The sequence below is a fragment of the Pinus tabuliformis genome, chromosome J (assembly GCF_031772625.1).
Source record: "Pinus tabuliformis cultivar Carrire ecotype Pingquan chromosome J, CPIR1, whole genome shotgun sequence".
Taxonomy (NCBI): domain Eukaryota; kingdom Viridiplantae; phylum Streptophyta; class Pinopsida; order Pinales; family Pinaceae; genus Pinus; species Pinus tabuliformis.
In genome coordinates, this window is record NC_142295.1 from 1482423273 (window position 1) to 1482711630 (window position 288358).

At 38.9% G+C, this 288358-nt stretch overlaps 2 protein-coding genes across 2 annotated transcripts; one reads left to right on the forward strand and one right to left on the reverse strand.

The window, feature by feature from the left end:
* Window positions 1-179030: 179030 nt before the first annotated feature.
* LOC149232987 (cytochrome P450 76T24-like) lies at window positions 179031-181879 on the reverse strand. Its single transcript, XM_089376622.1, has 2 exons — window positions 180537-181879; window positions 179031-179884 (listed from the first exon to the last, which is right to left on the reverse strand). The coding sequence occupies exons 1-2, from the start codon at window positions 181437-181439 to the stop codon at window positions 179252-179254; spliced, it is 1536 nt and encodes a 511-aa protein (XP_089232748.1). The 5' UTR covers window positions 181440-181879; the 3' UTR covers window positions 179031-179251.
* A 15185-nt stretch (window positions 181880-197064) lies between these two features.
* Window positions 197065-197769, forward strand: LOC149232988 (uncharacterized). The gene has a single exon (XM_089382069.1). It carries the CDS (start codon window positions 197065-197067, stop codon window positions 197767-197769), a length of 705 nt encoding a protein of 234 aa, XP_089238195.1.
* Window positions 197770-288358: the final 90589 nt, after the last annotated feature.

The following is a 288358-nucleotide window of genomic DNA, read 5'->3' on the forward strand; positions in this document are numbered from 1 at the left end:
TTTGGCTAACAAGTAGTAAAGGATACCGGAGGTAGTCCTGCCTACTTCCATCTCTTTGATCACTACAAAGTAATGTAGTAAGATCATTTCCTAGACTAGGAAATTCATTTTCCTTATGATTCACACATAAGGAAAAAAAAAGGTTGTGGCCACAGTTTCCAGGCAGGGCTCCTCTTCACAACAACATCAGATGGACAAGGTTGTGGAGGAGTACAGGGACATTTTCGCCTCACCCACAGGGGTGCCTCTACACTGTTAGGTCAAGCACTCCATCAATATGAACTCGGGTGCGCCACTTCCTAATCGACTGATGTATCGACGCTCTGTTCTGGAGAATGATGAGATCAAGAGGCAGATTTAGGAAATACTGAAGAAAGGTCACATCAGGCCAAGCTCATCACCCTATGGGAGCTCGATTGTATAGGTACAGAAGAAGGATGGGACTTGGAGGCTCTGTATTGACTATCGGGCACTGAACAAGATCACTATTCAGAATAGGTACCCAATCCCACAGATTGATGACTTTCTAGACCAGCTCAAGGTGGCCAAATATTTTAGAAAGATTTACATGAAGTCAAGTTATCACCAGGTGCCTATCGAACCCTCTCATGTGTGGAAGATTGCCTTCAAATCCAAGGAGGGCCTTTTCGAATGGTTAGTCATTCCTTTCGGATTGATGAACACCCCCGCAACCTTCATGAGATTGATGGACGACATCTTGCGACCCTTCACCAATGCATTCATGGCATTGTATTTAGATGACATATTGATCTTCAGCTCGCGTTTGGAAGATCACCTCCACCATATTTGAAAAGTCCTTCAAACCCTTTGACAACACAAGTTTTGTGCTAAATTGGAGAAATGCACCTTTGGCCTGACCCATGTTCAATATCTTGGGTACATCATTGATGAGCAAGGCGTACATGTGGACCCATACAAGATAGAAGTCATTTGGGATTGGCCAACCCCAACCATTCTAATAGAGCTCCACAACGTTTTGGGTCTTGGCAATTTCTACCGTACGTTCGTGTTGGGGTTCTCTCATATCACGTGGCATTTAAGTCAAGTCACCAAGGGTAGAGTGAAAGAAAAGTTCTTTTGGTCGAAAACCCAACAATGAGCATTCTCTAAGTTGAAGAATCACCTATGTTCTGCACCAATTCTCACATTACCAAATCTATAACAACCATTTAAGATTGAGACACATGCCTCCAACTATTCTAATGGTGCAGTTCTTACTAAACATGGGCATCCAGTGGCTTACCTTAGTGAGACACTTTCAGACACAGTCCAAAAGTACCCCACTTACGACAAAGAAATGTATTCAATTATGTAAGCCCACTGTCAATGGAAGAATTACATTCTAGGGAAGGAAACAGTCATCCACACAGACCACCAACCTCTACAGTTCATATAGACAAACATGTAGTTGCAGAATGATCACCATCAAAAATGGTCCACCTATCTACAATTGTTCCATTTTAAAATTAAGTATAAGAAGGGAAACACCAATAATTTTGCTAATTTCCTCAGCTGACCACCAGTCATGGCGCTAATCACTGTGCTCGACTCCTATGGCCACGAGACATTGGGCTGGATGCACCTTTACAAGAGCGATCCAGAATTTGGTAGCATATACCAGACACTCCTCGAAGGGAGGAAAGTTCCAAATTTTCACATTCAGGATGCATTATTATGACACTTGGGACACATATGTTTTCCTTTAAGTGAGCATGCCAAGATGATTTGGGAGGCACACTACATTCGGGTCGCTGTACATTTCATAGTAGAGAAAACAGTAGCATTATTGCAAAAGTATTTTTATTAGTCAAAAATTCGTTAGGATGTTGGGAAGTACATTAGATCTTGCACCGCCTACGTAATTGCCAAACCAACCATTAAGAAGCAAGGCCTGTATACTCCTCTACCTACTCCTAGTTGGCCTTGGGAATCTATCTCCATGGATTATATGCCAGGCCTTCCTTCTACTAAGAACGGCAATGATTGTGTTTTCGTGGTCATCAACATATTCTCTAAGATGGCCATCATGGTGGCCTTCTAGAAGAGTATCACAACAGAGGCCACTACTAAGCTCTTCTTTGGGTGAGTGTGGGTATGCTTTAGGATCCCATAGTCCATTATTTCAGATCGGGACAAAAAATTCCTGAGTGCATTTTGGTCAAATCTCTTGTCGATTCTAGATACAAAAATTACTAAGTCCATGACTTTCCATCCCCAAATTTATGACCAAACAAAGGTTGTCAATAGGATGATCGTACACATTCTGTGCATGTACAATTCGAAGCATCGACACACATGGTATGAAAGTCTCCCCTATGTGCAACACAACTACGATAAAGCTCTCCACATTATGCCCCAATGATGTGGTCATACCATTTGCAGCCACTTAGGTAGATTTGACTAACGTGCAGTCTGAAGCTGAAAGAGCTAATAGCTTCATTGATCACATTCAACACATCCACCAACAGGTCCATGATCAACATCAAGTGCCACACAAGTTCTAGGTGGGAAACAAATTTTGGCTTCATTTTCAAAAAGATCGCCTTGCTAGACCCCACCTCAAACTTCGCCCACTCCAATATGGGCCATACACCATCACCAAGGCTGTTGGTGAGAATGCCTTCAATCTTAGCATCCCACTGTTCCTTGGTATGAACCCAGTGTTTAATGTAGATTGCATTCAACCATACTTCCCACAAATGTTGGACACGTATGACATTACAATACAACTCACACCAACAAAGCTCAAGCGAGGATACATCTATATCAAGTTTTCAAAGCAAGCCAACTTCGTCACTAGGGCAAGCATCACCAGGGACAAGGTTCAATAGAAATTTCCTCACCTCATGGAGGCTCTACACGCAATGGGAAACATTTCTTCCTATAGGGTAGGAATTATCTAAGTGGATATCGGTGGCCACCTAACTATTCCACCTAAACCCCCTAGTGAGTTTCATCTGTTTCCTTAATTGTAGCACAATTTACTATTTTTAGCATTTTTTCGAGTCCTAAACTTCTGGAGCCGTTTTTAGGCCCTAAACAATGTTTTTTTGGAAACATTTTTATTTTTATTGGTAAATATATCATGTTAGCAACTGTAGTCCTCGGAGAGATCTTTCCAACGAGGTTTCATACGCGTCAAATGGAGATAATATGACCAAGTTACGACCCTGGGAAGTTGGCTGCCCAACTAACCCTAACGGGGCCCATAAACTCTTGGTGTTACATCTCCCCGGGTTAGGGTTTTGGTTTTTTAGGGTTTTCCCTTATTTTTCAACAATAAAAAGGCCCTTGAGCCTCATTGTAACTCAGTTCAGAGGCATGTAGCCGCCACATCTCTTCTCAAAGATATGCTACCATCGCCCGAGATATCTTATTTCATTTATGTTTGTAAGCATAGTTCAATATTTTTCTATTAATGAAATGAAGTGTTTTTCGACTGCATCTCTGTGTTTATGATTATATCTGTAAATTGTTGCGTTCCTGTTTAAGTTTGGATCAAAGGATCTAGGGTTACTCATAGCACAGTGACCACTGATGATTCCACCCTGGTTTCAAATACAACTTTCAACGATGTGGAAAATTATTTTCTACATAGAATTGCAACATAACCAAGACTTCTTCCCTATACCGATATGGTTCGGTGGGTTGTGGATAATCTAAGTATTGTTGATAGGAATATTATTACCTGCAAGAACACATTCATTGGGTCTTTTACCAGTGAGAATTTGTGGAAAATGTATCACCTACATGAACCTCAATGCAAATATGACAAGGAATATGTTGAGGCATTCCTTAAAGAGCATGGACACGCATCAAATCAAATTATAGGATGGAGAAAGGACTCAAACAAACGCAAAATAGAAGATAGTGGTAAGTATGTTGTAGACTTTCTCACTAGTTCTTATTCCAAAATTGTTGCTATGATGTGTAGGCTTCATGCACTACCAAATGTACAGAAATTTCCCGATCAATGGGTACCTCTAATGGATGGAGCTTCAGAAGGGTTTATATTTTATTAGGCCACTATAATTTCAAACAATTTAGCTGCCTATATTTTAAAATTTAGAAGTAAACCCAGAGTTTCTGAAAATATAATCCCTCCTTTCTGTATGCGAGCTTATATTATGGATGCTTTATGTTTTTCTATGGACTTTTCATCTATGGGTTGGAAGTGAACACTACAAGACCCAACTCCCATTCATTTCTATCATGATATTTTATGAGACTCAAAATATCATCAACATTTATATGAAATGTGTGAGAGGGTCATATTACCAACCTATCAGGTTATATTTGATACAAAGGCACCTTGAATGTCTCTAGAAGCCAAATTTGATCTTTTACGAGTAGGGAATGGGTTTGGTGAAGAATCATTTACCTATTATCATGGTATATGGAATTTTAGCAAACCCTCATGTTTTACCATTGTTCATCCCATATAAACTTTTGGGTAGGGAGATAGCTTATCAAATTGTTGGTAATGTTATTTCTAAAGTCCTAAAACAATCCAACAAAATGATGTGGCCTTTCTTTCCAGCTCAATTTGGTATATTTTCTTTGGACAATTATAAGTATGCATAAATTGAAATAAATTATATTCAAGATCTTGGTTTTCCTACTATACCTAATAGGTAGTATGATCCCCATCAGGTGGTTAAGAAGATTACAACTACACAAATTATCAGACAGTTTGTTCATGAGCTTGACAAATTTGATGATTTATTTGAAAAGGATTATTCTTGTTCATTGGTGGCACAAAGAGAAAAGGAATAATTAACCTGTGAAGAAATGAATCAGTTTACGCAATACAAAGCCTCTAGACTACAGAATATTCCTATGGATTCATTTCAGGTTCCTCAAGAGAAAATTGTTAATGATGATGCTAAGTTTACTGGTTCTACATAGTTAGTTGATTCTTATCAAACAAAAGTAGCAATTTCCTCTTCCTCTTCTGAGGTAGAAGGATTTGTGCCTGGTGCTAGGTTAGAAGAGAAATGGAAAGAATATAATCAAGATGTAAATTCAAATACTGACAAGTCTGGGGATGTTAAGACTACTGAATAAATGAAGGTTCAGGACACCCTAAAGAGTCATGAACAAACTCCTAAAATAATGAAGGTTCCCGAGAAGCCTTTGGATGACAAGGATATAGAAATTATACCAACCTTTCCTTCTTCTGAAGTTGTTTTAAAGATTGAGGAGATTCCTCCATTAGACATTTTCTATAGTCCTCAGTAGAAATTTGTAGTAAGGAAGAAGAGAAAGAAGAGAAAGTTTGACCAGTCCCTGGCATTAGTCCCTGGTAATGCATATTTTGAAGTATTATGGAAAGGCTCCACAACAACTCCAACAGAAGAACTGGGAATACTTACTAAGTTTAGAGGTGCTTATCCCTCAACCACCACTGACAAAGCTACACAAGTACACCAACTGCTTAACGAGAAAAGAGGAAAAAATTTCACACGTAGAAAAAAGTATTGAAGAAGCAAAGTTGAAGATAACAAATCACTCACATTCATAGGTGATAGAGCTTCAACAAAGATTTTATTCTCTCATAATTTAGTATGATGTAGATACATAGGCTAGGGATGCATAGATTCAGGAGCTACAGAAAATAATTGAACATCTTAATATCAATCCACATTTGGCAAAATTCAAGAAAAATGCCTAAAGAGTTAAATAATCTTGTTTCCCAACAACATATAGTATTTTCCATAAATTGGAAACTATTCATGATCAATGCAAGAAATAAAACTCTCTATTAGATCAACTATCATATACGAAACACTACTTAAAGAGATAGATGAGAATACTTTTATTTTCCTGACATGGCAGGAAAGTGAGGAAGGAAGATCAACAAATCTTCCTAAAATCGAATAGGCTCATAAAGAAATTATTTTCAGAGAATGGGAGATTCACATAAGGAAAGAAAAATCAGCAATTTACTAGGCTTGGGACATCTCAAGCAATATAATTGAGGAAAATAGTCATAAATTACTCCAATCTAATCTCATTCTGAGTTGTCATGAGGAAACTTTACCCGATATCAAAATTTTAACTAAAACCTACCACGAATGTTTGAGTAAAAGGGCTGCGATTATTGATCGATTGACCAAGATTAACTTAGAGCAGCATTGGTAGTTCTTGGTAAAACCACACAGTCAATGGTTAATGCTTCAATTCCTATCAAACACCACCATACAGATGCTCCCAACATTGAGAGATATCATCTTCATGAGTCAGATGCAGATTCAACCAAAATCTCCACACAAACTGAAAAATAAGATTAATATCTTTGAGTTGCAACAGTGCATCGGAGGCCAGTCTCCCTCCCAATCATAGGAAATTTGTTGTAACTAATTCCAAATATGTTCCTTGTATTTACGGTTTGGGGGCTTGAAGATCCAGAGAAGCGGACAATCTGCGTTAGCTATGGTTCCCACATGTGCCGACAAACCCTCTAGAGAGCCCAAGAAGCAGGAAATGCGAATAGTCGGGGCCATCTCCAGGGCACAGAGCGGAAGTATCAAATGTATTACATAGTAGACAGGGCATATAGGGGAGATTGAGGTGCGAATCTGCCAAGATCTGGCAAATACGGGTTACACCCAGAAGGCGAAGATAGCCGACAATCCTCGGATCGGTACAAGCGGGTTGAACGGCCATTCAATAGTCTGCCATGAGGCCGTAGTTGCCAAGGAGATCAACCTTGATGGGGGAGAGGTCTTCAGCAATAATGGAACCCTCAGGATGGAAAAACGCAGACTCTGTTTAAGGTATGGAGGAAAAACCCTTTTCAATGAATATCAGAATGCTGATCTGTTTATTTATGGCGTAGATTTGGCTACCCACCTACCAGGGAGCTCTGATTGGGAGTCATTCCAATCGCTCCGCAGTACCCAGCTCAGATCGTGCCCCAGGATATCAGATCTAGACCATTTGGTGGTAAACCGACCCTTTTTTATCCCGATCCATGGGATTATGCACAGATTGAGACTTGGGCCCTTCGAACTAGAACCCCACATGGTAGATCGGTCCCATCTCATGTCAGATCTGGACGCCCAACCACTGATATGGGGCATGCAAAAGCCACAGAACAAAATTTCTGCATTAGATCCATCGAACACAAGAGTTGGATCTCCGGCAAGAGGATTCCAAGTATTTATAAAACTCCCTGAAGGAAAATCGAAATTTATCTGAGTAAAAGAAACTAATACTGTTAAGCAAGTGCAGGAAATGATTATGCAACAGTTGGGATTCCCCATCAGATAACAAAATCTGATATATGAGGGCAGAGTGCTTCAAGATACAAAATATCTCTGGGAATACCAAATTGAACCCCTGTCAACAATCATACTCAATCTGAGAATAAGAGGGGGAGCATCCATCAATGGCAAGAATAATAACAGAGCTGAAGGGAGTGGTACAGGTGCAGGGAAAAAACCAGGTAACATTTCCTTCAAAAACATCCTACAAGGTAAAAACACAGAAGGAACAGCACTAAATCAAACAGGTATGGATGCCAGACCATATATTGTGGAACAGCTGGATCATACCCCACAATATAACATAGACACACCAGAAATAGAGGAGCACTGTACTACTTACGAAAGGAAAGCAATAATATGCATATTTAATAGCTTTTGGCCCAAACCAATGGATTTATTCCAGTGGATCTTCACGAACTGGACCATGCAATGCGAAAGACACCTCTGCTCGAAAGGATTTTTCATAGTAAAATTCTTATCAGCAATTGACAGGGACACAGTAATACAGGAAGGACCTTCGTTCTGGGGATCCACAGGACTTTTCATCGCACCTTAGCTTCCAGAATTTGACGCAAATACAATGGTTGTTACCAAAATGCCAGTTTGGGTGCGACTACACAACCTCCCAATACATCTCTGGACTGATCAAGTACTAGCTGGAATTGGAAATACCATTGGACGCTACATCAAATGGGATACCCAGCGAGTGGAGGAATGAATTTACACTTTTGCACGGATATGTGTGGAAGTAGACCTCAGCAAAGGCCTGCCAGACCAGATTCAGCTGAAGCATAGACAGAGGAGCTGGACACAGGGTCTAGACTTCGAAAATACTGCTTTCAGATGTCGAATATGTAGACAAACAGGACACCTACAAAGCACGTGTCCAGCAGCCAAAAAAGACAATCGAAGAAAGAAGAAAACAGAAAAACAAGTGAAGGGATGGCAATTTCCCCCACCTACTTCAGATGACGAGGAGGAAGAAGAGATGGAGTTTACAAACCCCAACCAGCCCAATCAGATGAACAAAGAACCAACAACGGAAGACAAAATACCACAGGAACAGATAGATACAACACTGGAAAGTTTAACAGATACTATGAACATGGGCAGAAACAAAAGACAACACATATCAGACTCGTCAGACTCTGATAAATACAATCCACAACCTGTGGTTGAATATGCACTTGCACTCATAAGTCCAACAGAGTCACACGGGATTTGGAAAAAACTTGAGAAGAAAAAGGGGTGAAAACTCTGACTTTCCCCCACATGTACATAATCATATCTACATAACATGCTTATTTCTTGATTTCGTACACCCTGCGCGGTGATCACAGATCATTGCATCTTTTTTAAGCACCATTTTTGACATCCGTTTACAGCATATGCCGGAGGGCATCTACAACATGTAATTTTTCAATATTAATGAAAGATTACGATTTTTCCAGGGAAAAAAAATGTTCCTTGTATTTACGTTTGTTTAAGACCACTTGAAATTTTTATTAGATTTTCTATCTTTATATTTCGTTAAGAAACTATAAATTCCCTCTCTCAGATAAAGACTAGGTTTCGAATTTTTGTAAGAGGAAGCTTAAGTTGCACTACTGTAATTAGGTTTTTCTTAATTTCAAGTTGAACCATTGCCTTCCTATGATGAGCAGATCCATGGTGTATCAGGTACTATTATCCTTTATCTGTTTATTTGCTTAAGGTAGAATGAAATTATGTTTTTGTTCACAATATATGTGTTAAAGCAATCTCTCATTATCACTATTGATGTGTCTGATTGAAATTTCAAATTATATGTTGAAAACAAGATCTTAGTATATGTGGTGATTTAACTAACTAATTTAATTAACTATTTAATTAAATTAGTTTTCTTTCTCTGAGTTAGCTTCCTAATTACATGATGATATGTATTGTTATGATAATTTTGAAATATGTATAATCACATATACCATCAACTTACCCGGGATAAGTAGTAGTATATTAGTTTCTATTTTAGTTTCTAATCATAATAGATAATTATATATTTATTTATTCCATTTCATATTGTTTTATAGAAAAGTAAATTGCTCCCATAATTCCAACTGGAGCCATCATTCCAAAAGGAAAAGGATTTATTCTAAGGTCCCGACCAGGTCGTTGCCCCTAATGTTGATGCAGTCATTCAGGACCATCAACATGTGTGGTGCTAGAGGGACGTCCATCAGACTATGAATGGAAGCAAAGTCTCATCCTAAAACTAAAAGTCATTCTAAAATTCAATCCCCCTCAAATGCTCCACTACTCAATATGTCATTCTAAATCTCCTAGTTATAGATCTGAAGTTGTTGAACCAGTCACTAAATCTCCTATATCACTTCCAAAACCAATCGGTTAAACATTTAATTATACAGAATCACCTATAGAATCTCCCGATGTGCAAACGTTAGTTCAGATATTGGAAGTAATTTCAATTTCCAGAGAACCAGCTTCTTATACCTATCCATCTAAAGGAAGTGTCACTTGATCTCTTCAATCTTCTAGAGTTTTAACTAGATCTGAGAGTGAGAAACTCAAAATTAAGCCTTTTGAATTTCCATTTCCCACTCATAAAAAAAGAAATACACTCCAGATATTGAATCTTTAGCTAGTGGGATTATATCATCTCCATCTCATACTCCTTCTTTCAATCATGTTTCTTCTCATTCTCCTTTTCCTTCTTCCTATCAACATTTATCACCTTGTTCCATTCACATTCCTCTTCCATAATCGGCTAGTGCTATTGTAATCAGTACTACTACATGGGAAACCTCTTCAACTGTAAAATATCCCATTGGCTCTTCATCAAGTACAACTTCTTTTGGTCTTAATACTCCAAGAATGGAAAATCGACCTAACTAACCATGCAATAACCTAGGAGAAGTTGCAATGAAACCACCTTTACATCCTCTTCCTAAGCACCCAGAAAGATGGTAACCTAAATATAATCCAGATGATGGTTTACCGACAGAGAAACATCTTCATAATTTTATGCTGTTAATCAATGTGAACGGGGTTTCAGAAGAAGATGTGGTTTGTATATTATTCCCTTATACATTTGAAGGACCTACGGGGTCTTGGTATTTTGCTTTACTAGCTAGGTCAATCACACATGGATACATTTGAAGAATGGTTCTTGAACAAATTTGGGGATGATCGAACAATAACTACCCCGATCAATGACTTATCAATTCGTAAATCTAACCCAAATGAGAAAATCAAAGACTTTAATTCGAGATTCAAACAATTATTAAATAAAATCCCAAATGTCTGTAGACCTGGTGTTGATGTATAAATTGAATGGTATACTAGTTCCCTTCCTTCAAATATTTCTATGTTTGTAGATAGAGCTAAGAAAAAACACTTGTAAATAACATGAAAGAAGAGTTATTTGTTGAGAAAACAGTTCTAGCTCTTGAAAAGAAGTCTGCCATCGAAGAAAGAAAATAGACCAAGAAATTAATCCTCAAAGATGAGTCGAAGCAAAAGGCTTCTAAAGATCCTTTTGATTTGGAATGATTACAAAAAGTGCTAAAGATAAGGTTAAATGATATGTTGAAATTAAAAAACAAGTTGATGAATCCTCAAGGAAATCCTACTAACCTTTTAAAAGAAATCAACCTTCACAAACTCAATCACATTCTAAAATTTCAAATGCATAGTTTGATGATGATGAAGAAGAGGAAGAAGCATCTACATCTGCCCATGAAGCACAAGAAGAAGAAATAGTCAAATCTCATGGCTTATGGGACTTTATTCTGACCACTTCGAAGAATGAAGGAGAAGAAGAAGTTTTTCCTATAAGTACTAGAAGCAAAGTACCTGTTGATACCACTTCATCAAGAAAAAATGAAAAAGCTACTACTCCTTCAACTAAAGAGAAAGGTATGACTAAAGACTCCTACTTAATGTTTTGATTCTTCTCCGAGTACTTCTAAGTCTCCTTCTCTATCACCTAAATCATCTAAAAATTTGATAGTTTCAGATAGTATCAAATATAATATCGTAGAGGACATGAAAAACACTAAACCTTATATTTCTTTATGTGAAGTTACTAAACTGAAACGACAACAAAAATTGTTACTTAATGAGTTGAATGTTGTTCTTGCATCCCCATTACCTTCAACTATTGCCACTTCAAAAGGCTCAAAAGGAAAACATAAACCCCCAAATGTTCATATAGATAAAATTGATCCTTCCAATGCTATCTTGATTGGATATGGATCTAACTCTCACACACCTCCATTTCTGTTGAATTTGAAATATTCAACAAAAACGTTCACAATTGTTTAGTAGATTCAGGTGCCTCCTCCAATATCATGCCCTATTCGGTATGTCTTAAATGAATGTTACAGATAAAAAGTCTGTTGTAGGAATTGTCAAATTAGACAGAAGAAAATTTAAAGTGTTAGGAGCAATGGATGATGTTTTAATCAAACTATTTTCAAACTCAAAAGTTTGTCAAATAATTGATATATTGATTGCTGACATCCCTCAATTTTATGCCCTCATATTAAGCAGGGATTCGTCTGAGAAACTACATGGTTATTTTGCAACAGATAGGTCACATTTTTGGCTCCCTTACAATGGAAAACCTAATCAAATTTGTGTTGATAGGGAAAAGCACATCAAATAATTTGTGACCGATTTAGTTGAAGAGAATGAACTAGTAGTTTTCACAAACAATATTTTTGGAAATTTTTGTTCAGAATTCTTCTTTGGTAGTTCCACTGCTTTGAATTCCCTTTTTCCTGTTGATTTTATTTTGTCACAAATTGAAAAATTCATACAAACAGATTCATCAAGATGTAGTAATATTGTAGATAATATTGTAAATAAGTGTGATGAATTGTTTTGGATTCTTTATTTTTATGGATCAAATTCTAGTGATAGGCAGGAGCTAGATGCATTTTAATTAATCCAAATGGAGATAAAATTATGGTTGCATGCAGGTTATAATTTTTTTGTACTAATAACATTGTTGAGTATGAAACACTAGTTCATGGTTTACAAATTCTATCAGTATTGATGACAATATAACTCCAATTCCTAGATTACAGAATGCTAGTGCTGATCTCTTAGCTAACGTTGCTTGAAGCTTATTCCTCTAGAACACTTTAGTCCTGATAGATTTTCAATAGAATTGATTTTTCACCCCTCCATTCCTGATAACATTACTAATTGGCAAGTATTGGATGATGATAATGGTATTCTAAGTTTTATAACTTCTAAAGGTTCTTATTCAGATTAGATCATCGATGAGGATGAACATGATAAGAAGCTTAATAAGTCTTCTGAAGAAAATTCCTTTGCCAAAGCCTGTAGTAAAGTTAGAAGACTTATATGATTTGAAGGATATATTGAAGAAATTTACTAATTATAAATGCCAAAGTAGTACCTTAATATTTGAACTAGTGATTCTAGGTTCTCATGAAAAACCCGAAAATATCAATTTAGGGCTTGGACTTTCACTTAATGAGAGATCTGCTTTCATGCATTTGTTAAGAAGGTACAAGGATATTTTTTCCTGGAGTTATGATGATTTAAAAACATATGACACATCTATCGTTCAACGTGTTATACCCATGATGTGAAACCTGTCCAACAAAAACTTAGGAAAATCCATCCTAATCTTGAAGCTCAAATAAAGACCGAGTTGAATAAATTACTTAAAGACAAAATTATTTTCTTGGTCGAACACTCAATGTGGGTTTCCAATTTCATTCCGGTTAGAAATACGAATGGAAACATTCGAATTTACATTGATTTTAGAAATTTCAATAGAGGATTTGAAAAGGATAATTTTCCTTTACAACCAATGGAACAAATCTTACAATCCATTGCATGTTCTAATCTTATGTCATTTTTAGACGCTTTTTAGGATATAACCAGATTCTTGTACATCATAAAGATAGATCAAAAACCACATTCAGGACCAAATCGGGAAATACGCATATCAGAAGACTTTGTTTGGATTGATAAATGTTGGCGGCACATTCCAAAGAGATATGGACATCACTTTCAAATATTTGATTAACAAGTTAGTTGTTGTTTATATAGATGATATTACAATCTACTCAAATGAAAGGAATAATCATCTTAATGATTTAAAACAAATTTTTGAAAGATACAGAAGGTTTGGGATTTCTCTGAATCCTAAAACATCATTCTTTGCTATCAATGAGGGAAATATTTTAGGATTTATTGTTTCAAAACAAAGAATTAATATAGATCCATAAAGAGTTAAGGCTATTTCAAAATTTTCCTTTCCTCATAACAAAAAATCTATGCAATCCCTTCTTGGCCAAATCAATTTTGTCAAACACTTTGTGCTTTATTTTTCACAAATTGTCATGCCTCTACACAATATGATTAAAAAGAAGAAAATCTACAAATGAGGCCAAACTAAAAGAACATCTTTTGAATCAATAATGCAAGCTATAATAGATGCTCCTTCATTATCATCACCTAATTTTTCTAAGGAATTTTTCGTATATACTTTTGCTTCTGAACAGTCCTATGAATCAGTTTTAAATCAACCAAATGAAGAACAGGTTGAAGCTCCCATTTCCTTCTTTAGTTATAATCTAGAAGGAGCAGAGTTGGAGATTCAGAAGTAGAAAAACGGGCTTTTGCAGTCTTTAATTCAGTAAAAAATTGTATACATTTTCCCTTGAAAGAACATATGAAAGTGATTGTAGCTGTCCCATCAATTAGGTAATTTCTTATTCATAAATAATTGGGAGAAAAGAGAGATAATTGGGTTACATCCTTACAGGAAAGTGACCTAGAAATTGAACCAGCTAAAATAGTAAGAGGTCAAGGTTTTTTCAAGTTGATAACTGGAGCTTTTGATAATTCAGCTGAAGAAGATTCATGTAACAATGTTCAAGTTTCAGAGGTATGTCCTGTTGCTACCAAATCTCAATATCTTGATTTAAGTTTCTACTTAAAAAATGGTTATTCACTACTTGAACTAGATTACAAAAGAAAAAGAGCCTTAATACTTAAATCCAACCAATATCAACTTGTTAATAATGTTTTTTAGAATAAATTATGAATCTATCTTACTTAGATGTTTAGAAAAGCCTGAAGCAGAAAAAGTGTTGTGGGAATTACATGATGGACCAGTTGGTGGAAAATATAGTGGAGATACCACTGCTCACAAAATCCTTCATGTTGGTTATTATTGGCCAACTTTGTTCAAAGATACACATTCTTACGTAAGAAAATGTAAAATTTTTGAAACAACTTCAGGAAAAGAGAAGAAGTTAGCCTTGCCTTTGCAACCAGTCAATATTGAACAACCTTTTGAAAAATGGGGACTAGATATCATAGGTGAGATTGTCCCACTCTTCTAAAAAACAAATATTGTAATGTCCCTTAATAATAAATAATAAATAATAATAAAAATAATAAATAATAAATAATATAATATAATATTAAACAATAAATAAATAATAGTAATAGTAAATAAATAATAAATAATAATAAAATAATAAATAACAATACTAAAGCTCTAAATAAATGTAAATAGAAATAAAACAAGAAAGCAATAAAGTTGCATGTTGAAACATTGAGTGTGTGCATGTGGTTCCCCTTCCAATTTGCTCTATTTAATAGATGGTGAGGAAGATGAGAGGCATTCCACCATCCATTCCCTTGGGAGAATAGTGTTGTGAGACAAAGGATTCTCTGGCAATAGTACGTTGATTGAGGGGTTAGGGGTTGCCAGTTGTAGCAAGATTTTGTGCAACTGAGCCTATGGTTAGGTGGAGAGTCATCCCCAAGACTTTGTTGTAGTTAGCATAATTCAACTAGCATTCCACAGGTAAGTTGTCTCTCCTCACTCTCATTTATTGAAATTTAATGTTAATTAATTAATAAATTTCGTATTGATTATAAATCGCATGATTAATCTAATTAATTACATGTTTTTATTTCGAGAGTGTTACATATGGTATCAGAGCCTAGGTTCAACTCTTAGGGCCTATAGACATTTTAATGTATAAAACTTCGATCTAAATGATTTAATGAAAAAGAAAACTTTCGAGAGAACGTGTTGTTATAGTCGAGTATATTATTAAAAGCTTGTTCAGTACATAGAATTCCTGCGAATAAGCTATTTTACCCTTTTGGCTCTTATGGCGTCAATTATCTAAAAGCAGTTATTTTTACGGTACTGTGCAAACTCGTTCTCGACCTTTGTCGACTTAGACAATTCCAAAAAAAGGGTATGCAACAAAGTAAAATTCCTGCTGTTGTTGGAAGTTTGATTCTGCCGCCATTCCTTTTGATCTTTTTTGTTTTTCTAGTAATGAAATGTTGTCATGCAGAAACCCAAAGTTTAAATTAACCAAGGTACTCAGAAATCAGAAACACCCTGCCTCTGCTGATGTTGTATCCGCTCAAATACAGAAAAATGGTTTGGAAAAAAGATTTGTTGTGTTAAATATTGAATATCAACGAAAACCCCTGAAACGACGTACACGGAGGTCAAAGAACGTGTCGGTCCAGATTCAGCGAGATTAGGATACTTTCACTTCTAACTAATGCACTTAATTATGCTTTTAGAAATATTTAAATGAATTTATTCTTTTGGAAAATTTTAAGTTAATTTTTTTACTTCTATCCTAAACTTTTAGGGCCATCTCCTTCCACCATCTTATTTTCAGCTTCAAATAAATGATAATGGCGTATACTGCATCTAATAAAAGCCTGCAAAGATTTCTGGAAGTTTCCCTCTAGGAAAAGTTTTCTTATATTTTATTTATTTCTTTTTATATTTTCAGGAATTCCAATTATTTCATGATGGTTTATTCGAATGAACAAATAATTATTGCGACGGGATTCGAACACTTAACTAGCAACATAATTGAACTTTTAAAAGGATTACAACAAAATTTCTTACGAAAACAGTAGCACAACACCTACATCAGATGCGAACCCTTAGCATGGTTGTGCTTTAATGGTTTACAATAACTTGTTTTAAAGAATAATTTAAAAATGTATGAGTGTCAATCAGGTGTCAAATAGGTATTATAGAATGTTTTGCTCAACTTGATTTAGTGTTTTTATTACTAGTTTCAAATCCAATTTTTTGAACGAGATCTCCTCCTATAAATGCATTACATTTCGAAGCAATAAGATTGAGAAGATTCAGAGTGTGTGTGAAAATTCTATCTAACTTCTACTATTGTGATTTCTGATGTGGTGTTAACGTTAAGTTTGAACAAATCATTGTCCAGTGGATTAAAAATAAATTTCGTAAAATTCATATATCTCAAGCACCCAAGTCCACCAATCGATATCCAAGCCAAGAGAGGAGCGTAAGAAGGAGCCCATGCAAGTGCTCAGCACTTCTACTTAATGTCTGATATCAATTTATTACTGTTATTTCATTTTCTAGTTACATTTGTGCGTTCAACTAGCTTACATGATCTCAGTGTCTTTTCACCAGTTTTTTCCTTTAAATTCGCATTTTAATGTCCCGATCTGGTAACTTAGAGTCATACTTATGAAAGTGATCTCATACTCAAAATTGGCTTTGTATATGCTTTGACGAATGCTAAAATGTGTTCAAAGAATGGCTAAAAATCGTATAAATCTACGCTTTGATACTTAAAGCGTGAGTTTCTTTACAAGAAGTTCATTTTTTCTTAAATAAAAGGCTAAAGTTGCAATTTTAGATGAAATGATCTTATCCTCAATTGTGGGTAAAGATTGGTCAAAATTCATATAATCTATGCTTTGATATCTTCCACATCATTGAGGTTGTTACAACCCAACGCTCGAGTCTTGTGCCAAGCCACCAAGGGAATCAAGTTATGTGACGAGGCGCTAAGGAATCAATAAATGTGTTGATTAATAAATATAAAATATAGCTCTTATATTTTTATTAAGTATCTTAATTTAATATAGTTAAGTTTAAACCTTTTCTTAAGATTAAGATAACTACTCCATAGGAATATAAAGTTAGACTATTTTAATGTTTAATATAAAAAGTGTTGGTTATGTATATATACAAGGGGTTATGTTTAAATAAAAATGGTGAAATAAGAAAAGATTTTAGTGATTAATAGGATGGTGATTAAAAGGTGGAATATAAAATTTTAATTCTAATTATTATAAGTTGGTTAATTAAATATACAAAGAGATATTTGATAAGTTATTTTTGGAATATTTATTTTTAAAATTATTTGTCAATTTTTTTTAAATGGAAGTATCATTTCTAAATTGTAATTATGATTATATTTATTAAATTAATCATATATATATAGAAAAATATATATGTGGGAACAATATTTATTTAATTGATAAACAAATAAATACTATTGGGAATATATAGGTTTTAATGTTAATTTATTGAGAATGGGATTAAATTTATATTTTAAATTACACATGGATTTGGTGTTACTAACTTTGTGTTAGATAAAGATTATTGGTTTTAATGAGTAATGAAGAGATAGTCTAGATCCTAATGGATGGTGAATGATATTTGTTATTCTTTTTCATATGAGTAAATGAAATTGATTTTTCTAATGAATTGTGAGTTCGCAAAGTCAAGTTCCAGTGGAACCAATATAGCCTAGGGCCAACTATCTCGGAAGATGCAAATGTTATGTTTCATGATTTTCCATATCTATTTGATTAAAAATGTGTGGTGAACTAAATAGGAGAGCTTAACTTAGCTAAGATAAATACTTTTATGGAGCATCTAAATCATGATTTATTTTTTTAATTTTATGATACATCTAAATCATACACTATGATTTCAGTTATGGTTTAATTAACTGTTATGATGTTGAGTATAATGTTGGATGAGGTTTCATGATATGATGGTATGAGGATAATGATGCACATGTGGTTCTTATTGTTGTTACAATAGTGATGATATATGCTTATGATGACTATGATATGCATAGGAATTATGATGTTATGTCGAGGTATATTGACATATTCATTTACTACGTGGTGATAGGTATTTAATGATGAATACTCATGATGGATATGATATGCATAATGTGGCATAGGAATTATGATGCTATAATATGAGGTTTATTGACATATGGTTCATTTATTATGTGAAGTCATGATATGTCTTTGATGCAAATATGTTGATGTTATAACTTATGATGGTATTTCATGAGGTGAAGCATGTGATACTTGCGTACAAATTTATGACATGCATGAGCATGGAGTTCGTTATTATTCATAATGTTGCGATTAAGAATGATGAATTTTCTCATGATGACATGCAAGACTTGGCATGTGGATTATTTGCTCTATTTAATAGATGGTGAGGAAGATGAGAGGCATTCCATCATTCCATGATTCCACCATCCATTCTCTTGGGAGAATAGTGTTGTGAGACAAAGGATTCCCTGGCGGTAGTACGTTGATTGAGGGCTCGAGGGTGGCCAGTTGTAGAAAGATTTTGTGCAACTGAGCCTACGGTTGGGTGGAGAGTCGTCCCCAAGACTTTGTTGCAGTTAGCAGAATTCAACTAGCGTTCCACAGGTAAGTTGTCTCTCTAGAAATACCCTTAAAGGTGGTCAATTCTAAAATTTTTATTGATTTTATTGATCAACACATAATTACCAGGTTTTTCCTTCCTAGTTCTCTCATGTTTGATAATGCTTTATAAGTTTCTGGTAATACCATTACTGAATTTACACTAAAACGAGGTTTAAAAGTTAAATATTAAACAAATTACTATCCCCAGGGGAATGGAATGGATGAATCCACCAACAAAAGAGTCTTAATGAAATATTAAGTGAAATATTGATGAAAACCAAAAGAACTGGCATAAGTATTTAATTTTTTCTTGATGGTCTGATAGGATTATGCATAAATCTTCTTTAGGAACTTCTCCATATTACCTACTATATGGAAGAGAAGTTGTGTTACCTCCTAATTTAGCTTTACCTTCACTAGCCCTAGTGCAATATGTTGAGGAAAAACCTAGCTCTTCTTTACAATTAAGATTGTCTCAAATTATAAAACTAGAAGAAGGAAGAGATAAATTCAAATAGACTCACACCCAGCTTTAACATACATTCAAGTCTTCGTTTGATGCAAGTTCAGTAGGCAATAAATTTTTTGAAATTAGTGACTTGGTCCTAAAATGGGATAAAGCCCATGAAGAAAGGGGAAAACATACATAGTTCTATAAACTTTGGCTTGGCCCATTTCATGTTGTTGAAAAACTTGGCCCATCAACTTTTATCCTCTAGGATTTGTAGGATAAGGGGGATTCTCTTCTTGTAAATGGAATATTTTTAAAGAAAATTATTTCTTGAGAATTCATATTTTGTTGTAAATATGTAAATAATCATATGTACATATCGATGTCCTTAGATTAATTGTGTTGAATAATCCTCTTTTGACTTTGTATTTGGTTCTCTCATCATTAATATGGAATTAATGAATTAAAGGAGAATTATTTAGAAATACTTTATCACATTGAGGTTTAGTATTTCACATATTCTAATCTTTGATATCTTTATCTCCATTATCTTGTGAATATTTCATAACTTGAAACATTAAAATATCTCATTATCCTTTCATCTGTCATTTACAACTTCTTTTCAAAAATAAAGACTATTTCAAAGCTTTAGCAACTTATGACTTTGATTGTCATCCATAACTCTTAAGGAGAATTTTTATCTCCCCATCCACTAATTTTACATTTTTAGAGTGTAACTCAAAAATATTTAAACTTGAAGGATAAGGGGTCTCATTATGAGTCAGCTTACCGTGTTCATGGGGAACTAATGATACTGACATTATCACAACTGGTCACTAAGCCAGGATAATGGATTATGGTTGCAAGATTGTAACACAAGAGGTCTCATCATGAGCCGACTTGTTCACTATCATTATAACTTGTGAATGCATTGTCAATATCTGGCTACCAAACCAGGACAATGGCTTTCAAGCAAATTAAAATAAATGTTTTAGAAAAGATTAATAGCTCTAAGATCTCTTATAGTAGATGGGATACCGGTATTACTTCGTTAAATGGTAGCCATGTCAAGGCTATGGATGCCTGTTGTAAGTAGTGGCTCTACTAGTGACAAGTAAGTCAATATTAATGCAAACCTTCAATAGTTTTATATTTCATCATTTCAATTGATAAAATGACTGAAAAAGTTAATGTAGGTTCTTATAAATAACAAGTTATGAATTTTTCAAAGTAATGAGTTGTGTTTTATTCAGATTTATTTCAAACAATCTAAATATCAAAATTCTAATCTTTCTAAGTCTTATTCCTTTAGTTATTAAAATTTCAATTGTTATAACAGAGATAACAATTACACCCAGTATGTCGCCAATTGTTGTAGAATTCAAAAACCCTGCATTTTTTATAGTTAGTTGTTAATAAATAATGGAGAACCTTTACTTTTTATATTTTGTTTTCTTTTAATAAAGTTTTTGGTTTTAATAAATTGGAGCATATTCGAAATAGTTACAAATTTTAATAAACTTGAGTCTTTTTCTCATGTCAGAATTTCTCAAATCAGAGTTCCAATTCAAAACATGTGATGAGAAACCAAAGCTCTGATGGGCCCTACTCTCAAAGTTAAAACTATATTGGAAATATTTCATACCGGAGTTCTATTATATCTCACCTTTGTTTTAAAGTTTGTTACGATAAAGCTCCTCCACGATGCCTAACTCCCCGATGCTTGTTTCATTGAAAGATTCATATAAATGGTTTTCACATTTATAAAAGGCATGTGCATTTTTCCATAAAGTAATATTATATACCTCCCACCAGCCCCACAAATTCCTATTTATTATATCGACACATCCCATATCAGATTTCTATTTTAATTGCATCTCTCATATCCTCTTCCTTCGATATCCTTTTAAATCCTTTAACATTTTCATCGAAACTCTTCTATCGGAAGTATTTTATTAAACTTTCTGATATAATTCTCCTGATATACCTCACACCTTTTTCATCGAAGCTTTTTCATATGATACCTTTCATGACCGTTGTTATATCATAACATTTTCACGTCAGAAGTTTAATTTATCGTAACTCTTCAACATAACCCCATGATATAATCCTCCAATATAATTCCTCCGATGAGCTAACATGGTAAGCCCATGTGATTGATCACTTTCACACTTAATGATTAATAATGTGGATTTATGGCTCTCGAAATTCTAAATTCCTTCAATCATTTCGCCTAGATATTGTGAATATTTGCTTAAAAGGAAAAGATTACTATTGTAAATTGCATTGTTTGTGCCAAGTCCTAGCTAAAGAGACTATTCCATTGATCTATCTTTTTTCTATATAGGAAAGCTTTGATTCTTGTAATAATGAATAAATGTCAAAGGAAGGAAAAGGGAAGAAGAAAGCTACAACACAACAACAATCCTCTATAACCACCCTCCTCCCACATCTACCCAAGTAACCGTCCAACCAAGGTAAACATGTGACGAGAGAGGCCACTATGAAGTGATTCAACCTACTTAGTGACCTTAAGGAAATGGAATTGGCATAACACATCAACCATACCTTCCACATCAACAACAACACCCCTAGAAGTCATCACAGCCACTCAAACATCCTTCCCCTCGGTCCCACTGGTCTTTTAGACCTCTTGACCTTTGGATGCTCCCATGCTATAGGCATGCTAGTGTCGAGGGACCTCTGGATGCTCTCATAGGCCTGAAATCCACCATCTAGGGACTTTTCCCAACACACCTATGTGAGCGTCCGTGGAATTCAAGGAATTTTTCTAGCCCAGAATGCCGTCCACTTCCGGTATCTTGTTATAAATTTCAGAATCCATAAAATACATCATGATAAGACTACTAAACCAAAAATAAACCTCAAGACTAGGCCTGACCATCCCCAATAGGGACTGACATTTTTTCAAACACTTGGCATCAATGCAACCTATAGGTCTAGCATACAAGACAGAGCATGAGTTACTTAAAACTCTTATGGAACATGACAAGAAGAATCACCACCTTCTCCATTGAACTGTTATAACATCAATTAGGTCTCGCATCCATCAATTTAATAATTACAAGTAAATACATGAGATAACCATGACATGAACTAGACAATTAACCATGCTTATAACTAGCATAAAACCATGTAAATAACATAGATATAACAACCATTAAATCCACATATAGATGAGTGCAAAAGGAAGATAACTTAGCTTTCATTAATCATAGACAAATCTGACAAGGTTTGAGACTTCCACGTATGACCCAACTGTAGATATGGATGAACCACATCTTTATTTCATCCAGTCACCCCCATGCCATATTCCAAGCATGAATGTGGGATCTCATGGATCAACCAATCCAAAAATAACCAAGGGAATCCAAAGGTTAAACCACCTACACCCTAACCAAACTGTGATCACACCAAAACTGGTGCTCTGATACAATCGAATCAAACTTGGAATGCCATCCGGAATCCATCACTATCCTTGAGAAACTTTTCATCTCGTTGTGTCTCAGGCTTTACCGCAATCCAATCCTGGATCACTAGGCCATAAACTAAGACTAGTCTCTCAAGATTTACTGCAATCTAAATTCAGATCACTAGGTCCTAACTAAGACTTCACTCTCAGGCTTTACCATGTATCCCACGAAAACCAGTGAAGGGATTCCTAGGCCTTTGGGAATGAACCTTGAGACCACCTCCACTAAACCAAGATAAACATCCCAAGGTACCATTACATCTGGAAAATGGCAAGGCTAGGCTAAAAACCACTATCATAACCCAGCAAAATCATGCCATCAATAACAAGAGAACCATACACCAACATGCAAAGCCATGCATGTTAAAACTAGCTAGGAAATCACACATGCAATATGTCACCTACAAGTATTCTTGCTAAAGCTATTAATCACTCTTCCTTCCTCTTCCTTCCTTTCCCTTTGTTTTCTTTTCCTTCCTTGATCCATAGCTAGAGTGATCCAAGTAAAAATCTAAGTGATCAAGAGTGAGAGAGAGAGATAATATTATGAGAGAGCTCCAAAAATTGAAGTTAGAAAAGGTTACCAATTGATCCTCATAAGTCTTTTTATTAATGAGGCCTCTATTTTCTTCATTTTCGATTATTTTCCTTCATTTTCCTCCTCACATGCAACCTATGACCTTTCAGCTTAGTTTTCTCCCAATTTCCTTTATTTTCATAAATAAGTGTGCCAAAAATAACTTTTTTCCTTTCAATTCCTTTGCCTTTGCCTTTGCCTTTGCAAATTTCCTTAGCCAAAAACACATCCAGTGATACCCACTAGGATATCTTTTCCCAACATTTAGCTTGGAATAAGTGTCCCTTAACCATGGAATTATTCTTCCTTTATTAACTTTTATTACATGAACTTTTCACCAGGGCTATTACACACTACTCCTTCAATAGAAAATATTGAAGAAAAATTTCTACACAGGGACTATTTTCTTATATAGTTTGTACCGAAGATTCTGGGAATTCTTCATGGGAAGAAATATACAACTTCTTTGATGATGAAGGACCCAAGGTTACTCATAAAATAGTGACTACTGATGATTCCACCTCAGTTTCAAATACAGCTTTCAACGATGTGGCAAATTCTTTTCTACACAAATTGCAACTATACCGAGACTTCCTCCCTATATTGATATGGTTTGATGGGTTTTGGATAATCTAAGTATTGTTGACAAGCATATTCCTACAAGTAAGCACATAGTCATTGTGTATTTTACCAGTGAGAAGTTGCAGAAAATGTATCACCTACCTGAACTTCAATGCAAATATTACAAGGAATATGTTGAGGCATTCCTTAAAGAGCATGGACATGCATCATAACGAATTAGAGGTTGGAGAAAGGATTCATACAAACAAAAAAGAGAAGAGATTGGTAAGTATGTTGTAGACTCTCTCGCTGGTCCTTATTCCCAAATTGTCGATATGATATGTAGCCTTCATGCACTACGAAATGTATAGAAATTTCCTAATCAATGGGTACCTCTAATGGATGGAGCTTCAGAAGGGTTTATATTTTATTGGGCCACTATATTTATAGACAATTTATCTGCCCATATTTTAGCCTTTCGAATTAAGCTCAGAGTTTCTAAAAATATAATCCCTCCTTTCTATATGAGTGCCTATATTATGGATGCTTTATGTTTTTCTATGTATTTTCAATCTATGGTTTGGAAGTGGACTCTACAAGACCTGACTCCCATTCATGTTTATCATGATATTTTATGGGACTCAAAGTATTGTCAGCATTTCTATCAAATCTTCCACAGGGTCATATTACCAACCTATCAAGTTATATTTAAACAAAGGCACCTTGAATGTCTCCAAAATCTGAATATGATCTTCTGCGAGTAGGGAATTGGTTTGGTGAAAAATAATTTACCTATATCAGGGTATATGGAAGTTTATAAAACTCTATTGTTTTACCTTTTTCCATCCCAGATAAACTTTTGAGTAGGGAGATAGCTTATCAAACTATTGGTAATGGTATTTCCAAAGTCCTGAAAGAATCCAACAAAAATATGTGGCTTTCTTTCCCAACTCAATTTGGTATATTTTCTTTAGAGAATTATAAGCATGCACAAATTGAAATATAGGTTATTCAAGATCTTGGTTTTCCTACTATACCTAATAAGCAGTATGATCCCCATCATGTGGTTAAAAATATCACAACTACACAAAGTATCAGACAATTTTTTCATGAGCCTGATAATTTTGATGATTTATTTGAAAAGTCTTCTTCTTATTTGTTGGTGGCACAAAGAGAAAAGGAAAAATTGACCTTTGAAGAAATGAATCAGTTTATGCAATACTGAGCCTCTAGGCTATCAAAACTTCCTATGGATTCATTGTAGGTTCCTCAAGAAAAAAATTGTTAATGTTGATGCTAAGGCTACTAGTTTTACACAGTTAGTTGATTCTTCTCAAACAAAAGTACCATTTGCCTCTTCTTCTTCTCAGTTAGAAATATTTATTCCTAATGCTAGGTTAGAAGAGATTTGGAAATAATATAATCAAGCTCTAAATTCCAAGACTCATGAGTCTCGGGCTCTTAAGACTACTCAACAAATGAAAGTTCAAGACACCCTAAAGAGTCCTGAACAAACTCCTAAAACAGTGAAGGTTCCTGAGAAGCCTTTGGATGACAAGGAAATGGAAATTATACCAGAATTTCCTTCTTTTAAATTTGTTTTAAATATTGAAGAGATTCCTCCATTGAACATTTTATACAACCCTTAGCACAAAGTTGTAGTAAGAAGGGAGAGAAATAAGAGAAATTTGGACTAGTCCCTGGTAATGCATCTTTTAAAGTATTATGGAAAGGCTCCACAGAAACTCCAACAGAGGAATTGGGCAGACTTCCTCAGTTTGCAGGTGCTTATGCCTGAGCGACCATTGAAAAATATATAGAGGTACAACAACTTCTCAATGAGAAAGAGGAAAAAATTTCACTGTTAGAAAAAAGTATTGAAGCATAAAAGTAGAAGATAAAAAAGCACTACCAGTCAGAGGTGATAGAGATTCAAAAAATATTTGATTCTTTCAAAATTCAATATGATGTATATAAATAGAGCAGGGATGCACATATTCAGTAGCTACAAAAAAGAATTGAACATATGAATATCAATCCAGAATTGGAATAATTGAAAAAAGAGGCTAAAGAGTTGGACACTCTTCTTTCGCAACAATAAATAGTCTTTTGATAGAAATTGGGAATTATTCATGATCAATTCAAGACAACAATCTCTCTCATAGATCAACTATCATATATGAAAGACTACTTTGAAGATATAGAGGAGAATATTTCTATTTTCCTAACCTCGCAGGAAAGTGAGGAAGGAATATCAGCCATTCTTCCAAAAATCGAAGAGGCTCATAAAGAAATTGTTTTCATCGAATAAGAGATTCACACAAAGCAAGAAGAAGCAACATTTTACTAGCCTTGACGCATTTAAAGTAATATAATTGAGGGAATCAATCATAATTTACTCCAATATAATCTCATTCTGAGTTTTCCCGAGGACACTTCACCTAATATCAAACTTTTGACTAAAACCTGGCAGGAATGTTCTAAGAAAAGGGCTGAGATTATTGATCAATTGATGAAGATTCACTTAGAGAAACATTGGAATTTCCTGGTAAAACCACACAGTCAATGGTGGATGCTTCAATTCCTATCAAACACCACCATACATATGTTGCGAGCATTGAGAGATGTCATATTCACAAGTCATATGCGGATTCAGGCAAAATATCCACATGAACTGAAAAATTTGATTGATATCTTTGAGTTGCAACAATGCATCTGAGGGTAGTCTTCCTCCCAAGCATAGGAAACTTTTCGTAACTAATTCCAAATATGTTCCTTGTAGTTAATTATATTTAAGACCTATTGAATTTGTTATTATATTTTATATATTTATATTTTGTTAAGAAACTATAAATTCCCTCTCTCGGATAGAGACTGAGTTCTGAATTTTTGTAAGATGAAGCTTAGGTTGCACTACTGCAATTAGGATTTTCTTAATTTCAAGTTGAACAATTTCCTTTCTATGATGATCAGATCCATGGTGTATTAGGCACTATTATCCTTTATCTATTTATTTTCTTAAAGTAGAATGGAATTCTGTATTTGTTCACAATATATGTGTTAAAGTAATCTCTCATTATCACTATTGATGTGCTTGATTGAAATTTCAAAATCATATGTGAAAAACAATATCTCAGTAAATGAGGTGATTTAAACAACTAATTTAATTAAGTATTTAATTAAATTAGTTTTCTTTCTCTAAGTTAACTTCATAATTACATGATGATCTATATTGTTATGATAATTGTGAAATATTTATAATCACATATATCATCAGCTTACCCGGGATAAATAGTAGTATATTAGTTTCTATTTTAGTTTCTAGTCATAATAGATAATTATATTTTTATTTATTTCATTTTATATTATTTTATAGAAAGGGAAACAAGCCTCATCATGGCAGCCAGAGCCATCATTCCAAATGGAAAAGGATCTATTCTAAGGTCTTGACCAGGTGGTTTCCCCTAATGTTGATGTAGTCATTCAGGACCATCAACATACCCATACATACCAATAATCCTCTCAAGGGTGTCTGTTGGAAATACTGAGAGGGGGGGTGAATCAGTATTCCTTAGCAGTTATCACTTTTAAATCTTTTCAAAGCATTAGTTAATATTCAATTATTATTAATGCTTATGCAGAAATAATAGTAAATAAAAGAACACAATGGGCATGATAATTTTAGGTGGAAAAGCTCCTATAGATCAAAAAACACCGAACACTTTTCTAATAAATTCTTTAATCTTAAGCCCCAACTAAAATTAAAGCAACAACTTCCTAGAATTCTAGAAAAATATTATTCTCTAGCTCTCACTAGAAGGATGCCCCAATGCCCTAGTTTCTTCAATAATCAACTGAATGGATGCCCCAACACCCTAGCGAGCCACAACTCGCCCTAGCACCACCCTACCACCCTGAAGTGTTCATAGGCCCCAACCTGTAGGTGACTTCATACACCTACATAGCACCTCCCTGCCACCCTATAATGACTAAAATAACAAGACTATGGATTCCCAACTAGGGACAAAATTCCACGATACAATAAGATGTACAATGATTTTTGTGTACTTGACCAGATACCCAATCACTCTATGACCTACAATCCAACCATGACATCATCGAAATAGTGACTCCTATACCTCCCAACACTTCCTCTTCGACTCTAGTAAGAATGACTCTTTCACAATATTTACAATGATGACTCTTTTACAATTTTATAATGATGATTCTTGGCCTTAAAAATACTTCACAATATATATATATATATATATATATATATATATATATATATGGTTGTCATGTCTTCAAAGGTGTCATGCTGCAATGCTTCCTTTGATTTGATACTTCTGCTCTTGAATTCTTGCTTGATATTGTATTTGAAACTTCGTCTACCTGCATGCAAAATTTTCCCAATGAAACCAGTCCCAAAACAAAACAAAATACCCTTCAACTTACCTCTACCTACAAAACAAATGTAAGTTCATAATAATGAATAAATACAAATTAAAATTACAATGTGTACCTGAAGTGTGCTTGCTACTTTTGTTTTTGACTTGTTGTAGCAGTAGAAAAAGACTCACACTCTTGATATGGGCCTAGACTCTATGCAAGACTATATCCAAAGCTTGCCTAAAAATATATACAATAAAAATTGATGACAGACCCTAAACTTATGATGGACCAAGTTCTAAGTACAACAACAAAGACCATTCTATCAACTATGACAAGACAAGTAACATGAACTTACAACATCGTATAGATTTAGCAGAGTTGGTGCAACATCAAGAATATGTAGCACCAAATGTGTAGTATCAAGAATAGGACATCTGAAATGTGGTATCAAAACTAACTGTGACATATAGAGACATAGAGATATAACTGAAACCCTATATATACTTACGTTGTCCTGCAAAAACATATGTCAGAGATGATACTCAAAATTAAAATGTAAACACTAATCATGCATACATTATTGTAGAATACTTACCCTTGACTGTTGATGTATGGTCCTGTTGTGACCAGCAACAACCCCCCCCCCTTTTTTCATCTAAGTGTTGTCCAAAATACTAAATGAATGGGGACCCTTAGTTAAAACTTTAGGAAAAGCTAGAGTTTCCTTTCTTCGAAATAAGGTTACCATCGTAAGCTTAAGAAGATCTTTTGAATACTTTAAAACCTAAGTTTATGATAAGAAAAATCTTTAAAAAGTCGCATCAAAAAATGACAGAAAAACTCGTCCGTTTGGGTATAATCCTGGTATGTGCAAGATTCCCGTAGTAAGAGATATATCGCATCGCAATAAAGTAGTGCCAATGGGAAAGCCTTCAAGATTTTCCGATTTGCGATAACCCCGATTGCAAGATCGCATATCACAGGAATGGGCTAACAAAAATATGGCAAGCATAAAACTTCTGCAATCTGTGATGTGTGCGATATTGCGATAATGCGATGTGTGTGATATTGCGATAGCGCGATGTGTGCAATATTGCGATAGCGCGATGGTGTGATAATGCGATAGCGCGATGGTGCGATAATGCGATGTCGCGATCTGCGACGATTGCGAACCAAATCGCAAAATCACCCCATCACGAAATTTTCGGGCGCGTTATTCAAGAAAAGCCACATACCATAATTTGACTTAAGATCATGCGCCTTTAATGATAATAAAGGAATTAGTTGGCATCTATTAAATGTAGACGCGTGCTTTTTCAAAGAATTACTTCACGTAAGGTGGCATATTTGATATATCTGTTGCATTTAAGACTCTCCCATCACCTTTCTTGATCAATCATTTCCATTTGTGAGCTGCAGGACAGAAGAACGAAAGGCGATACAAAGCCATACGCAAGAAGAAATGGGAAAGAAAAGTAAGGCTCCGGGCTCTGAGATGAAGTAGATGGCACCTTTATATACAGACACAGCTTGTAACAGAGACGCGGGGATATCGACGTGGGAAAGCATCTACAGACTCCTTGAAGAAGAAAACCCCAGAATAATGAAGGTCACCGCTGTTGCAGATTCACAGGGCTCTTCCGAAGCATCCTTAGAAGAACTGGCGTGCTCATTCCTTCATCAGATAGCAGCAAGGCCTAAAATTCTCCCATATATGGATATGATCAAGTGGATACTTGACAATGCAGAAATGAACGACAGAGAGTTCAAAATTCAAGGACATGGGCTCATCGGGTCATTCGCTGCACAAGACTTAAAGCTCATGTATCATCTTCCTGAACTGCAGGCGACTTACAATGCACAATTCATTAAAAAATTTGTTGCAGAGAACCCGAACCTACCAGAGACCACTAAAGATTGGTCCAGAAAAGATGAACCGCTCAAAAAGGATAAGAATGGTATGTACAGCACTGGTTCCCTCACCTCTCCATATTGTTTTGCTGCGGCCATGCTTTGTAGATTATTTGGGATGCCAGATATCAATAAGTTTTCGTCTGAATGGTTACCATTGATTGATGCTGCCACAAATGCCGTTATTATAGATTGGGCCAAGATCTTTTCTGATAACCTGTTCACAGCTATTATCAAATACCGGTCTAAGAGATCCATGTCTCAAAGGATCTATCCTCCTTTTTACCTATCCGCATATGTTATGGATTCTATTTGTTATGTGTCTAAATTTCCCTCTATGGGTTGGAAATGGACAACTCAAGACCCATTACCCATACATGTCTATCATAAGATATTATGGGATTCTCAGTTCATTCCGCATTTCTACCAAATTTGTCATGGGCTTATTTTACACATATATAGAATGATGTATGATAAAGAACCCCCGAGGTGCTCACCTGAGGCACAGATAGATATCATCCCCATCGCAAGATGGTTCGGGGAAGAATGGTTCACCTATATTAGAGTATTTGGAAGCACCGTCCCTCCTCATGTCCTACCTTTGTATATTCCTGACAAACTGCTGGCTCGAGAAATTGCATATCAAACCTGTTCAGAAGGCGGCCTAACCAAAGACCTAAAAGACAAAAAGAAGGCCATATAGCCCCAGTTTCCTATAGCTTGTGGGGCCTTTTCATTGTTCGATGTGGGTCACGCGTTCACTGAAGTGGAGAATATGACGTGTCTACAACTATTTAAATTCCCGGCAAGGCCATTTGACCCAAATAAAGTTGCCCAAGATTTCACAACGAACGTCAAGATAAAGATATTCGTTGGAAAGAAGGATCTATTTGATGATTTATTTCAGAATAAAAGCTCACTCCAGGAAATTTTGCGGGAAGCTCAATCGCAACTGTCTCTAGATGACCTCCAAAAATTCATGGTATACAGGGAAAGAAGACTCGCCACTGTTCCTCTAGAAAAGCTGCAACTACCTGCCAGAGAACCTACTCCAAGCATTAGCCTTAGTGAGAATTCAAGTGTTGCTGGATCTAAATCTAGGAGTGGACAAGAGATGCCTGAGCATTCTGAGAAATCCGTAGCGACCAAGGTAAAGAGGAAGAGTCAGCTAAGGACACCGCTCAGTCAATGGAATTTCCACAGCAGCAAGTTATCGCCTCCCCGTCAAGAGATGTTCCCCCTCTCATCGTTGAAGCACCACTCATCACAACAGAATTAGACAAAGAATGGGAAACCTTCAACGAACTGATCAATCTTGAAGGACTGGCCCCAAAAACACCTGTGAGCAATACACAGGTAGCACAAGAAGTGGGCTCAGCGTTGCTCTTCAATGAGTGGGACGATCAAATCAGGGAGGCAGAACAAGCAGAATGGAAGTTGAAGGCACAGGAAAAGGAAAAAGCGGTCCAAGCACTAGACAGGTTAAATTGGGAGTGTTACTGGACATACTTAGTGAAGCCGCATAGTCAACAGATGACTGTGAAATATATCATAAATGCGGCCGAGAAAGTAGTTCCAGCTCTCATAGATTCTTTTTTCTCAGCCCAGCTCAAAGCAGAAGTCAGCCAGCCGACTCTCCTCAAGCCCATGATGAATGCATGCAATTTTAAGGATCAGATTCAGAAGTAACCTTGTTTAGAATGTTGTTTTTTCTTTAAAATTAGATTAGAAAAAGGGCGGTTGTTTGAATACCGCATCCTAAATTTTGTAAATTGACTATTATTAGAATTAGGAGGTATTATTTTAACCCTTCTCATGCATTTGGAGAAGGGTCCAGAAATTTGTCAAAAACTTGTCCTCAGAACATGCAATTTTGCACCCTCAGAGGAGGTTTTGATGAATGGATGGATCAAGGTTTATTAATGTTTGCATTTGATATCTGCTACTGATGTTGCACTTCTATACTCTTAGTAGATGTTAGAACAAGTAGAGATAAATCATTTTTGCTTGAAGCTTATGAGTAGGACTAGTCATAAATGGTACTTTTATCTCTTGGCCATTTCTGCTTATATTCTTGAAGTGATATACAGTTTTTAGTTGTTTATATGTTATTGCATGAATGTGTGAGTTACCATTTGCACTTTTGTACGGTGGAGTCATTTATTTATGTTTGATATATGAATAACTTATTATGCGATATTCTGTTCACAACTGTTTTGCCTAAATTTTTATGCAAAGTGGTTAATCTTAATTGATTTCCATTCTTATGATAGCTGAATGATCTTTATTACCAGTTATTGTTTGAAATCTCTTTAGATCCCATAATAGAAGAAATACACCTCGGGTTAGCATAGATTAGATGTGCTGTTTTCATTAGATTACAATAGCATAGAATTAGATTAAAGTAGCTTAGACTAGAACTCTTAGATCAGCATAATCGAACTCTGCACACACACACCCTTAGATTGGGAAACTGGTCCCATTATCCCCAGTCGGACCCGCTATACCAAACGGATAAGGAGCTGCCAACCAAGGTCCGGAACGGGTGGGTATCCCCCTTGTTGTCGACCCGATTTTCGGGGACTCAACATATTTGGCGCTAGAAGGAGGGCCTGAAAATAGTGTCTGTTGGAATGGTTTGAAATCGTAATCATTTGAATTAGGATGGCTGCTCACAAACTTCCCATTTGGAGTTGCATCCATGTTCGTGCCTATTCCAACACTCCACTTGAAGTGGTAAGACTCTTGTCTCAAGTAAAATTCAATGGTAAGAATAATTCTTCTGCTTTTAATCATGCTCTTCAATTTATTCAAAGAGTTTCAAGTTCAAACGTTCAAAAAATTGATGAAGGCATTTTATGCAGAATTTTTACTCTTACATTCACGACGGAAGCTAGAAAATGGTGTAGAACCCTCCCAGTTGCCTCAATTCACAGCTGGAACCAATTTGTCAAAGCTTTCATCTGTAAATTTGATTGCTATGATTATGATCAGGTATATGATGAGATTGAGTATTTACGAAAAGAAGATGAATCTGTTAGGGATTTTAATATGCGATTTCATATTGATTGTCTAAAATATGATCTTGAAAATGAACTCGTGAATGAAGAATCTTCAGATTATTCTGAACATTCCCTACCTCCTATGTCTAATCCATCAGAAATTAGTTCGAGTCTTGTTTTATTTTCTTCTAATAGGAATGAAAATTCCAATTTAAATGTGCGAATCATTCATGATGAAGAAAATTCCCAAAGCTTAGGAAACATGCCTACTCTAACGCAAGAAGATAAAAGCGAAGATGGTGAAAGAGAGCCTGCCTTGGAACCAGAAGACAACTTGGGCACAAGGTTCGATAATATCATCACAAGTCAAACACCCAGGTTAGAACAGCAAATTAATTCTCTTTCAGAAAATACGAACACACAAAGGTATGATCTAAAGCCCGATGTCTACGATGAATGTGATGAACAAGAATTTTTTCACGATGATATTTTCAAATGCATTGTTCCGAAATTGCATTTTTCTCTTTATCCTGAGGTATTTAGTGATGATAATTTTTACCCCCTCAGTATTAATGATATCTCAAAAAGTACAGAGGATTATTCAAATAAATCACCATTAGGTTTTCAAAATAAAGAGGCAGCTATAGAACATCCTTTGGTCATTAATAAACAAGAACGACTTGACCTTCCTTTTCTAAAAATATTGGATGAAAAAGAAAAATCTAGAGAGACCAGTAAAATCATTTATGATAGCTACTACGATGATGATGTTGATGTTGATTTATCTCAAGTAACTCAACAGAACTCAGATAATGAGAGATATTCTAATTCAATAATCATATCAGCCGATCCTCATTCCAAAGCGACAGATCATTTGCATGATTTTACTATTCAAAACAATGTCCCGATCTATGATTCGTATCATGAGCAAACCCCTATGCATGTTCCCAATCATAACTTGTTTTCTGATTCACAAGACGTAATTTGAAATTACTCAGATCCCATAATTCTGGCCAGCTCTTGTGAAGAAGAAGATATTTCAAGTCAATCCCAGTTGTGCTGTAACACTAGCTGTACAGATAATCATTGCATTCTTTTTCGCTTGCACTCATTTTGTACAAAATCGGATTGTGTTTTAAATTTTCAGACTTTCGATAGATTACTATGGTATATTGAGCATCTTATCAAAGAACATTCGAAATATGTATTACCATTTTGGAAAACTAAATTGTGTCAAGGAAATACAGAACTTTTTCAATTCCACGATCAATCAATATCAGCCTTTCAGAAGAAACTTCTGTGTCATCCAAAACATCATCAACAAAAAAAAATAGTTTTGGAAACTTGCCAGCAATTCGCGTTAATTGATAAATCTCTTTCCAAAAATTTCCATCTATTCTTCATTAATTTATTTAGTGATTTATATGTGGAAACTTTCCTTTTACAAGAAATTGCTAAAAGCTTGACTTTTATGCACAGAAGATTACAAGCCATCAAAACTAAAAAATCATATTTGCAATCTGACTTATCATCTTTCCTATTACGTGATCACCAATCCATAACAAAAATTCATCCCGATTTTTATGATCCAATAGGTATCCAGTTGGACAAAAGATTTCATAGGAAAGAAATTTCAGGCGGAATTCCAACTGAAGTTACACTTTCTAATCCTACATCCAATATTCACAATCCAAGAAAAGTTGTATTCTTAACACTAATGTTTAAAAGGTACATACGTGTAGGAATAAAAATGAAAAGATGGTTCCACTGGAAATATCATTTTACCTAGTTAATTTTTCTGTTTATAGTTAGAATAGGAGTAGGGGTAGTTTAGCTAGGTTGTTAAATGGATAGTTTAGTTTTTTTTTAATATTGATAGGCAAAATAAGAGAAGAACTTATCCCTATCATGTACATAATCCAGGGGAATAGTTACCTCTCATTTCTTTAAATTTTCCCCTCCCTAATAAAATTTTCCTGTGGTTAACAGCATTTGACATTTACTAAAGACACCATTTCTCTATCAGATTTTGAAATTCTGCTCGTATAAATAGCAAATCTTTTGGAAACTTAATCTTTATTATTAAGAGATACATTTAAAAACTTTAAACCAGATATGATACTAGTTTCAACTTCCAAAAATTTGATGAAGGCAATCTTAGTGAAGAAATTGTTTATATCAGTACAATGAAAGGTATCAATAACGAAATGAGGATTCCCTGTAGATCAGCCATGTCCAAAAAACTCTATTATTGTCATCCAGAGATTTCTTAAGGAAAGCGATGATATCCTCCCTGTTAAAGAAAATCGCAGCATTCAGAGAGACAATCCAAGAAACACTATATCTCAAAGAATAAGAGGTCTCATCACGAGCCGGCTTATCATGATCACATATATTATAAACTTTGTTGACTTTGCCAGACACTGTCCATCAAAATAGGGCAATGACTCAAGATTATTGAAATCAAAAGACAAGGGGTCTCATCACGAGCCAGCTTGTTCAGCAAAAGTGTAAATCAAGTGAATGACTGTGTCATAATTTGGCTACCAAACCAAGACATTGTTCTTTGAGAATAAAAAAGGAAAAAGTGTCAATATGGGTTTTTCTTTGAAAAGTTGTAGATCACCTTAAGCAAGATAAAGGATCATTACTGGGTAATAGGTAACCCTGTCGAGGCTATGAACGCCTGCTGGCAGCAGAGGCTCTACCTGCGACAAATGAGCATATTTTAAAACTAGTACACAGGGAAGACCTTATTTTTATTTTTATAAGACCGAGTAATGGCTGATGTAAATGCAAGGACTAGCTGAGGAAGCAAATAATTAAAGTAGAAAGAGGTTGGAATGAAATGTCATTGACAGTTTAGGGTATAATGCACTTTATCTTTTTATAATAAAGTTTAATTTTCCAAAAAAAATTCTTGTTTTGGAAGTTTGAAAAGTTCAATAGAAAATCAGAGATAACGGGTTCTCCCAAGTGAATCGCCAATTGTTGTGGCTAGCAACAACCCCCCCCCTTTTTTCATTTAAGTGTTGTCCAAAATACTAAATGAATGAGGACCCTTAGTTAAAACTTTAGGAAAAGCTAGAGTTTCCTTTCTTCGAAATAAGGTTAACATCGTAAGCTTAGGAAGATCTTTTGAATACTTTAAAACCTAAGTTTATGATAAGAAAAATATTTAAAAAGTCGCATCATAAAATGGCAGAAAAACTCCTCCATTTCGGTATAATCCTGGTATGTGCAAGATTCCTGTACTAAGAGATATATCGCATCGCAATAAAGTAGTGCCAATGGGAAAGCCTTCAAGATTTTCCGATTTGTGATAACCCCGATCGCAAGATCACATATCGCAGGAATGGGCTAACAAAAATATGGCAAGCATAAAACTTCTGCGATCTGTGATGTGTGCGATATTGCGATATTGTGATAGCGTGATGTGTGTGATATTGCGATAGCGCGATGGTGCAATAATGCGATAGCGCGATGGTGCGATAATGCGATGTCGCGATCTGCGAAGATTGCGAACCAAATGGCAAAATCACCCCATCACGAAACTTTCGGGCGCGTTATTCAAGAAAATCCACTTACCATAATCTGACTTAATATCATGCGCCTTTAATGATAATAAAGGAATTAGTTGTCATCTATTAAATGTAGACGTGTGCTTTTGCAAAGAATTACTTCACGTAAGGTGGCATATTTGATATATCTGTTGCATTTAAGACTCTCCCATCACCTTTCTTGATCAATCATTTCCATTTGTCAGCTGCAGGAAAGAAGAACGAAAGGCGATACAAAGCCATACGCAAGAAGAAATGGGAAAGAAAAGTAAGGCTCAGGGCTCTGAGGTGAAGGAGATGGCACCTTTATATACAGACACAGCTTGTAACAGAGACGTGGGGATATCGACGTGGGAAAGCATGTACAGACTCCTTCAAGAAGAAAACCCGAGAATAATGAAGGTCACCATTGTTGCAGATTCACAGGGCTCTTCCGAAGCATCCTTAGAAGAACTGGCGTGCTCATTCCTTCATCGGATAGCAGCAAGGCCTAAAATTCTCCCATATACGGATATGATCAAGTGGATACTTGACAATGCAAAAATGAACGACAGAGAGTTCAAAATTCAAGGACATGGGCTCATCGGGTCATTCGCTGCACAAGACTTAAAGCTCATGTATCATTTTCCTGAACCGCAGGCGACTTACAATGCACAATTCATTAAAAAATTTGTGGCAGAGAACCCGAACCTATTAGAGACCACTAAATATTGGTCCAGAAAAGATGAACCGCTCAAAAAGGATAAGAACGGTATGTACAGCACTGGTTCCCTCACCTCTCCGTATTGTTTTTCTGCGGCCATGCTTTGTAGATTATTTGGGATGCCAGATATCAATAAGTTTTCGTCTGAATGGTTACCATTGATTGATGCTGCCACAAATTCCGTTATTATAGATTGGGCCAAGATCTTTTCTGATAACCTGTTCACAGCTATTATCAAATACCGGTCTAAGAGATCCATGTCTCAAAGGATCTATCCTCCTTTTTACCTATCCGCATATGTTATGGATTCTATTTGTTGTGTGTCTAAATTTCCCTCTATGGGTTGGAAATGGACAACTCAGGACCCATTACCCATACATGTCTATCATAAGATATTATGGGATTCTCAGTTCATTCCGCATTTCTACCAAATTTGTCATGGGCTTATTTTACCCATATATAGAATGATGTATGATAAAGAACCCCCGAGGTGCTCACCTGAGGCACAGATAGATATCATCCCCATCGCAAGATGGTTCGGGGAAGAATGGTTCACCTATATTAGAGTATTTGGAAGCACTGTCCCTCCTCATGTCCTACCTTTGTATATTCCTGACAAACTGCTGGCTCGAGAAATTGCATATCAAACCTGTTCAGAAGGCGGCCTAACCAAAGACCTAAAAGACAAAAAGAAGGCCATATGGCCCCAGTTTCCTGTAGCTTGTGGGGCCTTTTCATTGTTCGATGTGGGTCACGCATTCACCGAAGTGGAGAATATGACGTGTCTACAATTATTTAAATTCCCGGCAAGGCCATTTGACCCAAATAAAGTTGCCCAAGATTTCACAACGAACGTCAAGATAAAGATATTCGTTGGAAAGAAGGATCTATTTGATGATTTATTTCAGAATAAAAGCTCACTCCAGGAAATTTTGTGGGAAGCTCAATCGCAACTGTCTCCAGATGACCTCCAAAAATTCATGGTATACAGGGAAAGAAGACTCGCCACTGTTCCTCTAGAAAAGCTGCAACTACCTGCCAGAGAACCTACTCCAAGCATTAGCCTTAGTGAGAATTCAAGTGCTGCTGGATCTAAATCTAGGAGTGGACAAGAGATGCCTGAGCATTCTGAGAAATCCGTAAGCGACCAAGATAAAGGCGAAGAGTCAGCTAAGGACATCGCTCAGTCAATGGAATTTCCACAGCAGCAAGTTATCGCCTCCCCGTCAAGAGATGTTCCCCCTCTCATCGTTGAAGCACCACCCGTCACAACAGAATTAGACAAAGAATGGGAAACCTTCAACGAACTGATCAATCTTGAAGGACAAGCCCCAAAAACACCTGTGAGCAATACACAGGTAGCACAAGAAGTGGGCTCAGCGTTGCTCTTCAACGAGTGGGACGATCAAATCAGGGAGGCAGAACAAGCAGAATGGAAGCTGAAGGCACAGGAAAAGGAAAAAGCGGTCCAAGCACTAGACAGGTTAAATTGGGAGTGTTACTGGGCATACTTAGTGAAGCCGCATAGTCAGCAGATGACTGTGAAATGTATCATAAATGCGGCCGAGAAAGTAGTGCCAGCTCTCATAGATTCTGTTTTCTCAGCCCAGCTCAAAGCAGAAGTCAGCCAGCCGACTCTCCTCAAGCCCATGATGAATGCATGCAGTTTTAAGGATCAGATTCAGAAGTAACCTTGTTTAGAATGTTGTTTTTTCTTTAAAATTAGATTAGAAAAAGGGCGGTCGTTTGAAAACCGCATTCTAAATTTTGTAAATTGACTATTATTAGAATTCGGAAGTAGTATTTTAACCCTTCTCATGCATTTGGAGAAGGGTCCAGAAATTTTTCAAAAACGTGTCCTCAGAACATGCACTTCTGCACCCTCAGAGGAGTTTTTGATGAATGGATGGATCGAGGTTTATTAATGTTTGCATTTGATATCTGCTACTGATGTTGCACTTCTGTACTCTTAGTAGATGTTATAACAAGTAGAGATAAATCATTTTTGCTTGAAGCTTATGAGTAGGACTAGTCATAAATGGTACTTTTATCTCTTGGCAATTTCTGCTTATATTCTTGAAGTGATATACAGTTTTTAGTTGTTTATATGTTATTGCATGAATATGTGAGTTACCGTTTGGCACTTTTGTATGGTGGAGTCATTTATTTATGTTTGATATACGAATAACTTATTATGCGATATGTTGTTCACAACTGTTTTGCCTAACTTTTTATGCAAAGTGGTTCATCTTAATTGATTTCCATTCTTATGATAGTTGAATGATCTTTATTACCAGTTATTGTTTGAAATCTCTTTAGATCGCATAATAGAAGAAATACAACCCGGGTTAGCATAGATTAGATGTGTTGTTTTCATTAGATTACAATAGCATAGAATTAGATTAAAGTAGCTTAGATCAGAACTCTTAGATCAGCATAATCCAACTCTACACACACACACCCTTAGATTGGGAAACTGGTCCCATTATCCCCAGTCAGACCCGCTATACCAAATGGATAAGGAGCTACCAACCAAGGTCTGGACCGAGTGGGTATCCCCCTTGTTTTCGACCCGATTTTCGGGGCTTCAACAGGTCCTTACTACAATGATCCTTGAATGCATGCTTTTTCTTTCCTTCTCAGGTCTCGATATGGAAATTGCTGTATCTATGTAATTTCGAATATTTGGGGTCTGAAATTTCATCTTGTCGTAGCCCTTTGAGTCCTCTTTCAAGCCCCATAGGTATGATCAATATTCGATTCTTCAAGGAAGAGTTATTTCCAATCTCCCACGATGACTTGATTATAGACTAATTCAGTAGAGCGAACTTGTATAAAGTGCCACGTGTCACTTTTGCAATCTTTGACCATGAAAAGGATACCCCACAAACTATAGTTCATGCTCGTTCTGTCACTATTTATGAAATTTGAATCCAATGCTAAGAGAGAAATTTATGACTATTTTCCCAACGTCACCTATTTGACATGGAATTCGGGAGCCTGCAAAAACCCTAACGTCCTCAGATCATATAGCCGACAATATAGTGAACCAAGATCTAAAATTTCGTCGCAAGGTTCATCAAGATTGTGGCTCAAACAGGTTTTAATTTCATCTTTTGAAGCTTCACAGCATCAAACTTATAGCGAAAATTCCATGATGAACTGTTTGAAACCACAAAATCCATACTAGAGGAGGATATGAGGGTCACTATTTATATGAATGTCTTGAGTTGAGAGGGTCCTCAACAAATGAACATTGGAGGGATTTTAGAAGAAAAAAAAACATTATTAATTATTGACTATTCAATCACGACAACCAATTATGAGTGCCATGCCACAACCCCATAGGTTTTTCTACCACTAACTTAGGTTACTAACTTCAAACATGAATATCTCTCAAACCATGAAGAATTACGTGGCATTCCATATATCAACGGAAACAAATCAATGAGTAGAATCCATATAGAAGATCCTTGACTCCAAATAAAGTAGGTTGTCAAGTCAAAATTCCCATGCAATATTGAGGCAGCCCCTGGTGCTTCTTAGGTTGACATCAATGACAACCATTGATAAAAAATACCCCCCTTTGGCATTGATGGAAACACAACTACTCCCGCTGCAATCATGAAAACTCTTCCTACTGCCTTCTCTCCCCCATTTTCATCAATGGAAAAGGGTAACTCCCCTTCACAAACTATCATCCTGTAGACCTGTACACCTTCACTCCCCCTTTCTACTTAGTTAGATAAAGAAAGATTCTAATGAGAACTTGGGAGAATCCAAAGCTTTTGGAAAATATACTCAAATTCTTCACGAGGTAATGGTTTGGTAAATATGTCAGCAATTTGATCCTTTGTGCCAACATATTCAAGATTGATATTTTCTTTCGACGACTTGCTCTCTAACGAAATGATATTTGATTGGAATGTGCTTTGTTTTGGAATGCATCATAAGATTTTTGGAGATATTGATGGCACTGGTGTTATCGTAGAAGATGAGAATAGGCTCATAAAACATAACTTGAAGATATTTCAAGGTTCTCTTCATTCAGAGAACTTGAGTACAACAATCTTCCGCAGCAATGTATTCTGCTTCCATTGTGGATAACGAGATTGAAAACTTCCTTTTACTTAACATGAGACAAGCCAACCACCTAGGTAGAATGTTGCTCCACTAGTACTCTTACGATCATCAACACTTCCTGCCCAACCTACATCTGTATAAGCTTTGATGACCAGATCATTTCTTTTGGGATACCAGAGACCATATTCCACTGTGTCATTAATATATCGAAGAATTCTTTTGAAAGAAATGATATGAGATTCATCTAGTACTGCTTGGAATTTTGCTACTTGTCCAATTTCCTACATCATATCTAGTGATGAGGCTATAACAAATAGGAGACTACCAATCATGGATCTGTACAACCTTTATTCCACATACTTTGATGAGTCTTCTAAGCTTAACTTGAAACCTGTTACTATGGGGGTAAGGACTGGCTTGCAATCTTCCATCTGGAATTGCTTGAGAATTTCTTTGATGTACTTGGTTTGATATATAAATATTCCTTTATCCTGCTGAGAAATTTGAAGCTCTAAAATGTATGTCAGTTCGCCAACCATAGACATTACAAACTCACTTTGCATTTTTGTGGGAAAGTCTTTACTTAATTTGACATCATTACTTCCAAAGATTATATCATCCACATATACTTCGATAATTGTTAGGTTATCTTGATCCAGTTTCACATAAATATTGTTGTCAACACTTCCTTTCTTGAATCCCTGTGGACCCGTGTCTCGTATGTGCTTCCCTTGAAGAGAAACCTTCCTTTGTGAACCTATAATCCTTCAAATGTTTTTCTCCCCCCTGAACCTCTAATGAGACTTCCATCTTGTTCAATCTATCTGTATTTCAATATTAGACTTGTGCCATATACTGCTGCATAGAATCCTCTTCAAATTTCAAGGAGTTGATGAGTTGAATCATTCAAAATAGTGAGTCATCTAACAGAACATCTTGACTCAAGTCATTAATTGAAGCAACTGTTGATTCCTTACTACCTATTACAAATCCTAAGAGCATAACTATTGAGACCTTCTTTCCTTCTTTCTTTTCTTTCTCATCTTGTACTTGTTCATCCTGTACCTATTTTCTTTTCCCAACCTTCTTATTCTCGTCGTCAAGCTTTTCATTCATGGTTGGTTCCATCTTGTACTTGTTGGAAATAATACTGAGAGGGGGGGTGAATCAGTATTATCAGATCAATCAAACTTTTTCAATGCTCAGAAACATATACGCTACTTCAGTTAGGTGAACCAGCGTGTACACGCTACTGTGACTAAATAAAACAGCGTATAAGAAGAAAACTCATAATTTAGTTAGCTTATTCTTCAGTTAAGTTCATCAGGACATTATTCACCACATTAACAGTAAACAGGTGCAGTATAACAGAACAGATCAAAAGCCACACACATGAACACCAAGATGTAAGGTGGAAACCCAATGTGGGTGAAAACCACCTGCTGCAAGTTGTCTCTATCTTTCTTTAATATGAAACTTCAGTTTACAATCTTTTGTACTGGTGCAGCCTTATACCAGTACGCAGGCTACAACCTGCAGAAGGCTACAACCTTCTCTCGTTCTCCAAACTTCCTTGGAAGGGAGCTCCAACCCCCTTTGCTTTTGTACTAGCCAAGATACTAGTACGTAGGTGCTGACCTACAATCTTCTTTCCTTCAGGTACCACCTTTCATACATTTTCAGACTGGATATTCCTGAAGCACAACATTACAATCTGTAGACCCCAATTCATTCAACTTTCACAACAGATCATTGAAGCATAAAACAACCAATACTAGTATTATCAAACTTTGAATCACTGAACCACTGAACCCTGTCAATCACCAGATACCAGAACACAGAGCAGTCTACAGAACTCTGTAATAACAGTCAGATCCAACTGCAAACCCAAAAATCAAGCTTTAAGAGATATACGCTACTTCAATGAGAGAAACCCGCGTATACACGCGCTTTTACCTAAGCCAACCTGCGTACAGATCTAAAAATAGATTCTCTCAACTTGCAGCGGTACCAGACATCAGTTAGATCCAGAACATAATATTGCGACAGTATGCAGATCTAGAAATACGCATAATCAACCATATCATAATAGTGCATTTCAAACCATTAGATCCCGATTTATCCTTAGATCTAGTCTTCCATCCACCGATGTGATTTCTCCTTAGCTCATATCAAGCAACCCAGACCCTGCATATCAGATCTCTTTCTCTCTTAGATATTCAAGTCTTGTCCAAAGATGATTTTGCCTAATGATCTTCTTCTCCTTATATAGCCTTAGGCCTTGCTCAATACCAAGAGCCAAAACCATAGTAACACAATACCATCAACTTCAAAACTAGGGATCGACACGCCCGTCGAGACACAATGGTCCGAAATCATAGGCACAACTTCCAAGGACTAACCACCATGGACCAAAGGTACTTTTACACATACACGTGCTTTTTCTGAATCCAACTAGCGTGTACACGCGACTTGGGCTTAACGAACCTGCGTATATGAACTTCCTTGGCATGCTGTACTAAGATCTGTCTTCTGATTAAGTTGCCATCACCTGTACCAACCTCTGAGCACCTGTACCAACCTCTGAGTGAGTTGCCATCAAGGACAACACTTGAATCATAATGCCAACAATCTCCCCCTTTGGACTTGATGGCAACCACCACACCAAGTCACCACTCTCCCCCTTTGACATCAAGGGCAAAGGGCTGTGCTCCCCCTGAGGACATGCTGATACCTCTGCTTGGCTGTGCTGACTCATGCTCCCCCTGACAGTAGGCCAGATCTGCAAAAGATGTTCTTCAACAAGAACCAAGACTTATACACCATAAGGGACCTTCCTATCACCAAAAGACTCAATACATACATCCATACTCCCTACCAAGAGGAGACATATCAGAAACAACCAGGAAACCAACATAGGCCGTTACATGACCTTGACACCATAAAAGAGATATGACAAGAGAGATACATGACATAGAGACAACAGATCTAGACCAAGACTTATGAAAGTCACCAGCAGCATATGATAAACATCTTTTTAGATCAGCAACCAGGATTTCTTTCCGAGCTCCTTTTCCTGAAATCAACAACCAAAACATCTGAATGCCAACAATACTTTATGAGACTTTTAAGCTGCTCCCCCTGAAACCGTGCCTGAAGAATTCTGACATACCCATTGCTGTTCAGAACTCCAGAGTTTGCCCTTGCTGTTCAGAACTTCATATACGCGATTTCTCCTGCATGAAACGGCGTATGGATGCGGATATAATCTCTGAAACATGCGTACACCATACACGCGAATTTCCCAGCAGAAATCCGCGTGTATACGCGTATCTACCTTTCGTAACTTGCGTATACCAACTTTTCTGTAGAACATACAAGCTTCAACAGCAGGATGAAGCATCAACTACTCCCAGCTTTTGTCTGAGATATTCAAAAGTTTCCCTGGGCAGTGGTTTTGTGAGAATATCAGCAACTTGTTCCTTAGAAGGAACATACTCCAACTTGACCTTCTGCTCAAGCACTTGTTCCCGAAGAAAATGGTACTTGATTGGTATGTGCTTGGTCTTTGAGTGCATGACTGGATTCTTTGAAATGCTGATTGCACTTGTGTTATCACATAAGATAGAGACGGGTGGAGTGCAAGTGATTTGAAAGTCCTGCAAGGTCTGCATCATCCAAAGAAGTTGTGTGCAACAAGATGCTGCAGCCACATATTCTGCTTCAGCTGTAGATAAGGCAATCGAACTCTGTTTCTTGCTGAACCAAGATACTAATCTGGAACCCATGAAGAAAGCACCACCACTTGTGCTTTTCCTATCATCCACACTTCCAGCCCAATCTGCATCTGTGTAAGCATGAAGAGTGAGATCTGTATTTCTAGGATACCATAAGCCATAGTTTTGGGTCCCTTGAAGATATTTGAAGATTCTTTTGACTGCCTGAAGATGAGTTTCCTTTGGTTTGGCTTGAAATCTTCCAACCATTCCTACTGCATGTGTAATATCTGGTCGAGTACCTGTCAAATAAAGCAAACTCCCAATCATGGATCTATAAGTGGGTTGGTGAACTGCTGCTGATTCATCATTTGCACTGAGGCTGCATCCTGTAACCATGGGTGTACATACTGGCTTTGACTCTTCCATGCCATACTTCTTCAAGATCTGCTTGAGGTATTTGGTTTGAGACAAGAAGATACCTCCTTCATTTTGTTGGATTTGCAATCCAAGAAAATATGTCAATTCTCCAAGAAGTGACATTTCGAATTCTTTCTGCATAACCAAGGCAAAGTTTTGACTCATAGTCTCTTCATTGCTGCCAAAAATAATATCATCTACATAAACAACAAGAATTAGCAATTTGTTATTTTCAACTTTTATATAGAGATTGCTATCTGCTGATCCTTTTGAAAAGCCTTGTTGGTGAAGATATTTGTCCAACCGATAGTACCAAGCCCTTGGAGCTTGTTTGAGTCCATAGAGTGCCTTTTTCAATCTGCATACAAGGTTTGGATCATTCCCAAGAATGAAACCATCTGGCTGCTCAATATATACTTCTTCTTCTAAGTCTCCATTCAGGAAGGCTGATTTCACGTCCATTTGAAATACCTTGAAGTTTTGAAAGCTTGAGAGAGCAAGGAACATTCGGATGGCCTCAAGTCTTGCCACAGGAGCAAAGGTCTCTTCAAAATCTATTCCTTCTTGCTGTGCATACCCTTTACAAACAAGTCTGGCCTTGTTTCTAATTACTTCTCCATTTTCATTTAATTTATTCTTGAAGACCCATTTTGTTCCTATTACATTCTTATCTTTTGGTCTAGGAACTAATTCCCAAGTGTTGTTCTTTTCGATTTGCTCAAGTTCTTCATCCATTGCTTTGACCCAACATTCATCTTTGCATGCCTCTTTCACATTTTGTGGTTCAGTGGAGGAGAGTAATGCCAAGTAGCTTGAAGCTTCTGCAAGTGTCCTTCTTGTTTGTACTCCTGCTTCTTTCTGCCCCACAATCTGAGTTTCTGGATGATTCTTTTGAACATATCTGGATGGAGTCTTCTCTTCTATTCTTGTCTGCTCCTCTGGTTCTTCTTGAGATTCTTCTTCTTCTTGAGGTTCTTCTTCTTCATCATTTCGCCTTTGAGAGTAACCTTCATCTTCTTCAATGTCTTCATGATGAACTTGCCTAGGAATATATCCCTTCTCATCAACCACTATATCAATACTGTCAACAATTCTGCCAAGTCTTTTATTGTAGCACTTGTATGCTTTGCTATGTGGAGAATAACCAAGAAGAATGCCCTCATCTGCTCTAGGTTCAAGTTTGCCAAGTTTCTCATCAGTATTCTTAATATAACATTTGCTCCCAAAGATTTTGAAGTGCTTCACGGAAGGAGTTTTACCACTCCAAAGCTCATGAGGTGTTTGAGTGCTGTTTACTCGGACATTTGTTTTGTTAAGAATAATAACAGCAGCATGTGCAGCTTCACCCCAGAAGGTTGCAGGAGTACCTGATTCATCGAGCATAGCACGAGCCATTTGTTGGATAGTTCTGTTCATTCTTTCCACAACCCCATTTTGTTGAGGAGTTCTAGTTGTAGAGAATTCTCTTCTTATCCCATGTTCATCGCAGAAATCGAAAAATTCATTTGATGTGAACTCCCCACCTCTGTCAGATCTGAGGCACTTAATTTTGTGTCCTGATTCATTTTCAGCCAATGCTTTGAAGGATTTGAATTTTTCGAATGCTTCATCTTTGTGCTTCATAAGCCCTAACCAAACAAACCTTGAGAAATCATCAATGAATAATATCAGATATTCTTCTCCTCGAGGTGTCCTTTTCCTAAATGGACCACATACATCTGTATGGACTAGCTCAAGAGGCAAGCTAGCTGATCCTTCCTTCTCTGGAAAGTTAGTTCTGGTTTGCTTTCCAAACTGACAAGATTTGCATATGGTGTTGTCTGGAATTTTGATATCTGGAAGATCGCGAACTGCCTGATATTTGCATGCTTTCCTTATTTGTGAGAAGCTTAGATGTCCCAACCTTCGATGCCATAACCAGTGCTCTTCATCCTTGCTAAGATAGCATTGTTGTTGTCCTTCTTCAAATATGTACAGATTATTTGGAGTTCTTTTGCCTTTAAGAACTGTTTTACCTGTATCAAGATCACGAACAAGACATCCATTCGATCTGAAAATAACCTCGGTTTTTTGATCACACATCTGGCTGACACTTAGTAGATTATGCTTCAATCCATCAACATACAAAACATTTCCAGCCTTGACCTTTTCTTTCAAAGGAGCAATACCTTTTCCTTTTATAGTTGCAGGAGTATCATTTCCAAAAGAAACTTTCTTTCCCTTTTCTAAAGTAGAATAAGATTCAAGTTTTTCTTTATCACCTGTCATATGTTTCGAACATCCACTGTCAATGTACCATAGATTTTCCTGTCCTTCTGCATAAAAAGCTATCCCACATCTTTCTGTTTGAGGTTCCTTTATTCTCCATTTTTTGGTGCTCGTGGCTTGTTCCTTTTTCTCCTGAAACCTGCTCCTGCATTCAGAGTCTTTATGACCAAAATTATTGCAAATAGAACATTCAACTTCATTTTCAAGAACCGAAAAGTTGTTATAGGTCCTTTTTGTAATCCCTGTCATACTTCTTTGTTTTTGAGCTTCCCTAGTCATGATTGTTTTATATGCAACACATTGAGCTGCTTTGTGACCAAAGTTATGGCAAGAAAAGCATTGTCCATTGAAGAAGCTTCTGCGGTTATTGAATCTACCAGCCAACTGATTGTAATTTCTATTTTCATCTATTCTTGAGCCAAACTGAGAAGATTTTACCTGTGGTTGGTTGTAGCTTTTGTTCACCCTTAAGAAGGATTGTCCCTGATAGTTTCTGTTTGTAATTCGTCCCTGCTTTACCTGATTGTCTTCATTGTTCTTCTGCTCATTTCTTCTTGCTGCATCAAGATAACTTTTTGAGGTGGATGCTTGAGAGGTTTCTCCATTATAGCCCAAACCTGTCTTGTTTAGAGGAGACCGCTGCACATTGATAATCTCATCCAAAGTTTCAGATCCTTTGACAAACTTAAGATTAATAGCTTTTGTTTTCTCAATTTCTTTTCTGAGACCAACAATTTCACCTTCTAGTTTTTCAAGATGTTTTTCCTTTTCATCAATTTGAAATTGCAAAGTATCAATGATCACACTCTTTTCTTCTATGCATCTCTTGAGTCTAGTAATTTCATTATAGAGATTATCCACATCTACAGCATCCTCATAATCATCATCTTCAAATTCCATTAACAGCTTATATTTATTACCTTGTTCATCTTCATCACTGTTTGATAAGCCATCACTATCTTCATGGGTGTAGTAGCTTTTCTTATTTGCACTTTGTTTCTTGTTCCATCTAGCAGGTTCTTTTCCTTTATCCTTATAAGGACATTTTGCAGCATAATGACCTACTCTTCCACAAGCAAAGCATTTGAAAGGTAGCTTACCTCTGAACCTTCCAGAACCCCTTTGAAGATTTCTGACAAAATTTGATTCTTCTTCCTCTTCTTCTGGAACATGGCTTGCTTCATAGTAATCTTCTTTTCCTGATGCCTTAAAAGCAGCTTCCCTTCTGTCAGATGGACCTCCCTTTCTCATTTCATAAGCAGTTAGAATTCCATGTAGCTGAGACATAGTGAGAACACGGAGATTTTCTTTTTCTTCTATTGCAGATACTTTAGATTCAAACTTGGGGGATAATGATCTTAGAATCTTTTGAACTACTATAGTCTCTTTTATTTCTTCACCCAAATTTTTCATGCAATTAACAATCTCATCTACCCGAAGAAAATAATTAGCCACACTTTCATCATTATACATCTTGAGAGTCTCATATTGAATCCTGAGAGTTTGAAGTTTAGCTTGCTTTACCTGTTCATCTCCTTCATAGCTAGTGATCATTTTGTCCCATATCTCTTTTGCTGATTTGAAGTGCATGACCTTCATGAATTCTGTTTGGGATATACTTCCTAATAGAGTACTGACTGCTTTTGCATTTGTTTCATACTGCTTTTTCTCAGCTGGATCTGTAGGAGTAGCTGAAGGAAAAGCATAGCCTGTTTCTACAATGTTCCAAACTTCTGTACCAAGAGATTGAAGATATGCAGTAACTCTTACCTTCCAATAATTGAAATTTGTCCCATCAAAAATCGGTGGCCTGATTGATGCTTCTTTCTCGTAGTTGCTCATGATGAATGATCTACCTTCAAGCGATCAAGCTTCTCTGAAGGACCTTCTCTGATACCAATTGTTGGAAATAATACTGAGAGGGGGGGTGAATCAGTATTATCAGATCAATCAAACTTTTTCAATGCTCAGAAACATATACGCTACTTCAGTTAGGTGAACCAGCGTGTACACGCTACTGTGACTAAATAAAACAGCGTATAAGAAGAAAACTCATAATTTAGTTAGCTTATTCTTCAGTTAAGTTCATCAGGACATTATTCACCACATTAACAGTAAACAGGTGCAGTATAACAGAACAGATCAAAAGCCACACACATGAACACCAAGATGTAAGGTGGAAACCCAATGTGGGTGAAAACCACCTGCTGCAAGTTGTCTCTATCTTTCTTTAATATGAAACTTCAGTTTACAATCTTTTGTACTGGTGCAGCCTTATACCAGTACGCAGGCTACAACCTGCAGAAGGCTACAACCTTCTCTCGTTCTCCAAACTTCCTTGGAAGGGAGCTCCAACCCCCTTTGCTTTTGTACTAGCCAAGATACTAGTACGTAGGTGCTGACCTACAATCTTCTTTCCTTCAGGTACCACCTTTCATACATTTTCAGACTGGATATTCCTGAAGCACAACATTACAATCTGTAGACCCCAATTCATTCAACTTTCACAACAGATCATTGAAGCATAAAACAACCAATACTAGTATTATCAAACTTTGAATCACTGAACCACTGAACCCTGTCAATCACCAGATACCAGAACACAGAGCAGTCTACAGAACTCTGTAATAACAGTCAGATCCAACTGCAAACCCAAAAATCAAGCTTTAAGAGATATACGCTACTTCAATGAGAGAAACCCGCGTATACACGCGCTTTTACCTAAGCCAACCTGCGTACAGATCTAAAAATAGATTCTCTCAACTTGCAGCGGTACCAGACATCAGTTAGATCCAGAACATAATATTGCGACAGTATGCAGATCTAGAAATACGCATAATCAACCATATCATAATAGTGCATTTCAAACCATTAGATCCCGATTTATCCTTAGATCTAGTCTTCCATCCACCGATGTGATTTCTCCTTAGCTCATATCAAGCAACCCAGACCCTGCATATCAGATCTCTTTCTCTCTTAGATATTCAAGTCTTGTCCAAAGATGATTTTGCCTAATGATCTTCTTCTCCTTATATAGCCTTAGGCCTTGCTCAATACCAAGAGCCAAAACCATAGTAACACAATACCATCAACTTCAAAACTAGGGATCGACACGCCCGTCGAGACACAATGGTCCGAAATCATAGGCACAACTTCCAAGGACTAACCACCATGGACCAAAGGTACTTTTACACATACACGCGCTTTTTCTGAATCCAACTAGCGTGTACACGCGACTTGGGCTTAACGAACCTGCGTATATGAACTTCCTTGGCATGCTGTACTAAGATCTGTCTTCTGATTAAGTTGCCATCACCTGTACCAACCTCTGAGCACCTGTACCAACCTCTGAGTGAGTTGCCATCAAGGACAACACTTGAATCATAATGCCAACAGTACTTGCAGTGACGAGCTATGTGTCCATAGTTATGACGCTTGAAGCTTTCAATGTTGTCTATGGGTGATTCCATCTGACATCTGCAATCACGAGCGCTATGGCCATATTTATGGCATTTGAAACATTCCATGTTTTGCCTATCTAGCACGTATTATCTTCTGAGAAAATCATCATGGAACTTGTCTCATGATCCTACAAGCTTATTTCTAGGGTTTTGCAGATAATGATTGTACCTGTCAAAAACTTCACAATCCCTAACCATATGTCCATAGTTAGCACATAAAAAGTAGTAACCATCAAATGAACATGCGTACTTGGATAATTCACTCGAATGCAATAGTCCATGATAATTATACCTATCAACAACTTTACAATCTGTGGCCATATGTCCATAGTTAGCACATAAAAAGAAATAACCATTAAATAAACGAACATACCTCGAAGATTTATCATTATTATTTAGAGGTGATGTTGTAGTCTGTTGTCATCCTTTGCTCTTCACTGCATTGGTATTATTCTTTGGAGTTGCAACATTCTTCTTTGGATTTTCACTTAGATCAAGTTCCTTCTTAGAATCATCCTGCGAAGATGTGGAGCTTGTACCTTCATCAACTGGAGATTTACCAACTTTAATTGCCTTTATTTTTGCTTCATCTATCGTATCTTGCAATTTTTCTTTTGCGAACCCTTGAGTTTGTTGATCTCATCACAGGTTGCAGCAATTTCTTCTTACTTTTGAGTAAGATGTTCTTAAAACCATCTTTTCAATATCTCCATCCTTTTTTCTACCTCCTCAACCGGTAGCTTGTGAAGAGTGGTCTTCTTTACGTCTCTATTGAGAACTTGCATCTGTTCCTTTTGCTCCTCATTTTCAATCCTAAGACTACTTACTTTTGCTGAAGATGTTTCTAATTCCTTTTGATTTTGGCCAACTGTGGATATGTATCTTTGATCAGATTCCTTCCTTTCAGATTCTACTTCTTGCATCTATTGTTTAAGCCTATTAATCTCTTAAAAGGTTGTGTCAAGTTCTTGTTGCTTCAGTTGGACTTCTTTCTTGAGTTCTTGTGTCTCCATATTCTTGACTTCTTCCAATTGAGTTTTAAGATTACTAATAATATTCTCAGACTCTTCATTTTCCTTGATGAGTTCTTTTTTTGTCTTCAATTATGCGTCTAAAATTCTTGTCTTATCCTTTTGAATTTTGAGTTCCTTTATCACTTTGATCACTTGATTTTGAATATCACTTTGATCATTTGATTTTGAAACTCTGTCTTACTCATTTCTCCAATTTCTTGATCATAATCATAAGGATCAAAATTTTGAATAACATATTGACCTGATTGCTTTGTTGAATAGAGATTATGAAGCTTTCCCCAAAGAGCTTTAACTATTGCACATTGAACAACATTTGTTTTCACAGAATTTTGAAAAACATTCAAAATTAAACTCATGGCTTTCGAATTGTACCTTTTAGTTTCATCGGTAGATGTGTCTCTAGAAAAAATTGCTTCCCATAATCCATGTGCACGTAAATGTACTTCCATCCTGGATTCCCATATCCAGTAATTATCTGCATTAAATCAAGGATTGGTACATAATACTCACTTTATTCAAAAAAAAAATTACCTGTACCTTCCTTTGAAGTCGTTGCAACCTACTTCTTTGACATTCCCATCTCTATGCTCTAAAAATTTCCTTCAAGTCGTTAAGCTGTTACTGAAGGAACCAAGCTCTGATAACAATTGTTGGAAATACTGGGATGGGGGGTGAATCAGTGTTCCTTAGAAATTAGCACTTTTAAATCTTCTTAGAGCATTAGTTAATATTCAATTATTATTAATGTTTATGAAATAATAACAGTGAATAAAATAACACAGTAGGCACAAAAATTTTAGGTGGAAAACCCCCTCCGTATCAAAAACCACTGAACACTTTTCTAATAAATTATTTAATCTTCAGCCCCAACTAAAATGAAAGAAACAACTTCCTAGAATTCTAGAAAAGCATTCTTCTCCAGCTCCCACTAGGACTCCCCAATGCCCTGGTTTCTTCAGCAATCAACTGAATGGATGCCATAACACCCTAGTGAGCCACAACTCGCCCTAGCACCACCGTACCATCTTGAAGTGTCCACAGGCCCCAACCAGTAGGCGACTTCATACACCTACCTAGCACCTCCCTTCCACCCAATAATCACTAAAATAAGACAAGACTGTGGATTTCCAAACCAAGGACAACAATCCACGATACAATAAGATGTACAATGATTTTCATGTACTTGACGAAATACCAATCACTATATGACCTACAACCCAACCATGAAATCATCCCAACAATGACTCTTATACCTCGCAACACTGCATAATGACTCTTTTACAATGTTTACAATGATGACCCTTTTACAAATAACCCTTTTACAACTTTAAAATGATGAATCTTTTACAAATGACTCTTTTACAATGATGACTCTTTTATAAATGACTCTTTTACAACTTTACAATGATGATTCTTTGCCTTAACAATACTTCACGATATCTAGATGGTTGTCGTGTCTTCAAGGATGTCCTATTGCAATGCTTCTTTTGATTTGATACATATACTCTTGAATTCTTTCTTGATGTTGTACATGAATCTTCTTCTACATGCATGTTAAACCAATCCCAAAACAAAACAAAATACCCTTCAGCATACCTCTACCTACAAAACACATGTAAGTGCACAATAATGAATAAATACAAATTAAAATTACAATGTGTACCTGAATTTTTCTTGTCACTTTTGTTGTTAACTTGTTGCATCAGTAGAAAAAGACTCCCACTCTTGATATAGGCCTGGACTCTATGCAAGACTATATCCAAAGATGACTTAAAGATATATACAATAAAAACTGATGATAGACCGTAGACTTGTGATGGACCAAGTTCTAAGTACAACAACGAAGACAACTCTATAAAATATGACAAGGTAGGTAAAATGAACATACAACATCATATACATTTAGCTGACTTTGTGTAGAATCAATAATATGCAGCATCAAATGTGTAGTATTAATAATAGGACATCTGAAATGTGGTATCAAAACTAATCGTGACATATAGAGACATAGACATATAACCGAGACCCTATATATACTTACATTGTCCTGCAAAAAAATGTCAAAGATGATACTAAAAATTCAAATGTAAACACTAATAATACATACCTTGTTGTAAGAGACTTACCCTTGACTATTGATGTGTTGTCCTTACTGCAGTGATCCTTGAATGAATTCCTTTTATTGCCTTCTAGGATCTCAATATTGAATCTATTTTATATATGTAATTTCATATCTACAGGGTTTGCAATTTCGTCCTTTGGTAGCCCTCCGAGTCCTCTTTCCAACAACATAAGTCAGATCAAGATTGGAGTCTTGAAGAAAGAGTTATTCCCAATCTCCCACAATGACCTTCTTATAGATTGATTCAGTAGAGAAAACTAGTATGAAGTTCCACGTGTCACTGGTATGACCTTCAGCCCTAACAACGGCACCCAACAAACTACATTCCGTCTAATTTCTATCACTATTTATGAAAGTTGAATCCAATGCTCAGAGAGAAATTTATGATGATTTTCCCAACGTCACCTATTAGACATGGAATTCGGGAGCCTATAAAAAGCCTAACTTCCTCAGATCATATCGCCGAAAATATAGCGAACCAAGATCTAAAATTTGGTCATGCAGTTCATAAATATTTCAGCTCAAATGGGTTTTAATTTCAGCTTTTGCAGTTTTGCAGAAAACAAGTTATAGCGAAATGTCCAAAATGACCTTTTTGAAACCATAAAATCCCTACTAGAGGAGGGTATGAGGGTCACTATTTATATGAATGTCTTGAGTTGAGAGGGTCCTCAATAAGTGAACGTTGGAGGGATTTTAGGAGGAAAAAAACAAATTATTAATTATTGACTATTCAATGACCACAACCAATTATGAGTGCCATGCCACAACCCCATATGGTCTTAGCCCAGTAACTCGTGTTACTAACTTCAAACATGAATATCTCTTAAACCATGAATAGTTACGTGGTTGGCCATATATCAATGGAAACATATCGATGATTAGAATTCATCTAGAAGATCCTTGACTCAGAATAGAGTAAGTTGAAGAGAGATTCCATACAGGCTGGTAGAGTATTATGATTAATGGAAAAAAACCTGTGAGCAATTTATGAAACCGACGTTTAGGACTAGCTAGGTGAGTCCATCATCAGGGAAATGAGATCTGTATTATGAGATCTCATTTCCCTGATGATGGACTCACCTAGCTAGTCCGAAACGTCAGTTTCATAAATTGTTCACAGGTTTTTTTCCATTAATCATAATAGAGTAAGTTGTCAAGTAAAAATTCCTATGCAAGATCGGAGTAGCCCTTGGTGCTGCTTGGGTTGAAATTAATGAAAACCACTGATCAACAGTGTCTAATAACCTGCCACCTCGTACTATGTCCCCTCTATCCAATTTGTATCCTGGCAGAGACCTGCCACCGTAGGTGCCATTAGTCTTCTCTTCCTTCTTGGTTGATCCTTAACGTCCCTTATTTCTGCAAGTTCTAAAAACTCTGAAGGATGGCTGCATTTCCTCTGCTTTCTTTTTTTGAACCATTACAAGTATTTCCTAAGCCTCAACATCATTTCCATCCTTGAAACTTCTGATCTCTACCCTCAAGTTCCTTAATGTGTCTACTATATCAAGAGAACACCCATTTCCTTATTTCCCAACTAATCTGTAGGGATAGTCACTTGAATTTTAGTCTACCATTTTCCATGTCATCTTTGATTTTGTTCTTCCTGCAAGTGCACCATGTCAGATAACCAAATAGATACCATAACTAAAATCATACCTCAATGACATTCACGGGAGGCTTATCTCATCTTCAAAATTAGTCCACATTAGCATGTACATGTATAATGATAATCATATCAATACATTAACATCATGCATGACAACAACAAGTACATACCATGACCTCATGCATGACAACCATAACCATGAGAATGTATGGATAACCATATGCACCTAGCCCATCAGGTCCAAGTGTTTGAACCATACTCTGATACCACTCTATAACATACTTCCTCTCATATCTACCAACTTTCATTGGTTTTCCACGGTTAAACATGAGTTGAGGGGCTACTATGATATGACTCAACCTCCTAGATTAACTTAAGGAAATGGAGTTGACATAGAAAGACCTTACTAACTTCCCTCAGGTCCTACGAGACCCCCAAGAACTACCCAACCATCCCAGGTGTCCATTCCCTAAGATAAATTTCTTTTCCAATGAGATAGACCCCCAGTCGCTCACATGAAAAGGCCTCCAAGTCATTGTAGGCCTATAGTAGTTCCCACAAGCCTGCTTCTGAGTGACTGTAGTCTTTTTCAGGCAGTCCTCTGCCACCGACTGTGAGATTTAAGCCAGCTTTTCAGGGCTAGGATTCATACCTTTTCCCAGAACTTAATGAAACTTCCAGAAATGATAAATAACATAGAGACAAAGCCTCTAATCGAAAACTTACTCAAGGAATTGAGCTAGCCTGGTCTAACCATGACAGTCATTCCGTCAAACACATTGATAACATGAAACCTATAGGTCATGAATGCATATATGAACATAGAGATCTAAAAACTATATGAGGTTTACCAAGAAGGACTAATTCCCCTCTCACAATAGCTGCAATAATACCAATTAGGTCATGCATTCATTAACTCGTCATTAATCAATTAAAAGATGATAAGATCCATACTTATAACTGTCATAAAATCATGCTTATAACCAACATATAACTAGATAATCAACAATAATAGAACAACCATTAAATCCACATAATTACAAGTACATTTACTCATAAAGACAAGATGAACTTAGCTCTTATTAACCATATGCAAAATCCAACTAAGTCAGGGACTTCCAAGTACCACCCAGCCATAGATTGGGCTAAACCAAATCTTTATTTCAACCAATCACCCCCGTGCCATATTCCAAGCATGAATGTGGTATCTCATGGGATAAACCAATCCATAAAAAACCAATGGAATCCATTGGTTAAACCACCTCCACCCTCACACTACCATGATCTCACCTAAACTGGTCCCGAGGTCACAAAACCAAACCGAGCTTTGATACCTCATAATTCCTTTACCGTCCATTGAGGAATTTTTCAGTCACCACCCACCTGTTGAGGGCTTCCTGGAGAAAACAATCTCCACCCTCAACCCTTTGGAGTTTTCCTAAGACCACATTGACTGGGATCCAAATCCTTCTGATAATCTAAAACTCAACCAAGAATGAATCCAATCACACCATGGCTATCTATAAATGGCAAGGCAAGGCTAAAACCATTGTCGAGACCCAAAAAAACACATTTCAACGATAGAAAATGAACCAAATACACACATGCACATACCATGCATGTCAAAACTAGCTAGGAAATCATACATGCAACCTGTTACCTACAAGTATTCTCGTTGAAGCCACTTGATCCACCCTTTCCTTGCTTGATCCTTTCTTTCCTTTGCTTTCTTGATTCCTTATCCTCTTGATTCTCTTCTCCTCTATAAGACTAATTCCAACAATGAATTGATAAAAGACCCCAGACTGGTGCTCTGGTGTATTTTTATTATTCATGGCTCTAATTTCTTATTTTTTCCTCTAGTTTCCTTCAATTTCCTCCTCACATGAAAATTGTGAACTTTCACCTTCCTTTTCTCCTATTTTCCTTTAGTTTCATAAATAAAATGGCAATAATGCATTTTTTCCCTTTGAAAGCAATTTCCAATTTCTCCTTAGCCATAACAAACAACAAGTGATTCCCACTAGGATGATTTTCCCAAAATTCAATTTCAAATATATGTACCATGACCTTGGTCTTATTTTTCCTTTATTAACTTTATTACACGAAGTTTTAACCTGGGGTTGTTACAAGCCCGTTGCTCCCCATGAACAACAAAATTTGTTGAAAAATGTGCAACAAGAAATGTTAAATTTAGAATGTGCTAAAAATAGGACTTCTAAAAATAGAATGTCTAAAAATAGTAGTTTGGCTAGTGAGGTCATTGGCCACCTTGGGTGAGATGTGAAACTGCTAAAAATAGAAAGTTCTAAAAACAGCATTTCTGGGTCCCTTCCTATTTATAGCAGTCCCTAGTCTATCTATAGGAAGTAAAATTAATTTTGGTATTAACAGCAGTTGAAAATATTAATTAATTAATTCAGTTGAGTTAATTAGTTAAGAAAATTTGAATTTGAAGTCTTTGTGAGCATGCACATGAGTTGTCCCACTGATTGAGGAATTTATCCTTAATTTCCTCCACCAATTGAGGGAATAAGTATGAGTTCTATAATGAGAGAATCAGTTGACTTAGTTCTAACTAGTCAATTCCAGTTAGATTATTTTAACAAGTTGTTAAAATAATAAAATATAGTTTGTTAATGCTTGCATGCATGTGACAATTATTATTTCAAATAACTAAGGATTCACTCATGGATAACTGTTGCATGTCAATTCTGACAGAGATCCAGTTGAGGTTAGAGAAGGGACAGTGTACTATCAGTTGGATGAATATTTTTCCTATAAAGGAAGCTCATCCATGATGAGGATTTATCTTCTTCAGGTTTGTGCAGTTATTTTAGAGGTCAGTGTTGTGTGTGAGGTGAGAATCACACAGGTTACAGCTGGAGGACCTAGGAAAAACTGTGCATAGAAATAGGAGGCTTGGAGGGCAGAGGAGAAGGTTTGTGAGAATTCTTTGACTGTTTATGAGCAGCAGATGGATTTTACTGAGAGCTGGATAGCTTTCGAGCTAAGGCTTTGTGTAATTCGAACATATTTCCACTTGTATGATAATACAGAGATGGGGTTTTAGGTAGGTGCTTTCCCCGGGTAAATTCTTCTGTGCTATGTGTGATTGATTTCTCCATATCAGTTATATGTGTTTTTATTGATGTTGCTCATGTTCGATTAAGCTTACACTAAATTATTTATAGAAGTAGATCAAGTGTTTTGCTTTAGTATATTGCATTACCGGGTGATCTACAGGTGGTAAATTTCTACATGGTATCGAAGCTAGCTTATTTGTAGAAAACACTCTACATGGTATCGGAGCACAGGTGATCAGGAAGAACAATATACAAGAAGAGGAGATTTCAAAGTTTTGAGTTTTGGGCCGAGATTTTGCGGAGCATATCTGAAAATTTTTGTACAAAATTTTCAAAAACAAATAGTAGATTTGGATTCCTTGTAGAAAAATACCCAAAATAAAATAAAAAATCGGCTGAATCAGAGTGCGGATGATGGAGATATCGCTGATTTAAAATCAGCTCTTTTCCTAGAAAATTGCATGACAGTGGGAAAGTGGAAATAGATTGGTGTGCTAGCCAAGAACTTGTATGCACTTGAGGTACAAGATGCATGCAAATCCGTGAGGAGAAAGGAAAAGGTTAGAGACTTTGTGGTTGAGAGGAAGAGTATATTACCTCTCAACATGCATCGCCATAAGAAGTCTCAGCCAATTGTGGAGGAGCCACGATTGATGCTGTAGCTTCAAGAGGTTGTGGAGCAGCCACAACAGGGGAAGTTGAGAGGATATCGAGTAGAGACATCTACTCATGTAGAGACCTCCACTAGGGGGAAACTTCAAGCAAGGTAGGCTAAGGGATCACATGCAGCCATACCTCTAGGTAGGAGGTTGGGCGATATAGAGTGATCGTCCCAAGGAGGAGGGGCAGGATCCTTGAGGTACACAACCTCTTGGATGAGACCTTGCTACAGGAGCCCCGATGTGGAGTAGCAGGAATTGACTGATTGGGTAGAGATAGATGCGGATGGAGCGGCAGAGAGAGCGACAGTGAAGGGAATCCCAGGACAATGCATAGCTAGCAAGCTGTAGCACTGTGAGAGGCACAAGTGTTTTGCACAGGGCTAGGTGGCATAGAGAGGTGTGCAATAGTGTGAGATGCATGGAGATGTTGCAGTAGCACAGATGTAAGAGAGGGAGCACTTTTCAGTACCAGTGTTATGGGGAAAAATGCCTATGCAGGACGATCCTATCCACCTAAGGTGTGACAGTGCCTTAGCAACAAACAGAAACAACTATTCTAGTATTCTTCCTTTATGAATTAAGAATGAAGAGAGATGGATGGACTAACCGGTGTCTTCCGTTTGTCCCTCGATCCAATTTCTCTTCTCTTTGGGAGTTCCCAGCTACTTGCCTTCTCACTCGCCCAGCTTCAAGAGGTTTCTGCAAGATCACAAGAAGAGAACACTACACAAAGACATAGATTCATATTCATAACTAGTTCAGGATTAGAAATAAACTAAACATACTAATGCAATCATACATCAAAGATACACCAGTATATAGGAGAAACCAAGATAGCTTTATTGATGAATAACAAGGTTCAGGAACAGATACAACCCAGAGGGCTCCAATCCAGCATCTTCTTCCCAGCAAATGAAATTCCTATCTTCACCTTCCCTCAAAGCATTAAGCACCCAATGATTCCAGTCTCAAACCAACAGCAATTCTTTGCAATAACAAAATTCCAGCCTCTAGATCTCATGGAGGAGAGATCCATATATAGATGTTTGGAGAGAGGATGAGTCAGCTTGAGATCTGACTAGTGTCCTCTCCCTCTGTCAGTTCTTGCTTCCACTTGGAGGTTCTTGCTTCCACTTGGAGATTGAGAACCTCTTACTCATCACTAGTCGAATTCACTGAGGAAAGTGTCATTGAGGAAGATTCTGGAAGCTTCCAGGGTCTTGACACCTTGTTGAATGAACTTGCCATTTGTCAATTCCCGCTCAGCGCACCCTGGTAGTGCTTCTACCTGCGTTGCAGTGCAGGTAGCCAGTGCAGACTTTGCATTTCAGCGCAGACAGCTAGTGGAGCCTTTGAATTGATCCTGAATTGACTTGTTTTTGAGCAGTTTCTGGTGGAGAACTTATGTGAATTGCTGTGGTTTGTTAGCCTTGTTCCTCTAGGGGTAGGAACAACATGTTTTAGGGACTTTGGATCCCTTAGATTATGGACATTTCATGCTTATAGCTGCAAGGCACAAAAATGTCTATAACAGTTGCCCCCTAAAGTATGAGGCCGTTTATCGGGTGAAATGCTTTATTAGGAGGATCTGAAGTTCATTCATTGCTGGGAGGAGACCTGTAATAAGATGCAATACAATACATTAATTTTCATACTGCTTTCATGATCTAGCTGAGGCGGGCATTCCCATGCTCAGCTTTATAAATTCATTTTTCTGTACATAGAACAGACAATCATCTGATGGTAGACTGATAATTTTGATGAAATTATCATCCTTTGGGTAGGATGATTATCTGCTGCAATGATGTACATGTCAATGTCTTTATCTTTCCTGAATATATATCGCAGCCCGGATGGATGAAACTAGATCCGGGGTCTTCAAACTCGTTCGATCTTCACTCTAAGTACAATTCGATCCATGTGAGAAATGTTCTGAAGTCGAACATGGAAAGACATTGCTTGATTACCGGTCAATGAGGTAAACCGTTAACAAGCGCGAGAGGAATCACCGATAATGATAATGACCCTCAAGGTACTGCAGTACAATTCACGTGGTGTGAATAAAGGACTTGGCGTCGAACACCACGAAAAATCTTTCGGTCGAAGGTCATTGATGTATACCTGTCGCCGGAAGTGAGAAACTTGCCATTGAGGCATGCAAGCTTCAAAGTACTGAAGGGGTTGTTCCTAGATCAACTTCTTGGATAATGAGCTGATGTCGACAAGAAGTGATCCGTCAAAGGAGGGCCTTAATGTATCCCACATCAGTGACATGGAACGGAGCTAATGATTTTGATGGAGGTGAAAACGATCTGATGACATATGATTCAGGGTGGCGGTCATGAAAGGATGAAGGGTAATGTACGGCAGTGGATGGGACACGGTTGACTTCTCTGAACGACTTCTCTTGAACATATGGCGACACTTATGCGATGGATCGGTAGCATTACCCCAAATATGGATGGTATGGCGAGACCATGGTGATGTGACCGGTGAATGAAACAACCCAACCCGATTGTGGTACGGAGGAAAAGTGTCATGTTCAAGAGCAACTTGCTACCATCAAAGTTTTCTTGAGTTTCTCCCAATTTTTCCCCAGTCATTGCTGACCAGTACCTCTTTATTTTTGTCAAGCTTGAGGAGGATAACATATGCTTGTTCTATAACTTGCCCTTCGGGCAAGCCCATCGCTATGTTTTAACGAGCCTAGCGATAGTGAAACTCGTTCTCGTCTAAAGACAAGTTTGTCGCTATTTAATGTTTTTAACGAGTCTAACGACAAAGATAACTCGGTCCTTTTCATTTTTAGAGAGTCTGAAAAGGTACGTAAAGTCAACTCCGAAAGTCCTTTTTCGTCATCTAATCCCTTAAGTCCGAAAAAGTACAAAACAATACAGAAGGGATGAATTTTCGATATCTTTAATGAACCGAACAAAACAAGCGCTCGATCTTTTTGTGCAATAATCCCTCAGGTCCAAAAAGATTAAAATCTAGAGGAGGGATAGCACTTCCGGTCACTTTAACGAGCTGGAAGGCCAAAACTCGGCAATCTTTTCATATTTTACGAGTCAGATGAAAAGAGCTTAAAGAAGACTCGTCTTTTGAGGAACGAGTGATAAAACGGGTTAGCAGCTGACTCCAGGTACGGGTTGGAATTTTCCAATCACGGCAGTGTCACAAGGATGGCTAGTGAAATCACTCTTCGCAGCTGTTCCTCAAAATGGGTAAACAATCATATGGAGGTGAACGATCAGCCAATGGAAAAGTGGAGGTGACGGTGCAAACACGACCAAGGCTTTAATGGCTGATGATATTACATTCACGGTGGTTATTTACCGAAAGATAGTTCATTTTTTAACGAGCTTAAATGCGGATTGAAACACTTGCTCTGTCTTATGTTTATTTTTTAACGAGCATGAACTATGTGCTAAAAATGCTCGGATCTTGCATTTATTTTTTAACGAGCATGAACTGTGTGCTAAAACTGCTCGATTACCCAGTCATATGATAAGAATGTCTCATTAATATTCTATTTTTTATGGAGCTTCATCTTACAAAGCTTTGCTCCGGATCCCTTCGTTATGCAAGTTCGGAAATGACTAATCCTACGAGTTTAAAGGGTTAGACCTACAGGTTTAAAGGGAGGACCTAAAAATTTAAAAAATAAATAGCCGCCCCTTGCTTTCACTCCAAAAGGTTTGCATGCCCCCAGGTATAAAGTATGATTTCAAGGTTACCCTTACTTTGTCCGCCAAAACATTTGTTTAAGCAGGAAAGGCCTACCTCTTTCAGGTTACCCAAAGATTGCCTCGTTAATATTTCAAAGAAAACACTTCTTCGGCGATATTTACCGAAATAGACAAAGGTGAGAGACTCCGTCTGTCAACTCACATAACTTTGACAAAAGAATCTTATTCTAGAATAACCCCTCTCCAGCAAGGGTGGGGTACAGACTAGTCATATTCTCCCGCGGAAACCTACCTTATACCCAAAGTTTTCCTGCTGAAGCAGACCAGGACGCATGCCCCCTGGGTTCTGGTCATATCCTCCCGGATTACTCACGCTCATCAGGAGGACGGACCGTGGGTTGAGACATTTCTTGCGTGAAGAGACCATTTAGGGATGGTACATGACTATTTCCGATGCGTGATCCGGGAAATGAAAGTTGGTCCACGAGCTTGACCACTCTTCCTTCGTGCGGAAAACACATTACTCTAAAGAGTGATGAGACGATGGCTCCCATGCAATATATATAGTCTCGTCCAAGGAGTAGGTTATAATCCAAGGGTCCTTGAACGACCATCACGTTCATTTGAACGGTCTTCCCTTTCAATGTGATAGGCACATTGGGGAGGATCCCTAAAGGTCGACTGGTTCCTTTATCGAAGCCTGTCAGATTTCTTATTTCAGGCAAAAGCACTGGCGAACCAAGCGCTTTCCAAGAAATAGAGGAAAGGATACTCAGAGATTCCCCTTAATCAATGATGGTGCCAGCCATTACCATTCTGTATATTTGAACGATAATTCTGAATGGTATGCTTGCTGGCAAACGGGGTCTGCCTAGTTGGTTCCAGTCGAACGAGACAACTAGGTTGCTTGGTGGTGGGACCGAATAGACGGCCGGGTATGACTCTGACGAAGTTCCTTCCTGCAATAAAGGAATGGGAAAATTTCCCCCTTGTTCGTCGGAGTCTGTGTTGACGAAGAGAATTTGGACGGTGTCGTCTTTATTCTCCTCTCTGATGGTATCATTCGAAGATAGAGCCTCTGAAGGCAAAACCGGGTCAACTGCCGCCTCAACCTTTCGACTTTCGTCAGGTATGGATTCAGACGGTTCATCCGCAATGATAGGTGCTTCGGCTGACCACCTGAGCGGGCCAGCCGGGTTCTCAACTGGTGAAGGACTTGGCAGGAGTTTTTGATATCCAGGAGGAAGTTGCGCTCGTAAAATCGGGCGATCTTCCAAAACTCTTTTAGCCTCGTCTAAGAAGGGACAACGGTGGATGGCATGGTTGCCTTCACACAGTTTGCAGGGAAATCTAGCTTTCCCTCTCTGTCCTGTGGCTTCACTTTCACTAGTTGACGGTGTGCTGTCAACATGGCTATCAGAGGTTGACGCCACCGAATTGTGCAAACGGGGAGACCAGTCCCTTAGTATCCGAGGGATGCAGGGACAATCTCTGTGGAAGTGGTCTCCCTTGCATATGGCACATGGCGATTTAGGCCTAGTCAGTGTTGTGTGTGGATTTTTGTCAGACGACACTTGTTTGCCCCCAGTCGCTTTTGGCTCCTTCTTCTTCTTCTCTTTCTTCTTCTTTTCCTTCTTCTCCTTAGGAACTTGGTTTTTTGTTTTACCAGTTCCGTCAAGCGAAGAGGAAGGAGGAGAGGAAGAATTAGATGAAGTAGAAGGCTGGTGGGTAATTCTGGTCTGGTCTAACTGTTGATTCGACTGTTCAGGAATAGTGGTGTTCTGAACGACATTGGTTGAGAAGAGCCAGACCGGCAAGCCAATTGTCAGTCCTGGAAGCGACAATGTGGCCATATGGGGCGCACCAACATCTCCCCAAGAGGAGAAGGGACTAGGATTTCCACCGAGGGGAATTCCTTGGTTGGTGTGCTCCATTTTATCAACCTAAAGATCAACGCAGGAAGAAGTGGTGATTGTTCCATTTAAAATAAATTTTAACGACGCTTTAGACACAACTTGCTTTTTCACTTTTAAAGAGTCGAGAAAAAGCTAAAGATGACTCTAGTCTCCTTCGATGTTTTAACGAGCCCGAAGTGACAAATGCTCGGATGGACTTTTTCCGTTATAGAGTCTGAAAAAGGCCAAAAGGAACTGCTCTGGAGTTCTAGGTAGAGGGTGTGCCAAACTTTTCGCAAAACCGCAGAATAGTTTTTAAGGTACGGGCGGTCGATCTTCCTGAATGCTGTGTTCAGTGCATTGCGATCAGTAGGGCGGCCAACACGGCTTCCTAAGGATAAAGGTTTTATGCCTATAGGGGTCTCCCAATATATACTCGACGGTACGTGGGAGCACAATCCGTACTGGCGCTATCGTCCCTTAGGAGGAATCACCCACCATCAACGAGATCGACAGTCACCAGGCTTTACGACGCCGGAACATGTCTCTAGCCTAGACCTCTATGTTGTGCGTTAAGTTACAAAGCGTTGTTAAGTTCATTCAATTTATTTTAGGTTGATCTTTTTAGATGTTTGCCTTTTGAGGTTCACCACGAGATGTATGATACAATTCCTAAATGCAGTCTAAAGATGATAAGCAAGCTTTTTATATCTTTTCAACCATGAAAATCCTAGCTACAAAGGGAAAAGAAAGACACCATCTTTTCTCAAAGAGCAATCAGCACACTCTAATGCACTTTTCCTAAATCAAGCATGCAAACTATCAAGATGCAAATGCACAATGCAGGTGTTTGTTTTCCGCTTTCTTAATATTGATGCCTAAAAGAAAGCTTTTTGTACAACTTTGAATTTGCTTTTAAATGACAAATACAAACAAGTTTACTTTTTCAAAATCAAAAAGGGTAGAAGAGATTACAACACTTAACGATTTTCGAAATGAACACTTGTTTCGACACTTAAAAGAGACAAACTCAAACCAAAATCAAAAGTAAATGTATAATCAATTGCAAACAGCCAATGAAATCTCTCCTAAGATCACAATCAACAGATCTAAATCAAGGGCTACAGGATGACTATTTCACTCTTGCAAAGGAAAACTGTAAATGAAGCCACAAACACATAAAAACACTCACAGTCTTTTTGTACAAAAGGAGGTGGAATTTAAGCAGAGAAAAGGAGTTATCAGACAGGTACCTATGCTGGTTACAGGCTGCAAAAATCAGAGATCAAAACAAGGAAAAACAGAGCAGAGAACCCCAGCTGCACAAGGCCTAACTGGATCAACGCACCCTCAACACAGGGGTTTTAACATTCAGCGCAGGTAGCCTTCACGGGACCTGCGTTGAAATGCAGGACCTCTTCACAGGGTCTGCACTGAAGGAGAAACGAGAGTTTCTCACTGGGTTCTGGGTCACAGTTTGCTGATTAATCTACGGTTTCAGGCCAAATAAAAGCAACAAGCAAGGTACAATCAAAGGGATGCTTTGAAGAAGGGCTAAGATCTATCACAAAGGATCATCAAATCATTTGTGAGTCCATTGTTCAGATCATAGACAAATCCAGTGATTGGATCAAAGCAGCAGCTGTCTACTTTGCATCTGAGAATAGCAGATGCAGTTCGATTGTTGCTGTTGAGTCTATGAAACAAACAATGATAGAGACACAAATAAAATGACTAAACAGGTCTCCCCAGCGGAGTCGCCAATTTGTTGTGGGGAAAAATGCCTATGCAGGATGATCCTATCCACCTAAGGTGTGACAGTTCCTTAGCAACAAACAGAAACAGCTATTCTAGTATTCTTCCTTTATGAATTAAGAATGAAGAGAGATGGATGGACTAACCGGTGTCTTCCTTTTGTCCCTCGATCCAGTTTCTCTTCTCTTTGGGAGTTCCCAGCTACTTGCCTTCTCACTCGCCCAGCTTCAAGAGGTTTCTGCAAGATCACAAGAAGAGAACACTACACAAAGACATAGATTCATATTCATAACTAGTTCAGGATTAGAAATAAACTAAACATACTAATGCAATCATACATCAAAGATACACCAGTATATAGGAGAAACCAAGATAGCTTTATTGATGAATAACAAGGTTCAGGAAGAGATACAACCCAGAGGGCTCCAATCCAACATCTTCTTCCCAGCAAATGAAATTCCTATCTTCACCTTCCCTCAAAGCATTAAGCACCCAATGATTCTAGTCTCAAACCAACAACAATTCTTTGCAATAACAAAATTCCAGCCTCTAGATCTCATGGAGGAGAGATCCATATATAGATGTTTGGAGAGAGGATGAGTCAGCTTGAGATCTGACTAGTGTCCTCTCCCTCTGTCATTTCTTGCTTCCACTTGGAGGTTCTTGCTTCCACTTGGAGATTGAGAACCTCTTACTCATCACTAGTCAAATTCACTGAGGCAAGTGTCATTGAGGAAGATTCTGGAAGCTTCCAGGGTCTTGACACCTTGTTGAATGAACTTGCCATTTGTCAATTCCCGCTCAGCGCACCCTGGTAGTGCTTCTACCTGTGTTGCAGTGCAGGTAGCCAGTGCAGACTTTGCATTTCAGCGCAGACAGCTAGTGGAGCCTCTGAATTGATCCTGAATTGACTTGTTTTTGAGCAGTTTCTGGTGGAGAACTTTTGTGAATTGTTGTGGTTTGTTAGCCTTGTTCCTCTAGGGGTAGGAACAACATGTTTTAGGGACTTTGGATCCCTTAGATTATGGACATTTCATGCTTATAGCTGCAAGGCACAAAAATGTCTATAACAACCAAGCAGAGCTTCAGCATCAGAGTATGTTCCTAGCCCAACAGAGTGGTCAGTTGGAACTGTTTTTCTTCCAAGTGTTGTTGGAGGAAGTGGACCGGGTAGATGTGTTGCATGCAGAACATTCCGGAGTTACAGGATCGGGTTCAAGAGGAAGCCTTTCTTGTTGAGAGGGAGTGTTGAAAAATGTGCAACAAGAAATGTTAAATTTAGAATGTGCTAAAAATAGGACTTCTAAAAATAGCATGTCTAAAAATAGTAGTTTGGCCAGTGAGGTCATTGGCCACCTTGGGTGAGAGGTGAAACTGCTAAAAATAGAAAGTTCTAAAACTATCATTTCTGGGTCCCTTCCTATTTATAGCAGTCCCTAGTCTATCTATAGGAAGTAAAATTAATTTTGGTATTAACAGCAGTTGAAAATATTAATTAATTAATTCAGTTGAGTTAATTAGTTAAGGAAATTTGAATTTGAAGTCTTTGTGAGCATGCACATGAGTTGTCCCACTGATTGAGGAATTTATCCTTAATTTCCTCCACTGGTTGAGGGAATAAGTATGAGTTCTATAATGAAGGAATCAGTTGACTTAGTTCTAACTAGTCAAGTCCAGTTAGATTATTTTAACAAGTTGTTAAAATAATAAAATATAGTTTGTTAATGCTTGCATGCATGTGACAATTATTATTTTAGATAGCTGAGGATTCACTCATGGATAACTGTTGCATGTCAGTTCTGACAGAGATCCAGTTGAGGTTAGAGAAGGGACAATGTACTATCAGTTGGATGAATATTTTTCCTATAAAGGAATCTCATCCATGATGAGGATTTATCTCCTTCAGGTTTGTGCAGTTATTTCAGAGGTCAGTGTTGTGTGTGAGGTGAGAATCACACAGGTTGCAGCTGGAGGACCTAGGAAAAACTGTGCATAGAAATAGGAGGCTTGGAGGGCAGAGGAGAAGGTTTGTGAGAAGCCTTTGGCTGTCTATGAGCAGCAGAGGGATTTTACTGAGAGCTGGATAGCTTCCCAGCTAAGGCTTTGTGTAATCCAAACATATTTCCACTTGTATGATAATAAAGAGATGGGGTTTTAGGCAGGTGCTTTCCCCGGGTATATTCTTCTGTGTTATGTGTGATTGATTTCTCCATATCAGTTATATGTTTTCTTATTGATGTTGCTCATGTTCGATTAAGCTTCTGCTAAATTGTTTGTAGAATTATATCAAGTGTTTTGCTTTAGTATATTGCATTACTGGGTGATCTACAGGTGGTAAATTTCTACATGGTATCGAAGCTAGCTTATTTGTAGAAAAAGTTCTACATGGTATCGGAGCTATCTGATGTGTAGAAAAATTCTACAAAATTTTCTTTTTTTTCTTTACTTCAGATCTTCCTGGATGATCAATCATGGTCTGATACCATGTGAAGACTTCAAATAATAAATCATATTGTAGCAATTGCAAATTATTTTTCCAATTGTTAATTAATTTAACAATTTATCTGTTACGACAAATACCAAATATTTGACACTCCAACCTTCACAAATAAAACTGCATAAAATAATACCGTTGGAAACTGAGAAATGTTAGTGCACAAATAAAAATTGAAACAAATATTTTTCGACAAATGTCACTGGAAAAACTCAACTTGGGAAAAATAGTGCAACAACTAAGGGTTTTTATTCTTATGCAACAATGAGAAATTTTGAGTACAATCTGGATGTCGAAAACTAGCAATCATGTAGGGAAAATGTAACCACCCTCATGCCACATTTACCCAAGCTAGCCAATCCACCGAGGTAAACATGTGATGAAGAGTTACTAATGTATGATCTAACTCCCCATGTACAATTAAGGAAGTGGAATCGACAAGAGAAGACCAATCTGACCTTCCTCAAAAGCTACAAAACCTTCAACAGCCAGCCAACCCCTCCATGTGTCCAACCCCTGAGACAATTTGGTGTTTTTCTCAACTAGAACCCTAGTCATTCCCATGACAAGCCTTCCATGAGATTGTCACCCTCTAATCACTCCCACAGCAAGGAATCCATCAGACTGTAGCCTTTTTCAGTGAATTCTATGCCAATGACCCTAAATTATGAGCCACATTTTCAGAGTTAGGACTAAGGCCTCTACACAGAACTTCATGAAACTTCCAAAACTAATAAATAACAATGAAATAATCCTACTAATGCAAACAATTTAACAAGGACTTGACCCAACCCCTACTATCCATGAAAAGCATTTTGTCAAACACATCATAAATATGTAATGTATAGGTCATATAAACACCTATGAACATAGGGACCTCATACTTATCTGAGATTCATGAAGAAGGTATGATTCCCTCTCACAATAGATGCATTATCATATATTGCATCATACATTCATTAACATATAACCAACATATAACCAACAAAATAACAATGATGGAACAACCATTAAAGCCACATATTAACAAGTACATTTACACATGGAATGAAAGAGGAAAATAGCTCTTATTAACGTATGCAAAGGCCAACCAAGTCAAATATTTCCACGTACCACCTAACCATAGATTCACCTAAACTAAATATTTCTTTCAGCCATTCAACCCCATGCCATATTCCAAGCATGAATGTGGGACTCACAACAAAACTGACCAGGGCTTCCTCGAGCTTTACCATATATCCTTCCAATATCGTTCAAGGATTCCTAGGCCTAAAACCCTCATCTATACAACCAAGATTTTCCTATTCCCAACATATACCAGTCTAGGGATCTGTTGATAGTGGTGGACCTGCCAACATGTCAAGGGGATCTCCTCAGTAAGAAGTCCCAATTAGACATCAAACCCTTTGGTGTAGGAGCCCCAGTAGTGGGTCATAAGGTAATGCCTTGACCGCGATGTCGCATAGAGGCAAGTAAGATAACTCTGTCAGTAGCAAGGTTGTGGCCGCTGCAGTGAGTCAAGGAAGGTGCATGATAGGTTCTAACATAGGTGGGTTGAGATGAGGGTGAAGGTGAGTTTCAGGTTGAAAGCGACCAGTCCCAACTCGGCTAGGAACACACAACATATAGGACTTACACAGCTTCCGATGGAGCAGTCCACATGGATGTGGCAGTCAAAACATACAAGGTAAGATAACACATGCAACACTCATGGATCAGTATGAACGAGTTCAACGGTTGTTATAGTGAGCTTCATATGAAAGGTCTGTCTCATTTCTAGCCAAGCAGTGGACATGGATGGAACAACATTAACAACATATACAACACATTTCCATTAACAGATTATTCATTACAACAAATGAAATAGTTCAGATGTAGAACCCAGGTTAAAGCAACATGCATTATAAGTGTTAAAGATCACTCTTACAACAGATACAATACTTGTGTTAGAATGCGTTGGCTCTTATTATATAAACAATCATACAATATATCCATGTAAACCCTCTGACCCCAACAGTGGAACGTTACAACCACATCTGCCTCCTCCAAAAAGATAAACTAGCTCCGTGTAGTGGAGAAGCCAAGGTGTGTTACAATACTGTCCAAGCTCTTTCGAAGATAGTCTTATTAGAAACTTGGCTAACCAAAAGCCCTTACAATGGGTTATGAGGGACTATTTGTAGAAATTCTGCAAATTCTCTACAAATATCGCTCTAAGACCATGTAGAAAATATGACTGTAGGTTAACCCCATAATGCAATATAAATCAAAGCAAAATACTATAACCTACTTATACTATCAATTTGTAGAAGCTTAAAGATCAACCTAGATCAAGTTGAACACATATAACCAGAAGAAGAAAAATCAATCATCCAAGACACATGAAAATACTTTGGGGAAAGCCTAAGCTAAAAACCCCACTATCTGTATTATCATACAAGGTGGAAATACATACGAATTATACAAAGCCTTAGCTCTCATAGCTAGCCAGCTCTCAGTACAATCCTCATAGATGCTCATAGGCCCTTACCCTCTGCCCTCCAAGCTCCTATTTCCTTGCGTTGTTTCTCCTAGGTGATCCTCCTATTACCAAGTGGAAAACTCTCAACCAACTGGAACACTGATCTCTCACACTGATCTCACACCCTGTATGAATTGCACAATCCTCAAGGAACCTTACCTTGACTACATGCATGAGTTTCCTTTATAGGAAAACACTTGCAACTGATAGTACACTATCCTTGACATTTAGCCCAACTGGGTCTTTCTCAGAATAGACATGCATGAGTTTCTGATGAGGGAATCTTCAGTTAACTAGAGTACACTTGTTGAGTGCATTTATGCATCAACTAACTGTTAACTCTCTATTAGTTCCTCAAACAGTTGGAACTAATTTAACTGGACTTAACTCAGTAAACTGAGTTAACTAATTACAACTCAAATATAACTCAATCTTATCTCCTTAATTAAGGGATAATCTCCTTAATTTAAGGGATAACTCTTGCGTGACTTCAGAAAGACTTATAACTTGAATTTCTCCAACTAATTAATCCATAATGAATTAATTAATTATTTCCAAGCAGCTGGTGAGACTAAATTCAATTTTAATTCACAATTCTAATTCAAGGAAAAATTAAAATTGGAAATTCTAGATTCTATTTTTATCATTTCTTGTTGCTATTTTCAACACTCCCTCTCAACAAGAAAGGAATTCAACTCGATCCCAATTGTGAACCTTTGGAATTTTATGCATGCAACACTTCTCTCTAGTGTTTTTGCTCCAGCAACTCCAAAAATAAAAAGAACATCCAACCTAAATTAGTATGATGCATCTGTCATCAAGGTCTCTAACTGCTATTGCCTCTGTCAACTGAAAACTTTGTGCTTCTGTTGACTCTGCCTTTCTGCATTGTTTTCAATCCTTCTCTGCACTCTTCAGTATCTAACTACTCTAGCCTCTGTCACTTTGGTCTCTGACTAAATCAATCCCACTGATTCCTCCCGCTACTATGTACTTTGGGCTCCCATAGCAAGGTACGGTCCATGAGATAAAACTTCTCAATGGACCTTGCCCAATTTTAGCCTTCATGGGACTATCACTTCACATTGCCCCACCTCACACCTGGAGGTATGGCTGCATGTGATCCCTATGCCCACTTGGATAGAAATTCCCCCCTAATGGAGGTATCTGCATGAGTGGATCTCTTCACTCGGTCTCCTCTCTGCTTATCCAATTGTGGCTCCTCCATAATTGTCTGAGACTTACTCTGGGGCTGCATGTTGAGAGGTAATTTACTCTCCCTCTCAACCACCAAGTCTCTAACATTTTCCTTACTCCTCAAGGCTTTGCATGCATCTTGAACCTCAAGAGCATACAGGTTCTTAACTTGTGAACCGGTTTGTTTCACCTCTCTCGTGGTGATGTGTCTAAGGAACACCTTTCCTTTACTGAAGACAACATCGTAGCCTTTGTCCTCCAACATCGCAACCAATACCAAGTTCTTCTTCAGTCCAGGCACATACTTCACATATGTCAAGGTGATAGGAGCTCCATGCTCCCTCTAAAAAGCAATTGTGCCCACTCCTGAAGCATTATACCTTTCGTCGTCAGCCATCTCTATGCACATCTTGAGGTCTTTCTCCTCCAAGGAACCGAATAAACTTTTATCACCAGTCATGTGGAATGAGGCTCCACTGTCAAGATACCAAACACAACCCATCATCGATGACATCATGCATGCGATGAGGGTAAAGTCTATTTTGAACTGAGAGGCTAATGCCTCACCTTTCGATCCTTCTGAGGATCCCTTCTTGGACTTCTTCGATGGAAAATTAATCGCATAATGTCCCATCTCAATTGAAGTATGATATGAATTCGATTTGCACCTGCAACACTGAACTTCAAACTTCAAATTCTCTTCTCAGCATACTGTTCACAGCTCTAATAAACTTGGCTCCAATACCATGTATAAATTCTACAAATTCTCTACAAATATCGCTCTAAGACCATGTAGAAAATATGATTGTAGGTTAAACCGATAATGCAATATAAATCAAAGCAAAATACTATAACCTACTTCCACTATCAATTTGCGGAAGCTTAAAGATCGAGCTAGATCGAGCTGAACACACATAACCAGAAGAAGAAGAATCAATCATCCAAGACACATGAAAATACTTTGGGGAAATCCTTAGCTAAAAACCCCACTATCTATATTATCATACAAGGTGGAAATACATAGGAATTATACAAAGCCTTAGCTCTCACAGCTAGCCATCTCTCAATACAATCCTCACACATTCTCACAAGCAATCAAAGCTTCTCACAAGCCTTCCTCTCTGCCCTCCAAGCTCCTATTTCCTTACGTTGTTTCTCTAGGTGATCCTCCTGTTACCAAGTTGAAAACTCTCAACCAAGTCTCACACTGATCTCACACCCTATATGAACTGCACAATCCTCAAGGAACCTTACCTTGACTTCATGCATGAGTTTCCTTTATATGAAAACACATGCAACTCAAAGTACATTGTCCTTGACATTTAGCTCAATTGGGTCTTTCTCAGAATAGACATGCATGAGTTTCTGATGAGGGAATCTTCAGTTAAATAGAGTACACTTGTTGAGTGCATGCACGCATAAACTTTCTGTTAACTGTCTATTAGTTCCTCAAATAGTTTGGAACTAATTTAACTGGACTTAACTCAGTAAACTGAGTTAACTAATTACAACTCAAATATAACTCAATCTTATCTCCTTAATTAAGGGATAATCTCCTTAATTTAAGGGATAACTCTTGCATGAATTCAGAAAGACTTCTAACTTGAATTTCTCCAACTAATTAATCCATAATGAATTAATTAATTATTTCCAAGCAGCTGGTGAGACTAAGTTTGATTTTAATTTACAATTTTAATTCATGGACAAATTAAAATTGGAAATTCTAAATTCTATTTTTATCATTTCTTGTTGCTATTTTCAACACTCCCTCTCAACAAGAAAGGAATTCAACTCGATCCTAATCGTGAACCTTTGGAATGTTATGCATGCAACACTTCTCTCTAGTGTGGTTGCTCCAGCAACTCCAAAAACAAAAAGAACATCCAACCTGAATCAGTATGATGCATCTGTCATCAAGATCTCTGATTGTTATTGCCTCTGTCAACTAAAAACATTGCACTTCTGATGTCTCTGCCTTTCTACACTATTGTCAATCCTTCTCTTTGCTCTTCAGTATCTAACTGTTCTAGCCTCCATCACTTTGATCTCTGACTGCATCAATCCCATTGATTCCTCCAGCTACTATGTACTTTTTGCTCCAGTATCAAGGGACAATCCATGAGATAAAACTTTTCAATGGACCCTGCCCAATTTCAGCCTTAATGGAACTATCACTTCACATCACCCCACCTCACACCTGGAGGTATGGTTGCATGTGATCCCTCTTCCCACTTGGATCGAAATTCCCCCCTAATGGAGGTATCTGCATGAGTGGATCTCTTCACTTGGTCTCCTCTCTGCTTCTCCAATTGTGGCTCCTCCACAATTGTCTAAGACTTCTTCTGGGGCTGCATGTTGAGAGGTAATTTACTCTCCTTCTCAACCACCAAGTCTCTAACATTTTCCTTACTCCTCAAGGCTTTGCATGCATCTTGAACCTCAAGAGCATATAGGTTCTTAACTCGTGAACCGGTCTATTTCACTTGTCTCGTGGTGATGTGTCTAAGGAACACCTTTCCTTTACAGAAGACAACATCGTAGCCTTTGTCCTCCAACATCACGACCGATACCGAGTTCTTCTTCAGTCCAGGCACATACTTCACATCTGTCAAGGTGATAGGAGCTCCATGCTCCCTCTCAAAAGCAACTGTGCCCACTCCTAAAACACTATACCTTTCGTCGTCACCCATCTCTATGTGCATCTTGAGGTCTTTCTCCTCTAAGGAATTGAATAAACTTTTATCACCGGCCATGTGGAATGAGGCTCCACTGTCAAGATACCAAACACAACCCATCATCAATGACACCATGCATGCAATGAGGGTAAAGTCCATTTCGAACTGAGAGGCTAATGCCTCACCTTCCGATCCTTCCGAGGATCCCTTCTTGGACCTCTTCGATGGGAAATTAGCCGCATAATGTCCCATCTCAATTGAAGTATGATATGAATTCTATTTGCACCTGCAACCTTGAACTTCAAACTTCAAATTCTCTTCTCAGTATACTGTTCATAGCTCTAATAAACTTGGCTCCGATATCATGTATAAATTCTGCAAATTCTCTACAAATCTCGCTCTAAGACCATGTAGAAAATATGACTGAAGGTTAACCCAATAATGCAATATAAATCGAAGCAAAATACTATAACCTACTTCTACTCTCAATTTGCAGAAGCTTAAAGATCGAGCTAGATCGAGCTAAACACATATAACCAGAAGAAGAAGAATCAATCATCCGAGACATATGAAAATACTTTGGGGAAAGCCTCATTTAAAAACCTCACTATCTGTATTATCATACAAGGTGGAAATACATAGGAATTATACAAAGCCTTAGCTCTCACAGCTAGCCAGCTCTTAGTACAATCCTCACAGATGCTCACAGGCAATCAAAGCTTCTCACTAGCCTTCCTCTCTGCCCTCCAAGCTCCTATTTTTGTGCGCTCTTTCTTATGCATGATCCTCCTATTACCAAGTGGAATACTCTCAACCAAGTGGAACACTAATCTCTCACACTAATCTCACACCCTATATGAACTGCACAATCCTCAAGGAACCTTACGTTGACTGCATGCATGAGTTTCCTTCATAGGAAAACACATGCAACTGATAGTACATTGTCCTTGACATTTAGCTCAACTAGGTCTTTCTCAGAATAGACATGCATGAGTTTCTAGTGAGGGAATCTTCAGTTAACTGGAGTACACTTTGTGAGTGCATGCATGCATCAACTAATTGTTAACTCTCTATTAGTTCCTCAAACAGATTGGAACTAATTTAACTGGACTTAACTCAGTAAACTGAGTTAACTAATTACAACTCAAATATAACTCAATCTTATCTCCTTAATTAGGGGATAATCTCCTTAATTTAAGGGATAACTCTTGCATGACTTCAAAAAGACTTCTAACTGGAATTTCTCCAAATAATTAATCCATAATGAATTAATTAATTATTTCCAAGCAGATGGTGAGACTAAATTCAAATTTAATTCATATTTTCATTTCAAGGACAAATTAAAATTGGAATTTCTGGATTCTACTTTTATCATTTCTTGTTGCTATTTTCAACACATTTATAGCAAAGGGTGGGGTGACCCTTGACATTCCCCTTTGTGATAGTTCAGATACCCTCATGGATCTTCACCTACTCTATGACTGTTACATCCAACTATTGGAACTTGACATGACTCAACATTACAATGCACATGTACTCATGTGAGACTACATGACTTGAGCAATCCATGCAAGACATCACTGACACACGGTCCGCTGTGATGAGACCAACTCTTCGACATGCTTGTGATGGTGAAGGTGATGAGTTGATCCCAAGCTTGGTCATCCATGATGGTGTGCATGCACCTCACGATGACATCTTATTGAAGCGGACTCTTCCCTCCATTGCACCCGGTGCATTGGTTCGACCCCTTCATCCAACTCGTTTTCTAACATGCGCATGGTCTTCTTGGGTGCGGCTAAACAAAAAACATACTGATGCATTGTGTCCATGATGATCTTCATGTGTCTGTTGGTGGTCATGTGCATCAACTTTCCGTAGTACATGTTCAACTCCAGTTGGACTCGCTTCTTATCTTTGCCTTGGTGAGTGTGCTGAATGGGTTGGATTGCATGCATGCATAAAATTACATGCATACTTCTGAATCCCTTGCACATGATCAACAACACTACTCACCATGTCTGCTCCATGTTAGATATTGGGATGGATATTTAACTTGTACGGGAATTTTTTCATCCGTGAGTGCATGTTGCACCCACTGCTGTTCCTGTTCTTGCTGCAACTCATTCCCTTGTCTATGCAGCCTCATGTTCTTCCTTGAGTTGCCACTTCGACACATGCAACTCCATCTTTGTTCCATTATCTCTCTCTGTGTAATCTTCATGTCACATCGTCACCTCATAGCTTGAGTCTCCAAATTTGCTTTCATCGTCAATGGATCTCCTTGAGCTTGCAACTTTGTTCTGCCTCCGTGTTGTCAAAAACCCTCCTCTTGCATTTGTTGCATCCGATATGCTGCCTTAATCTGTTGTTCATGATGCTACTTGATATGATGCTGATTCTGTCATATCTTGATGCCCTTGTCTACGAACAACTTGATGTCTTCGTGAGTAGGAAAGCCCATAGGCACTTGATCGACTGCATCCCCAAGTGTGCTCTAAATGGTGTCTGAGACTCTGCTCTCTTAGAACGATTGTACCTATGCCGCTAAGAGGAAGATAAAAACCTGTGATACTTAGAGACATTGAAACACTCATGGCAATCAACCTCTCTATCGAAAACTGAAATGAACTTGAGCATTGACTTACAACATACATGTGTGACTGATCATGAAGGTTACGCAATTTCAGCCATGAGGTTAGGATACTGACTACCAAGACCGCGCAAGGCATAGTCGCGGCTATCATGAGGCTGACTGGCTTCTGGAACTACGCAATGCATAGTCCAGCCTAACTGTTGACTATTGGAATTACACAATGCGCAATTTCAGCTGGAAATGACTGTAGGCTTAGTGACTACATTGTGCAATTTTTTGGGCCAGGAGTCACTGTCCCTCAAGATTGCGCAAGGCAGACCTGGGGAATAGCTTCTAGGTAGAAATGCACATTTATGGAGAGGAAGGCAGAGCCTTCCCTCTTAGGATTGTGCAATGCTATCTTGGTGAGGCTCTTGGTGAGGCAGAGTCTATGCTAGGGTTGGCCAGACTCGTCGACGGGTAACTGAACGTGAATGTGAATGTGAATGCATGTTGATATTGAGTGTAGTAATAAGTCAATGATCATGCATGTAAATGGTGAATGAAAGATTCAAAAAATGGAACAACATGCATGTGGGTAAGGGAGGTCGCCGAATCGGCGACCATTCGTGAAAAACAGTTTCATGCATGCAACAGGAGTGAGATAGCAACGAAAATTGAAACAGTACTAGGATAAGCTATTATACATGTAAATGACAACAGTCATTGAAATAAATCAAGAAAATAGTACTCATACAAGCGAAAACACAAAAAGCGACGGAAGTGCAACATAAGGCATGGGAAGCAGGGTTACCCCAAAACAACTAAGTTGAATGCGATGGTTGCTCCTATATGTGATGTGGGATGTCACAGATGCAAGGTTGATGTGAGGAATGAGATCTGTGGCATCCAATTTATGAGTTTTCATAAAATCAAGGTTGTGACGTGCATGCCACAAATCTAGGGAAAGCGACACTTGGTGGGAGGTTTTTGAAATGATCATTCCATGTAACCTCCAACTGCTAAAAATAGATCCTTGAAACAAGGGATGACTTTTCATGCTACCTTGGGAGAACCAGCCCATGCATGCAAGTCTGTTTTGCTCAGTCCCAAGGGAACTGGTCATTTTAGTTGCACATGTAAGAGGTTCTTCGACAACTTGAAGGAAATGCACATTTCTAGCTGGGAGTTGGGTTGACTACCTAGGAGATTTGCGCAATTTCTGGGCAACGCAGCTTACTACTTCCCAGATTTGTGCAAATTTTGGGCTGAGCATCCCTACTGGGGAAATTTGTTCAATTTCTCCTAGGAGTGTTGGTTGGCAGAATTATGGAATTCTGGAGCCCAACAGACTGCCAAACAGAATTGCATAATTTGTGGAGGGAAGGTTGCTTTCCCTCCAGAAATGTGAAATTTTATAATGGAAGATACTCAGCCTGCAACTGGACGAAGTCTAGGTGAATAGCCTGTGAGGGAAATGCATCAAGATGTGATTGACAGGCTACCTTTGTGAAAAAAGCATTGAAGCTTGTGAACTTGAAGAAGCAAGGAAAGTTGTTACGAAAGGTTGGTAGGGAGGCTCCAAAATGGGCTAAGGAAAAATTTTGGAGGGTGGTTGTAGCCACTACAACACTTGGTGACAGAGTGGTAGAACTCCAACTCTCTGAATGGACCTTGTTTGTGAAAAGCAAGTCTAACACCTCTGAAAGTATTGTTTAGTTCTCAACTCATCTTGGTTTCACGCTAGGTTGATTGTAAGATGTAGCATGTACCAAGCTCTTAGTCGATTGACACACATTCCAAGACAAGGTAGCACAATTGTTTCGATTCAGGTTGAGGGGTACATTGATGCACAAGCAGTATAGTCATCAGAGTCCTAGTTTCATATCTGGTATTGCTCCATCGCCAGCAGGCCTGGACAGTAACCCAGTGGAGTAACATAGGAACAAAAGCATGGCTCCACTACCAGCAAGCCTGGTCAGTACCCCGATCGAGTTACTTGCATCACCTCCCTACACAGGAAGCCTTTCTCTTCTTTCGCCTTATTCATTTTTCATTTTGACTTTTCTGACTTTTCATTTTTTTTTCATTTTCCATTTTTCAACTATGCATAGCAGTTATTCATTTCAAAGGCGGAAGATGGATCCCGACTTATTGAGAGCAGAAGAGGTTGTTCAAATAGAGAAGTAGTTTGTGTATCTCTGAGATGCCTATTAAGGTTTTCCCCCTCACAGTACTCTACTTGACTGAGATGACAAGGGTTAACCCAAAAACAACCGACTAGAGAAGGTGACACTAGTTAGCACGCAAGCGTTTTGTTTTCACCAAGCTTCACTTCGAACAATACGTATTTTCCTTTGACATATCATGGACTGAAAGTAACAAGTTCTTCATACAGAGGCAATATGATAGATAACCAAGTAGCAATAGCTATACAAGCCAGCTTGTACTTCACCAAGCTAGTTTCAAGAGTCATACATGGTTTCATGTAAAACTAACCTACGAATGAAACAAGCAACTTACAAACATCAAAGCAAAGAAAAAGAAAAAGAAAAAGTGAAAGCAATGAAATTAAGAAAACAAGCAAGTAGACAAACATTTGAACAAAGTGAATAAGAAAACAAGCATGAAAGAACACTGACTGAAAGAAGATGCTACTCCTACTCCCACACTAATGGTGCATGGGCCTGATCACGTGAAGTGATATTTCCAATGTAGCCACCGGCGCATTCGTAGACCGATGTTGGTGAGGGCTTGGTCCGCGAGCAACCCAGTTGTGTGAACTAGCAAGAAAGAAAGATATAACAATGAAGACAACCACACTTCGTGTCTGACAGTTCCCATAGGACATTAGTGAGTACAAGTGCATGATGGGTAGTCCAAGGACTTATCATGGTGCTGTGTGATACTGCGTGCAACCTAGAAGCATAAGCACACTCTTGACTGAGACATGCAAGTAAATGAAAGAAACAAAGATAGCTTGCATCGTACACATGTGATTGCAATGTAATATTCCTCCAATGAATGAGAAATGGGATCATGCAGTTTGAGTGGAGGAGATGTGATCTATGTGTGAGATCGGTCTTCAATGCATACAAATGAGTGATGAAGAGCCTTGGGTGATTGAACAATTTCATGATCGAAAGTGAGACTAACCCCAAGAGAGTGAGGACCTGACATAACCATCAGCTTGGGCTGAAGTTCCTCGACAGTCTTGGGTGTTTCAACTTCATCATTAGGTAGATCATCATAAACCGCTGGCTTCGAAAGATCAATTGCAATAGAGCCATGATCATTATCAAATATGGAAACAAATGGATCACGACCACTGCGATCAGAAAAATCAATGAATTCATCGGCATCCTCATGATCAGATGTATCATATAAAGGGGTAGATGAAAAGTGAACAAACTCATCCTCTGTGTTTCTGGAAAATACAGATGAAAGCTCAAGCATATTTTCAATGAATAGCTTATGCTCTCCATTGTCGAATGATGGAACAAACTCCAATGAGTCCTGCGACTGATAAAAAATGGGTGCATCCGTGGATGAAGACACACATGCAAAATCATGGATAGTAGGTTCACTAAAGATGTTAGGAAAGAATAGAGGGGGCTTGGACAGAAGGGAGTCATCCTTCGCCAAATGTTGATGCTTGAGCTCCCACTCATACTCTTCATGAATGACAACACATGTTGGTTATGCAACACCAACTCTATTAATGGGTTGTTCCTCTTTCACAACAAGTGAAGAGTATGGAATGGATGAACACAAGACAACATCATCTGGAGGAACACCCGAATGCGATGACGAAGGTCGTAGAAAAGAATCCATATGAGAGCTTGAAGGACTCACAACCAAATGTGTGTGAAAATTGAGTGAAGTGATGTTGGGAGAATGTGAACGATGAACAGGTGTGTCAGAATGATCTTCAACATCACTAGGTAGTGGTGGAGCTGTTGAATGAGAGGGGGGTGGACAGTTAGTCGAGATAGTGACTGCATTCACATGAGATTGTGCAGCTCCATCAATGAAGAATGTTGAGTGAGGCTTGATTTCAAGCTTTCTCTTGGGACAGGTAGATTTATTAGGGCAATATTCAAACCGGTCCCAAAGATAAGAAAATTTCATCTGGCTCCTCAGAGCTTGAAACTGCAAGTCAGGGAAGTGCTACCAGAAATCAATAACTGATTCATGCAGAGCCCTCCATTTCTCTAACAATTTTCGGTCAAGATGGTCTGGATCAAAATGATATAAAGTGTCTTCAATAAGATCACAGAAGTGCTCAAGTGAGTGCATGATGTCAGCCAGTAGGCTGAGAAACCAACGAAATGGAGATTCGTGAAGTCTGTATGCAAGTAACAAACTGATCTGTTCATGAGAAAACTCATCTTCCTCATGAAGCATGGAAAGGAAGTTATGTAAGTGCTCAGGCTAGGCCACTTTGCCTTCACCATCATACATGAAAGTGGATAAGAGATCGAAAAGTTTCCTCCTGATGGAGATATCTTCACGATTCGGAAAACACCGTAGGGAAAGAAGAGTGCAAGACTCCATGAAAAATATGTAAAGGTTCAAAACTAGATGAGAGGACACAAATTGTCATCAGGCCCTCCTTCTAGCGCCAGAAATGTTGACGGTGCTGGACCCAACAACATGTCAAGGGGATCTCCCTGGTAAGACGTCCCAATTATACCTTAGATCATTTGGTGTAGGAGTCCCAGTCGTGGATCGTAAGGTAATTCCTTGACCATGATGTCGCACAGACGAAAGTTAGATAACTCTATCCGTAGCAAGGGTGTGACCGATGAAGTGAGTCAAGGAATGTGCATGAGAGGTTCTAACACAGGTGAGTTGAGATGAGGGGGAAGGTGAGTTCTAGGTTAAAAGGGATCAATCCCAAATCGGATAGGAACACACAACATACAGGACATACATAGCTTCTGGCGTAGCAGTCCACATGGATGCGGTAGTCACCACATACAAGGTAATATAACACACACAACACTCACAGATCAGTATGAACGAGTGCAATGGTTGTTACAATGAGCTTCATATGAAAGGTCTGTTTGATGTTCGAAAGAGAAGTCGACACGAATGGGACAACATTAACAACATATACAACACATTTCCATTAATAAATTATGCATTACAACAAATGAAACAATTCAGATGTAGGACAGAGGTTAAAGCAACATGCATTAAAAGTGTTAAAGATCAGTCTTACAACAGAGACAATACATGTGTGAAAACGTGTTGGCTCTTATTATATAAACGATCATACAATACATCCATGCAAACCTGCTAGCCTAAACAGTGGAACGTGACAGCCGCATCCACCTACTCCTCCAAAGAGATGAACTAGCTCAGTGTAGTGTAGAAGCCAATGCGTGTTACAATACCGTCCAAGCTCTTTCCATGATAGTCTTATCAGAAGCTTGGCTAACCAAAAGCCCTTACAATGAGTTATGAGGGACTATTTACAGAAAAAGGGCGGATTGACCCTTGACATTCCCCTTTGTGACAGTTCAACTACCCACATGACTCTTCACCTACTCTATGACTGTTACATCCAACTATTGACACTTGGCTTACACTTGACATGACTCAACATTACAATGCACATGTACCCATTTGAGACAACATGGCTTGAGCAAGCCATGCAAGACATCACTGACACTCAGTCCATTGTGATGAGACCAACTCTTTGACATGCTTGTGATGGTGAAGGTGATGAGTTGATGCCAAGCTTGGTTGTCCGTAATGGTGTGCATGCACCTCATGGTGACATCTTGCTGAAGCGAACTCTTGCCTCCATTGCAACCAGTCTATTGGTTTAGCCCCTTCATACAACTCATCTTCTAACATGAGCATGGTCTTCTTGGGTGCATCTAAATCAGAAACACACTTATGCATCGTGTTCGTGCTAATCTTCAAGTGTTTGTTGGTGGTCATGCGCATCAACTTTCCGAAGAACATGTTCAGCTCTAGTTGGACTTGTTTCTTGTCTTCGCCTTGCTGAGTGTACTGAATGGGTTGGATTGCATGTGTGCATACAATGACATGCATGCTACTAAATCCCTTGCATGTGATCAACAACACTACTCACCATGTCTGCTCCGTGTTAGCTGTTGGGATGGATCTTTAACTTGTACGGGCACAGTTTCATTCGTGAGTGCATGTTGCACCCCCTATTGTTCTTGTTCCTACTGTAACTCATTCGCTTGTCTATGCAGCTTCATGTTCTTCCTTGAGTTGCTGCTTCAACACATGCAACTCCTTTTTTGTTCCATTCTCTATCTCCGTGCGATCTTCATGTCGCACCGTCACCTCATAGCCTAAGTATCGAAAGTTACTTTCATCATCAATGGATCTGCTTGAGCTTGCAACTTTGTTCCACCTTCATTTTGTCAAAAACCCTCCTCTTTCTTTCGTTTCATCCGGTATGCTTCCTTCAGCTATTGTTCATGCTGCTACTCGCTATGATGCTGTTGTTGTCATATTTTGATGCCCTTGTCTATGAACAACTTGATGTCTTCATGAGTAGGCAAGCTCATAGACACTTGATCGACTGCATCCCCAAGTGTACTCCGAATGTTGTCTTCGAGTCTGCTCTCCTGGAACCATTGTACCTATGTTGCTGAGAGGTAGATGAAAACATGTGATGCCTGGAGACATGGAAACACTCATGGCAAGAAACCTGTCAGTTGAAAACTGGAATGAACTTGAGCATTGACTTGCAACATACCTGTGTGACTGATCATGAAGGTTGCGCAATTTTGGCTGGGAGGTCAAGAGGATGACTTCCAAGACCGTGCAAGGCATAGTTCGGGCTTTCATAACATTGACTGGCTGTTGGAACTACGCAATGCATAGTCCATCTTAACTACTGATTGTTGAAATTGCGCAATGCACAATTTCAGCTGGCAATGACTGTAGACTCAGTGACTGCATTGCACAATTTTCTGGGTCAACAGTCATTGTCCCTCAGGATTTTGCAAGGTAGGCCTAGGGAACAACTTTTGGGAAGAACTATGAATTTACGGAGAGGAAGGAAAAGCCTTCCCTCTCAAGATTGCGCAATGCTGTCTTGGTGAGGCAGAGTCCGGGCCAGTGCTGGCCAGACTTGCCGACGAGCAACTGAATATGAACGTGAATGCAAATGCATGTTGATACTAAGTGTAAGCATAAGTGAATGATCATGCATGAAAATGGTGAATGAAAGATTCATAAATGGAACAACATGCATGTGGATGAGGCAGGTCGCCGAATGGGTGACCGTTCGTGAAAAAACAGTTTCATGCATGCGACAGCATTGAGATAGCAACAAAATTTGAAACGGTGCTAAGACAAGCTAGTATACAAGTAAATGACAACAAGAATTGAAAGAAATCAAGAAAAAAGTTCTCATACAAGCGAAAACACAAAAGGCGACAGAAATGAAACACAAGGCATGGGAAGCGGGCTTACCCCAAAACAACTGAGTTGAATGTGCCGACTGCTCCTAGATGTGACGTGGGATGTCAGAGCTACAAGTTTGATGTGAGGAATGAGCTCTGTGGTGTCCGGTTGGTGAGTTTTGATAACATCGAGGTTGTGACATGCATGCCACAAGTCTAGGGAAAGCGACACTTGATGGGAGGTTTCTGAAATGATCCTTGCATGTAACATCCAACTGCTAAAAATAGATCCCTGAAAGAAGGGATTCCTTTGCATGCTACATTGGGATAAGTAGCCCATGCATGAAATTTTGTTATGCTTGGTCCAGAAGGGAACCGGTCAACTCAGCTGCACAAGCAAAAGGTTGTTCGACCACTTGAAGGAAATGCACATTTTTGGTTGGGAGCTGGGCAGACTGCTAATGAGCCCCAGAAATGGGTAATTATATGGGCTCATTGGGCCTCCTAACTCATCTTAATCCACCATTCTCATTAGTTTATTACATGTTTTTTATTATATTTATGCTAATAGAGTGAATTGAGTTAGTCATTATGCCATGAAGTCTAATGTGTGCTTTATGCAGATTTTTGGTCAACTTCGGACAAAGTCAAAGGATTAATGAGCATTTGGCATCCAATATTCAAGGAAAAAAAGGGAGATGATTTCTAGGAGGGTGTCCCCCTCATTTATGACTCCCTACCTTGAATCCTCCATCAGAAACATGAAGCACAAACAACCACATCGATGCATCCAAGGGGCAGCCGAGCAAGTCAAGAAGAACTGCTGTCTATCTCTAGTTATGGGAAGCCGAGCCCCTTGATTTTAGGAGTGCTATTGGGGGACTCCATTTGTATAAATAGGGGGGCTTAGAGCCTCAGTAATTTAGCCAGTTATTAGTAGAATTTTCACACTTTTGTGCAGCTCTTGTTCAGCTCATTTTCGAGATTATTTTTGTGAACAATTTATGCAATGTGACTTTTATTTTGATAATGGAGATGAAATGTTTTCTGAGCCAGCACTGACCTCTTTTATGGGGCCAAAGCTCTTGGGTTAGGGCCCAACTCGAGCTTCCGAGCACCTCTTGCTGTGTACTTATATGTTTTTTCTTCAGTTCATGAGTTAATTTCTCTTACATAGATTCATTTTACCTTGTTTAGAATAGGTTGCTTTTGATGGTTTGCATAGCTGCTTTTTGTTTCAATTGCTGAAGTAGGTTAATATAGTGATAGGCTAAGATTCAAAAAGGCCAAAAACAGGCCCTGGTCTCCTTTCTCCCTTCCTGGGACCATGATATGAGGTCAAGGCACCATTGCTTCCACCAAAAACACAGTTTTGCTTCTTCCATGCAATTTCTAGTGTGATGATTTGATTTGAAAAGTTAAAGCGTTGCTTCAAATTCATTTTTCCAAGATTAATTCATGTTTCTATAATAAATCTCTTTGCAAGCTTTTCTATTCATAGGGTACTGTTCAGCACTTCATGTTTCTAGGTCAGAAATTAGGTTAACAAGAGATATGGTTCTGTTTTCTTGGTGAAGCTAGTCCTTTTCTTGCTCAGTTTCGGTAGTTAGATGTGCAAATCTCTTACAACACACCTAAACTCACAATACATCAATAAAATAGCCAACATCATCTCATTTCTCATAGGTTTCACAAGTCATTCACATTCCTTCACGAATCTGCCCTTATTTCTGCACTATTTCCATAAGCTTTCCTCTCGTCGTTTGAACAAATCCAACCATCATTTTCTTTCCTAATCCTCCTTGTTAAGCCCCAAACACCTCAAAAAATCCCTCTAGTCTTCAGCTACCCTTTCCCACAATTTTTCAACTCTTAAAACCTATAAAAATATCTCTCATAATCCTCCTGTACATCCTCCTGTAAATCCCCTGCAACCTCCTGTAGAATTTCCTGTGAGTGATTTTTCGAAGTCCGATTGTAGGGGAAGTCTTCAGAAGGTTAACAGAGGCTTCTTAGGACCCCTCCACACCTTCTTACACCTCTGTAAAAACCAAATCATCCCTCCATCACCACCAAACCTCTGCCATAGTCACAAACAGACAAAATCACATGCATAACAATTTCACATAAAACACATAAAAATGCAAAAAGATGTTCTTTTCTCATTTTTTTCTAGGAATAGCTTGAATAGATGTAATTTTCCTTTTTAGTAGTCAATGGCATTCATTTCATCATTTTTCATCTCTTTTTTTTCAAAAGTAGGTTTAGTTGGAAAAATGGGTTTGCTAGGGTTTTCTTTACACTCAAGTCTTCTTTCTCTTTCTGCAAGTAGAATATTCTTTGTAGAGTTAGCTTTCTTTCATCACGGTTAAAAGCTTCTTCTGGAAACTCATAGAAGTTTGCTTGAGCTCCTAGTGATCTTGCGCCAACTGACCAAGTGACAGCCTACAGTAAGAGCTATACTTGTGCATACAACAGCATTGCTTCCAAGTTTGTTATGAACTACTGGGTTGATAAAAGTAAAGTAGGAACCCCTAGGAGTTGCAGAATTATTATTGCAATACTGGTGCTCACCACTTTTTGGCACCGCTTCCGGGGAAGAGTCAGAGTATTTTGTGATTACTGCTTTCTTCTATTTCCTACTGCAACATTCTGCTAAGTAGTTTATTTCAGCAAAAGTAGACTAGTAGTTTCTTTCAATTTATGCATTTCCTTGCTTTCATTTCAATTTTGAAATTTCAATTTTAGCAAAAGTAGATTATCCCTTTCAATTCTGCAATTCCCATTTCAGCAAAAGTAGATTAGCCCTTTCAGTTTTACAATTTCCATTTCAACGAAAGTAGATTAGTTCTTTCAATTATGCAATTTTCATTCTAGATTAGTCATTTCCCTGCTTTCATTTCAACTCTACAATTTCCTTTTAGCAAGTTCATTTCAATAGTTGCAATTTGTTTGTTCAATCAATTTCAATTTTGCAGGTACAAGCAGTGAAAAAAACAAAAATCACCCAAAAACGAGATTCCCTTTCATGCCTTATAGGAACAGAGATAATTCAGGGAAATTCCTACCCAACACCCCCACCACATCACAAAGCCACCCTTCTCTCTTCTTCGGTGGCAATGATCCAGAAGATCCTTTAGGAGAACAACCTGAAATATTTAAAGAACCTATAGGAGAAGAAGAGGAAGAAACCATCCCTCCTGAGACAATGGTGGAAATATAAATGCTAGGGGAAATGGAGAAAGAGTAGAGGGTACCTTTCCCATCCGAGAGACCAATGGGGACACTAAAATGAAGAACATAAGCCCTTCAGCCCTACCTGACTTCCATGGATTAACTATAGAAGATCTTGACACCTTCCTATTTGAGTTTGATGTTATCTGTCGAACCTATGACTATGCAGAAGACGAGCAACAGTTGAAACTATTTCCTTCTACCCTCAAGGATGCAGCATTGCACTGGTTCATGGGGTTACCTGGCAATAGCATCACAACTTGCAGCGAGCCTTTAATAACAAATATCGGGACTATTGTAGGTCAAAAGACACCAACGAAGAAATATTTTGAATGATCATGGGAAGTGATGAATCCTTGGAAGATTATGAAGAGAGATTCCAGCTCAGTTATAAAAGGGTCAGGTGCACACTTGACCCCAAATCTCTGAAGTTGGTCCTACTCAGAGGAATTCCGGAAGACCTTCTAGACACCCCCCATTTACTCGGTTGGGGAGACATCTACCAGCTACCTTGTGAAAACATAAAGACTATCTTTAGAAACCATTCTAGGGTAGCCAGAAAGAGAGGTAGGGGCAGTCAACCCATGGCCAGTTCCTCCTCCTCCAGTTCATCCCTCAAAGGTGAACTTGGAAACATGCTGGAAGATTTCAAGAGTGAGATGCTACAGACTCTTGCCATGCAAATGTATACCTTGCATATCAAAAGGAAACAAGATGAAGCAGAGAGGGCTTTGGCCATTTTTTGTCCTAGGTGCACCAGAAGGCATCCTAGGAATGAATGCCCATTGAACTCTACAGAGTTGTGTTCAGTATGTGAAGAAGATCATCCTACAAATAAGTGCCCTTCCTTGCCTGGACTTGAAGCTGTATACCAAGGGGCCAAAGGAGGCACTGAACCACTCTATTTCATAAACCAAAGGAGGCCGCATGGACCTAGACCTTACCAGCAGGGGATGCAATGGACATACCAGGCACACTACAATGCCAATCAAGCCACTTCCATGCATTCTTGGCCCCCCCTGCCCATCCTTCCTGGTCCACATCTCCTCCTTGGTCATATCCATACCAATATCATGCTCAACTAGCCGCTCATTCATTTCACTCCTATCATTAGACACAGCCTCAGTGGAATGCACATCATCAGGGGTGGAGGCCCCAATACAACTCTCCTCCCGCTCTTTTGCCTCCACCACCTGCTCAACCGCAACCATTTCCTCCTGCTCCACCAAGGCAACCCCAAATGCCTACTCAACCGAACCCGAACCCGAATAACAGATAGGCTCAACAAGTATATAGTGGGGAACCATCATGCCCAACCTATGCTATGGAGATTCAGGAGATTAACCTATGATCTAGGAAGGTTCTCCCAGATAACCAACCTCTTGCTAAAGAGGATGAGGAAGATAAAGAGGAAAGTGAACCGAAAGCAATTCCACCCTTTCTTGAGAGATTATCTGGAACAACACAGCCTACCCCAGAAGAAACTGAACTTCTGGGAGAATTGAAACAATTATGTGTAAAGATACCACTTCTCCAAGCCATAAAGGATGTGCCTATATACAACAAGATGATCAAAGAGAAGTGCTTCAGGCATCTAGGTAGGCGCAAGAGAGATGCCCCAACCATCAGTGTCATAGGACAACTGTCCAACCTAATGTTGGGGCAGGTAATCTGTCCGAAGTATCTAGACCCTGGAAGCCCAGTAGCACATCAATGGCACCATGATCCCCCATACCCTGATTGATCTAGGGGATGCCATTAATGTGATTACCAAGGACACTATACTCAAGCTCAACCTCCAGGGCTCCCTGAGAAAGACCACAACAATACTGCAGTTAGCAGACCGCTCCACCGTGACCCCTAAATAGATTGTGGAAGATGTAATGGTCTCCATCAATTCTTGGGAGTACCCTGCTGATTTCCTGGTTCTCCAGCCGAAGGCAAAGCTCACTGGGTATCCTCTCATCCTGGGAAGACCCTGGTTAGTTACTGCAGATGCCTACATTAGTTGTCAAGCTGGGAACATGACAATCAAGAATGGGCATATGTCCAAGCATCTAGTCCTATACCCTCCTGCCCAACCTTTGTTAGAACATGATCTACCTCTCTGGTTGGAGGAAGAAGATGAGGATGAAGTCTATTCTACACCATTGTGTGCAGTAGAATCTGCCATTGGGGGGAACCACAAACTGAGGATGATATCATTGAAAAATTGATTCAGAATCCACCCCCCAATATGTTGCCATTAGAAGAGCTAGTGAGAGAAACCCAAGACAATCCTTTAGTTGATTTCTGTGTGGCCGACCCGACCTTTCTCCGAGTTAAGAATATAGAGTTCGGCCCAGAAAGAGCCTTGAAAATCAACTCATCCCTATCCACCTCTAAGGAGAAGGAGCTCTGTAGCTTATTGAGAAACCATTTGGATGCCTTCGCTTGAAGCTGTAAGGAGATGAAGGGAGTGCACCCTTCAATCTATACTCATCACATTTACATTAAGGAAGATTGCAAACCAGTCAGGCAGCCTCAAAGGAGGATGAATTCAGCCCTTAAAGACATTGTTAAGGAAGAATAGCAAAAGTTACTAGATGCAGGATTCATCTACCCCATCTCTGATAGTGAATGGGTCTCCCCTTTGGTGCTAGTGCCAAAGAAAAATGGTAAGTGGAGAATCTATTTTGATTATCGGGAACTGAACAAGGCCACCAAGAAGGACCACTTTCATTTGCCTTTCATAGATCAAGTGTTAGATGCTCTGGCGGGGAAAAAGTTTTTCTCCTTCCTAGATGGGTTTAGCGGGTACAATCAGATCCAAATCAGCCCACAAGACCAAGATAAGACCACTTTCACTTGTCCTTGGGGTACCTTTGCATATCGGGTCCTTCCTTTTGGTTTTTGCAATGCTCCTGCCACTTTCCAGAGAGCAGTATTAAGTATATTCTCTAAAATGGTTCATGATGCAGTGGAAATATATATGGATGATTTTACTTCTTATGGTTATAACTTCCAGGAAGATTTGTCTAACTTGGGAAAATTTTTGGACAAGTGTATTGAAATGAACCTATCCCTCAGTCCGGAAAAGTGTGAATTCTTGATGACTGAAGGGACCGTGCTAGGTCATGCAATCTCTCAACAAGGATTACAGGTGGACCCCAAAAAAATTACCATCATCCAGAGGGTCCCACCTCCTAAAACGGTGAGAGATGTCCGAAGTTTCCTAGGCCTAGCAGGATATTATAGAAGATTCATTGAATATTTCAGTAAGCTAGCCTCTCCATTGTTTTCTCTTTTGGGGAAGATGTCGAGTTCATATGGACTGACAACTGTCAAGAAGCCCTAGATACCTTGAAAAGTAAACTTGTGACTACCCCAATTTTGAGAGGTCCAAACTAGGCCCTACCTTTCCACATTCACACAGATGCCTCGAACAAAGCGATAGGAGCAACGTTAGGGCAAGTCGATGAGAAGCTACCTTATGCCATATACTTTATAAGTAAAAACTTGTCAAAGGCAGAGTTAAACTACACTGTAACCTAGAAAGAACTCCTAGCTGTAGTCCATTCTTTAAATAAATTCAGACATTACATCACAGGCTATCAGACCTTCGTACACACTGATCATGCTACAATTAGGTATTTAATGAACAAACCAAATGTAAATGCTTGCATCATTAGGTGGTTGCTTTTACTGCAGCGATTTGATTTAACGATTGTTGATAAGCCGGGTAAGTAAAATGTTGTTGCTGACTTTTTGTCTAAAGTAAATCTGCCTACAAGTGAGGAAGGAATGGTGGATGATCAAATGCCAGATGAACACCTATTTGCTATCTCATTACTCTCTCCATGGTTTGCTGATATATCAAATTACTTGGTTTCAGCATAGTTCCCGCCAAACCTGTCCTCAAAAGAGAATAGGAAGATCGTGAGGAAAAGTGCCCCTTTCACTTGGATTGGGGGCAATCTCTTCAAACTTGGTCGAGATCAGGTTTTGAGAAGATGTGTCAGGGAGGAAGAAGTTTTTGAAATTCTCCTAACCTGTCATGAGGGGCCCTGTGGAGGCCCTTTTGCAGCAAAGAGGACTGCCTTCAAAATTCTACAAGCAGGTTACTATTGGCCCACTCTTCATCAAGATGTGAGGAGATATATCAACCAATGTGATCAGTGTCAAAGGATGGGGAAACCTACTCCAAAGGGTGAGTTACCATTGCAGCCTCAAGTGACTTTTGAGCCATTTGAGAAGAGGGGCATGGACTTTGTGGGTCCTATCAACCCTCCTTCAAACCAGAAACAATACATCATTGTGTGCACTGATTATCTGACAAAATGGGTAGAGACAAAGGCAATCAAGGTAGAAACCGAAGAAAAAGTAGTTGAGTTTTTAAGAGAGAACATATTCTATAAGTTCGGGTATCCAAGAGAACTGGTTACAAATCAAGGCAGTCAGTTCACCTCCAATCTGATTGAAGACCTACTCACACATCATAAAATCAAGCACAGGACCTCAACCCCCTACCATCCACAAGCCAATGGACAGGTGGAAGTCACCAACAGAGCTTTAGAGGGAATTTTGACTAAGGTAGTGAGCAGAAATAGGAACGATTGGGCAGATCGATTGGTTGAGGCCACCTGGGCCAACAACACCACATGGAAGACAACCACAGGATTCACACCCTATGAGTTGGTCTACAGAAAGAAGGCTCTGCTATCAATATAATTTGAATACAATACACTAAGGCTGGCAACTCAGCTGGACCTGAATCTCATCCATGCACAAAGGGAAAGGTTACTCCACCTTAATGGATTGGATGAATAGAGATTGCAGGCCCTTCTCCACATAGAAGTAATCCAGCTGCAGAGGAAGATATGGCACAATAGAAGCATCAAGGAGAAACAATTCTAAGAAGGAGATTGGGCGCTGCTATATGACTCAAGGTACAAAGATTTCAAGGGCAAGTTGCGGACAAGATGGCTAGGACCATACATTATACAAAAATGCAATCATAATGGCTCAGTTCTGATCAGTACTATCGATGAGGAAGCCATCCCCATGCTTTTCAATGGGCATAGGTTGAAAATCTACAAGAAGTCCCTCTCCAAGCAATAATTCATTGAAGAGTTGAGTAAAATAGTGTTGGTAATGGAGCAAACCTCTGCCTCCACTTCACCCATTCATTAATATATATATATATATATATATATATATATATATATATATATATAATAAGGACTCCAGTGAAAACCTCTATGAGGCACTAGAGTCCCATCCTGGGGTTGAAAACCTCTCTTGAGGCAGCCCAGAGATGACCAAAAAAAAAAAAACAAAAAACAAAAAACAAAAAATGATGAGAATAAAGATCGCTGGGTGAAAACCTCCCCTTGGAGGCACCCAGGGCAGGCAGGTAGGGTGAAAACCTCCTGGAGGTGCCCTAGCTGTCTCTTAAAAAGAAAAAAAAACAGAAAAAGAAAAATTAACTTCTTTTGAGTGCATTGCAGGTTGCAGGAGGACCACAGAAGGAAAGGGGACATGCCACAAGCCTATTACATCTCTTCTAGACCCTCTTCCATCATTTCTATCTTTTTCCATCCCCTGGTATTGCTTTTTCTGAAATCTATGCATCCTACAGGAGGTATTGTGTGTTCTACAGGAGGCTCCTGTAGAAATCACAGAGAGCGTTAAGTCAAGTCAAAGAAGGGATTGAAGACCTAGAAAATTTCATAGAAGGCCTATGGGCCATCCTGCAGCCATCTGTCATCATAACCCTCCATTCCATACCTGCACCACTACATTTCTAATCATGTCATTCCTCCCTGCAAATAAAACATAGAAATCCTATTTTTTTTTTTTAAAGGGAAATAAAAAAAATAAAAAAACAACACCCCTACCACTTACCTACAGCCTACTGACTGCTTCTCCAAGACCATCAGAATCTTCAATAGACTCCTCCCAAGTCCCTGCATAAACCTCAACTAAAAGTTCTAGAGGGAGAGGCAGCTACAGGAACTCCTATAGGATTCCTGTAGCAGCTGATCCCCTTAAAAATAAAGCTCTAGAAGCATAATCGGTGCAGCCAAAATTATGTAATACACGTAAGAAGCTAGATCATAATCGAATATCACCTATACAAGGCAACTAAGCTACCTATCCAGAATCCGCGAGCATATGGCAGCAAAAATACATGCATACAGTACCAAAGTCTAAGCATGCAGTAGTACTGTAGCACGCAAATTTTGACTTACAGGTAAGTGTCTAAACCCATTCCTTTGTTGCATTTGTATCATCCAAAACTACATGAACAAATTGGATGGTTGAGATTAAACTAGATTGGTGGCCAGCTAACTGGCCACCCTCGTCCAATTCAACAATGCTCAGCGGGTGTTCACTCTGCACGTGTGTCTAGTCAACTCATAGGAATCTCAAAATAGGTAGTGGTGGATATTTTGAACTCCAAAGCGAATTATAGAAATGATTGCGGGAAGGCGGCATAAAGTTTCATGATGACACTGCTGTGGGGACCAACGGTCCGAATGAGGGTAACGTACCCTTCCTACCACCTCATCTCATCACCGCAAACCTCTCCCTTAAGCTTAAGTACGTTCTCTCGACTACACTCACCACCTTTGTTTTCATTTGTATCGTCGTGCTCTCAACTGCAACAAGCTACCTACCACCTCCAAAGCCTTGAAACAGTTTCTCTCTATCATTTTCGAAACCCTTCTGCCTATCGAATTCTATAGGAACATTATCGGGATCTACATGAACAGAAATAGATCCTACAAGAACCTACAAGAGGGCCAGTGAGTAGTCTCGCAGAGGAAAAATCAGGGTTTTATGGCAAATTCGAGCTCGAAGAGGTAGGCTCTAGTAAAACCACTCTGCATATTCATATATACAAGGGGTGATGTGATTTCAAGCAAAGGATTGAGTGAAAAGGAAGGAGAATTGAAATCAAAAGTCTGTCTGTTTCTTAAAAAAAAAAAAAAAACACAGTCTTTTTATCTACTCTCTGTGCTGAAGTGTTGTCTCTTTCTCCACCATGGTATTCTCATATACGAAGGAGTGATGCAATTTTAGAAAAAATTAAGCCTGTAAAGAAGGAAATTGCATTGAAAAATCTGCCTATTTCTTAAGAAAAAACACAGTTTTATCTACTCTCTATTTCTAATATATTGTCTCCTTCACCACCTTCATACTCACATATACAAAGGAGTAATGCAAGTTTAGAAAAATTGAGCTTGGAAGGAAGGAAAATTGCATTAAAAACTCTCCCTATTTCTTGAAAGAAAACCTCAATTTTTTCTCTGTTTTCGGGTTTGAAATTTGTTGTCTCCCTCTTCACCTGAGATATTCCAGAAGACTCTGAACATCATGACAGGGGAATTTATGAGGAAGGAACCTCTGAACTCAACCAGGCTACATGAACACCCAAAGGTGGTAGCCTTTTTACTAGAGCAAATTGGATGCCCTTCCTTGAAAAGCTTCATGGGTATGATGTAGAAGTAACAGAGGAATTGTCCTTGTCTTTGACACCTCACTCAAAAACTCATGCCATTGTCAGTTTCAGTGGTCTCACTATAGAAATCACCCGAGAATTCATCAGCAGGGTTACTAGTCTCCCACTTGGACTACCTTGGAGCAAGGAAGAAAAACCACTGGGTCAAGTTGCCAAGAAAACCTTTTTCCAACCTAATGAGCATCCAATGGAGGAAAAAAATGGCATTAGGAGAACAAGCATACCTTACCCTTGGGATGAGGTCAGCTATCAGATTATCAAGTACATCTCTTGTGAAGGAAGGTACAACATATTTTATGGGTACCATTTCGGACTTTTGCATGAATTAAGATATGGCAAGGACCTTCTTGCACCCCAAAAACTCAGTATTCCCTATTTTCTCCTCCAATCCTTAATAGAATCCAGCATAAAATTGAAGGCAGGAGGTCCAAATTAGTTGGCTCACCATGGGCTAATTAAATTGCTAGTGGAAGATTCCCTCCACACTTTCACAATCCCCATAGCCTGGGAGATTTTTAGAAATATGACCAAGGATGTTGATATAAAAGCCCTCATTTATGACCTCAGTCCATCTAAGAGTGAGGAGGAAGAACAAAAAGGGGAGGCTAAGAAGGAAACCCAAGAAGAGGAAAGGAACACCCAAGTGGAAAGAAAAGAGTCTAAAACAGAGAAAGAGGAAACCCAAACAGAGAATGAGAGACATGACATCAAGGGAGATAAGTCTAAAACAGAAAAGAAGAAGGAACCAAAAACAGAGAAGGATAAGACCACAACAGAGAAAAAGAAGAAGCCTAGAACAGAAAGAAAAAGCCTAAAACAATCTAGAAAAAGGTTACCACAGAGAAGGTAGAAACTAAGCAAAAAGAAGAGCAAACCAAATCAGAGATAGAAGAAACAAAACCAATGGAGACAGGAAAGACAATAGATGAAGAAACAGAGGCACAACAGGCAGAAGTGTCTCCTGAGACACTAGAAAGGGAGGCAACAACTATTCTTGCTGCACTCAACACTCCAGTCAAGCCCAAGGAAAAAAGGAAAAGGCAACCATCCATGTACTTCAAGGCTCGAAAAAGCACCAAGATAAAGATGGGAAAGCCTCAGCCACCCTCAAAATAGCCTATCATCATTGAAGATTCCCCTACTGCCAAAAAGGAGGAATCTCCATCCAAAACCCCCATTACTTATGAAAGAGGAAGCCCTAGATCTTCTACTTGGAAAGAAAGGATCAAACTTTTGGACTCTAAAACAATGCTACAGGAGGCGCAGACCGCAATACAGGAGACCTTGACAAAGCTACAGGAGACTGAGAAACTTGAGAAAAGGGTAGAAGAGCAGATCAAGGGGAAGGATGAAACATCAGGGATATTAGAACCTAACCCACAACCTAGTTTAGGCTGTTATTACAACCTTCTAGAAGGAGGGAAAATCATCCCATGGAAGTTTGCAGTCCCTCTTTTCTTTGAGCTGGGAAAAGAAAGAGTAAGGAGCCATAGATGGATGCAAATTGCAAAGTCCAAAGGGGTGGAAGAAATTGGCCACATGGAGAGCAAGCTTAGAGAGATGGGTAGAGAGATGGCCACTATAAAACATGCAGAAGCAATCAAAATATCTCACTTGGAAGCATAGAATGAAATGTTAAGAAAATAGCTGCAAGAAAGGGGAACCCTGATAGAGACATAAATGTTGAGAAAACAGCTGCAAGACAGGGCAACCTAGTTAGAATGCATGGCCAGCTGGGCAATGGAAACACTTCAGTGTAGGTAGCCAGCCATATCATATGGAGTATACCTCAAAGATCAATGGCTCCAGTTCCAGATCAAGAGTCTGGCCCAGAGAGGCACCACACCTTTTCAGGATTATGGACAATTCATGGATCTATGTGTTATAGACATTTTTGTGCCTTACAGCATTGAGCATGAAATTTCCATAATCTAAGGGATCCAAAGTCCCTAAACATGTTGTTCCTACCCCTAGAGGAACAAGGCTAACAAACCACAGCAATTCACAGAAGTTCTCCACCTGAAAACTGCTCAAAAACAAGTCAATTCAGGATCATTTCAGTGGCTACACTAGCTGTTTGCGCTGAATGTCAAAGCCAACACTGGCTACCTGCGTTGAATGTCAACTGGAACACTGGCTACCTGCGCTGAACGAGAGTGGACAAGTGGCAGGCTCATTTCTCAAGGTGTCAAAACCCAGGAAGCTTCCAAAATGACACTTGCCTCAGGGAATTCGACTGGTGATGAGTAAGAGGTTCCAAATCTCCAAGTGGAAGCAAGAACCTCCAAGTGGACTCAAGAACTGACAGAGAGAGAGGACACTAGTCAGATCTCAAGCTGACTCATCCTCTCTCCAAACATCTATATATGGATCTCTCCTCCATGAGATCTAGAGGCTGGAATTTTGTTATTGCAAAGAATTGTTGTTGGTTTGAGACTGGAACTATTGGGTGCTTAATGCTTTGAAGGGGGTGAAGATAGGAATTCCATTTGCTAGGAAGGAGATGCTGGATTGGAGCCCTCTGGGTTGTATCTCTTCCTGAACCTTGTTATTCATCAATAAAGCTATCTTGGTTTCTCCTATATGCTGGTGTATTTTGATGTATGAATGCATTAGTATGTTTAGTTTATTTCTAATCCTAAACTAGTTATGAATATGAATCCATGTCTTGTGTAGTGTTCTCTTCTTGTGATCTTGCAGAAACCTCCTGAAGCTGCGCGAGCGAGAAGGAAAGTAGCTGGGAACTCTCCAAGAGAAGAGAAACCGGATCGAGGGACAAACGGAAGACACCGGTTAGTCCATCCATCTCTCTTCATTCTTAATTCATAAAGGAAGAATACTAGAATAGTTGTCTCTGTTTGTTGCTAAGGCACTGTCACACCTTAGGTGGATAGGATCGTCCTGCATAGGCATTTTTCCCCACAATGAGTGGTATGGAGATATAATCATTTATCTCCAAACCCAAAAGTTCAGGCCTGACACCTCTCAGTCAGAACAGAAACATATACGATACCAAGCAAAAGACTGCATGATCGTCGGTGATACGCTTTACCGTCGTGGTATCGATACAGTTCTGAGAAGGTGCCTTACCCATGAGGAGGCCGAAAAAGCCCTGAATGAGTGTCATTCAGGCGCGTGTGGGGGGCATCAATCTGGATATGCTACAACACAAAAAATCTTACGAGCAGGATACTTCTGGCCAACCATGTTCAAAGATTGCATAACCGCAGTCAGAAGTTGCCATGCTTGTCAAATTTTTGGTAGCAAAACCAGAAGACCACCCGCACCTTTACAGCCAATAGTTGCTGTTGGGCCTTTCGCCAAATGGGGCATCGATTTCATGACATGTAACCCCACCTCGATCGGGGGGCATGGGTATATTATAGTCGTCGTTGACTATTTTACCAAATGGGCCGAGGCGATGCCTACATTAGATAACACTGGTGAAACAGCTGCCCTTTTCTTTTTCAATCATGCAGTCGCCAGGTTCGGCGTACCACAGGCTATAGTTACAGATCATGGATCGCATTTTCGCAATCACTTGATGGTTGAATTAGCTGCCAAGCTAGGGCTATCTCACGACAGCTCTACCCCGTATTATCCGCAAGCCAACGGACAAGTTGAAGCAATCAACAAGGTCCTGAAGCGTATGTTGCAAAGGATGATCGGGGTTCACAAAAGAAGGTGGCACCTAATCCTGTACTCAGCCTTGTGGGCTTACCGAACATCAGTAAGGAATGCGACCGGGTTCACACCTTTCGAACTGGTGTATGGCCTGGAAGTAGTCTTACCAGTCCAATATGAAATTTCGTCTCTTAAACTCGCAATTGATCTCCTCCCCGGAACTTCAGAAGAAGAGGCCCGTTTCTTGGAATTAATCCAATTGGATGAAACCCGTCATGATGCCGCTTTGGCTAATGAAGCCCATAAGAAATGATTCAAGGCGCAGTTCGACAAAAATGTCAAACCCCGTGTCTTCTCAGAAGGTGACTTGGTCTTGCTTTATGACCAACAATCCAATAAATTGGGAGCAGGTAAATTTAATTCTTTATGGATGGGCCCCTATATTGTTAAACGAGTGTTAGCAAAAGGAGCCTACAAGTTAATGGATTATGACGGGATTCCACTGGCGCAACCCCGTAATGGGTTGTACCTCAAGCGTTACTAGGCTTAAATAGTAACCTGTATGCTTTTGTTGTATTTTTTTTTCGCTAAAGTGTTTGTTTTGGTCGAGTAATCCACCTTTTTACATTCATTGCAGATGTCAAACCTTCTGGAGACATGTGTTGGATATGCCGACGGAGCAAGTCGTAGTTCGTGGAACCTGTCCTCCGCAACCTGGGCCATTTTTGATCCAAGCGGCGAGTTAGTAAGTTTCAGAGGTGTATGTATCGGGCAATCAACGAATAACATCGCTGAGTATAGCGCGTTGATAGAACTACTCTCTGATGCCATCACCCGTGGTATACGCCGACTAATCGTCAGGCTAGACTCACAACTCGTAATACTACAACTCAATGGTATATATTCCGTCCGCAACCCAGCTATTTATCGCATGTTCCTAAGGGTTAAGATTTTGGAAAGACAATTCAATACCAGCATATTTCCAGAAACTTAAACACATTAACCGACTCATTAGCAAACTATGTGTTAGATAGACATTTGCGACATTTATAAAAAGAGACACATCATCAATGTTGTACATATGGATCATATAACTCAATCAAAATAAACCCCGAAAATCAAAATATATATATATAAGCTGTTTATCGTTCATACATAATGTTCTGTAACCAAGACAAAAATCGGTTATATGACCTAAAAACTCAAAAATTCTAGGGGGCACCCTAGTCTAGTGATGCTCATGATAGCACGTCACGGCCTATGCAATCATGCGCAAGAGACGAGTCCATCGTCTAGGCACACCAGTAGTATGCCGCTGCAACTGTAAAGGTAACTCATCAATCCTCACATCGGGAATGCCGAGAGTAAGGCTCTCAACCTGCTCCTGCACAGCTGTAAGGGTCTCGGCTACGTCAAGGTCGCGGAGAATAACTCTCCCAGCAGTCTCCCCTGCTGGGGCAGGAACTGGCGCTCTCGGGCGAACCGCTGGAAGAAACGGGACCAAGATCTGCATGCACACATGAGTTTGATTAAAGTCTTGATAGAATAAAGCACAAGGACATTATAAATAAGAACAAACAGTAATATGGTCAAAGATTTTACCCATAGCACCCCACTGTTCGCCGTCCAGCAGTACCAAGTCCGGATCACCTCAGAAATCCATACCAACATATGGATACTCGGAGTAGACCATCTCCTGACGCTCGAACCACCTGAAGAAGGTATCAGTGAAAGAAATCTGAGATTGACCAGCATGCCTAGACATGTGATCAACCCATCTCTGCATGCGTGGCTCGGTAGGAGAAGGCAAGTCGAGTGCGATATACTAAGGCTGCATCAGTGGTATTTTCTCCAAGGCAAAGGCAGTTAGAATAGAACCATATCCAAAGTTCTTCAGCTTCCCGTCCTTTACCTTGTTCAACTGACTTTTCATCTGAAGAAGTACTGCATCACACCAGTTGAATACTTTCGGTTGGAGACACTCCAAGGCGTGCTGCACATAAGACCTGTTGGCAACATGAAGAGATGCGCTACCGGCCATCCTACCAATAGTATACAGAATAGACCTGAGAGACCTGTCAGTAATCTCACGGATAACAACCTTGCCGTCTCTACTCGGCTGGGACCCCTCCCTGCAATACTGGTGGACATAATCTCTCACGGAGTCATTCCCTCGGGCCGAACCGGACAAAGAAATGGGGGCACCCCACCTCGACAAACCAGTCAAGAAGTAAATGTCTACCACGGTCAAAGGGATGGATTTGCTCCTGATCTGAAATACTTGGTTGATAGGATCCCAAGCATCAAGCATATACTGCAGTAAAGAAATTTATGCTCTCATGCTAGAGATACGGAAGAACTTCAGCAGGCCACAGTTCCGCAGCGCGTTCACCGTGACAGGGTCATGGAGGGCAATCATGTCCTCTTCTTCATGTTCTCGTTCTCGCCATGTGAGGGTCATTTTGCTCAAAAGTCCCTCCAAAACAAACAAGAGAAAGAGTAAGATCCTGGATTTGATGAGAAACTGGCAAAATTTCATCAAAAACTGTGCAATAGAACTGTTTTTCTATGATCAACGCAACTAGCTAGTGTCCTACCTGCGTTGAAGGTCAAACTGCCTTCATGCAGCTTGACATTCAACGCAGGTTTCGAATGGACTGCCTGCGCTGATGGTAGAGCGCCCTAGCAAAACCCCAGGGGCTCACGGGAACAGGAAAGCAGGCACAGAATGGAAAAAGGGAACCATGAAAAGAAAGAGCTAGAGTTTAGCTCCTACCTGCTCCAGACGGCGCCAAAAATCGTCCGCAGAATCTCTCGGAATCAGCTGGTGAAAATCAAGGGGGAAGAGGCACCTCCAAAGCTCCAACAAACCAAGTTCAAATGAAATGGTAAAATGAGAGGTAAAAACACCTTTTAATTGCTTTTTACGTAGTTTAAAGTGAAATATTAGGGTTCTAATCTCATTTTCATGCAAATGTTATTCATTTCTAACTAGTTTGATGCAGCAATTGAGGATACAGTACTATCTTTGAAAAGGGCAAAGCTAGTCATGGTAAAAATCAAAATTTGACCATATAAATTCGAGCAGTTTTAGCACAAAGTTCATGCTCATTAAAAAATAAACGCAAGATCCGATCAGTTTTAGAACATAGTTCATGCTCGTTAAAAAATAAACATAAGATCGAGCAAATGTTTCCACCCGCGTTTAAGCTCGTTAAAAAATGAACTATCCTGGTGAGTAACCACTGTGAATGTTATATCATCAGCCATTAAAGCCTTGGTCGTGTTTGCACCATCACCTCCACTTTTCATTTGGCCGATCGTTCACCTCCATATGATTTTTTACCCATTTTGAGGAACAGCTGCAAAGAGTGATTTCACCTAGCCATCCTTGTGACACTGCCGTGATTGGAAAATTCCAACCTGTACCTGGAATCAGCTGCTAACCCTGTTTATCACTGGTTCCTCAAAAGACGAGTCTTCTTTAAGCTCTTTTCATCTGACTCGTAAAATATGAAAAGATTGCCGAGTTTTGGCTTTCCAGCTCGTTAAAGCGACCGGAAGAGCTATCCCTCCTCTAGATTTTAATCTTTTTGGACCCGAGGGATTATTGCACAAAACGATCGAGCGCTTGTTTTATTCGGCTCGTTAAAACTATCGAAAACTCATCCCTTCTGTATTGTTTTATACTTTTTCGGACTTAAGGGATTAGATGACGAAAAAGGACTTTTGGAGTTAACTTTATGTACCTTTTCAGACTCTCTAAAAATGAAAAGGACCGAGTTATCCTTGTCGTTAGACTCGTTAAAATCATTAAATAACGACAAACTTGTCTTTAGACGAGAACGCGTTTCACTATCGCTAGGCTCGTTAAAACATAGCGATGGGCTTGCCCAAAGGGCAGGTTATAGAATAAGCATATGTTATCCTCCTCAAGCTTGACAAAAATAAAGAGGTACTGGTCAGCAATGACTGGCGAAAAATTGGGAGAAACTAAAGAAAACTTTGATAGTAGCAAGTCGCTCTTGAACATGACACTTTTTCCTCCGTACCACAATCGGGTTGGGTTGTTTCATTCACCGGTCACATCCATGGTCTCGCCATACCATCCATATTTGGGGTAATGCTACCAATCCATCGCATCAGTGTCGCCATATGTTCAAGAGAAGTCGTTCAAAAGAGTCAACCGTGTCCCATCCACTGCCATACATCATCCTTCATCCTTTCATGACCGCCACCCTGAATCATATGTCACAGATCGTTTTCACCTCCATTAACATCATTAGCTTCGTTCCGTGTCACTGATGTGGGATTCATTAAGGCCCTCCTTTGACGGATCGCTTCTTGTCGACATCAGCTCATTATCCAAGAAGTTGATCTAGGAACAACCCCTTCAGTACTTTGAAGCTTGCATGCCTCAATGGCAAGTTTCTCACTTCCGGCGACAGGTATACATCAATGACCTTCGACCGAAAGATTTTGCGTGGTGTTCGACGCCAAGTCCTTTATTCACACCACGTGAATTGTACTGCAGTACCTTGAGGGTCATTATCATTATCGGTGATTCCTCTCGCGCTTGTTAACGGTTTACATCATTGACTGATAATCAAGCAATGTCTTTCCATGTTCGACTTCAGAACAATTCTCACATGGATCAACTTGTACTTAGAGTGAAGATCGAACGAGTTTGAAGACCCCGGATCTAGTTTCATCCATCCGGGCTGCGATATATATTCGTGAAAGATAAAGACATTGACATGTACATCATTGCAGCAGATAATCATCCTACTCAAAGGATGATAATTTCATCAAAATTATCAGTCTACCATCAGACGATTGTCTGTTCTATGTACAGAAAAATGAATTTATAAAGCTGAAAATGGGAATGCCCGCCTCAGCTAGATCATGAAAGCGGTATGAAAAATAATGTATTGTATTGTATTGTATTACAGGTCTCCTCCCAGCATTGGATGAACTTCGGATCCCCCTGAAAGCATTTCGCCCGATAAACAGCCTCATACTTTAGGGGGCAACTGTTATAGACATTTTTGTGCCTTACAGCATTGAGCATGAAATGTCCATAATCTAAGGGATCCAAAGTCCCTAAACATGTTGTTCCTACCCCTAGAGGAACAAGGCTAACAAACCACAGCAATTCACAGAAGTTCTCCACCTGAAAACTGCTCAAAAACAAGTCAATTCAGGATCATTTCAGTGGCTACACTAGCAGTTTGTGCTGAATGTCAAAGCCAACACTGGCTACCTGCATTGAATTTCAACTGGAACACTGGCTACCTGCGCTGAACGAGAGTGGACAAGTGGCAGGCTCATTTCTCAAGGTGTCAAAACCCAGGAAGCTTCCAAAAGGACACTTGCCTCAGGGAATTCGACTGGTGATGAGTAAGAGGTTCCAAATCTCCAAGTGGAAGCAAGAACCTCCAAGTGGACTCAAGAACTGACAGAGGGAGAGGAAACTAGTCAGATCTCAAGCTGACTCATCCTCTCTCCAAACATCTATATATGGATCTCTCCTCCATGAGATCTAGAGGCTGGAATTTTGTTATTGCAAAGAATTGCTGTTGGTTTGAGACTAGAACTATTGGGTGCTTAATGCTTTGAAGGGGGTGAAGATAGGAATTCCATTTGCTCGGAAGGAGATGCTGGATTGGAGCCCTCTGGGTTGTATCTGTTCCTGAACCTTGTTATTCATCAATAAAGCTATCTTGGTTTCTCCTATATGCTGGTGTATTTTGATGTATGAATGCATTAGTATGTTTAGTTTATTTCTAATCCTAAACTAGTTATGAATATGAATCCATGTCTTGTGTAGTGTTCTCTTCTTGTGATCTTGCAGAAACCTCCTGAAGCTGGGCGAGCGAGAAGGCAAGTAGCTGGGAACTCTCCAAGAGAAGAGAAACCGGATCGAGGGACAAACGGAAGACACCGGTTAGTCCACCCATCTCTCTTCATTCTTAATTCATAAAGGAAGAATACTAGAATAGCTGTCTCTGTTTGTTGCTAAGGCACTGTCACACCTTAGGTGGATAGGATCGTCCTGCATAGGCATTTTTCCCCACAACACTATGTGACCATAGTTCAGCAGAGGACAAGGTGAAGTTGGTAGAGTTTTATTTACATAACATGGCCCTTACTGATATGAACCTATGGGACCCCAATTCTGTGTTAGGAGACTTGCAGCTGATGGCCATGGCATAATTGATGAGCCATGAGGAGAAAAGGGCAACAGAAATCAAGAAGTTGATGGAAAAAGAGCTAAATGAACCCTTAATGATCCGAGCTGAGCCAACAGACCCATGGCTCTCATTAGTGCCCACCAACACCTTGCAGGTAATCCTCAAAGTGTCCCTAAGTATATCAATGAGCAAGCCCAAGCTATTGCACATTTTGAGGACATGGAAAGATTGTTTGGAGATGACTACATTCATGCCTACATGATAAGGTGGAACACATTGCCACACATCCTACAGATCAGGGAGTATCACTCCCCAAACAGGATGAGAGAAGCATTGAGGAGAGATCCATTGTATAAGCATTCTATGCAAAGTTTGAAGGCCAATTGGATTGGTCTCAAATTCAGTCCTCCACTACTGCTAGGACTACTGGAAGGTGTAAAAGAAGAAGAAGAACAAATACAATGGGAAGAGGTGGATAGAAAGGTAGGATTCCATGATAAAGAGGAGGATATCACATCAGAATCTTGGGAGGTCAGGGAATCCATCAGAGCCATCAAGAATGAGGAGATAGACTAATTGCTCAGAGGATGAGCAACCCATTCAGTAGGGGGGTGATGATGAGCCCCAGAAATGGGTAATTATATGGGCTCATTGGGCCTCCTAACTCAGCTTAATCCACCATTATCATTAGTTTATTCCATGTTTTTTATTCTATTTATGCTAATAGAGTGAATTGGGTTAGTCATTATGCCATGAAGTCTAATGTGTGCTTTATGCAGATTTTTGGTCAATTTTGGAGAAAGTCAGAGGATTAATGAGCATTTGACAGCCAATATTTGAGGAAAACAAGGGAGAGGATTTGTAGGAGGGTGTACCCCTCATTTATGACTCCCTACCTCGAATCCTCCATTAGAAACTCGGAGCACAAACAGCCACATCAATGCATCCAAGGGGCAGCCAAGAAAGTCAAGAAGAACTGCTGTCTATCTCTAGTTCTGGGAAGCCGAGCCCCTTGATTTTAGGAGGGCTTTTGGGGGAATCCATTTGTATAAATAGGAGGGCTTATAGCCTCAGTAGTTTAGCTAGTTATTAGTAGAATTTTCGCACTTTTATGCACCTCTTGTTCAGCTCATTTTCGAGCTTATTTTTGTGATCAGTTTATGTAATGTGACTTTTATTTTGATAATGGAGATGAAATATTTTCTGAGCCAGCACTGATCTCTTTCAGAGGGCTAAAGCTCTTGGGTTAGGGCCCAACCCAAGCTTCCTAGCACCTCTTCCTTTGTAATTATATGTTTTTGCTTCAGTTCATGAGTTAATTTCTGTTACATAGTTTCATTTTACCTTGTTTAGAATAGGTTGATTTTGATGGTTTGCATAGCTGCTTTTTGTTTCAGTTGCTGAAGTAGGTTAATACAGTGATAGGCTAAGATTCAAAAAGGCCAACAATAGACCCTGATCTCCTTTCTCCCTTCCTAGGACCATGATTTGAGGTCAAGGCACCATTGCTGCCACCAGAAACATAATTTTGCTTCTTCCATGCAATTTCTAGTGTGATTATTTGATTTGAAAAGTTAAAGTGCTGCTTCAGATTCATTTTGCCAAGATTATTTCCTATTTCTATAATAAATCTCTTTGCAAGATTTTCTATTCGTAGGGTACTGTTCAACACTTCATGTTTCTAGGTCATAAATTAGGTTAACAAGAGATATGGTTCTGTTTTCTTGGTGCAGCTAGTCCTTTTCTTGCTCAGTTTCGGTAGTTAGATGTGCAGATGTCTTAAAACATACGTCAGATCACAATACATCAATGAAATAGCCAACATCATCTCATTTTTCATAGGTTTCACAAGTCATTCGCAGTCCTTCACGAATCTGCCCTCATTTCTGCACTATTTCCATAAGCTTTCCTCTCGTCATTTGAACAAATCCAACCATCATTTTCTTTCCCGATCCTCCTTGTTAAGCTCCAGACACCTCAACACATCCCTCTAGTCTTCAGCTACCATTTCCCACCATTTTTCCACTCTTAAAACCTCTAAAAATAGCTCTCGGCATCCTCCTGTAGATCCCCTGCAGCCTCCTGTAGAATTTCCTGTGAGTGATTTTTCGAAGTCTGATTGCAGGGGAAGTCTTCAAAAGGTTACCAAAGGCTTCTTAGGACCCCTCCACACCTTCTTACACCTCTGCAAGAACCAAATCCACCCTCCATCGCCACCAAACCTCTGCCACAGTCACAAACAGACAAAATCACATGCATAACAATTTCACATAAAACACATAAAAATGCAAAAAGATGTTCTTTTCTCATTTTCTTCTAGGAATAACTTGAATAGATTTAATTTACCTTTTCAGTAATCCATGTCACTCATTTCATCATTTTTCATCTCTTTTTCTGCAAAAGTAGGGTTAGTTGGAAAAATTAGGGTTTGTTAGGGTTTGCTTTACACTCCAGTCTTCTTTCTCTTTCTAAAAGTAGAATAGTCTTTGTAGAGTTAGCTTTCTTTCATCACAGTTAAAAGCTTCTTATGGAAACTCATGGAAGTTGGCTTGAGCTCCTAGTGATCTTGCACCAGCTAACCAAGTGACAGCCTGCAGTAAGAGCTAGTACTTGTGCATACAACACTGTCACTTTCAAGTTTGTTACGAACTACCGGGTTGATAAAAGTAAAGTAGGAAGCCCCAGGAGTTGCAACATTATTGCTGCAATACTAGTGCTCACCAATTTCCCAGGAGATTTTTGAAATTTCTGGGCAGAGCAGTTGACTGCTTCCTAGATTTGTGAAAATTTTGGGCTGAGCAGCCCTGCTAACGAAATTTTCGCAATTTCTGTTGGGAGTGTTGGTTGGTAGAATTGCACAATTCTGGAGCCCAGTAGGTTGCCAGATAGAATTGCGTAATTTCTGGATGGAAGGTTGGTTTCCCTCTAGAAATGCGCAATTTTCTAGGGGAAACTGCTTAGCTTGTAGTTGGACCAAGTCTGGGTGAACAGCTTGTGAGGGAAATGCATCAAGTTGTGATCGACATGCTGCCTTTGTGAAAAAAACATAGAAGTTGGTGAACTTGATGAAGCAAGGAAAGTTGTTATGAAAGGTTGGTAAGGAGGCTCCAAAATGGGCTAAGGAAAAATTTTGGAGGGTGGTTGTAGCTGTTACTACAGGATCACTAGGCCTATACAAGCATGGAGTCCTCTCGATATCTCTGCCTAAACCATGAGGAATTTTTCCATCTCCACCCTCTGGGATTTACCATATATCCCACCATTTACCAGTCAATGATTCCTAGGCCCAACGAGGGTACACACAATCAGGATTTACCACAATCCCACCTTTATCATTCCAAGGATTCCTAGGCCTTGAGATTTTTCCTGAGACCACCCCACTCAGTTTCGAAAGCATCTGACAATCTAGCTCAACCAAGAAAGAGAACCCCATCACACTTTGTCTATCTGGAAATGGGAATGCAAGGTTGAAAACCATTGTCACACCTGGCAAGACCCATGCCAATGACAACAAGAGAACCAAATACACACATGCATGTACCATGCATTCCAAAACTAGCAAGGAAATCATACCTGCAACTCAATACCTACAAATATTCTCATTGTAGCAACTTGATGCCTCTCTTCCTTGTTTGATATTTGCTTCCCTTTTCTTTCTTGTCCTTCATTTTCCTTCCTTCCTCCAATGCTAGAGTGCTCCAAGAATGATCTAAGTGTGAAAGAGTACGAGAGAGTAGACAAAATAGAGAGAGAACTCCAAAATTGAACTAACAAAAACCATGAATTGATCCTCAGAAGCCTCTATTTTGTTAAATGTCATATATTTTTTTCTTCAATTTCCTCCTCATGCAAAGATGTGACCTTTCACCTTCCTTTTCTCCTAATTTCCTTTATTTCCATATATAAAATGTCAATTAATTCCTCTTTTCCCTTTTTAAATGTCTTTTCCAATTTCCTTAGCCATAATAAACCGAAAGTGACACCCGCTAGGATTTTTTGCCCGCCATTCATCTTGGAATACGTGTCCCATGACCTTGGTCTTATTTTTCCTTTATTAACTTTATTGCATGGATTTTTGACCAAGGTTTTTACAAAACCCTCCCCCTTGGGCAAATACCATTCTTAGTGTTCAATAACACCTATAAACAAGCAAGCTACTGAAAACAAACCATACTACCCATGGAGCTTTATAACATAAGCTGTTGTAGTATTGACAATGACCACTGCTGAAAACATGACAATCATACTGTTTACTGGAGTTTTATAACATAGCTCGTTACGGTATCTACAATAACAACCACATATATACTCATAGACATTTTCTTTGACTAACAAATATTCATACTATCTATGGAGCTTTATAAATAAATCTTGATATAGTATTTACAACATTATACACATATATACATATGCACATTTTCTCAACCAACAAATAAAAGGATACGATGCCTATATCAATCAACAATGGAATCCAAAGGCTCACACCTACACCCTAAAAAATAGTACTAGGATTCACCTCCTTCCCAGGAAGTCCAGAATCCACTGCCAAAGTCAAACTTGCATCCAATGTCTAGCACCATAATCCCATGCCACTTTTCCTCTAAGTGAATAGTTATTAGCTCATTTTTCCAGGGCATACTCCCAATGTGCTTTTGATACCATTTTTGAATGCTAATGACCAAAAACCATTCATTCCCTGACCTTCCCTTCTCTGCTACATAGTCCCTCAGGAAATCCAATCACCCACTTCCGTGCAGTCACTCACCTTCCAAGTTCCCCAGTATCGGCTTTCTTAGGAAGTCCATCCCTTGGCAAGTTTTCATCGCATCGGAAGGTCCAAAAACCAAGGCATATCCTTGCCTCACAAAAATCATACCATCCATAACATGGTCATGGAAATCAATGGACACTATTGGGTACTAGTGTCCCACAATGACCCTTCTCTTGAATTGTTTTACCAGCATATTGTTGCATGTTCCAATTCCTTTTGTTGTTGCTGCTAATTCTTGTAGGTAGTCTTAACCACCCAAACTATGCATCTTCCATGCTTTCTTGTATCAAGCACATAATTTCCATTAGACTCAAAATGAATTTAAATAAATTCAAATCATACCTCATTGGTCGCCCGTCAATAAGGAACACTTACTTTTTTTTTCACTTCCCGTTACAACAAGTCAAACTAGTTATTTGATCAAATCATCATGTATAAACATATCACATACATTTAGCTCAAATTGAAACCATCATAAATCATAATCATATATCACATGTAATCATCATAAATCAAAATCATAGATCACATGCATAATCAAAACTGAAATAAAATGTTGATACTTATCCTTCAATCAATATTTTAATTCTACCTTTGTCCTTTGTCCTTTGTCCTTTCAATACACACAAAGGATTAGTTGCCACACTTGGTAAGCACCTAGTGCCTTCGCTTCTCTTTAATCAGATAAACGTATGCAATGTACAACACAACACATACACTGACACATGGTGTACGACCATAAAATAAATTCACCTGCACCCATCATACGACACAACACATACACCTACACCTGATGTACAACACAATACATATACATACACAGACTAAAACACAACGAATACACATGTCGCAATATAATGACTGCACACTACCCATAACACAATAACACATATACACAACAAAACATGTACGCCATATCCACAATACGACATATGTGACAATACCACATGTACACATCACCACCTGCATACAACACCACATGCACACAACACCATTTGTACATACCACCATATGTACAACATGCACACCATGCCATATGTACACAACACTGCATATGCAACATGCAAAAAGCACCATATGTACATGAGAGTGCATATCCAACATGCAAAAAGCCCCATATGTACACAACACCACATATCCAACATGCTCATAGCACCATCTGTACACAACAATGCATAAACAACATGTACACAACATCATAGGTACAAGAGAGGAATCGATAATGATCTGAGGAATAAATGAACTAGGTTAGAACTAGGTCAATGGAGTGATATAGAGCTAGGTCAACCAGGTCCATGAATGGAGGTTTCGAGGCAGCCGCCATGGCCTGTGCGTGATGGAACAAGGAAGCCGATACATCAGGGGGCAGGATGGTCCTGACCCTTTGTTCTAGGCTTTCTGAGGATCCTCTTTGGCAGGAACACAGGCTCCCTAGAATTGGTGCATACAAGTGTTTTGTTTTGCATGAGCCTATTAGCCGACTGCACATCCTGGAAGGCGGGGTGGATTTTGGGCATGATTTTGGATATTCGAGGGGTGCATGATATTTATAGCACTAAGGGTTGTGATACTTGCCTCTACTGGTTTCAGGTCTGGGTTTCTAGTTGCCTAAATCCTGCAGTTAGTTGTGCAACAACATATGGCAAATCAATGTGCTCCATTTGATGTTCGTGTCTTGGACTTAAAGTCACAAAGGTTGGGATGGATCAGTGGGATTGCCATCCCCTATGCCTGGGTGAAACAGGGGGTGGGGTTTTACCTATTCTCGGTGCTCTGCTATCAGCTGAAGTGGTTTTACTCCCTGCACTTCCACCCTCTCGGAAGTGTCGTTATTCTATCATTGGCTCGCCATTTCCATGGTGGGATTGGGAACTGGATGGGGGTTGGTCTGCGAAGGCCCTATATCTCTCCTCACTCCTCTGATTCCCTGCGCTTCTCTCTGGGCCATTCGAGCACCCCACAGTGGTATGGACCCGTAATCACGAAGGGGTGTTTGGCTCCCGGAACATGGTAAGTCCACTATGCTTTCAAGTTTTTCTTAAAAACCCTGCTGGATCATCAATATTAATCTAGGTAAAAAACTCAGACCAAGTTAAACTTCTGAAGAAAAACATCGAGGAACTGTTAGGGTTCCCTGCCCAAAGGCAATATTTATTATATGAGGGTAGAGCTATGCAGGACAACAGGTCCTTAAAGGAATACCACATCCTTATAGATTCTACCATTGTTCTCAATCTGATATTGCGTGGTGGGGCTGCATCAGCCCGCAAATCTAAATTCCAGGGCGGTGGATTCGGGAGAAACAATTCGAAAAACACAGAGGCCAAACATAAATAAAAATAGGGGGCAGTTTATTTCAAGAATATTCTATAGGGGGAAAGAGCTGAAACAGAACAAACAAAAATGGGTGGTACTTCCCCCAACCCATATATAGTGGAGAAGCTAATTTCCATCCGTGAACTTGAAATTGATAACATAGAAACAGATGCAAACTATTTTTCATTTGAATCAAAAGCAACCATATGTCGTTTCAACTGTTTTTGGCCAAAACCGGTTGAACTTTTTCACTGGATCTTGACCAACTTGTCTATAGATTTTTAAATTCATCTATGCTCAAGAGGGTTCTTCATAGTAGAATTCCCTTCCTCAGTGGCTAGAGACAACATTCTACAAAATGGTCCATGGTTTTGGGGAATGACGGTCCTGTTCGTTACTCCTTGGTTCCTGGATTTTGATGCAAACACCATGATTGTCTGCAGAATGCCTGTATGGTTCCGCTTGCACAATCTTCCTCTACATTTCTGGGATGAACGTGTTCTTATTGGCATTGGGAACATTATTAGGTCATATATTAATATAGATACTCAAATATTGGAGGAGATGATCTACACATATGCAGGGATAAGTGTGGAAGTAGATCTCAACAAAGGACTACAAGACCGTATCCAATAGATACATAATCATAGGAACTAGACTCAGATACTAGACTATGAGGACATAACTTTCAGGTGCACTATTTGCAGACAAATACGACACCTTCAGAACTTGTGTCCAGATGCTAAAAAATACTCCAATAGAAAGGATAAAACTGGTAAACAACCTAAAGGATGGAATTTCCCTCCACAAAAGCAAGAAGAGGAGGAGGATGAGGTAGTCGAGGAACCCATAGATTTTAGGAACATCTAGACAACACAAGCACCAGAAACCTAGGGGGAACACACACAAGAACCCATGGAACCATAGATCAGCCAAGTACAAACAACATATATACCAGAAACAATGGAACCTAGCAGTTACAAGTGTACACATTCATCAGACAATTCAGATTCAGATAAAGAAAATACAAGACCTGATGAGACTCAACTCACTCTTGTCACTACTTTGCCATCTCAAGGGGGTTGGCGCAAGGTTGAAAAGAAAAAAGGGAGGAAAACATAGTTTTTCGCCCATTGTGAATTAGTTAATTTTTTGTCTTTGTTAGTTTATGATTATCATCGGCCAATGTCCTGGTGATGCTTCGTTATCAGCAAGTTAAACATGTAATTTATTTTCATTAATAAAATTGTGCCTTTTTCATTGGAAAACACAACATCACAGGTACAACATGTACAACATATACACAACTGTAGTACCGCACGTTTAGATACCACACTGTATCTACCAGACAACCTTACTTGTATTGTCTTATCGATGCTTATCCTAGCATACCGTAGGCCACACTACTCTCATTCCGCCAATGTATCTCTCAACATTAGTTGTCCATAACATAAATATAGGAATAGTACAAACACATAATATTAATTCATATCCACATGATACTAACCTCTTAGATCTATCAGAGCTACTCTTCCCACTCGATTCCTCATAAAACTAGGAACCTATTCACGCCATTCACCTTCATAAGCAATCATTCCTCCACCAGAATGATCTCTGACGACCCTGTCAAACAATGGCATATGTGTGTGTGTGTGTAAACAGTAGCATAAAACAAGAATGATCCCTCATGACCCTGTCAGAGAATGTCATAAATACATACATATATATAATCATTAGCACAAATAAATCATGATGCCTGACAACCCTGTCAAACAACACCATACATACATACATATATACATATATAGACATCATCATAATCATAATCACAACATAATTACTAAGAACCATAAGGTCTAGGCTAAGAGAACTCCCTTTATCCATGCACAACATGAACAACATTGAAAACAAAATTTCCCAACATAGCTAAGGCATATGAAACTTCAAATCCACTTACTTTAGCCTTACAGTTACCTCTCTCATGACTATGCTGCCATCATCCATTTATCCCAAAGGACCCAGTCAATCCAACTGGCTATCATACTCTTCCCTTCCACTACCATTTACATTCACCGAGCTTCATCTGGATCTTACATTACCTGTTGAGTACCACACCTCTCCCCAAGATCTATTAACTTCCTCCTTCCCAACCAATTACCAACACCCTCAAAATGAAAAAGGAAAGAACAAGAGACAAACAAGAAGAAATTCATGAAAAACAAAAATCAATATGACACCAAAAACAAAGTGTCATGGCCATGCACTAGACATAAACAAAAATTGCAATCAAGTGCAAACAAATCACAATACACCAAAAGCACAAAACTAACAACAGGCACCATGAATCAATCCCCATGGATTCCGAATGCTTTTAAGAAATCTCAACTCGAGCCTTCTTCAACTTTTCAAAACAGTCTCTTTTTCTTTTCAATCCCCTACATCATACTGCCATAAATATAAAAATATACCAATTATCTTACCTGGATGTGCAAGGCATGCTGCCTTGTAACTAAAAAAGTACATATATCAGTTCTCAAGGACCTCCAATTCCTTGACGAATCCACCCATAATTAGAATCTAGTTGTTATAATCATTTGGAATTGTGGTTTCCAAACATATCCAAAGGAATTCTCACCCATTTCCTTTCTTTTTCCTTTTTCCTTGCCTCAATTGAGTCATATTACATGTTATCATATCACCCAGTTGTTAGTTATATAAAAAAATCAATTGTTACCTTGTCATGCTAATACCAAGCATGTTTCCCTGTGACTACTTACACATGTTAGTCACACATTCCAAAAATCAAGACATCATATTTATTAATTTTAAATCAATATTTACCAAGACTAATAGTCATTTCATAATCGACTGACAGTCATCAATCATAGTGCTACAACTATCACTCGCTTGCACTCAAGTACATATAAGATATCTCAACACATATTATGTGTTAATACAATCATCTTAAATAAGATATTTCCTTCATGCAATCTTATAGAGCCTTACTCATATCATGCAATTAATCAAACACTCAAACAAAAGATAGATGACATAATAGACAAAAAATACTCAAACACCAAATATATGACATAATTAAACATTCAAACACTAAATATATGACATAATCAAACTCATACCTTAATGTATCATTGGGGAGGCTATCACATCTGCACAAATCAGTCCATATTAGTATGACATAATATCACAAATATATCGACTCATACTTGAATGTCATAACCCTAACCATCTGCACAGAGAAATCCAAATCAACAAAATACCTATAACATCAAGAACTTGACACAATAACCATAATCATCATATGTATGACCAAAATGCATATAACAACAAGTACTGCCATTCATGACTATCTGGCACATGTGCATATGACTGTACTGATTAACTAACATCTATCATGCATCCAACCACAACAATAATAGAATGACAAACATCTATATAATCATAATCCATATAACAACCATTAACTATCATACCTACATGCCAAACATACAAACATGTATGACGGTCAGCTCTTATCCTGGGGTCTAGTGTTGCATCCTCGCTTTGATAATCTACATCTCCTGCACTATCTCGTCCAACACATCAACATAATGTCTTATCAACAACATGATGATGATATAACTACATACAATGACCTCATGATGCATATCTAACCTACTATGGATGCATTGCCATAACCATAACAATGCATGCACAATAACTTATAGACATTGACATGCATAAAAAATGCATATAGTACAACCGATATGAATTCATGACAAGCACATCCAAACAACAACACCATCAAATTTTAAATGAAAACACAATTCTAACAATGAACATCACCATGCACACACAACAAGCACAAATACACCCTACTTGCATGAATGACAACCACATTTCATCCATCCAGTCCAAAGGTTGAGCCATGCTCTGATACCACTTTGTAACCACCCTCTTCCCACATTTACCCAAGATAACCAATCCACTAGGATAAACATGTGACAAAGATTTACTATGATATGATTCAACTCCCCATGTAGAGTTAAGGAAGTGGAATCGAAAAGACAAGATTGACCTGACCTTCCTTAGAAGCTACAGAACCTTCAGGAGTCAGCCAACCCCTCCAGATGTCCAACCTTGGACACAACTTGGTGTTTTGCTAAACTAGAACCCAATTCTCTCCCATGACAAGCCTTCCATGCGATTGAGCCCTTCTAGTCACTCCCACAACAAGGCATCCATGTGATTGCAACATTTTTCATGGAGCTTTGTGCCAACAAACTTGAATTATGAGCCACTTTTTCAGGGCTAGGACCGAGGCCTCTTCCCAGAACTTCATGAAAATTACAAAATTGATAAATAAAAATGAAATAAGGCTACTAATGCAAACATTTGAACAAGGACTTGACCTGATCCCTACCAGCCATGACAAACATTTTGCCAAACACATCATAATTATGTAATGTACAGGTCATATAAACACATCTTAACATAGGGTATGATCTAAAAATGATCATATTTTAAACTAAAGTAGAATTGATTATGCCAACAATGAACTGAATGTTAACTTAAAGTGCTTAAACCCTGAGAACTGCTTGATAAGAAAGACTTTAGGACAGATGAGAAACATAAGAAAGAAGTAAAACAGAAGTGAAAAGCAGCAAAAACACAGCGATACCAGACAACAAGATTGATTACGGAGTTCGTCCCTGATGGACTACGTCTTCGGGTCCACTTTCAAGATGGTTGATTGCTTTATAATGATTGAATCCGAGGAGGTCGATTACATAGAAAATTGACTAGACTGATCATGCACACAGGCACTTCTAGTTACTGTCACAAGAAATATCTCTAAAATAGTTTTCCAATGCCTGTCATGGTTCCCAATTCTAACTCCCAATGCTCCTGTTACACTAAAAACAAAAACAGTCTATATCCTCCAAAATCTGCACACAAAACTCAAAAGCCACTCTATATCTCTTCAAAGCACCATATTACCTTTATAACCATGCGCACTCTAACCTCCTCAGGCTGAGTTTAGGAGTGAATGCGCTGAATTTAGCGTCGGTTTATGGCTTGTTGAAAGGATTTTATGTCACTTCATGACATTTGGCACCTTAGGTGTATTAAAATATCAAAGTTCCGAACAAAACCCCACCTACAACCTTATAATGACCTGAAAACCGTTAGTTGTTTTCTAACTGGGTGGAGGAGGGAGACAACGCATGTGTGCAGGCAGATAACCCCAACGGTTTGGGCTTTGGTGGTTCCACTGATCTGTTGATGGTTGACGGTGAGTTGTATTTTTCACATGTCGATGGTTCCCATTGGTGGTAAACCGTAACTCTGACCATAAATAGCATAGAGTCAACCCCTGTGGTTTGTTCCTTCCACTCACGTGAACATGGCTAAGGTTCTGATGTGGCTAACTACCGCGGTTAGGGATTTTTATATGAGTCTTGAAATGTTTTTTATGTTATGCAATGTGTTTACAAGGTCCGAGGGTTAGGAATGTTACTAGGATTAATGTGTTTTAATACATGGGTGAGGTTCTAGTTTACGGTTTTAGGTGTTAGGTCTTGAATTACATGTTTTTTACCATATGTTTTTAGGGCTAGGTTTTAGTCATTAGGTTTTAGCATACATTTATATAATGACTTAGCTTTAGTCTTTAGTTTCAACGACTTACAATTTTACATAAACCCATTACATACTTCTTTGTCACAAAGTGACATTTGCGACAAACATCACATGATGACAAACACTTGTCAACAACCAAATCCTGCAAGGCAGATGACCAACCCACATTGAGAACCAAATCGTGCGAGAACTGCTGACAAGCACATGTCGATAACCAGGTACAAAACCATATCAACTATTGACATCACCGGGGAACTGAAACCAACACTGGACAACTTGAACCATAAACATCACTGTCGAAGCTGAAGACAGCGGACACTAAATGCTGACGACGAAACTAAACCTGTGCAACTGATCTGATGAGATCCTCCTGGATCAATTCTCTCCACTTGAAAGCTTTTGGACCACAAAATTTTGACTTAAACAGATAGTAAATGAGGGTAGAGCTCCCTCACTCTCCACCTTGTCCGGAAGATGTACCAATACATTCAATCAACCACCTGAAAGTCATGACCCTGATGATGTTGATCATGGCATATTTTTAATTGGTGACCTATTCTATCCATCTGCAGTATGAAAAACTTGCGAATATGGTCATACAACCTATTATGAACATGACAATTGACTTACTTCCATGAAGTACCACGAATTAGTGATTCATAAACATCTTTGAAAACAATCTCTATAGGATATTGTTAAATACTATTAACATGTATTAACAATCTATATTGCGGAATGACAGAGACACTCAAAGACATTTTTGACATCAAACCAGCTATTTGAATTGATATACTTTCTTGATTCCTAATTACTAAGTGAGCTTGCTACAATAAACCCATCAATTTGTAATATGAAAACTAGTGCAACTTAGTTTGATTTTGAAAGTATTGAAATGTCGGATGATTTATTTGAACCACTATTTCTTCATTCATTATGTTTCCATTGATGAGCACTTTCCCTTGATGCATACGTTTCCCTTAGATGTATTGGATGCTTTGAAACTACTTTAGAAAAGGCTTTGATATGAAAACAAATGGGCTTCCTCTCCACTTGAAAAGAGGCTTCCAAATTGTTTGAGACATGAAATGGTGACACAATACAAGAGAAATTTAATACTGACTTTCCCCAATACTGACCTGCATCCTTGTAACTTATAACTTCCAAACTTGGACTAAATTGATTCATTCTAACATTAGGAAGAGGATCTTTAGGCATCAACTGTAATGCATGTTGTATTCCCTGCTTATGAGTAAGATGTTTGGTTTCTTTAAATAGAACTGGAAAAATTTCTACCTCTTCGATCAAACTATCTTCAATATCGGACTCATAACTCGAATAAACATCATGTTGATTCTTATGTTGTTCCTTTACACACATGTTTAGAAATCTCTTATTTGAACTTATTAGTCGCTTCATCTTATGAGCAACAACTAAATTCAAGTGATTTTTACTTTAGTGTGCCCTGACAATAAATTCGACCCCATCTTTCTTAAGGTGATATTTATGCTCTCTTCTATAAAATACTGCATGATGACCATAAAGATAAGGACTTCCTAAGACAAATCCACATATGTCTACTTGAACAACATCTAATTCCACTTCATGAATGTAATTAGCTATAATGGAAATCTTAATCGACATTGTTTTGTGACTTTTATCTGAGTTGATTTATTTAGCCATCCTAATGGGTAAGGTCTTGGATGATTCCGTGTATCCAAACCCAAGTTCTTAACTAAATATTCAGATATTAAATTTTCTTGTGATCCACTGTCAAACATTGTATCTATCTTTGTGTGTTTAGAAGTTATCCTTATGTTAAATAATTCAACCCTTTTATCCACATTTGAAGGATTTATGTTGGATGAAGATGCAATAGTATTTGAACTTGAGCCAGTGTCAGAAGTTTTCCCTGTCGAAACTATGGAAGTTATCATCCTTTCATCACCTGAATCAGAACCTAGATCTTGCTGGAGTGATGCAATTTCTTTCTTTTCATCCTTCTCTTTATTGAACTTATTGGGGTTAAGTTCTGGATGAAGTTTCCAACACCTAGATTCATCATGGTCGATTCTATGGAATGAGAACAAGTAGGTCTTTACTTCTGAGTTCTCGTTGATTTCTTTCTATTTGAATTGTTCTTCCCCTTACTGTCATTAGAATCCTTGATTTCCAACTCTTTGGATGATTGTGTTGAAAACTTGAATGGTCTACCACCTGATTCAATACGTATGGCTTGAACACACACTTCATCAAAATCATCAGGATTAAACATCAATAATGTATGCTGCAAATATGAATGTAAACTGTTGATGTATTTTAATAAAGTTTGATGTGTATCCAATGAAATACCAAGCGACAATGCTTTCTTTCTGAACTCCTTAGTAAACTCCTGAACACTCTACCCTTTACCTTGCCTCAAATGCTTCCAATCAATAACAACTTGCTACATGTATCCTAAAGGATAGAATTGTTTCCTAAGAGCTTTTAAAAACTTAGACCATGAAGAGATGACTTTACCTTTCCGTTTTACATCTATTTGAGTTTTACTTTCCCACCGGATTAAAGTTGTTCCCCCCATTCTAAGTGTACTGAATTGAATTTTTGTTTTATCATCAGAAATGTTCTGAATACAACAATACACTTCTAACTTTTTAATCCAGTTATCTAGATTTTCAGGATTCATTTCGCCATGATAAATAGTTAACTCAAATTTTACATCAAGTTTCAAAAGAGATGTTTTCTTGGGTTTCTTTTTTTATTCAGATTCTGAACTAGAAGAAGAAGAAGATGATGATGATGATGGAGATGATGGAGGTGAAGGTGGTTTATCAGCCTTGCCTTTACCTTTGTCCTTCTTCGATGTCTTTGAAGAAGAAGCTACATATCTCACCTTCTTATCTTCATATATTTCTCCCAACATCTGCTGCATACTGAAGAATGCTTGCTGAAACTGTTCCTCGCTCATCCTAGTTTCAAGATTTTCACCTGCATCATATCATGTCATAGTCGGCTTATGAGTGACTCTTCACTTTCCAATCTCTGGATCAATCTCCTCGAGGATTCCTTCTCCACGTTGTGACTCTGACCTGGTTAACATTCACTGACAAATTCTACAAATGTGACCTACTCTAATACCAAATTATATCATCTGAAATGATCATATGTTAAACTGAAGTAGAATTGATTATGCCAACAGTGAACTGAATGTTAACTTAAAGTGCTTAAACCCTGAAAACTGCTTGAGAACAAAGACTTTACGACATATGAGAAACATAAGAAATATGTAAAACAGAAGTGAAAAGCAGTAAAAACAGAGCGATACCAGACAGTAAGATTGATTACGGAGTTCGTCCTTGATGGACTACGTCTCTGGGTCCGCTTTCAAGATGGGCGACCGCTTTATTAGCATTGAATCTGAAGAGATCGTTTACACAACAAATTGACCAGGCTGATCATGCACACAGGAACTTCTGGTCACTGTCACAAGAAATCTCTCTAAAATAGCTTTCCAACGTCTATCACGGTTCCCAATTCTGACTCCCAATGCTCCTGTTACACTGAAAACAAAAACAGTCTATATACTCCAAAATCTGCACACAAAACTCAAAAACCACTCTATCTCTCTTCAAAGCAACATACTACCTTTATAATCCTGCAAATACACTCTAACCTCCTCAGGCTGAGTTTAGAAGTGAATGAGATAAATTTAGGGATGGTTTAGTGTTTGTTGAAAGGTTTTTATGTCACTTCATGACATTTGGCACCTTAGGTGTATTAAAATATCAAAGTTCTAAAAGAAAACCCACCTGTAACCTTATAATAACTTGAAAAACATTAGCCCTTTGCTAACTGGGCTGGGGAGGGAGACAACACATGTGCACAGGCAGATAACCCCGACGACTTGGGCTCCAGCGGTTCCGTTGATCTGCTAATAGTTGACAGTGAGCTATATTGTTCACATGTCGATCGTTCTCGTTGGCGGTAAACTACAACTTTGACCATAAACAATATGGAGTTAGGCCTCGCGGTTTGTTCCTTCCGCTCATGTGAACACGGCTAAGGTTACAATGCGGCTAACTGATGCGGTAAGGGATTTTTATATGAGTTTTGCAATGTTTTTGTGTTATGTAATGTCTTTAAAAGGTCTGAGGGTTAGGAAACTTAGGATTAATGTATTTTACTGTGTTTTAATACATGGATTAGGTTCTAGTTTAGGGTTTTAGGTGTTAGGTCTCGAATTACATGTTTTTGACCATAGCTTTCTAGGGCTAGGTTTTAGTCATTAGGTTTTAGCATAGGTTTATATAATGACTTAGGTTTAGTCTTTAGTGTCAAAGACTTACACTTTTACATAAACCCATTACATACTTCTTTGTCACAAAGCGACATTTGCGACAAACATCACATGACGACAAACCCTTGTCTACAACCAAATCCTACAAGGTAGATGACCAACCCATTTTGAAAACCAAATCCTACGAAAACTGTCGACAACCACATGTTGACAACCAGGTACAAAACCATATCAACTATTGACATCACCGAGGAACTAAAACCAACACCGGATAACCTAAATGATGAACATCACTGTCGAAGATGAAGACATCAGACACTAAATGCTAACGACAAAACTGAACCTGTGCAACTAATTTGACGAGATCCTTCTAGATTAGACCTCATACTTATATGAGATTTTTCAAGAAGGTCTGATGCCCTCTCATAATCGCTGCATTATCATATATTAGGTCATACATTCATTAAAATTTCATTTACTAATCAAAACATGATGTCATCCATAACCCAAGTCTGTCACAAACCATGTTTATAACCAACAGAATAAAAATGATGGAACAACCCTTAAAAACACATATTAAAAAGTACAGTTACACATGGAACACAAGAGAAAAAGAGATATTATTAACATATGAAAAGGTGAACCAAGTCAAGTACTTCCATGTACCACCCAACCATATATTAGGTTGAAGCAAGTCTTTTTTCCATCCAATCACCCTCGTGCCATATCCTAAGCATCAATGTGGAACTTACAAAAAAACCGACTAGAGGGTTCCTCAGGCTTTCCAGATGTCCTTCCAATAATGGGCAAGGATTCCTAAGCCCAAAACCATCATCTATACAACCAGGATCCCACCATATACCGGTCCACGACTCACTAGGCCTATACAAGAATGGATTCCTCCAAATATCTCCACATAAACCATGAGGAATTTATTTGTCTCCACCCTCTCATATTTACCATATACCCCACCATTTACTAGTTGAAGATTCCTAGGCCAACGAGGGTACAGACAACCAAGATTTACCAGAATCCCACCTTTACCGATCTAGGGATTCCTAGGCCTTGAAATTTTTCCTGAGACCACCCTACTCAGTTTTGAAACCATCTGACAATATATCTCAACCAAGTAAGAGAACCAAATCACACTTTAGCTATCTAGAAATGGCAAGGAAAGGCTGAAAATCCCTGTCACTCCTGGAAAAACCCATGCCAATGACAATAAGAGAACCAAATATGTAGGAATTTACAGGGTAAGTTCCCCAGACAGAACACCAAAAGGACACCGCTCATAACCAGATCGCAGATCAATACACCAGTATTTTGACGTGGTTAAAACCCTCAAAGAGGGAAACAGTCCACGGCCTAAGCCAACGCGGCCACTTCAGGCAATTTATTAATAAAAGAATGAAAATTTACATATGTTTCTCTCATGCACGGATTACCCTACAAATGACCCTCCATTCGCTTTAAATAGAATTCATGGACCAATCGGGTGTCAAGCCACAGATCAAGTGTCGGTAATACCGAGGAGAGAATGAACCGTCGGATCACTACATATCGTGACCGTTGGATTGTAAGTTACAAAATGTACAACGGTAAAGAAACACACTTTACCTAACTCTATACTAGACCAAGTTGTACTTAACTATTTCCTATGTGTCGGAATATCCTAACATCCCCCCTTAAGAACAACTTGGGATAGGATTGAAGGATTTACAAATATGACACAATAGGAGAAGGAAGGAGGCACTAGAGCCTATCCCCCCTTAGTGACAACTTCCTGAACTCCAACCATAAATCGAAGTTTAGTGAACTTCGCCTCTGTGAGAGCCTTTGTGAAGATGTCTGCAACTTGATCATCTGTTGAACAATATTGCACTTCAAGAACATGGTCGTGAATGAGCTTTCTGATGAAGTGCATGTGCAGTTCAATGTGTTTGCTGCGCTGATGTTGGACTGGATCTTTGCATAGCTGAATGGCACTTTGATTATCACACCAAAGTGTAGTCGGATGCTGCTGCTCAAAGCCAAACTCTGATAGGATCTGACGAAGCCACAAGGCTTCCTTACTAGCTTCTACGGCACCACGATACTCTGCTTCTGTTGATGAAAGAGAAATGGCACCTTGTTTCTTGCAAGCCCATGTAATAGGTCCTGAACCAAGAGTGAACACATAACCGGCAATAGACTTCCGATCATCAGGGTCACCAGCCCAATCAGAATCAGTGAAACCAACCAATAGAGGAGATGCTTCAGCACTGTAATGAATCCCAAACTGAATTGTACCTCGAACATAACGAAGTATTCTTTTAGCTGCTTTCCAATGACTTTCACGGGGTTTTGCATGAATCGAGAAACAAGGCCAACAACAAAGGAAAGGTCAGGACGAGTATGGGTTAGATACAAAAGTTTTCCTACAAGTTGACGGTATAAGGTAGCATCAACTTTAGGAGAAGTACAAGTGACTGAAAGTTTGACTCCAGACTGAAAGGGAGAAGGGGCTGGCTTACAGTCTTCCATGTGAAAATGACGTAGAATATCACAAGCATACTTGGACTGGGAAAGGGAAATACCCTCCTTGGATTGCAAGACTTGAAGACCGAGAAAATAGTGTAAGTGTCCTAAGTCTGTCATTTCAAATTTCCTTTTAAGGCTAGACTTCACATGGTTTATAAGGTTGGGATCACTACCAGCAAGGATAAGATCATCAACATAAAGAACAAGGATGATAAGAGAGTTGCCCACTTTCTTGGTGTAGACAGTATTATCAGAATGACACCTAGAAAAGCCAGATTCTAAAAGAAAGCTATCCATTTTGGCATACCAAGCCCGAGGAGCTTGCTTGAGACCATAAAGGGATTTCTTAAGTCGACATACAAGGCTGGAGTTTGTTTATATGAAGCCAATGGGTTGTTCCATATAGATTTCTTCATGCAAGTCCCCATGCAAGAAGGCAGATTTAACATCCATTTGATGGACTTCCCATTTGAAAGAGGCAGCAAGGGAAAGAACAAGGCGGATAGAGTTCATTTTGGCAACAGGGGAGAAGGTTTCAGTGTAGTCAATGCCTTCAACCTGTGAAAAACCCTTAGCAACAAGACGAGCTTTATGTTTATCAACTTTTCCATCTGGTCCATACTTGGTTCTGTAAACCCATTTGCATCTAACAAGTTTTCGTCCCTTTGGTAGAGGAACAAGATCCCATGTATCATTTGCCAACAATGAATGATATTCTTCATTCATAGCTGCTTCCCAATCTGGATGGCCTGAAGCTTCTGCAAAGGTGTCAGGATCATAATTTACTGGAGCTTGAGCCAGTAAAGAAGAGGCTCTCTCGAATTGAGAACGTGTACGTCACTGATCTGTAGGATCACCGGCAAGATCACCTGCTGCATCTCGAGTAGCACGAACCCATTTTGGAAGCTGACGAGCTGAAGGAAGATCCTGAGATGGTGGGGGAGGATTGTCATCCTCACTTTCATCATCTGAAGAAGAAATGTTTTCAAAAGTATAAGAGATAGGGAGAGGTGGCACAACCGCCAGACTAGGCTCGCAGGCCGATATATTTTCATCAAATTTTACATCTCTTCTAATGATAACATTTTTGGACTTAAATGGAATAAGTCTATAGCCTTTGACATCTTCAGAATATCCAACAAAAGTACATTTTTCACTCTTAGGTTCTAAAGCTTTATGCTTTTCATCTGGAATATGGGCCCACGCTTCACTTCCAAAAACACGAAAGTGACTTACATCTGGTTTGATTGAGCTCCATGCTTCTTCTGGAGTGATATTCTTTAAAGCCTTAGTAGGAGTGCGATTTATTATGTAATTTGCACAGTTAATTGCTTCTGCCCAAAAACTAAGACCAAGTCCTTTAGATTGTAGCATACAATTAGCCATTTCCTTTAAGGTGCGATTCTTCCTTTCAGCTACACCATTTTGTTGTGGAGTATATGGAACAGTATGTTGCATTTGAATTCCATTCTCAGTGCAATAGTTGATGAATGTGTTTTTAACATATTCTCCGCCATTATCAGATCTTAACTTAAGAATTTGATGTCCAGATTGTTTTTCAACAAAGGCCTTGAAGGCCAAAAAAGTGTTAAATACTTCACTCTTGAGTTTTAAGAATTATACCCAAGTGCGTCTGGAGAAATCATTAATGAAAGTTAAGAAATACTTGCAGCCAGAGAATGACACAACTGGAAGTGGACCACATAAATCACTATGCACAAGTTGTAAAGGGGCTGAGGCGTGCCAAGAGGCACGTTTTTCAAAACTGTCCCGATGATGTTTTCCGAGTACACATCTAGAACAAACACCATCTCTGCAAGATACCATAGGAAGACCTGTCACCATATTTTCTTTACATAGATGCTGAAGGGAGCGATAGTTTAACTAACCAAATCGCTCATGCCAAAGTTTGCTCACTTCATCGTTATGAGCAACAAATACTGAGGGAAGATTTGATGACCCAAAGTTGTGAAACTTATACAACCTTGTAGAATCATCAGCAATGCCAGTAGCCAAAATATGTTTAGGATCTCTTAAGTCCTTGATTACAACATCATGAGGTGAAAATTCAACGATTTTACCTTCACCTGAATGAGTTATCTGATATATAGATAGAAGGTTGCAGGATAAGGTTGGAACACATAATACATCATTAAACTGACCATTGTCTAGATGAACAGTTCCAGTCCCTACAACACTAAGAGATCTATCATCACCAACATATATATTTTTGGTGTTACAATCATTTAAAGAAGAAAACATGGCTTTGTTTTTTTCCATGTGATAAGAAGCTCCAGAATCAATGAGCCACTCATGAGAATGAGAAGAAGAAGATACATTTAATGCATAGCCAGACCGAGATGCTTGACAACCACATGCAAAAAGTGCCATTCCTGAAGATGAAGTTGAAGTTGAAGATTGCCCCAAATGGATGTTATGCTTCTTCATTGCTGCTTCCAAGGCTTCCATCTTCTTAAAGCATTTTGATTCTAAGTGGCCATCTCGATTACAAAAATTGCAATGTCTATCAGTCTTCTTCCCTTTGTTTTTATTTGTCTTATCATTTTGTTGAAATGATTTTTCATTTTGGGGCTGAAATTGCTTAGGACCCTTGTTTGGTTTAGGACCATTCTTTTTAGGATATGACTTCTTAGGATTCTCTGAATTTGGTTGCTGCTGGGCAGCTAACGCTTTCTTGGAAGAGTTTCCAAGATTAAGAAGACCAAGGTGTAAGAGTTTTTCTTGTTCTCTCATTAAAGAATCACAAAAAGAGTCAAAGGAAGGGGGCTTGTAGTCTATTCCTTGAGAAATGAAGGCTTCTCTTGTAGAATGGAAGGTGGAAACAAACACAGAGTAGGCTGGTCCCAACTTTGTAAGAATGGAATAGATAAGGTTACTATCTTCTTTCTTAACTTTAACACCTTCCAAAAGATATCTAAGGGTCTTGAACTTGGACAAGAAATCTTCAATGCAAGAAAAATTATTAGGGTCCAATGTAAGCAACTCATTTTCAAGTTGATGGGCTCTAATTTCATTTTTAATCCCAAAAACTTTATTGATTTGTTTCATTGCTTCATGAGGAGTATCAATTTCTGCAATATGGAATCTAAGATCTGGAGAAATAGACATCCCTATCAATCCACATGCTTGATCTTGCCTATTTTCCCATTTAGCAGCCTTATCTTCATCCTTCGGTTTCTTTTCTTGGCCTGAGGCTATTCTGTAGAGACCTTTACTTCTAAGTAAATCCTCAATGTAAGCCAACCATTGGAAGTAGTTGGTGCTGTCAAGGGTAACTTGGTATTGACTTTCCATTTAAATGGAAACTAAAGCTAAAGATGCTGAAAATAAGTGTTCCAATGGATAGATCTCGAAAAATTAGGCTGGTTTAAAAAAAACGGCTCTGAAAACGGCTTTCGGATGAAGAAGTTATGGGTTTTTGAAAAAAATTTGTTGAAGTTGCCGACGAAGTGCGGGAATGTGCAGAAATGAAAAAGTCCGCCCCCACAAAATGGAGACTTGAACCCAAGACCTCTACTCTCTTAAAATAGCTTTGAACCAATTGATCTATACAAAAAATTTGAGAGAGAGAGAGAGAGAGAGAGAGAGGGGGGGGGGTGCTTTGGGTTGCGTGCTTGCTTTGAGAAAGCTCTTTTTCCCTACAAAACAAAAAACAAAAAACCCAACATGGACATGCAAAGAAAACGAACCTTATGGCTCAAAGTTAGCTTTAGCCAAAAAACTAAATATTTTCAAAAATGAACCTTGCGGCTCAAAGTTAGCTTTGGCCGGAAACTAAATATTTTCCTCAATGTTTCTGATTTTCCGAGATCACCCTGAGGCGCAGGGAAAAGAGCATACGCATGAGAAAAATCCTTCCTTTCTTTTTCTGATTTGCCCAGATTGCACAGAGTCGCAGGGCAAAGAGCATATGCAGAAATGAAAGGTATAGATCTGGTAATAAAAAAAAGCTAAATAAACCGAAACCGAAAGAAACAAAGAGAAAATAATAGTAAACTGCAAATAAACACTGTATACCTCCAGATCTTAAAAATGACGCAGCTAGGGCTACCGGAAACCTTTTCGCGTGAAACGAAAGGGGTTCCTCAATGGAACAGATGCTCCCAACACAACAGAGCAGTCCTCCCGACCTGAAAGCAGTCAGAAACAGCAGATCTAGGAAACGGCAGTCGGATGCAGTTCTACCGGCTTCAGATTTGGATCACCAACGGACGCGGCCCTCAAATAGCTCTGATACCATGTAGGAATTTACAGGGTAAGTTCCTCAGACAGGACACCAAAAGGAAACCGCTCACAACTAGATCGCAGATCAATACACCAGTATTTTGACGTGGTTAAAACCCTCAAAGAGGGAAACAGTCCACGGCCTGAGCCAACGCGACCACTTCAGGAAATTTATTAATAAAAGAATGAAAATTTACATATGTTTCTCTCATGCACAGATTACCATACAAATGACCCTCCATGCACTTTAAATAGAATTCATGGACCAATCGGGTGTCAAGCCACGGATCAAGTGTCGGTAATACCGAGGAGAGAATGAACCGTCGGATCACTACATATAGTGACCGTCGGATTGTAAGTTACAAAATGTACAACGGTAAAGAAACACACTTTACCTAACTCTATACTAACTCTATACTAGACCAAGTTGTACTTAACTATTTCCTATGTGTCAGAATATCCTAACAAAATACACACATGTATGTACCATGCATGCCAAATCTAGCAAGGAAATCATACATGAAACTTGATACCTACAAGTAATCCTATTGTAGCCTCTTCATCCCACTCTTATTTTCTTAATCTTTACTTCCCTTCACTTTTTTGTCCTTCCATTTCCTTCCTTACTCCAATTCTATAGTGCTCCAAGGATTCTTTATGTATGCAAGAGTATGAGAGAGTAGAGAAAATAGAGAGAGAGCTTCAAAACTGAACTGAAAAAATATCTAAATCACAAAATCCATGTATTGATCCTCAAAAGAATTTTTTCAATGAGGCCTCTATTTTCTTCAATTTCCTCTATTTTTCCTTCGATTTCCTCCTCATGAAAATATATGACCTTTCACCTTCCTTTCCTCCTAATTTCCTTTATTTCCATAAATAAAATTCCATTTAATTCCTCTTTCCCCTTTCCTAATTCCTTTGTCAATTTCCTTATTCATAATAAACTAAAAGAGAAACCCACTAGGATATTTTCCCCGCCATTCATCTTGGAATACATGTCGAATGACCTTGGTCTTATTTTTCATTCATTAACTTTATTAGATGGATATTTTACCAGGTTTTTTATAGAAAACACTGGAAAAAATATCTAGAGGGAAATTACCTTCACTCTAAGCAATCCCAAAACTTGACTGCCACTAAAAAGTAAGTCGTTCAACTGAGTCTGTGCAGGCTTTGCATCAACCTAAATATTCCTACCACACATGGTTCTTGAATCGACTACTAATCAAGTTGTCCTACCTACTAATGACTAGAAAAAATCTTCTCCAGTACTCTCAAGCCTTTGACCAGACTCTAAAACTAAAAACATCTTCCTTTCTCAACAAATCGAACTGCCCAATGAAGCCTTTGTGCAGATTATTTGACAAATTTTATCCTTTCTCTGCAATGCACTTCATTGGATATGGAATACTTCCTCTAGCCTCACAATATTTGCTTCCTTCTCATGCTTTCTAGAGGTTGTTGTCGCTCTCTGGAAATTGAAATTCTAAGGAAATAGAACTGCTAAGGAAATAGAACTTCACAAGTGTTTTCTCCATATACCCATTGACTTCTTCTTATAATCCTCTGTTGGACATCCAACGGCCAAGATTAAAACTTAATCAAGGGTGAAAATTTATTTCCAATCGATGCATGTGAGTTTCTATATGATTCACACCTTATCTCAATTAATTTTGATTAACTAACCATATATCCTAACTTTCGACTTAGGAAATATTTAAAAATAAGCTAATAATATAATTATAACCCTTCTAGATGGAATTTCCATAAACAATTTATGGGTTTTGAAGAACTCCATTGTTTTAGCCTCTCCACAAAGTTTTAAGACTAGAACACCTCTGATGGTATAAAAGCTAACACTCCCTATTAGTGAGGAAGGTGTTCTATCTAATGGTGCATATTCTATCACAACACCCTACCTCTATACAACCCTATATCACGTTGCTAATGTCTAGCAATTGTGGTTGTCTACCACTACCCACCAACTGTTGCGCAACTCTAGTGCTTCATCTATGTTGCTGTTGACACTGCTATGTTGTTGTCAACTCTACATTTGCACTACAACTCCCTATCATTTGTTGTTGCTACAACTTCAATCACTGCAACTAAGAAACATCTGAAATAGTGAATCAACTATGTTCAGTATGATGCATTTGCCTCCTAAGTCATGAATGTTACTAGATACTGCACTTTCCATTGGGAATCTGCACTTATGTTGACTTTTCTTCTGAGCCACTTTCTCGGTTGCCAACGCTGCACTGTGCTCCTCAGCTCCTAAATGCAACTCATCTTCAACTCTCACTTGGGTAATATGACAACATCACTAACACCAATCCATCCTATTACTGAATATTGTCGGCCCTCATAGAAAGGTGATGATCCATGAGGAGGAAACCTCACTAGACCCTACCTAAATTTGTGTAACTCTGGGACTATAAATCCATATCACCCCACCTCACTCTTAGAGGTATAACAGCAAATAGCATGAAGTCTTCCTCCAACATGCAGGACAGGTTTTTGATCTTTGCAGAAGTTGCTTCCTGGTCATGATTCTCTTGCTTGTCTTCATTTCCGAGAGGACACTGCATACTATAGTGGCCAAACTCACCACATCTGAAGTACTTGGCCTTTGATAGGTTCTTCTTCTTCTTCTTTTATCCCTTCCCCTGATTGGGACCCGTAGATGTTAGGGCCATATTTTCCTCTTCCTTCTCGCCCTTCACGCCCTTGTTTTTTTTGCTGCTCATTGTACTCTTTACTAGAGCTCACCTGGAATCCTCCTATTGTAAATCATCCCACATCTTGTCCCACTTCGGTAATTTGTCTCTGTCCAAGATACTTTGGACGAATACCTTCTAGCCATCAGAGACACTATTCAATGCCAATCATACAAGCTCTGTGGGTTGGGGTGCCTCCCAAATGGTTGCTAGTTAATCTTAGACTTCCTAATTCTTGCTGAGGAAGCCATCTATGATGTCACCCTTTTGCATCCTTATGCTCCTCAGCTTCTCTTGGAGAAACATTTTCCACTGCTTGGAAGAACTCTAAAATAGCTTAGAGAAAGAATCCCACATATCCTTGATTGTCCCATTCTCTGCCACATGTGAAACTAGACGATCTTAGACTCCATCCAAAATCATTCTCTTCACCTTTAGCATTTTCTTCCTATACTCCTTGAGCTTATTGGAATCCTGGGATATTGCTACCACATTCTCCACATAGGCTTTCAGGTCATATTCATCAAGAAGGAAAGACATCCTAGCCTTCCAGATGACATAGTTGGAGGCTCCCTCCAACCTATCCTAATATCTAAGCCTAATTGTCATCATCTCTAAAACTAGTCAAAAATATCCCTCTTTCCCTCTCCTCGACTGTTGAATCTACTACTTGCACTCCCTTATGGAGTGAGAAAATATGATCACAGCTACTACCAATCTGCAACTAGTAAATTAGATCTCTAAAAATTGAGATCCCCATAGACAAAATTCCCCTCTGCGTGTGTTATTTCTCTTCCATTCTATGTTGATTCTACTATTGCAAACTACTGCAAGACCGTTTGCACCCAACCAAGGAATATTCTTAGTGAAAAATCTGAGTCACTACTACTCCATCTACCTACTGGAATCACTATTCTCGTCAGATCAAATTTTCTGCCACCCTGCAACTGAAAATCAAACCCTTGCCCAACAATTCGATCTGCCTTGCTGGGCAATGTGAAAAAACAAATATTTTTGGCCTGCTACTCCCTTTGAACAACATAATTTTATTTTTTCGCTTCTGAGCTTCCCACCTTATCAATCACACTTTGATACCATGTGAAAATTTCAAATCATAAATCCTGTTGCAACAACTAGAAATTAGTTTTCTAATTGTCAATTAATTTAACAATTTATCTACCATGGAAAATACCAAATAATTCACATTTAAACTTCACCAATAAAACAACAAAAAATAATAGCATCGAAAATCATAAATGTTAGCAAAAACACATAAAAACTGACACAAATAATTTTGGACAAATGTCCCCAAAAAAATACAGCTTGGTAAAATGAGTGCAGCAACTGAGTGTTTTTATTATTATGTAGAAGTGAGAAATTTTGAGTACAATCTGGATGTCAAAAATGACAATCCTGCAAATAAAATACTGGAAAATATATTTAGAGGGAGATTACCCTCACTCCGAGCAATCTTGACACTTGACTGCGACTAAAAATAAATCCTTCCAACTCGCTCTGTGCGGGCTATACATCAACCTAAAGTTGCATGCCACCCATGCTTCCCAAATTGACTGTTAATCAAGTCATCCTTCCTACTACTGACTGGAAAAATTCTCTTCCAGAACTCTCAAACCTCTTCCCAACCTCTGGAACTGAAAATATCTTCCTTTCTTAGCAAATCAAACTGCCCAATGAAGCCTTTGTGCAGCTTTCTAGAGAAATTTCAACCTTTCTCTACAATCCACTTCATCAGATTTGGAAAACTTCCTCCAACCTCAGTGTCCCTACCCCTTACTGTCTCTTCTTCCTTCTCTAGCTTTTTGGCAACTGTTGTTTCTCTCTAGAAATCGAACTACTAAGGAAATCGAACTCCACAAGTGTGTTCTCCATATATCCATTGAATTCTTCTTATAATCCTTTATTGGATGATCCGAATCGGATCCATAAATGACTATCATAGAACCGTGATTAAAAAATAGGTCAAACAAATCCTTGAAGAATCCAAGACAGCAATCGAAAACCCCCTGAACCAATGGCCATGGCATCCGGCGTGGAACGACGAGGACCTCAGTCAAAGCGCGCTGATCGAGGCCGATCGAGACTACGCAAGAGGTCAAAATAGCCCCTTGAAGCCCCAGATTGGGAAAAGGAGTTGGTTTTTGATGCACAGGGCTAAAATGGAAAGCCTAAGGCACTCGGTCACGTTGGAGCCAAAGAACCGTGGGCAGAAAAGTGAAAAAGCGCCATCGCACGAAGGTGGGACCCACAACCTGGAAACCGACGGTTTGATCGGGGCGCCCTTGAACGGTAAGCAGTTTTGTAGAAAACAAAGCGAGCACCCTTGGCGATTGACACGTGGCAGTGGAGGAGAGAGAAAAACGGCCGTGATCGCGTGTTATTGGTCGAGAAAGTCAACCGCGCTCGACGTGCGAATGACGTTGGATCTAGAGGAGCCTAGATCAGACAGCTGAGATCGTGCCCGATGGATAGAGCAGAATTGATAGGGGATTAAGCCGCGATTTTAGAGGATTTTGAATCCGTCAACTGCCACAATGGAGAAAGGCAACGAATCGATGAGCGGGCTGGCACAGTTCTGATGGAGACACATGGCTACTTCCTGAGCATTATGCTGAAGCCGAACAGGGAATTCCAAGCACGCGGGCGACAGGAGAATAGACGCAGGAAGGAGAGGAAAGGAACAGGCATGGAGGCCAAATGGCTAAAGCCATGAACAGAGATAGTGAACGGGAAATTTTTCGAATGAGGAACAAAAGAGAAAAGGAAGACAGTGAAGAGTGAACCCTGAGAGGAGGACTGAACATAGAGAGCAACAGAGCCAAGCAAAGGTGACAGAGGGCTGAGCTAACCACAGGCAGCATCGAGCACTAGAGAGCTTGAGGAATCAAGCCTTCCCATAGGGGAATCTGTTGGGATTGAGCATCACAGTCGACTCTTTCCACTATAGACCAAGGGTCATAGAGTTGGTAGGAAGAACAAGGGTTTGTGTACTCTGAGTGGCTTGGGGAATCCAAGAACCACCCTGCCAAGCAACATCTGCTTCAGGAGAACTCATATTGAGTCCATGCATTGTAATTTCTTTGCTTAAAGACACAATAAAACAAGGCCACCACTGAAGCTGGACCAGAGACGTAGCCCTGGAGATTAGGGTGAACTCCTTATTAAAACTATTTGTGTCATTCTATTGCTTACTGTATTTCTCTACTGTCTTTCCATTTAAATGTCTGTGTCTTGGCAATCTGATCAATCCATTGCTTAAATAACACAAAACACACACCAGCACATGAGTCTGTAATACCTGTTGTTTAATAAATCTTAACTGATGTCACTCATAGGGTGATCTGATATTCACCCTATGATTGACATCAGTTAAGATTTATTAAACAACAGGTATTACAGACTCATGTGTTGGTGTGTGTGTTCTGTGTTATTTAAGCAACGTATCGATCATATTGCCAACACACAGACATTAAAATGGAAAGACAGCAGAGAAATACAGTAAGCAACAAAAAGACACAAATAGTTTTAATAAGGAGTTCACCCTAATCTCCAGGGCTACGTCTCCAGTCCAGCTTCAATGGTGGCCTTGTTTTATTGTGTATTTAAGCAGAGAAATTACAATGCATGGACTCAATATGAGTTCTCCTGAAGCAGATGTTGCTTGGCAGGGTGGTTCTCGGATTCCCCAAGCCACTCAGAGTACACAAACCCTTGTTCTTCCTACCAACTCTATGACCCTTGGTCTACAGTGGAAAGAGCTGACTGTGATGCTCAATCCCAACAAATTCCCCTATGGGAAGGCTTGATTCCTCAAGCTCTCTGGTGCTCGATGCTGCCTGTGGTCATCTCGGCCCTCTGTCACCTTTGCTTGGCTCTACTGCTCTCTGTGTTCAGTCCTCCTATCAGGGTTCAATGTTCACTATCTTTCTCTTCTCTTTTGTTCCTCGTTCGAAAAAATTGCCTGTTCATTGTCTCTGTTCATGGCTTTAGCCATTCGACCTCTGTGCCTGTTCGTTTCCTCTCCTTCCTGCATCGATTCACCTGTTGCCCGCATGCTTGGAATTCCCTGTTTAGCGTCAGCATAACACTCAGGAAGTATCCATGTGTCTCCATCAGAACTATGCCAGCCCGCTCGTCGATTCGTTGCCTTTCTCCATCGTGGCGGTCGACGGATTCCAGATCCTCTTAAATCGCAGCTTAATCCCCTGTTAATTCCACTCTGTCCATCGGGCGCAGTTGACTTGCTCGAATGATAACACGCGATCGCAACGGTTTTTCTCTCTCCTCCACTACCACGCGCCGATCGCTGAGGGTGCTCGCTCTGTTTTCTCCAAAACCACTTACCGTTCAAGGGCACCTCAATCAAACTGCCGGTTTCCAAGTTGTGGGTCCCACCTTCGTACGATGGCGCTTTTTCGCTTTTCTTCCCACGGTTCTCTAGCTCCAACATGAACGAGTGCCTTAATCTTTTCATTTCAGCCCTGTTTGCCCAACGATGTGCTAATCGCGCATCAAAAACCAGCTCCTTTTCCCAATCCGGGGCTCCCAGGGGCTATTTTGACCTCCTGCGCAGTCTCCATGGGCCTCGGTTAGCGCGCTTTGACCGAGGTCCTCGTCGTTCTGCGCCAGCTGCCATGGCCACTGGTTCAGGGTGTTTTCGATTGCTGTCTTGGATTCATCAAGGATTTGTTCGACCTGTTTTTTCAATCTCGGTTCTATGACAGTCGTTTATGGATCCGATTCGGATCACGACCTCCCAACTGAAAAGCTTTTGGACCACACAAAAGTTGGTTTTCTTCAAGCATCGACTAAGTGAAGAAATTGCCATCTCACTTGTCCAATCTCAATCCATTTCACACTGCTCAGCTTCGAACCTTTAAGCCAAATTCTGAGGTATTCCACCTGTCCATTGCGCGTCTTCCTTACCTTCCTGTCTAGCACTGTATCTTCCTGCAACTCATTAAGATATTCAGGTAGTAGGTCATCAACAAAAGGAAATTGACTCTGCTCTTCAGGGTCCTCAGTCATTGAAGCCTCAAACAACCTCAAACAGTCTTCATTTACGACTGAGTAGATGTGCATGTAAGCTGGCAGATCAAGGCGAAAGGAATTTTCACCAATCTTCTCAAGTATTCTGAAGGGTCCATACCTGATAGGTTTTAGCTTCTTACCTTCACCTTGCATCCTGTCCTTACTGATATACAGCCAGACTTGGTCTCCAACTTGAAAACTACGCTCCATTCGATACTTATCATGCCTAGCCTTGTACTTGGTCTGGCTCTTTTCCAGTTGTTCCTGTACTGCCTGGTGGATCTCATGGAGTTGTTCAATGAACCTAGTTGCTTTGTCCACATCACTGTGTCCATCAACCATGGTATCTTTGCCAAATACAAAATCCAAAGGAGACCTTGGTACGAAACCAAAGCATGTATCAAAAGGATATCTCTAGGTAGAAGAGTGTTTGGCTCTATTGTAAGCATGCTGCACATAGCACAAGTGCTCATCCCAAAGCTTAGGATGTTTGCTGCAATATCCTCTCAATAACTGGATCATTGTCCTGTTAACTACTTCTGTCTGGCCATCTATTTGTGGATGAAAAGCTGTGCTTTTCTTTAATTTGGTGTCCATTAGTTCCCACAGACTTGACCAAAACTTCCCCACAAATCGGGGTCTCGATCAGATACAATTGAAGTGGGTAATCCGAAATGAACCCATACATGTTCAAAGAACAATTTTGCAGTTTGTTCAGCTATAATCTGTTTACTACAGGGTATTAAAATACACATTTTGCTGAACCTATCCACAACAACATATAGATAGTCATGACCTTTCCTAGATTTAGGCAGTCCTCCAACAAAATCCATGGAAACGCTTTCCCACGGGTGACAAGGAACTAGTAATCGAGTGTATAAGCCTAGTTTTCTGTTACTGGGCTTGCTTTTAGCACACATACGACACCCCTTTACATATCTAGAAACTATCTCATTCATTTTCGGCCAATAGTAGAACCTTTGCAGCTGTGCAACTGTTTTACTTACCCCAAAATGACCTGATATCAGAGAAGTGTGTGCTTCCCTAATTATCTTTACTCTCTCAGTTTGTGGAATGCAGAGTTTCCCACAATGATATAAGAGTTGGTCCTTCACATGATAGTCCAATTCTTCTACTCTTTTGCCTTGACTCAAAGTTGCATATACATCTTTAAATTCCATGTCTTGAGCATACTGTTCTATGTAGCTTTCATGCAGCACAGAATTATGCTTAAGTATGGTAGATTCATTTATAATGGGTCTAGACAACATGCCTGCAACCCTGTTATGTATGCCCCTTTTATATCAGATGACTAAATGAAAGTGTTGTAGAAAACCCATCCATCTCTAGTGTGTTGATTGTTGCAACTTAGTTTGGGAGTGTAGATATTGAAGTGGCTGATGATCAATATGTATTACTGTTTCTTTGCCCATTAAGTAATGTTTCCACTTTTTCACACTCTAGACTAATGCATACAATTCTTTATCACATGTAGGATAGTTAACTACTACAGGATTAAAAGTCTCAGAATGATAACATATGGGTTTACCGTGCTGTGTCAACACTGCTCCCATGGCATAGTCACTGGCATCAGTTTGGATCTCAAACGGTCTTTTTAGATCCGGCAGTGATAGTATAGGTGTTGTACTAATTATTTCTTTCAAGGTGTCGAAGGCTTTCTGCTGTTTGCCTCCCCACTGAAACACCTTGTTCAATACTATCAAAGCATGTAAGGGAGCTGCAATTGAGGAAAAATTTGAAATGAACTTCCTCCAATATTGTGCTGCTCCTAAGAAGCTTCTCACTTCTGTAGCAGATTTGGGTTTAGGCCAGTTTACAATGACTGCCACTTTAGAGGGATCTATTTTCAATTCACCTCCCCCTACTATATGACCCAAATAATTTAGAGAGGTTTTTCCAAATTTGCATTTGGAGAGTTTAACAAAAATTTTTTCTCTTTTCAAAACATCTAATGTCTGCTTAACATGCTTTAAATGTTCTTCCCACGTTTTACTAAAAATTATAATATCATCCAGATACACAATAACAAAATCATCAAGAAAAGGTTTGAGTATGTTACACTAAAATATCGTCACTATGATTATTTACAGTCAGTATGGGTCTATCATCACTTGTACTGTCCTCCCAAGCAAGTCTAAGACCTCAGCTCTTCAAATCAAGCTTTGGAAATGGGAGAAAGACATTAAAAATCAATGTAACTCTGGTTCCGCACTTTCTCTCATGGTCACTTGTGGTCCCGCACCTTCTGTGTACAAAAGCTGCGTACCTACCCGCTCTATCCCTAACAGTGTAGGTGCAGAACCCTGTGAAAGTCAAAAGGCGCAAGTTTTATCTTAAAAAACTCACTTTGGGTTAATTCTAGAGTTTTCTAGAAGGAATTTTGACGTGGATTGTTCGCTCTGAGGTGGTTCATGCATCCCAAAAGAGAAGGAGCTAATCCCTTGACTAAAGGAGCTATCCCTTTGAAGGAGGGCTTTATCCCTTTGAAGGAGGACCTAGTAACTTCCCTCCATTGCACTATAAATACAGGCATTGGGGTGAGGACTAGAGAGGTTAGAAGCTGAACATTTTGAGGGTAAATGCTGGTGAAATTAAGACTCTTTGGTTGAGCTTGAGAGGAGAGATCACATACCTCTTGGTTCCATTGGAGAGTGAGTGAAACTTTTCAAAGTAGAGGAGACATCTTGTTGGACCCTGGGAGGAGCTTGTACAGCGTCAAGGCAAAGGTTGTAAAGTTCTTCTTCTTTTGAATTAATACAATCAAACTCATTTTTCTCAACAAGTATCTTATGTTATTTGTTTCATGGACTCCTTGACTTTCATGTTAAATATGTTTTATGCAATTGGCTTTTCAGGTGCTATTTAATTTGATTGCCTTGTTTGTGTTTGCAGATTCGCGAAAAGGAGCTCATTTGGATCAAAGGAGCGAGGGCATCCACAAGCTTGCGTTGGACCAAAGGTAGGCCCTAAAAACACTTGTTTGCTATTGTTTATCAAAGCATATTTAGAGAAAGATAGTGTCTGGTTGGTTTGCTTGTCATTAGGTCTTCTTTAGATTCTAGGAAGGTCTATATTGTCCGCAAGATCGACTCATTCCGTGTGACAAAATGGCGACTCCACTGGGGACTTGATTGTTTTCCTTGTTTATACTTTGACCTGAGAAACTGTATTTTCTGTTTCTGTTTTTGACTTGATGATTGTGGGATTGGGTGAATTTAGTTAATTTTGAGTTAGTTTTTATTTTTCATAGTTTTGGGAGAGGTACGCACCCTCTGAGTTAGGCACAGTGCGTACCTATATGCACTTTTCCTTTGTGCACAGAGCGTGAACGCACCTGTGTAAACAGGTTGCCTGCGTACCCTGTCAAAAATTTGAAAAATTTTAAATTTTTCTCTTTTTTATCAGTTTAGAATTTGTTTATAGGTTTTAGCCATTGCCCAGACCTGCTTGTTCCCTATCAAAAACTTTCCTTGGTTTAATTTCATTAGTGTTAGGGTTTTAGGTGGAATTCCTAGGAATTTTGCTTGTTGGGTTTGTTTTTCGTTTTTGGTTGTGTAGTGGCTCTGAGCTTAGAAGCTGTAGGGACCTCAGATTACCTTGGTGTCTACCAGTCTTCTTATGAGTCTGACCATTTATGAAATCTCCCCTTGTTGAGGAATCCGCTTTGTGTTTTCTCATTTCAAAATTTCGAAAAACTTGTATTTGAAAGTTGGAATTTTCATTTAAAAAAAAAAAAAAAACAAGAGATTGGTTGTTTTTTGACTAATTGTGATTCTGCATAAATTAGTCCTTAGCTCACATTTAGCTAAGTAAAACATCCTCAAAAAGACTTTTAGTAGGCTTTGACTTCAAGTAGCTTTTTATAGTTTGTAGCTCTCAAAATTAGTCATTTTCATTAGTTTTGAGTGTTTTATTTACAAAATATATAAAAAATCTCTTTTGGAAAAAGTTTGTTTTTGTAGTGGTTGAGTGCTTTGAAAAGAAAAGGGAAGTTTTTGTGAAATAGCTAGTTATCCCGTTTTGAGTGCTTTGGAAAGGAAAAGCTCTTCTTTTAATTTGTTTAATTGAGAAAGATTTGTGTTTACAAAGTATTTGCATTCTCAAACTCTTTCTTAGTTTAAAAGTTCATCGAAGAGAAAAGATTGTTTAAATCATCTTAGGTGCATCTTTTTAGTGATTTCGAGTCGAGTCTTTACACCACGAGTTTCATCTCCGCCACCTCTTGACTTAAGCAAAAAACACTAAAATTAACGCTTAAAGTAAAATTCATCTAGTAACATTTTATTTCTAGGGCTCTGATACACCAACTTAGCTTAGGCTAGTGTCTTGGAGTAGGAGAGTAATTAACTCTCCAAGACAGTAAAAACAAACAAGTAGCTGTATCTTGTGGTAGGAAGAAATCCAATTGTTGCATTTATGCTTTGGGAAAGCTCCTCTTAAAGGAGAAGCACAAGATCGTGTCCGAACCAGTGTGGGAATCAATCCTTCCTCATTGGGAATGACGCCTGATATTCACGTATTAAAACGGTAAACCTCGGATTAACCATTGTCGAGGAGCCTGGGGTCACTTGTTGGTAAACCTTGGATTATGTCAAGGAGCCTTCAAGGGGATTGAGCTTTCTACTCTGCCCTTGCGTGCGTATCGGATCGTAGACTGTTCCCCCAGGTGTATTTGTCTCAGTTGGTAGCCTTAGTGACCATATTCTTTAGGATTCTTCCTAAGGTGACAGTGGTGGGAAGATCCAACTGTACCTGGAGCAGACATCGGCTAGACTCACTTGGATTTTCTGGGGGGGTTCACTTTACTCGAGACGGTTAAGTGGAGGAACTTGGTCCAGTCTATTCATTAAGCAGGTTGCCGGGGTAACTGTTCCAACCGCCATTTCTGTACTGAATTCTGCGACGTTGGATTTCATCACCAACTAGTGTTTTCGGTCCGGAAAGTTACTGTTTGTGTGTGTTGATCTCTAGATTCTTTAGGCATATGATTCAAATTTGTTTGGTTCTTTAGAGGCTTTAGGTGGTTTTCATTGAGATTTTACTTTGTTTGCATGTGAAGTAGTTAAAAGTTTTTAACTATGGCTGAATTACCAAGACAGTCCCGTAGACTTCGGGGCCAGTCTCCTGAGTTTGTAACCGTGGCTGATTTACTGAGGAAGTCCCATAGACTTCGGGGCCAACCTCATGAAGAAGTCCCGAGCCAACTTGAAGGCTTGAAAGTCCTCGTAACTCCTAGTGGTAGTAAAGTTGGGTCACCTGAAGAAGGAGAGTCTTCATTGGTTGTACATCCTGATTACCAAACTCTAGTAACAGGTTATAATCCTGAATCTATTTCGGTTTCCGAACTTGCTGGTAGCTTTTCATCTACTAGTGATATAGGTGAAGAACCTGAGATATCTGAACCTGTTACTCCAACATCAGGGTTTGTCTCTCCAACTTTTAGTGGTCCTAATTCACCTAGGGTAGAAAGAGTAATCACCGAAAATCTTCCTTCTGGTTTGATAGCTATTGAAGAACTTGCTCTGGAAGAAGAAGTAGGCATCTGTATCCCTGAAAATCAACCTGTTATTGATCTAAGGGAGCGTGAATCAATTTTTTACAGTCCACCTAGAAGTACTACTTGGTATCTTTCTTTGACTAATTATTTGGAAAACCCAGCATTAAGTTTTTCACCACCTCGTGCTCCTTATCATCCTAGAGGTTTTTATACTCCCGTAAATATGTCAGGTCAGTCGTCCAAGTTTACTCAATCGCCTGAATCTTTTTTGTACGGTGGTCCTTATGTTCCCTCTGGGTATCAGTCACTTTCAGGTACTTTTTCGGGAGCATCTTCTCAACCCATTGAACAAGGGTTATTCACTAGAAGAAATGGTGCAAAGCTATTGAGCGTAGAAGACATTCTTATGATGTCAGGTTCTATTCCCAATTCTCAACCTCAAGGTGGCCAGTTACCGCCTGGGGAGTAGCCTCAATTAACGCCTGGGGGGCAACCTCAAGGTACACAATTTGCATCTGGGGGGCAACCTCAAGGACAGTACGTACCTACGGTACAATACGTTCCTCAAGGTCAACCCCAGACTCAATATGTACCCCAAGGTCAACCCTAGTATCAATTTATACCTCAAGGTCAACCCCAGTATCAGTACATGCCTCAGGGGTATCTACCCCAAGGTCAGTACTCGAACCAAGGTTTCCAACCACCCCAAGGTCAATCTTATGTTCAAGGAACAGGAAATGTACCTTTCAATTATCAATCCTACCCTCAACCCGGTTATGGTCCTAAATATTCTCAACCTATTATGGGTCAGTACCCCGGAATGAACATAGTGTGGGATCCATCGCAAACTCAACAGGTGTTGCAGCCAAGTGTACAGTTGTCATCTCAAACTGGACAACCCTTAGTTTCTGGTTCACCCTAGCAACCAGTCCAGTCTAACATTCAAACTTCTGTACCTTCGGTAGTTTCTCAATCTGGGCCTACTGCGCCTTGTACGCCATCTCAAACAACTGCTGTGACTGCCACAACATCTGTTCAAACTACCCCACCTACTTCTGGAGTATCGACAGCTCCGGTTTCTACTGTTCCTGTATCTACTCCTCAGACATCTTTACCACCGTCTGGATCCATGATTCAAACTACGGTTCAGATGCCTGTAGGACAACCTGGTTTAAGTACGGTTGTCACAAGTCAACCTCAATTCACCTATCAACCGTACCAGGGACAGTACCAATTCGGTCCTGCTGTTCAGCAACCCGTCTATTAGTATCAACCGTACCCTAGGTACACTTATCAACAACCTCGACAACCCCAGTACGGTCCGGTTAATCCTGGTTTTCTGGGAGGATACAATATCCCGAACGCGATTCCTATTCCTAGTTATCCTGGATATCCTCCTCCTAGGGCTGGTCTCATTACCCAGAGTTTTAGGGATCCTAATCAGCAGTTACTGTTTATCACAACTTTGGACTTACCTGATTTGTCACGCCTAACGAACGATCCGATTAATTATCTTCTGTTTTGGCCGCCAATGCCGAATAAGTTTCCCAGTGACATTCCCAAGTTCGAAGGTAAATCTGGAGAGGACCCGTCGAACCATGTGATGACTTACCACCTCTGGTGTGCGTCTAACTCCATCACAGCTGATTCGATCCGTCTTAGACTTTTCCAGCGCACTCTAATTGGTCCCGCGGCCAAGTGGTACATTGAGTTACCGCAAGGCACTTTTTATAATTTTAGTCAGTTAGCTACCTCGTTTTTAACTCATTTTCAGTTGCCAGTCAGATATGACAATGGCACGGAATTGTTAACTTCGCTAAAACAATCGACATCCACGTACATTTCAGATCATATTCATGAGTGGAGACATCGACGACGTTTAGTGAAGGTATTTATTCCGGATCAAATCTTGGCTGAGTGGTTTGTAAAATCTTTGTTGCCAAGGATCACTGAAGATGTCGCTAAAGCCGGAGTTGTTACTGAGGAGCAAGTGATTGCTCAAGCACAGTACCTTGGATTGGTCTATACTCAGTCAGGTACGTTACACGAAAGGATCCCCGATCTTCCCAAGTCAAATCAAATCATTGCAGCTCCTTCGGGGTCTCATGTAGCTGACGGTATGATTGGTACGGTTAACACTAAAAGTAAGAAGAAGTCTTCCAAGAATTCTTCTCCTATCATAACCTTGCCTGATTCCCTGAAAGGAGATTCTTCTGCAGAGGTTTCCGCCGATATTCACGTTGTAGAGTCATCTACGGCTAAATCAAAATCTGGTGGGAAGAAGAAAGGAAAGAAGAAGAATAAAACAGACAAAAGTTCGAAGGAGAAACCTGAAAAGGCAGAATCCAATGATGAAAAGCGCAGACCTCGTTATCCTTGTCTCATTTGTGACAAAGAACATTTTACAAGAGACTGCCCTCATCGTGCAGAGGTTGTGAAGATTGTCAAAGGTTCCCAAACTCCTGCTGTCTTGAAGGATCCATTTCCAAGTCAAGACAGTAAGATGATAGGCTCTTCCTCCAGTGCCAATGAAGAACCCATATTGATGATGTCCCATGTTAGGATTGCGACTCGATCGCAAGATTATGGTAGTAAAAGTCTTGTTGATAGCAAAGAAGCAGAATCTTCTCATTCTAATCCATCAACCTCAGCTCCCGGTTCTGATCCACTACAGATCGAGAAACCTAACCCAGACTTAGTAATCAAACCACCCGCCAAGGGTATACTTCGAAAGTCAGCTTTCAATCCACATGCGAGAGCGACTCAGAATTATAACATTGTTGAGGATTTAGCTATTTCACCCTCAGCAATGTCGGCTTTGGAAGTGCTGCAATCATGCCCAGCACAACGTAAATTACTTTTGTCGGCTATAGGAGCTATTGACATTCAGGACCCGAACCTAATAATCTTTGATCTAGAAAGTAGTACACTGCGTTTGCCTCATCAAATGACTTTCCAAATCCCAGTGATAGTCAAAAACAGGCCTATTCATCAGACTGTAATTGATGAGGGAGCCTCAACGTGTATTATGTTGATACAGTGTTGGAGATCGCTTGGTTCTCCTTCACTAAATCAATCCCCGACAATTCTTAAGGCCTTTGATGGCCGTGGGTTTCATCCTTATGGCATTTTACAGGATTTGCCTATAGGGGTTGAAGGAAAAATCGTTAATCTAGATGTGGAGGTGGTTGATGCCCCTCTAGATTACAACCTTCTATTGGGTCAAAGTTGGTCTTACGCTATGACAACGGTCGTTTCATCGGTCTTCCGAGTAATAAAGTTTCCACATAGTGGAAAGATCATAACAATAGACCAACTGGCTTACTTTTCATCTGACCCAGCCTCTTCGGAGAGTATTCAGCATGTCGGTAAATTGACTATCCCATATAAGGATGTTGGAGTAGGATTAGTTAAAGATGCAGGTTTACTGGGAACTTTTCCTTTTCCTCGAATCAATGCATCATCTTCATTTGCAACCATTCATATGATTACGTCAGACACCATTTTTTGTGACGATCCTTGGATCGTTCCTTCTGAATCTGAAATAGACTCATTTGGTAATTCCATGCCTTTGAGTCCATATGAAATTGCCTATGAAGCCGTGCAGTCTTTTGCCAACCCGTGTTCAACCGAAAATGACTTAATGAATGTGGTCCGTGAGGAATCACTTTTCACATCAACCTCGGATTTAACTACGTTTTCTGAACTTGTTCACTCTGATGAGCAAATTCGTGAAATCCTATGTGTAGATGATTTACCATGGGAAGATCTCCATCACAGATCTTCGTTTTTACCTGAGGATGATCGTTTTGAAAATGATTTCTCATCAATCTTTACGACTGAATATGTCAAGGAACCTCAGAATCCAATGAAACATCCCAATTGAGAGTTAAATTTGGGAAACATCTCTCGAACTATTCCCATTGGCATTTCGGTTAAGCCCGGAATTGTTGAGAACATTCATATAGGTGCCTCGTGTACACATGATGAAATTCAATTATATAAGGCCCTATTTCAAGAATTCTGCGACATGTTTGCCTGGTCCTATGAGGAAATGCCAGGAATTGATCCCGGGATTGTTGTTCATGAGATCAAGACTTACCTGGATGCTAAACCCGTCCGGCAACGTTTGCGTCAGATTCACCCACGAAAAGCTGCTGCAATAAAAGCAGAAGTTGAAAAACTGTTGAAAGCAGGTTTCATTTATCCGATCCCGCTAATGGATTGGGTATCGAATATTGTTCCGGTTAACAAAAAACAGGGGACAATAAGAATATGCATCGACTATAGGGACATTAATCGAGCCTGTCCAGAGGACAACTACCCAACTCCCTATATCAATCAAATCATTGATGATTGTGCCGGCAGCAAAATATTTTCCTTTATGGACAGTTTTTCCGGATACAATCAAATCAACATTCTACCTGCCGATCAACCAAAAACGGCTTTCATTTGTCCATGGGGGACATTTTCTTATTGCAAATTACCTTTTGGGCTTAAGAATGCCGGAGCAAATTTTCAGAGGGCAATGTCTTATGCGTTTCATGACATCAAGCACATTGTGCAACCCTATCTCGATGACTTGCTTGCTCATTAATTACATCGAGCTGATCACCTCGTCCATTTACGAGCAATCTTTATGAGGTGTAGGCATTATCGTATTCGGTTGAACCCACACAAATGTGTCTTATGTATAGAAACGGGTCGATTGCTGGGATTTGTAGTTTCGAAAGCCGGCATTCGCGTTGATCCCTCGAAGGTCGAAGCTATCATCAATTTGCCTCCTCCTTCGAGTCTTCGCCAACTCCAAAGTTTGCAGGGGCAAGCAAACTTTTTACGACGATTCATTCCTAACTACGCTGAGGTTACAAAGAGTTTTACACGGTTGTTGAAACAGAACACTCAATTCTCTTGGGATGAGATAGCTCAGAAATCTTTTGATGCACTCAAACACGCGTTGACCCATGCACTGTTGTTGCATCCTCCCAACTACAACCAGGATTACTTCTTGTATCTCGCCGCCTCTCATTCCACCATTGGAATGGTCTTAGTTCAGGAAGATGAATTCGGAACGGAACATGTGATATATTACCTTAGTCGAACGTTAAATCCAACTGAGCTAAAATACTCACATGTGGAGAAATTGGCATTGGCAGCCGTTCAAGCTGTCCAACGTTTTCGTCGCTACATTCTACTACGCAAAACTACAGTAATTTCGGATTGCAACCCTATGATCTACATTTTGACCAAACAATTGCTAGGGGGCAAGTACTCTAAATGGATCGTTATCCTGCAAGAGTTCGACTTGGAGTTTGAAAAATCTAAGTCTAAGAAATCTTTAGTTTTCGCAGAGTTAATGTGTGACTTCCCGCGTGCTGACACGGAAACTGTGGCAGAGGAGCCCATTGCGGACGAATCTTTGTTTCTAATCAGCACTTTAGATCCGTGGTATGGGGATATCATCGTCTATCTCCAGACCCAATCCTTTCGGCCAGAAATTTCAAGGTCAGAATGTCGGAAAATTCAGTTCCACTCCCAACAATTCAAAATTATTGGAGATACTCTTTATCACCGTGGGGCGGACTCTATTTTTCGACGTTGCTTAACTCACGAAGAGGCTGAAAGGGTTCTAAATGACTGTCACTCTGGAGCATGTGGTGGTCATATGTCTGGGTATGCCACAACCCAAAAGATATTGCGCACTGGCTATTTCTGGCTGTCCTTGTTTAAAGATTGTATTACCAGGGTCCGAAAATGCCACAACTGCCAGATTTTTTATCGTAAGATGCGTGCTCCACCTGCTCCTCTCCACCCTATAATTGCCGTTGGTCCTTTTGCCAAATGGGGTATCGATTTTATTACATGTAACCCTCACTCGGCCGGGGGGCATGCGTATATCATCCTCGCGGTAGATTATTTTACTAAGTGGGCCGAGGCGATGCCTACATTCGAGGCAGACAGCAAGAGAGCTGCAATTTTCGTGTTCAATCATATAATTGCTAGGTTTGGTGTGCAAATTACCTTTCGGGATTAAGAATGCCGGAGCAACTTTTCAAAGGGTGATGTGTTATGCGGTTCATGACATCAAGCACATTGTGCAACCCTATCTCGATGACTTGCCTGTTCATTCATTACATCGAGCTGATCACCTCGTCCATTTACGAGCAATCTTTATGAGGTGTAGGCATTATCGTATTCGGTTGAACCCACACAAATGTGTCTTCTATATAGAAACAGGTCGATTGCTGGGATTTGTAGTTTCGAAAGCCGGCATTCGGGTTGATCCCTCGAAGTTCGAAGCTATCATCAATTTGCCTCCTCCTTCGAGTCTTCGCCAACTCCAAAGTTTGCAGGGGAAAGAAAACTTTTTACGACGATTCATTCCTAACTACGCTGAGGTTACAAAGGGTTTTACACGGTTGTTGAAACAGAACACTCAATTCTCTTGGGATGAGATAGCTCAGAAATCTTTTGATGCACTCAAACACGCGTTGACCCATGCACCGTTGTTGCATCCTCCCAACTACAACCAGGATTACTGCTTGTATCTCGCCGCCTCTCATTCCACCATTGGAATGGTCTTAGTTCAGGAAGATGAATTCGGAACGGAACATTTGATATATTACCTTAGTTGAACATTAAATCCAACTGAGCTAAAATACTCACATGTGGAGAAATTGGCATTGGCAGTCGTTCAAGCTGTCCAACGTTTTCGTCACTACATTCTACTACGCAAAACTACAGTAATTTCGGATTGCAACCCTATGATCTACATTTTGACCAAACAATTGCTAGGGGGCAAGTACTCTAAATGGATCGTTATCCTGCAAGAGTTCGACTTGGAGTTTGAAAAATCAAAGTCTAAGAAATCTTTAGTTTTTGCAGAGTTAATGTGTGACTTCCCGCGTGCTGACACGGAAACTGTGGCAGAGGAGTCCATTGCGGATGAATCTTTGTTTCTAATCAGCACTTTAGATCCGTGGTATGGGGATATCATCGTCTATCTCCAGACCCAATCCTTTCGGCCAGAAATTTCAAGGTCGGAACGTCGGAAAATTCAGTTCCACTCCCAACAATTCAAATTATTGGATATACTCTTTATCGGCGTGGGGCGGACTCTATTTTTCAACGTTGCTTAACTCACGAAGAGGCTGAAAGGGTTCTAAATGACTGTCACTCTGGAGCATGTGGCGGTCATATGTCTGGGTATGCCACAGCCCAAAAGATATTGCGCGCTGGCTATTTCTGGCCGTCCTTGTTTAAAGATTGTATTACCGCGGTCCGAAAATGCCACAACTACCAGATTTTTGATCGTAAGATGCGTGCTCCACCTGCTCCTCTCCACCCTATAATTGTCGTTGGTCCTTTTGCCAAATGGGGTATCGATTTTATTACATGTAACCCTCACTCGGCCGGGGAGCATGCGTATATCATCCTTGCGGTAGATTATTTTACTAAGTGGGCCGAGGCGATGCCTACATTCAAGGCAGACGGCAAGACAACTGCAATTTTCGTGTTCAATCATATAATTGCTAGGTTTGGTGTCCCACAAGCGATAATCATTGATCATGGGCGTCATTTTCGAAACGTTATGATGACCAAACTTACAGGCCAGCTTGGTTTACGTCACGATAGTTCAACTCCTTATTATCCACAAGCGAATGTTCTGGTTGAATCCATCAACAAAGTTTTAGTTATCATGATCCGACGAATCATTTGGATTCATCAATCGAATTGGCACAACATGCTATTTTCAGCGCTTTGGGCGTACCAAACTTCAGTAAAAACACCAACAGGGTTCACTCCTTTCCAACTAGTCTATGGTTTGGAAGCTGTGTTACCCATTGAATGCGAAATCCCGTCACTGCAAATGGCCATCGAGTTACTTCCAGCTACTTCCGAAGAGGAAAAGCATTTGTTATACTTAGCTCAATTAGATGAGAATCGACGTGATGCTGCATTGGCAATCGAGACTCATGCAAAACGTATGAAAGCTCAGTATGATCGGAATGTGACCCCTCGAAATTTTTCGGAAGGAGACCTAGTGTTATTGTATGATCAAGCTAATGATAAATTAGGCACTGGGAAATTCGTTCCTATGTGGCATGGTCCCTATATTGTTAAGCGAAAGCTAGCAAAAGGGGCCTATGAATTGGTAGAATTTGATGGGGACTCTTTGGGTAAACCCAGAAATGGCCTTTATTTGAAGAGGTACTATGCTTAAAAGAATGGGTATGGAGATTTTTAGTTAGGATAGTTTTTTCTTTCTAGCTGGTGCGTTTTAGTTTTAAAAAGTGTGCTTACCTTAGAGAGTTTTTTTTCGTCATTATTCCTGCTTATCTTGGTTTTACTCTTGATATTGCAGATGTCGATGCCTCTCCAAACATACATTGGATTTGCTGATGGTGCTTGTCGTAATACACGGAACATCTCTTCCACAGCTTGGGTTATCTATTCGCCCTCTGACGAGTTAGTTTCTATGCATGGGGTAAGCCTCGGTCAAACAACAAACAACATTGCAGAGTATAGTGCAGTGATTGAGTTATTATCTGAATCTATTTCATTTGGGATTCAGAGTTTGATAGTGAGGTTAGATTCTGAACTCGTTGTATTACAGCTTAATAGAGTGTATGCCATTAGAAATCCAGTGTTATTAAGATTATTTTTGAGAGTGCATCTCTTGGAACGTGAGTTTGATTACATTGAATATCAGCATATTCCAAGGTCTTTAAATACATTAGCAGATGCAATTGATTCTCGAATGTTAAATAGACATTTGCAATAATCATACATGTAAATTTAAAACCATTCCATAACATGATTTACAAGATAAGCTGGTAATAGTGATAAATATAGGAGTGTGTCAAAAAATACATCGTCCTCGATCATAGGTTGAAAAACACCTTATGATCGGCAAAAATGATAAGTACAAAAAGCAAAATGTCACATGTGCCCACAATAGGCGATCATCCTATCACTGGTGATGATCTCTATAAGAAACCACTACACGGGCCACCTTGCAAAGGAACCTCCTAAAAGGTCCCGGGACTCCAATCACATAGCGCTGAAGTCGACGAGGAATGTCGTATATAGTGGTCTCAGGAATATCTCCTGTCAAGCGCTCGAGATGACCCTCCAACTCGGCCAAAACCTCTGCCGATTCGTCCTGTGGGGCTGGTGCGGGTGCAACTGGTTGCCTCCTCTTGAAAGGCCGGAGAGCGGCTGGTCGCTGTGGACCCACATCTGCATTTGAAATTTTTACTATCAGTTTTGAGACGATGGAAAAATAAAAATAAAAAATTAAAATAGGAAAAGTTGAAAAGGATTTTACCTGACTCGTCCCACTGCTCTCCTGGTGGAAGAGCCATGTCTGGGTCACCACGAAAATCTATCCCAGCGTAAGGGAAGTCCTGAATGGAAAAGACCTAGTTTTCCAACCATTGGAAATACTCAAGTTTGAACCGAGCAACTTCTGTCCTCTCGTCCGGGTGACGGGCCATGACTGCGACCCATCGCATCAGTTTGGGCTCTCGAGGAAGCCCAGCTCCAACAGTGAGGTGCTGTGGGATCAGCATAGGAACCCTCTCCAGGCCAAAACTCACGACCAAAGCCCCATAACCAAAGGTCTTTAGTCGTCCGCTCTTGGCCCTGGTCAGTTGGCCTTTCACATTGGCCAGCACAGCATTGCACCAGTTGAAGATGGTGCCTCGAAAGAAATCAACTGCCATACGCATCTGGGATCCGATGGCAATATGTAATGCGGCAGCTCCGCAAATTCTGGTGACAGTAAATGCAATCACCATGAGCTCAAGACGGGATATAGTCTTTATCTCTATCCCTTTGTCTCTAGCCTGGCTGTTGCAGTACTCTAGCCGGAGGCTATCGACAGACTGGCCACCTGGCCTAGTCCCGTGCAGAGTCAATTCTTTGCCTCTCTTAGGCAAACCAGTCAAGAAATAAATGTCCGCCGGCTCGATTTCGAGCCGGTGGCTGCCAATGAAAAAGCACTGGTCCTGTATGCTCCATCTGTCAACTAGCCACTGTAAGAAATCCACCTGAGCCCTCATGCCAGGAATGGTCCAGAATTTGTACAGTCCGTACGCCCTCAAAGCATCAAGTGAAGGCTGATGATTCCATGTGGCAGTATCCACGTCCTCATGCTCTAGTTCACGCCAATCTAGCATGATGTACTCTCTGCATCAAGTATAAAGATTAATTAAATTGCTAGAAAATATTTTGATTGGTCCATTTTTTAGAATCTTTGGGTTCAAAACCCTTACGGCGGGGTACGCACCCTCCGACTTAGACACAGTGCGGGGGTCCGCACTTTGTCTACACGGAAGGTGCGGACCCCGAGCTTATTCCCAATGGAGAAAAAGTCGGGGTCTGCGGGTCCGCAATGGTAAACCTGCGGACCCCTGTGCATGGGTTTTGCGCCTAAAACCCCTCCCAAAAAATGAAATGAAGGACTAAATAAAAAAACTAAACGGTTGAAAATGAAGAGTAGGATGATGTGGATTACCTGGAGAAGATGGCGCTCGATTCCGACGGTTGGATTTTCCATAATCTTCACGGGAAGTTTTCTAAGCAAAAGCACTATTTCTCACCCAAACTCAAATGGTAAAAATGAATTGACAAAGGCCCTTTTTATAAGTTTTTTGAGTAAATGAATTGCAAATTTGTTTATGTTTCACTTTGAAAAGGTATTTTGCGACATTTTTATCCATTTCAAACAGGTATGAGTAATGTTTGTGTTTTTGTGCAGAATAAAGGATTATTCAGGCAAAATCTATCATTTTCAACGAAAAAACAAGTAGAGTCATCTTTAAGCCCTTTTCTGACTCCTAAAATATGAAAAGATTGCCGAGCGTTTCTTTTACACTCGTTAAAACGGAATTAAAAGACGGTCCACTTACAACTCTTTTCCGACCGTAAAAATACGAAAAGATTACCATATTTTTGTCGTTTCAAATTCGATATTGGTTATAAAACGACATGTCGTTGATCGCTTTTTTACTTTTTCGGATCAGTGACACTAATAACAAAAAGTACTCCTTGGTCGTAAAAGATCAAGCGGTTCTCTCAAGTATTATTTTATACTTTTTCAGGCTTGGGAGACACAAATTTACGAAAGAGGTCAACCTTGGAGTCTTCTTAAGTTTTTTCAGACTCTCTAAAATTGAAAAATGCCGAGTTTCTCCTATACTGGAATCGTTAAAATTTCACAGTAAAGGACCTGTTCAATTACAAACAGGAACGAACCACTCCTTCTTAGGGTTCGAATCTAAACTAAGTTGGACTCATCTGAAGGATGAGATTATAATCAAGAAAATGTTATCCTCCTCAAGCTTGTCAAAAATAAAGAGGTACTTGCCAGAAATGGTGGGGGAAAAGGGAGAAAAATGAGTCTGTTTGTCATACTTTGTAACCACTCTTGAACACGACACTTTCATTCACCTGCGTTGGGAAATCCTTTGCCTAATAGTTGGTCAAACCACATTGAAAGTCTTCAGCCGGTTTTTGGGTATTAACTTTGGGTCAATTGTTACCAAGCCATCTGTCGTGTCGTTATGTGTTCAAGAGGTCACTGCCAATAAGCCATTCATCTGCAAAATATCTGTCATCCATCTTGACCATCCCTGAGTCAGTCCTTGCAACTAAATTTCTTCAACTTGATCTATGATTTCGTGTTCTGGGCTTGCCTGCGATGGATCGCTTTCTATCGACATCAGCACATTATCTAGAAAGATGATCTAGGAATCGTCAGTACCTTGAGATCTGCATGCCTCAATGGCAGGTTTCTCGCCTTTGACGAGAGTTTACATCATTGACTTCTGATCAAAGGATTCCGTGACATGTTCGACATCAACACATTTATTCACATCTCATGGATTGTACTGGGTACTTTGAGAGCCATTGACATCACTGGTGGTTTCTCTCACACTTGTTAACAGTTTACATCATTGACTGGTAATCAAGTGGTTTCTACCATGTTCGACATCAATAGATTTATTCGCATGGATAGAATCGTACTATTTCGGGAAGTAGAAATGAAGACCCTGGATCTAGTTTCCACTATCTAGGCTGCGAGGAACTTTGTATTCATTATGTTGTGGACTATTTATAAACATATGGCTGCATCCATACTGTGTTCACACGAGTCTATACTTGTGATGTCTTACAAGATCATTCCTATATCAGAGCAATAGATAATTTTCTAGCTAGTTTTGATCTGAGTATGGGAATGCCTACCTCAGCGATGGTATGATCTCATATATATATCTTGCATTGAATGTTTTTACAGGTTCCGACCGGGCTCTCCATAAGATGATCCTCTAAATGATAAAGTGCTTCACTCTTCCTATATGATAAATGAAATCTTCATCTACTACAGACTTCGCACTTTAGGGGGCAATCTGTTACGCTAAAATATCGTCACTATGATTATTTACAGTCAGTATGGGTCTATCATCACTTGTACTGTCCTCCTAAGCAAGTCTAAGACCTCAGCTCTTCAAATCAAGCTTTGGAAATGGGAGAAAGACATTAAAAATCAATGTAACTCTGGTTCCGCACTTTCTCTCATGGTCACCTACGGTCCCGCACCTTCTGTGTACAAAAGCTGCGTACCTACCCGCTCTATCCCTAACGGTGTAGGTGCAGAACCCTGTGAAAGTCAAAAGGCGCAAGTTTTATCTTAAAAAATTCACTTTGGGTTAATTCTAGAGTTTTCTAGAAGGAATTTTGACGTGGATTGTTCGCTCTGAGGTGGTTCATGCATCCCAAAAGAGAAGGAGCTAATCCCTTGACTAAAGGAGCTATCCCTTTGAAGGAGGGCTTTATCCCTTTGAAGGAGGACCTAGTAACTTCCCTCCATTGCACTATAAATACAGGCATTGGGGTGAGGACTAGAGAGGTTAGAAGCTGAACATTTTGAGGGTAAATGCTGGTGAAATTAAGACTCTTTGGTTGAGCTTGAGAGGAGAGATCACATACCTCTTGGTTCCATTGGAGAGTGAGAGAAACTTATCAAAGTAGAGGAGACATCTTGTTGGACCCTGGGAGGAGCTTGTACAGCGTCAAGGCAAAGGTTGTAAAGTTCTTCTTCTTTTGAATTAATACAATCAAACTCATTTTTCTCAACAAGTATCTTATGTTATTTGTTTCATGGACTCCTTGACTTTCATGTTAAATATGTTTTATGCAATTGGCTTTTCAGGTGCTATTTAATTTGTTTGCCTTGTTTGTGTTTGCAGATTCGCGAAAAGGAGCTCATTTGGATCAAAGGAGCGAGGGCATCCACAAGCTTGCGTTGGACCAAAGGTAGGCCCTAAAAACACTTGTTTGCTATTGTTTATCAAAGCATATTTAGAGAAAGATAGTGTTTGGTTGGTTTGCTTGTCACTAGGTCTTCTTTAGATTCTAGGAAGGTCTATCTTGTCCGCAAGATCGACTCATTCTGTGTGACAGAGTACATCATTCATTAATCTCATGAAAGTAGCAGGGGCATTGGTCAAGCCAAAAGGCATAACCAGCTGTTCATACAATCACTGCTTTGTTTTGAAAGCAATATTCCATACATCATGTTCTGCAACTCTGACCTGATGGTATCCACTGTGCAAATCCAACTTGGTGAAATAAACAGCTTCCTTCAATTGATCTAAAAGATCATCTATGCGAGGAAGGTGATAACGATTCTTGATTGTTATCTTACTTAGTGCTCGGTAATCAATGCACATTCTCCACGAGCCATATTTCTTTCTCAACAAAATGATTGGTGACCCACATGGTGATGTGCTAGGCCTGATGAACCCTTTTTCGAGCAACTCCTGCACCTGCTTCTTGATTTCAGCATTCTCCAAAGGAGATAACCTGTACATCCCAATGTTAGGCAAAGGAACATCTTGCTGCAAAATAATATCATGTACTATTCCCTTTTTGGGTGGTAGACCTTGAGGTTCTTGAAACAAGACATCATACTCTGAAACAATCTTTTCTATATCAGCCTGCTGATCAGAATTACATCCCTCAAATACATTGGTTTTATCAGATTTCTTTTCCTTTACAACCATTAGTAAGAACTGTTTGCATGAATTTATCATTCTTTTCATCTGTCCTGAGTTTATGAGAGTATAATTACTCTTAAGCTTATAAGCTCTTACAAAGTATTCGATTACATCTTTAACAAGTATATACTTGTTCTCAGCTCTATAGAAAATAGCTTTTCTATCATACAAGTAATGACATCCTAAAAAAGTTCCACATATATCTAAAGGAATTACATCTAACTCAACCTCATCTACAAATGATGACCCAAAAGAATACTTTAGTTTGCACTATCTAGTCACTTGTAGTTGTGTTTTATCATTCAACCATCCTAATGGGTATGGCTTCTTATGAGGTGTAGTTTATATTCCCAATTTCTTTGCAATTGCTTCAGAAATCAAACAAAGTACCAATCTTTTGATTTTTGGAAACAACTCGAATATGAAAAAGCTCACGTCTTTTTCTCTCATATTCTTCATCAATAACAGATTGAGCAGAATTACTAGTAGATGCTTCAAAATTATTACCTTTTATACCTGTGGCTTCAATGATTGTTTCATCTCCCGAGTCTGGCCCCAAATATTTCTGAATAGCTGCAGCAGCTTTCTTCTTCTTGCCCTCAGACTTCTTAGGTCTCAGCTCTCGATGCAGAATCCAATAGTGCTCATCATCATGCCCCTCCTTTTTATAGTGAGTGCATGAAGCTTTTCCTTTTTGTGCAGCATTTGCCTTCCTTGCTTTCCACTTCTGCTTTCTTTTCTCCTTGTTCTTGCTTACAATGGGTCGGGATGGTCCCCCAACTTTGGAATTTCCATTCTTTCCTCTAGCCTCTAGATGAGTAGCTTCTACAAATACCTCATCTATACTAGTGGGATTAAACATGATGATGGTATGCCTCATGTAGCTGTGTAGACCACCAATGTACTTCAAAAGAGTTTCTGGTGAGTCTAATGAAATACCCAACATCAATGCTCTCTTTCTGAACTCTTGAGTATACCCTTGTACACTTTGCCCTTTCAACTGCCGAAGAGTTTGCCAACTCATCATGGCTTGTTGCATGTAGGCCAATGGATAGAACTGTTTTTTGATTGCAGCAACAAAGTCACTCCAGATAGAGATGGTCTTACCATGCTTCCTCATATCAGCTTGGGTTCTGCCTTCCCACCAAACCAAGGTAGTGCATCCTAGGCATAGGCTTGCCAGCAGAATCTTGCTCTTGTCTTGAGTCTATATTTTGTACTCTACAATACACATCAATTTGTCGTATCCAGTTGTCCAACTTTTCAGCATTCAACTTTCCATCATATATAGGCAAATCAAATTTAACATCTAACTTAATCAAAGATACTTTCTTATTATGCGCAGGGCTATTAGGAGGTGTAGGGAAGCTTTCTTATTTCCCCTTTCCTTTGGAGTGGTCATGGGAATGAGATTAATCTTCTTCTTTATCTGGTTTAGAGCCTGATGAATCTTAACCCTTATGCTTTCTAAAGTCCCTATACATTTCTAGGACTTGAGGGTCTGGCCCTATAGAACCTTCTTCTGACATTGTCTTTCAAGAATAGACTCTCCCAATTTCAGGATTAGTTTCCACCAACTCTTCTTCTCCTAATTTTAGCTTTGATCTAGTGAGCATTCACAACTAAACCAACACAAGCTTGTCTAACCTTACAACCTCAGGCTCTGATACCACTTGATCTGATATTCACCCTATGAGTGACATCAGTTAAGATTTATTAAACAACAGGTATTACAAACTCATGTGCTGGTGTGTGTTCTGTGCTATTTAAGAAATGGATCAATCAGATTGCCAATACACAGACATTTAAATGGAAAGAAAAGAGAGAAATACAGTAAGCAACAGAAAGACACAAACAATTTTAATAAGGAGTTCACCCTAATCTCCAGGGCCACGTCTCCGGTCCAGCTTCAGTGGTGGCCTTGTTTTATTGTGTCTTTAAGCAGAGAAATTACAATGCAGGGACTCAATATGAGTTCTCCTGAAGCAGATGTTGCTTGCCAAGGTGGTTCTTGGATTCCCCAAGCCACTCAGAGTACACAAACCCTTGTTCTTCCTACCAGCTCTTTGACCCTTGGTCTACAGTGGAAAGAGCCGACTGTGATGCTCAATCCCGATAGATTCCCCTATGGGAAGGCTTGATTCCTCAAGCTCTCTGGTGCTCAATGCTGCCTGTGGTCAGCTCGGCCCTCTGTCACCTCTGCTTGGCTCTACTGCTCTCTATGTTAAGTCCTCCTCTCAGGGTGCACTGTTCACTGCCTTTCTTTTCTCTTTTGTTCCTCGTTCAAAAAATTTCCCCTTCACTGTCTCTGTTCATGGATTTAGCCATTCGGCCTCCATGCCTGTTCGTTTCCTCTCCTTCCTGCGTCGATTCGCCTGTCGCCCGCATGCTTGGAATTCCCTATTTGGCATCAGCATAACGCTTAGGAAGTAGCCACGTGTCTCTATCGGAACTGTGCCAGGCCGCTCGTCAATTTGTTTCCTTTCACCATCGTGGCGGTCGACGGATTCCAAATCCTCTTAAATCGCAACTTAATCCCCTGTCAATTCCGCTCTATCCATCGGGCGTGATCTCAGGGGTCCAATCTAGGCTCTCCAAATCCAACGTCATTTGCACGTCGAGCGAAGTTGAATTGCTCAACCAATAACGCGCGATCGCGGCAGCTTTTCTCTCTCCTCCGCTGCCACGCGTCGATCGCTAAGGGTGCTCGCTCTGTTTTCTCCAAAACCACTTACCGTTCAAGGGCGCCCCGATCAAACCGCCAGTTTCCAGGTTGTGGGTCCCACCTTCATACGATGGCGCTTTTTCGCTTTTCCACCCACGGTTCTCTGGCTCCAACGTGACCGAGTGCCTTAGGCTTTCCATTTCAGCCCTGTTTGCCCAGCGATGCGCGATTAGCTCCTTTTCTAAATCCGAGGTTCCCAGGGGCTATTTTGACCTCCTGCGCAGTCTCCATGGGCCTCGATCAGTGCGCTTTGACCGTGGTCCTCGTCGTTCCGCGCCGGCTGCCATGGCCATTGGTTCAAGGTGTTTTCGATTTCTGTCTTGGATTCTTCAGGATTTTTTCAACCTATTTTTTCAATCTCAGTTCTATGACAGTCATTTATGGATCCGATTCGGATCACTATGATAGAGGGCCGAGCTGACAGAGAAATTTGGTAGCTTCCTAGACAAATTTCAGCCTTTCTCTACAATCCACTTCATCAGATCTGGAAAACTTCCTCCAACCTCAGTGTCCCTACCCCTTACTATCTCTTCTTCCTTCTCTAGCTTTTTGGCAACTGTTGTTTCTCTCTAGAAATCGAACTGCTAAGGAAATCGAACTCCACAAGTGTGTTCTCCATATATCCATCGAATTCTTCTTATAATCCTTTATTGGACCTCCAACGACCAAGATTAAAGCTTCATCAAGGTCCCATATTAATTTGCAGCCAATTTGTGTGAGTTTCTAGATGATTCACACCTTATCTCAATTAATTCTAATTAACTAACTATATTTCCTAAGTTTTGACTTATGAAAAATTTAAAAATAGGCTAATAATCTAATTGAGACACTTCTAGGTGGAATTTCCATAAACGAATTTTGGGTTATGGAGAACTCCTATGTTTTATCCTCTCCACAATGTTTCGAGACTATAACACCTCCGATGCTACAAAAACTAACACACCATAAACAAATTTTCTTTCTTTGATGATATGCAACTTTCTAGTTACTTCCACATTTGTAAGGCAAGTTTGAGTAATATATGTGGTACAAATTGAATGCTTGGGGTAGGAGAATTTCAAACACTAGATAATGTAGTAGGATTAGTAGTTCCAGATTGGGCTCCAAATGGACTAGCAGCAGAGCGAGTTGCGTAGCTTTCAGTCCCAAATCAATACAAATACTAGGGAAAATTTAAAGGATGGACATTTATCTAAAATTTTAGAAATCTTGGTGAATCTTATTAGTCTCTAATCTGAAAACTATAAAATGTTTAGCAATATTTTTGTAAAAATATTCAACTTTATAAGGATTTTATATAGTATATAAAAAAAAATTCGAGATTTTTAAGATAAAATAATTTTATACTATAAAATTTGGGCGAATCATTTTAATTTTTTTGGAAATTAATGATTTTTTTTTTGGAAAAAACATGAAATATTAGTCCACCTACAAATATTAGCCCCTAAAATTTTCCATGTCAAATACCCAGTTCTAGGTGATCGAGTGTAAGTGAGGACCTATGAATAACGTAAATTACTTGATTATGGCTACTCAGGTAGTGATAAAAATAAGTGGGGAACGCATGGGGCACATCGATTGTAGTATTGTTTTGAGTGGACATATTTCTCTACATAAAGCAATGAATAGATCCTTTCGAGCAAAGTGTACAAGCTAAGGCCATGTTTATAGACCGAATTTACATGGCCATATTGATTTTTGATCTGAGGCTCGACATCATATTAATAAAGAGAATATATAGGCAATAGGAGAGTGCCTTTTGACCTATTTTTTCCTAGAGTCTAGTAATCCTCATCCTCATCAAAGCTTTCTATGAAGCAGCTACATCCCATACTTGCAAGATTGGGTGTACCACATACAATTAAGGAATATTGGGTGTACCACACATAATTAAGGTGTTTTGAGATCCTAATCTGTATGAACTAAATTAACTATTAATACCATCAAATTTTCAAATTCATTTAACATGGTACATGTAATTGTAATACAATTATAGCCAGACCAATCCATCATAGAGTGTTGACTGTGTTCTGAATTTTCATTGAATAACTATCACAATTGGTTACCTTGGAATGTTGTATTCCTTTTCTTTTAAGTCTCCTGGTTGTTAACATATGGACTTAGCCCATAAATAATGGAATATTATAGAATTAAATCATCTATATGAAATTTGATGAAGAGGAGTGCAACTAAAAATTCAATTTTATTGGGGCTTCTCCCTAATACTAATCCACCCTTCCTTAAAATTGACATGCAATAGAGACATTTGAACAACCCTCAACTATATTGGTAATTTAAATGAATTTTCATACTCAACATACTTAATAAGATATATCCAAATTTATTGTTGTACCTTAAATTATGAATATCTAAGTGCTGTTGGGAAGATTGACAAAGGAATAACTAGAAGGGGAAGATTGAGAATTATGAAAAATCTCATATGATATGTTTTTTTTGTTTGTAACAATGGTTAACTTGTTTTAACATTGTAGTGTAATTAACATATCTAATAAAACATTTCCCATGTTCTAAGACGCAAAAATTTTAAAATCGAGGTGTTTCCCTATATTGGGTTCCAATTGAATTACATGGTTATATTGAGTTACAATATCTGAATTGTCCCATGTATTGTTTCCAAAGTTTTATTGAGTTCCATATGAATTGTATTCAATATTTTTTCAATGTTGTATTTTTGTTTTATTGTAGAATTATTGAAGAGACTGTCTTACTTCATGCTCCCAATAGTTCTCCTCCATATTTTTACATTATTAAAATGTTAGGGACCTATTGTTTTCACCTATAAAACTAATAAAATACTTAGTCCTGTTAAACTATTACTAATTTATTTTGTTTATCTCCAAACTTAATAAAACAAGTATTCTATTAAAGTGTCACAAAATTAATAAATAATTATTTTGTCAAATTGCTATTAACTTATCTTATTGACCTATTTTTAACATTTATTGTTGGCAGGCATATAATATACAACATGGTATTGCTTCGAACAGTCCCCATAAATCCCGGTTGTTTGTAGATTTTGAGTGCAAATGCGCTATCTCCCATATCAGTCATAGTCTTTGACTCCTCTAAAAAAGCAGTAGTGAAGAGTTAGAAAAGGAAATTTCTATAGAAATGGTCTTGTGTTAAGAAACTATTTCAAAATACATGCACTTTCATGACCCATAGCTCTAGTTACAAGAATTGAAGTAAAATTAATACCAATCCTTTCAGTTAGGCATCAACTGAAAGTGCTAGCCTCTGACATTTAATAACATACATAAGAACACACTACATCAAAATTGATACTAGTATTTTCAATTAGGTCTGATCTACTTTTTTCATGTGATTTTAATTTTACCAAGAAAAATCCCATGAAAGATGACTTCGCTTTATATTAGGAGCAGCTTATTATGCAATTTTCCCAACCTATTTTACATATCTAATTTCATTGTTATATAAGAGAAAAACATTTTAAATATTTTCAAATAGTTTAAATTTTTAATATTTTAAGTAAGATCTTATTTATGCATTCCTAGTTTGGTTTCTTTTGTATTCTCAATGAAAATTACTCAACAAATATAATCATTTATAGACGAAATCCTTTGTAGAGTGTCACTTCTCATCTTGAAGTATATTCCAAGAAGTTACCCTCATGCCTCCTCACCTATTTGAAGTGCTACAACAACTTGAGCAACAACCAATCCTGCAAACATTTTTGTGGCTCTTTCAAAGCAACGACTTATTGCCCTGCAACCCTCCTTATTTTTTAATGAATTATATAAAACAATAACTACCTACCATATATTTACTATTTTAAACATATTAACAATATTTTTATTTTATAAAAGACCAATATAATAAACTACCATATGAATTTTACTTAATAATGTTAACTTTTTATATTTACCCCCCACACACATATTTGAATGCATAATAATGATATACCTTAAATAATAGGAGCTGGAGTTTTATATTGATAAATGTAATCATACGCCGAATATATGTGTAAATAAGATTTATTTTCAATAACTAGTTATATTAAGAATTATTATGATAATTAAATAAAAAAATTATTTATACTAGCTTATTCATATAAATTAAATAGTTGGTAAAATATCGATAAATATCAATCTATAGTAGTTATTAGAAAGCATATTATATAATACATTTTGTGGTGTTAAAATAAAAATAAAAAAAAACATAAAAACCAACTTATAACTTTATTTTAAATTATTATTAGTAATAATCAAAGAATTCATATATACATCTGAATAAAATTGGAACATGATTCTTACTCATGCAAATTTACCTCCACTTTACCATGGATATTTTCAATCTATAAATAGGTTTTGTTACAATAGCATGGGCTAATGCCATATCTTATCAATAACACATGCTCAATAAATTATAACTCACTTCATCTTAATTTTATTAATTAATCAATTTAAATAAAAGGGAAAAAAGGACATAACTACTTTGAAGATTAATATCAACTTTTGATTTGTATGTACTATTATGAATATTTTAAAATATTACAGGGAGTTAAATCTCTACCATCCACGTGATTTTTATTGATAATTAAATTAAAATTTCGGAAACCTTATTCCAAAATAGACATGCTTGATTAAATTTATATATGATAGTGATCAATCTTTCTGATAATTTTAAGTTGATTATAGAAATGAGAAAATAATAAATAGAGAGTAGAAATTCTAAGATTTGGCTACGGAATAAGAAGAAACTCTTATTTGAAACTCTTGCCACTGAATGTATGTTAGATGGTTATGAAGTTTTAGGTTGCAACAACTTAGAGAATTGTGTAGAAAAATATAAAATTCAAAAATGCTTTATTATTTATAATCTCATAATTAAAAGAAATACACTATATCATATCCTGTGCCCCCTCCTCCTCATAAAGGTAGCATTTTCCCATTATGATTGTGGATATGGCTTGGTACAAGATTTCTATGATATCTACAAGATCCATCAAAATCACCTTTACAAGTTTGCATAAAGAGGATAAATCATTAAATAATAAAAGAATACTACACTTTGTAAAATAATAATGATATTAAAAAAATTTGTTAGAATTAAATTTAATAAGAGACTGCTGTGATAAAGAATTATAAGATAAAATTAAATTAAGATAAAAAAAAGGTAATTAACAATAATATAAAAAAAGAAAATCAACTTCCTAAATCAACTTCCTAAATAAGAAAAGAATCTCACAAATTTATAGTTACAAAGGGATTTGGATAACTTATTAATTTATTGGATATAAAGAATTAGTCAACTCTATAACACTATGAGGTTTTAAAGATGAAAAGAAAAATATCTTAAAATGTCCTCCATAAACACACATCACTTCTCATTTTTAAAATATTTATTATAACACTAAAATATTTGGTTTTTCAGCATATCAAATTATAGTAATTGAAGAACACTTTTTTATTTTTTTTATAAATTTGAACATAAAAATAAAATTCTAAGAGCAACGAAATAAATCTTTATCTTTTTTAAGTGATAAATCAAATTCAATTCCTTTAAATGTTAACTATGATTATCATCACCATAAAATTAATATAATGTAATAAATTATAAAGTGTGTCTTCTACATAATTGTTTATGATCAACTCTGCGAGATGGGCCTCTACCCCCTCGTTCACTCAAATTGTTTTAGGAGTTCATAAATATTTTGTATCTACTAGTATTTCTTTTAATTGTTATCATGTTTGACATCCTTTTCATAAAGAAGTTGGGTGAAGTGTGGATGAAGTGGGGTTTCTATTTTCTTATAGAAAAATCTACTAGGTACATTTTGGCAAGCTAGAAATGCATGGTGTTTGTTATCAAAATTTGTGTAGGATTGAAAAGATGAGTTAAGTCTAACAAGATCAGAGAATATATCTAATATATGTAGGGTCATGCTATAATATGCAAGTTCATCGAATTATGGCCCTCTAAAAAGTCTATGATTTGGTGGATCCAAAATAAATGAAACGTCAAGGGTCAAATAGAACTTGATCTAGGGGAAAAGGATTATTCAGAGTTCTTTTATCTAGCTTGGAAGACAAATTGAGGGATTTTGAAGGAGGGCCATATTTTTTAACAATGCAAGGCCCTTCATGCAATTTTAGGAGAAGTATAATCCCGAGAAGGAAAACATACATGGGTTCAAATATTTTCATATCCCATGGAATATTGGGAGGTAGAAATGCAACATATGCTAATAATTTTGTTTATATAAGTATCTCCTAGCCTTTTCCATATTCAGTAAATATTTATTATCAAGATAACCTTTGGAAGTAACCTACAGATTATGAACATGTCTTATTTATGTGCATTCATTTTCATGAATACAAACATATTATTAGGGATTGTACAATGAATGCAAAGGAATCAGTCGAAGAACACCCCTCCCAGAAAGTGCAAGATGAATTGGGATAATTACCTTAAAGAAAAATAAATTTGAGTCCTTAGGGTGCCTTAAATCCTGACCAAATTTCTAGATCTCAAAATAAATTTGAGTCTATTTCCTTTTCAAAGGAGTCTCTAGAACAATATAATATTCAATCAAGTGTGCAACCGATAAAAGGAAAGATCCATAAGCACTTACTGAATCCTCTAGAAATCGTGTGAAAGTTTCTAGAAGAGTACCAAGTTCCAACAAAATCCATTAGTATAGGAAATTGTTCACTTTATATCAGAAGAAGCTAAAGCACAAGCCCTGACAGAGGATATGGAACTGGATGATTCATGGCTAATTGTCATTGCACAAGACAGGCATGGAAAATATATGAATAATAAGCTATTTCATCACGATAGGATTTCTTACAAGGCCTATCTCTAATGCAAGAAAGAAGACCAAACAAGCTCGAGTTCTTCAAAGTCCCGTGTTGGGAATCACATGAAGGGTTTTAAGGTGGTATCTGTGAAAGACATGGAAGCCAAAAAACAAAGTTGAAAGAGAAATAAGGCATTAATCCAATTAGATGGTAAACAATTAGTCAACTCAGGGAAAATCATGCCAATATCAGAGGCATTTCCTCCCTTGAATTCTTAAATATTCATAGAGTTTTTTATGTAGTAACAATTGTCATAGCTAATTTCTGATTTTACCTTTTTGGTAGGTAGCTTACGAGTCTCATCCAAGCTTGATATGAATAATCTCCTAATTTTCCTCTTTTCGAAATCCATGCTATATGTAACTTTTATGTGATTAATGAAGGAAACCACTACCATATATATATATATATATATATATATATATATATATATATACACATATTCACGGGGCATAGAGCAAAAGGTGAGAGGGTGTTCTATTAAGGAACTCTAAGGTGTAATGGTCACAAATTCAAAACTATATGGTAAAAATCAAGTTATGCTAAGGGCTAGTGTATCCCAAGGTAAGTCTGATACCTAAATAATTTTGACGACTCATATTCCCTTGGGTTATAGCTACTCAAGCCATAAATTAATTAAACCAATCATCTCAAAACTCACATAAACTAACCAATTATATATTTTCAATAAAAATTTAAAAGATTCTAATAATATATGACTCCAAATTAGTGAATTGAGAAACGAGAATATTACCAACGAGCCCTTGAAGATATTTCCCATACCTTGTTTTGTTTTTCGGTGGTTATCTTTTTAGCATATTCTAAGAGAACGGAACTACATGGAAGATAATCGTTCTAAGCAAGCTCTTACTTTTCAATGTGGATTTTTTTGGGGATTTAAAGAATGATTAGTAGCGGAATCTAAGGGTTTTTATTTTGAGATTTTGGTGTTCTTATTAGTCCCTGCCATCTGGCAATGGCCAGGGACTATAGTAATCCAAATGGGTTGATATAGCATTAGTTTGAAGTGTTATTACGGTGATTACGATGATTAAACCAAAGTTTCCAAATGTGCCATGCCATGATAAGCAAAGTCTTCCGGTTTGCCATCTTATTTGGCCTCTTCCCGAGGCGGAAGAGGCCGGAGCATAGGCTATTTTGCTTAGCCGTGTTTATTATTGGTGATCGTCAGATGATTTCATATATTAATGTTAACATTACTTAACATTAGTTTGAATTATTTGCAGTTTTAGTTTGAGCATATTGGTAGGGCATATTGGCAGGCAGGTGTTTTACATGCAGGTGCTGCAGCTGTCCATGCATGGCGGAGGTCTCATGTTTCTCTGGCCTCGCTTGGTTGTTAATACCCTGGACCTGACCTCCTCAGGAGCCGAATTACCCTGAATCGCAAAGCGACCAGGTCAATGGCTGGAACTGAAACTGGATCTGGGACTGGAACTAGAAGAGATGCTGAGGGGACTGGATCTTTCGAACGAATGGTCGATATGGCTCCTGCCTTTGCCTCTCGAGCCTCGATGTCTTTGCCGAAACTCAAATGGAGCCTCGATGTCTTTGCCGAAACTCAAATCTAGTATAGCTAGTTGCTGCATCTCCCATTCACATGGGTTGCATCTCCCATTCACATGGTAAGCATTTCAGTGGGGAGTTTTCCCATCTTAGCGATTTTATTGCGTGAGGAATTTGTGCAAAGTCTCCCTCAATGAGAGCCCCATCCATTTTATGTTCCCTGCACAAAGAAGAATTCATACAATTTCATTAGGCATTGCTGAGACAGTCAACCTGCTACAGCAACATATTTGAGGACACAAATAGGGTCTGTTTGAACGTTGATCACGTGTTTATTATGTCCCCTAATTATATGTATAGTAACATTGGAATGTTGTATGATCTTCTGGATGGGTAGCAAGAACTCACTCAGGTATGATATATGTAGTAACTATTTTTTTTCAGCACGAAATATGTAGTAACTATATTGGTATCTGGAATATCATAATATGTAGTATATTCCTATAATGAAAATATATATTGTTTTTTTCTTGCTGAAAAAAAAAAGTTACGCAGGGTTTTGTGTTCTTCATTAATAATATTAAGCACACGGTTTTGAGTTCGTTCATTCTGATGAGAGAAAAAATTAATTACTTTAATTATATAAAAACAGATAGTAATTGAAGAAGCAAACTTGAAAACCGATTCCGCACATCGTCTGGTTGAATCGACCTCCGAATGCGTCCATCTTTTGGAGGAACACTCAGAAATGGGGCTCCTTCCAGTCCCCAAACAATAAATATAGTGCAAATCAATGTAATAAGTGCGAATACGTACTTCCCTCGCAACCCCGGCAATGATACCCCGCTCGTCATTGTTTCTACTCTACTAGAACCTATTTGTGATTACACAAACTGACGGATTTGAAATACTACACAGACTTATTCCCTTCGTTAATGCAATTATTCTAAACCTATCAACAAATATATTCTTTGAAAGCTGAAATTTGCAGCAAAAGAAATTTTGCATTTCTTGTTAGATTTTTACCCTCAAATTCGTCGTTTCCGTTTGATTCCGAACCGACTGGTGCGAACTTTGGCTCCTTCACATCGATGTATCTTTCTAGTTCATATATTTGGCCCAACCTTGCTCGGATTCTCCAAGAAAAAGGCAAGCTCAACCCACCAGCTAACAAGCAAGCTAACCAGTTAGCCAGCATCATCAGCAAGCCACCAACATTGTTCTTCACGCTGGGTGCAGCAGACACCGAGGGGAGGTTGCGCTTCTGAGTATATCTTTGTCTTTCCTAAACCTCTTATGCTAATCCTCTTGGACTTGCATTTTCATGATTTGGGTTGCAAACAGAAATTGCATTTTCATGATTTAGGTTGCAAACAGAAAGCCCATACAATATTTTTTTTTTTTACTGCGGAGCCTGGAATAAGAAATGAGTGAACAGAAAGCCCATACAATATTGTTTTTTTTTTTTTATATAGTTACTGTGGAAACCGGAACAAAAATGAGTGAACAGAACAGGTCGAACATAAAACAAAATAATACCCAGAGCTTTATAAGCAACTCAGACCAAGTGGGTGGGGTGCGACCGGAATGCTGGAATGGCTAGAGGGAGGACTAGACGAATCCTGCAAAATTGGTACCCCAGGCAGATCAATTGACTACTTCATAGGCGTTTTCTCTCGGTGAATCATACAAAATCGTATATCAGATGCGCGTTTCGTGCCTAGCCTGGCCTGGCCTGGCCTGGCTTGGAATTGCTTGAGCTTGTATTCAAAGACTTTGACCGTTCTACAACCGGATTCATCGTCACGCTAGGAAAGAAAGGCCAGGTTCCTGAAGGAAAGGTAAGGTTGGTACGGTGTGGTGACTAATGGATAACTCAAGGACATGTGAAATGCATGCAATCTCCGCGTTAGAACACTCACTGCTCGCAGACGCTCAATTTTAACGTATGCCCTGTAACCAAAACTAAATAAATAGCTCAATGTTTTATTTTCTCCCATTTGTATATATAAATATTAATCATTTGATATTTTTAGGACATGATCACCATTGATTAAAAAATAAATATGGTTTATCTTGTTTTCTTTAACAGGAATTACAAACGTAGGGTTCACATTCCAAAATTTCTATGTATATGCATTTTTATTTAATTGTTTGGGAGATATGATATTTTTAAGCAAAAACTTATGGATATTTAGTTTATTTAAATATTTTATATATGAGCCCGCCGTGGTTACAGCGCTCGTGGTGTAAAGCGTCTGAAGTTCGGGAAGGAAGCCTGGGAGCTTTCGATAGGTTGGAGTCTCTACCTAACCAAATACACCTCGTGCGCACTGACCGGCGTAATTATAAGGCATTATAATTAATTTCTAATTAATTCTCTCCAAGTTGCTCTATTGTATAATGCTAACGTATACCCTTATGTGTGTCAAGTGTATATGTCTTGTCAATTGAATGAACAATGATCCATCAATGCCACCTCCGTCGCTCAGTGGCTGCCATTACTGGTAAGCAAATGGGACCGAACGTTTAAGTGGCAAACCGAGAGCCATCCAATGTGACTACTTCCGTTCTGTAGTCCCGTACTAAAGCACAACAAAGCAGCTCCGTCGTGACCGCTCTCATCCCACAATTAATTACAGGTCAAATGCACATGACTTCTACGTTGTTTGGAAACAAAGAAATCTGCATGCAAAAGGCTCAGTTACTCCGCAGCCCTACGCAAGTACAGCAAAGGCCAGTGTTTGCCTCATTATTCAGATTTCTGAGATTGGATGGCTGGTGGTGTTATGCGCTATTTGATAAATCCCGAATTCACTGATACAGAGAGGTGCCGAGGTAGCTTGTACCTAAATAAGTTTTACATCCGACTCTAAACTTACAAGATTTTCATGTTTAAACTTGCTTCTATTTATGTTGCATATGGAATATTATCAAAGCAAAGGCATTAAATTAAACTCAAAATTTCTTGAAGGGAATTGAAAGAAAAATTCCATGTTGAAAGAAAAGCAATGTTGAGTCTACGTTTTTATTCCCTGAAGTATGTGTTTTCAACAACCGTGTTTCATAGGCATTTAGAAGCAGCAACTTTTTCTGCAAAATCTCAAAATCAAACGCCATGTGGAAGCAGGTCACACCATCTTTATATTTGGCACGCCTTGCATTGCAGAATTCTATGGCGGATTTCCTAACGGGACTCCAAGTCAGTCAAGGCTTGGTGTTCTTGGCGTTCTTCTAGAATTGAGTTATTTTTCACAAATTTGCATGATGCTGACTGAAATACATTCATTGCATCTTCCTCCATGGTCGTTGAAGTATGCTTTTTTCCTGCAACTGGCATTGTACTGCTTAGTCGGGCAAGGCCAAGATGTACAACAACGATTCTTATCTCCTCACAATGACGTGAGAGCCCAAGTGGGCGTCGAGGCTCTGGTTTGGGACGACACCGTCGCGGCTTACGCGTGAGAAGCGCCGTGGTGGATTGGGTCAGCGACTGGCAAACCCGTAGATGAATTTTCTCTGCTGTTCTCCATAGCCTTCTTCATGCAGATGCATTCTCAGGCTGAACTTAATGCAGGGACTTGCTACCTCACAGCCCCTTGTTTCGTAAGTACAAGATTTTTGGTATTTTTTTGGCTTTTGTGATTATGAGACAATCAAATGATGTAAATCTATAAGCCTCTTCGTAATGTATATAAAAGATGGGAAGGAAATCATGACGTAGTTATGTTGAGACAATAAATTATCTAGCTATCTTTAATAACTAAGTTAGTTTTGAAGTCTCGTTATAGAAAACCATATGTATAAGATTATTTTCCATAAAAGAAAAAAGTTGAAACTATTGATAAAATTATAATATTTAAAATCAATTAATTATTAAAGTACAAAATGGTCAAGAATAACACTACTATAACATAGTGGTCAAGAATAACGTTAGTTAACAATGAATGTACATGATACGATTAAAACGAAAAACTCATTTTATAATATAATAAATAGTATTGAAAATTTTTAAATTAATTAATTAATACACTACAAGATGCTAGGTCTCAATACTTTAATAATAAATCATAACCATGGATGACATTGCTATTATATAGAGGTTAGAATTGACATTGATAAACCATTGAAGTAAATAATACTTCGGCAAAAATAAATAATTTGTTTCAAAATACATTTATTTCAATGTAATTTCAACGCATAATTATTTAGTTAATATTTTGAAATATTATTTAAAGTAAATAATTTATTTTAAATAAATTTATTAGTTGTGATTTATATATTATAATCAATAGAAAATAGTTTTAAGGGTTAGTTTAATTGGTTGAATTCTTGTCGTTAAAGCATTCTGCTAATTGGAGGTTATGAGGTCAATTGTTTTCAACATTTTTAGGGTTAGGATCTGCTAATGAGTCAGCGGTGTTGTGACCCCTTTGAGTGGATCTTTCTAAATATTTTCAGTTGACATAGTTGTCACCGATTTATGGTGTCCATGAACCAAACGTAATAAAAAAAGAATAGAAAACAAATAGGCATGAACTGCTGGTGAGTAAATATTATTCAACCTATCGATATGGCCAATGGAAATATATTGGTTCTCATCTATATTTGATATTTCAAACAATTATTCTGATTCCATCCACTCAAGAAATGATTGAATATATAGTTTCTTCCACATTCAGTCTTGATTTCTCTTTGGCAAAGGCCAAGTAATCGTTCCGAAAGGTGTATTTGCTGGTAGGATTCTATAGTGATGTGGTCAGACATAGGTACAAGGGAAAGATGGTGATGAATGAATTTGAATGTTATGAATTACTTCACTAATGCAGGGTTAAGATGATGATCCATAGCTACAAGTTGGTCTCTTTTATGGATGTGGTCGCCACCATTGGGGCTAACCCTAAATGCATTACTACAAATTTCATATCAGCCTATGGTGCTACCATTTTTGCCTCCACCTCGACCAAGCCTCAATCTCACACTAAAACCCCTACTTTAGCTTTCGTCTATGGGGTTGTTGGATATTTGTAGGATTATGAAAAAGGAAATGTTCTTCGAAGATTTGATTTCAATGTCCTTTTCAACTCTATTGATGGATCTACACCTTTAGTGGGCATTAGTTTTCCTTTCATGAGGGTTTGAAGAAATACGTCCAATTTGAAGATCCGACCAATCATAATTATTGTCCTCATCAGAATCTTTGTTGTAGCTCCAATGAGGGTTTTTCCTAGATATGTGAATTTTCCAATCTTTGTACAACCATTCTTAGGGGACTCCTTCTGCATGTTGGTCAAAAGATCAAATCTCATCTCTTCACTCACTTCCAGAATCAATGATCATATGTGAATTTCCTCTGGTAAATTCCTACTCATATATGACTGAAGACAAATTCAAAAGCTAAAATCCCTCATAGAATATGGTATAACCAAGGATGCCTTTATTTATCTAATCACCAAATTGAGAGGTGGGGCCAAACGATGGAGGGGGCTTCCTCCTGTCAACCCAATACTTTTAAGGAAGCGACAAACCCAAAACGTTCATCTTTGAACCCCAAAGATCTATTAGGGCAACATTTAATGTGGATTAGACAATGTATACCCCATCGCTTGAAGTGAAAAAAGTTTTAACCAACTTTGTGGCTACAAATTATGAATGATAGGTGATTATTTTTCATTTTAATGGATTTTTCCTCTTAGCATTTGCTCTCCAAGGAAGGGCATCCCAGAATTGGTCACATAACATGGAGCTATTATTTTACTCAAAAGGAGTCTTTGTGGTCTTCCTAAAAAATTAGAGTATTGGAAGAAGGATTTTGACTAGGGGCCATTGTTTTGGGGCAATTATATCTTCTTAATGAAACCATGGTTTCCTGACTTTAATCATCTTGCCCTGAGGTCTCTGGAAACTTCATTATTTGTAAAGCTTCTAAATTTTCCATCCATTTGATGCATTCAGATATCTTAAAAGATGTGGGAAATTTAATAGGTCGCTTCATCTAAAGAAATTCTGAAAGAATTTCAAAAGAAATTTGCACATTTGTTCACATATGTGTCAAAGTGGACCTTAGTAAAGGTTTGCTAGATAAAATTCTACTCAAGTGGAGGCTTAAGTCTTTTATGTAATTGTTGGAGTATTAAAAATACTACTTTCTAATACATGACTTGTTAATAGCCTAGTCATCTTAAAAATGTATTCCCCTTTTCACAAGGATCCTTTGCCCCCAAGGATAAAAAAGAGAGTTGTGGATGGCAAGGTCCAAAGGGAGTAGAGGGGTGCTAGAATACTTCAAGTCGAAAGCATGAGAACCCTCAACAACAAAATACATCTACTGCCAAATCAAATCCTTCTTACTTAACTCAACCATGAGAGGCAACATCTCATCCCTCAGGAGTGGATACCAATCCTTGAAATGAAAATGAAAGAGACTCATCCATAATTGTGGCTTTTGCAATGAGTGGGCAAATAAATCACATAGCAACAATGAAATGAAAAAATACGATAAAACCTTCAACAATGGAGTTATCTCAAAGAAATGATGTCAATGTTCCCCCTACAATTGTTCCACATAATTTTGTAGAATGGATTGATATCTGCAAAATAAAGGGAAAAAAGGAAATATCCATGATGAATTATAAAATTTGATACTAAGAATGTAGTAAATGTAGTTTATTGTATTGTTCTTATTGATGATGGATGAGATGTTGTAATATTTAAATATTGAGGAAATATAATTAAACTAGCAAAAAAATGTTAAGTTTGGTTATGGAAACAAATATTTAATAGAAATAAATTTTTATTTTTAATAAAATTTTATAAATGATTTTGAAAAATAAGGAAAATTTCAAATTTTAGTTATAAAAAATATAATACTAGGTTATAATAAAAATAATACATCTATATAAAAAAATCATAACACGTTTGAGATAAATCTCAACTTTTGATTAGGAAATATTATTAAAAATATTCCTAAATATTTCATAATGTCATCTACCAAATAATTAATTATAATTAAATTGAAATTCTAAAAAATTATTTTAAAATAAATTTAATAACAAATATTTATTCACCAGCTTTAATCTTTAAAAATATTAAATTTTTTAAAATAATACAATTCCTTTATAAAATTTGTAATTCTTAATGATTAATTTTTTCTCAACTTCTATTATTAAATCACTTTAGAAATAGATTGGGCCTCTGTATATTTGTAAGAAAAACCCATTATACATTAAAGGTGTCAAAAATTTTCCACAGGTAAAGTATAAATAAGTAAATAATATCAAATTATTTTAATATAAAATAAATTAAATAATTATTAAAATTTATATTTTAATTTTATTACACTAATTATTATATATATTCGGAAATTCACTATGCCTGTTAAGAATATGGGATTAATTAATGGTACGTTTGGAAATTTATTACTCTATCTGGATTTAAATGTAATAACAAACTTTTATTTAGAAATAGATTGGGCCTCCGTATATTGTTAGAAAAACCCATTATACATTAAAGGTGTCAACAAATTTCCACAGGTAAAGTATAAATAAGTAAAAAATATGAAATTATTTTAATATAAAATAAATTAAATAATTATTAAAATTTATATTTTAATTTTATTACACTAATTATTATATATGTTCGGAAATTCATTATACCTGTTAAGAATATGGGATTATTAATGGTAGGTTTGGAAATTTATTACTCCATCTGAATTTAAATGTAATAACAAACTTTTACATGATATTAGAGTCATAATCGAAATTTGATTTTTGATTTTTTTTTGCCGATTTGAAATTTATTTATAACTATATATTTTAGTGTAATGACAAACTCTCACCTATTTTTAAAGTCATTACCCAAATTTTATTCTCACAGATTATTTGAGAGGAAGGTCTTCGACTCATAATTGCACTTTTGAGAAAAAAGTATTATATTAATAACTGCACTTTTCAAATAACTTTAATCTTAAATTTTAAAATTTATTTTGGTAAAATTTATCATGATTTAATAGTTAAATTAGTAATAGAATAATTATTATGTAGATTGATTCACTATTTTTTGAAATAATTTTAATTTATCAAAAAATAATTTTAATTTAACTTTAAAAATTATTTTGGTAAAATTTATTATAATTGAATAGTGAAATTAGTAATAATTATTTTGGTAGAATTTATTATGATTTAACAGTGAAAAGTAATAGGATAATTATCATGTAGATTGATTTACTATTTTTTTTTGGTAAATTTTGAAATAACTTTAATCTTAAATTTTAGAATTTATTTTATTAAAATTTATCATGATTTAATAGTTAAATTAGTAATAGGATAACTATTATGTAAATTGATTTATTATTTTTTTAAATAATTTTAATTTTAACTTTAAAAATTATTTTGGTAAAATTTATTATGATTTAATAGTGAAATTAGTAATAGGATAATTATCATGTAGATTGAGTCACTATTTTTTTTGTAAAATTATCTAGTAGATTTTTATTAATATTAAAAAAGTTTACATTGAAATTTTTCAACAACATCTCCAAAAATACGATCTCCAAAAATATATCTAAAAGAGTGACTTGGAAACCTTGGAAATCTTGGCTACCACTAAAGATAAACATACAGGTTGCTAGATTTACCAACTACCAAAAACTAAATGTGTGTCCTACTAATGCTTTGTAACTGAGCCAAGTAAATCATAAAATGAGCCACAATAATGCATATATTTGCCCAAAAAACTAAGCGGACAAAATCATCAAGGTAGTTACAAAAACACAAATTAAACCCATGATAGACCAACACACAGAGTGTAAGGTGGACTTGCTAGTCCAAGATGAATACTGGTGATGAGCACTGATGACCGTCGGTACGTCATGTTGCTCATTTGATTCAATGTCTAAAACCGAGACAACATAAGGTTCTATTCGAGATAGTCTAACCACTATATCATCCAAGTTATATCTGATATCCCTCGAAATTCTCTTTAACTCCTCCTACCGTGCAAACAACTTGTAGTTGTCTACTTGCTTGTCTCTAATAACCATGCTAAGTAGAGTTTCCAGTTGTCGATGTAGGTTGATGGAGTGAAGGAAATGAAGCATTCTCTTGCGAAGCTTCCCCGGTTTTGCTACCCACTTGAGGTTGTTTCCATCAATCTCTGAATGTGAGAAATAGACATGATCTTGAAACTCTTTTGCCTCTAGATGGAGAATTTCCTTACGGACTCCTAGAGGAGCTGCCTAAAACAATTTGGCGATGGATAAACGTTGTCAACAATTTGGCGACAAATAAACGTTGTCGTCGCATTGAAGGTGACCGAGGAGTGCCACCCCTTTGACTAGGAAGGTGTTGTCGAGGAGCCATAAAGGCGATTGACTTGCAATAAAAACAAAGAACAACTATGGTATACTAACTGCCTTTGGTGGATTGAACCATTCGATAGAGGGGTCACTAACTAGAGGGGTCGTGAACACTATGACGACACCATAGATAGGGTAATGTGAATGACATGTAAAAATTGAAAACCCGTGACTATTGCAAACCAAAAATTGCCCATAACCTCAACCTTTATGAACATATTTTAGTGAAAGAGCTCGAAGGACTTGTAGAATCGAATTATTAACAAAACTATAAACCGTATTAAAACCACATGGAGAAGGTAAGTGGGTACCACACTCCACAAACCAAGGTGATTCACTATTGTTATTTAAGTAATATTATGTTGAAATTACATAGCTATTTGTAAGAGGCAAGCTACCACTCTATGTCTTTGAGTTTTAGGCCATTAACCTATTTTCTTAAGTTGCAAAAAAAACCCTTACCCAAATAAATAGAATTTTAAAACATACTCTAAACCCATTAAAACTTAAACCTATATCTTTAAAAAATCTTTTATTTATTTTAAAATATTTAAATTATTAATTAAAAAGATGACCCTAAGTAATCCAAAAATAAGAACTAACCTAAGTAACTAAGTGGAGCTCACGCTCCTCTATGATTTTACATCTCATGACAGTGAAGACGTCATATAATAGTGTATTTAAAAAGGCTAAGAAAATTCCATCTTATCTCCAGCCTCGGCTTCCGAGAGATGTGATGTAATAGTATCCATGTTACCCTTAATCTCCTCAGTGATAACAGATCTGTATCAATTTAATGAAAAAACAGTCCACCGTGGAGTTGTGATTTGATAGAATTTAAGAAAGTCTAGAAATTTCAACATGGTTTTTCATAAAATTTCCTGGAAATTTTTGAAATTCGAACTACACTTATGAAACTTAAGGATTTTGGATGTCCTTAGTAGACAACCCTAATACATTTCGATGGGCAGGCGTAGCGTGGGGATTGCTTCCAAGGGCACCGCCTTTTGGAGTGTGAGTCCAAATTTGTCGCTAATGTCCAGCTGCTCCGCGGGCATGCCTCCGGCAAGTACCCAGTCGAATGAATGGAGGAGCGAGGCCAATACCAGATGAACCATCCGACTCGCCAACGGAAGCCCCACGCACATTCTCCTTCCTGCCCCGAACGGAATCAGCTCGAAGTTTTGTCCCTTGAAATCCACAACACGCAGGTTCTCATCAATAAATCTCTCTGGAATAAATTTCGATGGTTCATTCCAGATGGAAGGGTCCCTTCCGATTGCCCACACGTTGACGATTATCTGGGTGTGCTTCGGTATCACAAATCCCTCAATCTCACAACGCCCGTCGGATCTGTGTGGGATGAGAAGAGGAACCGCCGGATGCAATCGAAACACTTCTTTCACCACTGCACGGAGAAAGGGCAGACGTTCAGCATCACTCTCTTCAACCATTCGATCGCGCCCAACTACTTCGTCCAATTCGGCCTGGGCTCGTTTCATCTTCTCTGGATTGCGAATCAGTTCTGCCATCGCCCACTCTATTGTTGTGGCCGTGGTGTCACTCCCGGCCCCAATTATGTCCTGCAACAAAGTCGGAGGAATTTGTTGGATTTTCACATTCATCTTATTAGGAATCCATCGCTTTTAGTATCTACTCTAATATTATTCAAAGAGATAAAGATAATGATTCGAAAATTTGCAAATGTCTCCCAGTTTTGGTATAAAAGAAAATCTCAACATGGTACTGAAGTCTTGACCTATATTTGATTTCATAATTTGCCTCTGAAAAAAGTGTTGGATGTTCACATTTACCTAATTAGGAATTGATGGACTAACCACTTTCTAGATCTACTCTGGAACCATTCAAAAAATTAATAATAATAGTTTGAAAATTTACCAATTCTTACAAATTTTGGTATAATAGAAATCTGAACAGAAAAATAAAAGAATAAGAGTAATAATAACTGTTTGAAATTTTATAAATACAAGAGAAATCTGAACAGAAGAATAAGAGTAATAATAACAGTTTGAAATTTTATAAATACTAAAGTAAAGCAAAACCTCAACAAATTAAAAAGAAAAATTGGTCTAAAGAAAACCTCAACAAAATAAACTAAAACTAAAGCATACCATTTGAATCAGAAACATTCATAAGAAACTAAAGGACACTTAAAATTAACTAGCCCCTTAGATTGAAATGAGAAACATTGATAAGAAATGAAAGGACGATTACAGTTAAGTAGCCCCTGATATTGGCAAGAGAAAATTCTTGGCTTCTCATGTCGAGTAAAACGTCCAACAGATCCTTTTCACTGTAACTTTTGTCACTGCTTTCGCCTGATCTTCTACGGTCCAGTCGATCCCCTATAAATATGTCCATAACATCATACATCTTTTTCAAATTGATTTCCATATTACGTTTCACACCCTGGAGATCCAGGCACTGGAGGAAGGGGAAAAAGTCTGCCATATTGGGAGTTGCATGAAGCTTCGTCACTCTGGCAATGGCGTCCTTCAACTCTTGGGAAGCTGCAAAAAACTGAGGACCGAACACATCTTTTCCGAAGACCATGTTACCTAGCAGATTAAACGAGGAATGGAACGCAGTGTGTGCAATTTCCACACACCTTCCTTTCATAGCGTCCTTGGAAATATGAAGAATCATTCGATTTACCTGATCTCTTCTCAAATGTTGCAGAGCTTCTAGCCTCTTCACAGAGAAAAGTTCGGTATTGGAAACACGTCGCAGCATGCGCCAGTGAGATCCATAATGGAGAAAGACCATCGAGTTCTTGTCATGGGAAAGAGCCTTGGCTGCCTGTGTGATGATCCGGCCTGCAAATATGTGGTCATGGGTTTTGAGAACCTCCTTTGCCATGGCAGAAGAGGAGACCACCACTGTGGTTTTCATTCCAAAAGAGAGGGTCATGAGTGGCCCGTATTTAGTAGCAAAGTGGAAGAGTGTTTCGTTGGGCTTTCTACCCAACTGCAACAGATTTCCTACAATAGGCCATCCTGAAGGTCCAGGAGGAAGTCTGCAATTACTCTTCCTCCTCCATACATCCAGAACAAAAAATGTCAACACAGTGCCTAACAACAGAGAATACCAAAACAAGGATCCACTCTCCATTGCCATCTATTGAATTATTTCTTTTGTTTTCCACCTAAAAATGTATCTTTGTTATTTATAAAAATCAAAAAATACAATGTTCAATCCTTTTATTCAACTCCTTCCGTAATGAAATCTTTTATTGGAATCCTTCTGTAATGAAATCCTGATTACATTCTGATACTCACTGATACCTAAAGATAGTAAAAAAAACCAAGAAAGGTAGAGTGGTATTTGAATACCACTTCATTATCCTTTATTTCTGAAATCCCAACAAAAATCCTATCCCAACAAGATTTCCTATTTTAATAAGGGATCAACCAAAGCATTGGATTCCCATTTCGATCTATTGATTCATAGCATTCTCCAAACCAGACCACCAGAAGAAGGAAGAAGAGTACAGTCTGAAATTTAATCCATTTTATCCCACTAACAGTTCTAATTAAAACCTCCCATGATTAAACCAGTAATAGGAATATGCCCCTGAAAGATTTGACTCGTGTATGAATTATTATAAATGTTTGTTAGTCATGCGATGCACATCATATGTTCATCATCTTCCATTACCTAATGTTGGTGTATATCGACACTTGAGCACTATTGAAATATTGTATATAAATAATTTATGCTTTATTGAGGTTCGGGCTGCTTTTTGGCCAGGATTGACATAATGGCTGTCTTGGAACGTGTTATATTTTGTCAGATTGTAAAAAGTATGATTTTAAAATTAAAAATAAACTGAAAGACGCTACCATCGACAAAAAAAAAGGATGACAAAAAAAATTGCATCCCAGAAATTAAAAAAAATCTAGATGCAACCTTGTAAGGCGTTATATCGTATCCACCATCTATTAATGTAATATTTTATATATAGATATATATTACTGCGGCTGGTTTTTAATAACAAAATCATTGTGATTGAGCATATTTAAAAAAAAAATTAACAATGGGAAAAATTTAGTAATGACAAAAAAAAATTGCATCCCAGAAATTTAAAAATTCCTGATCTAGATGCAACCTTGTAAGGCGTTATATCGTATCCACCATCTACTAATGTAATATTTTATATATAGATATATATTACTGCGGATGGTTTTTAATAATGAAATCACCGTGATTGAGCATCATTTTAGAACATTTTTTAACCATGGGAAAATTTAGTAATTGTTAAATTAATAGTGAAAATAGTTATCATTACGTACCATTTGGAGTGTAAATTAATTTATTATTATTATTTAAAAATATTATATTATTACTAAATTATTTATTAAAAAAATTAATATTTACATCTATATAACCATAATTATTAATCAGATCCCAAAAGAAACATTATTGTGACCAACAACTTAATTATTATTAGCACAACTATATTTATATTAGGAAATGTAATTAATATATGCCAAAACAATATAAATAAATATTATTATTATTAATAATTAATGTTATTTAATATTAATTTATTCATTAATAAATTTAATAAAAAATTATTAAACAAAAATTTAATATAAATATAAATATAATTAACAAATTGTTATTATTATTATTTATTAATAATGTTTTATAAATATAATTAACTAATTACTATTATTATTTTCTCTTAATTAATTAACTAATAATATTTTATATTAAAAATAATTAATATAAATATTTTTTCTTAATAATGTGTTGTAATTATTAATAATTAATTAAGCTCAAAGATTACCCAATAAGTGCGACAGAGACTGACCCCAAACCAAGCCAACATGGAATTGATAGTTGCGGAACGACCTCCGCCACAAGCAAGTACTTGACCGAGAAGGTATTCTGACTCAAATAACAGCATCGCTCAGTCAATACATCCAAAATGTTGTGAGCACTCTAATAGACCGCGCGATTACAACAGAGAGTGATGCTTAAAGGTTGCGAATGATGGTACAAGAACTCGAAGGACAACATAATTAATTGTTTTTTAATAATTTATCATAATTATTATTAACTAATTAAACTCAAAGATTTATATTATAAACCCAAGGAAATAATATTAAACCCAAGGGATCGATATGATAAACTCAAGGTATAAAAACCATAAGATAAATATTATAAACCGTAAAACAATCATGGTTGACCATGATTGATTTTCATATTGAGACAATCTTTTTCACAATGTGACGTTCGACCATGGTTGACCATGATTGATTTTAATATGAAGGCAATCTTTTTAACAATGCGACATTGGAGCACGGTTGATTTTCATATTGAGAAAATATTTATCACAATGTGACATTGGACCAAGGCATACTGTGATTATAAACCCCAAGATTAATATTATAAACCATATGAATAATATAAAACCAAAGGATTGATATTATAAACCCTAGTGATAAAAATTATAAACCCGGGATACATAAACCCTAAGATAAATATTATAAACCCTAAAATAAACATGGTTGACCATGGTTGAGACAATGCGACATTGGACCATGGTTGACCATGCTACACCATGATTTATTTTCATATCAAGACAATCTTTGTTACAATGTGATGTTGGACCATGGTTGACCATGGTTGATTTTCATATTGAGACAATCTTAGTCACAATGTGACATTTAATCATGCTTGACCATGGTTGGCTATGATTGACCATGATTGACCATGATTGATATTATAAGCCCAATGGAATAATAAACCCAAGCAATTGATCTTATAAATCTAAGGGAATAATATTAAACCTAAGAGACAAATAGTATACACCCAAGGTATATAAAGCCTATAGAGTCTCCAAAATGTCTTCAAAATATCATCCACTTTCACCTTTATTGCCACCATTTCACTCACATGTCACAACTCCATAGCCATATAATCTTTCATTAGCCTCCATTTTCATAATTATATGGGTTACCTTTGTGTTTTCCAAAAGCTAATGATTTCTAGTATTTTAAGTGAATTTATGGTTAAAACTTAGAAAAATGACATATACTTGCTAATACTTAAAAGTGGCTTGACTTTCATGACATGTGTAGGTCATTTGGAAGCTTCCAAGGCACCTTTATGTGGCCTCCAATGCTCAAATTCGAATTCCCTTCAAGATATGGAAGAAATTTGGATAAAGGTCAAAGAGGATATGTGTCTCATAATTACCTACTTGAGTTGTAACTCTATGAGATTTTCTAGGGATCTAGGGAGAGAATAATGGACCTCCATTAATGAGGTAGCTTCTTATGTTATTTTATAAATGGGAGAGCCCTCTCCTTTCAAAGGCATGTGTAAAGTTGGAGATACTCAAGGGAAAGTTAAGATTAATTGGGAATGGAATTTAGATTTAGCACCATAGTCATGAGTGATGTTCACCTTGATTGGCAATGCTTGCATTGGGAGCTTCTCAACTTGCCATCTCTCATACTTTTGGATTGGCCACCTACAATGTGTGAGATTTATTGTTTTTAGATTTATTTCTTTCATAAATTAAGATTTATTTATTTCATATCTTTTCCTATGTGAGAGGTTAAGAGTGATTGTTTTTATTTTCTTTCCTACCTAGAGGTTAAGAGTGATTTTTTTTATTAGCTTTCCTATATAGAAGTTAAGAGAAATTGTTTTTATTTGCTTTCATATCTTTTTCCTATGTGAGAGGTTAAGAATGATTATTTTTGCTTTCATTTCATGTCATGTGGTTTTGATTATTCATTTCATAGGATCTTGATTTGATAATGCACACATGATCCCTTAGAGTAGATTTCACTTCATGCAATTTCAATTCCTGGAAGTTTGATCAATTAAGGTTTCAATTCTGTGTGATGTACTATAATTGTACTATAATTTATTTTGAATTGAGTATTGAATTAGAATAGGTGAACTTGGTTTGTCGTTATTTGGTTTCATAGTTAGATTGATCTAAATTGGAAGTTAATTTCTAGAATATATAGTGCATGCACGCTTTGCAAGTTTTACGAAACCCCCGAGTTGACAATTAAATGATAGGTAATTAATTTTCCTTAACATTTTGGCGTCATTTCCGGGGAAGTGTGCATAGGAACTAGCTTCCAGTTTAGAGTTCATTTTTAGTTTTTTTCTAGAAGCATGATTAAAGCATGTAGATGCATGAATCCTTTAGCTGCATATCATTTTTATAAAAAAATATAAAAAAAATATGATACTAACCATTTATGGATGAAAGATCTAGAATGCAGATTAAACATTCTTTGGAGCACAAGTACTACATTGAGGAATGGTATCGACAAGCGATTGCACCACGACAATCATCCATCCTTCAAGAGATCTTTGCAACGAATCTAAAGGTCAAAATGACTTCTCATGTCCTCATACACAATCAGGTACATTTTGAAAATTTGGATATGAACATTTTAGAAAGTCTAATCCATAAATGGCTCCATTGGAAACATTCATATACTTATTAAAAAAAAAAAAAACTTTCAAGTAGATAAATTAGGAAAAATAAAATCAAGCTTCATTGCATTTATTAAAGCTTGATTGCATTTTTATTTAGAATTTTAATTTTTTTTTTGTATTTATTTCCTTGTATTTTAATAATTTGAAACACACATATATAATAAAAAACATCAATGAAGTGTTTCTTTATATATTATATATATATATATATATATATATATATATATATATATATAATTATATATATATATATATATATATATATATATATATATATATATATATATATAATTTTAGATTTGTTTATTTAAATAAATTTGAAATTGAAACAAAAATTAATTTGAAATACAAATCTTAAAACAAAATAAAAAAATAAAATAAATAGCTCATATTAAAAAAAAAAAAAATTAAAAAAACCAAAAAGCAACAATTCAAAAAACGAAGGTTGAGAAATAAACAGCTACAACCTTGGAACCAAAGTATTTGGTCGAAGCTTCCATGGTTGGGCATTGATGAATAAAAAAAAAATCACATATCTCAGGCTTGGCTGATTTATATACTCTGTAACTCAGTGTAATCATTTGGCTTTATGTAGCTCAACTTCTGCCTGCAATTCAATATGCATTTGCACCAAATATTTGTTTTAAAATCTGATCCCAATCTTTTGCATAAAACAATAAATTATGCTCTTGTTATAATTTTCTAGATTGTGTTTCAATTGATGGATCGTATGAGGCAAATTCAATGAACCATTATCATTGTGAAGAAAGCTTTATATGATGTTTTGTCTAGGATCCATGAAAATACTCCCATAGAGCAACTTCAATTAAACATCCCTGTTACTGCTTTTAGCTAGAACCCTTTTCTTTCCTCGACTGCACAATTGTTTTCCTTGGGGAGCATGTTAAGTGAGAACTAATACTGGTGCACAGATTAAGATTCTACCAAAGGAACAGTTTCCCTCTTGCACCATGGCTATTGATGAGCTTGTTTAGATTGCGGGGGCTATTTAGTTGTGAATAAAGGAGTCAAAACATTGAAAATATCATAATCTCGTATATGCAGCGATGACTCTGGTTTACTCAATTAAGCAATCAACTGAGGATCTGCAAAATATTCCACATCGAAACCTCCCAACGTAGAAGGCCAAAAAATATACATACGCATTGTAGCATGGGCTACATCTCCAGATCTAGCAATCAATCTAGAAACAATTAATTTTTGTTACTTCAAGAAAAGGAAATGCATAGCAATTCTGACCTGTCATTTTAAAAAGAATTTTTTGACCAAATGAAAATGAATTTAAAAAATCTAGAGTAACCTAGAGGGCTGCGTGGGAGCAGGGACGAATGATCAAAGTTCAGCACAGGCAGGGGTCTTCATATTTCCCATGAAGGGTGGACGAGGAGGGGGAGCCACTCCCTTCTACAAGGAGGCCCTGGCCAGCCGGGGGAAGAAGCCTCTAGAAGATGTTAGGGAAACAGTGGGTGAAGGAAGAGAGAGTACGGAAGTGGGAACAGAAGAACCCACAGAAAAGGAACAAAATCGCACAAAAGACAAGGAGGTAGAGGATAAACAATAGGAAACTAAAGACAAGAAGCACAAGGGTCCCTGTAAACCCAAATCAGATATAACTCCCAGGGTGATTTTAAATAATCTGGAGCTGCAGGCGTACAAGGAACATATGGGGGCATATGCCATCATCTGCAAGTTTATGGGACTATGGACCACTAAAAAATCTCTTCAAGCATGGATCAGATACCACTGGAAACCTAAAGGGAGCATATATCTTCACCTTGGGTCTAAGGGTTTCTTTACAGTGGTGTTCAAAAATATTGAAGACAAGGACAGAATATTTGAAGGAGGGCCCTACTTCTATGCTGCTGCAAGACTCTATATGAGACCTTGGGTTATGAACTTTGTTCCAGAAAAGGAGACTTTCACTTTAGTTCTGGTTTGGGTAAGACTCTACTCTCTACCTCTTGACTACTGGCAAAATGAATCGTTAAGGGCCATAGTGTTACAGGGAAAAGTGTCTATATAGAACTGCTCTATCCCACTAAGGTGTGACAGCTGCCTTAGAAACAAACAGAGAAAAGCTACTTTCATTTTTCCTTTATGAATTATAGATAGAGAGGAACAGAAAGACCAACCTCTATCTTGCGCTAATCTCCTGATTTGATTCCTCTCTTCTTTGATAGTTTTCAGCTACCTGCTCCCTTGCACACCCAGCTTCACAAAGTACCTATAAGATCACAGAAGCATAGCACTATACAAAGACATGGATCTATAATCATAAACAATCTAGGATCAAATGTAAATTGACCATACAAATGTAGCAAGCATCAGTGACACAAAAGCATGGAGGAAAACTTGAATAGCTTTTATTGATAAACAAGAAAAGAGCCAACAGGAGTTACAACCAGTTGTTTTGACCCAGCATCAACCTCCCAGCAAAGAAGCCCCTCTTCACCTCAAACAAAGCTTAGATCACCCAACAATCTGATGTTTGTCTCAAGAAACCAACAACAATTCCTCACAATATGCAAAATTCCAACCTCTAGATCTCTGGGATGAGGGATCCATATATAGATATCTGTAAGGGGGATGAGTCAGCTTGTGATTTGATTAGTGTCTTCCCTCTGATAGTTCTTGCTTCCACTTGGAGATTGATGGTCTCTTACTCATCCTTGGTCGAATTCAGTGAGGCAAGTGTCACAGGAGAAGATTCTGGAAGCTTCCATTGCCTCTCCACCTCGCGGAATGACACTGCCATTTGTCATTTCTTGCCCATCGCACCCCACAAAAGGGATTTTTGAAATGCAAAACACCCACACAGTGTATTTAGGTGAGATGCAACGCACTTAGCCAGTGGAGCAGCTGAAATGATCCTGTTTTGACCAATTCTGAGCAGTGTTTCATGGAGAACTTCTGGGAGAAGCTGTAATCTATTGACCTTGTTCCTTTAGGGGTTAGAACAACACTTTTAGGGACTTAGGAGCCCTTGTTTTATGGACATTTCATGCTTGGGGTTGTAGGGCCTAAAAATGTCTATAACAGTTGCCCCCTAAAGCATGAGGTCGTTAATCTTTTGATGTCAGGTGAAATGCTTTACTATGAGGATCTAAAGTTCTTTCAGTGCTGGGAGGAGACCTGTAATAAGATACAATACAATACATTATCTTCATAATATTTTCATGATCTAGCTGAGGCGGGCATTCCCATGTTCAGCTTTATAAATTCATTTTCATGTACATAGGACAAAAAATCGTCTGAGTGTAGACTGATGATTCTGATAGAGCCATCATCCTTTTGATTGGATGATTATCTGTGCAGCAATGATGTACATTTGATGTATTTATTTCCCTGAATATATATCGCAACCCGGATGGATGAAACTAGATTCGGGGTCTTCAATCTCGTTTGATCTTCACTCAGAGTACAAGTCGATCCATGTGAGAAATGTTCTGAAGTCGAACATGGAAAGACATCGCTTGATTACCAGCCAATGGTGTAAACTGTTAACAAGTGCGAGAGGAATCACCGATAATGATAATGACCCTCAAGATACTGCAGTACAATTCACGTGGTGTGAATAAAGGACTTGGCGTCGAACACCACGCAAAATCTTTCGGTCGAAGGCCATTGATGTAAACCTGTCGCCGGAAGTGAGAAACTTGCCATTGAGGCATGCAAGCTTCAAAGTACTGAATGGGGTGTTCCTAGATCAACTTCTTGGATAATGAGCTGATGTCGACAAGAAGTGATCCGTCACAGGAGGGCCTTAATGAATCCCACATCAATGACACGGAACGGAGCAAATGATTTTAACGGAGGTGAAAACGATCTCGTGATATAAGGTTCAGGGTGGCAGTCATGAAAGAATGTAGTATAAATGTATGGTAGTGGGTGAGACACAGGTGAATTCTATGAATGACTTCTCTTGAACATCTCGGTGACACTGATGTGATGGATTGGTAGAATTAACCCCAAATGTGGATGGTATGATGGGACCATGGTGATGTGACCGGTGAATGAAACAACCCAACCCGACTCAGACACGGAGTGGAAGTGTCATGTTCAAGAGCGACTTGCTACCAACAAAGTTTCTTCAAGTTTTCTTCCCAATTTCCCCTAGTCATTGCTGACCAGTACCTCTTTATTTTTGTCAAGCTTGAGGAGGATAACATATGCTTGTTCTATAATTTTCCCTTCAGGCAAACCCATCACTATGTTTTAATGAGCCCAGCGATAGTGAAACTCGTTCCTGTCTATGGACAAGTTTGTCGCTATTACACTTTTAACGAGTTTAACGACAAAGATAACTCGGTCCTTTTCAATTTTAGAGAGTCTGAAAAGGAACGTAAAGGTAACTCCAAAATTCCTTTTTCGTCATCTAATCCCTTGAGTCCGAAAAAGTATAAAACAATACAGAAGGGATGAATTTTCGATACTTTTAACGAGCTGAACAAAACAAGCGCTCGATCTTTTTGTGTAATAATCCCTCAGGTCCAAAAAGATTAAAATCTAGAGGAGGGATAGCACTTCATGTCCCTTTAAAGAGCTGGAGAAGCCAATGGCTCGGCAATCTTTTCATATTTTACAAGTCAGTTGAAAAGAGCTTAAAGGAGACTCGTCTTTTGAGGAACGAGTGATAAAATGGGTAGCAACTGATTCCAGGTAAGGTTTGGAATTTTCCAATCACGGCAGTGTCACAAGGATGGCTAGTGAGATCACTCTTCACAGCTATTCCTCAAAATGGGTAAACAATCAAATGGGGGTGAATGATCGGCCAATGCAAAAGTGGAGGTGACGTTGCAAACACGACCAAGGCTTTAATGGCTGAAGTACTACATTCACGATGGTTATTTACTGGGGGAATAGTTCATTTTTTAACGAGCTTAAACGCAGGAGGAAACATTTGCTCATGGCTTATGTTTATTTTTTAACGAGCTTGAACTATGTGCTAAAACTGCTCGATTAATCCAGTCGTGTGATAAGAATGTCTCATATAAAACAACAATTTTTAGAGTTTTGCCCCACATCCTTTCTTTATGCAAGTTAGGAAACGACCAATCCTACGAGTTTAAAGGGTTAGAGGACCTACAAATTTAAAAAATAAATAGTCGCTCTTCGCTTGCAAGCCAAAAGGTTTGCATGCCCCCAGGCACAAAACAGAGTTTCAAGGTTACCCCTTCTTTAGTTCGTTAAAACATTTGTTTTACCGAGAGAGGCCTACCTCTTACAGGTTACCCAAAGATCGTTCTATTCATAGCGCAAAAAAAACACTTCTTTGGCGATGTCTACCGAAATAGACAAAGGTGAGTGAAGGAGGCTACTCCACTCACATAACTTTGACAAGAGAATCTTGTTCTAGAATAACCCCCTCTTCCAATCACGGACGGGAGTATAGAATAGTCATATTCTCTCACGGAAACCTACCCTATACCCAAAGTTTTCCTGTCGAAGCAGACCAGGGTGCATGCCCCCTAGGTTTCAGTCATGTCCCCCCGAATCACTCGTGCTCATCGGGTGGACGGATTGGAGATTGAGATGTTTCTTGCGTGAAAAGACCATTCAGGGATGGTATATGACTATTTGCTCTGTATGATACAGGAAATGAAAGCTGGTCTACGAGCTTGACCACTCTTCCTTCGTGCGGAAAACACATTACTCTAAAAAGTGAGGAGACAATTTCTCCCATGCAATAAATATAGTCTCGTCCAAGGAGTAGATTGTAATCTAGGGGTCCTTGGATTACCATTACGTTCATGTGAACGGTTTTCCCTCTCAATGTTATGGGCACATCGGGAAGGATCCCTAACGGTCGACTGGTTCCTTTATCAAACCTGTTAGATTTCTCATCTCAGGCAAAAGCGATGGCGAACCAAGCGCTTTCCAAGCAGTTGAGGAAAGGATACTCACAGAAGCCCCCTCATCTATGATGGTACCAGCCATAACCATTCTATATATTTGAACAATGATTCGGAATGGTACACTAGCTGGTAAACGGGGTCTGCCTAGTTGATTCCAGTCGAAGGAGACAACTAGGTTGCTTGGAGGTGGGACCGAATAGACGGCTGGGTACGACTCTGACGAACTTCCTTCCTGCAGTAAAGGAATGGGTAAATTGCCCCCATGTTCGTTGGAGTCTGTGCTTATGAAAAGAATTTGGACGGTGTCATCCTTGTTCTCTTCAGTGACTGTATCATCTGAAGATGGAACCTCTGAAGGCAAGACCAGGTCAACTGCCGCCTCGACCTTTTGACTTTCGTCTGGTATGGGTTCAGATGGTTTATCTTCAATGATAGATGCTTCGGCCGACCACCTGAGCGAGCCAGCCGGATTTTTAACTAGTGACGGACTCGGCAAGAGTTTTTTATATCTAGGGGGAAGTCGTAACGATTAAACCGAATGATCATCCAAAACTCTTTTAGCTTCTTCTAAGAAGGGACAACAGTGGACGGCATGATCGCCTTCGCACAGTTTACAAGGAAATCTATATTTTCCTTTTTGTCCTGGGGCTTCACTTTCACTAGTTGACGGTGTGTTTTCAACATGACCATCAGAGGTTGACGACACCGGGTTGTGCAAACGAGGAGACCAATCCCTTAAGATCTGAGGGATGCAATGACAATCTCTATGATAGTGGTCTCCTTTGCAAATGACACATGGCGATTTAGGCCTTGTCGGTGCAGTGTGTGGATTTTCGCTAGACGACGCTCGTTTGCCCCCATTCGCTTTTGGCTCCTTCTTCTTCTTCTCTTTCTTCTTCTTTTCCTTCTTCTTCTCAGGTACTTGACTTTTGGCTTTACCAACCCCATCAAGTGAAGAAGAAGGAGGAGAGGAAGAATTAGAGGAAGTAGAAGGTTGGTGGGTAACTCTGGACTCGTCTAGTCACTGATTCGATTGTTCAGGAATTGTGGTGTTCTGAACGACAGAGGTTGAGAAGATCCATACAGGCAAACCAATTGTCAATCCTGGAAGCGACAATGTGGCCATATGGGGTGCACCAACATCTCCCCAAGAGGAGAAGGGACTAGGATTTCCTCCAAGGGGAATTCCTTGGTTGGTGGATTCCATTTTCCTCAACCCAAGATCAACGTAGGAAAGGGTAATGAATATTCCGTTTAGAATAAATTTTAGACGCTTTGACACAACTTGTTTTTTCAATTTTTAAGAGTCGAGAAAAAACAAAAGATGACTCTAGTCTCCTTCGATTTTTAATGAGCCTGAAGTGACAAGTGCTCAGATGGACCTTTTCCATTAAGTAGTCTGAAAAGGAACGAAAGGGATTGCTCTGGAAATCTAGGTAGAGGGATTACCAAACCAATCGCAAAACTGCAGAATACTTTTTACGGTACGGCAGTCAATCTTCCTGAATGCTATGTTCAGTGCATTGCGATCGATAGGGTGATAGACACGGCTTCCTATGGATAAAGGATTAAGCCTATTGGGGTCTCCCAAAATATACTCGACGGCACGTGGGAGCACAAGTCCGTACTGGCACTTATCGTCTCAAAGTGGAGGAATCACCCAACCATTAGTGAGAACAATAGTTACCAGGCTTTACGACGTCGGAATACATCTCTAGCCTAGACTTCTACATGTTGTGCGTTAAGTTCCAAAGCGTTGTTAGATTCATTGAATTTATTTTAAGTTGATCTTGTTTATGAAGTTTGCCTTTCAGGTTCACCGCAAGATGTAGATGTAATTCCTAAAATGCAATCTAAGATGATAAACAAACTTTTTATCTTCTTTGTGCAATGAAAATCCTAGCTACTAAGGAAAAGAAAGACAGAATCTTTTCACAAAGAGCAAAGAGCACACTCTAAATGCACTTTCCTAAATCAAGCCAATCAGACTGTCTATATGAAAATGCACATGCATGTATTTGTTTTCGACTTTCTTAGTATATGAATGCTAAAAAGAAAGTTGATGCACAAATCTAAATTTCTTTTCAAGCGACAAATCAACAAGTTTCTTTTCGAAATCAAAAATGGAGATGATCACAATACTTTACGATTTTGAACTGAATACTTGTTCTCGACACTAGAAAATTACAAATTCAGACCAAAAGCAATAGTAGCAGGATAATCGACCATCAACAGCAATCAAACTCTTTCCTGCGATTGAAATCGACACTTGCGACAGTTTCAAATCAAAGGACGACAGTACGATTATGTTACTTTTGCAAAGGAGAACTGTAAATGACTCAACAAACACACAAAAACATCTACAATTATTTTGTACAAAGGAGGTGGAATAACAGCAAGGAAAAGGGGTTTCAAACAGACCTATACTGATCACAAGCAGCAAAATTCAGGAATAGAACTGGAAAGAATGAATCACAGAAGCCAAAACTGCACAGAGCTAGTCTGATCAGCGCACCTGTAACACAGAGAATTTGAAATGCAGCGCAGCTTGTCCACTCGGGAAGTGCGCTGAAATTCAGATTCTCTAAACAGCACCTACGCTGGGCCAGAAACGAGACTCTGTTCAGGTTCCGGGTCACCATTTGCAATTCAGTTCTTGGGTTTTGGTCGAGCAAAAAGCAATCAGTAATGCAACAATCAGGGGTAGATCTAAGGAGGATCTAAGAGCTATCACAAGGGCAATCAGATAGTTTGTGAATCAGTTGTTTAAATCATAAACAGATCCAGTAGATGGATTGAAGTAGCAGTTATCTACTTTGCATTTGTTATGGCAAATGCAGTTCGAATGCTACTTGTAAGTTTATGAAACAAACAACAAAGAATGATAAACAAACAAACTAATTAGTTCCCCAGTGGAGTCGCCATTTTGTTACAGGGAAAAGTGTCTATATAGAACTGCTCTATCCCACTAAGGTGTGACAGCTGCCTTAGAAACAAACAGAGAAAAGCTACTTTCATTTTTCCTTTATGAATTATAGATAGAGAGGAACAGAAAGACCAACCTCTGTCTTGCGCTAATCTCCTGATTTGATTCCTCTCTTATTTGATAGTTTTCAGCTACCTGCTCCCTTGCACACCCAGCTTCACAAAGTACCTATAAGATCACAGAAGCATAGCACTATACAGAGACATGGATCTATAATCATAAACAATCTAGGATTAGATGTAAATTGACCATACAAATGTAGCAAGCATCAATGACACAAAAGCATGGAGGAAAACTTGAATAGCTTTTATTGATAAACAAGAAAAGAGCCAAGAGGAGTTACAACCAGTTGTTCTGACCCAGCATCAACCTCCCAGCAAAGAAGCCCCTCTTCACCTCAAACAAAGCTTAGATCACCCAACAATCTGATGTTTGTCTCAAGAAACCAATAGCAATTCCTCACAATATGAAAAATTCCAGCCTCTGGATCTCTGGGATGAGGGATCCATATATAGATATCTGTAAGGGGGATGAGTTAGCTTGTGATTTGATTAGTGTCTTCCCTCAGATAGTTCTTGCTTCCACTTGGAGATTGATCGTCTCTTACTCATCCTTGGTCGAATTCAGTGAGGCAAGTGTCACAGGAGAAGATTCTGTAAGCTTCCATTGCCTCTCCACCTCGCGGAATGACATTGCCATTTGTCATTTCTCGTCCATTGCAGCCCACAGAAGGGATTTTTGAAATGCAACGCACCTACACAATGTATTTAGGTGATATGCAACGCACTTAGCCAGTGGAGCAGCTGAAATGATCCTGTTTTGACCAATTCTGAGCAGTTTTTCATGGAGAACTTCTGGGAGAAGCTGTAATATGTTGACCTTGTTCCTTTAGGAGTTAGAACAACACTTTTAGGGACTTAGGAGCCCTTGGTTTATGGACATTTCATGCTTGGGGTTGTAGGGCCCAAAAATGTCTATAACACATAGGCAATAAATTAGGACACTATGTGAAAGCCTATGAAGCCACTAGAAGGGGAAAATATACTTCATTTGCCAGAATTTGTGTGGAAATGGACCTATCAGGGGATCTATCAAAGGAGATAATCTTGGAAGTTTTTGATGAAGAATGGGTTCAAACAGTAGATTACGAACACATTCCTTTCAGGTGTCGCAAATGCCATGAACATGGACATATTTTTAGACACTGTCCGCTCAACAAGGAAACAAACAAAAGAAGAAGAAATACAGTGAAAGAAGCAAATAGCTTTTAGAAATTGGTTAACAAAGTAAAGGATTTAAGAGAAGTCCGAAGAATCGGCAGCGAGAAGAAAACAGTTTAGGCAAAATAGTTTCCAGGGGCTTCAGGAAGAGGAAGAGAATGCCAAAGAAGAACAAGCAATGGAAGGGAGCTTTGCAGAAAAGGAGGAAGGAAAAAACTCAGTTCAAACTCAAAATGATGAGTACCAGAAAGAAGCCACCATGAGTGATGTGGAACAAGAAATGGATCAGGAAATAACCTAGAGTGACATGGAGATGGAGGATCACGGACTACAGGAAATTTTGGAGAAAGAGAATATGGATCTAGAAGGCTTCCTGGAACAAGGGAACAAAGAGGGAGTGGATTCGTTACCCCAAGAGGAGTTCCACAGAGTACAACAACTATACATCTGAAAACCCAGAACAAAGGTTCTGAAAAACTTTAAAAAAAATGAAAAACAAGGTAACGAAGGTGTGAAAGGTATAAAAGCCACACCAGGATTAGCACCAAGAATCCCAGGAAAAAAAAGAGGCCGAAAGAAACAGAACGAGCTGTGGATGGAATGTGGGAAGATAATGATAGATTTAGGTAAGATGAAAGACCTATCCAGTTACTCCTTTAAAAATCTTTGCTAATGAAGTTCACTTCTTGGAATATAAGAGGTCTAGGTAGTAAGAGAAAACAAGATTATAAAGTAACAGAATGAAACGAGCGGCCCCGGATGTGATCTTCATTTAGGAGACTAAATTTTCCATTCAAAAGATAAAAGAGATTCACAGTAAATGGCTCAACAAATTTGAGTTTTTGGAGGTCAAAGCAGAGAATACAGCTGGAGGTATTCTCACGGTCTGGAACCCTCAAAAGATTGACATGATAGATGCAGAAGCATCTAGAAATTTTCTATCAGTGGTCATTCGGCCAGTGGGAGATAAGGAAATGTATTTGGTTACAAATGTCTACAGCCCCCAAAGGATGGAGGGTAAACTCTTGTTTCTTGACTCACTGAAAAAACTTAGGGAACGTCATGCTAAAATCCCCTGAATCCTGGGGGGAGATTTCAACATGATAAAAACGCTATCGAAAAAAAAAGGAGGAACTCGAATTCTATCCAAAGATTCTTGTGCTTTTCAAACCTTCATAGATAGTATGAAGCTCGTGGATATCTCCATGAATAATGGTACCTTTACTTGGAATAATAAAAGAGGAGGAGAGTCACTGGTGGCATCCAAACTCGAAAGATTTATAATTTTAGAAGATATTATGATCAAGGACAAGGACATAGATGCGAGTGTTCTTCCCTTTGGAGGCTCGGATCACTGGCCAGTTCAACTGGACATTCAGGGTATTGGCAAATCCAACAACAGACCTTTCAGATTTGAAAATATCTGGCTCTCCCACCCAGACTTCTATAAAAACATTGCTATCTGGTGCACTGAAGATTTGGATATTCAAGGCACAAGAATGTTCCTTCTTCAAAAAAGACTCAAACAGATTAAACTCAGGCTCAAGGAGTGGAATAAGAAAGATTATGGAAACATTTTAGAAGAGAAAGAAATTGTGGAAGGAAAAATGCATAAACTCAGCCAAAATCTGATTACAAAAGGTTTTGATAAGGAGCACACTGAACTGGCAACTAAATATCACCAATATTGGGAGAACTTATGCAAGCAAGAGGAAATTTTTTGGAGGCAGAAATCCATAGTGCAATGGCTAAAAAAAGGAGATCGCAACACCAGATTCTTCCACAAGACCACTATGGCAAACAGATCTCACAACAGGATTTCTACTATTAAGGACATGAAAGGTAACATGCTCAGCAGGCATAAGGAAAACGAAGCTGAACTAGTTTAGTACTTTTGGGGCATTGCTCAAGAAACATGCACCAATAGAGATCAATCTATCACAGAGATTACTAAGCATATTCCCAAGCTAGTCTCCTCAGAAAACAATTTCAACCTCAACAGACCAGTGTCAGAAGAGGAGGTCAAGGAGGTCCTTAATGAGATGCAAAATGGCAAGGCACCTGGTCCTGATGGGTTCAATGTAGACTTCTTCAAACCCTGCTGGAATATAGTAAAACAGGATATTCTGAGCGTGGTGGAAGACTCAAGGAGGGATAAAACTATCGTGAAGGCGCTTAACACCACTTTTTTCACCCTGATCCCTAAACAGGATGTTTCCCTAACTCCGGATAAGTTCAGATCCATTGCTTTATGCAATGTTGTCTATAAAATTATCTCCAAAGTGGTTGCCAATAGATTCAAACCACTTCTTCCTACCCTGGTGGCAGCAGAACAATCAGGATATGTTGAAAGTAGACAAATCCTCGACAACATCATTCAAGCTCAGGAGGTGGTTCACTCGTTGACAAACAATAAGAAAGCTGGTATGATCATGCAACTTGACATAGCCAAAGCCTATGATAAGATAAACTGGACTTACATCAGAAAAGTTCTTGCTACTTTTGTGTTTGATCATAACTAGATCAAATGGGTTATGGCCCTAGTCACTTCTCCCAACTTTTCAATCCTGGTTAATGGTTCTCCCTCAGAGACTTTTACTCCTTCAAGAGGCTTAAAGCAGGGAGATCCACTCTCTCCCTTTCTTTTTGTTATCATGATGGAAGGGCTTGGAAGAAAGATCAGATATGCCAAGGTCGTGGGATCAATCAAAGATCTCCAATTTTTTGAAGAGGGACGTGCTTTAACTCATCAACAATTTGTGGATGATACTATGTTACAAGGGATCCCCATGGTCAAGGAAGCTCTTTCCTATAAGCAAATATTGAAAGACTTTTCCATGGCTTCAGGTTTGGAGGTAAATCTCGCTAAATCTAATTTTTTTTTCTTTAATACTCACATTGCTATCCAAAGAAATATTGCCAGAATTCTGGGCTTCCAAAGGGAGCTCCTCCCCTCGAAATATTTGGGAGTTCCTCTCACTGCTAAACCCTTACTCAAGAGCATATGGGAACCTATTATTAATAAATTACAAGACAAGGTCAAGAAATGGACCTTTAGATCTCTAAATTTGGTTGGTAGGTTAGTGCTAACCAAAGCTATCCTTCAATCCATCCCTGTCTTTATGCTCTCTGCTCTACCGGCTCCTCAAAGTGTACTTCATCAGCTCAGATCCATCCAAAGAGACTTCCTTTGGAGTAAGGGGGAAGATCGTAAGAAATGGGCCCTGGTTGCTTGGGATAAGATATCCAAACCTAAGAGCTTTGGTGGGCTAGGTTTGGATGACCTTGAGTTACTCAGCAAGGTTCTAGGTGCCAAATTATGGTGGCAATGGGTTAAAGAGCCAGAGGTGCAGTGGGAAGGCATTTGGAAAGAAAAATATGCTAGCACCTGGCATAACCATGATCTAATAAGAATGTCAGGTAACAGAAAGGGCTCACACATTTGGAACAAAGCATGGAATAACCGGGGATTGGTCCAAGGAAACAGCTTCTGGGAAGTCTGAGATGGAAATCTTAGCCTATTCTTGGAGGACAGATGGCAACAAGAACCTATATTATTAAATGAAGACCTAAGGGATCTCAAGGACAACACTGATAGCAATAGACTTTATAAAGTGAAATAATTTTGGGAGCAAACCAACAATAATGATAAATGGAGAATTTGGAGGAATTTTTATTTTAGGGACAACAGTACCCTGAAGGCTAAAGTAGAAACTCTTAAGGAAATGTTAGATCAGAGGAAAATTCTGAAATCTGAGGGCCACAATCAGCTGAGATGGGGCAACAATAATGAGGGGGTTTTTAATCTCAAGGAAGCTAAGCGCATTCTCCTTGACCTTAATTCTCAAATTCCTGACAAAACCTAGCTTAACCTATGGAGACACCAGGGATGGATGAAGATTAAGCTTTTCATGTGGCTCATTTAGCACAATTTTTTTTTGAACTGGGACAATATTAGGAAGAGGGGCATTATGGGACCTTCCAGATGCCAAATGTGTGAAGAGAATGAGGAAATAGGAAACTATGGAACACCTTCTCAACAACAGTATGTTCTCCTCTAGTCTGTGGGACTCTTTTTCTTTTATTTTCCATCAGACGGTTAGAGACAACAATAACATCTGCAACACCCTGACCAACTGGAGGAAAGATTTTTCAGATAATGAAGTTCTAGCCATAACTTGGGCCCTCTTTTCGAGCTTCATTGTTTGGAATGTTTGGAAAGAAAGGAACAATCAAATCTTCAAAGAAGTCAGGAGAACTTCCCATTGCATTTTTTAGTTGATCCTAAAACAGCTCAAGGAAACGGTTAGCACTATTGTGCGAAACCTACCCAAGAACCCTCCTTCAACTTCTGACCTGAGAATTCTCTGTAATCTTGACCTGCAAGGCATCTCTCCTTAGGGGCTAGATAGGAATCTCACCTCCCTGAGGGATGCTAATCAATTCTGGTATCCTCCTCCAAAGGGTTATCTGAAATACAACATAGATGGAGCTTCAAAAGGTAACCCGGGTACAGCTGGTTATGGAGGGGTGCTTAGAGACGAGAATGGAAGTGTCAACTTCATATTCCACTGTCATTTGGGATAGGCTACTAATAACTTGGCAGAATTGATGGCAACGGAGCAATGTTTGGATTTCCTAAGTCAAGAAAACAGGAAAAATGTGATTGTGGAGGCTGACTCTGAACTCATTATCAATTGAGTCAAGAAAATCAGCGGGGGCACTAAGCCAGAAAAGTCTCAAAAAATTGGAGACTAATTCAGGGCTTTCAATGGATTCAACACCACCTTCAAAGCCTCTGTACGGTAGGTTTTAAGCATGCCCCCAGGTCAGCAAACAAATTGGCAGATTTACTAGCCAACCAAGGGGTTATCAACACATAGAATAGAGTGGCTTCAAAATGGCAGGAGCTGCCTCATAGCAGGTTAAAGGCGGCTCTACAGGAACAGGCAGAGAATGATAGGTAGGAGTTTAGGGATAGACAGAGCCCTAGACCAGGATTCAAATTAACTTGACCTTTTCTTTTGTCACCTACATGTGTCATCAATTTCGGATAAGCAGTTTTGTTCAGGGGGAAAAACCTTGTCTGCTCACTCATATTCCCAGAGCGAGAGAAAGGATGTTCTCTGCATATCGTGGGAAACGATTCGAGTCCCTCAAGTTTTTGTTCAGTGACAATCCTCTTTTATTTTTAGTGTTCCAAGTTCAGGCGAGATCGATCCATTTACGCAGGAAGAGCCCTGTTGTTTACGATTTCCGGATTGGTAAGAATTCGGGGTCTCGGCTTAGAATACCGCCCCCCAGGCAGTTTTTGGCAGGTCACACTGCTTTTAATGGGATAATGGTTTTGGAGATATTGTTGCGATACCATACAATGTCCAACACGTGGCAGGGAGAGGGCGCTGAATTCCACCCTTCCTCGCTCACTAATGTCAAGCCAACTTATCCAATGCGATATCATTATCAGCCGTTGGATGTTGTGTATGGAGATCAACGGTTCAGTGGGCCCATGAAACTTGGGGGGCAGGACCATTATTCTTTGGTCCTTTTGACGATGCGATCTCCTCCTAGGTCGTCGATCTTTGAGCCTGTTTTTAGACGGGTCAGATGGTTCAGGCTTTTCCGACATAGATGCTATGGGAATTTTCGTGAGCTTTCTGGATGCTGGGTTCCTTTTTGTTGGGTTTTCCTTGGGTTTGGGTTTCTTTGGGTGGCTCCTTGATTTTGACTTGGTTATCACGAGCCCCTCTCTTGTAAATATTGTACTCTAACTGTTCGGTTTAATGAATTAGAAGGCTCCATTCTTGCTTTAGCAAAAAAAAAAGAAAATGAATTTAAAAAATCTACAACATGGGTTTTTCTCAGAATGGGGTGAATTATGTTTAGCACGCACGTTTTCCTCAAAATTCATAATCGTTTGAGAGATTTGCAGGGTTTTCTGGAGCCTTATTTGCGAGACTGCATGAGAAAAAACGGATTTTCAATTAAATGTACAGACAGTTGTTACGACCATGATTCAATTTTCCTGATCTACAGGAGATAGATCTGCCACGGAGAAGCTAAACTATAGAGTTTTCATCTTTTGGTTGACCAGATATTCCGATGCTGGGGTAGGGAAGGAATGCCAAAGCGTTCACTCATTGTATATGCACACGTTCACTTGAACTATGAGACCTTGTGGACATTCTTTAACTGGATTTGTTAATGAAGCTTTTGAATGAAATATTAAATATTTTGAGTAAATTTCTTATGCTAATTTCTTTGCATAGAGACTGCCATTTCCATAGCGGATCCACAGAGGAAACCAAACCAAACCCTTGAAGCTGATATAAGAAAATATCTTGCGTATGTAACCTTGTTCATGAGCTAATTTGCCATATACTACAAGTTGGAAATGACTTAAGAATGAAGGAATTCAATAGATAATTGGATATGGGTACCATATTGCTTGGAGTTCACAAATCACCAATGTGATATCACTACGTATAAGTACAAACAAGGCTACAACAACACCAAACTGGAAATCTCTTTGCCACTGTCCAACCAAAGAATGTTTACAGGTAAGAAGATCAGAATTACCTTGCCTTTTTAATATAAAAAGAATTGTTCTATTTGCTAATTTTCTGGAAGAGGTATTGATTAATTTGAAGATTGGACTGGTTATTTGTTCATAACAAAAACGCATAGTTGTGTGTACTTAACTGTCTATTCAGGATTTTAGCTACATAAATTGTGCAATTCTACAGCTGAACAACAATTCTGCAGTTGAAAAACAATTCTGTAGCTCTATATTTAATTCAATGATTTATTATATGAAAACACATTCTAATCAAAATTCATGAGTAGTGTGCCATCTAATTTTCCTACTTCATTCTTCACATCAGCATCATGTTCCCATGCCACACTTAAGCATGACAATTTTCAATGTTTCACAAAAATTTCAAACAAGCGTAACTTTCTCATATGACATCGGTTTTCGATGATTCAAACATCATCGAAAAGATCTCGACAATATCTACACAATGAGAAAGATTTCAATAGAATTTGAAATAGTGAAAGAATGGAGAAATCGCCAACAAGGCATGATAGAAAAAGTACTAAGTTTTTACAGGTTCCAGGGAGATAAATAGATGGACACAAACAAACAGTGTCTCTCAAAGACCACATTTCTTTTAAAAGAACATGATCAGAGCAACATAAAATATGAAATATCCAAGCATTAGCACATTATTTTGGAAAAATAATGTCGAATTAGATCCATCACACCATTTGGAAGCCTTTCAGATACTAGTCTTACCATTGCATTCCTACTTATTTAGTGAATAAAATCTTCATCTCATTTTTCTTCAGAGTGACTTTCCTGCCTCGCTTTCACTAGCCTTTAACCCAGTAATAAAACCATTCAGCTCCCCTACAAACCTCATTCATTCCATTTTCCTTTTTTCTTTGTCAAATAAACCTTGATCCACTACAAAAATTTTCATCCATAGTCATTCAAAATTATTGTTTTATGCTCTTGTTAGATGATGGAGGATTCATTAAGGCCTCCCTTCTAACAAGTCTTGGCCTATCCACATCAACACATTATCTATGTTCAAGGCTAGAGTCTTTACCAGTACCTTGAGGCTTGTATGCATCAATGACAAGTTCTCTCACCGACAATCATGGGAATACATCGATATCCCTTGATCGTTGGATCTTGCGAGTGACTCGACATCAGCTCATCTATTTGCACTTTGGAAGATGTACTTTGGTACCTTAGCACTTGTTGAAATTAACGGCAAGTTTGCCTCGCGTTGGTTAATGACATTCATCAATGGCTAGTAATCCAATGACTTCTCTTATTGCTCGATAACAACACATTTATTCGCATGACTAGAATTGTACCATCGGGTTTTGTAGCAGATGAAGACTATATCATTTCAAAATTTTGTAGCAGATACAACAGATTTAGCAGTAGAAATAAAAAATCCACTTTTACCACCTCATCCACCATTTATGCAATCAAGAAGAAGATGAAATTCTACATTCTATTCCATGATCCAGCAACAGCTACAACTTCTCTACATGTGGATAGTTTTTCCACTTCCTAGGTAAGTAAAGGTATGCTCTTTTATAGCTTTTAATCATAGAATTCCTTGAATACTGAAATCATAATTTTTGGAAAATACTTCACCATATTTCCTTTCTCATTTGAAAAAAAAATTGTAAACACCTTTAGTTGGGGCGGGAAAGGGACATCTATTTATTATCACATCCATATCACTTTATTCCATTTCACTTCATTTCATCCTAACATACTTGTCCTAATCACTTATGATTGCATTATGGTTCAAAAGTTATATGATTTGCAAATAAATCCCTAAATAATGAGAATATTATATCGCTGATTTAAATATGCATTCTTAAATACATCCAATGAATCTTGATGCAGAAAAAAGAAACAAGGTATTGAAATACAAGAACCAATACCAATTAAGATTTGGTTGTCACACAAGAACCAACCAAACATGTTGCAATTCAATGTATGATAAGGAGTAATTTTCAAAAAGAAATGAAATTGTCAAATGAAAAGTTTAAGGACAATTGATATGAGTCAAACTCATTCAAAATCAAATCATGATTAAGAAATGTAGTAGATTGCATGAGGACATGCAATAACGTTAGTTAGGGGGTATGTATAGTCTCCAAAATGTCTTCAAAATATCATCCACTTTCAGCTTTATCGCCACCATTTCACTCACATGTCACAACTCCATAGCCATATAATCTTTCATTAGCTTCCATTTTCATAATTATATGGGTTACCTTTGTGTTTTCCAAAAGCTAATGCTTTCTACTATTTTAATTGAATTTATGGTTAAAACTTAGAAAAATCACATATACTTTCTAATACTTAAAAGTGGCTTGAGTTTCATGACATGTGTAGGTCATTTGGAAGATTCCAAGGCACCCTTATGTGCCCTCCAATGCTCAAATTCGAATTTCCTTCAAGATATGGAAGAATATTTGGATAAAGGTCAAAGAGGATATGTGTCTCATCATTACCTATTTGAGTTGTAACTCTATGAGATTTTCGAGGAATCTCGGGAGAGAATAATGGACCTCCATTAATGACGTAGCTTCTTATGTTCTTGTATAAATAGGAGAGACTTATCCTTTCAAAGGCATGTGTAAAGTTGGAGATACTCAGGTGGAAAGTTAACATTCCTTGTGAATGGAATTTAGATTTAGCACAATGCTCATGAGTGGTGTTCACCTTGATTGGTAATGCTTGCATTGGGATCCTCTCAACTTGCCATCTCTCATACTTTTGGATTGGCCACCTACAATGTGTGAGATTTATTGTTTTTAGATTTATTGCTTTCATAAATTAAGATACATTTCTTTCATATCTTTTCCTATGCGAGAGGTTAAGAGTGATTGTTTTTATATTCTTTCCTACCTAGGGGTTAAGAGCGATTGTTTTTATTTTCTTTCCTATATAGAAGTTAAGATCAATTGTTTTTATTTTCTTTCATATATTTTCTTGTGTGAGAGGTTAAGAATGACTGTTTTTTCTTTCATTTCATGTCATGTGGTTTTTATTATTCATTTCATAGGATCCTGATTTGATAATGCACACATGATCCCTTAGAGTATATTTCATTTCATGCAATTTAAATTCCTGCAAGTGTGATCAATTAAGGTTTCAATTCTACGCGATGTACTATAATTGTACTAAAATTTATTTTGAATTGAGTGTTGAATTAGAATAGGTGAATTTGGTTTTTCGTTATTTGGTTTCGTAGTTAGATTGATCTAAATTGGAAGTTAATTTCTAGCATATACAGTGCACACACACTTCGCAAGTTTTACGAGACCCCCGGGTTGACAACTACATGATAGGTAATTAATTTGCCTCAACAAAGCCTAAGATAAATATTATAAACACTAAAATAAACATCATTGACAATTGTTAACCATGGTTCATTTTCATATTGAGAGAATCATTATCAAAATGCGACATTTGACCATGGTTTACCATGTTTAACCATCGTCGATTTTCATATCAACACAATCTTTGTGACAATGCGACGTTCGACCATGGTTGACCATGATTGACCATGGATGACCAAGTTTTATTTTATAAAACATGGTTTACCATGGTTAATAAATTTTGACCATGATTGGCCATGTTTAAACGTGGTTGATGATGATTATCATATTGAGACAATCTTTGTCAATGTGCAGTAAATTATAAACCCAAGGTATATAAACCCAAAGATAAATATTATAAACCTTAAAATAAACATGGTTGAGCATGGTTGAGCATGGTTGATCTCCATATTGAGACAACCTTTGTCACAATGCGACATTGGACCATTGTTGACCATGGTTGATTTCCATATTGAGACAACCTTTGTCACAATGTGATGTTGGACCATTGTTGACCATGCTTTACCATGATTGATTTTCATACCGAGATAATTTGTAGCAATTCGATGTTGCACTATGGTTTATCATGGTTGATTTTAATATTGAGACAAACATCATCACAATATGACATTCGACTATGGTTGGATATGATTGACCATGGTTGACCCTGGTTGATGTTATAAACCCAAGGAAATAATAAACCCAAGGCCTTGATATTATAAACCCAAAGGAATAATAAACCAAAGGGACTAATACTAAAACCCAAAGGGATTATGAACCCAAGGGAATAATATTAAACTCAAGGGACAAATATTATAAACCCAAAGTATATAAACCTTAAGATAAATATTATAAACACTAAAATAAACATTGTTGACAATGGTTAACCATGGTTGATTTTCAAATTGAGACAATCCTTGTCACAATGCGACATTGGACCATGGTTACCCATTCTTAACCATGGTTCATTTTCATATAAACACAATCTTTGTGACAATGAGACCTTCAACCATAGTTGACAATGATTGACCATGTTTGATTTTATAAAACATGGTTGACCATGATTGACCATGGTTGATGATGATTATCATATTGAGACATTCTTTGTCATAATGCGACATAAATTATAAACCCAAGGTATATCAACTCTAAGATAAATATTATAAAACCTAAAATAAACATGGTTGACCATGGTTGATTTCCATATTAAGATAATCCTTGTCACAATGTGATGATGGACAATGGTTGACCATGATGGGTTTTCATATTGAGACAATCTATCGCAATGCAACGTTGGACTATGGTTGATTTTCATATTGAGACAATCATTGTCACAATGCGATATTCGACCATGGTTGATCATGGTTGGCTATGCTTAACCATGGTTGACCATGATTGATATTATAGACCCAAGGGAATAATAAACCAAGGGATTGATTTTTTTTTCCTTTTGGAAAAAACGTAATTTTCATTGATTGAGAAAATTACATATTGTATATGCAAAAGCATATGATATAAGAGGCAGTGCATGTCAGATAATAAGGTTCCATAAAATAGTCAAATATTGATGCCTTTTTTCCACGCAGGGAGGCATCATTTTTTTATGTGTTCATCATACTGATTTTACCAAAAAATGAATAACTGTAGCCATATAGCATGTCCATAGGTCCTGCTGAAAATGAGAAACATATGAATATTTACAGATGGTAAATTAAAACAAAAATTATTAACATGATCTAAGCTCCTTGTGAGCTTGATATAGCATCTATGTCCATGAAAGGTCGACGGTAGTACTGGTAAAAAGTCCCTTCTCTATGTTCTTGGATCATCCAAGTGTCGGATGGCCTGTGCGCAACTTCTTTGGATAATTTGTCAGCATCTGCATTTCGCTCCCTGTAAATATGATGACATGTAAATGTGTCAAAAGAAGTAATAAGATGATGAGCCTCATCCAGAATATGTGACAATGTGTATGCAGAACATCTAGTTTTTTTGTTTATCCATTCGCAAACAACTTTTGAGTCTCCAAAGAGTTGGAGGTCTCGACATTGGATTTGCAGTGCATATTGTATAAGGAATTTTGCAGAGGATAGTTTTACAAAGTTATTTGTGCCCCCTCCCAGACCCAACTGAATATGGAATGAACTCAAAGCAGTGAGGTAAAGTATGGCCCCTCCCCCGCATCCTTCCTCCTGGGCAGAACTGTCAAAATAAGCCCAAGGCTTTGTATGGTTTATGGATTCGGGTATGATGGTTCAAGGTCGAGTCGTCTCCTGGTCGTCTGGGATGATGGAGTAGTTAGAAATGATACAGGATGCAATGGAAGGCTAGTGCAACATGGAGTTTTGGAAAATGAGATTATTGTAGGCTATCCATAGTCCCCAGGAAATGGGTAAGGGGAGATTCCTGAGCTTTTTTGGATCAATGCTTATCCACCAGGTCATCTAGGTCTCCTTCACATTTGCACCTTGCCACCTTATCAGGGATGGAATCATGGATGATATCGATTACCAAAGGTCTTGAGCGGCCTGGGATTCAATAAATAGGTGTGAGATGGATTCATTGTTACATTTACAAAGGTGACAGTAGAAAGGGCCATGATGAGCTTGCTTGAGTAGATTCTCTTCAGTGGGGATTTTTTTTGTAAGTATGGTCCACATGAGTAGTCTGCTCCTTGGGGGGGCCTTAAGCTTCCACAAATTCTTCCACCATGACTATAAGGCTTGTGGACGATGATCTTCGGCTAATGCAAGGTATCCATCCTTAGGGGTATATTTCCCTGCTTTTGAGAGTGCCCAGATGACTTCATCTTCTTCCTCACTAATCCAGATGTGAGCCTCAGTGAGGGCCCCGATGTAAGTATTCCATTGTTGTGTCCATTGACGAGGAATGTTCAATCTTTGGGCCATTTTCCAAGCTTGCTGAAATAGGGTGGAGTGTTCAAGGTCCGCTATGTGGCCAATATGGATAATATTGATGTCTCTGAGAAAGGATTTGAGGTCGTCTAGCAGCTTGTGTGCATTCTCGCATCCAATCCATGGATCCAAACCAATCCTCACCTTCATTCTAGACTGTATTTTCCATGTGATGCCAGCCCTGATGATGTTAAGGGATTTTATTAGTGCCTTCCATATGATTGAAAGCCCTAAGTGGAGTTTTACGGTTAGCTTAAGCAATCCATCAGGTTTGAGGGGGAAATATATTTTGAAACATCCACCCTAGTCCACAGACTATTTGATGTAACAAGCTACCAACCTAGTTTCGCTGCCAGAGCAGTGGAGAAATCTTTGAGTTTCTTGATGCCCCATCCTCCCCATTTCTTGAGCAAATTTAGGGCCTCCCACTTGACCCATGGAAATATTCTTCCTGTCTGTTGTCCCTTCCAAAGGAATCTACAGCATAAGGCCTGAATTCTGGAGAGTATACCCCGAGGGATCCATGCCAGAGACATCCAATAGACCGGGGTGGCCTCGAGGACAACTTTGATGAGAATGAGTTTGCCCGCCCTCGAGAGGTATTTGTAGTACCAAATATTAAGTCTTTTCTCCATCTTGGAAATGAGCCAAGTCCAATCTATAATTTTATACCCCAATGGCTTTAGCTTGTAGCCCAAATATCTGAGTCCATCTTCCAGTCTAAGAAGAGTGTACTGGAACCTTTGCAGCGCATAATGGATTTCATATGGAGAACATCCAGCCTCTGTGAGGGTCGACTTGTTACAGTTTACAGCCATACTAGTGCCTATTTGGAATAGTGCAAATGTGTTCTTCATGATTGTCAAGTCTCCTATGCTTCCATTAAGAAATAGCAAGACATCATCCACAAACAACAGATGAGTCAATGTGTAGTCGTCCGTGATTTTTATTCCCTTTAGTCTGCCCCTTCTGAACTCTTCTTTGACCAGCCTACTGAGTCCTTCCATTATCAGGAGAAAAAGTAATGGGGATAGGGGGCAACCCTGTCTGAGACCTCTTTCAGAATAAAAAAAAGGTGAAGTTGCTCCGTTGATAAGCACGCTGAAAGGTATGTTAGTGATGCAGCTCATGATCCATTTAATGAAATCAAAAGGGAACCCTAGGTGGGTTAGAAGCATTCTAATATACAACTAGTTTGCTTTGTCAAAGGCTTTAGAGAGATCTACCTTTAAGATCATACCTTTGATTTTCTTGGAGTGTAGAGAGTGCAAGACTTCCTGGGAAGTTCCCACTACCTCATGGATTTGTCGATCTTGTAGAAAATCGAATTGCTCCGGTGATATATATTTGGATAGGATGGGCCGCAATCAATTGGAAATGATCTTCGCCACGATATTATAGATGCAATTGCATAATGATGTAGGTCTGTAATCATCAAAGGTAGAGGAGTTGTTAGATTTTTGAATGAGGGCGATGAATGTAGAGGTGAAGGATTCATGAATCTTGCCACTAGTTCTCGAGTGTTCAATAACCTTAAGGAGATCAACCCCCCGGGTTTCAAACAAATCTAAATAGAACTCGATCAACCATTCATCTAGCCCTAGACTCTTGTCCTTCTTAAACCATTTGATTGTGGCTTCTAATTCACCTATAGTGATTTCCTTAGTCAATTCCCTGCCCGCCTCCTGATCCACAAATCGAGGGAATAATTGAGCTACTTGAATGATTTCGGCCAGATTTGCACTAGGGGGGCCCTGTATGTCTATTTAAAGTGTGAGATCGCCAAAGATGCCAGCTGAGGGAAGGTATTAACAGTGTGGCCATGCTCATTCGAGAGCTGCCAGATGGTATTAATAGCTTTCCTGCCATTTGCAAACTTATGATAGAACTTTGTATTGTCATCTCCCTCGTGCAGCTAGATCGCCCTACTTCTCAGCCTCCATGCTTCTTCACATTCCATTAGGATTTTCCTTCTGGTGGCATATAGCTCAGTGAGTCTGTCCTTGTGTTCAGTCAATCTGTAGGCCCCTTCCAAGTTTTTTTCAAACTCAGCAATTTCCTTTTCAGCATTCATTAGAGTTTGATCATCTTTTATTCTCTTATTATGAGCGAGGCCTTTGAGAGTCTCTTCATCTCAATAAGGTTGTGGGTGAAGCCCTCTGTTATGTTCCCACTAGCATCCGGGGGATGTGCCTTCCAGAAATCCTTAATCATGTGTATATATGTGGGGTCCTTTAACCAAGAGGAGATGAACTTGAAAGGTCCCTTGGGTTTCCGAGGCCCCCCACTTATCTCCATGAATATAGGCAGATGGTCATAGATTCCTTCCGATCACACCTACTATCCATGAAGAAGACCCAAGGTTAGAATTCCTTCCTTTATGAGGAAATGGTCAAGTCTTCGAGCAAGACAATCCTCCTCGACTCTATTGTTCCTCCAGGTAGGTAAAAGCTTGGCTGCAAGGATGTCCAACAAGTTATGGGAATCCAGAAGGTTCTCGAAATAGGCAGATAAGGGATCCAGTTATGCATGGTGTCCCAAGGACTGAGAGTGTCCAATGGAGAGATTTAGATCCGCTCCCAAGATTAAGTAATATTTCTGAAATACTTCTGAGCCGAGGAGATGGTCCCGGAAGGCAAGCCTGTGTTGGCATGGCCCATATACATTTATGACTCACACCTATATACCTAGATCAAACGAAAAAAGGTCTAGCCCGACATGCCCAGGTCCTTCCCAATAATTATTGAGGTTGATGGAGCATTTGTTGTATCCCAGGGCAAGATCTCCCGATCTTCCATTAGAATCTAAGCCTATAAAGTCCCATCTAAGGAACATAGCGTTAAGGAGGTGTGTAATGGTATCAGCAGGCCCCAGGTTTTCTTGGAGGAATATGACATCAACGGGAGAGGTAAGGATCAGCTTGCGAAGGTCTAGTTTTTTATCGGGCCTAGCTAACCCTCTGCAATTGAAAGAGACAATCTTCATGGGGGGAGGTCAAGTGAGGGGTTCGATGCTCTAAGTGCCCTGTGAATGGTTGATTGCTTACCCAAGGCATTATCGCCTCCAACCTAAATTTGTGCTTTTGAGAGGGAAGAGGGGCATCCCCTAGGAAGCTTAGGAGGGAAGGGGGATAGAATAAGATCAAGCCCGAAATGATCTGGGACCTTTAACTTTTGCTTCGCCTTGGATTGAGTTTGATAATGCGGGGAGGGATGTCCAGCTTCAAGTATAGGAGTGATGGCAAGGGGGGGATCTTGGAGAGATCGAGAGGTGTGATCTGGGGTGTGAAAGGAGTAGGATAGAGAATAATCAAAGGGAGTGTCACTGATTCCATTAATTTTACTAGCAGCAGGAATTTCATTTAAACCATCAAATGCAAGCAAATTAGGGGGATTAGGAGAGGTGGAATTCATACCCGAAGAAACCACCAGCCCAAAAGCTGCTCTTGCCCTAGTGAGAGGAGGAGAGGGAGGTTGAAGAGGAGGCCTATCGCATTTCTTTGGGGTCCCCTGAGACTGAGCCATGTCTGTTTGAGATGGATTGACTTGATTCCCTTCTTCTTTGCTGGGGGGCTACTCCCCCTGGTCCTAAACTATCTTTGGGGGAATTGTATGTCCAACTTCTCCCCTTCCTTTGTTGTTATTGAGAGGGAAGTCATTCTAGAGATGCCCAACCTTGTGACATCTCCTGCATCTGAAGGGAACCCCTTCATAGTCCAAATTCTACCGCCGAGAGAAATTCCACCATTGAATTGTGATATATTCCTGAAGCCCATCACTAGTATCAATGTGTACCAAAATTCTTGCATACGCCATCCTTCCTGTCGAGAGGTAGGATTTACCATACTCTACGTAAGTTCCCAGGGAGTTCCCTATATGCCAGAAAATGTCTTCTAACTAAAATTGTAATGGCAAGCCACGTAGTCTAACTTAGAGGGGGCTTGCTCCCAGTTGTTCTCGTTCTAGATCAAAAGTGGAGTCCACCTGCCAAGGAGCACCGATGCTTGTTCAAGATGCAAGACCATTGAAACTACCAAGCTAGTGTGCTTTGCTCTGGCAAAGCGAAGTGTAAACCATCCTCTAACAAAGGTTTGTACCACTATTGGTTTAGCCAAATGATGCCCCCAAACCTCAATCGCCCACTGCTTCAACCTAGTGGCACTATAGAATTTCCCGTGACTCTTCCTACCGACATGCGTTCGACTATGTCCATTGCCTCGCTCCACTGGAAATCCTCACCTAAACACAGGAATACCTCCAAAGCCTTTGGTTTCAAGACCCTCGATTTCTTTACTTTTCAAATTCATTCATCAGGTGTGGAATTCTGATGGATGCCTTGGTAGGGTTAGACTTAGATGCATGGACATCCAAATGGGGTTCAGATGGGAAGATTCCTCAAATGGGGGGAATCTCAGTAATATTTCCAGATGGGGGGGGGAGGCGATGAGGGTGGCATAGGATGCCTTGAAGCAAAGGTGGCAGGGTCGCTGGTGAGAGCTGCCGAAGGGACACGGGAGCTAGTGGAGGATGGGAAAGATGTGATACCCTTTCAGGAAATTCCCAAGGTTTGATCCACAAAATTTAGGGTAGATGGAGATAGGGGTTGTGCAGTGAGATCTGGTATGGAGGGGGAAGCCTCTGAGAGGGTAACCACCAAGCATGAAGGCCCTGAGATCGAGGGTAGCGAGGCAACGGTGTTAGAGAAATCACAGCCGTAAGGGTATCTGCTTGCCGAGTTTACTTGGGGAGATGTCTAGGTGGAGGTACTCGCTAGTGGGTCTTCTGAGTAGTCGACTAGGTACTCCATAACTATCGCTATTTTCCCATGCCAGCTGCCTTCAGAACCCAAGGATTCCTATCATTGTAGTGGCAGGGTAATAGGAAGGGTAGAGTCGAGGAGGGTGTGGGTAAAACCTAGGCGGTAAGCATGAAGGAATGTCTATAACGGTTCAACGGGAGCAGAGGGTGAGTTACGGGGCTAGTGTATGTGAGAGTGGTGAGGTGAAAACATAGGAAACCATAAGTGTTGAGTAAATTGTAGAGTCCGGGTGAAACCCTAACCCCAGTTAGTTCTCCGTTCCGTCTCCGCCATCCGTGTTCTCCTGTTAATGGATTGATTTTATAAACCCAAGGGAGTAATAAACCTAACAGATTAATAATAAAACCCTAAGGGCTTATGAACCCAAGGGAATATATTAAAACCAAGGGACTAATATTGTAAACTGAAAGTATATAAACCCTAAGATAAATATTATAAAAACTAAGATAAAAATGGTTGATAATGGTTTACCATGATTGATTTTCATATTGAGACAATCCTTGTCACAATGCAACATTAGCCCATGGTTGACCATGCTTAACGATGGTTGATTTTCATACCAACGCAATCTTTGTGACAATGTGATGTTCAACCATGGTTGGCCATGATTTACCATGGTTGACCATGATTATCATATTGAGATAATATTTGTCATAATTTGATGTTGGAGAAGGGTTGAGAAAATGATTGATTTTCATATAGATACAATCTTCGTCACAATGCGACGTTGGACCATGGTAGACCATGATTGATTTTATAAAACACGATTAACCATGGTTGAATAATATCAAACCCAAAGGACTATTATTATAAACCCAAGGTATCTAAACCGTAAGTTAAATATCATAAACATTAAAATAAACATGCCTGACCATGGTTAATTTTCATATTGAGACAAGTATTGATTATAAACACTAAAATAAACATGGTTGACCATGGTTGATTGTGGTTGATTTTCATATTGACGCAATGCTTGTCATTTTGTGACATTGAACCATCGTTCACCATGTTTGATCATCACTGATTGTCAAATTGACAAAATCATTGTCATAATGCGACATTGGACCATGGTTGATTCTAATAATTGAGACAATATTTGTCAAAATACGACATTAGACCATGGTTCACCATGATCAATATTATAAACCAAAGGGAATAATAAACCCTAGGGATTAATATTAAAATCCTAAGGTATATAAACCCTAAGATAAATATTTTAAACCCTAAAATAAAATAAACATGGTTGACCATCATTGACCATGGTTGAAAATGATTGATATTATAAACCCAAGGGAATAATAAACCCTAAGGATAAATATTAAAAACCCAAGGGACAAATATTATAAAACCAAGGTATATAAAGCCTAAGATAAATATTATATACACTAAAATAAACATCGTTGACAATGGTTTTCCATCGTTCATTTTCATATTGAGACAATCATTGTCACAATGCGATGTTCGGCCATGGTTGACCATGATTAACCATAATTGATTTTCATATCAACATAATCTTTGTGAAAATGTGATGTTTGACCATGGTTAACCATGATTGACCATGGATGACCATGCTTGATTTTAGAAAGCATGCTTCAGCATGGTTGATCAAGGTTGACCATGATTGATCATGGTTTACCGTGGTTGATGATGATTATCATATTGAGACAATCTTTGTCAATGCGACATAAATTATAAACCCAAGTTATATAAACCCTAAGATAAATATTATAAACCCTAAAATAAACATGGTTGACCATGGTTGATTTCCATATTGAGACTATCTTTGTCACAATGCGACGATGGACCATACTTGACCATGCTTGACCATGATTGATTTTCATATCAACACAATTTGTCGCAATGCAACGTTTGACTATGGTTGAACATGGTTGATTTTCATATTAAGACAATGCATGTGACAATGCGATGTTGGACCATGGTTGACCATGCTTAACCATGGTTGATTTTCATATCAACACAATCTTTGTGACAATGTGACTGTATCACAACATAAACACCATCTCCACCATCCATTTGGATACAAAAATAAAAAGTCAACACCGGTACATCCACCTGGGGCTGATATAGAGACACCTTTAACGAAATATAAGCGTAAGACCCTCACAGTTACATTTATTTTAAACTTTTACTTGTTCAACAACTTGCTAAATCAACTCTCAATTAAAAACCAAAAATTATTTATATATTAAAATACAATTTACACTAATTTAAAAAAAATTATATCATTAGAAAATAATATATAAACCATTTAAAGTAAATTCAATTTCAAATAAACTGTAACATAATAATTTGACAATACTTCACTTGTTGTGGATGAGGTTGTGGGGAATGCGCTCTGCAACCTAGGGTTTCTGCGAGACTCTGCAATGGTGCAGACTGTTTCTTCTCTGCCTCCACCTACCATCCGCCTACCTCATCGTGACAGCAGACCATTGGCTTAATCTACGCGGCAATGGATTCCCCCCCGGGGGGGGCTTCAAAGCCTTCCCCTCCTTCTGATAGAGATCCTCCAGCACAGCAACGGACATCGCCCTCTGGGCCAGAACAAGAAGATGTGGACAAAAGAGATTCCCCACTGCAAGAAACGACAAATGCTTCCACTGATCAGTCAGACAGGCACAGTGAAGTACCAGAAGGAAAGATAGGGCAACAGGAAATGCCCAAGGTTACATCAAAGACATGCAAACCCATAGCAGCTAAAAGGCCCAAGATAGAACTTCCTAGCCATAGAATCAATGGTCAAATCCAGTATATGAAGGACCATGCGCTCATTGGAAAATTTATTGGATTCTGGCCGACTAAAAAAGCTTTGCAAGGATGGATCTCTGCCAAATGGAAACCCAAGGGTCATGTCACCCTGCAGCTAGGACCAAAGGGGTTCTTCACTATGATCTTCATCTGCATCGAAGATCGGAATAGAATCATGGATGAAGGTCCCTATTTCTTCAACTCCGTTGGTTTGTATTTAAGGGAATGGGTAGAGAGATTTAACCCGGACAAGGAGGATTTCAGCTGGGCACCAGTATGGATCAGGATGTACTCGCTCCCGTCGGAATACTGGGATGAAGAATCGCTCAGAGACATTGGCAAAGGGCTGGGGGAGTTTATAAAAATTGCTGAAGAAACGAAGCTGCGCAGATACACTTCCTATGCCCGTATCTGTGTCTTCATGTGCTTGGACAAAGACCTTTTGAACTCGGTAAGCCTCTTCCATGATGACTGTGAATGGATTCAACCCTTGGATTATGAACATGTACCCTTTCACTGTTGTAAGTGTCATTCCCATGGGCATGTTTTTTGAGATTGTCCTCTAAATGCTAAACCCCAAACCTCTGATCCCTCAGAAAAGTCGGCCCATGATAGCTTCACCAAAGTTGCAAACCACAAAAGATCGCACAAAAAACCTTCCTCAGGGAAAAAACCCCAGCAGGATGCAACCTCCATTCCTTCCACAAGCAACAACTTTGAGGTTCTTGCTAAAACCTTTGAAGAACCACCTCCGAACTCGTTTCCCATCCCTTCACTGATCATCTCGTCCTCTCTCCCCTCTCCATCTAGTTACTCTCCCAATCCCCTGCCCCGAAATGACATCAATGGGATTCCTAAGGTGGCTCGAAAGGACCCTGAATGGAAATCCAATGATATGGATGTTGATGGTTTTCCCAGCCAATCCTTGCACTTAGCAATCACTTCAGATGAAAAGAGTCAAACACAAAAATGGACGAAGAACCGAAAAGCATTGATTTGGGAGGAATTGACATTCTCGAGCTCAAACAAGCATGCAGAAAGAAGGACTATGACAAGATTCCAGAGCATCAGCTCAGCACACTGGAAGTCATCATCTCTAGGGCTTACCAGCAACAACAACTAGGTATTCAGCTGGGTAGTCAATGGGATGGCGGCTTCCTTCCTAAAGACTCCAAAAAACATGGGAGAAGGACAGATCTCCAAAGAACTATAGCAATAGGGAAAATCCTGGCAGACTCACGCAGATACACTAAGCTGACAAAGTATTACAAGTCCACCACTAATAGTGAATCATGAAGCTCACTTCATGGAATTTAAGAGGGCTCAACAACCCCGGGAAACTCAGAATGATAAAAAACATGATAAAGCAGGAGCAGCCCCAGAGTTTCTTTCTTTAGGAAATGAAATGTATTAGCAACACTCTTGGAAACATTCTCTCTAGAGCATGGCTAGGCTATCACTCGGTTGCAGTGGATGCTTCGGGTGCCTCCGGGGGACTGGCAATTGCCTGGAACATGCAAGCTATAACGCTTTTAGACATTCATGCCTCCCATCACATTATTCAGGCTACTTTTCATATAATCGGCACCAACATCCATGGCCATCTCACTAATGTCTACTTCCCATAGGAAGCAGGCAACAAAATTGCTTTACTAGACACAATAGAAGCACTTAAATTCAATAGAGTCCATCCTCTTTGGATCATTGGAGGAGACTTCAACATGATCACCAAGCTGGAGGAAAAGTAGGGAGGTTGTGCTAAGCTAGAACAGGAAAATGGCCACTTTAAAGAATTTATCCAAAACGGTTTTTTAATTGATCTGCAATTCTGCAATGGCACGCACACTTGGAGCAATCACAGGGTTGGGAGGAAACCAATAGCTTCTAAACTAGACATATTCCTCATCTCTGATAACGCGATGCATCTTGGAGGCGACATCGTGGCATCAATTCTTCCATATTTAGGTTCTGATCATTGGCCTATCTCTCTCCAATGCCAAAGACCAGGCGACCATTCCACTTCGAAGTGTTCTGGCTCTCACATCCCGCCTTCAACGATCTCATCAGATCCACATGGAACAACTTCCCTTTGCCAGAGGGATCAAAAATGTTTCAGTTTCAACAGAAACTCAAATTTCTGAAATCCCAAATCAAGCATTGGAATCAAGAGACTTTTAGTAACATCTTCCAGGCTCAACAAGATCTAAACAAAGAAATGAGAGAGCTCCAGCAACAGATAATCACAGAGGGATACAAGGAAGGCACTTTGGAATAGGAAAAGCACATTCACAATCAAATGGAGGAGAGGGGAAAGCAGGAGGAAATTCTCTGGAAGCAGAAATCTAGGATTAAATGGCTGAAAGAAGGAGAAAGGAACACTAAATTCTTCCACAGAACCACAATACAGAGAAGAATGCACAATACCATCTCTTTCATTCAAAAGCAAGGAGGGGAAAGAGTGGAAAATCATGCAGAGATCGAACAAGAGTTTCTAAGCCACTTCTAGAAGGTTCATCAAGAACCCCAAACAGATAGACGCCCTGCTACAGAAAAAATCACTTAAAATGTGCCGAAAATTATCACAGAAGAACACAACGAACTCCTTCTTCGACCTGTTATACCTCAGGAGGTGGATGTAGCTATGAACCAGCTCAAGGAGGGCAAAGCCCCGAGTCCGGATGGCTTCACTACTACTTTCTTTCACTCTTTCTGGGATCTTATAAAAGAGGAGGTATGGCTAGTGGTGGAGGAATCACGTACTCTTCATTGGGTTCTGCCCTCTCTAAATTCAACTTTCATTGCCCTCATCCCAAAAGAAGAGAGCACCAGTACTCCAAACAAATTTCTCCCAATCACTCTATGCAATTTTATTTACAAAGTGATATCTAAGGTCATTGCCAATAGGTTAAAGCCGCTTCTGCCCTTGCTCATATCACCTGAACAATCTAGTTATGTAGAAGGAAGACAAATATTGGAAAACATTATCCTCACGCATGAAATCATACATTCCCTCAAGCACTCCAAACAGGTGGGTATGATTCTCAAGCTTGACCTGTCAAAAGCTTTTGATCAGCTAAGTTGGACCTATATTCAAAAAATGTTAACTGCTTTTGGTTTTTCCCCAATGTGGGTTCGATGGATTCTGAGCCTAATCTCCACAACTTTCTTCTCTATCCTCATAAATGGCATACCATCTCGTCCTTTCAGTCCCTCAAGAGGAATTAGGCAAAGAGATCCCCTCTCCCCATTCCTTTTCGTGCTAATGGCAGAAGGTTTGGGTCATCATATCAAACATGCCCTCCTCTCCCAGCAGCTCAAAGGTTTATCCATTCACAACTCTCCTACTATCACTCATCAACAGTTCATTGATGACAACATGCTATTTGGGTACCCTTTGGTTCAGGAAGCATCTCTGTTTAAATCCCTTTTGAATGACTTCTTTGACACTTTAGGAACTAGCATCAACACAGCTAAATTGCAGATCTTCTTTTTTCACACCCCCCCTGTTACTCAACACGCCATTTCCCGTATCCTGGGCTTCTCCATAGCCTCCTTACCTTCCAAATAACTTGGAGCCCCCCTTATTGATTCTTCCATCAAGCACGCCTCTTGGTGTTTGCTCCTTGAGAAACTTGAATCTCGTCTCAATTTATGGACTCACAAAACACTGAACATAGCTAGCTGATTAGTGCTAATCAAAGTTGTGCTACAGGCAATGCTGCTCTACCTCTTCTCAATCCTTGCAACGCCTAAATGGGTTTATTAAAAAAATAGAAGCTCTACAGTGCAATTTTCTTTGGGGTGCAATAGGAACAGATCGCAAATGGGGCCTTAGTAAAATGGACAACAGCTTGCAAGCCTAAAGAAAAAGGGGGCATAGGTTTGCGGGATCCTAGCTACAACAATGCAATCATGGGCGCAAAAATTTGGTGGCAATGGCTCTCTGCTCCCAACAAGCCATGGGCAGCCATATGGACAGCCAAATATGCCAATCACAGACCGACGGAGGAGCTTATTAGATTCACTCCCACTGAAAAAGGATCTCTAATATGGAACACTGCTAGACAACACTTCTTGTTGATCCAGCAACACAGTTTTTGGGAAATAGAAAATGGCAGAACTGCTCGGTTTTGGACGGATGCATGGAACCAACTACCAAAGCTCAACAGAATCCTTAGACAGCCTCCTTGCCAAGATTGGGAGGAGAAACAAAAGGAATTTGTCAAGCAACAATCGACTCCGGAGACAGAATAAGGGTACAGACAATGGAAGCAAATCGATAAGCTGATCAGGAATGCAGATAACCAGACTAAGAAGAACCTGGAGAGGGAGCTCCAAAATCGACGTATTAGGTACTCTAAAGGCAAGGATATTCTAAAATGGGGTTACACTCCTAGAGGTTCCTTCACCACCAAAGAGGCTTATAAAATTATTTTCATAGATCCTACGCCCCTGGATCCCATCTGGGGCAGAATCTGGTCACCGGGCACTTGGCCCAAAGTCTCTCTCTTCCTCTGGCTTATGGGGCACCAGAAAATCCTCACTTGGGACAAGCTTAGGAGAAGAAACTTTCATGGGCCCTCAATTTGTCCCAATTGCAACTCTCAGGAGGAAACGCTCCAGCATCTCCTGGACTCTTGCACCTTTGCCAACCAGTTGCGGGAGAAGGCTAGCTTCCGTTGTCAAAAAAGATGCAGAGTGTCTGAAGACATCATCAACTCCATTCGCCATTTGCACCAAAACCCTTACAAAAGTGAAATTCTCAACCAGTTATGGAGAATGATTCCTGGACTTCTCCTTTGGTCAATCTGGAAAGAAAGGCACAATCGCATATTCAAAGATCAAAGCACTCCTTTAGAAATCATTTGGGGCAGCTTTTGTCTCAATATTAATGAGACCTTGGCGCTTCAAACATGGTATCCAAATGATTTTCCAACTCTTGTAAATGAGAAATCCATTTGGGAAAACTGGAACATACAACTCCCACAAGGTACTCATAATCACAGACCCTCAGAAGGCATCAACATCAAAAAGCACTCATGGACCCCCCCGCCCAAAGCACACTTTCAAGCTCAACTTTGATGGAGCTTCAAAGGGCAACATTGGTAAAGCAGGATTTGGTGGCATATTTAGAAATCATGAAGGTTCGCATCTCCTTATATACTTTGGAAACATAGGTTGGGACATGAACAACTCGGCTGAATTGGAGGGTCTCTGGCAAGGATTACTCCTTTCCCAGCGACATAACCTCCATCCTTTGGAGATCAAAAGTGATTCCCTAATCCTCATCAACATGGCCAAACAACTCCTCAATGGGGCTCATGCGCAAAAAATTGCCAATAGTTGGAGACTCGAAGCCAGATTGGATGCAATAGAACAATCGCTTCACAACAATCGGGCCATCATTTTCAATCATGTTAAGCAGGAAGGCAATAAGGTCGCTGATCTACTTGCCAATTTGGGGGTGGAAACTGAGCACACTCTACTCACAGGGGCTCTAGACATAATTCAGAAACATGATCAAGAACAAGAGTGCAAAACTCTGGTCCAAAGGGATGCAGCTCCCCCGGATGCGGGTGTATAATCCAGCCTTAAATGTGAAGGGACAGGGGTGTGGCGAGGTGGATCAACACCTGCCTACCCACTACAAAAAGGTTAATAGATGCATGGAAGATGGATCTCGACATTTGCAAAGAGCAGGGCTCATCTGCTTCCACTCCAGAGGCTCTGGTTCTCCCATCATGTCCACCGCGCTGGTTAATTCCTACACACGCTCCGGCCTGCCTCAGAACACGACGTTCTTCAATGCAACAGTTATGGAGGGTGCTTCTCGATGCATGCAAGAGGATGATAAATTAAGGCTCAGCCATGGGCTTGTTGTGGAATCTCCTTCATCGATTCACTCACATCATTTTCTCGCCTCTGGCCTTAACTCTGATTTCTGTCTATTTGATTTTCGTTTGGCCATCCCTGAGGCCTCTCGTGACTTGAAAGGGGAGGATAATTTGGAGCTTTGCTTTGTTCTTTTGATAAAGCAGCCTCAGTCAATCCACTGGCTCTTCTCTTCGGCCTCTGGCCTTTGTTTCAAAGTCTATCTGATTTGCTCTGACCCTGTCAACGCTTCTTCTTAGCCTTGCTTCTATCCCGCTACTGCTATCTCCCTGATGCCTCGCTTGCCGCATAGAATGCGGTGCTGAAGAGGCCAGCCCCGGCGCATGCCTTTCAGCCCTTCCTCTGAGTCACCTTCCCTTTCCAGTGAGTTGTTTGCAGGCCATTACCCCAGCACCCACAGTGGTAGAGGGCGAATTCATTCTTCCAGCCACCACCCAGGGCCACCTCCCATGTGTGGCTCTACAATTTTCACCTTCAACAACTCTCTGAATCGCCCAAGGATAACAACTCATATCTCAGTGGTTTTCCATGAGGCAGCTCAGTCGGAGGATTCTAGCTCTCATCCGAAGGGATTTGGGTCTGTCTCTGTTCCATCTTTGACCCTCCAGCTAGGGATTGGCAGTGCGTCTTTGCAGGCTCTGGATGCTCAAGTTCGCAGTGCTCAGGATGTGGTGATGGTGCCGGTTGATCCTGGTCCTTCCGAGCTTGATGCTGCTCATGCAAGGGATCTTCCTGATTTCGGATGGTGCCGCATTGTGGAAGAGCCTCCAGATGACTAGTATGCTCACTTTTTGCTTTGTCTACGTGCCATGCGGCCCATACAACTGGGATAGTTTCTTTGTGCAAACAGCGTTGTGGAATTTTGGTGTATTTTTGAATTTTTGTTTATCCTGCAACATCAAGAGGATCCTAACCTATTCCCCTGCGTGGGTCCTGATTACTGGTTCAAGAATGAGTTCATTGCCTACGGGCAGTCTTCTTATATGATTATCTTGACAATTCTGCCTCTCTTCAGAGCAAAGTTTTTGACTTCGGTGACGTTGTAATTTTACCCCCTTTCTTTTTTAATAGATTAATCTTATTTAGAAGAAAAAAAAAACATAATAAATTGACTAAAACACTAAAACATAAAGCATTTAAAGTCAAACATTAAAACTCTTATCATTAAACAGACAAAATCAGAAACTTGCATAGGTGCCAAATTCATTTAATGAAATTTGTAAAATTCAAAAACCTTAGCAGCTACGAAATTCATTCAATGAAATTTGAAACGAGGGTAATAATAGTTATGAAATAACATCTCCCGCTTTATAATATACCAACCTCTTTTAAATTAAGTGGTCGAGTGTTTGCAAATGATTATGTCTAGTCAAATATTGAGCTATAAAAGACTCTAAAAGTTATCATCTGTATTATTTAATTAAATCTATTTTTTATAATGTAAATTTATGGTTTAAACTATAACTTCAAGGTTTTATAGATAAATAATGTAATTTGGGGACTTTAAATTGATAAGGAAGATATATATATATATATATATATATATATATATATATATATATATATATATATATATATATGTTTAGTGACCACATTATATATATATAGTATATTTGAGAAAATGGGAAAAAAATAAAATGAGCGTATTATAAATCTTTTAAAATAAAAAAAGTTGTAATTATGCAAAATTTCATATTCATTGTTTTTAATATTCATCATTGTATTTTTTAGCTAATTATTAGGTTTAAAATTAATAATCATTATCAAAAAATACTTTTACAATGTTCTTGTTCACAAATTGTTGTATATGTTATCAACTATAATAAAAATTATTATAATATTTGATTTCTCTATTTTAGAAATATATTACACACATATACGTAGATTTAATACCAATATATTTATCTCATTTATGGATTCTTGAAATATTTTATGATATGAAAAATAAAAATAAATTTAGCTTCAAACCCTACAAACCCTAATAGTCATCCTTAGGGGTTTTAAACGACACAGCAGAATACATGCAGAGCCTAACAACCACTCACAACTTGGGAAATTTCTCGGCCGACCGCTGAGAAATATTTCAGCTCTAATACAATGTGTTATATGCCCGAGAATGAAAACAACATTAACATAAATCTAAAGTATGGAATAAGTTAATGAGATCCAAGAGGCATTTTGATTTTGGGTGGTCAAAGATATCGAATATCATGAATCGTCATTGGTTCTCTATTATAAATTTCATATGAAGACTAGTTCTTCCTCTGTGCTTTCTAAATATGCTTCAAATCCTTCAGAGTTAAACTACCCTTTCATTGTATTCATTTTCTCTTTCCCTCGGTTGTATCCATTAGACTGAACCATCAAAACAGAAATAACATTTCCCCCAAAAAACTGAAATAACATTTCCTTAGCGAATACGCAACTTTCTACGGTGTACTTTGTGAATGAGATGCGATTTTTCATTGGTTGTGAAGGACAAGGGGAGAGGTAGAGACGTGGGGAGATGGAAGAGTGAGCAGAACTCAGAAGCACGTAGGTACGAAGAGGAGGGAGCAGACCCTATTGGCGGCCCGAAGAGGAGGGAGCTCCACTCCCTCCTTCAAGGATGCTGTGGCCGGCAAAAAAAAGACCCATCTGAGGAATGTTAGAGGCACAGGGGAAGAAGAAAACAACAGTAAGGAGAAGGAGACAGATAAGGTAGAGTCAAAGGAAAAGGGCAACACTAAGGACAGTGAGGAAGAAGACAAAATTCAGGGAGGCAAAAAAGATGAAGCCAATCAAAAGGGACCGTGTAGACCCAGAGCGAACATCACTCCATGAGTTGTTTTAAATAATCCGGCACTGCAGGAGCACAGGGAACACATGGAAACGTATGCCATCATATGCAAATTCATGGGGGTATGGCCCACTGAGAAAGCTCTGCAAACATGGATCAAATACCAATGGAAACCTAAAGGGAGCATCGATCTTCACCTTGGGTCCAAGGGTTTCTTCACAGTGGTGTTTACAAACATTGAAGACAAGGATAGAATATTTGAAGGAGGGCCCTACCTTTTTGCAACAACAGGCCTCTATATGTGGCCTTGGGTGATGAACTTTGTTCCAGAAAGGGAGACCTTCACCTCCATTCCTGTTTGGGTAAGGCTTTTTTCGCTTCCCCTGGATTATTGGCAAAATGAATCACTAGTTGTTATAGGAAACAAGCTTCTAGATTGTTTTATCAAAGTCTCGGAAGCCACCAGAAGAGGCAAATATACTTCCTATGCAAGGATTTGTGTGGAGATGGACCTTTCAGGTGCTCTTCCAGACGAAGTCATCTTGGAAGTCTTTGATGAGGAATGGGTGCAAACTGTGGACTATGAGCATATTCCGTTCAGATGCCGTAAATGCCATGAACATGGACACTTGATCAGAGACTGCCCTCTCAATAAGGAAGAAGACAAAAGTAAACTAAAGATAAAGAAGGACACTGAAAAATTTCAGAAAGTTTCAAGCAGAGGAAAAGGAAGCACAAAAGAACCAAAGCAACAACATAAAGAGGGACAAAAGGCCAGTCAAAACAAATTCCAAGTGCTGGTTGAGATGGAAGACATGCCATTCAAAAACCAGTCTATGGGAAAAGACCCTAAGGAGAAGGAAAAAGAGGAAAACAACACTCCAGAACATAATATCAATGAAGAAGAAGAAACCAGGATGAGTGAAACAGAGCTAGAAATGGACCAGGAAATGGTCCAGAGCGAAACAGATCTGGAGGATCATGAACTACAGGAAATACTAGATAAGGAAAACCTAGATCTGGAAGGATTTCTACAACAGGGAACCAGGGCAGGGATAGATTCTCTACCTCCAGATGAATGCAATAGAATACAACAGCTGTTTCTGTGGAAAACCCAGGAAAAGGGGGCAGTTAGAGAAAGAAACAACAAAGGGCAGGAATACAGAGGAGTGAAAACAATGAAAGCTAATCCAGGTTTAGCAACCAAAAGTACAGGTAAGAAACAAGGAAGAAAGAAGAAGAAGGAGCTTTTAATTGAGTGTGGGAAGCTGATGATCGATTCAGGTAAGATGAAAGACCTGACCAGTTACTCCTTCACAAATCTTTAATAATGAAGTTTACATCTTGGAATATTAGAGGCCTGGGTAGTAAAAGAAAGCAAAGAATGCTAAGTGTGAGAATGAAACAGGATACGCTGGATATTATCTTCATTCAGGAAATAAAGTGTTCCATACAGAAAATAAAAGAAATCCATAGCAAATGGCTTCAAAGATTTGAGTTTTTAGAAGTCAAAGTAGATAACACAGCAGGGGGTATTCTCACTCTATGGAACCCACAAAAAGTTAGACTTCTAGATGCAGAGGCATCCAAAACTATTTGTCTGCAGTTATTCAACTAGAAGGGGTGGCTAAAACCTTCCTAGTCACTAATGTTTATGGTCCTCAAAGAGTAGAGGATAAACTCATACTGCTAGAATCCCTCTCTGATCTCAGGAACAGACAAAATGGCATCCCCTGGATCTTGGGAGGGGATTTCAATATGATAAAATCTCTTTCGGAAAAGAAAGGAGGAACCAGAGGGCTAAACAGAGATTCCTCAGCATTTCAAGCGTTCACGGAGAACCTGAAATTGGTTGACCCAGACTCAGAGAATGGCCTATTTACTTGGAACAACAAGAGAGGAGGGGAAGCCCAGGTAGCCTCCAAGTTAGATAGGTTCTTGGTATCAGAAGAGCTTATGCTTAGAAACAATGAAATTACAGCAAGAATTCTTCCCTTTGGTGGCTCAGATCACTGGCCGATATAGTTGGAGATGAAGGGTTTGGATTCTCCAAGGAACAAACCCTTCAGATTCGAAAATATGTGGCTTGCCCACCCGGACTTCCTGAGTAATATCAAAGAGTGGTGGAGTGAGGACTTACAGATCCAAGGATCTAAAATGTTTCTCCTTCACAAAAGACTAAAGCATATTAAGAGCAAACTCAAAGACTGGAACAGGGAGGATTTCGGGAACATTTTTGTGAACAAGAAATCGGTGGAAAGGAAAATGCAGGAACTCAACCAGCAGCTGATCCAAGAAGGCTTTAACAATGACATAAATGAACAGTCTAACAAACTACACCAGGAGTGGGAAAATCTATGCAAAAAAGAGGAAATATTTTGGAGACAAAAATCCAGAGTGCAATGGCTCAAAGAAGGGGAGCGCAATATGAGCTTTTTTCATAGATCCACCATGGCCAATAGGGCATTCAACAGAATCTCGACAATAAGGGATAAAAAGGGAGAGACTCAGAATACTCATAAGGAAATTGAAAAAGTGCTTGTTCAGCATTTTCAGGACATTGCACGAGAAAACAATCTAGACAGGGAAGATTCCATAAAGGAAATTACTAGATACATCCCTAAGCTGGTGTCTAGCAAGGGCAATATCAACCTAAATAGACTAGTAGCTGAAGAGGAGGTTACCGAAGTTCTCAAAGAAATGCAGAATGGAAAAGCACCAGGACCAGATGGTTTTAATGTGAATTCCTTCAAAGCATGTTGGGATATAGTTAAACTGGATATTGTAAATGTTGTGGAGGATTCCAGGGCCAATAAATCTATCCTGAAAGCCCTCAATACCTCCTTCATCTCCCTGATTCCCAAATAGGAATCGGCTCAAACAACAGATAAGTATCGACCCATAGCTTTGTGCAATGTGGTTTACAAGATTATATCCAAAATAGTGGCTAACAGACTCAAACCCCTCCTTCCTAAACTAGTGTCTGAGGAGAAATCTGGATATGTGGAAGGTAGGCAAATTTTGGATAACATTATTCAAGCTCATGAGGTGGTTCACTCTCTTAAAAGCAAGAAGTAGGCGGGGATGATCATGCAACTGGATATTGCTAAAGCGTATGATAAGGTCAATTGGGGATATTTCAAGAAGATACGCACAGCCTTCGGGTTTGATCATAACTGGATAAGGTGGGTAATGGCTCTGGTAACTACTTCCAGCTTTTCTATATTAGTTAATGGATCTCCCTTAGTTATCTTCTTTCCCTCTAGAGGCTTGAGAAAGGGAGACCTGCTCTCTCCCTTTCTCTTCGTCCTCATGATGGAAGGACTGGGTAGGGCTATCAAGCAGGCCAAAAATATGGGCAAACTCAAGGGTCTTCAAGTTTCGGAGAATGGTCAGACTCTTACTCACCAGCACTTTGTAGATGATACCATGTTGCAAGGAATTCCCACAGTCAAATAAGTGGCTACCTACAAATAAATCCTCAATGCATTTGCAAAGGCCTCAGGTATGGAAGTTAATCTCACCAAATCAAAAATATTCTTCTTTAATACTAGCATTGCTATTCAAAGGAATATCTCTAGAATCCTGGGCTTCCAAAGGGACTCCCTCCCCTCAAAATATCTGGGAGTACATCTCACAGAAAAACCTATGCTTAAAAGTATTTGAGATCCTATGATAATTAAGTTGCAGGATAAAGTTAAAAAATGGACCTTCAGAGCCTTGAACTTGGCGGGAAGATTAGTTCTGACTAAGGCAGTTCTTCAATCCATACCAATTTTCATGTTATCAGCCCTTCCAGCTCCCAAAGGAGTCTTAGAAAAAATCAGAAACATTCAAAGAGATTTTCTGTGGGGTAAGGAGGAAACAAGGAAGAAATGGGCCCTAGTTTCCTGGGAAAAAATCTGCAAACCCAAAAGCCATGGGGGTCTAGGCTTAGATGATCAGGAGATTCTAAACAAAGTTCTAGGAGCCAAGCTTTGGTGGCGATGGGTGCAAGAGCCAAGAGCCCTTTGGGCAAGGGTCTGGAAAGAAAAATATGCCAGCTCCTGGCACACTACTAATCTGATCAGAATGTCGGGAGATATAAGGGGCTCTCGTATCTGGAACAGGGCTTGGGAGAATAGAAATATAGTGCAACAACACAGTTTCTGGGAAATCAGAGATGGGGAGCATGCACTCTTTTGGGAGGAAAAATGGCAACAAGAACCAATGTTGTTAAAGGAGGACTTCATAAGCCTCAAACAGGAAACAGATTCCCAAGGATTGCATAAAGTTAAAGATTTGTGGATCATCCCTCAAGGCCAGGACAAGTGGAGAAACTAGAGCAACATTGATTGTAGAAATAACAACCTAACAACAACAAAAGCAAAAGAACTGAGAGGCATTTTAAAACAGAGGATGATCATGGTCACAGAGGGGCAAGATCAATTGAGATGGGGTAATAACAACAAAGGCAACTTCAATCTCAAATAAGCAAAGTATATTCTACTGGGGTTGGAATCCTCTGTTCCAAAAAAATCTTGGAGGCAACTCTGGTCTCATCACGGATGGATGAAAATCAAGCTTTTTATGTGGCTGGTGCACCATAAGAAAATTCTAACTTGGGACAATATTAGGAAAATGGGCATCTTGGGGCCTTCTAGATGTCAGCTTTGTGAAGAGAATGAGGAGACTATGGAGCACATCCTCAACAGCTGCACTTACACCACCTGGTTGTGGAATTCCTTCTATAACATATTCCAACAATCAAACAGGGACAGAGAGAGTATCACAAACACCCTAAATAATTGGAGGAGGAGCTTTTCGAAGAATGAGGCGATTAATCGGGCATGGGCTTTCACACCAAGATTCATTATCTAGAATGTGTGGAAAGAAAGAAATAAGAGGATCTTCAAGGAGGAAAAAGCAAACCCTCAGAAGCTATATGATTTGATTCTAAAGCAGATTAGGGAAACTGTCAGCACCACAGTGTGCTATAGCCTAGAGACTCCTCCCTCAACAATGGAGTTGAGAACTCTCAGACTACTGGGATTGCACAAGATCATACCGCAAGGGTTGGGGAAAAAGATAACGACTATGAACACAGAGAAAGATTGCTGGCAGCCTCCTCCGAAAAGCTACCTGAAACTCAATATTGATGGAGCCTCCAAAGGTAATCCAAGAGTCGTTGGGTTTGGAGGAGTTTTAAGGAATGAAGAGGGAAGAATCCTATTAATCTTCCACAGCCATTTAGGTAAAGCAACCAATAACATGGCGGAACTAATGGCGATGGAGCAGGGCCTAGAGATTCTGATTATTAATCACAGCTCAAATGTAATTATTGAGGTAGACTCCGAAATCACAATCAACTCTGTTAAAAGAATCAGTTGTGGATCCAAACCGGAGAAAGTCTCAAAACATTGGAGACTAATCTAGGTTTATCAAAGGATTCAAGCTCACCTTCAAGGTTTAGGGTCAGTAAGTTTCAACCATGTGCGCAGAAATGCTAACAAGCTTGCGATATCTTGCCAACCAAGGGGTGAACAATGAAGACTGCAAGATGGTGATGAAGTGGCTGGATCTACCCCAAAACCATTTAAATGTTCTTTGTTATAACCAAGCGGCAGAGGACATTTAGGTGGCCTGTAGGTGTGGGAGGGTTTCTAGCAGAGGTGAAGTGTCCCTCGCCAATGATTCCTCGGCCTCTTGACTTACCCTTTGGGCGATTTGGGTTTGCAGATGGTTTTGAAACGATTCCCTTCACCTCTTCAGATCATCCTGCGGTTATGGGGCTTGCGTTAGATTGGAAGTGGCGGGAGAGCGGCTCCTTCAGCTATCGGATCAGTTTCCCCTGTCGGCTCTGTGTGGAGAGCCAGGCTGGTTTCATTCTTTTGGGGCAAACTGGCAAAAGAATGGCCCTGGTGGATAATGGCAGATGGTTTATCTCTTCTCCTATAATCCTCAGGGTTTGGCACAAGTTTTCCCCATGCCTAGAAAATGCATGGGTCAATAATCATTGGCAGTGGAGCTGGGGGCTTACGCTTCCTAATTCCTATAGTCGGGTGAACAGGTAGCAGGTTGAGCGGTATTCTGGAGTTCGCATAGCTATCCATCAAAAAGTGGGTTCAGAGTATGGACAACAACTCCATTTAAAGAGTGACACGTGGTGGAGGGATAGATTTGAAAACCACCCCCATCGCGCCTTAAAGTTCGGTGAATTATGGCAGAGCGATATCAAGCACATCCATCCATTTTTCCCAAGCCATCCGACGGTCTAGAGGGGACGAGCAGTTTCGTGGTGCGGAAGTGGTTTTCGCGGCCCATACAGATGGTAAATGGTTTTCACCGTTCGGATGAGATCACAATCAATGAGTGCCACGTGGTGGTGGGGTCGGGGGTAAAATCGCCATCATCGCGAGATATCTTCCGGGCTTGTTGGCTTTAAACCACCCCCAGGCCTTAATGTTCGGTGATTTATGGCAGAGCGATATCAAGCACATCCGTCCATTATTTCTCAAGCCATCCAACGGTCCAGAGGGGACGAGTAGTTTCGTGGTGTGGAAGTGGTGTTCACGGCCCATACAGATGGTAAATGGTTTTCACTATTTGGATGCGATCACAATCAATGAGTGCCACGTGGCAGTGGGGTCGGGTGTAAAACCATCCTCATTGTGAAATATCTTCCGGTCTTATTGGTTGGTGTGATATTATTTTCCTCCGTCGGATGGCCCGGGGGGTTTCATCGGTTCCGATCACCTGAGAAGTTTCGTGGTCCCCGGGGTTCGGGCTTGCAGCGCGACAATGAGTTCTTGGACCGTATTTTCTTTCCCGAGAGGGCTTTTCATGGATTCTGTTCTCGGGCGTTGGAGCCTCCTCATCCTGTAGTTCGCTTTGGGTTTTTAGAAATCCTTGTCAATTCTCTTTTATCTTCCAGCTTTAGAATGGTTAAGTTTGATGATCAGAAGTAAGGAAAAGATTTGTTTCAGTCCTTTTCCTTGGTCTTTGACCTTGAAGGTTGTGTTGTAACTCTATGTATTTTATTTCTTGATTAATGAATGGGAAGGTCTGAATCTTTCATTAGCAAAAAATAGAATGCACAACTTTCTATAAAAAGAAAACACCGAGAAATAATGAATCGTAAGCTCTCAAATATATGATCAATAGCAGCCAGGAAGCGTCTTGTTATAACAACAACAAGAACATTAGAAAGCATATTGTTAACATTACGAAGGAATGTGAAGGAAACGATAATCATTAGGCCTAAATGATAATCGAAATGCCTCGCACGATTGGCACAATGCAGGAGAATGGAAATTCTTCACCTCTCGACACGATGCAGGTCCATGTCGAGGAAATGTTTCCTCCACCTTCTCTCAGGTGTACCTATTACCCTTTCTTGGAAGATTTCCTTTCAACCTAATATTCCAAAGGTCATGCTGCCCATGTATTGTATTTCTAGATCTATCCTACAAAATTGTATCTTCTATCAACACTACCTAAGAATATTGTGCCAAAGTGCCTACAAAAGGGAGGACATGTTCCTCTTCCTAGTCTAGCATGGAAGGCTCATAGAGTTTTAGATTCTCTATATTCACCATTGAGTAAATGCACATGTATGAGGTAGAATGAGTCTAAAGGTGTTCTCTCTAACATTTTCGAGTATCTCAAGGAGATCGTATTGCAAATCCTTGATTTTCTTACCAAGACATTGTAGCTTCTCCTTACTCAAATGTAACCATACTATGTCTCACACCTTGAACAACTTCTCTATTCTGTGTCGATCATGCCTAGCCTTGTACTTTTCTTGTGACTTCTGTAACATCTCTTGTACCTATATATGGATTTGCTTAATCTTGTCAATATTTTTTTCTTCCCTTATGACATCCACTATAAGGTCCTCCCTTACTCCTCCTTGCTTCCCATATGCAATATCCAAAGTTGAAGGTAGAAAATTGTTAATTTCAGGTATTTTCTATGCTTAGAGAATTTTATTTCAATTTTCACAGCTAGCTCAATATATTTTCTAGATTAGCAATCACATCAGCATTAAAGTAAACTCTAGATAGAACATAAACATAAATCATAGAATACAAGACAAGACAAGAGGACATAGGATGTGGCGCTGGCTAGGGACAAACCCCAATGTGGGGAAACCCTTGATCAATTCTTCTTATATGTTCTTCAATAGTTCAGTAGAGAGAGAGAGATAGTACATTTACAACAAAAGTCAACACTTTGACTTATCTAGATAAGAGCATAGATCATCTCTAAGAAGATGATACCTGAGATCAGTTGAAGACATGCTACTTCGACTGATTCTCCAAGGTGACTCCTTCACCTATCGTTGTGCTGAATTTGGTCATCATGTTGCACCTCACCGCGCTGCACCGTGCTTCACCCATCATCACTATGTTGCATCTCATCACGCTTCATTAATCATGACTATACCCATCACTGTATTGCATTATGTGCCATTGCTACACCATGTTTCCATACTGACCTATGTGCTGGCTGCATCTTGCTTTCTTATTGTCCCTAGCTTGCTTATTGTCCCTAGCATGCTTGTTGTCCTTTGTATGCTTGTTGTTGCATGCTAATTGTCCCTTGCATGCTAGCTGTAACATTTCATGCTTGGTGTATTTGCTGCTAAGTACCATACAACTGTACCAATGTTAGTTAGTTGTCCCTTGCATGCTGCTCTCCTTCGGAGACAGATGCTCTCGTTGTTTCAGCAATTTTGGCTGTTCTCAGCAGTTCCGCTAGTTTCGGCAATTCTGGCTATTCCCAGCAGTTCCGACAGTTCCGGAAATTCTGACAGTTCCAAATTTTCTTGGTAGTTCCCACTTCTGCCCTCTGCATCAGCTTTCTTGGATATTCCAGGTACTTTCGGCTATTCCGAACAGTTCCAAAAGTTCCGACAGTTTCGGCTATTCCCAGTAGTTCTGGCAGTTTCAGTAGTTCCCAGCAGTTCCGACAGTTCCGACAATTCTCACTTTTCCCGGCAGTTTTGGCAGTTCCCGATAGTTCCGACAGTTCCAGAAATTCCAGCTATTCCCGGCAACTTCGGCAGTTCCTGGCAGTTTCGGCAGTTCCAACAATTCCAGCAATTCCAGCAGTTGCATCTTTTCCTGGCAGTTCAGGTAGTTCTGGTAGTTTCGACAATTCCGGCTATTCCAGGCAATTTTGGCAGTTCCGATGGTTCCCAACAGTTCCGACAATTCCCTGCAGTTCCAGATGTTTTGGCTTCTTCCCTCTGCATCAGCTTTCCCAGCTGTTTTCTGGCAGTTCCTGGCAGTTCCAGCTATTCCCGGAAGTTCCAGATTTTCCCAACAGTTCCAGCTTCTGCCCTCTAGATTAGGGCAGCTTTGTCATTAGGATCTCTCCTCCTACTAAAACACAAAGACAAGTAGAGAGGAAGATATCCCAAGTGTGTTGAAATGACTTGAAGTCCACCTCTATTTATACTAAAACGTTTAGCACAAGTGGGGTTTATTTGATTGCTGGCCGACCTTGAAGAATTTTCCCATAACACAAATAAATTCATATCTCCATGAATACTTATTGGAATCGAATGATCTTTAGATCAATCCTACACTTCTCGATGAGAGGGATCTAAGAAAAATATTAGATTCCATTAACAAGATGACCCACATGGAGTTTGGCCGTAGTTTCCAATTTAAACACTCCCTCTCAACTAGGGAGAACTCCATCCGTCGATCCATATGTCTGACGGTACTATCTCTGCCATCAGCACCCTGCACTGCTCTGCTGAGCTCTACTCTGCTTTGCTCTAGTATGCTCTACTCTGCTGAACCATGAAGAAGAAGAATTGATCGAGAATGTCTCATACCATTCTCTACTGACCCGAAGTTAGTTTCATCTGAAGAGAGTGTGCCACATCACTCTTACTGGCCCGAAGTTAGTTTCATCTGAAGAGAGTGTGTCGCATCACTCTTACTGAGCCGAAGTCAGTTTTATTGATCCCAGATCAATATCATAAGAGAGTGTCTCAAACCACTCATACTAATCCCAGATCAATGGAGGTCATCCTAGCATAGGGAGTACGGTAGATACAACGATGTGTCCATCGATAGTACTACTATGGTCCCTAACCCCATTTCCCTGCTCATTGATCAGATGAGAGGTACTTCCCATGAGTCCTAGAATCCATGGGTAGGATGCATCGACAAGATAACTAATCATCCTATCCATAGGAGAACGAATCATCCTACCCCACAGTCACCACGAGAGAACTAATCATCTCGTCCCACAGGAGAACTAATCATCCTGTTTCACAGTTGCCATGGGAGAACTAATCATCCTGGCCCATAGGAGAACTAATCATCCTGTTCCACAGTTTCCATGGGAGAACTAATCATCTCGGCCCACAAGTGAACTAATCATCATGTTCCACAGTTGCCAATGGATAACTAATCATCCCAACCCACAGGAGAACTATGTTTGAAATACTGAGAGGGCGGTGAATCAGTATTTCTTTTTCTCACTATTGTTTTACTAGTTAAAACATGTATGTTCAGAACACAAAATGAACAGCAGGAATAAATGCTTTTATTAATATAACTGTGCAGTAAAATAAATACAATAAATAGAATGTCACAATTGGTTGCCAAGCTCCAACTTGGACTTTGTTGAGGCTCCAACCTCCTGAGCACCAACTCTATTTTGCCAAGACACCAATCTTGGACTTAGGAGCACCAACTCCCAAGGACTTCAATCCTTTTCAATTCTGAGGCTCCAACCTCTTTGGTATACACTAGTGTGCTGTTGCGCTCTTTTCAGCTTCCACTGCTTCTGCTGCCCCCTTTTCTTCTGCTGCTTCCACTATCTCATGCTCAAGTTATGCCATCCACCAACGACCACACAGTTCTCTGTTTTTTCTACTTTTATATGCTCCATGCCCCTGTCCATTCGTTTCCTCTTACGTGCTGGCTCTTTCGCTTCCTCCTCACTTGATTGCTTGACACTTCGGCTTCCATTTCTTTGCTTTCTTTACTTTTTCTTACAGGCTTTATCGGAGGCGTTTAATCACCCATCGGAAGCCACCACCCGAGCGTTTTAATCAACCATCGGAAGCCACCAACTAAGCCTTTTAATCAACCATCACCGAGCGCTTTAATCAACCCGCCACACTTATAGAATCAAAGCCACCCTTTTATTGCCGCTTTTATGTCTATCGGAAGCCACCGCCCAACTGTGTCCACACATACAATCAACACAAGCATTTCAATATATGTCTTAAGCCTTAAATCCACAGCCACATATAATATATGGGAAACATTATAAAACCCCTTTATAAAGATTTTGGTCACATATACATTACTACACAGGAACCCATGTAAATCCGCTCAAATGATCATTCGTAGATTTCAAATCTTATCCGCCCGCCTTTATAGTTATCAGCGAGTCCGGATTTCAGCGATCACAATAAATCCCTTTACTCTGACCTCCGATGAGGAGCGGACCCGATGCTCTTTAGACTCCCTTTAATATTGTTTCGGGTCCGATGAACATCGGCGTTCGCTGTAAACAATAGAACAGCCTCCTCCAATGCGGCGAACGCGACACCCTTTTATGATCCAGCCTATTCAAATTTCGGCTCCGTCAATTTGGTGAGTTCACCTCGGCTTCTTTCTAACACAAAGGGTCTGCGGACCCGACACTCCTTTAAGCTCCCTTCTAAAGAGATTTCGAGGCTAGCCTATCTGCAGTTCCCTATCGGCAGATTTGCAATGTAATGGGTCTATGGACCCGATGCTCCTTTAGGCTCTGTTTTATAATATTTCGGCTCCGGACAGTCGGAGCTTACACTTAACAGTCCCAAAGGCCTTTGTGGACCCGATATTACTTTATGCTCCCCTTTATAATGGTTCGGCTCTGGTCTGTCGGAGCATACACTTCGGTGATTGCGAAAGGCTCCATTCCTCCGATGCGATATTGATTTCGGACCTGAAATCCTTATCCGCTGTACTTCATAATACTTCGGCTCCGGGATTTCGGAGCATACACTTCGGTGGTTCCGAGGCCTCTCCTCCGATGCGATATTTGGTTTCCGGACCCGATATGGGTCTGGACCAAAATTAATATTCTTTCAACTCCACCACTGTCCCACCTAAGGGGAAATATTTTGAATTCTCTGTGTAAACAGAGATATTCAATGTAGCACTTGTAAAATGATTTAAGGAGTCTGTATAAAAAAAGAAATGACTCCCAAGGCTTCAATCATATGACTCTGATGGCCCTATTTGTTTGTAATATATATATGGCTCCTCTTGGCTCCTCTTGCTCCATCTACTCCTCTCGATCCATTTTCTCCATTTGCTCCATATATATTGCTCCTCTCTTGCTCCATCTGCTCCTCTCGGTCCACTCTGTTTGCTCCTGTAGCTCCTCCAATGGCTCCTCTTGCTCTGACATTCCTTCGATATGGCTCCTCTTGCTCTGGCACTCCTCCGATATATGTGGCTCCTCTGGCTTGGTCCGCTCCTCTTGGCTCCTTTTTCTCTGTCTCCTCCTCTTGAATATTGCCATATTGACATCAATGACAGTCTGTGTCCAACAATCTCCTCCTTTGTTATTGATGGCAATATTCTTCTGCCTTCTCCCCCTTTGACATCAATGGCAAAGGAATGCATACGAACTCCCCCTGTCAAGCTGCTCCCCCTGTCCTGCTGCATCTTTATGAATAAACTTGAGCGATGATAAAGAAATAACCCCCATCTTTTGTCGCAGATGTTCAAATGCTTCCCGAGGAAGAGGTTTTGTGAAAATATCAGCTATTTGCTCCTTAGTACTGATATATTCCAGAGCGATGTTTTTTTCAGCTACTTGCTCACGGAGGAAATGATACTTGATTGGTATGTGTTTGGTTCTTGAGTGCATCACTGGATTTTTGCTGAGACTGATAGCACTAGTTTTGTCACAATAAACAATAATTGGTTGATCTGTACATATGTTGACATCCTTTAGCACTTCCTTCATCCATAGTATCTGAGTACAACAGTCTGCTGCAGCAATATACTCGGCTTCGGTTGTGGATAATGATATGGATGACTGTTTTTTGCTGAGCCAGGATACCAAACAGTCTCCTAGGAAGAATGCATTTCCACTAGTACTTTTCCGATCATCTATATTTCCAGCCCAATCAACATCGGTGTATGCAATTACAGTCAGTGTTGAGCTCCTTGGGTACCAAAGACTGAAATCTGAAGTTCCCTTCAGATATCTGAGGATTCTTTTTACGGCTAATAAATGGGATTGTTTGGGAGCCGATTGAAATCTTCCCACCATTCCTACTGCTTGCATTATGTCAGGTCGTGTAGCTATTAAGTTTAGGAGGGCTCCAATCATTGACCTGTAATGAGTTGCATCTACTAGAGGGGAGTCATCATCTTTGCTCAGTTTGCAGTTTGTGGTCATGGGGGTGCTCATGGGTGCATAGTCTTCCATTCCATATTTTTTGAGCATGTCTTTTAGATATTTGGCTTGAGATATATGCAATCCTGCTCTGGTTTGAGATACTTGAAGTCCAAGGAAGTGGGACAGTTCTCCTATCATCGACATCTCAAATTCTTTTGCCATGCTTTGAGAAATTTCATGGCTCATTTCATCATTATTACTAGCAAAAATCAGATCATCGACATAAACAAGAGCAACTAGTAACTTACCTTGATCTGTCTTTATGTATAGATTGCTTCCAGCCACTCCCTTTTTGAAACCTTGTTGTTGGAGATATTTATCCAGTCTTGCATACCAAGCTCTAGGGGCTTGTTTCAGCCCATACAAAGCCTTTTTCAACTTACAGACTAGGTCCTTTCCTGCTGTCAGATCAAAACCTTCTGGCTGCTCCATGTAGACTTCCTCCTTGAGTTCACCATTTAGAAATGTTGATTTCACGTCCATTTGATAGATTTTGAATCCTTTCGAGCAAGCAAATGCTAAGAACATCCTGATAGCTTCCATACGGGCCACTGGTGCAAATGTCTCTTCAAAGTCAACTCCTTCAATTTGTGAATAGCCTTTGCAGACAAGTCTTGCCTTGTTTCTGATAACCTGTCCTTCCTCATTTATTTTATTTTTGAACACCCATTTGGTTCCTATTATGTTTTTGTCCTTTGGACGAGGTACCAGCTCCCATGTCTTGTTCTTCTCAATTTGGGACATTTCTTCTTCCATTGCTTTTACCCAATGAGGATCCTTGCTTCTGTGAATGTTTCTGGTTCTATCATAGATAGGAAGGCAATGGCTTTTCTCTTGGGTGAGGTGGTTATCCTTCTTCTGGTCTGCACACCTTCATCTTTATCGCCAATGATTTGTTCTTCTGGATGATATCTTTCTACATACTTCATCTTTGAAGGGGTATGAGGTGGTTCTCTTTCCTCTTCTTCTTCTTCATCATCTATCTCTTCTTCTTTAGGTTCTTCTTCTTCAATGAGAAAGTCATCTTCTTGTTCTTCAATTTCCTTTTCTGGAAGATCTTCTTCAACCTTTACATCGATGCTTTCCACTATTTTCTTCAGTCGAAAATTGTAGCACTTGTAAGCCTTGCTCCGTGGTGAATATCCAAGAAATATCCCCTCATCAACCCGAGAATCAAATTTTCCAGGTGAACCATCATTAATTTTTATGAAGCACTTGCTTCCAAATATTTTGAAATACTTCACCGAAGCAGGTCTCCCTTTCCATAGCTCATAAGGAGTTTTGTCACAATTTGGTCTCAATTGAGTCTGATTCAATGTATAGACAGTTGTCCCTACTGCTTCCCTCCAGAATTTAGGTTGTAGATCTACTGCTAACAGCATGGTTCTTGCCATTTCTTGGACAGTTCGGTTTCGTCTTTCAACTACCCCATTTTGCTGAGGTGTTCTGGCAACCGAGTATTCCCTTTTAATTCCATGAATATTGCAGAACTCTATGAACTCATTTGATGTGAATTCTCCTCCTCTGTCTGTTCTGAGATACTTAATTTTTGAATCTTTTTCATTTTCTACAAGGGCTTTTAGATTCTTAAAACACTCAAAAGTTTCAGATTTATACTTTATGAAATATATCCACATCATTCTAGTATAATCATCAACAAATAATACAAAGTGCCTTTCTCCTTGGAGTGCTTGATTTCTAGTTGGCCCACACACATCAGCATGTATGATTTCCAAGGGCTTTGATGTATAGTGTTCCTTTGTCTTGTGGCTGGTTCTGGTCTGTTTTCCATGTTGACATGGACCACACACTGCTTGATTTGGTTTGGACAGCCTTGAGATGTCTTGTACAGCTTTGATTTTGCTGATATTGACCAGATTTTCGAAGCTGGTATGTCCGAGTCTCTTGTGCCACAACCAACTCTCATCTGCCTGACTCAAGTAGCATTTGTTCTCCTGAATCTTATTCAGAACGTAAATATTGTCTGGTGTTCTTACTCATTTTGCCACAAGTTTTCCAGAGACAGAGTTACTTATTTCATAGTCTTTGGTGTTGAAGACAACCTTATGTCCTTGATCACAAATTTGGCTGACACTCAGAAGGTTGTGTTTGAGTCCGTCAACCAGCAGAGCATCTTGAGCTTTTCCTTTTCCATTGATCAGAGTAACTGTTCCTCTTCCTGCAATTTTTCCAGTTCCGCTTCCAAAGGACACATTCCCTTCCTTTTTGCTCAGTGAGATAAATTTCCTTCTGTCTCCTGTCATGTGTCTGGAGCACCCACTATCCACAAACCACTGGTTTCCATTATTTTGCACAAATAGAGCCAGGCCGCATTTGTCCATTGCAGAGATCTTGCTACTCGTCTTTCTTCCTTTGAGTGGGCAGTTTTGTTCATAGTGTCCATTATTGTAGCAAAAAGAGCAAGTCAGATCAAATTTAGTCAAGGGATTGAATGAATTGAAGGTTTTGATTTGTCCCTGTCTTTTGGGAGCATATGAGTTGATTACTCGATCCTTTTGCATTGTCTTTTCACTTCTGCGAGCCATGCAGTGTCTAGCTTGGTGACCGAAGTTTTTACAGTGAAAACAGTGTCCAAGAAATATGGTTTTGAAGCAACCACGGTTTAATTCGCCTTCCTTTCTGAGAATTACTCCTCCCTCGTCCTTTGGATTTTTGATGGGCCCTTGGTGAAGTACAGGTTTGTATTTGCTGTAGTGTCCATGATTCGACTCCACATTCTTCTTTGGAATAACTCTTTCTTGATTCTTGGAATCTGGGATGCACTTTTGATAAGATACTTTTTCATCTTTTGGGTTGCAGGAAAGTGCATCGGCATAGCTTTTCGCACTATTCTTAGTGCTTGAGGATTCTCCCTTGAAACCTATCCTAGACTTATCATGTTGAGGTTTTTGATTTTTCAGAATAGTATCAAGTATTTGAGAGATTTTACAGCCCTTTTTAATTTGCTCCAACTCCTTTCTCAAAGATACTACTTCGGCCTCACGTTCTTCACAAGTCTCTTCTTTTTCTTTAAGCTTTGTTTCCAAGAGATCTTCTCTCCTTCTTATTTCCTCATTTTCCACTTTGAGAGAGATAATTTTGTTCCGTAGTTTCTCGTTCTCTTCAATGGCACTTATTAACAGTTCATCCACATTTCCTTCTTGCTCCGAGTCATCATCATCTGTGAGTGCCATGAATAATGCTTCTTGGCTTTCATCATGATCGCATTCCTCATCTGATTTCTTTTTGATGACCATAAACTCATCCTCATCAGACTCATCTTGCTTGGAGAGAAGGTTTTTCTTATTGAACCCTTTCTTTTTGTTTGTCATTCTTTTAGAATTTCTTTCATCATCACTGTCATGTTTATGAGGACATTTTGCTGCATAATGACCTATTTTACCACATTTAAAACAGATAAGAGGATACTTGCCTTTAAGCTTAGATCCTCTCTTCAGCTTTCGTACATATTGAGCCAATTCAGATTCCACATCTGACTCATCACCACAGTCATTCCTTTCTTTCCCTTTCTTTGACTTTGAGGCCTTGAATGCTGCATCTTTGGAGCTAGGTCCACCTTTCCTCATTTCATAGGCAGTGAGAATTCCATGGAGTTCATCCATTTTGAGGGTGTCAAGATCCTTTGATTCTTCTATAGCACTTATTTTGGAGTCAAATCTGTCTGGAAGGGACCTTAATACTTTTTGTACAATAGTACTTTCTTCAACCTTTTCGTCCAATCCTTTCAGGGAATTTACCACTTCAACTACTCGGAGGAGGTATGCTGCAATATCTTCTTCCTCTTCCATCTTCAAACTTTCAAATTGTCTTCTGTGAGTTTGAAGCTTTGCCTTTTTTACTTTTGAGTCTCCATCGTACAAGCTAACTAGCTTCTCCCACATTTCTTTGGCAGAGTTACAGTGCATGATTTTTGTAAACTCAGAATCAGTGATTCCACCAGTGATGGAGTTCATGGCCTTTGCATTTGCAATGTAGGCTTTCCTCTCGTCTTGGTTTGTTGGAAGAGTGGAAGTCGCTTGGTATTCAGTTTGACAAAAATGCCAGACTTCAGTTCCAAGGGACATTAAATAGTAAGTCATTCTTTTCTTCCAAAAACCAAAGTTAGTGCCATCGAACAGAGGAGGTTTTCCTGATGCTTCATGATTTCTCATCATGGTTGCTGATCCTTCTTCAAGCTGTTAGGCTAGAATGAAGAAACTTGGCTCTAATACCAATTGTTGGAAATACTGAGAGGGGGGTGAATCAGTATTTCTTTTTCTCACTATTGTTTTACTAGTTAAAACATGTATGTTCAGAACACAAAATGAACAGCAGGAATAAATGATTTTATTAATATAACTGTGCAGTAAAATAAATACAATAAATAGAATGTCACAATTGGTTGCCAAGCTCCAACTTGGACTTTGGTGAGGCTCCAACCTCCTGAGAACCAACTCTATTTTGCCAAGACACCAATCTTGGACTTAGGAGCACCAACTCCCAAGGACTTCAATCCTTTTCAATTCTGAGGCTCCAACCTCTTTGGTATACACTAGTGTGCTGCTGCGCTCTTTTCAGCTTCCACTGCTTCTGCTGCCCCCTTTTCTTCTGCTGCTTCCACTATCTCATGCTCAAGTTATGCCATCCACCAACGACCACACAGTTCTCTGTTTTTGCTGCTTTTATATGCTCCATGCCCCTGTCCATTCGTTTCCTCTTACGTGCTGGCTCTTTGGCTTCCTCCTCACTTGATCGCTTGACACTTCGGCTTCCATTTCTTTGTTTTCTTTATTTTTTCTTACAGGATTTATCGGAGGCGTTTAATCACCCATCGGAAGCCACCACCCGAGCGTTTTAATCAACCATCAGAAGCCACCAATCGAGCCTTTTAATCAACCCTCACCGAGCGCTTTAATCAACCCGCCACACTTATAGAATCAGAGCCACCCTTTTATTGCCGCTTTTATGTCTATCGGAAGCCACCGCCCAACCGTGTCCACACAAACAATCAACACAAACGTTTCAATATATGTCTTAAGGCTTAAACCCGCAGCCACATATAATATATGGGAAACATTATAAAACCCCTTTATAAAGATTTCGGTCACATATACATTACTACACGGGAACCCATGTAAATCCGCTCAAATGATCATTCGCGGATTTCAAATCTTATCCGCCCGCCTTTATAGTTATCGGCGAGTCCGGATTTCGGCGATCACAATAAATCCCTTTACTCCGACCTCCGATGAGGAGCAGACCCGATGCTCTTTAGACTCCCTTTAATATTGTTTCGGGTCCGATGAACATCGGCGTTCGCTGTAAACAATAGAACAACCTCCTTCGATGCGACGGACCCGACACCCTTTTATGATCCAGCCTATTCAAGTTTCGGCTCCGTCAATTCGGCGAGTTCACCTCGGTGTCTTTGTAACACAAAGGGTCTGCAGACCCGACACTCCTTTAAGCTCCCTTCTAAAGAGATTTCGGGTCCGGCCTATCGGCAGTTCCCTATCAGCAGTTCCCTATCAGCAGATTTGCAATGTAATGGGTCTGCAGACCCGATGCTCCTTTAGGCTCTGTTTTATAATATTTCAGCTCCAGACAGTCGGAGCTTACACTTAACAGTCCCAAAGGCCTTTGCGGACCCGATATTACTTTATGCTCCCCTTTATAATTGTTCGGCTCCGGTCTGTCGGAGCATACACTTCGGTGATTGCGAAAGGCTCCACTCCTCCGATGTGATATTGATTTTGGACCCGAAATGCTTATCCGCTGTACTTCATAATACTTCGGCTCCGGGATTTCGGAGCATACACTTCGGCGGTTCCAAGGCCTCTCCTCCGATGCGATATTTGGTTTCCAGACTCGATATGCGTCTGGACCAAAATTAATATTCTTTCAACTCCACCACTATCCCACCTAAGGGGAAATATTTTGAATTCTCTGTGTAAACAGAGATATTCGATATAGCACTTGTAAAATGATTTAAGGAGTCTGTATAAAAAAAGAAATGACTCCCAAGGCTTCAATCATATGACTCCGATGGCCCTATTTGTTTGTAATATATATATGGCTCCTCTTGGCTCCTCTTGCTCCATCTGCTCCTCTCGGTCCATTTTCTCCATTTGCTCCATATATATTGCTCCTCTCTTGCTCCATCTGCTCCTCTCGGTCCACTCTGTTTGCTCCTATAGCTCCTCCGATGGCTCCTCTTGCTCTGACACTCCTTCAATATGGCTCCTCTTGCTCTGGCACTCCTCCGATATATGTGGCTCCTCTGGCTTGGTCCGCTCCTCTTGGCTCTTTTGCTCTGTCTTCTCCTCTTGAATATTGCCATATTGACATCAATGACAATCTGTGTCCAACAAACTAATCATCCTGTTCCAATGTCGCCACGGGGTATCACAGGGGAATGTTGAACCTATCATCTTGTACATAGCACACCACTAGGGGAGGGTGAGTCGCCCCGTGATTGTATGTTGCTCTAGTAAGTACCCTAAGCCCCCCAAAGCTCCCAGATCTCAATGCATGCAACATGCGGGACCCTTATAAGAAGGTCTCTCAACGACTCCAATTCGTTCGGGAAAGTCACAGATTTGACATTTCCCCAGGGCTTTGACAAAATGTCTGTGACTTATACATCAGTCTCAATGCAATGGAATCTCCTTGCTCATCGACTTACCATATCCCAAATAAGGAAACATCTGATGTCTATCTGTTGGAGAAATCATCGAATACGGGATTCCTCAATAATCAAATCCCCCCTCTGGTTCTCATAGAGAATCACAATGGTATTCATCATGTTTACAAACAGCTCACTTAAGAACTTCTACAGCCATGCAGCTTCACACGAGATCATACTTGTAGCTATGTATTTGGTCTTGGCATTGCTTATTGCAACCGAATTTTGCTTCCTGCTCATCCATGATATTGAAGCAGAATCCAAAGAGAACTAGCACTGAGAAGTGCTCTAGTGATCCTCCACACTACCTGCCCAGTCAGAATTCGAATGATCATGCAGTTTCATATTTTCGGTAGTGTATCTTAATCCATGAGATATTATGCCCCGAAGATATCTCAGAAGATTCTTGGCACCAATCTAGTGAGGCTCAACCAAATATGATCTCACCATGCTAACTGCAAAACATATGTCCGGACGAAAGTTCAGCAAGAACATCAACGCGAATGAGTTTGTGAAACTCAGAGGCACTTCCCAAATCTGGTTCGAGATCACTACCATATAACTTCTGAAAGTTAAGATCCTCGAGGTAGTCACGGGCTTGTCGTTTATCATCCCACATCCAAAATACAACTCCCTCTTACTTCTAGAGGGTCTGCACCTGTTAGAAATAGGTTGACCTCATAAGGTGCCAGTATGAGAGGTCTATCATCAACAACCTTTAAACAATGGTTTGGATCAGCTTGACTCTTAGTGAATCTCAGCTTCATCTGACAACTATCAATCCTCTCATACTACACCCAGGGAGTTTTGGTTCAAGTCATAGAGGGCTTTCTTCCACCTTCATACGTAATATTCCTGATCATCAATATCAAACTCCTCGTGTTGTTCCAACCTGTGGACCTGCTACATGAGGGGAATGGTCCCCTTGTAATATTTTCCTTCGGTACATCTCAGACATGTACTTTCATGCTCTTCTTGAATTTAGGCATCCCTGTCACCATCTGACTCATAAACCTCCATTGTTATGTGTCAATGGACATGGCCCCCAGTGGACTTCCTGCAACTTGATACAACCCTGAACTCAAAAACATCTTTGAAAATTCTATTTTTTAACACATACCTTTCCATCGATAAATGCCACCCTAAAACCTTTGACTTCCATTTTCGAGATGGACACTAGGTTATTCTTGTGATTAGGTACATAAAAGAGATTCTTGTAAATGAATAGAGTTACCCTCATTCAATTGAGGGGTAACATTCCCTACACCCTTTCCGGGATAGGTGGCATCAACTTCAAGTATAATCCCACGGTTGTTTCTGTCTACCAAATTCGAGAGAGCACCCTTCTATCCAATGAGGTGCCTTGAAGCACTACGATCAATAAGACATATTCCCAAAGAATCTGAAGGAGAGGGCCAATACAGGATAATGCTTCTTTATCCTATCAAAAACAACATTTGATTCTTCATACTTGGGGTTCCTTGCTTTCTTTGAAGAGTTGGCCATTTCCTTGATGACCTGCATTACTTGTCATTCCTTTGATCATTGAAGATGTCCCTGGAATGATTGTTATCTTGATCAAGAGATGTGATCTGCCATTCGGACACTCCTTCGCATAATGTCCAAACTTATTCCAACCAAGGCATCTGCCTTTCCTTCCACCCTTAGATCGAGACTTCCCAATGAAGTGATCTTTAGGTAGGCCATCAGAAAGTTCCACTGCGCCATTCTGATAATATTCTCTGCTTCGACTTCACCCTCGGTGAATTTAAAGAGGGATGAGGAATCCACTAATACTTTTTTCCTTTCCCAACTGTCTTTGGTGATTGCTTTTTCACTCTTGCTTGGGCATTGTCTTCACCTCAACTTTGATGCCATGTTAATCTTAGGTAATAGGTATGTTCTATGCTTAGAGAAATTTATTTCAATTTTCACAGTTAGCACAATATCTTTTCCAGATTAGCAATCACATCAACATTAAAGTAAGTTGCAGATAAAACACAAACATAAATTCCAGAATACAAGCCAAGACAAGAGGACACAAGATGTGGCAGTAGCCAGGGAAAAACCCCAATGTGGGGAAACACTTCATCAATTCTTCTTATATGTTCTTCAATAGTTCAGCAGAGAGAGAGATAGTATGTTTACAATATAAGTCAACACTTTGACTTATTCGGATAAGAGCTGATGAGCCCCAATTTTTGGTACAATTTGGGCTCATTTGGCCTACTTACCTTGCTCAACCATTCATCTTTTAACACTTATGCATTCATTTCTTAGTATATTCGTGTTATTTGTAGGAAGAAGGGCAGGCATTATATCTATGTGGCTAATACATGATGATTTCAGGTTTTTGGCATTAAAGAGAGCAAAAGACCATGCAAATGGAGACAAGGAGACAGCAAAGGTGACATTGCGGGTTCATAGGGAGGTTGTCCACAGTCTTGATGACCTTCCTCGTGATTTTCACCTTAACTCCGAGCTCCAACAGCTCTCCCCACCGAGCTTAAAGGCAGCCAACGGATTCTATAGGATCAGCAGTTTAACATTCAGTTGGACAGCCAAGCTCCACGAATGGAGGAAGCCAGCTTGATCTTCATTGTGTATAAATATGAAGGCCGTAGCCTTTGATAGGAGTTTTTTGAACTTTTGAATTACTATTTTAATTTCTGAGCACGAGTTACAGCTCGGTGTTTGTTTTTGTAAGCCAGTTTTGGCATGACATTACACTCTTGATTATGAATAAAGGCAAGCAGATTTGGATCTAATTCTGAGTTTTTAAGGGAGCTATAGCTCTCAGGTTAGGGCCCAACCTGAGAGCAATAGACCTCCTCTTCCTTGTATTGTTACTTGTTTCCTTGCAGCACTTTATTTCCTCTGTTTTGACATGCATTTAGAATTTACAGTCTGCTGATTTGATTTCTCTTATGTGATTGAGTAGGATTAGTTTACAGTTCAAGTGCTTTTAGTTGCTTAGCTTAGAGTAGGAGGATCAACATTCATTCGAGCTCCAAGAAAAGGTTGATAGTGCCTTCACTGCCATCTCTGTTTAGAGATTGGGGTGCAGTCTGTACCAACCACCAAAAAACGCAGTCTTTTTACTTTCATGCAAGCTGCAACACAGTCATTTTAATTATAGATCCATCCATGCACTCTGATCTTGAGCCATACTTCTTCATTCCAACTCCATGCACGACTTCTCTTCACGATTTACATTGTTGTTCATTGGTTTAATAGCACAGGTAGCACAGGTTAATGAATTCTCGTTTTTGGTGCAAGACATAAGCAATTTGTTTTATTTACACTGCTCAGTATCATTCCATTTCCTTCTTCTTCTTCTTAACCACGCCTAAAGCCACCTACTCGACCTCTGTTCAGCTCGTTTGCCTTCCAACTCTTCCATTGTCCACGTAGCTCCATTTTCTTGACCTTTCGTTGCTTCCATCCTTCTATCCACCAACCAACTTCATGCACTCTTTCTCCATCTTATTTCTCTGCCCCTGAGCCATCACAAGCTCCATCTCCATCTTACCTATCCACCCATACCGCTCCATCACTTCACCATCACCCAAATCTCCCACGGTAGAACATCCTGTAGAAGTTAGCAGACTTCCTGTAGAATTCCTGAGTTTCCTATAGGATCCCCTGCAGACATCTTGTAGAAACCTGTAACCTCAGTTGCCGAGCACCTAAACATTGTGGACTTCTATGGAATGATGTTTTGGATCCTCTGGAACCTCTCCTAGCCCTCCTGACCTTTCCCAAGCTTTCTCTCCCTTCGCACCACCTCTGCACAGCCAAACCCTAATAAGAAACAAAATCATAATCACTCCAACCACTTAAGCAAAAATACAAAAACAATGTTCTTTTCAAGTAGAAGTAGCTTAAATTCATGCATCTCATATCACTAGAAGTAATGGCATCATTTCTATAAGTTTGCACTCCCACCATTGCATCATAGAGATTAGACTAGTCAGATTAGGGTTTACTAGGGTTTCCATGTTTTGGTTGGTTTTCAGTTCATTTTTTCAAAGTAGATTAATTTCCTTTGAGATAGCCTTCGTCCATCATTTAGAAAGCTTCTTCTAAGAACATATAGAAGTTGGCTTGACCCCTAGCGGACTTCTGCCAGCTGACCAAGTGACAACTGCGACAAGAGCTAGTACTTGTGCATACAGCACCGTCGCTTCCAAGTTTGTTACGAACTACCAGGTTGATAAAATTAGAGATAGGAAGCCCCAGGAGTTGTAGCATTATTGCTACAATACTGGAGCCCACCAAGAGCATAGATCATCTCTAAGAAGATGATACATGAGATCAATTGAAGACATGCTGCTTCAACTAATTCTCCAAGGTGACTCCTTCACCTATCATTATGCTGCATTTCATCATCATGTTGCACCTCACTGTGCTGCACCATGTTATAACCATCATCACTATGCTGCATCTCATCACGCTTCATTAATCATGATTGTACCCATCACTGTATTGCATTATGTGCCATTGTTGCACCATGTTGCCATACTGACTTATATGCTGGCTGCATCTTGCTTGCTTGTTGTCCCTAGCATGATTGTTGTCCTTTGCATGCTTGTTGTTGCATTCTAGCTGTCCCTTGCATGTTAGCTGTAACATTGCATGCTTGCTGTATTTGCTGCTAAGTACCATACAATTGTCCCAATGTTAGTTAGTTGTCCCTTGCATGCTACTCTCCTTCGGAGACAAATGCTCTGGTTGTTTCGGCAATTTCGGTTGTTCTTAGCAGTTCTGGCAGTTCCGGAAATTGTGATTATTCCCTGCAGTTCTGGCAGTTCTGGCTTTTCCTGGCAGTTCTGACAGTTCCCGGCAGTTCCGGCTTTTCCCGGAAGTTTTGGCAGTTCCCGGCAGTTCCGGCTTCTGCCCTCTGTGTCAGATTTCCTGGCTATTCCTGGCAGTTATGGCTATTCCCAACAGTTTTGACAGTTCCGACAATTCTGACTATTCTTGGCAGTTCCAGTAGTTCCCGGCAGTTCCAGTAGTTTCGGCAGTTTCCAGCAGTTCCAGCAGTTCTGGCAGTTCCAGCTTTTCCCAGCAGTTCCAGCTTTTCCCAGCAGTTCCCGGCAGTTCCAGAAGTTCTCGGCAGTTCCGACAGTTCCAGAAATTTTGGCTATTCCCGACAGTTCCGGTAGTTTTAGCAGTTCTGGTAGTTCCTGGCAGTTCCAGCAATTCTGACAGTTCTAGCAATTCTGACAATTTTCGACTATTCCCGGCAGTTATGGCTTTCCACGGCAACTTCGAATTTTCCCGACAGTTCCGGCAGTTCCCGGCAATTCCGGCTATTCCTGGCAGTTCTGGCAGTTCCCGACAGTTCCAAAAATTCCCTATAGTTCTGGTAGTTCTGGCTTGTGCCGTCTGCGTTAGCTTTCCTAGCAGTTCTGGCAGTTCCTGGCAATTCTAGCTATTTCTGGCAGTTCCGACAGTTTCGGCTTTTCCTAGCAATTCCGGCTTCTGCCCTCTAGATTAGGGCAGTTTTATCCCTTAGGATCTCTCCTCCTAATCAAACCCAAATACAAGTAGAGAAGAAGAGATCCCAAGAGTGTTGAAATGACTTGAAGTCCACCTCTATTTATACTAAAATATTGAGCACAAGTGGGGTTTATTTGGTTGCTGGCCGGCCTTGACGAATTGTCCCATAACACAAATAAATTCATATATCCATGAATACTTATTGGAGTAAGATGATCTTTAGATCAATCCTACACCTTTCGATGAGAGGGATCCAAGCAAAATATCAACTTCCATTAATAGGATGACCCACATGGCGTTTGGCCCTAGTTGCCAATTTTAACAAAAATATCCAAAACAAGTTTCATATTTTCATAGAAGTGTCTTCCTTAAAGTAATTGAATGATGGGATGAGGCCTACCTAGAATCGATTGCAAGCTTCACCCCTTATTTGGATTGTACAATCCAATCCTAGCTCTAATTGCTATAATTAGAACCTGCACAATCAACAAGACAAGCCAAAGATCTATGACATCTATGTAGCATAATCCAATCACTTCATTCAATAGATCAGCATGGTATTGAAATATATGAAATCATAACATCATATATACAAAAAAAAATATTTCTTCAAACACCATGGTGGTCATCCATTTATATAAAAATTAAAAAGCCAACACTCATACATCCATCGGGGCTGATATATAGACGTCTTAGACAAATTAATCAATATAATCACTATTGTTAATTAGACCCATAGAAAAATAAAAAATAAAAAATCATTAGTATTACCAACAACATGATTATTATTCAAAAAGTTGGTTGTAGAAGTTATTTTTCGAACAGCGGGAGATCTCGTGAGCGCCCCCGAGCCCTGGCCGTCTGATCCCTAAGCCCGCGCCCTCGCCTCCAGGCCTGGCCTGGCAGGGCCTCCTCTGCTCTCCTGCCCTCTCCGCGCTGACCCCGCCTTCGGGGCTCCTGCTTCTGGCTGTCCTGCCCCTCCGCTGAGCGCAGCGGATCTGCAATGGCAGGTTCCGCTCCCCCCCCTCCGATCTTTGAAACCCCTGAGGAATCATTCGCAGCCCTCCTATCTAATCACCCAGAAGCCAGATCCCGACCCTCCCAATCAAAGTTTATCAAGAAGTTAGATGAAATTCCTGAAGTAAATTTGCCCCCAGCTCTGCCTAGAAAATTGGCAATAGCCCTATCGGAAAGAGGCTTGGTAGGACAGTTCACAGGCCTCTGGCCTTCTCCAAGAACGGTCCAAAAATGGGTGGAGCGTAACTGGAATTCAATGATCCAAGGGAAGATAGCCATCCGGTTTTGCGGGCGTGGTTACTACACCTTTCTATTCGAAACAAAGGAAGACAAGCAACTCATCTTTCGCAACGGACCCTATTTCATGGACACAAGAGGGCTATACCTGAATCGTTGGACCTCGGACTTTGATCCGGAAATGGATATCCCCAGCGCGGTCCCTGTTTGGGTGCGCCTCCCCCATCTGCCCCTGCACTGCTGGGGGGATGAATCGGTCAAGGCGATCGGAAACGCAGTTGGAAAATACATAGACAGATCGGAACCGAGGGAAAATATGCATGCATGCGCTAGGATCTACGTTGAAGTCGATCTTGGAAAAGGACTGCCGGAAGCCGTAAAGCTAAGAGTGGATCAATGGTTGCACATCCAACAGCTGGACTACGAACAACTGCCCTTCAAATGCAAGGTATGTCACGAATACGGTCATTTCGCTAATAGATGTAGTAAGTTGAAAGAAAATGAGGCCACACAAAATGAGGAAAACTCTGAAGGACCTTGGGAGCAAGTCAAAAGGAAAAAGCCCTCTCCAAATCCGGGTATCAACACCTCAGCCCCTCCAGCATCAAATCAACCCCCCCCCCCTCCCCCTCCTCCCCCTACCTTCCCTTCCTCTTCCAACCCCTTTGAAACCCTAACAGAAGAAGTCCCAGCCTCCCCTCCCCACTCCCCTCGCCCTACCTCTCCCCGCTCTAATCCTCCTCCCTCCCCCCCCCCCACCATCGAAAGAATCCTTACAAGAAATAAAGCCAAGGAAACACATCAGTCATCGGACCCTCCTAGGAAAGTTGGCCGAAAGACAAACAAAGAGTTAAGAGATGAAACAGCAGCAAAAGAAATGGCAACCGGCACCCAACAACCATTGGATTCCTTCTTAGGCAAGTCAAAAGGAAGTGGAGAGAAGGCCAAGGAGAAAACAGGACCTCACCCCAACACTGGTAAATAATGAATTTGGTCTCTTGGAATTGTAGGGGGCTCGGCACACCTGTAAAGCTGAAAGCAATCAAGGATCTCTTAAACCAGGAAAAGCCTGATATCCTCCTAATCCAGGAGACCAAAATCACCGAGCAAGACTTCCTCCTCCAAATTCAAAGATTCAGAAACTACCTCGGCATTTCAATAGGCTCATCAGGAGCTTCAGGTGGAATAGGAACCTTATGGAATAAAAACAAATGGGAAATCATCAGCTCCCAGCTCTGCAACTGGTGGATACGAACAGAATTAAAAAACAAAAGCACCAGAGATTCTTACCACATCTACAACATTTACGCTCCTAACCACTACAGAGACAAAGCAAGCTGCTGGAATACTCTAGAAATGGATCTCAACACCATGAACAGCAGTGGGGTAATCCTTGGAGGAGATCTGAATCTAATAAGGCAGATAGATGAAAAATATGGGGGAAACTTCCACGCTGACCAATCCAGAGACAAGTTAGAATCCATCATTCAACATTTCAAATTGATTGACCCCCCTCTAACAAATGGCAAATACACATGGACAAACAGAAGAGCAGGGATACACAACATAAAAGAGAGGCTTGACAGGTTCTTAGTTCAGGAAGGAGTAGCAGAAAATTACAAAGCTATCAGGAGCCACATAATACATGGCACGGCATCGGATCACAAGGCCGTGGTTCTCTCCATGGACAATGGTGCAAATTGGGGCCCTCTCCCTTTTAAATACAACAGAGCCTGGGATTCTCATGAGGATTTCCGCAACCTTGTAAAGGACCAGTGGTCGATTGAAGTCATCGGCTCACCCCATTTCGTATGGGAGTCAAAGCTAAAACATCTTAGGACAGCCATAAAGAAATGGGCTAGGGAAAACGCAACTGCTGAAAAGAAAAAGAAAACAGAGCTGCAAGTCGAAATGGAGAAATGGCATAAAGAAAAAGAACAGGTGCAATACACAGCTGAGGACTTAGACAAGGAAAAACAGCTGTATAAAGAGCTTTACAGGCAGAACCGCATAGAGGAAGAAGAGCTAAGAATAAAATCCCGCTGTCTTTGGTTAAAAGCTGGGGACAAAAACTCCTCCTTCTTCCACAATAATGTTAAGATCAGAAGGGCAATCAACCAGATAAACAGAATAGAAGTTGAGGGGAGAGAGCTGAGGGATCAAGAAGCCATAAAAAATGCAGCACATGCGCACTTCAAAGCCCTCCTCTCGACGGACCAGCATCAGGATAGCGATGACTTCCTAAGTATAATCAAGAGCAAGATAACAGAGGAACACAACACCAAGCTGGAGAAAGAACCCACAATAGAAGAAATTCAAGAGACTATCTTTGGCATGCAGCAAGACAAGGCCCCCGGGCCGGATGGCTTCACAGTTGCATTTTATAAACAGCACTGGGACACTATAAAGAAGGACTTTGCAAGAATGATAAAAAATGCATTTAGAAAACATAAATTGGGGGACAACACAAAGTCTTCCCACATAGCCTTGATCCCCAAGGAAGCCAACCCCAAATCCTTTGATAGATTCCGGCCCATCTCGCTTTGTAACGTCTCTTATAAAATCATCACAAAAATAATAGCAAACAGGATAAAGAATCTTCTCCCACTCATAATCTCAGAGAATCAGGGAGGTTTTGTCCCAAAGAGGCAGATCATAGATAATGTTATTCTAGTCCAGGAAGCAATACACAGCAGTTACAACAGAGGAGAGCGTGGGATGATCATTAAGCTGGACATGGCCAACGCGTTTGATCGTGTAGATCACTCCTTCCTTTGTTCGGTCTTAAAGAATTTCGGGTTCTCTCCCAATTTTATCAGCTTGATTAGAGCTTGTATCTTTGACTCCTGGACCGCCCCGTTGATCAATGGCAGGCCCAGCATCTCATTCAGAAGTTCCAGAGGCCTGAGGCAAGGCTGCCCCCTCTCCCCCTTCCTCTTCATTATCATGGCAGAATCTCTAAGTATCCACCTAGAAAACCTGCGCAGCAAGAGAGAAATCACAGGCATCCGCATTGAGAGAGGGATCAAGGAAATAAATCACTCATTGTTTGCAGATGACACTCTACTTATAGGGGGTGCCTCTAGTCTAATGGCTAGAAGGTTCAAAAAGGTCCTGGATGCTTTCCTCCAAGCCTCAGGAGGCAAACTGAATAACAGCAAGTGCAAGCTCTACACTTGGAATGTGCCTCATCAGATTCAGCAAAGAATCTCCCAAATCCTGGAGATCCCTCTTCAAAAAAATTGGAGTTCTTTCCCTTATCTGGGCCTGCCCCTGGCGAAGGAACACATTAAAGCAGAAGTTTGGACAAATCACATGGAAAAAATGAGAGGTCACCTTCAAAACTGGGGAGCCTCTTGGCTCAATCTAGCTGGCAGAACCATCCTTATAAACGCTGTCCTCTCTGGACTTCCAATATATCAATATGCAATCATTATGGCCCCTGCTAGTATCCACAAACACATGGAGCTCATAATGAGAAGTTTCCTCTGGCAAGGAGGTAAACAAGACACCAAAAAATTCAGTCTAGTAAGCTGGGATCAAGTAACCCTTCCTTATGAAAAAGGAGGCCTATCTATAAAAATCCCGAGCCTCTCCAACCAGGCGCTGGGGCTCAAGCTAATCTGGAGGATTCTCACAGGAACTGGCTCGTGGTGGGTGGAGGCAATAAAAAAAAAGTACCTTAGAGGCCTAAATTCCAACATCCTCAACGACCCCATAGCTGACAGGCCCTGCACCCCGATGTGGCGTTTAGTGAAGAAAGTTCTGCCACACTTCAAGGAAAATGTCTCCAAGCTCCTAGGTAATGGCCAAAGTATTAATATATGGACTGACAGAATATTGAACTCCAATCAAAGAACTTCTGTTCAAGAGCTCAGACCCTTGCAAAATTGGATGGAGGAGAGACACATAATCACTTTGCATGATATATCCTTATGGAATCATAATAGATGGCAGGCTTGGAAAGATCTGAATACACCTCTGGAATTAAAACCTCTGTGGCACAATCTGAAGCTCTCATTATCTGGATCAGCTCCAATAAGCAAGGACAAAGAGGATAGATATATCTGGGATACGGGGGGAGGGTCCTTCACGGTAAAGGAAGGATATAAATCTCTCCAAACTCCAACCCTCACTGACACTTGGAACCTCTACCCAGCGGCTTGAAAGACCGAATGCCTTCCAAAGGTAAAGCACTTCAATTGGACTCTTCTAAAAGGCAGAATTCTTACAGCAGAGAACCTGAGAAAGAGAGGGATACAAGGACCTTCGATCTGCAGCTTCTGTGGGGAAGAGGAAGAGTCAATTCAGCACTCTTTCATTCTCTGCTTGTTTGCCCAAAGCTGCTGGAACAGGATAACAAGACCCCTGAACATTAGAGAACTCCCTGAACAGATGCATAACCTCCAGAAGAATTGGAAAAGAGCCTACCCATACACTAAGAAGGGCAAAAATAATATCATTAGACTCTGGAAATGCATCCCCGCTACTCTGTGTTGGAACCTCTGGCTCGCAAGGAATAAACATGTCTTCCAAAATAAAAGGCCTAACATGGATAGGGTAATAGCTAAAACCATAGCTAATATCTCGGAGGTGATAAGTGCAAACTTCATTGCTCTCCCAGACCAAGAGAGTTGGACACAAGAGGAAAAGGAATGGTACAGTAGTTTCAAAGTGAATCACGCTCTGAATCCTCCTGCACAGAATAAAGCCAATCAGAAACAGGCCAATTGGAAACTCAGGGGTACAAAAGATGAAGTAAGGCAATGGATAAACAAGCAAGACCGACCACTTCTGTTCTTTGATGGAGCATCGAAGAACAACCCCGGAGCAGCGGGAGCAGGAGGAGTCATAAAAGACCAAGAAGGAAATTACATTTGCAGCTATGAATGGGGATTGGGAAAGACATCGAACAATGCAGCTGAAGCTTACAGTCTCCTCCTCGGCACAACAATTCTATTAAACCGGGGTCTAAAAAATCCAATTATTATTGGAGACTCGGCTATCATAATCTCAGCAATGGTCAATGACAAAGATTTTAACAGAGAAGGCCTCAACAATATCAAGAAGAGGATTTCAGAGAACATTCGGAATCTAGGGGATGTCATCTTCAGACATGTGCTGAGGGTGCATAATGACGAGGCCGACGCCCTTGCCAACAAAGCAGTAAACGGACAGCAGGGACAAGTCTGTGAAAATGAGAAAACCTATGATAAAGATATCCCATAATCACTCTAGCAGTCATTCAGTCCATCAGCACAGTCACTCTGAATTCTGTCAGTTCAGTGATCATACCATCTGCCCGTCCTTGGAAACTTATCCCACTCCTCACACACTTCCGCCCTTCTCCTCCTTTCTCGATTACAGTCATACCCGTGATCTCCCTCCTGGCATGGTAGGCATACGTCTTACCAGGCTTCTTGGGCTGAGACCATCGTATCCGAAGCTAGATTTGCAGTCAGAGCACGCAGGCCCCATTATCCCGCTCCTTCATTCAGTCTGGCTTCCCCCTCTTCTATATATACCGGCCCCTCCGAGCTCTCTTCACACTCTAACAGCGCAGCCCCTGTCTCAGACAAAAAGAATTCGTGTCCTGGAAGGTAGCGAAACTCTGGAGTTCAGAAGTCCGAGTTCAGAAGCTCGAGAGCCTCAGTGCGTGATCAGAAGCCCGAGTTCCCCTCGTCTCCTCAGGACAAAGCAAGCCGCCGTCCAGAGCTTCGTAACACAGCTCCCATCCTCGGCCATCCTCAGGTATAGCTCAAGTCATCTCTTAAAGCTCTGTTTACTAATCTACTCCTTTCAAGTTATGGCAGCAAATAGACAACAGCAACAAGCACAGGAGGGCGCAGCGCAGCAAGGAAATCCATTGGACAGAGTGTTAGGGAATGACACCTGCACTTTGTGTAAACAACATATGTTCATGATAGCTCGTTCTGTTAAACATCACAAAGAGCTGAGGGATGACTTTCTGGCAGACAGTCGCTCTAAAAGAAAGAAGTTGGTTAAGCAGAGGAAGGAAATTGAGGGACCCAAGGAGAAGTGCCAGCATCTAGAGGAGGCAATCAACCACATCAAACAACTCACGGACAGCATGCAGGCGGAGGCACCCACCAAGGCAAGCCAAAAGGATGAAGAAAGAGATGAACAGAGGGAAGAAACAGTTAACCAATTCTGGTGTTAGTTTTATGAATAGTAAAGTAAAGCTTATAGATGGTCTGTTTGTAAGGCAGTATAGTAGGTATCTATTTCAGTACTTCCTTCTCAAGTTAATCTCACAGAAGTCAAGGGCTGCGCCCCGATTTTGGACTTTACTTGTGAATGTTCTTCTTGAATCCTATGTAATAGCTCTAGCTTTCCTAGTTTTTTAATATATGAGTAACCGATCTTGTGAAAAAAAAAAAAAAAAAACAACATGATTATTATTCATCCATTAAATAAGTTTTTAGTATTTCTCACCAAAAAGATAATTTGAACCTATATCTCAACATAATTCATGACCACATGCTAGTAGTTTTTCAATTTGAAAGATATTGAAGGTAATGATATAGCATTTACTTTTTATGGTATTTCTCAGCAAAGAGATAATTTGAACCTATATCTCAACATAATTCATGACAACATGCTAGTAGTTTTTCAATTTGAAAGGTATTGAAAGTAATGATATAGCATTTACTTTTTATGGATTAAAAAGAGGTAACACTATAAATTTATAAAATTAATAATACTATCAATATTTAATAACTTTAGATCCATATATATCTATTTCCCGACATGGTTTTAAGTTATATGAAATATTTTGAAAGCACTTCTTAAGAAAGATCACCATTGATATGGATATTTTTAACTTATAATTTTCCATCCTATATAAAATATGAAAAAATTATAGTTATGAGTGTTTATTAAGATTTTTTTAAATGAAAAATATATAATAATTAATATAGAATGTGTATCATTTAATATTGGTGATTGTTTTTTTCTATATTGCGTAAGGTTATTTATAATATGTTATAAATTTAGGGGAAAAATATGTTGGCTTCGTGAAAAGTGTTTTTAAAGTCACTTGAGCTACAACATATAGATTTTTTTTATGGTAGTGGTATTTTAGTCAGTGCCTTGATCCCCATCATGACCACCTTTTTATGGCTCTTCAATCCAACTTTTTTGTGAATGCATTTAATCTCCTCCAAAAATTCAAATTACCTTGATCTAAGCAGCCTATATAACGTTAAAATTCTTAGTCTCCTTAGATTCAAAACCCATTTGGAAACCTCTAACAATACGCTCTTTTTCAATGATCATCACCATCATCTCCTTCTTTGTTCCTAGAAGGCCAATAATACATTAAACATGGTTTAATAAAGCCATAGACATACCTAAAAAATAATTTAAAGAGGAATCAAAGTTGATCTTTAGTAAAAGAAAACCCTCATCCTCTCTTTCCCAGCAATTTTGAATGATATAAGAGGTCCATGTGTCATCCATGGTAATAGATGAGAATGTTCGCATCTGTGAAAAATATTTTTCTTGGCATATGTTACTAATATGCAAGTCCGAGAGATTATAAACAAAATATGTTGATCTTCATTAATGTATCTCTATAACCTAGCACTCAAAAATCCAAGAATAAGCTTTCCTATATCACTATTCTAAAAAGTATTTGGTCATGGAGTTTGAGTCTTCAAAATATTGACATTTCATCTCCAATATGAATCCACATTTTTAGGGTACCACTCAACTTTGTACGAATCGATGGTTTCCAATCTTTGATCTAGTTATAGAGTCATTCTCCTCAACCCCAATTTGGATAAGGATCGCTAATTACTTACTTGTCAAAATTTCACACTTTAAGTCTCAAAGATATAGAAAATATTATTGGAAAATTTTTCTTTAGAAAGAAGTTAAACAAATTCTCTAAGGGTTTCTTGACAAAGATAAACTTGGTGGCTAAATATTACGTGGATGTATCTTATAACTCATGAGCAAGTAGAATTCACATGTAAATTCTACATACATATTTCAACTGTATCCCATTGTTTGATGGTTGACAAGGACATTAGAAAGAAAGAAAATCATCTAACTTGGTAGATGGGGATCTCTAAATAATGCCATTGATAAAAAAAAGGGACTCAACTTTTGTACCTCATGTAAAATCCTTGGAAACCCTAAAAGCTTCTCTATCCTCTAATATATTAATAGAGGAGTGACCCTCTCCTTTGTGGAAGAGCTCCTCTAAACACACTTGTAAAACACACACACACATAGATGTGTGTGTGTATTTGTGTGTCTAACATCAATAGAAAATAATAATAATAACAAGATTAATAGTTGTGATGTAGCATAATCCCTACCTTTACCGCTATTTAATTAATTCTCTTGGCATGAATCTTTTTCCATAGTGAAATCTCTGGTGACCTTCGTACACAACTACTTCCACATTTAATAACGTCTTTTGATCAAGCATTGATGTTTGAGGTTGTTATTAATTGGTGAATACGCTCACATTAAAGGCATTCATTGCTAATATTTTAGTGTTAAATAATCCATATCTGTTGTTACCAATAATAATGAGGTAAGAGGTTGATGTATATGATATTATTGGTAGTATTTTAATTTTAAATAATGTTTATATTCGTATTTTTGAATATCTCTTTGTTTAGACTGATGTGCGGAAGCACGCATGAAGTCCATTGTTTGCAGAAACCGTTCTGTGCAGATCTTCGCACTTCCCACTAAAGACTTTTATTTCTAATATTATTGGTAATATTTTAGTGATGAATAAAGCATATATTCATATTCCCTTTTGCTCGAAGAGCCCTTCAGATATATCGGTCTTTTATAGATATCAATATTCGATTGAGTAAAGGTTATGCAGAGTGTGAACAATATTATGAAATCTGTACAAAACCACATCTCATTGAGCAAAAGTTTTATTTATGGTTATGTTTATGAAATTATGTAGATGTGCGGAAGTGCGAATAAAGTTCATTGTGCGGAGGAAGCTTTCTATCTTTCATTGTGCACATCTCTGCACTTGGCACTAAAGACTTTCATTGCTAATATTTTAGCATTAAATAATCCATATTTGTTGTTCACAATAACATTGTTTATACTTATATTATTGATAATATTTTAATTGTAAATAATGCATCTCTTTGTATTTCAAAATATATCTTTGTTTATGGTTATCTTTGTCAGATTAGGCACATATGCATAAGTGCAGATGAATTCCATTGTCTTCAAAGAGGTTTCATTGTGTGGATCTTTGCATTCGCACTAAAGACTTTTATTGCTAATATTTTAGTATTAAATAAAATACATGTTGCTCGCAATAACACTGAGGCAATCATTGGACCCATATGATATTATTGGTAATATTTTAGTGATTAATAGTCAACTAAGTAAAGTTTGTGGGAGTACAGAGGAAATTCTTTACAAAACTGCATCATTTTTCTCATCATTGAGTTGAATCTTTGCTTATTGTTATCTTTTTGAAATTAGGCACATGTGCGAAAGTGAGCATAAAGTCAATTGTGCGGAGAATGCTTTCAAGCTTTCATTGTATAAATCTTCACACTCGGCACTAAAGGGTTTTATTGCTAATATTTTAGTATTAAATAATCCATATCTTTTATTCACAATAATATCTAACCAAGCAATAGACCCATATAATATTATTGCTAATATTTTAATTATAAATAATTCATATCTCTATATTTATGAATATCACTTGTCAATTCAATAAAGATTTTCCGGATCCCCATTTGTCCCTTGAACCTACAACCGTACCAATTCTCACCTCATCGAGAAAAAGCTTTGTTTGTGCTTATGTTTCTAAAATTAGGCCCCAAAAAAAACAAAAAAAAAAAACAAACATTCAAGATTTTATCGTGCGAATGTCCGCACTATGCACCAAAAACTTTTATAGGTTTTTCCTTGAACTTTGTTTGAGTACACAGACTTAACCGAGAAAATTTCTAAGCTAACCTACAATATCGAACAAACACTTCTTAGCCAATATACAGTATCAATTTTCATTCATCAAATTTAATATCATGTACTCGTTATTATATAACATATCAAGTAATATGATTGACTTGTGTATGAATTATTATAAATGTTTGTTAGTTATGCGATCCACATCATATTTTCATCATCTTCCATTCCCTGATGAACAAACCAATATACAAAATCAATTTTCATTCATCAAATTTAATATCGCATATCGTACTCGTTATTTGTTATATTTGCATATCAAGTAATAGGGATATGATTTGACTCGTGAATGAACTATTATAAATGTTTGTTAGTTATGCGATCCACATCATATGTTCATCATCTTCCATTACCTAATGTTTCTGTATGTGGACACTTGAGCGCTATAGGAATATTGTATATAAATAATTGCTGCTTTATTAAGGTCTGGGCTGCTTTTTCGCCAGGATTGACATAATGGCTGTCTTGATATATCTAATGGTTAAATTAATAATCAAAAAATTTATTAATGGTTAAATTAATAATCAAAATAGTTATTATGGGCTACCATCTCAATACAAATTAATTTATTACTATTATTTTGAAAAAAAAAATTCATCACCAAAAAAATATATTAAAAATAAAAAATTATTAATATTCATATTAATATAATCATAATTATTAATCAGAGTTGTTTTTAATGTGATTTTTTGGATTTTCTAGTTTCAGAATTTGTTGAGAAATTTGAGGTGAAATCTTGTTTTGTGTTGTTTGAACTGGTTTTTTGACTATATATATAGATTCAGGCCCATGAAAAACTCTTAAGACACTTGGAATGTGCAGGAATTACCATCAAACTTGTGATTTCAATAAGTTCTTATAAAATTTTAGAAAAATTAGATTAAAAAAACCAAGAAAAACTTCCAAAAAATTCTAAAAAAAACATTCAATTATTAATTAACCCATAAAAAGCATCATAAATAACAACATGATTATTATTACTCAATATAACCACCCTGGTTAATCAGACCCACAAAAATAACATTAGTATGACCGCCGACATGATTATTATTACTCAAAATAACCACTCTTGTTAATCATACCCACAAAAATAACATTAGTATGACCAACAACATGATTATTATTTATGCATTAAATAATATTTTGGTATTTCTCACTAAAGGGGAATTTTCAACCTAATTCACGACCGCATGCCTGTAGTTTTTAAATTTGAAAGGTATTCGAAGTAATAATATAGCTTTTACCTTTTATTGATTAAAAAAAGGTAACTCTATAAATTTATAAAATTAATAATAATGTCAATATTTAATAACTTTAATTTTATTTTTTCAGCATGGTTTTAAGTTATATGAAATATCACCATTGAGATGCATATTTTTAAATTTTATATCATATTTTTTATTTTTATTTTTATTTTTTTTTTTATTTTTTTCAAAAGGTGGAAAAACCTATCAAACTCAGTTTGTCAAACCAACAGTGAGGACAGCCATCTCTGGCTGCTATCCGCGAATGTCAGTTGACACATCACTGTTATCAAGGAAAACCACGCCACCTGAAATAACCCGCTGGTGGTCCGTAAGGGAGCAGACTTTCACTCCTGCCAGATGCCTCTGGGTCTTGGGCCGTTAACCTGTTTCCTTACGTCCGAGGAAGACGAGCTCTTAGCCAAGCAGAAGCAGTTTTAGGGCATACTCCAGGCCCATATATACAATATGAAAAATTTATAGTTATCCGTGTTTATTAAGTTTTTTTAAATGAAAAATAAATAATAATTAATATAGAAGGTGTATTATTTAATATTGTTGATTAGTATTTTATATTGTGTATGGTCATTTATAATATGCTATAAATTTATGGAAAAAAAAAGTTGGTTTTGTAAGAAGACTTTTTAAAGTCACTTGAGCTACAACATATAATAGTGGTTTTTTAGTCAGCACCTTGATCTGTATCATGACCACTTCTTTTATGACTTTTCCATCCACCCTTTTTGTGAATGCATTTAATCTCCTCCCAAAGTCCAAATTACCTTGATCTAAATAGCATATATAACCTTAAAAGTGCTAGTCTCCTTAGAGTCAAAATCATTATGGAAATCTCTAACAATACCCTCCTCTTCAATCGTCATCGACATGATCTCATTCTGGGATCCTAGAAGGTCAATAATACATTAAACATGGATGAATAAAATCATAGACATAGCTAGCAAATAATTTAAAGAGGAATCAAAGTTGATATTGAGTGAAATAATACCCTCATCCTCTCCTTCCAAGCAAGTTTGAATGATCTATGAGGCTCATGTGCCATCCATTGTAATAGATGAGGATGGTCGCATCTATCAAAAATAGTTTTGTTGACATATGTTACTAATATGCAAGTCAGAGAGATTGTAAACAAAACAGGCTGATTTTCATTAATGTATCCGATGAGCCCTTGTATTGCATCAAAGATGTTGCAACTCCCAAGGGATTCTCAACTTAAACTATTAACCTAGGGTTCGAACAAACTTAGAGGTGACAATGCTATATGCACATCAGGTTAGATTCTGCTCATGTTACCCTCAGTCATGGAATTAGATCAAGGTGTTCAGAGACCACTCTTTCAACTAACTATAAAGAGAAAATCATGTCATAATTGCAAGGATATGAATATGATTCTAGCTATAGAAATGAAAATGCTAATATTTCAATGTAAATGTTTAACCAAAATTTCATAAAAAGGGGAAAATCTAGTCTAGTTGTAGGAAGTCAACTATGCTATTTTATTTGCATTCTTAATCAAATCAATGGTTTACTTGCAAGAATCAATTATCTATTTTCAAGTTTCTTGACAATGAGAAATTCAACTTACAACGCAATTAAAAGGTGCTAATTCTAATTCTATTTTTTGTCCTATGGTTGCAATGAGGAAATTATGGGGTTGGAGTGGTCTTAAAATCTTCCTTAATCATGAAATCAAGGCTTGAGGGACATTATTCAACTTCAATACTAAAGGGTCAAAGTAGGGAACAAACCTGGCTGAAGAAAATGATGATACATATTTGCTACAGGAAGTGCTATAGGAGGCTTTGCATTGCTATAGGAGGCCTGATTTTGCTACAGGAGGATGGTCCGAGAGCTTTTTGAGGTTAGAAATGGTGTCTTGAATGTAGAAGAAGGTGGATAAAGGTATAATAAGGTAAAGAAATGGTGTGGGAGACCCTTGGCCAAGCCTAGTACCCCTCAGAGGTCTATCTTGCACAAATATTTGTGCCCATGGTGTTCTCCATTTACCTTAGCAGAATGGTCCCGATGAGAAGGTTTGGAAGCAATGTGAGGTGTCTAAAAGGGAGTTGGAATGGCCTAGGTGAATGTATAAAGGTTTTCCCACCCTTGGAGGTCAACACAATCCGTACAAACAAATCAAATACATGCATCAAATGATCACTATTGCAGTAAAGTAAATTAACATGGAAAAGATGAGTTGAATTTTATTGAATTCTACTCTAGCCTAAAATACAACTTCTGATTGCCAAACCAATGCTACTAGCTCCTAAAGTGAATAAATTAAACATGGAAAAGGATTATAGTCCCATACTTAACAATTCCCCAGAAATCATAAGAAAATATTTTTTGATTGTTATTGTAGATCTTCCAATCGCTCTTTCCACAAAAGAGGTGATAGAAGAGCCTGCAACTACAAATTTTGAAATATAACACCAGTTGAGACAAGAAAAGAATTGCAATAACTTGAAGAGGAATAAGAAAGAAATATAAGAGAGGGACTAAAACCTTTGGGTTGGGCCTAAACCCAAGGGTTCCAACCATCCAAAACTACTTCGAATTCATACCAATAGTGAACTTCCTATTAACAGAAAATAAGAGTCACATACATCATATGAAAGATGATAACAATGTGAATCACTATGTTCTCAGTAGCTAGTCTTAGATGTAACAAAAATTAGAATCCTAATGAGCGTTTTGGATAATTTATTTATACAAAAAGTAGTTGAGGGAAATTCCCTTGAAAAGATGAATGTTTCCCTCCAAAATCTTGAGATTTGTGGATCTAGTTCCCCTTGGTCTTCACATGTACTTGGAGTTATTTGGCTACTAGTGAATTCGACTTGTTGGTGAGGATTATGTGATCTCAAGCTGATTTGGAGGGTTAATGAGGTGGAGAAGCCTCCTATATTCTCTTTGGTTGTCTCCATTAAGCCCCTGCATAGTAAATACGTCCAAAAATGCTTTTTTTTCCTCCATATTAATCATATTAGGCCATGAAATATGACGAACACCGTTTAGTATTATTAATAAGCATATTATGGCTAAAAATGTGAATTAACGTGAGAAAATGAGAGTTTTAAGGGATGGAGGTTAGCACAATGAACCTCAAAATGTATGTCTTGATGGCCCCCATCATTACCCCCCTACTGAAGGTGTTTCTCACCCTATGAGAAACTTAGTCAGTAATATGAAGTTCATTCATGGCCTTGGTGGCCTCTCTCACATCCCAAAGTACCTTAGATGGTGTGCCTTCTTGTGGATAGAAACTTGTTTTTTCCTTTATGTCTATCCATTCCTTTTGTTCTTCTCCCTAGTTTCTTCTGTCTTATAGGTCCAATAGTAAGGAAGTCTGAGTTTCTGTCCTATCCACTTGATCTTCAGAGATTTCATAATCCTTTTGTATAGTGGGGTTCTCTCCAAGGAAGTCCCTAGTATATCTAGAGAGTGATATTCCCTGATTTGCAAATTGGCAGTGCATGCCATGTTCTTTGGCAAGCCTACAAAAATTCTTTCCCCAACCTCCTAAAGGTGTCCTAAAAATGTAGGACAGATTTTTCTTGGGCTTCCATATACCTTAGGTTTTAATTCAGGATCAGAGGATATGAGGTTGTGGTTGCTCAATGCTGATGATAGCCTTTAGGCTCACAAATTCTGCTCAGATGTATAAGGGATCCTTTTCTTCCTTCACCATCACCCTTTTCACTTCTTCAAACCTTGTTTCCTTGTGGGTCAACGAAGAGGCTATTTCCATCAGTTGCATGTCTCCTAGTCTTTAGTTGGGGTACGATAAATTCATGTCTGTGAGTATTAGATTGTGCCTGTAAAACTCAGTCAGTCTGGCTTTGTTCTCCTTACTTGCCTTTTAGAAAAATTCAATGAACTATTTTTTGTCTTGGAAAGGTAAAGAGTCATACTGTGCTAGTGTCTCTACCTGGAATTATAGCCACTACTCCTTGAAGAAAAGGGCATAGGATTGTAATGGTTGTTCATGTTGTATGGATTCCATAGACAGTCTTTCCATAGTCGCAAGTTGTGTCTCTTTTTCTTGAAGCTGCTCTCTTATCCTTGTGTTTCTTTCCTATAGATGCTCCATCATGACTGACTCCCTTAGTCTCAAGTCATTCAATTCCTTAACCATTTCACTGCATTTCTCCTTCATGAGGCCCACATTTTTTATCTTTTTGGATTTTGCAATTTTCATCCATCTATGTGTTCTGTCTCTTTCCTTCTCCAACTCAAAGAAGATTTGGATAGAAAATTTCTTAGGTATAATCCTACCTCCCTCAAAAAATTTGTAGTAAGATGCTAGGTTAGGTTATGGATCAAGATCTTGGAGATCTTGGGGGGGATTTTTCCTCTTCTTTTAGAGTGGTTTCCTCTTCCTATAACACCTCTTGTTTCTCCTGTAGCAACCCCTATTCCTCCTGCAGTAACCCTTATTTCTCTTGTAGCTATTTTCTATTCTTCTTGCCGTAGGGTAGCTTGGATCTTGGGCCTTTTAAATGTGATTTCTCTAGTGGTGGGCCTCCCCATGGGCATCATAGGTTCTTTGTATTGGCCTTAGGAGAGATAACTTCCTCAATCTTTCCCTCACTAGGTCCCACTTCTTCCTTTTTTCTTGCTGATTCATCAATGGTTGTAGGGATATTCGAAGGAGGTTGTGGCTTCCTTTGACTTATCCTGGTGGTCTTCCTTGTTTTAAAATATAAGGGGCGTTGCCTTCGCTGCTTTCTTTTGGGACTGATAGGTGTACCAAGTGTGGCCAATGTGGCAACTACTTCTTGCTTTGTGTTTCTTGGTGAGAGGCTTATATGTTGTCCTTGTATTTTTGTCTCTTGAGGTTTGGTGGTATCTTCATTGTTCTCTCCCTCTTTCTTTGTTCATCTTCCTATCTTTCTTTAGCTTCTGCTTCCTCATTCTCTTCCCCCTTTCCTTCCCTACCCCCAATACTAGAGGTTGGTGTTCCTTCTTGCTTTGTGGACATAATGATTTGTGTTTTAATGAAAATGTCCTTGTCAATGTCCACAAATTCAATCCGTAGAATAGGATTCCTTAAGTGGCCCAGGGAACCCATAACAATCATATTAATGAGGCCATGGTGGGAAATGTGTTTATTTTTCCCTTCTGTCACTTTTTGGCTCATTTCAATGACACACTACAAGATAAAATGTGGAACATTGTGTCTCTTTGGAATGGGTTATTCTACTTTGAACCTTAGCTCATGGAGAAATCTAAAATGATAGGAATACACAATGCTCAACCTCCCATCACAACATATGTATTTGAGGATGTGATAGGCCACTTCATACCAGGTGTATGGTAGGCTTTCTCTTCTCACTCCATTTTTATCTTCTGCAGACTTTTCTCTATGAATGAAGAAGTTCTTCCTCAACTGCTTTATCCTCCTTGTTCCATAGAACTCCTAAGGATAGCGTAGTCACTTTTCTTATGAGTTCGACATTTAAAGAGATGGAAATTCCCCTAACAATAGTAGTGGCACTATTTTCTCCCTTGGAATTTAGTTCCATGGCAAACTCTTGAGTGATCTCATCATCATACCTCTTCAATTGTTCAAAGAAGCCCATCCATTAATGTCTTAGAAAAATGTCTACCACAGGTGGATGTTGATGGATTATTCTGTGTGTGTAGGTTCCCTTTTGTTGAAGCCTTCCCCCATTTCTCCTACTGCTCCTTCTTAGGGTTATTTTGGGTGAATTTTAATTTTGGCCTTAGAGCAGTCTCGGGTGCATAGATAGTATCAAACTTTCTTTTTTTTTCATAGGAGGAGAAGGATGTTATGTTTCTATCAAAAAAAAAGCTTTTCTCTATTCCTATCTTACATTCTCTTCCAATAAACTTCAGAGGAAACTACTGCTCATTTTTTCTTCAGGATACCTAATTCAAACATAATTATTCATGCAGGTGTATGGTAATTAGAGAGGGAGGAGGACACATAATCGTTTCAGAATTATTTTCTTGTGTGCATGAGGGTGTGAGGACAATATCTAATGGATTTGACTCTTTTTGTTTCCTTTTAATTCACCCCTATAGCTTCCTTTATGCGCTCATGTATCAGTTCAGACCCTCTTGTAGCACCTCCTATAGCACCTGCAAACTCAGTTTATGGAAACTCGATGGCACATAGGCAGTATTTGGTAGCATCTAGCTCGCCCTTCTCCAATTGTTTTCTCGAAATGAGCGATTATGTGAATGGATTTTAGCCTTTTACGTTTTATTCCTTTTGTGGTAAAGGCTCGAAGAAATATGGTGACTTGGAATTTTCATGAGTTTCATTTTTTCAACTGTTGTCCCCACTCCTCGTAATCATCAACCCACTCCTCATAGTCATCACTCCACTTGACTTTTCCATGTTGCATGGTGGTTGAATAAACTGTAGTCAACTGATCGAATCTGTCCAAGTCGACTCGCCACATATATTCTATAAAAAATTCCATTCTCGATCATTAAACACATTTTTCATTATACGCTTAGGGAAGAGGTGAGGGTTGTCATACCTGATCCTACCTAATATCGAACTATTGGAGATGTCTGCACGCTGCTAATGGACTTCATATCATGATGAATTTGAAGGTGTTTATTTCCTTTCTTTTCTTCTACATAGGTCTTCATAACTTGTTTCTTTTTTAAATAATAAATTCCCCTTTTTGCGTGCATGCCTCTTTCCCATGCTCAATTTTTTGTTGTTTTAATGGATGGAGAACCTGTCATCTACTCTCTAGGGATGGTGTGTACCTTCTCAACTTCATTAATTTCTTCATTATGCCTTAGGGTTGTTGGATCTTCTATTCTGGGGCTGAGAAGAGAATGGTTCAGAATTTTGTTGTCATTGTGTAGGTTGCTATAGGAGGGATCCCATTCCTATAGCAGTCACTTCATCCCTCCTCGAGACCTCATATTTTATTCAAGAATTTAGAAAAAAAAAATAGGAGGCATGGGGACAAAATTTGAATCATCAGAGGGTGGTGTATTCAATAAAAAGATTGAAGACGAGGTTTTTTTTTTTTTCATGTATGGCAGAGTGGAATTTTGAGGATGAATTTTGTCCAGATGTAGTGGATTACTAATGGAGGAATTTGGTATTTTCCTTTTGTATCAATTTAGGTTGCTCTGGTAGAAAAATAGGACCTCCTATAGCAATTCAGAATAGTCATATAGTACTTCAAAAATGAGGCAAGCATGGTCCAATTGTTGGTTAAATGATGGAGAGAGGTAGGGAGGTGAATTAGGAGGGGGAAAATACAATGGATGGCTGGAAGGAGTGGACAAATGAATTTGTGGAGTCTTCTTTGTATCCACTATTCTTCTGGTTGTCTGGAGTCCTGTAAAAGAGAGATGTTAACCATATTAGTGTAAGGACTCCTTTTTTGTCTTATTTTTTTTCTCCTTTTGAGACATGTACAATACCTCTGTAGAGGTTTCCAACCTGCATGCCGTCCCTTCACACCTCAAAGGGGATTTTCACCTGGGGATATTTTATTTATTTATTTATTTTTATTTTTTTTCTCTTGGGTTACCTGTTGACAGTGCTAGACCCGCCAACATCAGGGGATCTCCTCGGTATGAAGTCCCAACTAGACCTCACACCGTTTTGGTGTAGGAGTCCCATCCGGTATGATGGCCTGGTTGCCATTATCTTAAAGATATGCCTTAGCTCTTACTTGTCAGCATGAGAGAGTGGTTTGCTTTGTCTTCGAACAACAAGGTTCACGTGCTTGGTTGGTGCTAGTGTTACTTGTGTCAAGGCTCTTTCACAATAGAGAGAGAGGATGGGAGTTAGTCTCAAGTCAGATGGGAGGAATTGCTAACTTTGTCAGAGACACACAACAAAAAAGGACATGCACAGCTTTCGGAAGAGTAATCCACATGGATGCGACAGTCACAACACACAAGGGAAGATACCACATATTGTTGTGTTCCTATACCAATAGGTGTCATATATCATGATTGACTTAGCTCTGAAATATGTACATACATTTGCTTTCTGCAAATTTTTTTCATATTTGTAAAAAAATCAAAAAATTAAAAAATGTAAAGAGGGTATGTCCTTGAAAAAGAATAAAAGGACGAAAAGAAAGAAAAGGTCAGAAAAAATTAAAAAATGAACTCCAAGAAAAATAATAAGACCATGAAAGTGTGCAAGCCCAAATGCCACTACTATTTCACTTTTTGTATAAATGATTGTGTGCAACTTGTTACTTATGCCACAATCCATGGTAAGCAAATAGTTTAATCTTGGTTATTCCATGTTTTGAATTTCATGCTTAGAGATAGAGAATAAAATCTGACCAAATTGTTTAATCTTGGCAGATAAGTAGATAGGTAGAGTGAATAAAAGGAGCTCAACAATTTAATCTGAGCCCTTGGATGTAATAAGGTTAGACTTGGTTACAATACCATTGTAAAAGAAAAGAAAAGGTTTTGATAAGGGTTTGCCAGTTTAAGTGCACCCTAATAAAAGAAGAAAAAATGGTAGGATATGTAGGCGGGTAAGTAGATGATTGGTTGTAGAATTATATATGATGAATGATTATCCAGATCTCAAGTCATATACTTTTATCATCAAAAGCACTTAAAGATATGGATGACAATGAAGACATTTACATCATAGACAAAAGTCAAACTAATTAACCTCCTCACTCATTTTTACCTAAATTTTACTAATTTCCCATAAGTACTAAAGGCACCAACAACTTGAAAGTTAAAGGGGCTCAGAGAATTTCTCTGACTTCTGAAGGGACGGACCCTCGGCTTGATAACTTGTAAGGCCTAAGTGCTAAAGCCCCCTTATCAAAATTCACCCCCTTCATAATTCATTCATTCCCTTCAAATCCTTTTCCCAAAGTAAAATCACTCTTTTACTAAGGAAAAATAAATGGTTCTAAACCCCCCCCCCCCCCCCCTCAAACACATTTTAGCCTAAGTCATAATGTTGGATGATGAATGTATTTTCAGAAACATTTATTTAGCACATTTTATTTTTCCATGGTCATATTAACTCTTAATTCTTACTATTTATTTAACTCCTGAAACAAATTACCCTTCCCTGTATTATTACTAAAAATCCCAAAATAAATAAATACCCCTTCCCGATGGTTTGAAAAATAAACCATAAATAAAGTTAATTCAGTTGGATTAATTAATCGAACCACGATTAATTAAAAGCCAAAACACCCTTACGTGTTAAAAGGAATTAATTAATCACCTGGATCAATTAATAGCCTCTCCACTAATACATTCACCCCCGATATCATTAAAAATATTAATCCTTCATTTGTCCAATCATATCATCCACAATATAATTAAAATCATTTAATTATGTTGATTATGCCATCAGGACTCTTCCATTAACTCCTTAACACTTTCCGCCATCGACTGTCGTTCGATCTACCCTCCCTCATCCAACGACTTTCGCTCATATCGCGCGGGCCTTTTGGTCGAACATTAACCACATGATATAATTTGTTTTGACTTTTTTCCGATGCTACGCGTCATCCAATTTGTGGCATCGCTCGACCCTCTGCTAAAACCACCAACCTCCCAAAAGCTGTGCAATGAAAACCATTACCTCTCCCGCTTACAGCCTCCACTAAACGATAAAGTGTCCCATCGGTTAGTTAACTCCTACTATCGTTTTCTCATTCACCCGCCAAAAGTCATTGACTTTGTGCATAAAAACAAACATATTCATTGTTTTCTCTTTTTACCAAGAAAAAGAAACTTCTGCCTTCCATGCACGCACCAAGTACGTCCAGACCAACAACTTACTCCTAATTGCCAACCACCATCAGTTGTTGTACTCCAGGCGAATGCAGACTACTGTACGTACCCTGTAAAGCATTCACCACAACCATTTGTCCCTTCAGTCAATCATAAACAGGTATTTACCGCATTCCCTTCTCAAAAACCCTGGTTTTGTACTGAACCTCCACCAATTTGCTCTAAACTTGAGTAATTTAGTACAATTAAGCTATTTCTTAGTCCCAAGGCTTCCCCAAGCACCCTTTTTATCTAAAAACCTTGAAAGCCCCAAATTTCTTCCTTGAATACATGAGAACCAAGGATGGAAGCTCTTGTTTCCCTAAATGTCACACCAATCACTACTCCCCACAGGGATTTAGACTACCGTCCCTTGGCTGATGAGGATTTTCAAATTAAGGACCTTACTTTTGATGAAACCCCATTAAAAATATACTGCAGGTATCGGGACAATTATCTGAACAATGCTGATAAAATATGTCTTTGGGAGTCAAACCTCCCTAAATATCAGTTCCCCACTGTCCATATTTTCCCAGATATTGTCCACCAATGCCATGCAAACTATGACCCCAATTTGAGAGTTGTAATGTCGCCTGAGCATAAATTCCTTTTCACCATTACAGTTGAGTCTATAAATGAAATGTTACAATTACAGCCTCGCCAGGACCTCACTCCCCTCTCCATTGTCGATTTACTTGAGAAATCTTCAAGGCTGTCTAGTTTAGAAATCAACCAAGTTAGTCAAACCTTCATTGAAGAACAATACAGATCAAGAGACCCCCCTCCCTACATGTCATGTGCCTTTACTGGTCTGGGCAGGGATATTGTCACTATGTTTGCTTGCATTCTGGGTTTTACCACAAATGAGTATGTAGATGAAATGACCTTTGCCTACATGACTATTTTCACCCCTGGCCAACCTCCTGCAGCCAAATATGACTATGCTTCATTCATTGCTGATAAGATGCATGACCAATTCATGAGATTAGATATTGAGAGGGTATTTAAATATTCTTCAGTCCTGTATCATATTTTCCTCTATTACCAAACTAATAAATTCCCTTTCTCTTTACAAAAGCTTGACACCAGAGGGAACCCTAGGTCAGTCATCTTCTGGACTTCCATTTTTCACTATTCGCATTCCTCTCCCCATCCTTATAAATATTTTATTGATAAATTTGTGCATCCAGTAACTACCATGTTGAGAGGAAGTCCCCCTCCCAGAATCAGTGATGATATTAAGAGAATTCTTCAGTTATCCAAGCAATACAGGGCTGGGGACTGGTACTTATAACAGAACCATACTGAGATTAGAATTTATGGGTGTGAGTTGCCTCCATTTAAACTGCCCAAATACCTCCCCATGCGATTATTTGCCCTGGAGTACTACAAGCAAATGATAAATTTTGATGAGATCCACTTTATGAAGAGTAAGAAGAAAGCTCAACTAAGGATAAATGATCACCTAGGCCCATTTATTTGCAACAACAGGAAAGTAGGGAAAGTGGCAAAGGAAATCCTTGAGAGAATGAAATTGAAAAAGAGTTTCATCTGGCCTTATGATCCTCACAGCTTCATCTGTGACAGAAGGCAAAAGCATAAGCTATCCCCCTACATCCATCATAGAATTCCAGAGATAGAACAATATGCAAATCAAAATGAATGGGTGGAAGGAACACTTATAGAACAAGATAGTACACAAGTTGAAGTAGAAAATGTTATGAAAGATTTGGAAAAAAGACTTGATCTGGATTCCTTTGTATAGGTGCCTGAAGAATCTTCACAGAGACCAACACAGGAGCATAGTGCACAAACATCAGGACAACCAGAGACTTCAGGACAGGGAAAAGATTCAGGGTCACAGAGAATTTCTGAGGAGTTGACCCAGACTGATACAAACATGGGCAACCCTCCAGTATTGCAAACCCCTCTTAATGAGGAGCGAATTCAAAAAAGAAGTAGGAATGAGACTAGCCCCTCTACAGTGCCATTAGACCAGGTATATGTGAAGAGGCAGAGATTGAATCCTTTGTTTGAGCAGGAAGATGAAGAAACAAGAAGTGACACCGTGCAAAGAACTCTAGTAGGGGAGACTCCATCTACCTCTCAAACACAGGCACTAAGCAGGCAACCAAGTGTAGAAGTGTCATCACTAAGGACAACTTCAGAGCAAAGCCAGGATTTGAAAGAAAAGTACAATGAGATTAAGGCTCGGAATGAGAAGCTCAAATCTCAGACCTATGCCCACTATCTGAAAATAGCTCCTACAAATCAAACAAGGTTGATGTCAACCTTTGACATCAAAGAGGGAAAGATGCAGATGAGATTTTTGAAGCCAATAGTACAATAGCCAAAGTCCATGGCTGATTATTTAAAAACAAATTTTGAAGTTCTTTCTAGAGACATCCACCCAATTGATCAGATCGAGCTCCATAAGCAAACAGGTGAGATGATCTATTCCACATTGACCAGTAAAGCCATCACTACACATCAGTTGCAGAATTCTCTGAGTAATACTACATCACAGTTACAGTTGGAAAAAGCCTCTTCTCAGGCTAAGGACACTAGGATAAAATCATTGGAAGACCTGGTGATTGAGTTGGGACATGATCCCAAAGATGTTAAAGCAGTTGAAAGATTGATAAATAAAAATAATGATGACATTGCTGCACTCAGGAAACAACTCAAACTCCCTCTCCTCATACATCCACAAACTACATAAGTAATTGAGAAAGAAAATGAGGAAGAACTTATGGACTTGGTCCTTAAGTTGAATGAACAGTTGAAAGAAACAAAGTAAGAACTAGAAAAAGCTTTGCAGTCCAAACAGGGTGAGCCAACTACCATGCCTCATACTGTAATACCCATAATTTCTATAGTAGTGCCATCTACTATTGCACCATCTTTGGCACGCAACATTCCCCTAGCAACAGCTCTGCTAGTAACAACAATAGCAAGTACATCAAAGGCAGCAACAGCTTCAACAAAGCAAGCAGAGGACTTAGTAAAATCCATGGAGGAAATGAAAATCCAAGAAACTGAGATAAAGAAACTAAAAGAAATGGTTACTAGCTTGGAAAACAATTATGAGCTATCATAGATTAATTACACTGAAGAAGAGAGAAAAAATAAAGGATGACTGAAAGAATCAAGACATTAGAGAAGGACTTAACATTGGAAAAGCCTTTGCGAGATATTAGAGATATTTTATGGACCAATATCATTGATTCCATCAATGATATTTGGTCTTCTATCCAAATCATTTTTGAACAAACTAAGTTAGTTAAACTAGCTATAGAGGTTACACAGAAGACTAGGGAAGAATTGGGAGAGAAACCTGAAGAGGCAACCCAATTGATCAACTTCTTGAATAAAAAAAGCAAGCACCAGCTGGAACAATGGGATATCGAGGATCGAACTGGTACTATCCTTGAAATTAAGAAAGTTCTTACTAAAAAGAACTTAATGCTTAACCTGGAAAAAATATGTCAAAGTATTTAAGAGGACATAGATGATTTTATGTTAAAATATGACATTCTAAGGGATAAAGGACTTCCAAGCCCACTAGTCATAAATGAAAAACTGATGACTCATGATGACTACATTGATAAATTGCACAAACAAGCCAAAAGTCAAGTCAGCTCTTCCACAGTGAAAGCACTACCTACAGGAAAAGTGTTGTATGATGGTTTGGAAAATCTTTTCTATATTGAGCATGAAGTGAAGCACCTGTTCACAGTCCAGCCCAATTTTTCAAAATACACTGAAGCTGACGAAATATACAAGAAATTGATCAGGATGAAGATACCAAATGAAGAATGGTGGACCAGCATGACCGATATCCTATAATTTACTATGGTAACTCAGAGGTAAATAGAAAATATTTACTGAGGTAAAGTCTGGTAAACAGGTAAAGAGTATCAGGAACAGGTAAAGAGTATCAGTAGGGAAAAGTAAGCAAGGATCTAGCACACAATTACTAAAGCAACAACAAGAGGCAAATTCAAGTTTCAACCTCCAGCTCTTCCATAAATAAAGGGACAACAACAATCAGTTTTACATCTATCTCTATCTTTTTGTAAAAGATATTTTGTATTCCCTAGAATAAATCTCATGTAGTTATGAGATATTTTTGATGTGATTTTTGTATAAATACTTCTCCGTTCAAAGAATTGAGGGTGGATTCTATAACATCTCTGTAAATCTATGTTATCAAGTTGAGAAAGCTTTTGTACTCAAATCTAGATTTTTTCTGGAAAAGGAATGAAAGTTGAGGACATTTCATCAGATTCTCGTGCAGTGTAATTGCAAATAAGTATTCTATCCTTGTGATTTTATGTGTTTTGTATATGTTTCAATGTTTCATGCATCTTAAATCTAAATGTTAAAATAGTCAAAGTATATCATAATTAGCTTTATTGCTCTCTATTATCAACAGTCTACCATTTATATGTTTTCTTCTAGACTATCTCGATAAAGGAATTCTTAACTGCTCCTCTATCCCTGCAGTTTTCTCTAATAAGTCCATGGTATAGGATTCTTAATTGCCCTATGCTAGTTGACCTATCTTCCTTTCCTATTTCTAGTCCTAACTTGAGGATTCTTGATTGCCCTCTAGTTTTGAGAACAACTATCATCCATTGAAGCCCCAAAGTTTGTTCTTATTCTGCTATCCTGCCTGTTGAACTCATACTTCAGCAATTTGACTTAATCCAGTGAATTATCTCTCATTGACTCCATAGCCCAATGGCCTTAAAGCCTAGTTTTCCCATTTGTTTCAGAACTCCACCACTCTCAAACAAAACAACCTCACTGAACATTAATACTAGCCTAAAATCCTTTCAAAAATAGCTAAATCATAAAGGGAGAGCCCTCTCTGGAATTAAGTGGGCTAGCACCTGAGTCTAAAAGTTGGTTTGTAGTTACCTTGGATTATTTCCTTCTTTTAATAACTTCTAAGGAAAATCTGAGTGATAACACATACAACACCCAGGGGCAGTCTGCACGAGTGCAACGGTCGTTATAGTGATTTTTGTAAAAAGGTTATGTCTGATGTCAGGGAAGTAAATAACACAGGTAGGACATACAACACATTTTCATAAATATATGTATTAGAATAGCTGAATGATTTCAATTGTTTAACACAGATTAAAGAAACATGTATTACGAGTGTTCAAGATTAATTCTTACAAACAGTTACAACACGTGATAAAACGTGCTAGCCTGTCAGCAAGGTTCTGAATTAAGCGAAAGTTCCAAGACAGATTGATACACCATACATGACTAACCCCGTGGGTGGGGCGTTGGAACCACTAGTCCCTCCTCAAAGAAGATATTATAGACTCTCAAGGCTATGTGGGAAGAGACAGGGTGGAGAGTCCTTTGCATGTACAAATGAGGGGGTATTTATAGGCAAGAATGAAACTGGCCCTTTTGACTGTTCAACTTCCCTCATGATTGTTTGACTTCCATGAATTTTCAGATTACATGACTCTTTAGATTAAAAGTGGGTCTCCTGGACTTCCATGTTAAATTACTTTGATTGACATCAGTATGGCCCACAATATTAATGTGGCTAACACGACTCATGACATGACTTGACATGATAGTGCTGGTATGTTCATGATGTTGTTGGTGTGCATGTCGAGCTAGAGTGCTGTTGAGTGATGGATGTCCTCTTGGTGTATCACAGCTTCACCTCAGCATAGCAAGGTGTGCAGAGTCCTCGATGGTCATTGGGTTCTCTTGATGTTGCATGTGCACATTTCTCCTTTGTTTGTACTTTGGCATGCTTGACACGTTTGTATGTTCACGCAAATATGTCATCGCATGTTTCATCGTTTGTCCATTTTTGAAACTGTCCCTTCACATGTTTCGTCCATTCGTGAAACTATCTCCTCTCATGTTTCATCCATTCGCAAAATTGTCTCTTCGCATGTTTCGTCCGTTCACGAAACTGTCTCTTCACGTGTTTCTTCTGTTCATGAAATTGTCTCTTTGCATGTACTCTCCTTGTTCATCCCATTCGTTTCCGCATCATGTTTGTTCATGTACCTGTATTTACAATCACTCATGATGAGACGACATCAATTCCATAAACCTCCTAGTCTGCCATGATGCATGACCATTCACATTTGTATGTAGGTGACCAGGAGAGAGGACAAGGCTACGAAACTATGTGAGGCGAGCTTTGAGCCAGGATACAAGCTCTGGGCACTAGTGGTGAAAATTGTGTAGAGGTCAATGGGAGACTGAGATGTATAATCTGGATTAGCAGATATTGTTCACAGGATCTGGCTTAGCTGGAGGAAATAAGTACACAATTTCTGAGGTGAAGCAGTTTGTGTAGTAGCATGCCTTGGTAGCAAAAAATGCACAATTCTTGTAGGGAGAAAGTTGCGGGCTTCATGAAGCTTAGCAGCAAACACTGCGTAATTCTTGGAGGGAGCTGGCAATAGACTGTGGGGTTTGTTGGAGACAAAAATTGTGCAATTGTTGGGATGCTAACCTGTTGATCACCTTTGCATAGTTTCTAAGCTTAGCGGGATGCTAGGCTTCTGAGGGGCTTGCTTAGAAATCTGCGCAGTTTTCTAGGTGAGAAACTGGTCGTCTTATCGGTTAATTGCTAGAAAAAATGTGCTATCCTAGAGGGGAGACATGGATGGACGTTTGGTGTCTGTCTGGCCTATATGAATAGTTTTCTCAATCATCAGAGCAGGCAAGCTTTGTAGCTTTTTTGCAATTTTTTAGGGGAGTGAGTCCCGAGGTGACTGCCCGGTTAAACTCTCTGGTTGAATAACAGGAGGGTTGGATGATCAACTTGTAGTTAGGGTAGATTGAAATGGTTTGTTGGACACTTTTGCATTGTTTTGTGTGACAGTTGGCGGAGTCGATTGCAAGGTGGAGGTTTTGCTATTAGAGGGAAATTCGGTTGTCAGAACTTCAACAAGATGACTAAGTGTGTGAGCCAGTGAATTTGTGCATATGCAAACATTGTGAACACACACTCAACATAACTTGATGTCAAGACACCTCAAACCATCAAGACAACATATTCTCAACATGACTGACTGACAGTATGAGTGACAAGTGTGATCCTTGTGATGGATCACTGAGCGACCGTGACGAAGCTTACGCGACAGTGCATACAACATTGTGTGTGAGTGCGATAGATGTGTACATGGCGAACACAACACAAACACAACCTTCAACTTCACCAGGATGAGTTCACAAGCATGACATATTGATCAACATGCGGAAGATGACAGTTGGTCGAACAAGTGAAAATAAACAAGATATGTAGAAGAGACACATGAGATGACTTTTTCACGATTGCACACATGCATGTTACTGAGGACATGATGATATGACAATGAAAAGCAGTCCTAAAAACTCAACTAAGAGGCATACTCTGGAAGATGTTCCTTACTTACCATACTTACAATCAAGATGATCATGCACTTGGCGGAGTTCTCATGCGGTACTAATCTTTTCCATTACCCAGTTCCTTGGTCCTTCTCCTCAACAAGACAACTTGGAAAACACTGTGCAATTTTCAGGTTCAAGGCGTTGTTGCGGGACAAGGGTCCTACGAGGACACCTTTGCACAATTTCTGATTGCAGTGTAGGTTGGGGCCTTTGTAGGCTATGGGGTTTCAGCAGGCAAGGGAGGTTGGTGTCTATGCACACTACAGGGTTTCAGCAGACAAGGGAGGAAGCTTCATGGTTACAGAAGAAAAGCACACAGTTTTGGGAAGCTGGATGAGGCTAGGTTGCTTTGGAAAATGGCTAAGTATGAGATCAATGAAACATATGCAAACATTGGTGGGACTTGATTTTGATCGCACACGGACACTTAGTGACACAATGTAGACCATCCAGAATACATAAGACATACTTTTATTAATGCAACAAACTTCATGACATGAGTGTGTGAGGTGAGTGTGAAACATGTCTATGTGATGAAAAACACTCATACGAACACAATTCCCTTGAAGAAATACAACATTCCCTTTATATGACAAACACAACCACTATGCCCAAATATGACACACGCTGCATGAAGATGAGAACACAGACAACTCTTAAGATGAAGGAGGGGACTTCGAAATCATCAACTTACCAACAAGTGACCAAGGATAATCGATCAAAGGATCCGAGGTAGGCTTCGAAATTTGCATGCGACCCAAAATTTTGGAGGGCAATTGTAGCTGCTACTACTTCACAGAGGTTTTCAACTAGACCCTTTCTTTTTCTTTTTTTTTTCTCTTTTTTTTTAGAATTTATTTGGATTGAGGGTTGTCAGCCTCCCAAGCACATTCTATTCTCTACTGATTGAACTAATAAACTCTTCCTTGGATATATGTGTTTTATAAAACTTCAACCTATAACAGTTGATAACTAAGGGAATACCTTCCTCATCAATTGTTCTGATCTGGATAAACCTATTCTCATGATATCTATCTATTACATAGGGACCCAACCATCTTGTCATTACCTTTCCCTTGAAATCCTTGAATCTAGAACCATACGACAGGGTGCCAATCCCCTTCTTTGAAAGTATTCTCTTTGATGTGTTTGTCATTCCAAATCTTCCTTTTTAGATGAATTACCTCATTGTGCAGAAGAGCTTACAGCCTAAATTCATCTAAACCATTGAGTTGGAGCATCCTCTATTGTTGTGATGTAGTAAGGTCCAATTCTAATTGAGCTTCCATCCTTAAGGTGTTCTATTCAAATTCAATGGACCATATGTCCTTCTTCCCATAGACTAGTTCAAATGGAGTAAATCCAACAGTGGTATTCCAAGTGGTGTTGTAGGCCCAAGTTGCTTCTACAAGTCTGTATACCTAATATTTTATGTTTCTACTCACAACCTTGGTTAGAATGTTCTCTAATTCTTTGTTTGTGACCTCCACTAGCCCATTTTCCTGAGGGTGACAGGAAGTGGATGTCATGTGCTTGTTGGGTCTAAAATGTAAATGCAACTTAGAGTTTCATTTACTATCAATCAGGTAAGTAAACTTCGAGGATAATCCAATATATATGGACTTAGAGATAAACTAAACTAAGCTAGGTGAATAAATATTAAAGCTCCCTTACAGGAGACTGTTCATTAATATTTCTAATCAACTATTTAAACTGATGAAATTAAAGCTCTTAAACATAATTCTGATTGATTGCATGAAATATTAAAGCTCTCTTACAAGAGACTATTCGTTTATATCTCAAGCATATAAATCATAAACTTAACTAATGAAATCAAACATTAAATAACAAATCAGATTCATTGAAGGAAACATTAATACTTTCTTACGAAAGGTCATTCATTAATATTTCAAACATATGAACCTAATAATTTAATCTAATGAAATTCACAAACATAAAATAAAATTTTACCAAAACAAAAGTGTACTTGCTAGGCAATGGAGATCCTTCCAAGGATTCACAAGCACACCAAAAGAGAAGTAAAATGAGAGGATCAAAGAAGCTCCATTTTATTCATCATAATCTTCAAAGTACAATGGCTAAAAGATCATATGATCCTAACCAAAACTGTTCTAAATTCTATCTAGATTAACATTACTAGGTTACAATGAAGGACTAGGTCCTAAGATTCTAAAAATATTAAGATTACAAATGAAGATTAAGATTAATATTTCCAATGAAGGAGATAACCCTCCTATTTATACAAAAGCTATGATAACAAACTCATAAATGTAGATCCACTATTTCCTCCTTTGATCCACATATTTCTCAATCAATGGTGACACATAACCCTATCCTCCATGATCTCCTCCATGAGGTCCATGATCTCCTCAAATTCGAATTTGAACATAGAGTGCCACATAAAGATGCCTTGGAAGCTTCCTTTGTACCTACACATGTCAACAAACTCATTCTAATTGTTAGGAATAAGTATATGGATATTATTTTCTAAAGTTTAACCACAAATTCACTTAAAACTACTAATAATTAATAATGTTTTGGAAAACACAATGGTAACCTATTTAATGATGAAAGTGAAGCTGACATGGTGACATGGTGGTGGAATAGAGGTGAGAAAATGTGTGAATGGAGTGAAAGTGAATGTATTTTAAGGATAATTCTTAGGCCCAACATACCCCCAAACTGAAGGTATTGCATGTACTCATGCAATCTATTACATTACTTTTTGATACTTGAGCTTTGGCTTAAACTTTCCATGATATCATTTACTTAACTTTTGCAAAGTGTTTTTGATGAATTGCAACTTGGTTGGTTCTTGTGTTTCAACCATATTTTGTTTGTTGCCTTCAATTTTAATGTATGAACTTTGCATAATGATAATTTGATTTTTATTGCAAAGTATTTTTGTTGGAATACATCATGGTTGGTTCTTGTGTAACAACCATGATTATGTTGCATCCAATTAGCTTTTAAGTACTTTTTACAAAGTCATTTATATGCCCATGTAATAGTGAATATATTTTGAAGGTATGTGGGTTTTAGAATGTGATATATGAATATGGAAAAATTTGAATGTGACAAAGTATGAATGTAAATGTATCCCCCCCAAATTGATGGTTTTGGCAATTTTATGAAATGAATAAATGAAGTTTTTCAAAAAATTATCATTCTAGCTTCAAGGAATTAAATGGTTATAAGTTAGGAAATATCATACCTCAACTTACCCTTTCAAAAATTGATGAGAGTTTTGCATATGTGACTGCAAAATTCTGATCATAGTCTTGTTCACTTGGCTGTGAAAATGATGGATGAAGTCGAAAAAGTGAATCTTTTATTGTTGCTGCATCTGCTGCTGGATCTTTTGTTGAATGTTCGGAATCTGTTGCTCAATGTGGCTGAAAATGTATAAGGACTGGAAGGTACACAAAATTTAGAATTTACACTTCCCCTCATCCTTTTTGGTTGAATTTTCCTCAAGTATTTTACATCAAATACTGAAAAGTAATGAAAGTTAATCTACTTCCTCTGCGACAAAATGATGGATCTTCAAGTCTTCAACCTTCGTTGGCACAATTCTTGTCATGTGAATAAATTTTTCGGTGTTGAACATAACAAGAAATTGTTAACTTAGTGGCCATTAATGGATGCCACTAGTCAACACGAGAGCTCCCATCTTCGGCATGGATGAGAGTCAAGATGCCCCTAACACATCTTTCTAAGTATGAATGAATTTTTTTTGTCGAATACATAGAATTTCCGATGAAGAAGGGACATTAATGTATTCCCTTTGTGTATCAGCATGATAGCTTGCCCTTAAGGCATGCAAGCTTCAAGGTGTTTTTAGAAAAATATTTAGACTCAAGGACTATGGACTCAATGGTGTATGGAATCAAGGTTTTATTTGCTAGGGTAGGATAAAGGAAAATGACAATGAATATGTTAAGTGGAACAAAAAAAACTTGTAAATGAGCTTCGTTGCTTTTATTGGTGGGTTAGGGTTGAAGATAATGTAATGAAGTGTATGTGGATAATGAGAAATGGATAATGACTCTTGCTGGGAAAAATTGAAATATGGCATGCTTTGACAAGTGGTGGAATTTACAATTTTTCGAAAGAGGTTGAAAAATCTCCAAAATAACAAATAATATTTCTGCTATTTCTACTGAAATAGCTGAGGTTGACCAGCGTTGAATAACCACCTGTAGACGTCGAATTCAAGTGTGGATAGGTATTTCACCATCCTTGTACATTTAGGAACAATGCTCAAGTCTTCGAATTTGTTAATGTGTCATGCAACATATCAAACCATTAAACCCTTATAGGAAGTTACAAGAACTTGTAATTTTCTGGAAATGTCGTTCTTATGATCATGGTTTTGTTCTTTAGAGTTTCTCATGAAAGTAGTCTTTTGAAGACCAATTGTTGTCACAATTTAATCTCCTTAATGATCAGTTGATCATCCGAAACCTACTAAAAAACTTTGCATAAAGAACATAAGTTTTTTCAAGAAGAGACGGCCATTCCCTTCCTGATTCTTACTCAAAAATTGTATGCCAAAATGAAATAGATTAAGGAATATCAAAAGCATAATTTTAGTCATGTTCATGATGTTAATAACAATCTATTTTTAACAAAAATAACCATGAAAATTAAATCAACTCCCTGTTTGTGTTCGATGACTCATACAATGTGCATGTAAAAGCTTGGCATTATAGATTTGTTGTGTCCTACAAATTAGTACGTTATATAAAAAGCATACAACATGAAGAAGTTTTAATTTTATTGCCAAAACAAGATAATCCTCGAAATGTTTGATAAATGAATCCTCCTAATTTTCTTCCAAGTGTTCTATAATTTTTAAAAGATGCCTGGCACATTTTTTAATTAATAAAATCTCACAAAGGCCAATGCAACTTTGTTTATCAATCTTGGGAATAAAATCAACCTAAATTCATTTTAATGGATGCTTGCTCTTTGTAATTGCATATCTCGATTAGCAAATGTATGGTGGGTCGATACCCCCATAGAGGACTCTTAAGACCTGGAGTGGAGGGAGGCCAAAAGGAAGGAAGGAAGTCTTAACAGCCCTTATCCATAGAAAGAAATCACGCATGATCAGAGAATTACAATTTTGCTGATTTCTTTTAGCTGCAAAAAATGTTGCTCCATAACAATGGCCACATAAGCTCATTTTTTTGTGCGTAGATTTTATTCAACATGGGTACATTTGAATTTGTTTGATTTCAGGTATGTTGTAGTTGAGAAAAGGACACATCGAGCCTACTCACCTCGGGCGATTGGAAAGGATTATTTGGCAGCTAGTTCAAGATGGAAAACGTTTTTCATCATAGCGGTTTGCGAGAAACGCATAGTAATTTTGACACATCATTTCAAAACTCGATATCTGGCCAAACAAAAACGAATTTCTAAAAAATAAAATGTGGGTTTTTCTCAAAACAGGGTCAGTTATAAAGCCCAAAAATTATTTTCTCCAATTCGTAACCAATTGGGAGATATACAGGGTTCTATGGAGCCTTATTTGGCAAACTGCGTGTGAAAAAACGGTTTTTAATTAATGCAGAGAGACAATTGCAGCCATTAAGTTTTCTCAAGAAACGCCATTCTGTAAACACTCCATTTTATTTCTAGTAAGATATTAATTTTTATGTGTTTCAAGTGGGCTTGTGGCACAAAGAACAAGTCAGCTAAGCTTAGAGTGTGCTCTAAAGGACAGTTCGTTGAAGCCCAAGGAGAAGCATATAAATAAAGGTAATTGTTAAGGCTTAAATGGCATTATCCAAGGTGCATCAATTCATAGATAAGACATCTGAACCTGGACGCAGACATGAAGTAGCTCAAGTGAAGGAAAGGAGGATTGGTTTGTTCTTTTTGTGATTGTCTTGTGGGCTGAAGTGATTACGAACAAGGCCGAGTAGGTGGAGGACATTTTTGGAATGGTACCAGATTCAAAGAAAACTGGCGGAGTTATGCTTGTTTTTTTTAGTAGTCTCGACAGAGGCCCGTCACTTAACTGGAGCATGGGAAGGGCAACAACAAATCTCTGTTGAGTAAACATGTCAAAGAACAGACTCCCAAGAGTAAACACAACAACAAATGTACATTAAAGTTGCGTTGATTTGATAAAACGCTCCTTTCAATATTAGATTGACTGATTATGTAGGAAACGAATAGATGGTGGCTCCCTTCCTTTTTATTAAGATGAAGATATTGACTATAAATATTTGCAGTTCGAATCGCTATTCTGGTGAAATGGCAGAAAATCTGCATGCAATCACAAAATCATCAAATTGCTCAAATCGATCAAATTTTGGTTGTAGGTTAGATGGATTCATGCCACTATTTTAGACATTATAAGTGTAAGAGTGATTGGTGAGCCAGATGTGATGGTTTCTCATCGTGAGATTGACAAATGGAATCATGTGTACAGCGGTTCAGATGGCAAGATGGGATGGCGTAATGGAGAGAGTGCATCGAGTGACTTCTTGGATTCGAAATCCACTCTATTAGGCACGGATTTTGCTGCAGAACACCCTTTGAGGCCAATATCTGAGAAAGTTGTTGCGTTTGGATTGCCTGTAGGATATATTTTCTTGGGAACCTTCTCATTCGAAGCGGCAATCTACGAGGCAGTCATATTGAAACGAATTTGATTGGTTTCTTAAGCATTTTTTTTAGAAAAGTATGTCTACTTCTGGAGCATATGTTAGCCTCACTTATGACTTGGATCTCAACCTATTTTAAAGACAATAACTTGGCCTTATTAAGACATAAATTGGTTCTTTAAAACCTCAGTCTCGGCCCTATGGAAGGTCTATTACACATCTGGTATTTGACCCTTATTTGTGGAAACTTGGCTCCCTGGTTCATGGTTGTAGCTTGGCCCCTTCTGTGGAGGATTTTGGTCCCCCTATGGCCTATGGATAGAGAAATAACTTTGGACCTGTAGAAGTAGCTTGCGGACTCTTTGAGTGCAGAATAGTGGTATATATACCTACTTGCAGAGGGCGGAACATTGGTATATAATAGTTTGCAAACTTGGTTAGGGTACAATACAAAGCTTGGACCTGCGTTGGCTACCAAATTTGATTCTATAACATCGGAAGAGATCTTAGACCTATCACACTTATTGAGTTCATACTCAAGCAGAGAAAACTTGAAGAATATCCTTGGATTAATTGAGAGTTTTAACACAATTATCAAATCACGAAACTACAGATTTAATTTTTAAATTTCAAATCGAAAATAAAGTTTTTTTTTTTTTAAATGTGTCAGACCAGGAGTAACTCCAGGTTAGGCAAAAATCTGATTCGTTTATTTCATTAGGTAGTTATTGTTTATATACATGATTTTTGACTGATCAGTTCATCTTCTTGATGACTGTTCACATTCCGGGTTTACCCAACCGCTGATGATTAGGTGGCAACATTCCCCCCCTTAATCTGAAGGGATGTTGGTGAGTCCAAGCATCATTCTGAATCTTTCAAGCTTTTCTCTTCCAAGCGCTTTGGTGAAGATGTCTGCAATTTGCTCATTTGTGGAACAATGACGGAGATGGATTGTTTTGGCCTCAACATGATGTTGGATCAGATGATATTTAGTATTGATGTGCTTAGTACGATCATGGAACTTTGGGTTCTTGGCCAACTTTATTGCAGAGGTGTTATCAATCATGAGTGGAGTTGATTGTACTTGTTTTACCTGCAAATCTTCAAGAATTTTCCTGAGCCACACAATTTCTTTCGTTGCTTCAGCTGCTGCCACGTATTCTGCTTCTGTTGTGGAGTCTGCTGGAACTGATTGTTTGCGTGATCTCCAGGAGACAGCTCCTGATCCAAGACTCATAGCATATCCTGAAGTAGATACCCCGGTTTCTTTGTCTCCATCGAAGTCTGAATCAGAGTATCCAATCAAGCTGAAGTCGTCCACCTGTGTATACTTGATTCCAAGGTCTTGAGTTCCCTTCAAGTACCTTAGAACTCTTTTTGCAGCAGACCAATGTCCCTCACATGGTTTTTGCATAAACCT

Bases quoted from the DNA above. Each gene is read 5' to 3' on its own strand.
- LOC149232987 (XM_089376622.1), bottom strand. From the start codon at position 181,439: ATGGCAATGGAGAGTGGATCCTTGTTTTGGTATTCTCTGTTGTTAGGC. The intron at 179,885-180,536 runs GTAATCGTCCTT...ACTTTGTTGCAG, and splicing joins ATATCAGGGGCTACTTAACT to GACATAATTGGGGCCGGGAG.
- LOC149232988 (XM_089382069.1), top strand. From the start codon at position 197,065: ATGAAGCTCGTGGATATCTCCATGAATAATGGTACCTTTACTTGGAAT.